The sequence below is a fragment of the Acomys russatus genome, chromosome 12 (genome assembly GCF_903995435.1).
Source record: "Acomys russatus chromosome 12, mAcoRus1.1, whole genome shotgun sequence".
Lineage (NCBI taxonomy): Eukaryota > Metazoa > Chordata > Mammalia > Rodentia > Muridae > Acomys > Acomys russatus.
The window spans coordinates 3945964-4234321 of NC_067148.1; the positions used below are offsets into that span (position 1 = coordinate 3945964).

At 43.8% G+C, this 288358-nt stretch overlaps 1 protein-coding gene, 1 non-coding gene and 1 pseudogene across 5 annotated transcripts; 1 reads left to right on the forward strand and 2 right to left on the reverse strand.

Annotated features, from left to right (window-relative positions):
- Nucleotides 1-108711: 108711 nt before the first annotated feature.
- LOC127196665 (60S ribosomal protein L21-like) lies at nucleotides 108712-211064 on the reverse strand (annotated as a pseudogene).
- Nucleotides 176004-176135, reverse strand: LOC127196783 (small nucleolar RNA SNORA17). The gene has a single exon (XR_007831550.1). It is a non-coding gene; the product is annotated as a small nucleolar RNA SNORA17 (small nucleolar RNA).
- Nucleotides 211065-247103: 36039 nt separating the features above from the next.
- Nucleotides 247104-257377, forward strand: Nabp1 (nucleic acid binding protein 1). Of its 4 annotated transcripts, XR_007831463.1 has the most exons (7): nucleotides 247365-247667; nucleotides 247889-248027; nucleotides 251234-251305; nucleotides 252756-252831; nucleotides 253371-253422; nucleotides 254689-255134; nucleotides 256986-257377. XR_007831463.1 is itself a non-coding variant. In XM_051153812.1 (6 exons), exons 3-6 carry the CDS (start codon nucleotides 251244-251246, stop codon nucleotides 254856-254858), a joined length of 360 nt encoding a protein of 119 aa, XP_051009769.1. In that variant the 5' UTR covers nucleotides 247104-247216; nucleotides 247889-248027; nucleotides 251234-251243; the 3' UTR covers nucleotides 254859-255460. The 4 variants fall into 4 exon arrangements, 3 of the variants coding, with proteins under 3 accessions (XP_051009769.1, XP_051009770.1, XP_051009768.1); XM_051153812.1 differs by lacking the exons at nucleotides 247365-247667; nucleotides 256986-257377 and adding an exon at nucleotides 247104-247216 and having other exon boundaries at nucleotides 254689-255460; XM_051153813.1 differs by lacking the exons at nucleotides 247365-247667; nucleotides 256986-257377 and adding an exon at nucleotides 247211-247229 and having other exon boundaries at nucleotides 254689-255460.
- The last annotated feature ends 30981 nt before the right edge of the window (nucleotides 257378-288358 follow it).

Below are 288358 nucleotides of genomic sequence, written 5' to 3' on the forward strand. Positions count from 1 at the left end.
AGTCTGCCATTAGCCAGCATTGCTTGCTGGTGAGTTGACAGACATCTTCCGCTCTGATCAATGAAGACACATTGAGAGGAGACAGGATTTCCATCTTGATTCAGCATATGGATGCAAAGGAAGCCTAGTGAGGGAAAGCAGTTTCAGAGCTTACCTAAAAAGAGTATCTCTCCTGCCAATGTTTTGTTTCAGCCAGGCACACTTCTATAGCCCCAGCACTTAGGAGGCTGAGGCATGAGGATCCCCCATGAGTTAGTTCAAGGCCAGCCTGCACTACATGGTAAGAGTGAGGCCAACTTGGACTACATAGCAAGTCCCTGTTTCAAAACAAAACCAGGACGGATAAGTGCTCTTCCAGAGGACCCGAGTTCAGTTCCCATCACCCATATGTGGCTCAACATCCTGAATGTCAGCTCCAATGGAGCCAACATCCTCTCCTTGACTCTATGGGCACCTGTACTCAAGTGCATATATCCATATGAATACACATAATTATTTAAAAAAAACTTTAAAATTCCAAAACAAGACATATATATATACACACATACACACACACACACTATCAATACCAGTGAAGTTGGGCACAGTGGCACACACCTGGAATCCCAGCACTGGGGGGAGGCAGAGGCAGATGGATCTCTGAGTTCAAGGCTAGCCTGGTCTATAAAGTAAGTCCAGGACAGCCAAGGCTACATAGAGAAACCCTGTCTCAAAAAAACAAAAACAAGCAAAACAACAAAAATACAGGTAGTGGTTGAAGAGAAGAAACAAGGTAGGAGAGAAATTAAGAGAGTAGAGTTCAGACTTGGGGATAGTGGTAGGGGATGGGGGGAGGGGGAAGGGAGGACAGAGCACCTATAGGGAAAAGAGAAACTTTGGGCAGATGTATCTCTGACAAGCTGGAGACCTAAATTAGGGTAGAGACATAAGAGTATATGAGGGAGAGTTTAGCAGAGACTCCTAGTAGCAGGGGCCATAGAGACTGAAGAGGATCCCTTGTAACTAGAAAAACTAGTAAAGAAAAGGAAATACCAACCCAGCCATAAAAACTTTGATCCAAAATTTTCCCTGCCTACAAGATGTGCAGGGATAAAGATAGAGCAAAGATTGAGGGAATGTCCAAACCAATGTCTAGCCCAACCAAAGACCCACCACATGGGAGAGAGCCAACCTCTAACACTATTAATGATACTCTGCTGTGCTTGCAGACAGGAGCCTAGCAGAGTTGTCCTCTAAGAGGATCTACCCACCAGTGCTTCAAAACAGATGCTGAGACTCACAGCCAAACACTGGGCAGTGCATAGGGAGCCTTGTGGGACAGTAGGAGGAGAAAGGACCTGGAGGTAACTGACAGGAGCTCTACAAGAAGACCAACAGCGCCAACTAACCAGGACCCAGAGGGGCCTGCTGAGATTGAGGCACCAACTGAGGACCATGCGTAGAGTGGACCTAGGCCTCTTACAAAGATGCAGCCAATGGGCAGCTCAGGCTTCATGTGGGTCCCCTAGTGAGGGTAGTGAGGGCCATCTCTGACATGGGCTCTTTTGCTAGCTTTTTGATCACTTTCCCCTAGCGAGAGTGCCTTGCCAGGCCACAGAAGAGGGCATGCTCAGTCTTTGATGAGCTGGGGTGGATGGAAGGGGGCTTCCCTTTTCTGAGGAATAGGGGAAAGGGATGGAGGGTGGGACTGGGAGGGAGGAGGGATGGGGCTATGACCAGGATGTAAATTGAGTGAGTGAGTGGGCAAATAAATAAATGAGGAATACCAGCGAAACCAGGCACAATGGCTTTCTCTGTGTAGCTTTGACTGTTCTGGACTCTCTGTAGACCAGGCTGGCCTCGAACTTGCAGAGATCTTCCTGCTTCTGTTTTGTTAGTACTACTTAAGGCACTCAGTAGACAATTTGATCCATGCGAACTCACAGACATTTTGAAAAACCTTCAAAATGTGGAAATTGTCACTTAGCGGAGAAGAAAAACTGAGGCCCAGAGGTACTGAATGGCTGGTTTGGTGGGTTCTGGCAGGACCTGGACCACAACCCAGGAGGCTTTGCTCCACTTTCAGGGTCTCCGTAGGTGATAAGCAAATGTTGCCCCAACTCAAACTTGGAAGTGTTCATTTCTGAATTTACAGTGCATAGTTGAAGGGACTAGCTCACTAGAGTGTGAGGCTCTGGCAAGTCTGCCTTGCTTTAAAAGAAAAAACAAAAACCAGATTGCATTCCTAAAGCAGGTATATTCCCTCATTTGGCCACTTCCTCCTCCTGAGGCTGACCACCATGGTCCAACTATCGAAATATTGAAGTCCAGCAATCCAAAGCTCTCTTTGGCTCACCTAATTAACACACCCAATTAAAATTAAACACCTCATCTTAACACAGGGTTTTCTCCTTTTACAGTCTGCCATTTTCCTATGTGACACATCTGTCTCCTCACTATGCAGAGGCAGTCCTTTGTCACCCTCTCTGAAACATGCCTCTGTCCCCTCTCCCTTGATCCCTTCTCTTTGTCCCTCTGAGGCAAATAAATCTCCCTTGTGCTAAGAACTTGGTCTTGGGGGGTCCAGAGCCTATAATGATCCCTTTCACTAGTGAAGGGAGGTGCTGCAACACAACACAGGCACAGGGGAAGTGGGACCCAATGTAGAAACAACACCTGCAATTCCTGGAATCTCTGTGCCTTAACTCTCTGCTCTTCCTGGGCTCTCCCCAGTCTCTGTTGTCCTTTTCCAAGTGTCCCAGCTCATTTTATGTCAACTTGACACCAGCTAGAGTCACCAGAGAGGAGGGAGCCTCAGTTGAGAAAATGCCTCAAGCCTGGGGGGCATTTTCTTAATTAGAAATTTATGTTAGCCCACTACGGGTGTGGCCACCCTTGGGCTGGTGGTCCTGGGTTCTATAAGAAAGCAGGCTGAGGGGGGCTGGAGAGATGGCTCAGTGGTTAAGAGCACTGACTACTCTTCCAGAGGTCCTGAGTTCAATTCCCAACAACCACATGGTGGCTCACAACCATCTATAATGTGATCTGATCATACTGCATATATAATAAATAAATCTTAGAACGAAAGAAAGCAGGTGGAGCAAGCCAGTAAGCAACATTGCTCCCTGGCCTCTGCATATGCTCCTGCCTCCAGGCTCCTGCCCTGTTTGGGGTCCAGTCCTGACTTCCTTTGATGACAGTGAGGTGGAATCCGGAAACCGTTCCTCCCCAACTTGCTTCTGGTCGTGTTGCTTCCTCACAGAAGTAGTAACCCTAACTAAGACACCAGTACTCAGGCACTCCCCAAAAGCAATCTAGAAACTCAACTTCCACCTCCTCCTCTCCCGTGACTGCTTTTCATGGTAGCTGTTTATGGGATGAGCCTATTCCTGTGGGCCACCCCTCCCTCTGCCAGAAAGTGGGCAAATCAAGGGAGGGCATTTGTCTTCCTTTCTGTGAGCCTGGCAAATGTTTCCAAATGAGAGCTTCTTGTGGCAGAAGGAAAGGCAGACAAGGGAACAAGCAGCTTTAAGGCAGAGTAGGCTTTTATTATTCTGTGGGGGTGGGTGGTCTACACAGGACAGTCCCCGTGAGAATCAGCCCACTACTACAAACTGGCATAATTTGGGGACCAGAATATGGGAGCAGGTTGTTGAAAACTCCCTTTTTGTATAGAGGCTGGCCATGAAGAGACATGACAGAGTGGTGAGTGGTGAGCAAAAGACTGGCAGCCAATGGATAAACACCTCTCGCGGGCAGAGGACAGGGGCAGGGATCTAGGATACAAGTCTGAAATGCAGATTACTCAGGTTTCAGGCAACCTTTGCCTTTGAACCAACATGGAGAAGTACTTTAGGAAAAAAATACTAATTTCCCCTGGCTATTGTAGGTGTTTTCTCTAAGCTAAGAAGATAATACCTCATCTAAGACAATATTTTAATAAAAGTATTCTTCTGCATAGTAAACACCCATTTCAGAACATGTGTTTGTGCCTCTATTTCTAGAGGCTCTGACAAGGCCATTTCCACTTACAGGAAAATAACAAACAAAACAAACTATTGGGAGTAAAATACTGAAAGTAAAATTTGCAGGAAATGATCCCTCTTCACTTAGCCAAGTGTGGTGTTAACACATACAATCCCAGCATTTGGGAGGTACAGACAAAATCAGGAGCTCAGTTCATCCTGGTCTGATTGAGAAAAGCTGGGGCCAGGCATGCCATGGTTACACATGCCTTCAATCTCAGCACTTGGAAGGCAGAAGCCTCAAACTCTGTGATTTGAGGCTAGCCTGGTCTATGTGGTAAGCTCAGGTCTCAAAACAACAGCAACAGAAATTGGAAACTTTGTGATACATTGTCCGAAAAGAAAGAAAAATTTTGTTTTGTTTTGTTTTTCTTTTTTGAGCCAAGGTTTGGTTTCTCTGTGTAGCCCTGGCTATCCTGGACTCGCTTTGTAGACCAGGCTGGCCTCAAACTTAACAGCGATCCACCTGCCTCTGCCTCCTGAGTACTGGGATTACAGGCGTGAGATTTGCCTGCCTTCAGCGACATGCCCAAATTCATGTCACATCTCTCGAGGCTAAGTTGTTTTCACAGAATTAAAAGTATCCCAAGTCAGACCCCTTCCTTCTGAGAAGGGTGTGTGCGTACACTTGTAAATGGACGTATGCTAGAAAGGAATAGAAACCCCTTAATGTGGGTTCATGTTCTGTAGCCTTTCGCCTTTGGAGCTGGCAGATCTGCTATACACCTAATCAGAATATTCTGGAGATGTTTGTGTAACTATGTTGCAACATGCTGTTGCCCTTTTGGATGCTTTTTTAAAAAGCAATACATCCTGTCCCTCTGATATCATAACTCGGGTTATGGGTTTGTTTATTTTTTAAGTAACAAAAAAAAAAAAAAAAAAAAAAAAAAAGAACTCCTCCCGTGCCAGATTGGTGTGCACACACCACACTCAACTAGGAAACGCCAAGAGGCTAGCCCCTCAAGGGGACATCCCTTCCTCCCAGAAATCTGGGAACTGGAAGCTTCCTTTCCTCATCCTGAAAGTACTAGAGGTTCTCCACAAAGCATCGTGATGGTAGCCAGTTCTGACAGGTTGACAGGAGTGTAGGTGAGAGAGGTAGAGAACCGATAATGTGGTGTGGGACAGGAAGCGGCCACATTGTGTGAGCAGGTAAGCAGGGCTGAAGGTGACAGACGCTGTGGGCTGGCAATCAGGAACAGGAGGAAGCAGAGGCAAAGGCTGTGCCAGCCTGATGCCTTCACTCAGTCGCTAACAATAAACAGTCCAGTTACATCCCTATGTTGCTTCTTCCAAAATTGTTTTCTAGAACTCAATAGAAAATTATTTCATTAAGTCAAAAGTGATGTGTCTAAGTCATGAAGTTAACCCTAGACAGAGTGTGGCCTTCCTAAATCATGTGTATTTGCGTGAGATTGCATCCCTCCCGTCCCCACAATCCTCTCCCAGTGACACATACACACCTCAGTTAGGGGCATGCTCTATGACCTTTTCTCATTAGGCTCAGTCTCCCCAATAGCCTCCTCTCTTGTCACCTTCTCAGGAGAATTGAACTTCATAACATTTTGGCAAAAAAAAAAAAAAAGCACTTTAAACTCATTGGTACAATTCATTGTTTTTCCCGTTGTGTGGACTGGGTATATAATGGCAAATTGAGTTATGTGTAGATCCAAGTATCACCTCTAAATAAAAGACAATAACATTTTCATTGATAATAGAAATCATAGAAAACGTACAATCAACCTCTAAAACCCTTGGAAATACATAAAATATCCCATCTCTATAATTTTCTAGTTAAAACTCTGGAGCTTCCAAGTGCGAACACTTTGTTGTTTTTGCTGGCCTAGGAACAGGGCCTCGTGTTAAAGAAGTACTCTACCCTAAGTTATGGCCTGAGCCCTCATGTAGAAATATTCTTTACATACTGCCTTATTTTTCTCTCTCAGAGGCTATTATAACAGCATTATAGTCATATTGCTGCCAACCTCCTGCCACTCAAACATGGGACCAATCAGCCACAGAGATAGACTTTGGGGATGTGCATGGGAACCAGCTCATCTTTTAAAGGCTTTTCTTGGGAAGATTCTGGGTCTTTAACAATAAATTAAATCTTCTCTTAAAATACAATTTATCTGTGCAGTTAGAGAAGATTTCAGCACAAGTGAAACCCAATGAGATGCTGAATGAAGCATCACATAGTGGTAACAGCCAGGTCTTAAAAAAAAAAAAAAAAAAAAGGCATTTCACCTGTTCAGGTATCTGGCAGTGTCATCAAGAACGAGAACGTGCCAAGGCCCTGCAGCATGCTCCTGAGCCTCCTTCAGTAAGGAGGCAGCCTGTCTATCCTGTCCCCTCTGCTGACATGGGAGACTGTCCACTACAAACTCAGGAAAACCTTTAAACAAGCCTCGTGGGTTCTTTAAAAATAAATTCAGCCGGACATAGTGGCACACTCCTTTAATCCCAGCAGTCAGGAGGCAGAGGCAGGCGGATCGCTGTGGGTTCGAGGCCAACCTGGTCTACAAAGTGAGTCCAGGACAGCCAAGGCTACACAGAAAGACCCTATCTCCAAAAACCAATAAATAAATAAATAAATCCAAAGGCATATTGTAAGAACTTCTTCCCCCCCCCCCCCAAAAAAGAACTTCTTCCCAATAAAAAGACCATATTTTGCTGAGTCATGCACACCTGTCATCCCAGTACTTAAGAGCCTGAGGAAGAGAAGTTTTGAGTTCCAGGCCATTCTATGCTACAGAGGAGGACTCAGGCTGAAAAGCCAAACACACAATAGCACTTATGGAAAATACCTTATTTCTCTCCCTTCAAATTTCACAATAACTATTATTGTGCAAAGTGCATAATAGTGCCAGTGCAAATGTGTGTAAAAACTCTTCAGCAAAAAAAAAAAAAATCTCTGCATTGTGTGTGTGTGTGTGTGTGTGTGTGTGTGTGTGTGTGTGTGTGTATAGTAACTACATTGTCATTGTGGTTAAAGCCTGAAGAAGAAACAGTGATGGCAGTGACTCTGGTTTGGACTTCAATTTAAATGCTCATTCTTCTGTCATCTGTTTTACAAAGCAATGAGAATAATCAAAACAAGATGATAAAAAAAGAGCCAGCCACACATTCACTCAGATATAGCTAATTTTAAAGTATCTCTTATTTGTGGCAATCCTGCTTAAATTAAAATTTTCAAATCCCTTGGGAAAGCTGAAGTGTGTTCCCTGTCAAGGCAAGGGGTTTCCGGGTGAGTCTTGGTTCCGTTCTGAGCGCACCTAAGCGCCCTTTGTCGAAGCGAAGCACAGATCTGCTTCAAAGCAAACGAGGATGATCTGTCCTTGAAATGATACGAGTGACTATGGCCTAGGAACCCCAAATTGAGCTTTCCCCAAATACCATGTTAAAACATAGAAACTGTTTTTGTGATGGTTTTATAATCATAGAACAAGGGAAATTCATGAATCAAGGTGTTTCAAGTGTTCTAGCAGAAACCTCAAGCATGCTGCTGTAAAATGGGCGCTCTCTGCTATAAGCCTCGGATATTGTCTATTGCATTCGTTGCTTTGGGCTTGGTGAAAGCTTGCAGTCTGTTAAAGTTAGTGTATCCCAAAAGGGTTTTCCTGATAGCCACACAATGCTGGGTCACACGCAGAGCTGGGCAATGAGTGGCTATTGAGGAGATTAAAGAAAGCTGAGATAATTTGCCTGTGGATGCAACATTCCACTTCTCTGTGCCGTGAAGTTCCAACTAATCAACCAACTTTGTAGAATCTTAACACAATGACTTCCCGCTCCCCCACCCCCTGGAAACTTGAGTTTACAACACATCATACATCCACGTGAATCATAATCCAGTGAGAGGTAACGTGCTATGAAATGTGGAGGACAAAAGTGTCAAGCAAGCACTTGCTACTACCATGCAAACAGATGCTGTTATAAACCTTTATTTCATACATGTTTTGTAGGTGGGTGGATGTGTAGATGGATAGATAGATGATAGATACATACATATATAGATGATAGATAGATAGATAGATAGATAGATAGATAGATAGATAGCTGGAGACATGACTCAGAGGTTAAGAGCACTGGATGCTCTTCCAGAGGTCCTGAGTTCAATTCCCAGCAACCACATCATGGTGGCTCACAACCATCTGTAATGAGATATAGTGCCCTCTTCTGGCCTGCAGGCTCACATGCAGGCAGAACACTGCATACATAATAAATAAATAAATATTTTAAAAATAGATACATAGATAGATAGATGATAGATAGATAGATAGATAGATAGATAGATAGATAGATAGATAGATAGATTATTTTATGTGTATCTTTTAGCTTTTTGAACTGTCATGTCACTAGTTATCCAAGGCTGGCCTTCAGCTCCTGATCCTTTTGCCTCCACCTCCAAGACTTCTGGGATTCCAGGTGAGCATTGCTATGCCTGGCTCATATAGACTCCTTTAGAAAGACCTATGTTGTGACTTGTAAAGCACAATATGAGAACAGCTTGGATGTCATTAAATGTTTCTTCTCTCTAGAAAAGACTTGGCCATTTGTTTTGTTTTTAGGTAGCCAGCATTACCAGTGTGTTTTTAGGGTTCAATTATTAATTGTCCTGAAAGGCTGATACATCTGCGGGGAGAGGTGGCCCTGGGATCCCCTAGATCACTACTTTTGTGTCTTTCCTTGAATGGGTGGCTGGGCAGCAAGGCTCACACAGCTAGCCTATGCCTCTTCAGAGCCTAAGCTTTGACTAGAATCTTGTGCTCAGGGCAAAGGCTAGGATGGATTCAGCTGGAAAGTACTGGCTTGCTTTTCTTTCCAGGAACATGTTCATGTCAGCTCTCTAGGGACAATGCCACACAATCATGGAGTCTCTGGTATCTGTGGAATGCAGCACATGGGTACACATGAAGGGGTTGTAGCCTGCAAAGGTTGCAAGCCCGGGACTCCACTTTGCCTCCTTCCCAGGCCTGTAGATTTGACAAAGGAGCTTCAGAGCAGAAACAACAAGACCACTCGGGAGGGGGAGGGAACTCGGGGCCAGATGTCACTGGTCACATGTATGGAGTTGTTTGCAGCTGGATTCTGCTTGAAAGTGATCACTGGTAGTCTCATGAGATGGCCTGTGACAAATTGTATAATAAAAATGTTAAAAATAGCATATTTATTCCCTGGAAAAGCTGTTCCCACAATGCAGTGAGCTGGGAAAATTGCTGAAGTTTTTGGATACCAAATGCTGATCCTGTGTCCTTAGAGCCCACATTACCCAAAGGCCTTTTCACCTTAGATTTTGTTTTCCTGAAGTAGCCAAACCCCAACCAGCACTAAAAATTAAAAAAACAAACAAAGCAAAACACATAAACATACTCCACCCCCACAAGTTAGCTTGTATTTCTGAGAAAAAGATGAAAGTCCAAATAATTGTATATTATTTGCATATATTATCATAAGAGATTAATTATAACAAGCTAGAGACTTTTTTCACAAAAGTCTCTCCTATAGGTACCATATCTCTGTCATAGATACATTTATTATTTATAAAATACAAATCACGTGTGTAATTAGACTTTTACCACACACAGATCAGAAAAATAATCAAGTGAGATCAATTATATTTACTACTTTTATCTGATAGCTGCTACCAAAAACAATGTGAAAACTGAAGTGGATTATGCTCTTTTTCTGGGGTCAAGGGTTCAAAATGTTTCTGTTGGCTGAGTATGGTGAAACAGGCAATCGGAAGGCTGAGGCAGGAGGAAAATTTGAGCCGGGGGCAGTAGGGGCCTGAGACCCACCTGAGCATCACATTGAGACACTATTTTTATTTTAATGTAACTCTATTTTATACTCTTAGAGGCAATCTCAACTAAACAAGGCTAGTTGCCTCATATGGCTGTTATATTAGACATGACTATATCATAGTAACATTTGAAAAGAAGAGATAATGTTTTCTATCTAAAAATATGTAGGTATCTGGGGTTGGAAAGGTGGCTTGGTGTCTTGCTGTATGAGCAAGACGGCCAGAGTTCAAAGCCCCATTATGTAACTAAAGTTAGAGTGGCCACGTCCAGAGAGCCAATAGGAACCCCCGCACCTGGGGCCTGAGGGCAGGAAGATCACTGAGGCTTGTTGGCTGCCAGCCTAGATGAAAATGCTCACTCCAGCCTCCAGGAGAGACTCTGCCGCAAAAACAGCAAGGTGGAGACTGACAAAGCATGCCTGATGCCCTTCTCTAGCCTCTGCATGTATACATAGGGATGCACATGTGTACATATATGTGAAAACATTAGGGGATTTTTAAATTAAAAATTAAAAAATAGAGGACCACCATGCTTCATGCTGCTGCTGAGGACCATATTCGGGTCAGTGGTCCTGATTGCTTTAACCCTGAGGCATCACTAGAGCCCTCTGTGTTATTTTTGTAATTTTTTTTCAAAATAACATTTTTATTGATTCTTTGGCAATTTCACATTGTATACCCTGTCACACTCACCTCTCAGTCCTTCAATGTCTGCCCCTGACCCGTGTGACCTCACCTCAACAACAACAATAAAACTTTTTGTCTCATCCATATACTCACTGGAGCACGGTCAAGCTCCCAGTGGCCAGCCCCCTAAAGGAAACTGAGTCCTGTTCCACCTGCACCCACGCCAGAAGCTGTCACTTGTGAAGAGCCACAGGTCAACATCCTTATCACAATTTTTTTAGAGCTCTCTTTGATGGCTTCTTTTTTTGGGTGTTAGTTTGGGAGGATGCTAGGGGCTTAAAGGATGTCACAGAAGCCTTCCATGTTCCTCTTTCTCACTTGCACATTCGCAGTCATCGCTATCATTGCTTTTATATATGAGAATAAGATATAAGGCAATAAGATAATAAGGTACCAGATGCCAGATATTATGTTGTAGAGGAGTTTATTAAATGAACATGGGGGAGAAGGGAGGGGGAAGGGGTACCCTAGAGAGAGAGACAGACAGAGACAGAGACAGACAGAGGAAGAATAAGAGGGAGAGGACAGGGAGAAGAGAAAGAGGGGGAGTAGAGAGAGAGGGGTAGAGAGGGACCACAAGGAGGGTTTGTCCTTTTATATAGCCCTGGGCAAGGCCATGCTTCATGGCAGGTAGGCGATGACATCACAGGCAGGCAGACTGAAGCAGAACGCTAACAACTGCCAAAGGAGCTTCCTTGCTCTTTACAGTCAACTGGAGCCCGGATCAAGAAGCACTTCCTCCTGGTTTCTGGAGACAACACAGACCACAAACATGGCAATTGAGTCTGTATCTGTAGTTTTTTTGTTTGTTTGTTTGCTTGTTTGTTTGTTTGTTTTAAGTTTAGCATTCTGGAATTATTTCACGTAAAATTAGCTTAAGCATAAATGTCTCAAAAATGAAAGAGAAAAAAAGATATGAAGGCACAAGTATTGAGATGATATATTAAATACAGAAGGTAATCAAAGAAGATAAATTATTGAATGATTTAAGAACTTTCCTTTTAAAAAAGCAGATTTGAAGGTAATATTGAAAAGACATCTGTCCTGACAATGTTGGCTTAGACTGGCCAACCAAGACAAATTCTAGAAGAAGAAAGAGGAGAAGAAAGAGGAGGAGGAGGAGAAGGAGGAGGAGGAGGAGGAGGAGAAGGAAGCAGCTCATTAAGTGTTCAAGACAGGAGTGCTTGATTTTTAAGGAAGGAAAATCAGATTCCTCTGCTGTGTTTTCTGTGCTGCCACATCCTGTATGTCACCAGGCATGGTCCTCAGCAGAGTAATGAGGGACTGAAGAAAAGACAGACACACAGGAAAGCTGGGATATATAGACTGGGCTGTCTGATGGAGACTCTGCAGCCCTGAGGCTCAGGGTTCCTTACTGTTTAGAGTTGGAGGCAGAGGCAGGGTTTACTTGTACGGCTGAGCAAGGGGCAAGGTTAGTTACTCTGTAGGGCCTCTGTAGGGCGCACTCTGCAGGTTGCAAATATTTGTGGGGAGAAAGCAATTATAGCATTTTCTGAGCACATTTGCCATCCCTCTGAACCTCACCCTGGGGAGAAAGTGTTGCCTTCTTCTCGAAGGTCTGAGGCTATGGGGTCCTTCTTATGGCCGTACTATGTCAACAGCACACTTTCACACAGGACTTCACCCACTCGGTGATTCCTCTGTTGCCCACAGTGCTGACTCATGCATCCTCAACAAATGCTCCAGTACTGATCTATACCCTCAACCTCATTATCTCTTTGGTCATTAAGGCCTCATGAGAGTAAACTATGGAGTAATATATTTAAGATCTTCAGGAAAACAAGTGTGAAGTGGAGAGTTTGTGCCTAGCATAACCTCACGCGCAATGGGCACAGACCGCTCAGAGAGCGCCGTTCCCATGAACCCATTTGGAGACACCTAGAAAATGAGCATCACATGCCCTCGAGACAGCTCTGTGGATATTGACTGATAGAAGAACCACCATTAAGCACTAAGTTTTCAGTTCCTTAGAAATAAGACTGAAGGCTGAGTGCAGGTCTAAGGCTGTGTCCTCTCTTGGCATACTGCACAGCCATTTCAAACAAAGGGGAACCAGTGGAGTGTGCTGTCGCAGTCCAGTGATGCCAGGACTCAGGAGCTGAGGCAGGAGGATCATGCGTTCAAGTCAAGCCACGGCAAGAATATGTCTCAAAACCAAATATGACCATATAAACAAATGAAGCCGAGTATTATCTCTTGCGTTCGTCTCAACTTTGTGATGGTAGAAAGTGATGCCATTAGTTTGGAAAGCGGTAAATGGAGCTGGAGCACCCTGCACATGTCCTCTTCCTGTGGGAGTGGGTGAGGAAATGTGTGTGTGCAGCAAAGTATCCAAGCAAAAAATGAAAAGAAGTGAAAGCCCTTGGGTGTCCTCACTTTGCAGCTTAAGCACCAAAGGTTGCTAACTGCAGTCATTAAGCGGATGGAACATGGGCCTGGGCCTGTCCCTCTGGATTTAGCTTTCAATGAGCAGAAATCAGAGATGGAAGAGCAGGCCAGGGTGGCTCTCATTTGGTGTGAGGAGGAGTGGTGGGATTATGTTGGGGTACACTATGACACACCAGGGGTGGGGGTGAAGTACAGCTGTGTGACCTTGGAAGGTGGCCTTTTAATAATGCAGTGCTCTGTGCATTTATTTTAAGTGGTTCTCTGTATTCACTGAAATTTTGCTGTGAAGTTGAAAAGAAAGGATGGGTAGGGGAGCAAAACAGTCCAAACACTGAGTAAAATTTTCCATAACTGCTTGGTTCGGGAAGACAGAACTCACAGGGGTCATTTGACATAACAAAACTCACATCTCGGGGACTTTGGGTTACGTTTCCTCCAATTTGTGGTAAAACCTCTCATGAGCAGTAGGCTTATTTTTAACAGCAAGTAAACAAAGCAGTGATAAACTTGGTCCTTTGGCCTCACAGAAGTGGTGAGAAAACACACTTCCGTGCTTTCTCGTGCAAAGACATTGCTTAAAAGTACGGAAACCATCTTTGTAATGTATCAGGGTAATAAATGCCTGTGATTCCGTGAGGCAGGCCGACAAGATGGATAGGTGCATTGTTTAAACCGTCTGCAAATGCCTATCACCCAGGTGGAATCCTGTGGACATGCTGACACTAGCACTGTCAGTACTTGCATGCCTTGAGCACTAAAGACTCTTAATAAAGGCTTGTTATTGTTAATTGGGATAATAAACAGAAAAACAAATGCATGTATAGACACACATACACACACACACAAACACATACACACATATAAACACCAATAAATACACATGTACATACAGACATACACTCAAGTATGTACACACAACAATATATTAGTGTGTGAAGAACGGAACCCAGCCTGTGAGTCCACACACTGTTCATAGATACAGGGCACAAAGGTCTTCATCAAGAAGTTCCCAAGTCTGTTTTCTGTGTTAAATTTTCTTCATCATCATGACTTTGAGTAAACTAATAACTAACACATTTTTGTCTGCAGCTCACACTCCAGACACACATTGTAAGGCTTACCGAAAGCTTCTCTGGTGCGGCTGACAGGCATTTCAGACTTCTGTCCCAGACCACATTCCTGATTCCCACCTCCACAAATGCTCCCCACCCACGGCTTTCCCATCTCAATGAATGGCTCCTTGTTCTTGCCCATGGCTTCCGATCACTTTGGGCATCTTCCTTGATGATTTCTGACTTTCTTATGCCATTGTGATCATCCTGACCAGCATGAGGACAGCATAGAGACACTCATGTCCCTCTCATATCTTATCAGACTATGAGCAAGGCACCCGAAGGAACTGGAATTTGCCTCCAGGAATTTCATTCTGGGGGAAAGAAAAGAAAAGAAAAGCCTGATGCCCGATGCCAGCTAGAGAAAATGCACATGTCCTGGACAGAATTATCCAGGTGCCAACAACTCCTCAGACCACCTTGCAGGAGAAATGGAGCTCAGGAATGGGTGGGGCCACTCGGTGACTGGGGCTATGCCAGGGGACATGGGGTTTCTTCGTCCTTCTTTCCAGTGTGGCCACATTGAAGAACTCTCCTTTTTCCACTTTTCACTATTAATTTGACACTTTTAATAGGCTTATTAAGAATGGGTGGCACACCTTTAATCCCAGCACTCAGGGAGGCAGAGGCAGGCAGATCTCCATGAGTTCGAGGCCAGCCCGGTTTACAAAGTGAGTCCAGGACAACCCAAGCTACACAGAGAAACCCTTGCTATGACTGTCAGAACACTGGTTCTGACCCAAATAACTGTGGTAACATCACTTCCAATCCACGAGCAAATCCTTTTGATTCTACTTTCAAAATGTATTCAGCAATATGACTTTCTTAAGAAATATACTGTAATGACATCATTTTCTTTCCTCCTTCTCATCCTCCCAACCCCTGCTAGGCATCTCCTACTCCCTTCCAACATCATGGCCTCTTATTCTTTATATTATTATTGTTACATATATATGTTAGTAAATACATAAGTGCAACCTGAAGGGCCATTATAGAATATCTTGAAAACTTATACAGTAAAAGTCTACAAGAAATGGATAAAGTCCTAGACACATATGACCCCCCCTCCCAATTGAGTCAAGGCTGACATATATGACCCTCCTAAAATTAAATCAAGGCTATACAAACAACTTACATTTGTCACTTGGCAAAAAGATTGAAGTATAAATTTAAAATTTTCTTTATAGACTGTTTTCTTTGTAAGTAAAGCCAGGATGAGGCAAATTCCACCAACCTTTTAGTAAGACCTAATCTTTTTTTTTTCTAATCAGTACTTCTTAACCTGTCGTAGAGCAGAAGGAAAGGCCACTGCTGACTCACCCTCCCAAGCCAGTGTCACCCTGAATAAGCACACAACAAAAAGGAAACAATATAAATCTGTTTCTCAGACAGAAACACAAAAATTCTCAATGAAATCCTCACAAACTGTATCCCAGAACACATAAGAAAGTCATATGATGCTCAAACTCTGGCACCAGCCAAGGACAATACGTGCAGTAAACTTCGAACTCCTACCCAGATCTAGCCAATGGACAGGACATTCTCCACAGTTGAGTGAAGAGTGGGGACTGACTTTCACACGAACTCTGGTGCCCCATATTTGACCATGTCCCCTGTATGGGGAGGCCTGGTGGCACTCAGAGGAAGGATAGCAGGCTACCAAGAAGAGACTTGATACCCTATGAGCATATACAGGGGGAAGAGGTCCCCCTCAGTCACAGTCATAGGGGAGGGGAGTAAGGAGAAAATGGGAGGGAGGGAGGAATGGGAGGATACAAGGGACGGGATAACAATTGAGATGTAATATGAATAAATTAATAAAATATATTTTTTAAAATAAGAAAGTCATATGACATAATCAGGTTGGTTTCACTCCAGGGACGCAAGATTGGCTCAATATTTGCAAATTCACATATGTAATTAACACATAAATAGAGTTAAGAACCAAAATCACATAACTGAGTATATGTAGAAAAGGCTATGACAAAGCTCAGGGTGGCAGCTGTCCCACTTCCAACTATATCAGTAAAGGAATCTAAGGTAACGCACTTCTGAGATGCTCACATCCAGTCTGTTGCTGCACCATTCACAGTCCCTAAGAAACAGAACCAGCCTAGGCGTTTACCCACAGGTAAAAATGTTCACATACTTAAAATGTGCTACCTATGCACAATGGAATTTTTAAATCAGCCACGAGGAAAAGTAAAATGATAGTATTTTGCAGAATAATAAATATGGAGATGGTTATGTTGAACAACGTAAACCAGGCTCAGAAAGACGAATAGCATGTTTTTACTCACATTCAGACTCGAGATTTAAGTTTGTGTGATTGTGTATGTGTGACTATGTGTGTGCATGAGTGTGAGGTAAAGAACGTAGAAAGAGAACATGAGAGCATGAGGACATGAGGAATATTGGATCTTAAAGAAAAAAGGAATGAAGCAAATCAAAACAGAATACATGTGACATGAAAGCAGGAGGTGGGCACTGCTAGGCGAGGTGAGACACCACCAGCAGGGGGCGTGAGCGGGTGGCTGAGGGCAGCAGGCAGCGAGAAGAATAAGAGGGTAAAATGGCATATATGCTGCTCAACTGTAAGACGATGTCGTGTTTATCTGATCTATATTTGGTGATCATCAGAATTCTTTCTAGTTTTGACTGCTATGAAAAATTCCTTGATAAACACCCATGCGAAAAAGTTGCCAAATAGCAAGAACAATTATCTTCTGCCAAATTCCTCGATGGGTCAATTTCTTTTGCTAGTTTCTTTTCTTCTCTCTCTCTCTTTCTTTCTTTCTTTCTTTCTTTCTTTCTTTCTTTCTTTCTTTTAGACAGGGATACTCTTTGTTATCTTGGCTGTCATGGACTCTCTTTGTAGACCAGGCTGGACTCAAACTCACAGAGATCCTCCTGCCTCTGCCTCTCAAGTGCTGGGATTACAGGTGTGCACAACCACACTTGGCTTCTTTTGCTAGTTTCTTAATTGCTTTAAGAATTGCTGTTATGCTAGGCATGTGGCGGCGCACACCTTTAATCTTAGCACTTGGGAGGCAGATGCAGGTGGAGCTCTGTGAGTTCAAGGCCAGCCTGGCTATACAGAGACAAACCCTGTCTCGAAAAACCAAAAAAAAAGCTATTTCTGTTATGAAGTCTTTCACAAACATGTACACATAAGAAATACAATACACACAAACACACACACACAAATACACACATACAAACACATACACACACTCATACACATAAGCACACATACACACAGGTAAACACATATATACAAATACATAAACGTATACAAATACATACACATATACATATACATGTACACACACAAATACACACCCAAAACTAAGACTTAAACAAACACATAAACACATAAAGTACATGGATTCACATATACACATATGCAACATACTTACACATAAGCATAAATGCACACAAATATATACATATAGACACACATACACATACATGCATACGCAAAAACACACACAGGTGCTGGAGAGATGGCTCAGAGGTTAAGAGTACTGACTGCTCTTCCAGAGGTCCTGAGTTCAATTCCCAGCAACCACATGGTGGCTCACAACCATCTACAATGAGATCTGATGCCCTCTTTTGGCCTGCAGGTGTACATTCAGACAGAACACTGTACTCATAATAATAAATAAATAAAATCATTTTAAAAAACCACACACACAGATAAAGACATATACAAACATGCAAAAGCATATATACACACACAGACACACACACACAACATACTTATACATAGACACACATACACATGCATATACAAACATATACAGTTATATGCATATACACAGATACATGTATATATATCTACAAACACATAAATATACATACAAATGTGTCTACACACATACATATACACATATTCACACAAACTCACACATACACACATATGCATTCATACATGCCCATTGCTGCCATTACTGCCACTGTGCCATTCCCAACTCCTTCCTTATGACACTTACCACCCTCTAAGATGCTATCCGTTGACAGTCACGAGTAACCAACAACCTATCATCTTCCACTTGCTGGGTTGTCTGAGGGCAGGAGTTTCTGTGTGTTTTCTTCATTTCTCCCAAGAAATAAGTTCAACAATGGAGTTGATGTCTCCTGATTAGGGGTGGGCCAATAAAAAAGTCTCCCAAACTCTCACTGTAAGATGAATCTATGTCTTATAGAAATGGACAACAGCAATTACCTTTATTCTATCACCTGTCTCTAAACGTATATGATAAACTTTAGTGTCATAGAGTACAAAGGAAATGGACTCTGACCCTTAATGAAGAACATTCCGAGCTGTGTTAGTTACTGAGCTGGCTAATATGCAACTTGACACAAGCTAGTGTTATATGAAAGGAGGGAGTCTCAGCTGGGAAAATGTTTCCATAAAACCAAGCTCTAGCCCAGCCTATTGTGGGTGGTTGGTTCTGGGTTCTATAAGAAAGCAGGCTGAGCGAGCCAGGAGGCACAAGCCAGGACAAGGCACCCTCCAAGGCCTCGGTGGCATCAGCTGCCTGCAGGCTCTTGCCCAGTTGAGTTCCTGTCCTGACTTTCTTCAGTGATAGTCTATGATGTGGAAGTAAGTGTAAGCCAAATACATCTTTTCTGTCTAACTTGCATTTATTTAGTCATGGGGTATCATTATAACAGTAGACACCCTAAGTAGGACAGCTATGAATCAGCTGTCATCCATTGTTGGGAATTAGTTAAAACTGAGATGGACAGGAAACTCCAAATAATGGAAACTCAGACAAGATGACTTGCTTGTCTCTTGTGAGTGTGACCATGGGTCCAGGGCAGGGAGAGCACTCTGTCTTTGCTTCTTAAGACTCGTTTCCATGGCCACTTGATGATATAATATAGCTCTTTCTGGTCCAGCCACTGCTGACTGTCCCGACAGAAGCAAGGAGAGGTCGAGGTCAGCAGCCTCGGTTTCCCAAACACTTATCTCAACCAGAACTTAGGCAAAAGGTCTTACACAAGATAGGAAATGTAATGTTTATTTGCGGAGCTGAAAATGTCTTTAACCATGGCCAAAAGGAGAAGAATAAGCAAACATCTGCGCCTGAATCCTAGCTTCCTCTGTGGCTGATTATAAAGAGTAAACGCATATGCATGCCATGATGGTCTGGAAATCGCTGAAATGGCCTTCCCTTCTTGTCTGCATTAAACCATCTCTTGATTGTTTCCTTGAAGGAAGCAAATGTCCTCGTCCCTCCACCTGACACACATTTCTGCTGCGCTGGTCTCATTTCTCCTGCCATTGACAGGAGAGACAACAGATTTAAGCAGACCATCACGCCCACAGGCGGCCATCCTTCGGTGGGTGTGGCCTCAGGACTGGGATTTCGTAGGACCAAGGCTATCTTGGTGGACTGTTTTTGAGGGGTGTCCCTAGATCTGACGGTCCTCAGGCGTGCTCTAAGGCAGATGGACAGTATTTTATTGTATTCGTCCTTGTGTCTGCATCTCTTCTCAGCCCTGTGTGGAAAGGATGCTCTCGACATTGCTAACACTGCCTAAAAAAAAAAAAAAAAAAAAAAAAAAAAATCAAGGTTTTTATTTTAAGCCAAGAAGTTCTTTTTTATTTTTTTCCCCCCAAACAAAATCTTAGGATGTATTTCACACAGACAAGCACAACAGTGTGCGGTAGGGTGTGTTCTGGGTGGGGCTACGTGCAAATGAGTGTCTAGAGCACTTCTTAACTTGTTGAGAGTGAGCTAGGAGAGGACGGCTATTGAGCATTACGACAGGGATTGGCAGGCACATAGGTAACCCAGCTATATGATGAGGTCTGGTTGCCTAGCAACTCCACCTCAACCAGGACTGCCAATGCTTACCCAAGAATCCAGGGCTGAAAGAAACAGAGCTAACGATTAAACATCAGGAAATCAAACCAGAGAGTTATAAATAAAACAAACCAATAAACTGTCAGGGGGCCAATGCTGGGAGCCCTAAGGGCAGAAGAGCCGAAGGCCTGGAGCTCAGTGGGCCATCAGTCTGATTTCCCAGCATTCCTTGCACAGGCACTGTGGATCCTCGCCTTCCGCGTTACACTTTCTTGCCCAGCCTTTCTCTTAGTTTCTGTTTTTACCACCCTTCCCTGCACTTTGCCAACAGTCCTGTTCTTACTTTCTTTGCACCTCCAGGAGCCTCCTCTTTGTTTATTATGAATTGATGTAATGTGGGCTGGGAATTTAGCTGACGCGGTTTGGTGCTTGCTTAACATGCAATAGTCCTGCAGTCTACTTTGAACACCACATAAACTGGGTGGACTGCAGGAGGCCTAGGCTCAAAAAAAAAAAAAAAAAAAATCAAAACAAACAAAAAACAATGAGACTAATGTTGGTTCTCAGAGAACATCTGCTAATGTCTTGAGATGTTTTTCAAGCCAGCGTGATGGCCCACGCCTTTAATCCTAGAGCCAGGCAGATAATCTGTGAGTTCGATGCCAGCCTGGTCTACAAAGAGAGTTCTGGGACAGCCAGGGCAATTACACAGAGAAACCTTCTCTCAAAAAACAAAACATTGGAGAGAGAGAGAGAGAGAGAGAGAGAGAGAGAGAGAGAGAGAGAGAGAGAGAGAGAGAGAGAGATGCTCCAGATAAGGGTGGTGCTACTGCTAGCAAGTGTGTGGGCAGCACGAGTGGTGTCTGTACTGAAACTGTAGGTCAACTTTTCACACCAAAAGTGTATCTTGTCAGTAATGTCAACCTGATTAATATATATATATATATGTATATATATATATTACATGTAATAGTATATAAACATACACTATTATAATGGACCATATAGTAACATTATATATACACAATATAATATACATGTTATTACATATACATAAACAAAGACAGTAAGTTACATGTGAAAATGATCTATGTATGGCTCAGTAATTACCCGGTAAAACCCTAATTCTGGATGTTATTTTGGGGAGGGGGCGGGAGCTGCTAAGGCCGCTCCTTATGAAGGCACTAGTGGAAACTGCTGAGGCACGCTGGCCTGAGGTAGACCCCCTTGAGGGCGATAAGTGAGCTGGTTGTGCTGAGTCCTGACAAAGTGCCCAGCAAAAGTTGCTTCTTGCCCTTGCTGCCCAGCGACCTTCAGAGTTAGAATTCGACAGATCTGGATTTCCACAGGCAGAGGGCCAGGAAGGCCGACTCTCTAGCTACGTAGCACCTGTGTGAGACTTGGCTGTATTCTTTTGGGCCCCAGACTGACTGAAGTGGTTGGGGCAGTCACTCCTTTCATCATGCTCAGTGACTTAGAGGATTTAATGTACTCTCACTGCGGACTTTCCCCAAAGGCCTTAGTTTATTTAGTAGTTAAACACTGTCAGGTCAGAAACAAAGGCCGTCTTCTGAGGGTACCCCTCTACTACAGAAGAAACCCCTCTCTCAGGCATATTTCTTTGATTTTCATGCGTGTCTCTATTTAAAAAAAAAAAAAAAAAACTTAAAATCAATCATAGTTCTTATCTGAAGGTAAATCTGTCTTGCTGACATATTTTATTCTGTTGCAGGTATTGGAAGGTCTAACGCGCACTATACCACCCCAGACTCCAGAGCAATAACTTTTGTTTCCTCCGACCAAATTCTAAAATGAACGCGTTTTAAATCTAACCTGGCTGGAATCCTTTAAGATTGTAAACTCTTATAGAGAGAACACGGTGGGTGATAGAGTGTATAACACCAGGCCGACTTTGGTTTGATCCTGTTTCCAGACAGCTGCTTGGTCTTTACTGACTTCTCCTACCCTGCGTCTGGGAACCATCTCAGGGACTAGTTCATGCCAGGAGAAGAGGCTGCCGGACTCCTCAGGGCTGGAGCCACAGCCGTGCTTGGATTGTAATCCTTACGAGAGTCGAAACACCCGAACTGGAAAATGAATTTTCAATGTCCAGGAAACAGTCTGGGCTTCTTGTTGTTCAGCGTGATTACTGAATGGAGGGCGATCTAGGAAGGCAGCTTCCTTGACCAGCACATCGGAAGAGAGTGCTGGGAAGAAAGGCCCTCTACTTCCTGTGGCTGGGCGCTGCGCTGGCTGCTCGCTTGGGGCTTCCTCTCACTGATGTTCTGGAAGATCCAATAACTCCCTCCCCTCCCTCTTCATTTTCCCTCCTGGCAGTTTTCATTTTCTTTAAAGAGAAGCATAAGTGAGTGGGCTCATTAAAATTGATGCCAAAAAGATGCTTTACCATGGAATTACTTTCTGAATGAATTCTCATGTCTCAAAAAGTTTTATTAAGTAACTGTGGTTATATATATATATATATAATCAAACGAGGCAGGAGTGGGAATGATAGAGAGGCCTTTTCATAGCCAAAATAGATGTCTTATTGGGTTTAGTTCCAAATATAGAAGCCCTCGATGCAGCTTTGTGGCCCTGTGACAAGGCCAGAAAAGCCAGTGGGCTTTGCCACATGTGGCCACATCCCGTCCACATTAAACCTACTATGGTGTCTGATCAGGAGATAATATTTTGACTTTTTTGAGCCCTTTGAGAGCAATTTAATAGAGTTCATGTTTTTTTATTTTATTTTATTTTAGTGTCACAAACACCAGTAACTGTTTAGTCGCACACAGGGCATGTGTTCTCTCTGTTGAATGACGTCAGGACCCAGGAAGTCAGGTGCCATGACAGGAGGCATGTGTGCAGTTTTGTACACTCTACTCTTCTCACTTCCAAAGAAAGCGCAAGTAAGAGAAATTGAATATTTTCCAATGTGACATGACTTGCTTACAAAGCAAGCACCCTGACTCCAAAGCTCAAAGCTGTTGTTAATGATGCCTTCAATGTTGGGATGTCTTGAAAGTTTTTAAAGCACGATGTCACATTTGTTATCCTATTTGATTTTTTTTTTTTCAAAAGCGCATCATCTAGGCTTGGCAAGCATCGCCTGGTAGATATGTCTTCTGTACAAATTCAAGGATGGATAAGTAGAACTTGTGCATCATTTACGTTAATTTCTGAATATAGGTTGATAAAAGGAGTTAAATTTCAGGACTACACTGAAATTTAAAAAAAATTTTTTTTTTTTATCTTCTAGACAGTAGGCCCACAGAGCACACCCCAAATGGGAACACTACACCAAGCCCCCTCCCTGGGATACGACTCGGAGAATAACGGATCCACCCACCTGTACCCCAACCCCTCCTTCCCTACCGACATCAGCACAACTGTGTGCAGTCGTCGTCAGCCCAGATGTCTATCTCGGCAGATCAGGTGGAGCAGGTGAGAGGGTCCTTGTGTAAGGGACACTCAACTCCATTTTCTCTTTTCCTAGTTGAACATAATGTTAGAATTTTATTTATTTCTATGTTTTTCCTTATGGTGCTTTTCTCCTCTCTAGTCATGTCCTCAGCTAAAGGTCAACTTGTTTTTTGATTTGTTCTTCCTTGTAGAAGAATGTTAATTCAGAACATGGCTGTTCTGGCAAGAGATCACATCCAAAGATCTTCTAGGTCTGTGTGGTCCGCCTGGAATACAAACACGCCTTTAATCCAGGAGACAGAGGCAAACAGATCTGAATTCAAGGCCAGCCTGGTATAAAGCAAATATCAGGTAAAGAAAACCTTAGGTGGTCTGGAGAGATGGCTCAGAGGGTTAGAGCGCTGGCTGTTCTTCCAGAGGTCCTGAGTTCAATTCCCAGAAACTACCTGATGGCTCACAACGACCTATAATGTGATCTGATGCCCTCTTCTGGCCTGCAGGGGTACATGAAGTCAGAGCATTGTAATAATAAATAGCTCTTAGTGTACGTAATAATAAATAGATCTTTAAAAAGAAAAGAAAAGCTTAGGTCCAAGCATAGTAGTACGTGCCTTTAATCCAAAGGTAAAGTTAGTTTGTAGAAGGAACCAGCCATGTTTCAAAGTGATGTCTAATTGAGGAGCAGAAAAGGTGATGAATCAGACAAGATTTGACAGGATACTCTCGACTCTCATGAGAAGAGACTGGGGAGGAAAGCCACTTAATAGGCAGTTTTTCAGAGAGGAGGCAGTTTTTTTTTTTTTTAAACCAGGATAGTAATAGAGAGATAGGTTGCAGAGAGAGAACTTAAGTGAAGATGGAATGAGCCAGAAAATGAGAAGAAGCCAGAAGGTTAAAGCAGACAGCTGAGTTAGCTTGAGGCCAAGCAGAGCAATTCTGGGCCCAGAGAAAAGCCAGATTAAATAAATCAGCTGGGAGAAGAGTTTGAACCAGCCAGCCCAGAGCTCAGAAAGAACAAGAAAAAGTAAGCTTATTAAGCCTTAAGTCTTAGAGGCTGTAAACATTCTAGGCCTAGGTTAGAGTGTACAGAGCCTAGAAGCTTCCAGGACTACTAAGTCTAGGTTAGTAGACAGAGGCAGTGAGCCTCCAAGACAACAATTGAAGCAGGGGAATAAAATTTACTTTAACACTTCCTCTATGACCTTGTGATTCACACAACATATACTGTTTGCAGTGTTTCCTGTTGTGGTAAGGGGCTGTCTGACTATAAACACATAACACACACCTATCCTATAATCATAAAAATAACCACGAAATTCCACCTTTGTAAGCACTTGCTCTCTTGCTATAAAGAGTTTCCCCTATTTTTGGTCTAGCTGATTCATTCTCCTACTCCTGAGGAGACTAAGTTTGGCTTGGCCGAAAAATAATTTTTTTTTTTTTTTATCTTGCAACATCTTGCTGCTAGCTCCTAATGTTTGACACCACAACACGTGAATACTATGAAGTTCCAAGAGTTAATGTCAACAAACATGGCCATGGAACTGTCTGTCCTCCTGGAGGGTTTCTGCTATTTCATACCACAGTTAGGACACACTTAAAATGTGTGTCCTTCCCTGTATGTACCACACAGCCAGTTTTTTGTTTATTTGGCCTTTTTTTTATTTTCCATCAGAGTTTCAGCAAAGAACTGCCCTGCTTTTTTGCTTTCTATCCTCTTCCACCATTGTTGGTTCTCTCTCTCTCTCTCTCTCTCTCTCTCTCTCCAGAGAACCTGCCTTTGGTCCCATCTGTGACAGCCCTGCTACAAACCATCTGTAAATCTCGAAAACAGAGCTGACCACTTCCTTTAACTGTACCTGGCATTTGCTACTTTGTGGGTTCCTTCTTCTTCCACCTTTCTCCGCCTTTCCCTCTCTACCTTTTAGCCTCCAACACTAGATAGGAGAGAAAAAAAGCTTAGAGGGGAAAGGAGGCATCTACCATTAGACTACTTCCTGCTGATCAGGGGCATCGAGTTCTGTGAGACAAGTTTGATATTTCGCCATCTGGATAAATAAACTACCACCAACAGCATCTAGCCACAAACCAGCAACCCACCTATCGGGATTCTAGCATTTATATACCCTCTGAAAAATCCCTAGAATTCCAAATGTCACACAACCACAGAAACTATCTGCAGCTGGCAAAGCCACGCCACTGGCCAGAGCACGAGGAAATCAGAGTCAGCTGCTTCAAAGTCACCCTATATCCCACCCGTGGGATTAAAACAAAAACATATTCTTATAATATTTCTGTGCTTTTTAAAAAAAAAATAAACCAAATTTCTCACTACATTCAACAGAAAAAGAAAGAAAATATTGTGAAGTAGAGAAAACTTATCCACGCACCTTTCCTATATACTTACATATTTACTTTTGAAGTAGGGCCTTGTGTATCAGAGAGCTGACCTTGATCTCACTATGATGACTCAGAACTTTCTGGCCCTCCTGTTTCTGTCTCTCATGGGCTAGGATCACAGCGTGTGGAAGTGGGGGTACTTCCATGGGGCTGGTTATGCGTGAGAGGGTCTCATGTGTGCAAAGCAAGCTCTTCAGCATCTGGGCTGCTGTGGGTGGGATGGACCTGTCTTTTTTATACTAGAGCACTATGGAGGGAACCAAGCACTTAAACAACCCGTGCACAGGGACAGGCCAAGCCTGCCTGTGTTTGAATGGTCTATCCCAGCAATGTGATGAGGAGTATGAATGAAGTTGTTCATTTTTCATTTCTACTGTATTAGGTTCAATGGCTTTTTCTTAGAAACAATGAAATTTAATGTTTCCATGGTTCCTACTGTATTGTGAGGCAGGCATGGGACACTCTAGGAAAGTCTGAGCTTAGAAAGCTCACGTGGATATGCACACCTAGCTACCCGACTGTGCCTTTCCATTGTTAGGAGCATAGCAAACTCCTGACATTCCCAGAATAACTCTTTTGTGGTTTTCCTTTTAGTTTTTGGAGACCAATACATGCTTTGAAATAGGAAGACACACAGAAAGGTTTTACATTCAATTGAGGAGGAGGGCAATGCTGGTGGGAGGTTGTGAGGCTCCTGAGGAACTGACACAGAACTGCCGAGATGGAGTGTTCAATCCTCGGAAATTTCACACTTGAGATATAAAATCTCATCTCGAGAAAGGAAGGCATGGGACAAAGCTCGCTCCTGTTTCTGGGCCTGCCTCAGGAGCATGTGACACAACCCCTAGGTGGCTACAGGTGGTCAGTCACTTGTTATCTTTCCACATGCAAATTGAGCATTGCCACCTTCCTAGTCCCAGCCAATCAAACGCATTCACCCCCAAAGCCCCGCCCCACTGCCCAAGGTTTATAAAGTCGCTGTTCCCCAAATAAAGTGCACCATCTACTTCATCAAAGATCGGGTGAGACTCACTGCTTATTCTGTGCCACAGCACTGAGGGAAAGAAGGACTCGCCTTTCCCCCAAAGAATTCATTACTGGTCATCCACCCCCACTCCCACATCCCACTGCCTGGTCCCCCGCCCCTGCCCTCCACATCCCACTGCCTGGTCCCTTGCTCCCCACATCCCACTGCCTGGTGCCAAGCCCCCCCTACATCCCACTGCCTGGCTCCCCGCCCCCACCCCCCACATCCCACTGCCTGGTGCCCAGCCCCCCCACACATCCCACTGCCTGGTTCCCCGCCCCCACCCCCCACATCCCACTGCCTGGTGCCCAGCTCCCCCCCACACACACACATCCCATGGCCTGCCAGGCAGTCTCTGCAGAGCCACCATGGTCACAGCCAAGCTTGCCTGGCAGCCTGGAGCTTTTGCTGTTCTTTGGGGATTAAGCCCCATCTTGGAAGAATGAAGAGATTATTAATGGTTGTTGAAATGCACCCCTGTGCCTCTCTGGGGTCACCTGACTGACATGTGAAACCTGCCCTAAATGTGGGTGCCCTTTTCAATGGGCTGGCAGCCAGATGTGGAGAAGTTGGAGGAAGGCAGCCTGTATCTGTTTGCTAGCTCCGGTCTGGTGAGTGTGTGGCTGTCTGTGAACCTTTTGTGGAGACTTCATACCTGCAGCTCTCAAGGGACAGCCTAAGCCTTCGGTGCAGCAATGGGACTACTTTAAATAGGTTTTCATAACATATGCAAATGTTTTGCTTATCTGATCCTCTAAAGACTCCTAACACAACATGGGTTGTTGACAGAATGGAGCATATTTTGCCTTCTGGAGCACAAAGTACAAGGTTGGGATAGGGCTTTGGAGAGGGGACAAAGGACAGGAAAATTAAGGTGAAGAATGGTGCTCAGGTAGCACTGACTATGACAGCCAGTGAGTATCAGTGGCTTGAACAAAATGGGCATTAGATATTCTCATGTCATATTGAGATCTGGGTTATATACCCTGGCACTGGTTGTGTAGCTCATCTTCAGCAAGGCCAGGCCTTAATAAGTCTCCTAGCCTTTCTTCATGGCTTTCAGGAGCACTTCCATTTTTCCGAAAAGGGTAACAATGGCACATAGCTCTGACCCTCCCTTTTCAGGAGTTTCCCTGTAAGCCTAACATGTCAACTCACATCTCATCATCCAGAAAGCCATCTCAATGGAGACACTTCTTTCTTCCAGGCATCATGCCTCTTTCCCCAAAAGAGAGCTAGGGATTCCCTTTGCATAGATAAATTTAGCACATAGGTCCACTTTTTAAGACCAATGGCTGCTGTAGCTGACATAGCCAGGCCCTTGCTGTTCTTGAACTACAGCCCAAATTTCTGATGTTATTTCATGCTCCCAGGCCCTGATGGCGAAACTTCAAAGTCTTTCCATTACCTCCAGGCTGGCTTGCAGGCCTTCCCCAGGGTGACTGCAATTAAAGCCAATGAAAGCATATTAATTACCTGCCTCATGAGAGCGAGCTTGTCCACTGCCAGCTGCCGTCCTCAAACCCAGACACACTGGACTAGGAAAAGTTCTGTGGAAAAAACCAGTCATTTTCGTCTCCATGTTTGTTTCCTCATTTCTATTCTCTTTCTTGTTCCTCACTTCCCCTCATTTATTCTCTCTTTCTTGGTTTCTTTCTTTTCTTCTTCTCCTCCTCCTCCTCCTCTTTCTTCTTCTTCGAGACAGGGTTTCTCAGTGTAATAGTTCTGGTTGTCCCGAAACTCTCTTTGTAGACCAGGCTGGCCTCGAACTCACAGAGATCCGCCTGCTCTGCCTCCGAGTGCTGGGATTAAAGGCGTGCGCCACCACGCCTGGCTTCCCGTGTTTCTTATATTATTGATTGTACTCTCGTTTTCTGAGATGTTGCCTGAGCACTAAGCTGTCACAGTGTGTATGTGGAAGTCAGACAACGTGCAGGAATCAGTTACTTTCTTCCCATGTGGGTTCCGGGAATTGAACTCAGGCTGTCAGGCTTGGTGGCAAGCACCTTTGCTCCTGAGGTATCTATCTCACTGGCCCTCCCCATTTGATTTCATGATATTCATTGATCAACAGCTTTGGGCTACGAATTGGGAACACATTACTTTGTTGCTATATGGCTTTGATACTGAACTCTTGTTTTAAGTTTCCAAATGATCATGATGAGGTTTCAAAAAACCCTCATTTTTATATCTTTCAACAAAAAACAAGCAAATAAGCAAAATACAGCCCAACAACAACTCTTAGATATGCTTGATATTGAAGAAAAAAAATCAGTTAAGGGAAAAAGGAAAAGAAGACCAACAAACAAACAAAAAATGATAACTTTACAGGTTGAAGAAGGTTGAATTGTGAGGCTGGGGAGATGGTTCCGTGGGTAAGAGTGTTTGTTGCACAAAGCAAGAGGACCTGAGTTCAAACTCTAAGCATCCAGGTAGAGCCTGGGTGTGGTCATTCATGTACCTGCAACCACAGCGCTGTAGGCAGTGGAGATAAGAGACTGCTGGAGCTCGCTGCCCATCAGGCTATCTATCTCTGGGTTCAGGAGGGACTCTGTTGAAGGGAGGAAGGTAGATAGTGACAGAGCAGGCATTCGATACATTCTTCCTGTTCTGTGCACGCACACAGGCCTGTTCACCTACACACACACACCATGCACACAGGCCTGTTCACCTACACACACACACCATGCACACAGGCTTGTTCACCTATACACACATACCACGCACACAGGCCTGTTCACCTACACACGCACACCATGCACACAGGCCTGTTCACCTACACACGCACACCATGCACACAGGCCTGTTCACCTACACACGCACACCACGCACACAGGCCTGTTCACCTATACACACACACCACACACACAGGCCTGTTCACCTACACACGCACACTATGCACACAGGCCTGTTCACCTACACACGCACACCATGCACACAGGCCTGTTCACCTACACACGCACACCATGCACACAGGCCTGTTCACCTACACACGCATACCACGCACACAGGCCTGTTCACCTATACACACACACCACACACACAGGCCTGTTCACCTACACACGCACACCATGCACACAGGCCTGTTCACCTACACACGCACACCATGCACACAGGCCTGTTCACCTACACACGCACACCATGCACACAGGCCTGTTTACCTATCACACATATCAAGCACACATTCTCACATTAAAAAATGAAAAAAAGGTCTAGTTTCAACTTAAGATGAAGTTTTATTAGGTTGAATTTGTCACATGCCCTCAGAACTATGTGGTCATATTTCTGATGACGTACAAATTCAAATGATTTCTGCATACTTATATTTGTTTTCTTTTATAGATGGAGAGATGGCGTTCATGTGGCACTAACTAGGTGATACCAACACAAGCGTATTGGAAGGTTAGTTTCTGTGCAAGCAAATGGAGCATATGTGATTTTTTTTTTTTTCGGTTTTTGGTTTTTTGCTTTTTTTTTTTTTTTTTTGCATATGTGATTGTGAAAGCTGCTCATTGAAATGAAGGACATTTCAATTCTGTTACCACTTAATTCTGATCCACAGCAAGTAGATGTTTTTAGAGAAGTAACAATTGACTGAGTTTTAATTATACCTAAGTTGTCAAATTGCCTGAAAAATATATATATATAGAACTCTGAAGAGTTAATCATGAATATAGCAAAATTTAAATTAGAGTTCTGTTGTACGAAGGTTCAGGTCAGCTTTGTGATAGTATTCTCAAAATACATAAAACAGACCTTGGCTTTTAGTGAAGTGGTGAGGATGTTAAAGCCTTTGCTTTATTTGTTTTGAGAGACAATGATTAAGCACAAGGTAGGTATGTGCGGTTTGCCTTTGAGATGTGGCATTCGCAGGAGGATTAGAATTCTTTCCTGGGCCTGGTGGCACTGGAAAATATATGGACTCGCTTGTAAGCATAGAAAAGGGTTGTTAGGAGTCATGTCTGGAAAATATTCTCAAATTGGAGAATATTTAGCTTTCCTACTTTAAATAATTTGTGTAAAATAAGGCTAACCCTACTAAGCGCACTAGAAATTCATGTCAATTTTTTTCCCCACAATGAGGACTAGCATCAGCGGAGGAATCTACTGTGGAATTGGGTCAAGACACACCTTGAGGCGTTTCTGACTCTCTTGTCTCTGGAGATCAGCCTGAAGCCAAAGCTGCCTGAGCCCTGTTAACAGCATCAAGTGGTGCTGGCAGCGGAAGGCATCTCTCTTCCCTGGCATCGAGGTCAGCTGCCGCCGTCTTTTGTTTGCATAACTCTTTTTTAAAAATATATGTTTTATTAATTTATTAATATTACATCTCGTTATTCCATCCCTTGTATCCTCCCATTCCTCCCTCCCTCCCATTTTCCCCTTACTCCCCTCCCCTATGACTGTGACTGAGGGGGATTACCTCCCCCTGTATATGCTCATAGGGTATCAAGTCTCTTCTTGGTAGCCTGCTATCCTTCCTCTGAGTGCCACCAGGCCTTCCCATCCAGGGGACGTGGTCAAATATGGGGCATCCAAGTTCGTGTGAAAGTCAGACCCCACTCTCCACACCAGCCAGGGACAATACGTGCAGTAAACTTCGAACCCCTACCCAGATCTACCCAATTGTTTGCATAATCCTTGAGTCCTAATTCTGTTTGGTGTGGTCCTGCTTGTACAGACACACCTTTAATCCCAGGAGACAGAGGCAAGCAGATCTGAGTTCAAGGCCAGCCTGGTATAAAGTAAGTTTCAGGGTAAAGAAACACTTAGGTCCAGATGTGGTGGTGCAAGCCTTTAATCCCAGCACTCAGGAGACAGAGGCAGGCAGCTCTCTGAGTTTTAGTCACTTTGGTTGAGTCAGTGAGTTGAGAGGCAGTGCAATTCGTTGAGAGTTCATGCCAGTTCAGTTTGTGGAATTCACATGCAGTTTCTTATTGGGAGAGTTTTACAGAGAGGTTGAAGAGAGAACAAGCTAGACACAGGTAAAGACAGAAGATTTGAATAGATTGCTCGAGTTAGTTTGAGGGCACGCAGAACAATTTAGTCATAGGCTGAGAGAGAAGCCAGATTGAATCAGTCAGCTTGAAGAGGAGTTTGAGCCAAAACAGCTGAGTTGAACTAGACAGCCATAGTTCAGAAAGAACTAGAAAGGACAAGCTTATTCAGCAGTGAGACGCAGAGGCTGAAAACATTCTAAGCCTAAGTTAGGTTGTACGAAGGCCAGAAGCTTCCAGGACTAGGCTTAGGTTGGCAGACAGAGGCACTTAGCCTCGGAGATGACAATTAAATCAGGAGAATAAAAGTTACTTTTACAGAAACACTCCAGTGGCCACTCTCCTTTCCAGTGGATTTGGAGCATGCAACTGCTAAAGCTAGCCATAGAATCAGAGTGGAAATTAGTCAATTAAAGTATAAAACATACAAATGATTGGTGCACATTCTAAGCATTTTATTTCAAATAAAGACATTTGAATGTATATTTATTTACCAATCTTTTGAAGAGGAGCCAAAATTCTTGTTGACTGAAGCTGTGAGTTGTTGTTTTTTTATAATTTATTCAGATTACATTTTGATTGTTGGCCCCTCATTTGTATCTTCCCATTCCCCCTCCCTCCCTCTTTCACCTTATTCCCCTCCTCTAGGCCTGTGACAGAAGGGGAGCGCCTCCTCTACCGTATATAAGTGTGTTTTTTTGTGTGTTGTGCCTTCTTTCTTTTGGTAGAGGGCAAAGTTGCAGAGGATTTTAAATCTAAATTGTATATTTTATTTTATAAAAACAGATGTATTTTTATGTGTATGAGTGTTTTTCTGCCTGCATGTATGTATGTGTACCATGTTCAGGCGGTGCTTGAGAAGGGCAGGAGAGGGCATTGGATTTCCCCAAGTTGTGTGCTGCCTGAACCTGGGTCCTCTGCAAAAGCAGCAAGTGCTCTTAACTGCTAAGCCATCTCTCCAGCCCCACATTTCATTTTAAAAATGTAATTCTGTGAGAACTTCATACATCGCATTTTTATCATATTCCCCTCCCTTCTTCCACTCCTTTCTAGCTCCTCCTAGATCCACCCTCACCTCTCCACTCCTTTTTCCCTCTTAAAAAAAAAAAAGTATATATATATAGATAGATAGATACACCGTATAATATATATATACATATACATATAAATAAACAAGTCAACCTGTTGGGTCCATCTAGTGTTGCTCATATGTATGTTTTTAGGAACGGCCATTTGGTATTGGATAAACAATTAGGGGACTCATCCCTGGAGAAAATGGCTAGGTTATAGTAGTAGGCATAAACTCCCTCCTATTGAGCACGCCTTAAATCCAATTTCTGTATTTTTCGGACCATAAAACGCACCTGACCATAAGACACCCCCAGTTTTTAGAGCAGAAAAACAGTAAAAGCAGCAATTGAACCATAAGGCTCACCCTAATTTCCTCCCACTCTTTTGGGGGAAAAGTGCGTTATATGGTCTGAAAAATACTGTAGGCAGCTGTTGGCTATCCTCAAGATATAGTTGCCGCTGTTGTACCTTTGGGGATATCTTGCCGTGATGCCCATTGTAATCATTTGTAGGCAGGTCATCCCAGCCGGGTAAGAAAAAGCTGTAGGAGGAAATCAATGAATCGGCATACAGTTTCATATTTTTAATCTCTTAAAGCTTTCTTGCCTATACCATAGATTGGGCATTTTATTGCACTTTCCTAATATGCTGCTTTCCCTGTAGGCTTTTCTGACCTTGCATTTGTTAGTTTTCTGCTGCTGTGATAAATTGCCCTGACAAAAGCAGGTTACAGAAGAATGTTCCATAAGGGGTACAGTCCCTCATGTCAAGAAAGCCACAGCAACAGGAGCCTGAGCCCTGCCTAGCAGCCAGGAAACAGACTGACCACATCTCATGTGCACACAGGAAGCCGGAAGAGATCCCATCTCTAGTAGCATACTTCCTCCGGCAAGGCTCATCTCCTGAAGATTCCATAACTTTCCCAAACACACCACCAGCTGAGGACCAGAGTTCAGACGCATGGATCTATGGGACTGTTCCATATTCAAACATCCTCCTCAAATCTTCACTGCGTCTTTAATCGCTGAGAGAAAAGTTATAAGAAAGACTGTTCCCTGCTCCTCGACGAAGCCCACCTCTGCAGGACCTTTATTCTCTACCTCTCCTTTAGTCACAAAGGTGGCCTGCACCACTCTGCTGAGACCTTGCATCCCGTCTCTTCCTCTCATAATCCTCTGCCTGGGGCATCACCACTGGTCCCCTTGTTATTTTGAATCAACGTCTCCTTACATTGCCCAGGCTTAGAACTTGTGATCTTCCTCTCGGACTGTGAAGTAGCTTCGATGACATGCCTGGAATGTTTCTCCCTGGACCTCTCTAATCAAGATTTTTGCTTCTACATGCCACCCGGATTTTGTTTTCAAGGCAATTGGGTAAACGCATTAGTTACTTTGTGCTGCTGTGATAAAGCACCATGACCAACAGCAACTTGTGGGAGACAGTTTATTTTGGCTTACAGTTCCAGAGAGGGAATCCAAAATAACAGGGAGGGCACAGCTGCACACACCTGGAGCAGGAAGCTGGCTGATCACGAAGGAAACAGGGAGAGCAAACTGGGAACAGACTCTTCAAAGCCTGCTACAATGACCCAGTAAAGTACTTTTTCTGGCAATATTCCAGATCATTAAAGTCCCATGGCCTCCCTAAGCAGCCCCACCAGGCAGGGTCAAGTGTTCCAATACGCCTGAGCCACTGGAGGTGTTTCCCATGCAAACAGCCAGGGAAGCCATGACCTCTGCATAGCTACTCAACGCCTATAGGATCTCGCTTTCCGTTTTTCCTCGGCTTCTCATCGGTAGCCAACAAAGCTGCTCCGGCCTTTCCTTGGAAACATATTTTCCCTTTGTAACTCTTTCTTATCTCTCCAATTCCTAAATATCGGGATACTTCACTCTGCAGGATCTCTGGAACAGTGTAACTGAGACCTAAAAAATTTTGACTCTGAAGAATTAAAATTGCCCCAGGAGGTCCCATGCAGAGGCTGGAGTCCTGGTACCAGAAGAAAGAACAGACTCTCAGGACATGGCTTCTTAGAGCTGACTGCTGACCACAGTGAAATCAGGCCCTGTGATTTCTTAGTCTCCGCTTCATTTTTTTCTATAACATGTTTCACTGCTACAAGGAAAAGTAAAGAATATAGGACATTTCCCCTCCTCAGGTCTGCCTAAACTTCAGATAAGTTGACTTTCCCTTACCTGCCTCCTAGCTCCTGATCTTGTTTGAAACAGGGAGAGCAAAGCAGTGGATTTCCGGACCCAAGTGTCCATTTAGATCTGCACTTTATATTCAAATACACAGTGATCTCATGGACTTCCCTATGCATTGATAAAGTGATGGCTTCTTAATTTATATGTCTAGTTTTGATCTCTTTCTTGAGTTCTAGAAAAATGCCTCATCAGAATGGCCAGCATGGACAAGCCTTTCTGAGGTGAGAATGATCAGTTGGGTCCAACATTCTGAAATTATGTCTGGTCCAGCATGACTGATGAGCTAGGGAGTGATGTGGACATCACCCTAAAAAATCCCCTTTGCTCGTGAGTAGCTTCATGTGTGGGAAATACCAGGTTAACAGGAGACCTGCACCCAGCTCAGCCTCAGCGGAGCACACAAGCCTCACACATACCAGCTACCTTGGTTTGCATTGGTGTTAGCTGCCAAGGCTTGCGACTCTTGGCCTCTTTTAAATGAGATCTCAAGGTGAAGCACTCTGTGTTCATTCAGCTGTTCCTCATGTGTGCCTTCCAAGCCCCTCAGCTGCACATATGCCTTCGGCGTGGATCCTATTGTGTCATAGTCCACACTAAAATGCAGGGTGGTGTACGGTTCTGCCCAGAATGACATTGTACCATGGATGTGCACTTAACAGAGTGGCAATTCTGGGGCAGGCCCCTGTTGAGGACAGTAGGCCATATGGTCAGTGTTCAGCCATCTTGTCAGAACCTACACCTTTAGGCTCCTATTTCTCCAGCAGTCTATCATTTACCAGAAACCAGCTGACCCTGTCATGGTTTGGCAGTTAGACACCTGTTGTGGTTTATTGTGGGGGACGGTCATTCTAAGACCCTCATAGTAAGAGCTACTCCTTTCTGGCTATAAACTAGCCTTTCCAGTAAGACTACTGGTAAAATCAGATTAAAGGCCAGACGCCTGCGAGCAGCAGTTCTGGGAACTTTTTCCTGACTAACAAGATCTTTTACAACTTCCCTTTCTTTCTGGGATTTCTACCTCTTCTGTGATTATAGCAGCTGTAAAGGTAGACACCTGCTGGAGCTTTCCAGAGTTAGGTATCCATATCAAGCCACACTTACCCAAATACCCATGCCCCCGTGCCTATAAAAACTCTGTGAATTTTTTCAATAAATGGGGCTCGATCAGAATCCAGACTTGCCCTCATTTCTTTGTGTCTCCTGTCCCCCCACTTGTCTGCCTCCTCGAAAGGTACCCATTGAAGACCCCCGTGGGCCAGGACAGGCCCCTCTTACCCAGATGCTGTGTTCAACTGGTACAGACCATCCCTCAGAAGCTATTTGCTTCCCAGTTGCAATATTGGCTCAAGGCTCTTTTCCCGATAAACACCTACTTGTCACCAGAGCTTTAGGGCAAAAACCCTGGCTCTAGAAATCCCAACAGAATAGGCTGAGCCACACATCCCACTTTAAGGAGATAATAGTGGTCAGAGGCAGAGAAAGACTCAATCAATCAAATTGTGGTCTCCTTGGTCATTGTCTTTGTTCTGTTTCTGCAAAGTGGTGTGAAGAAGTCCTTGTGGCTTGAGACATATTATGGCTGGTTCCTGTGAGGTGAGCGTTCCTGCTGGGGGAGACCTCAGCACAGGGTAATTTGTCTGTGAGGCTCTGTTGGGGTCCTGGATCCTAAGGTACCAGCAGGCTTAAGACAATGGGGACATTTGGGTACTTTGGTGGTGGTGGGAAGGGATGGACTTGGAACTAAACATTGTGAAAGTCTAGAACCTCAGGTATCCTTAGCTTTGTGCCTTCACCGTGGTAAGAGGGTAAAGTAGTTCAGCCATCAGACAGACATTCAGTGAGCAAGCCCATCCCTGTGTGCAGAGTGAGTCAAGGGTCAGGCAGGGCAGATGTAAATTGAAGACTGTGATTGTTAGGATTCTGCTTCTCTGCCTACCTGTGATGTCACTGCTTACCTGCCACGGGGGTGTGGCCTGCCCAGGGCTATATAAAAGACAGACCTTCCGCGTGCCCGCCCCCCTCTTTCTACTCTTCCCTCTCTGTCTCTACTTTCTTTCTTTTTCTCTGGGGCACCCCTTGCCCCTTTTTCCTTCTCCTCCCATGCTCATTTAATAAACTCCATATAACATAATATCTGCTGCCTAGTACCTTCTATCTGTCATTGCTTTAATTATTAAATATAAAAGGGATGGTAGGTTTTTATCTTGCTTTTAGCTACCTTGTATACACAAGATCAGTGATTCTTAGCAAAAGCAATTTCTAAATTCTTGTAATATAATTAATCCATCCATGTATCATGTTTTGTAGATTTATACAATTGATTAAACCTAAATGTAGAACCTGGCGTTTGTTCATCTTTAATTTATTAGTATTACCAGAAGCATCTAGCATACCTAGTCAATAAATATTTGTTAAATTGAATAGATTTTCATTTTGCTTTAGGCTGTCTGGACAAGTTGACAAAAACATTTTGAATGTTTAGTTATTTTTATATTCCATAATATTTAAGCCTTTCTACTTTGAGAAGTGATTTGACAAGACAGTGCTGACTCTCTTCCCTCCCCAACTGTGTGCTTTCTGTAAGTGAGACAAATATTCTAGCTCTGAATCCATACTGTGTTAGACCAGGGTATGCCTTGAACCCAGTGTGATCTCGGAGCACACTAAACGCAAGAGCGAGGCTGTCAGTGTGACTTTCAACTATGGCCAACAGCGTAATTCTTCCCTTGAGAGACTTACCAGTGTGAACCCTCCAGCCACCAAGCGCTCGCTGGCCTGGGACTCCACTGATGTTTAAACAGCTGAATATTAATTGTGGTTGAGGCTAGCTTATATTTTGGAGAGAATTTTCAAATTTATTCCAGATAGAATTGTTCAATGCCGTTTCCAAGCACACACAGAGGAAGAGCCTTGCACACAGCAGCAGCAGAAAGGGGAACCCTCCAGAGAGGGGCCCCCATGCCTCCTTGGTACTGACTGTGTCCTTACTCCAACTGTCCACCCCTCCCCCTCGACAGATGGAGGGTGAGGAAGAGGTGGGGGAGGGGCAGAATTATTGTAGTTTCAGCACTTTTTTCCCCTTCTCAGTCTGTGAAAGAAGGACAACGGGTAATGAACCTCTCTAGGGTTTTAATGTTTCTGTCTCATAGAAATAATGCATTGTACTGGGGATAAAAGACACAATAAAAGTCAGCTACAGTATTCGCTTAAGTGCTAAGGTGACTGTCTTGAATCTGGTTACCAGTGGCAGCAGCTTTAATCCATTAATTGCCTTCTGTAGAAAAGGGCATAGTGCCCCACAACGCAGAGGGTCAGCCTTAACACACACACAAAACACAACAGAGCAGACACAAAACACAACAGAGCAGGCCCGGGCGCACAAGACGAAACCCAAACAGCCTGGGATGCTAAAAGGCTATTTGTCACTTATTGATTGCCGGGTTCATTTTTCGGAAGGGAAACTAAACCGGGAGCCCACAATCTTTCCCTTTCCTCTTTTTCTCCTCGCTCAGGAAGGAAGCCATTGAGGCGACAAGCAGGCTCTTATCCAGGGCCTCTTATCATCAGCCGGAGGAGCCCGCACTGGAAATGAAATTCAGAGCCACAACCGGGAAAAGCTGCTTCCTTAATTGAGCGGCTCCCTTTTGAAGTCGTCTCCCCGCAGAGCCTGGAGCTGGCAGGTCCTCTGGCCAATACGACCCCTGTGTAATCTCTCGCTTACCAGAAGCAGATGCCGCACGGAGCGGGAGGCTTTTATGAAAGGCGTTTAATACGGTTTCTCAACCTTGCACATGCTGGCCAGGCAGAGGGAGGGACGTGTTTCAGAAAAGCCACTGATCAAAGACGTCAAGAATCTGGCACCAAGGGCTTTCCTGCCAATGCACCCCAGTCAGGAGTGTGAAGCGTGGAGATTCTGGCACCCTGAGGGACTTGTCATCCAGTCCGGCTCTCCGCCTTGGTTCCCGAGCCCCGCAAATCACTGTCCTGCCCCATTGCTTCAGGACCACCTCTCCCCCAGTTCTTCCAGCTCACGGGAAATCAAAGCAAGTGATCTTTGAGATTTTTCTCTGCCTATTTTGGGTTATTTGAAACGTGAGGGACTTTGGTATATTTGATAGATAAAACAAACACTTCATTTGTAGTTGATTTGGGGGCGGGGAGTATCTAAAAATCAGCAAAATCCATATAGTATTCCTTTAAACTAGGGTACACATATCCTATAAAGGAGGGAACTACCAAACACAGAGACAAAATTGTCATGAGTTAACAGATGTAAACCCTGAGAGGCCCTGGCATGCGTGCTCTGAAAAGCTCAGAAATGTGTATCCATGGTGTATTAATCACTTCAGTTGAGGCCTGAGGTTGACTCAACTTCAGTCCTTACCTGGCCAATGCAGCCTAGAGTGGTACTGGACAGCCTGACCAGGCGCTCAGCTTTGTAACAGTGGCTGACAGCAGCTCAGCCAATCGCAGGAAGGCAATGCACTCATCTAAAAGACAGAAACCGCTGAGCCAGTTAAGTGTGCAGTCTCTTCTCTTTTCTAAGCCTTGTGCAATCTTCTTCTGGCTCTGGAGTTCTTTGAACCTCTTTTGTCTCAAAAAGCTCAGAACTGCCTTTCCTAAGAGTTTACAGGACAACCCATGAGGGGCTCCCCTCAGCCTGTCAGCCAAGTGGGTACTTGCTAGCTGGTTTTTATTCTCGTCTGTTCTTTTGGTTTATTCTTCCTCTCCTACAGTATATTAAGGGAGAGACATTAAAATCTCTTGTGGACTTTTAAAGTAAAACCTCTTAGGACTTACTTTGTGTACTCTCAAGTGAATGACTCTTTTTGTTTGTTTTGGTTTTTCAAGAGAGGGTTTCTCTGTGTAGCCTTGGCTGCCCTGGACTCATTCTGTAGACTAGGCTGGCCTCGAACTCACAGAGATCACCTTCTCAGCCTCCGTGAGTGCTGGCTTTAAAGATGTGCGCCATCACATCACCACGCCTGGCCTCATTTGATTCTTTACATATGCTAAAACATGAAGAGCAAACTGACCAGCAGTCATCGCATTTACTGACTAAGTCCTAGGAATTGAAGGCCTCATCTAATACCCTTTTTCCTGCTTTCCTTGTTTTCTTCCTCCTGGTGCTCCTCACATTAAACCTTGAGTTTCACAGAGGCAGCGGGGATAGTGCTAGCCAGAGAGTCTGGGCTTTGGCTCCAAGGCTGTGGCTCAGTGGAGTCCTTACTGCCTGTACGTGATTGGCAGCACTGCACAAATGGGGTGTGATGGGCCCTCCTATAAAGCCAGCTCTAGGGAGGTGGAGATAGGAGAGTCAGAGATCCTCAGCCACACAGTGAGTTCAAGGCCAGTGTAGGATACATGAGATGAATCTCAAAATAAGTAAACATCTGGGCTTTGGAACTGAGTGGAAGTACATTAAAATCGTTGCTTTATCATCAACAGGGCAATAGCGGGCCAGTTATTTCACCTCCTTATGTCTCAGTTTCTTCCTATATAAGTTAAGTTTAAATGACATTTTGTATGCAAAAGGAGTAACAGAAAAAATATGAAATAAATATATTAGATAAAATGGACTCTATTAATTAGTTTCCCGGGGTTTCATTCTCCGTGTACTACTCTGATCTTGAGACAAAGACATCGCTATCCACGGGTGACCCTGCTGCTTAACTTTAGCTCTCACAGTGCTCAAGTGCAAGAACACACACTGGGAGTCTCAGCTGCCTAAAAAGCCCTTCGGAAACTGGCTGTGCAGCTTTATGGAAGGTGAGCTGAGGAGGATAAGGTGTTTAAGGTCATTCTCCATACCAAGAGGCTAATCTAGGTTGTATGACCAACCAGCCAACCAACAAACAGCTCTTCTTAAACTAGACAGACAGTGCAAGCCCAGGTTGAGGATAAGGCAAGACTTGGACAGCTCAGGACTTGGTTAGTGTGTAATGCTCCCGGACTGGCATCCTAAGCAAAAACAGGGAACACCAATATAGTCCCTCAGGATGCCACTCTGAAGCCCTACAACTCTGTTTCCTGCCCTTTCACACGGGCTTACTACTCTCCCACCATTTGGTTGTGTACGTCTCCAGGCTCAGCATGGACATCCTGCTTAGGACCATTGGCATGTTTTGACCTGCAGGACTCCTTGCTCTCACGTAGCCTCGGCCTGCACATTATCAGTCTTTGCTGAGCGCCATCTCAGTTTGCTTTCTTCCTCCATGTAGTGCTGTCAGCGGCTATCCATCCCACAAAAATCATGACTCTTGTGTGTGTTTCTGTAGGCTCATAAGGGCCGACTCTTCTCTTGATATTACTGGTGCCTATAATGAATAGGTGTTTGATAAATGCTATTTGGATATTTAAAGAGAAAGGAAGAACTCAAAGTGCATAGGCAGTGTAAGCGGGGGGGGGGGGGGGGGGGCAGTAAAATGCATAACTAGGAGGAGCTAGGCTGTGCTGATAAAAAGAAACTAGCAGGTGACCCAGAAGGAGATGGCAGAGGACGGCAAAGACAAGGAGACTTAAGGAAGAGATGGTTGGGAGTGGTACTAATTGTAAAGCCACGGCCACCATGGATAGTGGTGCAGCCTGTGTACCACACAAATGTTATAACGTCTATGGTGATTTCACTCACAGTAAGAAAAATTCACCAATGTTTTCTTTGAGTAGTTTTCCTTTGTCTTCTTGATCTTTTTGTTTGTTTTAATGATGGGGAGGAGGGCAGTGTCCCATTATAATATGTGGTTCCTTAAAGAGGGTTCCCTCCATTTTCAGGTTTTCTGACTCTTCTGCCACCTCAGATCCACTGAGCCTCTCTAGTGGGCCTTTCATTTCTTTTACTGTACTTTTCAATACTGGACTTTTCACCGACTTTTTAAAACTATAGCTTCTTTTTTTTACTGATACTCTTTAAGCAATGAGACATTGTCGCCATAACTCCCTTATGCATGATTTACTTTAATTCTTAAACATCTTCTAAATGGTGACTCTGAAGTCTGTTATTTCCGAAGAAGCACCCATCGCTGAGCCCCCACCACATGCATTTTACCCCATTGTGTACATTGCCTATGCATTTTAAGTTCTGCCTTTCTCTTTAAGTATCCAAATAACATTTATCAAAGACCAATTCGTTATAGGCACCAGTAATATCAAGAGAAGAGTCTGCCCTTATGATCCTACAGAAATACACAGCTTTTGTTGAAAACTGAATAATGTTTTGTTGCAACTCTAAATATTGGTTCCTTGTCCCCGTTTTTGGAGCTTGTTCTTCTCAATTGAATGTTTAGTTAATTACTCAGACAGACTGATTCAGTGAAATCTATTTTTCCCCTACTGTAAAGTCTTTGGTGTTGCTCCTCAAAGCTGTGTAGATATGAGTGTGCTTACAGTCTCCATGGGGTGACAACTGCTTTCTACATACTTTCTGACTCTTTCCCCATCTACCCATCTTCTCTCTCAGTTGGTATCACAGTTGACTTTTGGGCTCATTAATTACTCACTGATTGCTCCATCAGTTTATGAACGTGCCCTGGCTCACACATTTTTCAACAGTCTGATCTAGGTGTGTTGAGACTCATTCCCGGGTATACATTTTTTTTTTTTTAAACAAAAAAATCAAAAAACCCTGGATGGCTTTTCTTAGCTCTCACCTAGTTCGGTTTTGTGGATGACGTGGCCCATGCTCTAGTCAAGCATTTAAGCTCTCTCTTTTGATGGTCTTCATCTCCCTCTGGTGAAAAACCTCCAAGCCATTACTGCTGGGTCAGGCCCGTCTTCCTGAGCATGGCTTGTTTTCCCTAGGGAAGACTTCTGCTCAACCACTGAGTTGGGGTGATGGCTCAGGGTCCAGGGCCCTTGGTCTTGCCTACCTCAAGTGGATTCTGTGTCCTGTGAGTGGTGTCCACTCAGTGGGAGATTTGGTCTGCCTCCTCTTGCAGGGAATGGTAACCTTTGACTGGGAGTTGACAGGAGAGATATTGTTGTCTTAGCCATACCTGCATAACAGGCGAAAGGGATGGAAGAGAAAGGAGAGTAGGTTCAGATGTTACAGAACTGTTTTTACTTAAAATCAAATATTAGTAGATTTTTCTTGTGAGAGCTTTCCAAATTTGCTTTGTGCTCTTAGGACAGTTTCTAGACTGAGAGTATTGTTTTCAGGAGTGCTTCTTATGCTGCCCTTCTGAAGAAAGGGCCTCATTCACACCGTTGCTATTATAGACTTGCCTCAAGCTGATAAGAAACATTCTCTAGTGGCTGAATGTAAGATGATCCGCTATTCTAGCAAACTCAGTACTTTCCAATAACCTGCCTTCAAATAACACTCAAGTGGCTTTCTTATTTTCATAGACGCTTCCTGGGAACAAGCACTGATGTTGGTGATGAAGGCTTGGGGGATGGCAGGGTACTATGACTAGAGGTAAAGACTAGAGGTATGACTCAGGGTCATAGAATGGTCCTGTATTTGGTCAGTGCGATGACTAATCTTGGTTGTCATTTCAACCATGTCTGAAGTCAACTAGTACCCAAGCATCTTGGGCATGTGTGTGAGAGATTTTCTTGATTGGATTATTTGAGGCTGGAAGATCTATCCCAAATCTGGTGGCAGTACACATAAAAGGACATGGAAGAAGAAGTTTTACATTTTGCTTGATTGTTTTTCTTCTTTCTTTTTTTCCCTTTCTTTCTTTCTTTTTTTTTGGGGGGGGGGTGTTTCGAGACAGGGTTTCTCTATGTAGCCTTGACTGTCCTGGACTCACTTTGTAGAGCAGGCTGGCCTCAAACTCACAGCAATCCACCTGCTTCTGCCTCCCAAGTACTGGGATTAAAGGCATGTGCCACCGTGCCTGCTTCCTGACTTCACTCTTGATGGCAAGTTCATCTATCCTGCTACGGAGGCATTCCTTCACTAGTATTAGCACCCACTTCTCCAGAATGCTAACATAGACTTAAGATTAGCAGCTCTCTAGAAATCCTAAGGAATCTAGCACCAGGTTGGGACTGCTGAAACATCCAGTCTCATGGACTAAACAATTACAGATTCAGGAGACAGCCATTGTCAGACTCCTCAGACCACAACCTGTAAGTGATGCTAATAAATCACTCACACATTCTCTCTCTCTCTCTCTCTCTCTCTCTCTCTCTCTCTCTCTCTCTCTCACTATCAGTTCTGTTTCTTTAAAGAATCCTAATGATAGTCAGGTAGTGCGATTATTGTAAACCTGAAAGACCATCATAGATTTATACTTATAATTATGCCCATTGTCTATGTTTTATCCCCATTTTCCATTTTTGTCTGTGTCACCAGGAGCTGTTCTAAAGGGATCCTTGCTCTCTGGCTTCTAGTTAGACTCAGAGAAGAGTAGAGGGCAAAGGAAACATCACAAGAGAATATTTCCTACCTAAATTCTCTCTCTGCTGGGCTATCCATGTGCATCTCCTGAAGGTCATGGTTCTCACTGGCCTTTCTCATGCAACCTCTTTTCTTGGAGTTGTGCTGACTCCGCCCTGCCCTTGAACCTACAAGCCCAGTGGGTGATAATGGCATCCAACTGTTACAAGTTCTGAGGTAGTTACTTTCCATTATTTGTTTCACTCAATCTTGCCCATAACTTTGTGCACAGTCCTTGCATTAAGTAGGCCTTTCATTAGCTGCCTCTCAATTACCCAATCTGAGCACACCATCTGCTTCCTCAAGGGACCCCAGCTGGTAGCAGGCATTTTGCTGCAGATGGCAGTCAGATGTCTTGGTAACTGGGACCTTTTCTGACCTTGCACTTGAGCTTGCCATCCTGGGGGGTGACGGTAGGATGCGGGTGTAGCCATGGAGATGCTTGGGGAAGTAGCACAAAGACATGGCTCTGAATGACAAATGGAGCTCTAGTGCACAGTGGACAGCAGAGATTCATGAACTTGTGGGCAGTGCTCCTTGAGAAAGATTATTCTTGCTGCCTTGTGAAGATGGGGGGGGGGCACACAGTTCAGAGAGGAAATGCCAGGTAGAGTCTCCTGCTCTATCCTGGGAGCAGTGAGGCTTTAGAAAGGGACCCTAGATTAGAACCGAAAGACAAATGGGAAGCCACTCAAGTTGAGAATGGAAGGAAAGTCTGGAGCAAGAATCAAACACTCTCATAGTACATTTGGCAGTTAGAGAGTTGAGGAAGGCAATAGGAGTCGTTAAGGGCTGCTTAGAGTTATTAAATCCTTCCTGAGTTCAAATTAAGGGGTCCAACAAAAGTCAGCTCATTCCATCACCCACCGACTTTGCCAAGTGCATCTCATGGTCTCCATTTTACAGATGAGGACAAAAAAGTGAATAGAGCTTGTTGTTTATTGAAGCACATGTCAAGCAAATTAATGAGTAACTGATCTGAGATTCAAACTCCAAAGCCAGAATCCTGCTGCCTCTGAGATCTGCAGGCTCTGGGGTCAGGAACACTTGCCCATAGCCTAAGTGCCTAACTCTTCACCTTCAGTACCCGCATCCCTCCCTCTATTAACTGCTTGTTATTTTCTAACTCACCAAATTCTTTCCTACTTTCCGATCCCAATGTCTTCCCCTTTTTTGCCCAGAAAATTATAACAACCAGCATTTGTTGAGCATTTATTAAGTGCATCATTGTTTTATGAACTTGACATAGTTCTTCTTAATCTTCACTACGTATGTGTGGGGCATAGTAAAGAAAACAACAAAATGGCTGCTCCATGGTTGGGCGAAGGGCTTTATTGTGAATAAGAGAACATCCAGAGGCATCCGGACAAGTCCGGAGCAGAGAGAAGAAGGAGCAGATTGGACATGACAGGGGATATCTGTGAGAAAAGGGGGGAACAGTGGGAGAGAAGAGGGGGGCCAGCAGGTTGTAAGGAGGATGAATGTCTGTGGGGGGAGGGGCGGATCCTGTGAGGTGGAGCAGGCCTGGGAGTTCAGGGTATAGGAGAGGGTCAGAAGGGCCAGAAGCCTGTGTAGGGGCTTTGAAATATGTAATGAACACGTGTGAAGGAGCCTGGAGCTAACAAAGGTATATGTCATTGGGCAGCCATGCATGTATATGTCCCTTCTGCCAGAAGCAAGGGAAATGACTTCTTTTGGTGGATGGGAACCATCTCCTGAGGAATGCTGAGGAATGCTGGCTTTGTGTAACCTCCAGAAATCTTCCTATGGTCCAGCTTGAGCTAGGCAAAGATTGTCTCTTCTAGGCATTTGCACTTTCTGAGAGTTAACACATGGCACTCTGTCGCATAGGTACTGTTATGATTTTCATCACTAAAGGCAGGCTATGAGGAATGGGAGTTTCTGCTTGGTTGATTCATAACAGTGCTGCTGCTTGTGTTGTCACATTCCACATAGGTGTGTCAGATGAGCACGCTTTCACCATAAAGGCCCAGACAGACACAGGTAGTAGGAAGTTGACCAGGGCTGAGGGTCTAGACTCTGGCTTTCCAGACTTTGTGGTTTCCCAGCTCTTCTATCTAGCCCTTAAGAAGGCTCAAATGTCACCACCCCTCGGGAGTTGGAAAGGAAATGGATTCTCTGAAATAAACCTTCCCACTCTTCAGGCCTCCCTTGGGATGTCTTAGAGGAAACACTGTGTTCCAGGCTTCATGGGGCGAGCTCCATTGCATAGCATCTTGCTGCATACTCAGATCCTGCGCAGCTTGTGCCTCCTCCTCCTTTTCCACGTACTCCATCTCCTCCTGTCCTCATCTTGGACTCAGTGTCCTCAAAAGGATCACGCCTCCATTCTAAGCCTCACCCTTTATTTTCTTTGGCAAAATTATGACTGTGACACTCTATGCAGCCACCTCCCTGCCCCTGAGGCCACTGTGCTCACTCTGAAGAAGATAGCACTTGTGTTTTCATTTCTCTCCAACCTTTGATCCTCTTCATGGTCTTTTTATAGTCAACAAATTGTAGTGTACACTTCGTCTCAAACTGAAATCAGGCAGCAGGGGCCAGCCTGGGGATGGGGTTCTAAAAGCAGGCCTAGGACAGCCTCCTCTCTGACTTCTCACGCCAGAGGCCAGCAAGAAGACTGCCAGTATTTGTTAGAGGCCTAGTACCAGCACAGCAAGGAGCTAAGGTGAGCATTCTGTGTTGGCAATGCACAGCCCATCACAGTGTACCAATATTTCAAGGTCTTGTTTTAAACCCATGTCCTTAAAAGGGACTATGCCAGAAAGACATGGAACACCATCAGACTGTATCAGTGATAGGATCTGTTCATGTTGTATGTGCTATGACCTCAAGGACCACGGGTAAGCCATGAAAAAAGCAACTGAAAACAACAACCAAAATGAAAAAAATCTCCATTTCTTTCCATTGAGAAGATTGGGAGTCTTCTCCAGAGCCATGAGTTTGAGGGAAACACCTGATATTTCATAAGCCATAAACACCATTTTCCCTTCGGGGAAGTGACTGGCTTGTAGTATATCAGCTAGGAAAGGCAGATCGCCTTCCGTTTTGATTCCTGACCCTCTGAATTTATGACTTACAACCACAGAGACTTGAGCCCGGGGCCCAGGCAGCAGCCATTACTGTGGGTGACTAAACAGCATCCATGTGAGGTAGTGGGATGTGGTACTCCTTGGAAGGAATGGCCGCTGCCTCGTCTTTTCCACAGGTTGGAAGACTGTACAGTACAAGAGTGTATTGCTCTTCAGGAAATCACTTACTTGCCATTCCAGACATAAAGTTTCCAAAGACACCCATTACAGAGTCTTGTTTCTTCTACAGCATCCTCTTCATTGTTTTAAGATGCAGGGAAACTGAGGCACACACATCAGACAATTTACCTGAGTTGACATCAGCAAGGTCTGAACTGATGTCTCCCAGTGCAGGATTTCTGCCCCAGAGGCTGTAAGAATGCGAACAGGGGCCAACTGCTGGTCTAGTGTAGAGTACTCGGGCACTGAACAGTCTCCTGTGAATGACAGCGCATTGACACTGTTTTGGAAACGTTATGATGATCAGTGACACTGTGCATAGACAGTGCTTCAGTGTCCTCTGCAAAGAATCGAGAACACAAAGGCCAATGAGCTGTGGGTGCTTATAAAGCCACGCAGGGCCTGAACTGTGTTGGCTAGAGGGGCTTCCAAAGGGCTCACGGTTTAGCCTGACAGCTCTCTGGCGGCTTGTGCTTTAACAGCTGGACTAAGCTTAGAACATTGTCTTTCAAGTCTCCTTCCGTATGGAGTTAGGTCAAGGTTGGCAAGATGGGCTTAATTTGAAAGGAAAGAAAAACACCCAGGTTCTGCTGCTTTCTGATGACTTTCCAGGGCCCCACGTGGTCAACGAAGCTTGCGTGGCTCTTCTCCGAATCTAGTTCTGCACATTGCTGGATCTGCTGCCCAGCCGCAGCTCCCTGTGCACCCCTAGCAACTGTCCCAATGACGCTGCAGAGCCAATGGCTGTGCACAGACCACACTTCACTGCTGACGTCACTTCCTGGGTGTGTCTCCTCTTACTGGATGGCGACTCCTTTTCTCATCTTCTAGCCCACCGTTGCACATGCGCACTCAGCTCCTCCCGTCACCTGTGAAGGCCTACTGCCATCCTACTATGGCATTCAGGGCTCCAACCCTGGTCCCCAGCTGAACCCGGAATTACTCACCCTGGATCTCCAGGGACAGTGAGGCTGGGGCCATCCCTGTCAGATCCTTGTCACATCCCTCTCTCTCTCTCTGCTTTGGACAATCCCTCAAAACTGAGCAGCCCAGGAGGGGGCAGGAAGTTCTCTCACCATACCACATACAAATGGCTATTGCCAACAGAATCCCTAAGGTAGAGAGAGAATGTTCTGTGAAAGTTAATCAAAATGAAGTCATTTGTGGAAAAAAATAAAATCACAAACAAATAAAGCCAGGATACTCGGCTGGAGGGCCTCTTATGCACTTATGCACAAAACCAAGAAAAAATACCGAGGGCTTTGCAAGAACCACCTCCTTGCCCAAGATCATTTGCCAAGGGACTAGGTATTCCACTTTTGACCACTTTCTTTATTTACACTTGTAGACAAGAATTATTGTATCAAAAGCAGGTCATGTGACCTTCCTCTTTGCCTTTTAAAACTTCCCCCTTGCCTCCTCGCCCTCGAGTGTGCACTGCACACAACTCACCATGGCTTTCACGTTTCCATTGAAGTACTACTTTGAAGTAAACACATTCTTTTTGGAGAATCTCATTTTGGAATTTGGCTTAGCATTTCCAACTCAGAAGCAAAGGATGGAGGAGGCAGGTAAAAAAGAAAGCTGGGTGCTCTGCACCCTTGGTGGCCTGCCTCCCCTGTCTTTGAACTCTATGTACCATACTGCTTATCAGCCCTGTCTTTGGGTTTCTATTGCTTTGAAGAGACACCATGACCATGGCAACTCTTATAAAGGAAAATATTTAACTGGGACTGGCTGACCGGTCAGAGTTGTAGTCTGTTGTTAGCATGGCTGGGAGGCAGCATGCTTGCAGAGACGCTGCTGGAGAGGAGCTGAGAGTGCAGCACCCAAATTCGCAGTCAGCAGGAAAAGAGAGTGGGCAACTGGGCCTGGCTTAAGCTTCTGAAGTCCCACAGCCCACCCTCAGTGGCATACTCTTCCAACAAGGCCACACCTAATCCTTTCAAATAATGACACTCCCTATGAACTATGGGGGGCCATTTCATTCAAACCACCACAGCCCCCAGAAGAACTGAGCTGAGACAGCTACAGGACTTCCAATATCTTTGCTGTCTGTTGCTGTCTGCAGATCTGATCACTGGCTTCCGTAGTCTATTTTGACAGTCCTTATTTCCAGACCCCTCTGGGACCATATAAGTGGTGAAAATCAATGGTAAAAAAAATCATGATTAGTTGAACTTTCCATGTCTTTGTAAATATATAACTCGTAGTTTCTCACATTATTTTCCCCTTGTCATTTGAAAGCATGGAGTAACAATGGTAAGAAGTCAAACTATCATTTGTGTGAAGTTTCAGATGCCCAAGGTGTGGATGGGAGGTGGGGCCTCCAAATTCAAAGTCTATTAACTCATCTTATTTTTGCTGAATTCTAAATGGGGGTGGATGTGTGAGTCTAGAAAGACAACATCAAGTGCTTTTTTTATAATGATTTCTCTTTTCTTCTGGGGCAGTGAAAATTTGTTTTTATATTTTTTAGTAGCTGAATTAGCAATTCTTGAGAACATTGATGGGAAGGCTATTAAATAGATGTTAGAGCAAGAAAGGATTTGTAAATCAAAGAAAGTATGAGACACACAGGGCTACATTTAAAAACTAGTTAGAGGGAAGCCTTGTCATAGGAGCAATTTTGAGTACTCAGCAAACACACTTGGATCTTGCTCATTTGGTGCTCAATGCCTGCTAGAACACAGTTGAGCAAGCTTCCTTCTGGAAGATTCTGGAGGGAGGCAATTATGCTGATGCTGGACAATGTTTTTTCAAGTCAAAACTGATCTGACCAAATTTTTTTCTCTTTCTCTTTACACTTAAGGGATTGAGATAGTTGTTTTAGGGTTCCTGTTAACTAAACACAAGGCAGAACCAAGTAAATCCTGAATTCTGGTAATGCATAAGAAAGTATGCTGTATAAAGCATACTTTATACAGTATAAAGAAATACTGTATAAAGATACCATTCACCTTTTGTAGAATGAGCTAAACATATGTTTGTGAGCAATTGTGTAGATAGACTCTGAGATTTTCTTGACTTGCAGTTGAGCAAATGTTGAACAAAAGTGATCTGTGAGTTTACAAAGCAGAGAAGCAACAGCAGATCCATGGGTGGGGATGGCTTCTATCTCTGCTACACAAGGTTAATACATGTGATGCTATGGGCTGGACACATTGGAGACCCGGGCTGCTTTGGAAAATGAGAACCCAAGTGTCTGCCTATGAGCATTCGAGCATTATCTTCTGAGGTAGTTTTCTAGGGCACCGCATGTCCCATTTCTGCATCAGTGTCATCCCAAGCCAGACCACTCCTCAGATGTCCCTTGACTGCACCTCCCACTTGGGCCCTACTAACAAGTATCTTGTGTCACCTCCCTCATCTACGGCTGCCACTGCCTCAGCTGAGACATGATCCACCAAGGCTGTGGCATTCCACTCCACATTGCTCCTTCATCCCTGCTTTGCTGTTCAGGCAAAGTCACTCATGCTGGAAGGTCTGAGGTAAGTGAGGATGGACAATAATTCAGAAATTGTTCCCAGAATTCTTTAGGCTTTTCATCACAGGAATTTCTAATGTCAAAATCCTGGACTATATCTCAGTATTCTTTACACTTGTTCTCCCTGTTTAAAGAAGTCAGATACATATTGAACATAATTCATACAGTAGCTTGAATAAGAATAGCCCCATAGACTCATACATTTGAATGCTCAGTCACCAGGGAGTGGAACTGTTTGGAAGGATTAGAAGGATTAGAAAGAGTAAAAGGTGTAGCCTTGTTGGAGGATGTGTATTACTGGGGATGGCCTTTGAAATTTTAAAAGGCCATCCATCCATCCCTCTCTCTCTCTCTCTCTCTTCCTCTCCCTCTCTATGTGTGTGTGTCTCTCTCTGTCTCTCTGTGTCTCTCTCTCTCTCTCTCCCTCTCTCTGTGTGTGTGTCTCTCTCTCCCTCTGTGTGTGTGTCTCTCTGTCTCTCTGTCTCTGTCTCTGTCTCTCTGTCTCTCTGTCTCTCTGTCTCTGTCTCTGTCTCTCTCTCTCTCTCTCTCTCTCTCTCTCTCTCTCTCTCTCTCTCTCTCTCTCTCTCTCTCTCTCTCTCCCCCTGCCTGAGGATCAAGATGTAGCTCCCAGCTACTACTTTAGTGCCATGAGAGCCACCGTGCACCTTCCTTTCCATGATGATCACAGACTAACCTTCTGAAAGTGTAAGCAAGCCCCTGGGTAATTCTTTCTTTTATAAGAGAAATAGAACAGTGACTAAGACAATTTACATATTTCAGAATTCATCCTTTTTAGTATTCAACAGTTTTATGAGCTTTTCCAATTGCTACTGCTGGTGCAAAAGACCACCACCACCACCACCAACAACAACAAATCTTCACAGCTCTCATCTCAAGGGGAATAAGAGAGAGTTTATTCTGAAGCCAAAATTGAGTGATGGTGGCTTGGAAAACATGGAGCTAGGTTTCTTGGTCCAAGGTGGAAGTGGTTTCATGAAGTGCCATAGCAGCGGCAGAGCAAAGACAGTGATGAAGCAAGGCTATTGGTGGAAACATTAAGTGGGCAATTCGAGCAGGCAACCATAGGCCTTTGGTATTATCCGACAGCATTCTCAGTTCTATAGTCATGGAGCGTAGGGTTTTGTGAAGTCAATACATCAAAGGCTTTTAATTTGTTTTTCAGGTTGTTAGGTCTGATACAAATGAGGGAAAGGGATGGCTCTTAGGGCGTCAAAGATAGGCCCAAAGAAATTGTAATTTAACTATGGATCAGCAGCACACCAAACTCTTCCTAACTATTTAAGTTTTTATCAGATGCTCAGCCTATGCAGAGCTTTCCCCAGGAATTCTCAGTTATTCTACTGTTGTATAATCACCCCACAATCACCATGTGAATGTTCCCATCCCCCTCAAGTCCCACTGCACTCTTTTTAGCCATTTGCTTGCCTGATCACAGTTCTTGGCTACCGATAAGTTTTAATATCTATATTTTTATCCTTGTGGAAATGTAGGTCAAAATTAAGGATGTGGCTTTACTCACTGAAGTGAATGCCGTGTGGCAGTGGTTTCTTACTGTTGAATAGTATTCCATCGTGTGGTCAGGTGCAAAAAATGCTTGTTGAAAAATATTTGAATTGGGCTGGAGAAATGGCTCAGTGGTTAGGAGCACTGACTGCTTTTCCAGAGGTCCTGAGTTCAATTCCCAGCAACCACATGGTGGCTCACAACCATCTATAATGTGATCTGATGCCCTTTTCTGGCCTGCAGGGGTACAAGCAGGCAGAGCAATGTATACATAATAAATAAGTACATACATACATACATTAATTAATTAATTGATTGATTAATTAATTAAAAAAAGAAAAAGAAAAATATTTGAATTGAGCACTCAGGCCAGCCAGGCCTACAGAGCAAATTCCAGCTTGGGCTACATCATGAAACCCTATAAAATTATATCAGCAAAGTCGCCATGCAGAGGAAGACAGAAAAAATGGGGGTTAGGGGACAGAGAGAGGAGAGAGGAAAGAACCAAATGTCTGGATTATACAGTGAAGCCCCTCTGGGTGAGAGGAAGCTCAGCCCCTGGGCTGGAAAGTGCAGGCTAGAGTGCAGGGTGTGCCAGTCGTGTCCTATAGGGCATGAGAGATGCTGGGAGAATCTGAAGGCCAGGTCCGCTTTGATGTGTTAAATAGACACCTCAGCTGCTTGTCCCCTATCCGAATTCCAACAAATATATGTATACAGACTTTCATGTGGACATGGGAAGGGCGCTGAAACACATGCCGACAAGCAGGTTTTCAATGTAGTTGTACCATGCTGTGTCCAGCCCCACCCCTGCCCCTACCCCTGCGGAGTGCCAGCTCAGTGCATGTTCATGTTGCCTTTTCCTAGTGACTCTGATGTTGTGTGATTTCTCGTGTGTTTGGATGGACTTTACCCATAAGTCTTTTTCAATATGAAATGTCTGCTTAGCCTTTGGTTTTTTTTTTTTTTTTTAACCCATTTAAAAAAATATAAATTAGATACTTGTTTTCTTATCATTGAATTTTGAGTGTTCTTTATAAAGGCTTCATTAGATGTGTGTTTTGCAAATATTTCTCCCAAGAGGTGCCTTATCTACTCATTTCCAAGAGCAGACGGTTTAAAGCCCCATTAATTACAATTAATCATTTTTTTTTCAGTGTTTCTGTCTCTCTTCCCATTGGCAGCCAAACTGCCTGTAGTTTTGGAAGGCATTGTCTGCAGTGCGTGTGGAGGAGAGGAAGGGGGGGGGAGATTCATGGCCCTCCCTGAGAGTCAGATCTCCAGAGGCCCCAGGGACTTTTCTCTCCCTTTCCTTCAGTCTTTCCCCACATGCAAACCCTAGCCTAGTTTCTTCTGTCCATCAGCAGCCTGAGGCTTTCCTCCATAGGGAAGGGGATATGGGGTTTCTGGTCTTCCCAGCATGGCAACCCTGTCTTCATCCAACACCAGGTGAGACAAGGTAAGGTCTTGTGACCCACCCTAGATTTTCTCATATGGTGGGGGTTTGTGGGGGAGAGCCTGGGTGTGATCACCCACCCCTCCACATTTGTCATTTGACAGTTTACCGGCACTTTATCTGCATTCATCCTACCAGTGTGTAGCACCCAGGATCTCTTTCCTGCTGACTTGAGCCAGGACTTAGGTCCCATCTCTTTGGCAGGGCCAGTATTTTTCTTAAAACATAAGCTAATTAATAACTCATAGGCTAATAAATAAATCATGAGGGTGGGGATGGGGGTAGGGGTGATGATGGGGGTGGGGATGGGGTGGGGATGGGGGTGGGGGTAAGGATGGGGATGGGGGTAGGGGTGATGATGGGGGTGGGTATGGGGGTAGAGGTGGGGATGGGGGTGGGGGTGAGGATGGGGATGGGGGTGGGAGGGTGAGGATGAGGGTGAGGGTGGGAGTGGGGTGGCGGCGGTGGTGTTATTCCAGGCAGAAGCCCGGCTTCTTTCTCTCTATAGTCACCGTGTCCTCTCACTGTTCCCCAACTCACTTGCTTCATGCAGACTTCTGTCAAGTTGGCCAAGTCCTGACTCCATCTGACAGAGGAGCTCTGCTCTTCCGGTCCCATCCTCTAATCCAAGCTTAGCTGTGATTTTTTTTTTTTTTTAATTGAGAAAAACTAAAAAGGAGCACATGGATCTCTTTTCTACAACCTAAGACCTGTGCACAATGGGCAGAGAAAAGTGCTAGAGGGTACTTGAGTATATATGCTGTGCATTGAGTATATATGCCCCTGAGTCCACCCACCTATGGAGGAAAGCCCCAGGCTACTGGTGAGGACACTTCAGTCAGTGCTTGTGCTGGGAAAAACGGAGAGACAAGTTCTTCTGGGGCATGGAGGTCTTCCGACATGAATTCCCTCCCCCAACTCACCCTCCTGTGTACACTGATCATTAAATATGTACCACAGCCCTGCTCCCTTTATTGTCTTTTATTCTCACCCTCTCCGTCTGGTGAGTTCCCCCTTTGTTATGTAGACAACTTCTTTTCTACTTTCACGTACCTTAGTTAGAGTTTCCATTGCTGTGAAGAGACACCATGACCACAACGACTCTTATAAAAGAACCCATTTAATTGGGGCTGGCATATAGTTTTAGAGGTTTAGTCTATTATCGTCATGGTGGTGGGGGTGAGAGGTGGGATGTGTAGTGGGTGGGGGTGTGATGGGTGGGCATGGGAATGGCGGCATGCAGGCAGACACGGTGCTGGAAGAGCGGGTAGTTTTACATCTTGATCTGCAGGCATCAGAAGGGGTAACACTGGGTGTAGCTTGAGCATAAGAGACTTGATAGCCTATCCACACAGTGACACACTTCCTCCAACAGGACCACACCTACCGTATTTTTCAGACTATAAGACATACCCAGTTTTTACAGCAGTAAAACAAGAGAAACAATAAAAATAGCAATCGGACCATAAGGCACACTCTAATTCCCCCCACTTTGGGGGTGGGGGAGTGCGTCTTATGGTCTGAAAAATACGATACTTCAACAAAGATATGCTTGCTGTATACTCCCTATGGCCAAGCATTCAAAAATACACAATCTCTGGGTGCCACACCCATTTAAACTACTACTTACACTTAAATGATTTTATCTGACTATATGAAGCCTAAGAACCACAAGTGAGAAAAATCATATAAGATTTATCTTTCTGAGACTGGCTTAATTTGTCTGATGACGGTTTCAAGTTCCATTCATTTTCCTACAAATGACATAATGTCATTCGCCATTATGGCTGCGGAAAAACAATCATTGAGTAAATACACCACGTTTCTTAAAGCCATTCCTCAGTTGCTGGCCACCTAGACTGGTTCTGTAACTTAGTGTTATGTGTAGTGTTGTAATAAGCATCTGTATGTCTCGTTGACTTGGAGTCTTTGGGGTAAATGCCAAGGAGGGTATGGCTGGTTTGTATGGACACTTTGTTCCTAGTTTGTGGGAAGCCTCCATCCTGGTTTCCACAGAGGTTATACTCGTTTTCATCCCAGCCAGCACTTGTCAGGGGTCTCTTTTCTCTTTTCTCTGTGCCCTTGCCAGCATTCGCTGCCAGGCCATTTATTGATTAGTTTGTTTTACTATTTGGTCGCAGTTTTTTCTTTTCCTTTTTCTTCTTTCTTTTTGTTCTTTGTATAGTATAGACGTTAATTCTCTGCAAAGATTTCTCTCCCATTTTGTTGGCTGTCTCTTCATATGATTTACTGTTTCCTTTGCTGTACAGAAGCCTTTAAATTTTATGAGGTCCCATTTGTCAGTTGTTATCCTTGAGAAGCAAATAAAAGAACTATAAATAAGAAAAGGCTCAAAGTATCTTTATTTGTAGATGTTATGATTTTGCAGGTAGGGCGCTCCAAAGACTTCACCAGAACACTCTCAAGAGCTGATAAACACAAAATGGCAGGATACAAAATCAGCATACAAAAATCGATACCCTCCCTCTATACTGACAAAAAGCAGGCTGAACAAGAAACTAGGGAGGTGATCCCATTCAGTCACAATTGCCTCATCAAAATCTAAATAAACAAAAACATGGAACCTAGTCGAAGAAGTGAAGATCCCTACAATAAAAACTTGAAAATATTCAAAAGCAAAACTGAAGATGACACTACAAGATGGACGGCTGTCTTGTGCTGAAGAATTAATGTCATGGGGATGGCTTAAAAAAACAAACAAGCTATCTATAGATTTAGTGCAATCTCCATCGGAAATTTTATGCGATTACCTACAGAAATAGAAAAATATTTATTTATTTGAAATAGGATCTCTTTTTATAGTCCTGGCTGTTCTAGAACCTGGTATGTAGACCAGGTTAACCTCAAACTCACAGAGATCCACACACCTCTACCTCCTGAGTAATGGGATTAAGTGCATGTGCCACTACACCTGGCCTAAAAAAAATTAAAAATTCATTTGGAAAAACAAACAAACAAACAAAAAACCCAAGCCAAAACAATCCTGAGAAAACAACAACAACAACCAAAACAAATGCCAGAAATAACCACATCTAATTTCAAATTATATTATGAAGCCATAGTAATAAAAACAGTATGGTACTGGGAAAAAAAATCAGACAGGGAGACCAATGGGACAGAATAGTTCTAGGTGTAAACCCACAGAGGTGCAGCTGCCTGGCTTTTGAGAAAGCCACTCAACAACACATAGGGAAGAAATGGCAGTCCTTTGACAAATTGCGTGGGGGAAAACTGGATATCCACATGTAGAGGAATTAAATTACTACCCTTAGTTTCTGTCTGGACTGGGTGTTCTTTGGCATCTTTTTTTTTTTTTAAGAACTGAAGTAGACATAAATAGCAAAGCAGTGAGGAGTTTTATTCAGAAGCAAAGCAAAAGTACAGGGTAAGCTTGCAAGAGAGCAGCCAGCCCTTGAGAGAATTAACTGATTACTGTCCAGGAGGTTGCTAGGCACACTGCGGGTGCATTTCTATTTTGATGGATAGGATTAGGTTACATAACCCTTTGCTCATTGCACACGTACTTTCCCATGATGCATCTGACATGCATAGGCATGATAAGAGTTTCCCCTTTAAAGTTCACTCAAAGGCCAGTTTGCCCTGGAGCACCTGCATGTAAAACCAGGGCAGGCTAGACTGGCCCACTGTCTCTAATTTTAGGATCTGTTCCGGCATGTGTTTGTCCACAAAGGGTTTGATAGGGTGTTATTATGGGTTGCTTTGTTAGGAGAGTGGTGTACAGTTGGATGCAGGTGGGCTCCAGGTTGCTGAGCTATCCTGTACATTACGAGCCTCAAAGCTAGATTCTTACCTCTCATCCTGCACAAAGCAATTCCAAGTAGATCAAGCTCTGAAACTGTTAGAGGAAAAAAAAAAAATAAAGAAAAAAAAATAGAAGTTATAGGAATAAAAAAGGACTTCCTGAGCAAGACCCTAGTGGCCCAGGAAGTAAAACCAACAGTGAGGTATTCTTTTTAAAGATCAGTGTGACTTCTGTACTGCAAATAGATAGTGGGAGCCTTTGGTAAAGAAATAAGCTCAAGGACCCACTAAGAGGGCAAAGAGGAAAGCCACAGAGGTAGAGTGAGTGACACAGTAAAGGTCAGGCCAGCAAGCTTTGCTGAGTGAGTGAACTGAGAGAGGGGAGGTCTGGAGCGATGACTCCAGGGTTTTCTGTGTTGGGCGACTGGGAGGATGGAGATGCAGCTGCAACCTACGGGGATGGGAAGGCAGTGGGCAGGTTGGATGTGGGAGAGGTGGTCCCTTAGAATTCCATTCTGCAGGGGTGAGTCTCAGATGGTCTAGAGACACCAAGAGGAGGAGCTATAACACGGCAGCCGGATGTGTGAGTTTTTGGAACACTGAGAAGTATGGCTGCCGATGAAAGTGAGCCGGAAGCAGCAACAGCTGGCCGCAGCTTTTGTTTTAAATAGGAGTATTTTTTTCCTCACACAAGGGCTCTGAATTAATGCTTTTGATGCTTTCCAAAGGCATCGGAAGACATTTTTATTTGCTTGAGAGATTTAATCAAGGCAAAGTAGCTAAGTTACAACAAAGGGTTGTTCAAAGCGGCAATGGTCCGCAGTGCAGTTTGCATTGCTCTGTTTTCTGGCTGAGTTTTGAGGAAAAGCAGGATGTTGTATGAAGGGTGGGAAGTGGGTATGTGATTGGTCAGGATTTGCTTCCAGGCCCCTTTATTTCTTAACTGTGTGTCCTTGGTAAAGTGTTTGATCTTCATAAACTTTAATGTCAGGAACAGTTATGGCACTGACTGTTACTGTTTTAATAATACTTTCTGTGGCACCTGTCAGCTGCCTTGAAATTCCTTCATTTCTCTGGCAGATACTTGCTATGTATAAGACATTGTTCTAGGAAGTGAATGGCACTCACTGGCCCTGTGTTCCAGGAATTACAGTATAGGATAGTATAGACGTGAGGGCTTTGTCCTATAGGATGGCAGAATCTCTCGAACTCGTGATCATCACCTCAGGTTTGCTACTTGAGGATGAACTTCTTACCCCTTAGGTTAGGAAAGGGTGGGATCGAGAGATCTTTTCAGCTGGACGTGGTGGCACATACCTTTAATCCCAGTACTCAGGAGACAAAGGTAGATTTCTGTGAGTTTGAGGCCAGCCTGGTCTACAAAGCAAGTCCAGGACAGCCAAGGCTACACAGAGAAAACAGAGAGAGAGGGAGAGAGAGAGGTCTTTTCAGTGAAGGTGGGAACTGGAGTTGGAGGTGAGCGTGCAGTACGTTAGAACAGGAGTCCCCACAGAACAGAAATCCTACCTTAAGACTTTGTAGAAAGGAAACTCCTGCATATGCACTCGGGACTGCTGGCAGCCTGCTCACTATAGCATTTTCATTGACAGAAAGAAAATTCCAGCAATCAATCTGGGATTCAAACAATGTGATAAGATTCGGGGGAGGGGGCATGGGCCAGGAAGAATGGGCTGCATAGGTTAGTGTGGGGAAAAATGTTGAGACAAAAAGAAAGTTACAACAGACAAATGCACCTCCTGTCTAATTTAACCCCTGCCCCTCTGTACTAGTATATGTAATTACACAGTAAAACACTGAAGTGTATACAGAAGGAAGAAAGAACAGCAAATGGCAGGGAAGTAGAAAGGAAGGGTTAGTTTCATGTGTTCTGTTATTTCATAAAAAGTAAAAGGAAACATGCCAGTATCTTAAACCCAGAAGCGTATATACGCACCTGTTATTGGCTATACTGTCCAGAGTGTTTGATATATTTAATAATCAGTGTTTATAATACTACTGTAGTTACTACATATGAAATATGTTAATATTGTAGCCATTTAAGCATATCATCGGGTGTCTATGAAGAATATGCACATTGCTGTGGCACCTTCATTAATTGCCCATCTTCATAATGCTTTTTATTTGTCCAGACCAAAACTTTCTCTGTTAAACATTAATACTCCTGGCTTTCCCCCGGCCACACCCCATTACCCGGGCACCTCCAGGAAGTGGGTCACATTGTCCTTAGTCATGTAGCAAATGTCGCCTAGGTCCATGAGAGCTGTAGCATATGTCAGACTTCCTCCCTTTTGAAGATCAAATAATAACTAACTGAACATAAATATCACATTTCATTTATCCATGTATTGGCCTTGGGAATCATGGTTTGCTTATACTTTTTGGCTATTGAGACATCCTAATATTTTACACTGAAATTAAGTATATAGCATGGAAGTTATAAGCAGGAAAAGCAGATATAAAAATTACTGTTAGTAAGATTAAGGAAAACTTGGGCTAGGGAGACAACTCCAGACCTGAGTTCAGTCCCCAGAACTTTTGTACAAAAGGCCAGCATGGTTCTTTATGGTTGTAATCTTAGTTAGTGGGGACGTGGAGGGAGGCGATTCCCTGGAGCTCACTGGCTCCCTGTATGTAGAACTACATCCATCCAGCCTAGATGAATGGATGACCTTGTCTCTCTTTTTTGTTTTTTGTTTTTGTTTTTGTTTTTGTTTTGTTTTTTTTTTTTTTTTGGTTTTTCGAGGCAGGGTTTCTCTGTGTAGCCTTGGCTGTCCTGGACTCACTTTGTAGACCAGGCTGGCTTCAAACTCACAGAGATACACTTGCCTCTGCCTCCCGAGTGCTGGGATTAAAGGCATGCACCAACAACACCCGGCCTTTCTTTCTTTCCTTTTTAAAAAAATTTTTTTTATTCTTTCGACACGGGTTTCACTGTGTACAGCCTCCAATGATCTACAGATTGCATTCATTCCAAGAAGAAAATAAATAAAACAGAAAGCTGTGCCAGACTAGGAGCCACTTACAGGAAACACAGTGATTTGTGTTTTGTGTATTCCTTGTACTCTTTTTTGGGGGGTGGGGTGGGGTGGTTCAAGACAGGGTTTCTCTGTGTAGCCTTGGCTGTCCTGGAACTGGAGACCAGGCTGGCCTCGAACTCACAGCGATCTGCCTGCCTTTGCCTCCCGAGCACGTGGACACACACACGTATCACTATATACTAAGTCGAATTTTCTACATACATTCACAGGACTGAGCAGCAGTGTGAATATTCTCTGTCCTTTGCCATTCACAGGGCAGCATGAGCTGTTCCCTCCACCCTGCCATTGGCAGCCCTGCCTGTGGGTGGCAGCTGCCTTCTGTCTGTCCTTATGCCGGCTGCCACTCAGCACAGTGTTATGGCTCAAGCCTAACAATTTCCTGCTGGTCGAAGCTGACAGAAGCCAGGAAAGAAACAGTCCTGGGCGACTGGCAAGTACCGGAGCTGAGGAGAAGGGCTTGGAGTCCCGTGCCAGGCAGTTGACTGTAGCAGAGGCAGCCCTGGCCCCACCCAGTTCCTGCTTGCAGCCTTCATGTCTCCTGGGCATCATGCCTTGCCACCACTGCTTGTCTGAGTGTTTCCAGATGTCCTCTGCTAGGCCTTTTCAGAAGGTCTGAGGGGGTCTGGCCTTCCCACCCTACCAGTGTCACCCAGATTCATGTTATATTGATAATGCGGAGGAAAGTACTCTGTGCTGCCTGGTTAAACGGTGAGTATAACGCTGAGGATCCAAACCCAGAACAACTTGAAACTGGCTGTATCCAGTTAGAAATTAGAAAGCCAGTTGTAAGGAGCATTGGCAGATGAGCATGCGTGAACAGAGAGAACAGAGAGAATGATCCTTTTTCACAAAAGGTCAAGCCAGCGGGTGCATGTGCGTGCGTGCACGCGTGTGTGAAGTAATTCAATGCTGGTTTCTCCTTCATTGCCTTCACGGTGTCTTAAATCTCCTAGATGCAGAAGGTTCCTTAGGACACAATCAGAAAATCTCTGATGTATCTGATCTTATTTAATTCTTATGACACTCTTTTAAACTGTTAGCATCTCTATATAGTTGGATAGAGTGCTTGCCTAGCACGCATGAAGTCCTAGGTTCAGTCCCCAGAGACAGAACAGGCCTGTAATCGCAGCATATGGTGAAAACCAAGCAAAATCCCTCAGAGAGGAAGTGGCTGTGTGTGTGGATGCCTCCTCCTGAGGGCACGACCGTAATGGCCATCTAGTGTGGTTCACACTGCTGCGAAATGTAACGTAAAGCTTCACGGCAACTGCAGACTAACTCTGGTATTGAGGAGGCCAGCGGTGGCACACAGAGACAGCCTGAGCCATTGATGGTGGTGGAGCAGGACAAATATGCAGGCTGAACTTCAGCTGCTTCGCCCGAGGACGCTCCTCCTTAAGGCTCTCCTGCATCTCCACAGGCCAGGAGCTCCTCACCCACTCACTAGCCAGGAGCCCAGTGGAAAACACAGCTGGCCAGGCAGCCTGGGTCTCACTCAGTTGTCTTTAAGAAAAGATCTGGAGAAGGAGGCACAAGGGAGAAAACAGGGATTGAGTGGCCAGCAGAGGGAAGGTGGCTGGGACCAGGACAAACTGGAGGAGCAAAGGCTTGGGGGGGGGGGGGGGCGGGAGGATGGGTGTGGCCATTCTTAAAAGGTTGACTTGAGAAGCAGTTTTGAGTTGAACACTGGGTTGTAAAGGGACTCTTATTTTAAAAGACTAACCCTAAAATGCCTGTGAGAATTTCAAGAAGGGTTTGAGCAGAATCCTGTTTTATTTCTTTTTGGCTTCCTTAAGGAAATTCAGCGCGAGCCTGCTCCCCCTTGTGGAGGGGGGACGCGCAGGAAGCCTGCACAACCTCTGTTACTCCATACTCCTTCCAGGCTGAAGGAAGTACTTGCCACCCAAAAAAATGTTTACTTTTTTTGGATTGTACAAGTACTTCGAATTAACCTCTTATTTCAGCATTTTGTAAAGCAAATTCTGCCTGTCAGATTTTGTGCTTTTAAAGACTTAGAATGAGGTGGGTATGGTGGCCCACGTCTTTAGTGCAAGCACTTTAGGGGCGAGGTGCCGGTGGGGTGGGGAGGCGGGACAGGATCAGGGAGATTTCTGAGAGTTCGAAATCAGCGTGGTCTATAAAGAGAGTTCCACGACAGACAAGGCTACACAGAGAAACCCTGTCTCAAAAAAAGAAAACAAGCAAACACTTAGAATGATTTAAAGATAGCTTAACCCTTTATATAAAGGTCATTTCCATCTCTGTTTCATGCTTAAGGAGAGACTCTGGCAGCGCTGAGTTTGTGTCCCTGTGGCCATTCTGTAGGAGTCTTAACAAAGATGGTACATAGCATAATTTATTATGAATCATTTTCCTCTTGCCGAGCATCAGGCCAACCACTTCCCCTATATTGCCTTTCTAACACTCGACAACAGAATTACTCTTAGGTTTGATGGGATATTGAGGCATAAAGAGCTTTTAAGGTCACACAACCAGTTGCTGAGGCTTAGGTGGAATTCATACCAATGATCTGAATGGGGACTTAAAAGTAACAAATACCAGAACACATATTAACTTGGTTTCCCACATTTGGGCCTCTGGTAGGGTAGATCTTCTGTCAGGGTTTTAAGCAATGGCCAGTGTAGTGTAGCAATTTCCCTCAAACATTTTTTCCTTGGGGCAAGACTCCTAAAGACCCAGGAAGTAAAAGAAATTGACAGGGTTCCAGGAAGCTTCTGAAATTTACAAGACGAAGGCCCTCCCCAAGGTTACATAAGGAGGAACAAGGTTAAGGTGCAGGTTTAAGAGGCAACTTTACATAGCTCGTCACCAGTGGGAGGGGTGGGCTTTTTGGTGACGCAGCTGTCTTTAGTCCCTCACCCACATTCCTGCATGAACCCCCAAAATTCACTGTTCACTGAGCCAGATTTGTGTAGAGTTGTTTCTTTGGTCTGTTATTGCTGCCTGGTTTGGGGTCTTGTCTCCAGGAACGGTCACACAACAGGTCACACACGTGTAAAACACGTGGACAGATCATGTTTTATAATTATTGAAAGGCGAAGTTTCACCCATTGGGTGTTTTTTGGTTAATAATAAAAGGACATCCTTCTTGCTATGAGAGGGCAGCTGTCAGGAAGTAGAGAAGGTTGCTTCCTGTTATCATCGCTCTACTGCCACTGTAGTCACATCAAGCGCATTGATTTCCAGTTGCTAGTGAGATGTGTCAATCACCGGCATGAACGTGCCATGACCACGCTGCATTGCTGAGCTGGAAGCCTCTAGGGTTGGACCGAAAGAAAGAGTAGGCAGGTGAAGGCGCTTCCAGAGTAAGTCAGTCCTTGAGTATTCACCAAGCCATCCGGTCAACATCCTATAAAATGCCCCTCCGCTATGGTTGAGCTGAACTTAGATCTACATACAAGAGACAGAATACATGGCATGGCTGGTGACTTCCCTAAAATTGTGGGCTCTTGATTGGCTTTGCGATTCTTTCCCTGGAGAGAACGAAGAGATGCCACCCCCGTGATTATACCACCCATCACCCCTGCAGCATCGTTACCCAGGAACTGGCTGGCATAGTGGAGGAAAAAACATAGAGGTCAGTACTGAATTTTCTTAGAAAGAATACTGTTAATTGCCAGGAAGGGAAGATGAGCACGGAGCTGTGCCAGAGCAGCAGGCGCCAACAGCCAGTATCAAACTCACGGTCACACAAATGACTTTGTTTAAACTCAGTGGGTCGCCAAACGATATGAATACAGAGGGGAGGTTTGTCTGGAAGTGTTAGACAGGGGAAGTAGGAAGAGGGGAAAAGCTCGGGGGTGAGTGTGGTCAGTATGCACTACAGACACATGTGAAAGTATTAAATAATAATTTTAATTATTAACTCATAGTTTTGAAGCATGCGTAGCATAACCAATTGACCTACACAGGGGTTTGTGTCCCTCCCCTCCTAGAAGCTGCAAGTAGCTAAATAAAAACTCCAGCAGCAGGGATGTGATGCCTTTCCTTGAATTGCTAGTCAGAGGTGTCCTGGAGACCCCAAAACAATACAGACCATTGATGCAGCTCTTGACCACTAGCAGTTGATGGTAAGACCCTATTGCTGAGGGTATCATGCACCTTGGTCACAGAACAGAAAAAATTAAATTGGCACTAAGCCGTACACTTCCCTCCTGCTGGCTAGCTTTCTTTCCTAGGACTGGAAGGTGCTGTGCAGCCTGCTGGAGGGAAACTATCATCAGTCTTACCCGCCGTGAACCACATCCTAACAACCAGCAAGGCCAGATACACAGCAGTGGCATGACTGCTGTGAAACCAACTGCTTTCTCTTGTATTTTAGGCCTGTTTCTTAGAAGAGACGCATGTCTGGTACTGTAAATCTGGCCAAGAACCCCTCCCTGGCCAGGGAGTTCATAAACCCCAAGAGTGACCCTATTGCTATTAATATACTAAATGAACATGTCACCAAATTGCCCTCTAAATGTAGCTACCAAACATCACCAAAGAAGTCTCTTTGTATACTGGATGGTGGGTAACACAGAAACTCACAAAGTGCGCACACGCGCGCACACACACACACACACACACAAAGTATCAGTAGAGTATTCAGCCACAAATGGAATTTATCACCCCTTACACCCCCATCACCCCACTGTACCCCCCTAGGCTCAGAGTCCATCATAGAAGAGACCTGGAAAGATCGTGAAAGCCAGAGGTTGGGGAAGACAGATGGGAAACAGTGTCTTCTGGATGTAATAGGTTTCTGCCTTCATGAACTCAAATTTGTGGTTGTCTGCATGAGAGCTGCAGGAGCCCAAGCCAGTCAACACTCTAGCATGAAGTGTGAAGGGGTTCATGGGCCTCTGTGCCTAATGAGGAGCAGTGGGAGCCGTGGCTTCTCGGGGTGTGGGTGGTGGGAGGGGAAGGGGACTTTAAAGTTGTGAACCTGGTAGGTTGACCAGGGTCTGGTGGATACCCAAGAGCGTATGGACATAATAAATTGGGCTCATTGGCTTTTCTTTCTTCTTTTTAAACAAAAGGAGAGGGAGGAGGAGGAGGAAGAAAAGGGGACTTGAAGGTGGGGGCTGGGGAGGTAGGAGTAAGACCTTTGGGAAGCTAAGGGGACAAGAAAGTGAATCAGATCAAAATGGTATATGAACTTCTCAGAGACTTGGTAAAAATATTTTTAAAAAATTTTATTCTGAGCGAATGAGAAAAAAATTTTTTTTTCTGAGGGACCGAAGATGGCTCAGTGCACTGGCCACTCTTCCAAAGGACCTAGGTTCAACCCTCAGCACTCACAGCCATCAGGAACCGTAGTTTCAGGGGACTGGACACACTCTCTGGGCTCTGCAGGCACCAGGTATGCATGTGGTGCACAGATATACTGAGGGCAAAATGTCCAGACACATAAAAGTAAATAAATAAAACATATAAAAGTGAGTTATGTCTCATTCTAATTAAAAAGTACCCAATAAAATCTTGTAGTCCCGAAAACATAGATTATAGTGGAAGACATTCATTTGAGATTTGAATATGTATTTCATTTTTTCACATATCGACATATATCTAAAGGTAGAAATGAACAAAGTCTCTTACTCTTTTGAATTTTAAGTATTAAGTTGTGTAAAATGGATTTTAAAAAACCAAATATGAATACTGGGATGAGAATAATTGGTGAAGATGAGTTAAGATTTGTATAGTTTTTGTTTCCAAAAGCTGTGTTCCTTACAAGGCATGGTAGTGTATGCATATCCACAGAACTTGAGACTGAGCCATAAGCCCTCCTCCCTCCCCAAAGTCTCACATGTATTTCTCTTCAAATATCCAATTTTAAAAGTCCCCATACTCCAAACTTTCAAACCCTTTAAAAGTTCAAAGTGTCTTAACTGTGTGATCCCTTGAAATAAAAAACAAGCCACTTCCTTCCAATATACAATGGCACAGAATAGGCATTCTTATTCCAAAACTTAAGAATTTGGGGGCATAAAAAGTAATTGTTATATCAAAACATAGCCAACATCCAGTGTGGTAAACACCAAATTCTGTAGCTCTATGTCCATCAACTGGAGATTATACTGGAATGCACTGGGCTCCAATGGGCTCCACAGCTGTAGTTCTCCTGGCATCGCCACGGTCTGGGATTTCCTGGTACAAGGGCGGCATCACCTTCACAGCTTCACACAACGATCCCTCAGAGGAGCTCCACAGAGACCCCACCCTTGCCCTCCTGCTGCTGACTTGAGCTGCTCTCCACGATCTCCCCAGTATCGTTCTCTCATGACGTCAAAACCAATACCACATGGATGATGCGTACAGCACCGCCAAGTTTCTCCTGCTTGGCGAAGACGCAAGCTCAGGCCCCTTGGAGCACAGCTAACTCAGCTTCTATGTGCTAATCTTGGGGGAAACACTTACCTAAGCAGTTTGTTTTGAGGGGCAGAGAGCCCCTTTGTCTTAGGTGGGTTTTCCCCTTAATATGAGTCTTCACTAGGTAGAGGCACCTCTGAGAACAGAGCTTTGCCTTCAGGATACTTTTTCTCTTTCTTTTCTCTTTTTAAATTTCTAAGTGCAGGATGTTTCTCTACAACGACTGGGTCTGAGGTCTTTACCATCCAGCCTTACGTTTTTCCTCTGCTGAACAAATCGGTCTATCACCTTCAGACTTAGCCCGACTCAAGCTTTCAGGACAAACAGAATGGGACCAGGTTCTTGGCTGATACAGCACACGAATGGCCCCTCTTCCCGTTCCCAGTAGAGCACTTACTCCCTTCTGAAACATCTCAGGAGCAGGGCCGCCAGGGTCAGCATGTATCCCAGCACTGCCCTCTTCTCAACTCCCGCTAGGACGGCTCATTAAGCCTTTATAGCATTTACAGGCTTTTCTAATTCCACAAACAAAACAGTTCCAAAGGCTTAAAAGCCACATGGTCAGCAGTAGCCGTGCTTCTCGGAACCACTTTCACAGTTTTCCCCTTCTACATTCCATACATAAGAGAAAACATGTCTTTCCAGGGCTGACTTTTTCCTTTTATAGGAGAAAATTTTCATATTTATCCATTTTTCCTCCCTGCAAATAACATTTTCTTAAATGTTACACAAAACAAATACAGGCCACTAACCATACACCAATGCCTGTTCCTTTAAGGACCAAGATCACTGTAGCTTTACAATCTGAGGAAATGTTGGCATCTACCTGTCTGAGTGCTACAGCCAAACCTTTCACACCTATGGGCTGGAGGCCTCTGACCCCACCCCCAGCACTTCCTATGCACCATCCTCCTATATATGTGTAGCAACTTGTGAAACATATACAGACACTACATGATGAACACAAATGTATTGAAAACTTTTGGAAAATTATTTATCCTAGAAATCAATGTAATGCAAATAAGATTATTTGATCATTTCTTTTTATGTCTAGAAAACTTGCATTAAATAGCCAAAGACCGAAAAATCTGAAAGCCCAATCTTCGAAACTGATTAAAGTAGGGATAGAAGCCAAGAGTGGTGGCACACTCCATTAATCCCAGCATTTGGAAGGCAGAGGCAAGCGGATCTCTGTGAGTTCAAGACCAGTCTGGACTACGAGAGAAACTCTGCCTTGAAAAACCAAAGTTCAAAACCTAGAAACCAAACCTAATGCAAAACAAAAATTAGAGATAGATTCTTATAATTAAAATGCTAGCCATTAAAAATACTATTAGTATCAAATATTGAGCAACAGGAAAAATATACTGCCAGGATATTATTATGCAGAAATGTCAGATTATAAACTGATTTTAAATATATATTATATATAATGATATGTATATAAACAATGATATATGTAAAATGATAAATACTCAACAAATATATATCATGTAAAATAAAAAGATTTCACTTTTAGAGTATTATTGTTTATCTCTGGGTAGTGAAATTACATTTTTTCTTTCACTTTCTAGATGTTCTGTAACTGTTATAAAACAAAATTTAAATATATCCTAAGGTTCCTGTTGTTAAAGAGTTCTGTCCTGTAAGTAAGCCAGTGTTGGTGACCTTTGGTCTTTCAACCCACTAGGAAGGTTGAGGTTGTTAATATTTTGGATGTGTGAGACAATATGGCTCAGCAGTTGCTGGAAGGCTTCTCTCTCACCCTCATCTGCAGCATCCTGCTAATGATGTGTCTTGATGGCTTGTCACCTTACCCTGGGGAGGCAGTGCAGCTGGGCACTTCTTTCTCCAGAACAGGGGAGGTTTTCCTTAATGGCCATTTGAAGACCTGGAGTCTTCTAAAAGGGGTGTGAAATTATAAAAATCCTACTGTAGCTCTAAACAAAAATGGGTCCACATATGGGTGTGTATAGGCTAAATGTACACGGTGCTGTAATTAGAGCCATGTGTGGCTCTGGGCTAGAGTGAGCCATTCCCGCCCCCTCTTCTGAGCTCACAGATGGACAAAATTATGTTGCCTTAATAATGAGACTCTTAAGTGCCAGCTGCCGTGCAGCATGGCTGCCCTCCACTGCTAACAAAGCCCTCATTAAGTGCTTTGCGGGGAGAATTTGCCTCTGTTCCTTTCCTTGCTGCCAACTGACGACCTGGTTCCTCCTCTCCTCCCTGAACACCTTTAATCACCCACAAAGAAGTCTGTGTCACGTGATGGGGTGGTAATTTAAAAAAAAAAAATCCTACATGTCTTTATATTATTATTTTTATGCCCTCTTTCAAAAGTTCTAAAATGAGGTTGGTAGCTAACATCCTGTGCTATCACTCATTCAGTGGTAAAATAATAATTGCTAATTTTCTTCTTCAGAGAATCAGCGCTTTATCAGGAATAACATTATGCAAATGAGCATGCAAATGCCAACCAGTGGAGTCTCTGGGAAAGCAGAACAGAGAAAACCTTCAAAATATATCCAAAGTTGGGTGTAAAAAAAAAAAAAAGCAAAAAAGAGAGAGAAACCCCAGCATTTTGAACTATAAGGTCACCATGGTAGCAAGTGAATTTATGCCTAATAAGAATTTTTCAAGAAAGCTGTATATTCTTGACAATTCAGAAAAGGCAGCTTCCTTGTCCTTCAGTTTATTTACCACAGTATGGGTTGTCGTTGGTAATTGTCAGATCCCTTCGGGCTGAGTTTCTTCGATGCTGCCTAAAAATTCAAGGTGCTTAACCTCCCACCTTTTTAGCCATGTGAATACAGCTTTTATTTGCCCCACGTTCTATATTTTTTTTCTTATCATTAAGATTTTTGTGTTTTCCTTGTGGGAAATTATTGGAATAAAAGTTCACTCACTGCCGGGCGTGGTGGCGCACGCCTTTAATCCCAGCACTCGGGAGGCAGAGGCAGGCGGATCGCTGTGAGTTCAAGGCCAGCCTGATCTACAAAGCGAGTCCAGGACAGCCAAGGCTACACCAAGAAACCCTGTCTCGAAAACTAAAAAAAAAAAAAAAAAAATATTCACTCACTGATGAAATATGCTATATTCTTTCAAAACTTAGCTTTTCTGACATTGGTACAGGAGTCTGTCACCTCTGGAGTGCCCTTTGAAGCACCTGGGAATGGAGGCTTGGTGCCAGTCACACACCTTGGTGAGTTTTGACATGGATTCCTTTCCACGTGTAATGCTCAGATATATTTAATGGCAAAAGGAGGGGATTAAAAATCAGTAGGTTTCAGGTAATAAGTATGAGGTTTTAGTTTGCTCTGTATTTTATTTTACTTTTTATAATTTAATTCTATTTTATGTTCATTGGTGTGAGTGTGTCAGATCCCTTGGAACTGGAATTATAGACAGTTGTTAGCTGCCATGTGGGTGCTGGGAAGTAAACCTTTTGGGAGCACAGACAATACTCTTAGCCACTGAGCCATCTCTCCAGCACCCCCTGTATTTTATTTTAAAGAGCAAATCTTTAAGCTGAAACTAGAAGAATGTTTGAAAGACTGTTCTCACACCTCACACGGCAGCAGGAGAGGCAAAAGAGAGCTTTCATCACTGAGCTGTCTCAAGTCTCCCTGTGCCTCTCTGATGAAATCTGTTGAGAGAGCACACTGGGATGCTCAGCCCACACAGGAAACTGCTGCCCTCTAGTGCACTGAAAACCCTCACCCCACCCCACACACCCCACCTCCCGCCTCCCCACCCTCACCCCTGGAAGAATGCGTTGGAGCTCTATCAGATGTGGCCAGTTGCTACTCCTAGGGTTAGGTAGGGTAAAAGTAGGGTAGACGCAAGGTGACTGTGGAAGAAAACGTCTGCAGCCTTGCCCTCTGCTCAAGGGCACACAGCGAGCCAGGTTTCTGGAGTAACAGCACCCTGTAACCTGAACACAAGGCTCCTATGGACACTCCCTGCTGCTAGCTGTATTAGCTAGTATCTCTGTACCCGAGTCTCCTCGCTTGTGAAGTGCGTGTGAAAATGGAGTTCTTCTAAGCATTTAAAAGGGCTGTGCAGGGAAGGCAATGGAATATGGTGGTTGAGGTCAGCTTTTAGGCATCTTGTTTCAGCTCCCACATTTATCGCTGCGTGAACTTTACATGTCGTTTAATGGTTTAATGCCTGCACCAGTTTCCTCAAGCACCTTTCTTGTTTTGATTCTCTGTGTAGCCCGGGTTGTTCTGGAACTCTGTAGACCAGGCTGGCCTCAAACTCAGAGAGATATGCCTGCCTCTGCCGCCTGAGTGCAGGAATTAAAGACCTGCCCCGCCTCCCTTCCTTGTGCGTCTTGTACTGAAGTATCAACCCCTTAAGTATCCAGGAAAGGGGTTAGGGATGAAATACATCCAGGGCTGCCTAGCACGTAATAACAGGCAACCATTCCGTGTTACCTATCGTCACGATTTCATAATAAAGAGCTGGTGCCTGTAGAAAAGAGTAAGGGATCATCAAGTGAATCGTGGTCGATCCTGGTTCTAGACAGGCCAACGCTCTGTTGCCAAAGCCCACTTACTTACACAACCCTGGCTGGGCCTTCCCTGAGGCCTTGTTCCAAGTCAGTCTTACTAGAGCCACTGAGGTTATTTGAGGTAAGTAACACCTGCTTAGGAGATTGCCTGTGCCGTGACGCCCCCACATCTCACTGAGCAGAGAAGTGTCTGAAGGTCTTATGAAGGTGTGTGGGTGGTGAGGCTGGTTGCCCTGGGGAAGCTGCAGAGGGCCTTTCGTGAGACCCTCGCAGCTGTGGCGACAGCGAAGCAGGGTGGCAGAGAAGGTAATGTGTGAGAGGAAAAGATTCTGAAGATCCAAAAAGCATGGTCACTTGATCGAAAGCCTAGCACATTCCCCGAGGGAATCCGGAGTCTGATCCGGCTGTCCATGCGTGTTGAACTATCCCATAATTACTGCAGCCACAACTGGCGCTTTTTCAAAGCTTGTGACGATTGTAATCTGTCTTCCTCTAGTGGGTGCTGTTTTTTAATCTCCTTCCTCTCAAAATTCAGAAGTCTAGAGTCTGGGTTAAGTGCATTAGTCTTTCTTGCTACAAAGCTCTGCAATCTTTGTAGAAAAATAAAGACTGTAGGAGAGCTATCCTGTTCCGAATTGCTGGGAGTCATGGGAAAACGGGAATTCAGACAGTAAGTCACTCATGATGACTGGGTGGGGAGGCTGAGGTGGGGTGACGCGATGGACAGTTGTGTGTGAGCTGCTGGCTGACATACTGATGGGAACTCTCTGGTACAAACGCTGCAGGCTTGGATGCTGCGGATCCACCTCCGTGTTTTTGCAGAAGTGGTATGACGAGGTAATGGCTACTTTACTTGTGCCTATTAGACTTCAGGCTTTCATGGACATTGGGGATGAAATTACTGGCTAGACATCCTGAGGAAAACAAGTAAAAAGAAAGCAGGAGGTTCAAGCAGTCCTCGTGATGGGTCCACACTGAGCAGCTGCAGGCTGACAAGCACAGGCGGCTTCTGATGTCTAACAATTGGTGCGATGCGCCTTAGGGTGTGGCAGAGGTCTTATTTGCCCCAAGCCTGGCTCTTTTTTTACTAAAACACCTTGCTTGTCACACAGTATGTGCAAAAAAGCAAATGTGAGGCTGGAGAGTTGGCTCAGAGGTTAAGAGCACTGGCTGTTCTTCCAAAGGTCCTGAGTTCAATTCCCAGCAACCACATGGTGGCTGTCAACCATCTTTAATAAGATCTGATGCCCTCTTCTGGCATGCAGGCACACATGGGGGCAGAGCACTGTATAAATAAAAAATAAATCAGATCTTAAAAAAAAAAAAAAAAAAGCAAATGTAAAAAACTCCCAGCAAAACCACAAGAAACACCAAAATGAGAAAAAGACACTTTGGAAAGGGAGGATAAGAAGGCTTACTCTGTCCATGTAAACACTCCAAAAATAGTTAATTTTCAGATGAACTTGAGGCTGATGTCATTTCTAAGGTTCCACATAACTTTATACTTTAGTTTGGCAAATACTTGTGTGTTCCCTACTGTGTGTATAGCCTACCTTGGATATGAAGCACTGCATAAAGACATGGGCTGGATTCTCAGTCCTTACATTCTAGCTTGGAAGAGGGAAAGCCAAACAGCCTGGCAAATGCAGGGCCTACCACACAAGGGACACGGCATCCAATTGCCGCGCTCTGTGAGCTGTTCTCTAGAATCGACAGAGGATCTGTGAATATGACTGGATTTTAAAGGAAGCTTAATGCTTCAAGAAAAGAAACTTCTCAAATCAGGCACAGCCGCGGTGGGTAGCTCTGCTTAGACAGACGGTATATGAGAGAAGTGAGGTGCCAGCTGGGGTCACTTTTGAGAACTGGGACTTAATTGAGATGAACAGACCATCAGGCATAGCCTGAGGCAAATTGAGAAATGTAAACTGAGGGACCAGACTAAATAGAAGAGGAAGGCCTGGGCTGAAACGGGAAGTGACAGAGCCCCCTTGAAACAAGAAGAAATTGCATGCATCCAAATGTTATGAATTAGAAACTAACTGATTAATGCAAAAAAGGGTTTTATTATCTGCCAGAAAGAGTTCAAGGCTACAAACTAGTTGCTTCATTTGATGCAGTAAATATAAACACACACCTAATATTTTTATAGTTCAACTTACTCCCTTGGGAAAGCTTTTAGAGACAGCATAAGCCGCAACTTAAAAATATGCGTATGCTACTTCCCCAGTTGTGTGCGTATTTCTGTGTTTTATGTGCAGGTACACTCACTGATTTCTGGACATGGACTTACTTCTGGTATGATGTCTATTTGATAATAAGAATGTTTGTGGCACCTACCTATAATCCCAGCTGTCTCAGTAGGACCTCAAGTTTGAGGCTAGCTTGGGCTATTTTGGGAGGTGATTTATTATTGTTGTTGTTATTTTCTGGAGAGATGGCTAAGTGGGTAAAGGTGTTTGTTGCCAAGTCTGGTGACCTCAGTGCAATCCCAGCATTCCACAGGATGGAAGGAGAAAAGTGACTCTTGCAAAGTTTCCTCTGACCTGTCCTACTTGTCACAGTGTCCCCAGTATCAGAAAGGACACCAACGCTTCCCTACTGATGAATGAGAACAGTTAGCATTGTGGATGTCAAAGGTAACGTCAAGACCAAGGCAAATCCACACCACCTGGAAACCCAGCAAACAAAGAAAAAAAAAAAAAAAAAAGAGGTTGCTTTTGTGTACCTAAAAGATGGTTTCTACAAGATACCCTTTTCACATATGAATAAGGGACACATTGTAATATAGAGATCGCATTGCATAATAAAACTATGTAATAGCCCCTGTAACTTTTTAATGATGCTACTAGAGGACAAGAGGTAGCCTTTGAAAGTCGACTCCATGCCCGCTTGATTTTTGCATAGATAACAAGTGACAGTAAGTGTTTTTCATACAGTTTGAATATGGAAAAAGTACAGGTCCATTGATCAGAGGAACTGGTTCAGCTGACTTTTGTATGCATGTAAATGGTGAAAATACATATGACCATTTTCCAAATCAAGACCCCAGTCACACTGTTAGACAATAAGATAATATGTAAGCTTAGTGTTCCTTGTTCCAAGTGCTTAGGAGCATGGAGGTTTACAGTCGAGACAGTCTCAGGTTTTCAAACATCTGAGACATCCTTAGGATGACACTTAACTCCAGGTGTGAGACTCACAACATTTTATACACTCCTTGCATACACAGCCATAGAGAATATTATGCATGCTTAGTGTACTATGGCCTATCATGTTGGGTAAGTTAAGTATGGTGTGGGATTTTCTACTTCTGGAATGACATCAACTGTTAAAAAAAAAAAGAGGGGGAGGGACATTGGAGTTTCAGGACTGGCCAACATGTATTTAACCCCATGTCTTAGGCCCATCTGCTCGCCTGTGCTCTTTGACAACTGATTTCTCCCCTGCTTGAAGCTGAGTTACCAATGAGCCAGCCCGTTCACAGTATAATTTAATTTTTCTTTTGTCCATTTAAAAAATTAAAAAAATATATATAAAGAAAATTGCTAGTTTGTCTTCCCTCATGATTGCTATTAATAATCATGAAAAGCAAAGAAGATTTGAGCTATTTTAAAATATGTAACCCATAGTAATGAATTAATTACCATATAATATTTAAAGCTTTGATTATTTGTACATGAGAGCTTCCATTATTAATGATTGCTTATGAAATTAATCTTTGTAATTTTCATTATGATTCAAATTAACTTCATCAGTTGGTCTCATGATTCACATTTGCTACCTGACTCTACTTTTAATTTCTGAAGTGTGAAATGACATAAAATGTCTTTTGGGGAGGAGCACTTAAAATTAAGATTTTACTTCGATGCACTAAAGTAAACGAACTGAGTCAGCTGAACAGCACAGAGCTAGTTTCACACAGTGTCCTCTGGTGTTCAGAGGTCTCTACTGCATGGTAAAGGGGACACCAGAACCAAAGGTTAAACTGTGACTGGCTTCTTGCATCTGCGGGATGGGGGCCAGCGTCTCTGTGTTCACATTCCGCCTATTAACTAGTCACCTTGTTGAGGCTGTGTTTTAAATGACGGTAAGAAAAGCAAACGCTGATAATGCAAACTAAAGGCTTATGGGATGCACATCTGTGGGAAGGTGTTCACCAGGGAGCCTACCCAGTACTAAATGATTTGCTCCAAGTCTCCCTAGATTATCACACTTACTAGCTCACTAGAAGGTTTGACAAACGAGTAGTTAGTGATGGCCTAGCGCAGACTTGAGGCGTAATTATGCTCTCGGTGTGGGCTTTGTGCCTATTTTGGAATTTTACAGTTCCAACAGATAGTCTCCATTTGCTTTAAATGAACATTTTATTTCTAGCTTTGTTTCTCCCTTAACCCGAATTGAAATTAGATAAAATTTTCTAAATGCTACCCCTTTGCGTTAACTTAGCTTACAACTTATACATAACCTTTAAGTATCTTTTGGGGGTTGGCTGGAGGCTGGCCTGAGGATTTGCATTTCATTACTGTTTTTCAGATTTTGAGCAGGTTTCCCCCACCCCCATCCCCCCAGTTTCTTCTTGAAGGTTTTAATCGTGCTGCTTTTACTTTTCTGTGTCTGGTAGAGTGGACTGAGGAATCCCAGGGAGGCTTGGACCAGAGTTCAGGGCACCTTACTTGGCAGCCTGAAGAGTCCATCATTTGTTGACAGTGTGTTCTTCAGGGCGAGCCATTGCCCAGATTAACATGACGTCATGGGGAGCAGCTGCTTTTTGAGAAAAATGTGTTTTGGGAGGTAAAGGTGTTTTTCTGAGACTGGAAGGAGGCATGAGGACATGGTCATGGGGCAGTCCCACACTGAGAATGAGGGTCACCTCTGTGCCCCCTCAACTGACTGTTGACAGTCTATGACTCGAGGCCCTTCACAAATTTCCCACTGCAGTGAGGTAATGTGTGGCCCTGGACAAATATCCAAACACTTGATTTCCAAATTGTGGGGAGCTTCTTCCTGAAGAGACATGTGCTTAGAGACTTGGGGCTAAGCGCCAACTGAGGCTGATTTTGGAGGACCCTTAAGGATTTATCTAGGAGGAAAGACATGTACCTTATGGCTCACCTACCTAGACGTATTATTGTCCTGCAGTTAACCTCCAGAGTGTTCTGGCGTTGAGACCTGTGAGAATAGGGAGCATGGTCAGCCCAGCTCTCTAACACAGCCTCTGCATCCAGCAAAATGCCGGGCTCATAACAAGTATGCAATGAGAAAAATAAATGAGTGGGAGGTGGCATGGTAACTCAAAAGCATTCAAATTAAAACTTTAACTTTCAGCTTTTAAAAGAATGTCAGGGCCTTTCTGTGTTGCTCAGACCAGCCTCAAACATCCAACTTTCTTCTTAGCTACTCAGATAGAGCCAGTCACTATTACAGGTGTATGCCAGCATGCCTAGCACATACCACTGTCTGTCTGTCTGTCTGTCTGTCTGTCTGTCTGTCTGTCTGTCTATCTATCTATCTATCTATCCATCTTAAATTGTTTATATCTTTCTGAGTCTATTTCTCTCTCTCTCTTTATCTAATTTTATGCCTTAAAACACTCTAAGATTTGTGAACAACTAGGGCTTATGGTTTTCTTTATTATATACTATTGGGCTGGAGAGATGGTTCAGAGGTTAGGAGCACTGTCTGCTCTTCCAGAGGTGCTGAGTTCAATTCCCAGCAACCACACAGTGACCCATAACCATCTATAATGGGATCTGGTGCCATCTTCTGACCTGCAGACAGCACACTAAATAAATAAATACATCTTAAAAAATAAAGGTAAATATATTATTACAACTTTAGCTAAAGATGTGGAAGATGTCTAGAGGAAAAGTCTATTGATGACTGACATGTGATGGTGAAATCTCAGGATTTATAAGTCTGGCTTTCAGCACTGTAGGTTCAGAACCTATGTTTTGCTGGTAATTCTGTGGTGTTATTATTGCCTCAAAGATTGCTATGACAACTCTTAATGTCTAACATTTGTTAGGAGTTAGCCATCGGTTGGGTCCATTGTTTGGAATGCATTTTGTCTCCTTTTATCTTTGTGACAGCTTTCTAAGGCGCGAGCTGTCATTCCTCCCGTTTTCATAGATAGCAATGTTTAGAGTGACTTGCTCCAAATGATGCAACTAAATTGAAACCATTATGAGAGCTCTAATTTTATACTAAGAAAGAAAACAGCTCATGTATAGCAAAAATGACATCTTAGTGTGTTGGTCAGTCCATATTTTGACTACAGAGGCAGAAATCCACTTTGCGAGTGTGAAACCTTGGGCCAATGACTCCCTCCTCTCTCCCCTGTGCCTCTTGATAGGCCTTTATGTGTGAATCTATTTGGGAAACCACTGTTCTGGAATCTTCCTTCCTACTGCAGTTAATCCACAGCTTTTCATGTTGGGCAAGGGGGTATGGAGCCCCAGTTTGATTGGCCTTAGCAAGGATCAGAAGAACAGCATTGCTTGCCACATAGTTTGCTTGCTTCAGCAGGGATCCTCAGCAGGAAAGTGGAATGGATTTAATCTGGGCTCCAGCTCTCTGAAAGATGGATTTTTAACCACTGCTATTCAAAACTAGTCTAAGCTCACATATCCTAAGTTTACTGCATTAAACTATCCCAAGGTTTGGGCACAATACATTTAAAAACAAAATAAACGAACAGACTTCCTCAATCAGACCATGACAGCACAAGGAAAAGTTGTTGATGGCCAGATCTAAGTAAAGTAAAGAGAAAGGAGTTTTCTCACACAACCTTCTCCAGCCTAAGGCATCCAGCGCTCTGCCTTCACCCAGCCTCAGGAGAGGCCCCCTCTCCAGGGGAGACCAGTACCATCACCCTGCTTCATTGTCCCCCTCTCCAGGGGAGACCAGTGCCCTGGGCTATGACTTATTCTGGAAGAATGTAAACAACCACTCACCCTAAATAGGACACTGACAAGAGATCAAGGAAACTATTTCACTTACTAGCTTACACAGCAAATGGTTTTATTGGGGTCACTCACAGAAGCTGAGGGTATGTGTCTGTGTGTGTTCTTTATGAGAGTATGGCTCACAGGCAGCTCCATCACCAGCATGAGTGAAAGTTCTCAAATGTTGCATCTGTGGGGCTTGTTGCACAACTCCAAAGCAGCCTGCTGGTGGGTATCTCCTCTTCCTAGCAATTGTTATTCTTACTTGCTCCAGGGAGAAGGCCTGGTGACCCATGGAAATTTCTGAGTTTCTCAAGCCTGGTAAGTGCTATGAGCATCTCTCCTTTCTCCAGGGAAGAAGGTACCAGTTTCCAGAAAATGGCTATATGATTTTCCCTCTTCCCTAGAGCTAAAATAATCTTCATTTGTTACAGCACTATTACTTCCGCTTTTTTTTTTTTTTTTTTTTTTTTTTTTTTTTTTTTGTGAGGCAGGATTTAGCTCTCCTGAGGCAGTAAGGGAAAAGGTCCATGATAAATTACAAGCTAGACACGCAATTAGAGAACATAGTTGAATTAACAAGACATGACAAAACTAGAGGCCTAAGATACCTACCACGGTTGGTGGCCAGCGAGATAAGTAAGATTGGTAGCCAGCAGAGCAAGCCAAGGCCAACAGCTAACAAAACAAGTCAAAGATGGACAGAGAATGGCAGCAATGCATGACTACCCCCTGTCAACTGGGAAAACAATATATGATCTGCCTTCCAAAGGGACACACATGGGTGTGTATTGGCTCAGCCTTCGATATTTCCAGAGAAGAATACAATTTTAATGACAATGACATCATGGTTTATCCAGGTCTTGGCATAGTTATCATGAAAGGCTTTTGTACTTTGCCAGTCAATGACAACACCTAGGGGCTTTTCCCACAATGGGAGTTGGCTGTAGTGAGAATTTTGGAATTTTGATATCGTTAATAACACATAACTATTATAAGAATGTGTGTTTGCTTTAATCCCAGGTGTGAGAATATGAGCCTGCTTTCAGCTGACTATGATTTGCCTCGTGCTCTGGCAGGGGTGTGATTTTGCCAGCTGTATATAGCTTCTGCAACTGTGTAACTTTTGGAATTCTGGAGACTTTTCAGAGGGCAAATTCTAGGGCCTGAGAGGTGGAGTGGGTTATTGTTTGGTTGCTGTTCATTGCTGTTGGTCATGGTTTGTCATGGTTTGTTAAGTAGTCATGGCCAAAGAAGAAACAACAGCAAGAAGAAGTTAGCTATCCTGATGGTAAAGATCAAACTTGCCTCAAGGAGCTTGATGCCCCTAATCAGCAGGAAATCAGCAGTCTATTGATAATGTTGCCCAGTTTCAGACCCCTGACTTTCTTCAGGAATCTCTTTCCTTTCATCTCTATCCTTTCTTTCTCTCTTATCTAATGTTAGGGGGTTGAAAGAATGAAAAAAGGGTAGAAGAAAGAAGAACCCATAAGTAGCAAAGGCCAGCTACACTCGGCCTTTTCTGCTTTTTCTTAATCAACTTTTTAACTTGTTCATTTGCTCATTCCTTCTTTGCCCATTTCTTTGTTTCTCATAAATTTGAGACAACGAACTTGGGAGCTACTGTTTAATGACCATTGATTGCTGGGTACCTTAGTCTCTGGGTCAAGTCAGTCTGCACCAGGAGGGGGACCCCATAGTTCTCCAAGGTCAATCATAAAATCCCCTGCAAAAAAAAGACTTACACCATTTGGGTAAATAATAAACAGCTGCTGAGAGCACTCATGTGAATCTGACGCTGTCTCAGCTACATAGAGACACGTGTAGTTGTATATATCACACAGTTACATGGGGATGTCAAGGCTATAATAACAGCTTCATGGGTGAGGTCAAAGAAAGAATTTGAACATAGAAAAGTGTTTTGGAACACTATTTTCCTTCTTTATTGCATGCCCCTACCTTGGCCTCAAGGATAGGGAGTTTGGCTTAGTGTTTCTGTCATTCACATAATGCTCTGTCTCATGTGTGGACTTCAATACATGGCATACTGAGCCTCAGAAAATGTTTTATCAACTGTTGGAATCACAGAAGATTGGAATTCTCGCTGTCTCTGGTGAAAAATATACCGTGTGTTTTTGGTGGGAAAAAATATAAATGGAAAATCAAATTACAGTCAGATGCAGTATTGGAAGCTGCTGTTGACTGGTTGCCGGTTCTATCTCCTTGAATTTTTCTTCTGAGAGGAACCATGACTAGATACCCTCTTCCTTAATTGGAAGTACTTTGGTTTCTTTTGATTTTTTTATAACAGCTTTATTAAGATACAATTCACACATCATAAAGGCATCCCTTGCCCCCTTTACCCCTTTCTCTCTTCCTCTGTCTCTGTCTCTGTCTCTCTGGGGTACTGGGGTACCGCTCCCCCCTTTTCTCCTCCCCCCCATGCTCATTAAATAAACTCCTCACAACATAAAAAAAAAAAGAAAAGAAAAAAGAAAGGCATCCCTTAAAATGTAAAAGCTCCCACTTCTCAGAACACACCCAAAGCAGTATTGTCATCCTAGCACATTTCTCGCCCTAAGGACACCCTGAACCAGCAGGTATAGTTCTCAATCCCTGCTTCCAGCTACTGCGAGTACTAACCTGCTTTCTATCTCCATGGATTTGCCTGGTCTACACATTTCTTACAAATGGAATAATATAATGTCTTATCTTTTGTCTGACTTTCAGTAAGATCTATTGTGTTAGAGTAGGGATCAATATTTCCTTTTAACCATACAGTATCTCATAGTGTGGATATCTGGTGCTTGGTTTATCCAGTCTTAAGTTGGTGAATACTTGAGTTGTTCCTATTAGGAGTAGAGCTGTTGAGAGAGAGAATTTTTATTTAGCATTAAAGCAACCAGAACAGCAGAGCTTTCTAACTCATAAACCCAAATAGTTGAGATGCAGGTCAGCAGGTTTGCTAGCCCAAGGCCCCAGATGATAAGTCACAAAGCTAAGAAACAAAGACCTATTGCATGTTCCAGGGACCTGCTGGCCATAAAAGATAGGGAGGGTACACAGGACAAATTCCTGAGAGAAACAGGTACCGGACATGATCGCGTGAGTAATGAGCCAAGACCCCTCATCCAATCTTATGGTGTTTGCTTAATCCCCTTTGAGGCCCGCACACAATGTTCCACATTTGAGTTTAACCAGATGTGTTGTTAGCTCAGATAAACATCGTGTTTGGCGGTCTGGTGTGTTCATGAGAGAAGGTATGTTTCTCATGTTTGAGTCGTTGAAAGAAAATGTGTCTTTAGGTTCCCTAGAATGAGGCTAAAGATTGGTGGGATCAGTGGTGGCTTCCTCAACGCTGATCACATAGAAAAGGCAATGTGCCAAACTGTGGAGCATGGTGAGAATTTGTGATTCAGTAAAATACATGACCTGTCCTGTACTGAGTGGAAAGTCATGACCAAGAAGTGTCTTGGTAGCACTTCACTTTGGAGCATTTTAGAAGAACATCTTTCTTTGTGTCAACAGAAATTTGTGGTTGGCAGCTGGGGAGTTAGCAGGACCATGTTCACCCCAGCATCTGTAGAAGGGTGTGTGTCTGCTTTCTAACCAGGCCATAGACTTTCTCTTGTGGCTACTTCCAGGTGATACAGACTGTTAGCTGATGAAGACTTGCAAGTCTGGGCATCCCCAGCCCTCCTAGTGGCAAAGATGAGTCACAGTTCTGGTTAGCTGCTCCCTGGGTTGTAATCTACAGTTTACTGTAAAACAGTCACGTTTGGAGCATCAAGGTCTGACAAAGCACAAGATTGTTGATTCTCAGGAGATTTTAAATAAATAAATAAATACATAAAATAAACATTTCCAAGATATAGTCTTATTTCTTGGAGAATGATTCGAAATCAGAAACCAAATGAGACTTTCTTATTTTTTTTCTAAATGACTTTATTTTCCAGTTATTGCAGTTGACTGATTTATAAACACACTAAAATGGTAGTTTTTCATATGACTAATAATCAGTGCAAAGAATAGCACGTCTCTTCAGTGAGGCTGAGAAATAAGCTTCCTATGTAACAAGTTCACCACCATTATTATCTCGTATTGCGGCCTTGTGTTCTCATTGAAAAATCGTGTTATCCCCTTTCATTAAATAAACATTCAGCTCAGAATTATGCAACACGATGCGTGGCTTGGAAAATGGGAGTTAAAAACATTGATTTGATGGATTGTTCCTCCATCTGCTTTTAGACAACTGATTTGCAATTAACTGAATTGGGGATCAAAGCAGGATTATATCTAGAAAATTCTTAACCTTGCTTTTAAGTATTCACCCAATTAGAATGCTTCTGGCTTGTTTGTAGATTTCTCATAAACCCCATGGAGCCTGCATTTTACAGGCTTTCATCTACAGAGCCCACTCTAGGCCCTATATTAAAATTTCATCCTCAAATGCGTACGTGTCAGGTTTTACAAACCTGGATCCACCCTTGTTGAAGGAAGCCTCCTTTCTCTGTAGGCTGTTATAAAAACATGTATAAACAGGTGACTACATTCATATGATGCTTAAAATACACTAATACTTCAAGCTATTTGAAGAGATAGCAAAGGAGAAAATCTTAAATTCTGTAGTACTGAACCTGAAAACCAGTTACCCACAGACTAGCTGCAGGCCTACAATGTCTCAGCCACTGAGAGGGTGGCCGGAGAATGTGGCCTTTGTTTGACTCCTGGAGAATGTGGCTCTACTTTTATTCATGGCTCCATAGCCTACCTTGTAGGATGTTGCATTAAGTAGATATGAATTTATCTTACCCTAGTGATACACACACACAACACACAACACACACACACACATACACACACACACATACACACACACACATACACACACACACACCAGGGTTGGAATTTTGTTGGCTCTGATTCTTAATAATTAAACTTTATTATAAACCCGACTAGCTTACACAAGAGGGAAAGAAGGTTAAAGGGAAAAAAGAGTGAACTTTCCGGTATCCATTCGACTAGACAGGTCCCTAGATGTCTCTCGCCAGCACGCTGGTCCGGCCTGTTCACTGATCCTCTTCCTCATCCATGGGAGCTCAAGCCTGGTCTTAACCTGCTGCCCCTACTGTCCTCTCTGCCTGCCTGTCTCTGACATGCAAGGGCCAGTCTCCTCCACCCATCGAGGGTTGATTAGAAACACAATAGTCCAGGTGCAGTCCCCCAGTCTGCTTCCTGAATTCCAGGCCCAAGATGGCTCCACCCAGTCTATCTCAAGGTTAATCTCAGGGAGTATCTGTGGCATGTCCAAGAGCAAAACCTGCCAGGACTGCTTTCACCTGTGACAAAGCTTACAATCCTTCCCACAGATTTTCTTATGTGTTAACTGGCTAACTGGCTTTCCTCCTCAAAAGATGCCAGGTCCTTTTAGGAAAGCAAGATAGCAAAAGGAAGAGAGGATTTCTGAGTGACCTCTGCCAGGGTTGGACTGATCTGGGTGTCCTGTAGGCCCCAAGCTTCATGCAGGGCTTGGTGTTGAGTAAATATTCCCAGCGTCGATTGTCTCACACATTGGGCATAGGTTTCTTTCACTGTTCTCGCGTATTAGGTGAGTACTACTAATATTTTGATGGCAATCTTAATTCATAACACAGGTGAGCGTCCTGCTTGTGGCAGTCTCATGGTGGAAAGCAAGATGAAAGCCGGACTCGGCAAGGACACCAGTCTGATGGAGGCTCCACTGTCCTAACAGGTGACTTTTATGTCACCAGTATCCCAGGTCTGAGGTAGAAGGTGGAGACCTGGAGGTGTACAGAGAGGCTCATGTCCCACAGAGAAGAACACGGTCATTTGACAGCATGCTTCAAGGGGGTGTGGAAAATGAGGTCTAATGGCCTCCCAGCGACATCCCTTCAACATGGAAGGCAGCACACTGCTGGCAGCTGGCCTTCCCTGCTGCACGGCCATACAGAATCGAATGTGAGAAGGGGAACAGGTGATCGAAGGTAGAAATGATGTGGCAGGTGAGAGAGGGACAAGGACACAGAGAGTTTCTGGAGCATCTATTAGAGTGATGACAATAAGAATGCAAAGTAAAAATAGAAGCAATTAATGTGGGCAATGTCCTTTGATCCTTTTGTGCAAAAACAAAGCCGCATGTTTAAACCTTCTTCTCCATTTTTCTCCCACAAAACCTTCCGTTCGTTTCACAGACAGACTGTGAAAACCTTTCAAGCTCTGTCTTCTGCCTGGCTTTCAAGTAAGAATGCCACATAACACTAAATCTTGGATGCTTGTCTTAGCCTACCTTTCCCCTTACAGACATCACTTGGAGGAACTTTATGGCTACAGAAAAAACACAAGTACCACACACATGCTTAAAAAATAGCTTGTCATCCATTAGCAATGGATTTTTTAAAAACATGTTAGTCTGTCAGTGACCTGAGAATCTCTGGAATAAAATGTATTTCTAGAGAGAGAGTTATCACACCACAGTGAAGGCATCTGGATGTAAAACCCTGCTGAAATACCTTCTGGTGAGCCAGCCGTGGTGAGAAACAAATTGTTTGAACAATAGGCTTAATTAACTCTGAGTTTGTGTCTTCCATCAGCACAGGTGTGAAGTCTTGGGGCATCTGCTGACACACCTGAGCTACAGCCTGGAGTCGCTTCCTGAGGAGGGTGAGAAACAACTGAGGAGGTAAATAAGGCCATGATGGTCTGGTAGATCTCTCCTGCTGTTTGCAGGGAGGGCTCCGAAGGGAAGGGGCTGAGTCCTTTTGGAGTTTGTCTACTGTGTGCCTTTTAACTGTAGAAAAGCATTTAGCATGGATGTAAGTGCAGCTTGGCTTACAAGGAGACTGTCTGCATTAGCAGATACATGCTATGCTGGCAGATGGCAAAGGGAGGGACAGAAAGGTGAGAGGTGGCTGTGATGCTGCTGCCCTCTCTTGTGGCTGCCCTCACTTCAAGAGCCTTTCCTCAGGCTTAGTTTTCCAGCTATGTAGATGTAAACATTCTCTCTCTCTCTCTCTCTCTCTCTCTCTCTCTCTCTCTCTCTCTCTCTCTCTGGAAACTATTCTGTCCTAAGTTGTGCTTGGTTTCATTAAATGTCTTGCCCCCCCCTCACTTGGATTTAGTGTTTATTGTAATGTATATTAAATATGGCGATAAAATCCCCAGGGACAGAATAGAGAACACGGACATAACTTCTTGTCTAGTTGTTCTTTCAAGCTTGGTTTCATCCACTAATGACTGGGCTACGAGATTCACTTGGGTTTCCTACATATTAAAAAAAAAAAAAAAGTATTCAATCTCCTTATTGTTAATCTTACTGATGAGACTGACTACTTTCTAAGTTTATGATGCAATACCCACTTGGTGGAAAAGTAGCCTTCCCGGGCCCTGTACACATTCTCATCTTCTGTCAGAAAGGTTGTTGACAATTTATGATGCTCTTGGAGAGACATACTGGATTCTGGAAGAGACTGGCTGAATATAGCTAGCTTCATTATTTTGATTTGTCACCCAGATTAAAAGGCTGAGTTATGATATGTGTGTTTTCTATATGATTTGTTCATTCCTCAAATACCTGATCAATAATAATAGAGCCTTTGCAGTATGACCAGCAATGTACCGACAGCTGCTAATTCAAACCCACACACTAGTGTCACAAGCAGGTCTGAGAAGGGTGCTGGGCTCATAGGTTTGCAGGATATATTCATTATATGTGACCTTGGGGATAGATTTCCTGAAATTCTCTTCCCTTGTCCCAGGTGACTGTCTTCATAGGTTGAGGCTAAATCCATGAAACCATAGCTCAAACTGTGAGGCATGCAAACTCTCTCCCTAACTGTGACTCAATGCTAGAAACAGTGACACAGGTTTGGGGAGCAATGCTATTCTCCAGGAATTACTTGAGGTTTTGGGGGGCCTTGAGTAATTAGCAAGTGCGAAAAACTTAAGTAGCAGAAGCACAAAGGAATGTGTTCTATTCTGTCTGGAGAGGCTTATGGAGGTAAAGTTGTTACATTTGAAGTGGGCATTAGAAATAGAATGTTAGTGGGCTGGAGAGAGGGCTCCATCAGTAAGTGCCCGTCATGCAAGCATGAAGACTTGAGTTCAAATCCAATATGCACACTAAAAAGCAGGAGGAGAAGGAGGGAGAAGGAAGGGAGGAGAAAAAGGAGGAAGAAGAGGAGGAGGTGGTAGTGGCAGTGTGCCCTCAGATCTTGGAGAATAAAGACAGAAAGAGGCGCTAGGCCCTAGGTTGGAATGTGGAAGAGAAAGGCAAAGACAAAACAGATAGGGAATGTGGACTGAGTTTGATGAGAGTAAACTCCTCTAGTAATGAGATTGGGGAGCAGAGAGAGTATGAGAGGAGGTCAGTTAATCATGTGAAGCCAGTGATTTGGTGAAGAAGCTGATTTCATGAAAGTGTTTGAGCTCCTTGGTTGAAGTGGAGTGACAAGCTGTGACTATAACAGAGTGACAATTGAGAATGCTGATTAAAGTAAATTATCATGTTGATCTTATTTCCACAATCAGAGATAGAGCTGAATGAATATCCATCAAAATGGCCCAGGAGCTCTGGTGGGACCTCCTGTTTAGCATAATGGAAGCTGATGGTTCATTCCATCCTAATTTCAATTTTTGATGCATTGCGTATCCCAGCAGGCCTAAAGAGTACCAAGTTTGCATTCCCTGCAAATTCTAGTACCATGGCTTGTCTTGAAAAAAAATCTTTCTTTCTTTCTTTTTCTTTCTTTCTCTCTTTCTTTTCTTTTTTTCTGAGACAAGGTCTCTCTGTGTATCCTTGACTGGCCTAGACTCACTTTGTAGACCAGGCTGGCCTCAAACTCACAACCATCTACCTGCCTCTGCCTCCCAAGTGCTGGTATTAAAGGCGTGCACCACCACTGCCCAGCAATATAACTTGGTTGGGCATTGGCTTGGTTAGGAAGCATAAGGCTCATGAAATGTTGCAGTATTTGCTAACAGAAAGTCTTAGAGGCTCTTTTATCTTTTTTTTTTTTTTTTTTTTTTTTGGTTTTTCAAGACAGAGTTTCTGTGTCCTGGCTGCTCTGGAACTCTCTTTGTAGACCAAGTTGGCCTCGAATTCACAGAGATCTACCTGTCTCTGCCTCCCTAGTGCTGGGATTAAAGGCATGCCCCACAAGCTGGGGGCTACCATGAAAAAATCAAGCAAGACATGAGGAGTGTCACGAACTGAGAGAACTTGAGGATTATGGGAGTAAAACCTGGCACCTCAGACTATGAAGGCATGACTATGGTCTTGGCTGGGGTCATGGACCAATGTTCGGAGCCAGCCCGGGGTCATTCAAGGCTAAACGTCTACTGGCTATGAAAAAATACTGATACCCCGTTCCAAAGCATAACTTTCTTCTTTCAGCCTCTGCATAACTGCCCTCCGCCTCTGCATAACTTCCTTCTTTCAGCCTCTGCATAGTTTCCTTTTAGCTTATGCAGATGTTGTTTAGCAGATTAGCTCGGGACTTCCCGAGAGATAGTTAGCTAAAATAAGATAGAAACTGTTCCCCTGACCTGATGCTATTATTTGGAGACATTCTCGGGCCCCTCCTACTGCTTAGTTCCTGCCTCCACCCCATATAAGCTTTTTTTTTGCCTTTGATTCAATAAACTGACCTTGATAGGAACGCTACTTGGTCTCGCCTCTTTCTTTCCCGTCCCATCATTTCAGGTATGGCTCCCCTCGCGACCCCGTAATTACTGGTCCTGCTGGACGGGACAGACCAAGGTCCTTAGATGTGTCTCCTAAGAAGAATGTGCCCTCTGTCTGAAGAAGGATATGTCCCGCAGAAGCTAATATCTAGAGGCTGTGATCTCTAGTCACCGTGCAGTGTATTCCCCGCTGTGAGAGAGGAGACCCCTTATTGAACGCGGTTTTGAGGGGCTGGCTACTCTGATGGTGTGTCTTCAGGAGCAATTAGATCATGGGGCTTCTTCTACCTTTGCTCTCTCACCTTAACATCTCACAGAAAGGCTCCCCACGACCTCTGAAAACTGTTTTCTGTCAGGCTTCAAGAAAAAAGTTTCTGGATTGGTCTGACATGGGTCATCTACTTTGCTCTGGACCATATGTTGTGGCTGGGAAATTTTCATTGACTGGTCATATGTTCCTCTTCCAGTATTTACACACCTCGATTTCTCTAGTCCTTCAGGACTCCAACATTTTTTAAAGGATTCCACATTTGGGTTCCTCTATCACCCCACTTTATTTTCTTCCAAATGCTCATCACAGTTAGAAATGTATTAATCAATATGCTTATCGCTTGTCAGTTTATATCCTTTTGTTTTGTTTTGGTTTTGGCCGTTTGTAGCAAAACGTCAGCTCTATGCAGCTGGAGCGGTTGTGTGTCTTACTGTAGTATGCCAAGAAAGGCCGTTAAACCGTGCCTGTGGGAAAGAAGGCGAAACCCTGCATTCCAAAGCAGATGCACCCCAGCATTCCAAAGGAGCTTGGCAAAATCACCCTTTGTAGCGACAAGGCAACCTGCGGAGCAGTTCCGCCAGAACGCGGGGTTTTCGGCAGCGACCGGCTGGTTGCTCCAGGTTGGAGGCGATAGCGGTTCCCCATTTAGCTCAGCACATTTTCCACTACTCAGACTGGATTCAGTTCCTTGCTGTGAGTAGACACTATCATTGGCACAGTTATTACCCGCAATTGGTAATTCAGAACGATTTTATGGAGATGGGGAGCTGTTATGAAGTCCTAATACCCATAATCCCCCAGAGCCCTCCCATTCTTTGACAACTCATTTCCGAGTCACAGACGTGCTCCGTGGGTCTTAGTGTAACCATTAATGCACAGGGCTCAGGCTTATGAATAAGCTCTTAGGTTATGAATAAGCTCTTGTGTCTCACTCATGAACCGTTTCTTACCTAGACGACAGAAGGCAATTTCGGTAGCACTTAACTTAATTGGTTTGTGACCAGACAAGGACTCTGGGCCCTACTTACAGTGTGTGGGCAGTACATCTTGCTTCCACAAGTCCAGAAAGTTCTCATCCTGTAAATTCAGTGTCTCAGTCGTTTCGCTTGAACCATCATTTCTGAACCCTTGTTTCTGCCCACTAAACAAGGTTTATGAAGCCTAAATTGCAGATCACTGATAAAATTGTTAAGGTAATCAGAAGGTTGTGGGCCATTGGAAAAAATGCATTGATTTCTCTGAACTGGCTGGCCCGTTCACACATTTCCCCTTACTTGTGGAGACTTGTGCATTTACAGCTTGCTGTTGATGATGATGATGTTGTTGTTTTTTGTTTTTGTACCATGGTTTCCAACCTACATTTGCATATGTTTAAAAATAGAACTTTGTTCTTGTTTATCCCTTTGGTCAGAGCAAACCTTCTTTTTCTATTTTTGTGAGTTGGGATATGATAGGAAAGCTCTCTCTCTAAATATCACGGTGACTTTGCCACACCCACTGCAGGGTCTTCCTTTTTCACAGTTTCTCCTTAGCCCCCCCCCCCCCCCCCCCCCCCCCGTGAGCCCACAGCTTCCTCCATCCCCACCTTTGCTGCATCTGGAACCTACCGCAGTATTTTCCAGCTGCGCCTTAAGTGGGGCCTTTTCCCAGGCTCTTTTTTTTTTTCTGGTCTCTGTATCTGCTTCCTGAGACCTGGGTTCACGTGAAAGCTATTCTGAAGGCTCCTGGGAAAAACCGAAAGCCTGCCTCTCAGCCGCAGGAATGCCTACTTTCCTGTAAAAGCACCTGTAGTCATTCCAAAGCACAAGGGCTTTCACTCCTCCATCCCGCCAGCAGACTGCACTTGACTTTTTCCCATTTATTTCTTTGGTTGCTTTTTGTTTATGTGTAGGAATGTGAGTGTGTGCATGTGGCTCAGAAGACCATTTTCATGAGGATTCCCTTTCTACTACATGGGTCCCAGGGATCAAACTCGGCAAGTACATTTAGAAACCGAGCCATCTTGCCTTCCCTCATATCCCGGGTTTTGATGACAGTAGCCAATGATGCTCAGGGTGCTGCCTGGGAGCGTAAATCCTATTGTATGTGAGGGGAGCTGGTGGAGTAATGAGTAGCCTGGGGCCAAGGATACCCTGGCGCTTCAGAGGAATCCTTGACCAAAGGGACACAGACCCCCTCTCTTGTGGGGATAGTAGTAGTATGAAGGAAGGTAGGTCAGGCCTTTGACTTCAGTTTACATTCAAAGGATGGGAGGGGGCAAGTCGCATGATTAGTTTTATGGTAGCTGTCAACCAGCCCAGAGTTTACATCCCCCACCCCAGGCATTACACATATTCAGCGATGGGTGTGATATCATGGAATTTGCAAGCGTTTGTTCCTGGACAGTTCACTTAAGTGTCTTTTCCCCAAGATCTTGGTTCTTAATAGCTCTGACCTGGCATTTGTATCTTGAGCAAAACTAAATGGGTGGGTGAAGACTAATAATGCTAAGGGTTCCAACAGCATAATTACCAGTGTTCAGCAGCAGGCATGGAAAGAAACATCTTGGTGTGTCCTGCCCTTTTTATTTTTTCTTTTCTTCTTCCTTCCTTTCTAAATCCTTAGCTCTTTGTTTTAGTCTTACTTAGTGGAAGTTTATCCTGAAGGTGGGTTTCTGTCCCTTCCTTCCTGTCCTCCCTCCCTCCCTCCTTCCCCTCTCCCTCCCTTTCCTCTTTCTTTCTTTCTTTCTTTCTTTCTTTCTTTCTTTCTTTCTTTCTTCTTAATCTCCAGCTTTTTTATTTTAGGCTTACTTAGTGGAGGCTTATACTGAGACTCTCTCTCTTCTCTTCTCTCTCTCTCTCTCTCTCTCTCTCTCACACACACACACACACACACACACACACACACACAACCTGCCTGCAAAAATTTAGAGTGCTTTTATTCCACGTAACTTTAAATGTTGGTTTCTGCTTCCTTAGAGTCTTCCCATCCAGACATTGAAGAGATCACAGAGAAAGCAAAATCTTGGCACAAGGTGCAGCCTTGGGGCCTTCTGAGTTGGAGCCTTGTGACTTGGGCTAAGGACCACTGTGTCTTGTGGCATGTAGCACAATGCTTTGCTTGGTGATGGTGTTAATTGCATAGGCGAGCAGGAGGGTGTGCACATATGTTCTTGCAAAATTTGTTTTTTTATCAAGTCAATAACAAAATAGAGAAACAGGCTTTTCCTAGCAAATACTAATTATAACTTAAACCTCCCACACAGGAGCAAAGCAGACACACACTAGACAACTGAGCTGTGATTTACTGGGGATCACGGTTGGCAGCACTGACGGCACAAGTCAAGGACCTTATGGGCAAGATTATCCAGGAAATCCCTGGCTTCCAAAGCTGCGATCCTTTAAGGCGGCTGTATTTAAATGCAGCTGTACCACTGATTAGATGTCAGAATTGGAGCACACTGAAGAACTCTGCCTAGTGATTAGCTCAATGGACCAATTTTGCTTTCAGATACTTACTTGGAGGAAAGTTATGCATACAGATTTGGAAACAGGTCTGTCATCTTCCTAGGGTACACAGGGACTGGGGCAGTGACACGTGTGCAGGCCACAGGCACTGCCTTCGCTCTGGCTTCATCTCTGGATGAATGATTTTCTTTACCAAGAGTGTGACACAGCCACAGGCTTTGGTGAGAATGAATCGGCTTTGTTTTTCACTGCTCTGTCCGTGAGGAATTCCCTAACTACTGTGCCAGGGGTAGGGTGGAGGGGGGAGTCCGTACTCATTCCAAGTGTGGAAACCACACTTCCTACTGCAAAGATTGAGCAGAATATGGAAAAACTGGGGAGAATCTCTATATCGCATATCCCTGGTTATCTAAAGATGCATAGTAAGCCATGAACAGCAGGCTTAGTTAGAGCTCCAGCCTGGCCCATGAGCACCTGCAGGCAGACCATGCCCAGCAGCCGGTGACGTGAGGTCTGGTAAGAGGAGACAGTCAGGTACATTGGTGAGAGTTTTCAATAGCAGGTTTCCAGGAACATTTTCCAGTGCCAGGGCAAAGGAACAATGAAATTACAGCACAAATATATTTTTATTTATTGTATATGAGTGCTTTATATGCAGAAGAGGGCATCAGATCACATTATAGATGGTTGTGAGCCACCATGTGGTTGCTGGGAATTGAACTCAGGACCTTTGGAAGAACAGGCAGTACTCTTAACCACTGAGCCATCTCTCCAGCCCCCTAGTACAAATATTTTAATGCTACTAACCAGGTTTAGAAAGGGAAAGATATTTTCTACCACTTTCTCAACAAAATAATCCCATAAAGGCCTGTAAGACTCAAAGATCCCGTGTCGTTGAGTGTTCGACCTAACTCTTCTTTTAGCCTTGACTCCTTTCCGTTTTGAAGGCCTTTGTCTCCAGATAACACTGAGCAGCAAACAAAGTGTGACTCTGTCACCAGCGGGATCCCCAATATTTAATCATTTGAATCATGCTTTCATGCCCTTCTGACAGGCCGGATGCTCTCACAGTGGCCTACTAGGGGACGGGCCACTTCCACAGGCTGAAGGGGCAGCTCTGGCTGTGACAGATTCATCCCCTAAAATCACAGCTCAGGTCTGTCAGTTCTTAGGGACACATGGTGGGTAGCAGGACGGTCCCCTGAGAATGACAGCTGCTGTTCTCCATGGATAATCTGGCAGCCATCTCTAAGTCCTATCTTCCTGAAAGGCTTACAAGAGCCGAAGGTAAGAGCTAACCAGCAGCTTTATGAGCCGTGTACTGCCCCCTGGCTATGCTTGCTCTGCAACTGCAAACAACATATTTAAAAGGCAATAATCTCTTTCTAATGTTTCTTATTAATATGATTTTAGGTTCTTTTTATGGTGCTTTGCTTCTGCCTGCTTCACTGTGGGCTTGATGCCATCTTTACAGCAATTCGTACCCCACCACCTGCTTCCAGTACTTTCCTGGCATATGATCAACAGATGGATTTTCAAAAATTACTGAGAGTAAACCCCAGATGCATCTTGTAGGCCTTACTCAGGAAATTTAGTGTGGCAGGTGTTTTTTTTTTTAATTAATTTATTCTTGTTACATCTCAATGGTTATCCCATCCCTTGTATCCTCCCATGCTTCCCTCCCTCCCATTTTCCTCTTATTCCCCTCCCCTATGACTGTTCCTGAGGGGGATTACCTCCCCCTGTATATGCTCATAGGGTATCAAGTCTCTTCTTGGTAGCCTGCTGTCCTTCCTCTGAGTGCCACCAGGTCTCCCCCTCCAGGGGACATGGTCAAATGTGGGGCACCATAGTACGTGAGAAAGTCATATCCCACTCTCCACTCAATTGTGGAGAATGTTCTGACCATTGGCTAGATCTGGGTAGGGGTTTAAAGTTTACCGCCTGTATTGTCCTTGGCTGGTGCCTTAGTTTGAGCGGGACCCCTGGGCCCAAATCTGCCTATCATAATGTTCTACTTGTAGGTTTCTAGGACCCTCAGGATCCTTCTACTTTGCTATTCTCCCATGCTTCTCTCTTCTAGAGTCCCAATAGGATGTCCTCCCACACAGTTTCCTGGTAAGTGAAGGCTTTCGTGGGACATGCCCCTTGGGCTAGTATGCAGATATAAGTGAGTATATACCATTTGATTCTTTCTGCTTCTGGGTTAACTCACTCATTATGATCATTTCTAGCTCAATCCATTTATCCACAAATGTCGGGAATTTCTTGTTTTTAATAGCTGAGTAGTATTTCATAGTGCATCTGTATCACAGTTTCTTTATCCATTCTTCTACTGAGGGACACTTAGGCTGTTTCCATGTTCTGGCTATTATGAATAAGGCTGCTATGAACATGGTTGAGCAAATTTTCTTGTTGTGTGCTGGAGCATCTTCTGGGTATATTCCAAGGAATGGAATAGCTGGGTGTTGAGGAAGCCCTATTCCCAGTTTTCTGAGATAGCACCAGATAGATTTCCAAAGTGGCTGTACTAGTTTGCATTCCCACCAGCAATGAAGGAGTGTTCCTCTCTCCCCACATCCTCGCCAGCATGTGGTGTCACTTGAATTTTTGATCTTAGCCATTCTGATGGGTATAAGATGGAATCTCAGAGTTGTTTTGGTTTGTATTTCCTGATGACTAAGGAGGTTGAGCATTTCTTTAAGTGTTTCTCAGCCATTTGATATTCCTCTGTTGAGAATTCTCTGTTTAGTTCCAAGCCCCATTTCTCAATTGGGATATTTGGTTTGGTGTGTTTAATTTCTTGAGTTCTTTATATATTTTGGATATTAGACCTTTGTCAGATGTAGGGTTGGTGAAGATCTTTTCCCAGTCTGTAGGCTGTAGCTTTGTTCTCTTGACAGTGTCTCCTGCCTTACAGAAGCTTCTCAGCCTCATGAGGTCCCGTTTATTAATTGTTGACATTAAGGCCTGGGCTGTTGGTGTTCTGTTCAGGAAGTTGTCTCCTGTGCCAATATGTTCCAGGCTCCTCCCCACTTTTTCTTCTAAGTGACTTAGTGTCTCTGGTTTTATGTTGAGGTCTTTAATCCACTTGGATTTGAGTTTTGTGTAAGGTGACAAATATGGGTCCAGTTGCATTTTTTTACACATAGACATCCAGTTAGACCAGCACCATTTGTTGAAGATGCTATCCTTTTTCCATTGAATGGATTTGGCTTCTTTGTCAAAAATCAAGTGACCATATGTGTGTGGTTTATTTCTGGGTCTTTGATTCGATTCCACTGATCAACCAGCCTGTTGCTGTGCCAGTACCATGCTGTTTTAATTACTATTGCTTTATAGTACAGTTTGAGATCAGGTATGGAGATTCCTCCGAAGCACCTTTTATTGTACAAGATTGTTTTAGCTATTCTGGGTTTTTTGTTTTTCCATATGAAGTTCAGAATTGAACTTTCAATGTCTTTAAAAAATTGTGGCAGGTGTTTAAAAGCAGAATATCCACTGCCAAACAGATTTTTTGTTCTGCATGGACTTCCTACTGCTTTTAACTGATCTTAGTGGTCAGCATTCCTTCTCTGAGGTCACATGACATCCCTGTGACCTGGGAGCCTGAGTCTGATGCATAGTGCATCTTTGTTTGACATGTAGCTTTTGGGGAGGGCACCATGCTTGGTGCACAGTTACTGTGATTGGCTAGCGAAGTTGTGGTCTGTTCTTCCTCACAGCTCTTCAGGGATTTCCCACTGTTGTCCAGGAGATGGCGCCCTGAGAAGAGCCAGTAGCAGGAGGGGAGGTTGTGAGGACAAAGCAGTGAACTGTAACAGGGTGGCATGCATTTCTAGCTCACTTTCTATTACCAAAAAGGGGCTGGAGGAAGTCAACTTTGTAGAGCAGTGTTTCTCAGCCTATGGGAAGAAATCCCTTCAGGGAGTCAAATGACCCTTTCACAGGGGTGGCCTAAAGACCATGGGAAAAACACAGAGATTTACATTACACATTCATAACAGCAACAAAATTATAGTTACGAAGTAGCAATGAAAATAATTTTATGGCTGGAGGTCACCACAACATGAGGAACTGCACAGCATTAGGAAGGTTGAGAACCACTACTCTAGGGTGTGTGTATATATACGCATGAGTGTATAAGTGTGTATAATGTGTATGTGAGTGTGTATGTGAGTGTGTAAGAGTATGTGTATGAGTGTGTATATATGCATGAGTGTGTGTATGAGTGTGTATGTATGCATGAGTGTGTGAGTGTGTATGCATGTGAATGTGTGAGTGTGTATGTATGCATGAGCCTGTGAGTGTGTGTGTGTGTGTGTGTGTGTGTGTGTGTTTTTGTTAAAAGTAATCCAGTGGTCTAGAGAAGACAAAAGTCAGCCAGTTGTCAAAGTGACAATGCTTGAGGTAGTTGTAGAGGTTGAAGTCACTTGTTTTAACCCTAGCTTGTAGTATCAGTGTGAGTCTTGGTCAAGCTGTCATACTCAGGTCTTTTCTCCCTAAGATGTTTAGCAGTTTTCCACCTCATGCAGATATATACCCAGGAGGGATTTCGCTCTCTAGAAAATGCTCCTTACAGTATTGAACTTGGCTTCCCATAGGGCAGCTTTTACCAGCTTTACAAACAGATCAAAGCTCCTTAAGCCCATGCTGTAGGCTTTCCTTGTGATGTCTGCCTGCCTCTCCAGTCTCCCAACAGCCACTGACACTGCTCCAGCCCCTGCCCACAGGGGACACTGCTCCAGCCCTGCCCACAGGGGACACTGCTCCAGCCCCTGCCCACAGGGGACACTGCTCCAACTCTGCCCACAGAGGACACTGCTTCAGCCCTGCCCACAGGGGACACTGCTCCAGCCCTGTCCACAGGGGACACTGCTCCAGCCCCTGCCCACAGGGGACACTGCTCCAGCCCTGTCCACAGGGGACACTGCTTCAGCCCTGTCCACAGGGGACACTGCTCCAGCTCTGCCCACACGGGACTGGCAGCCATTGATGAGTTCTCTGTCCACCTCAGCACTGTGGGGTGAAATAGACTTGGTCCACACACAGCCTCAGTGGCTGGGCAATATGTTTTAGGAGGGATGTGTGCCAAAGGGATTTCTAACTCATAAGATTGAGCTGAAAATAGGTCAGCTTAGGGCTGTAAGATCTGATCCCATCGATGATGATGATGGGGTTAGAGTGATGGCACCACTTACACCCTTCTCAGGGGTCATCTTTTTTTTTTTTTTTTTTTTGAGACAGGGTCTCTCTGTGTAGCCTTGGCTGTCCTAGACTCGCTCTGTAGACCAGGCTGGCCTCGAACTCACAGTGATCCTCCTGCTTCTGCCTCCCGAGTGCTGGGATTAAAGGCATGCGCCACCACCGCCAGGCTCTCAGGGGACATCTTTTGTTTCTTCCTTTCTCGGCTTATTTTCTAGGTAAAACCTCCCCCTCTCTAGGAGGAAAAAACAAGGGGCACTTACAGTCTAAACTCCTTCTTGCGTTGTAACCTTGGACAGGATATTCAGCCTGACCACGCACCAGGTTTCTTATCTGTAAAATAAATGTAGCAGTGCAGCTTATAGGAAGGTGACTGAACATTGAGTGAGGCGATGATGTGAACACTCAGCTCACTGCTTTGTACTTGATAAATAAACAGTGAATAATTGCACCTTTTATCACAGGTTTTATGTCGGTGAGGTTTGGTTGATTCCCCCACTTCAGCTTTATTACCTGCACAGGTGTCATGGATGTCGCCAGGAAACAGGCTGTGTGTGCCTTAGGGCTTGCTCACTGAAGGAGGAAGGGAGGGAGGCAGAGAGGGAGGAGGGAGAGAGGAGGGAGGGAGGGAGGGAGGGAGGCATGGCTCTTGCCTAGGAATCCTGACTCTTAAGGGTAACTTGAAGGCTTCTGTTAGAGAGTTGCTGAAGTCCTCACCCTCAGCCAAGCACACAAGGTGCCGGAACCCCTCACTTTTCTTTGAATAATATTTCTTCTGCCAAAATAAGAAAGCACCCACATTCTTTCTCCTCCTTTTTCCACCTGCCCCCACCCTGCTTTTTTTCTTAAAGAGCCCAGCCAGATGTTGCTATTTTCAAACCTATTTGAAGCCATTTAGGGAAAGGTTGTGTTTTCCCTCCTGTCTTGTAGTGTGCTGGATGAGGCCATCTTTGCATTTCCTTCCCTCTGTGTCAGCTCTCAGACTGAGGTAGGGAGCAGCAGTGTCTCACTGCCCCTCAGGAGTTTGTGCAAGCGCTAGAGTCCCCTCCCACTGTGTGAAGCAGACGCTGTGGGGTGGGGGGGTCCAGAGAGCTGGGTTTTTAACAAGGTCTCCTTGGGACGCCAGTGTTCATCACTGCGCTGTGCTTTTAGACCAGGCTTCACACTAACACTCTTCTCTCTTCATGTTGTGAGCCACCATAGTGACAGACATAAAAATAAGGGCTGTAGGGCCGTCCGAGGGTCTGTTGTTTGGATGAATCTGGTATAATCACATCTACAGTCTGAGTTGGGTAGCCCTGTGTGGAAGGTGTTCCTGTTGGGCGTGTACCACTTAGTCCCGTAATCTACTTACCGACTTCCTGAACGTGATCATCTCATACCAGACAAGAGATGTTTCATGTACAGCATAAGAGCCTTTCTGCATGTTCTTGGTTGGCTTTGGCCCAGGTTTCTCTATGCATGGACCGCTATCTCAATCTTTAGGGTAATGCTCTTGTGACTGCCACCTGCTCCAGCACTGTAGCACCTTAGTGGTGCTTTCCCAAGTCTCAGAGAGTGTTCTTCATGAGCTGCTACTCTTGTCAGCTTTGAAAACGTGGCTTCTTGGACAAATGGATTGAACTAGAAATGATCACAATGAGTGAGTTAACCCAGAAGCAGAAAGACTCAAATGGTATATACTCACTTATAACTAGGCACTAGCCCAAGGGACATGTCCCATGAAAGTCTTCACCTACCAGGAAAATGGGATAGATATGACAACATCCTATTAGGACTCTAGGTGAGGGAAGTATGGGAGAATGGGGAAATAGAAGGACCTAGAGAGTCCTCGAAACCTACAAGTAGAACATTATGACAGGCAGATCTGGGCCCAGGGTTCCTGCTCAAACTATGGCACCAGCCAAGGACAATACATGCAGTAAACATCGAACCCCTACCCCGATCTAGCCGATGGACAGGACATTCTCCACAGTTGAGTGGAAAGTAGGGACTGACTTTCACACAAACTCTAGTGACCCATATTTGACCACGTCCCCTTGATGGGGAGGCCTGGTGGCACTCAGAGGAAGGATAGCAGGCTACCAAGAAGAGACTTGATACCCTAGGATCATATATAGGGGGAGGAAGTCCCCCTCAGTCACAGTCATAGGGGAGGGGAATAGGGTGAAAGTGGGAGGGAGGGAGGAATGGGAGGATACAAGGGATGGGATAACCATTGAGATGTAATATGAATGAATTAATATATAAATAAATTTTAAAAAGAAAAGAAAACATGGCTTCTATTCTAGTTCTCCTCAGGCTCCAGAGAGTCTTCTTCGGATCTCATCTGTTTGGTCCAGCCTCCAAAGGTGTACTTGCTGTTCGTATGTATCTGAGATCTCACTCTACCCCACAAACGGTGCAGTGCTCTTCCCTTCAACCTTGCTCTTCCCTGTCCCAGGCTCCTGCTGGAATCATCTGGCCTCCCGCTTGGCTAGCTTCACCTCCCCAGCTCTGCTGCTTACAGCAGACATAGCCTTCCTCCTGGACTTCTTCCACCTCATGCCTGCAGCAGATGACCCACAGTCCTGGCATCTCAACATCTTGGGATCACCCTTGCAACTTAGGCTTTATCCTCGCAGTTTCGTGAAAACGTCTCTTGAGGTCGGTCTCCTTGCAAGGGCTCTGACACGGCCACGGTGGCTCTCTGGACCCACAGTACAAAATTCCATGTCCCATTCAGTCTTGTATCTTTGATGTCTGCAAAACTAGTATAATGTAAACATTGCTGCCAAGGTATGCCACTAGCTTAGGACAGAGCCTGGCCTCCTCAGACTATTGCCTTGGCACAAGCCATGGTCCTGGAGAACATTCCCTAGGCAGTTGCTGGGTGGGCGAGGATGGGGGTGGGGTGGAGTGGGGGTGAATGGGTGAATGGGGGGGCAGGGGTCCCTTCAGTGGCATTCTTAGTTTAGGCTTTCTCCTTTAAAAGAGTTTGCATTTTCACAAGAAAGAGTGTTCCATGGGTGGGGCATGCCCTCAGGATACTTTTCCTGTTGTCTCAGTGAAGACTGCCAGGTTGCTCTTTAATGGCACTAATCAGTTTAGGGAGCACAGCTACTGTTAAACTTCCCTCATCTGTAACTTCGAACGCATCCACTGCCCCTTTCCTTGACAAAGTGTTTATTTTTCAAATCTTTCTACGTGGCCTGTTTCTCTCTCTCACTGTGGACTTGGATAAGCTTAGGAACTTCATCTGCCGAGTAGTCTTCTGCTCAGTACTTTTAAATGTAGCTACACTCAGATTCTCAGGACATGGGCAGAGTGCAGCCCATGTTTACAAGGAAAGAACAGGTGTTCCCATTAGCCTAGTTCCTGATGGAGTTCCTGCTTCCTTCAAAAACATCATGAACTGCGTCTTTACTGGCCACACTTCTCTCAGAATTCCACTCTCCCAGAATGCCACCATAATGGCCCAGGAAGCCCTTCCTGAAACATGCCAGTGTGCTTCTGGTCCAAGAATACAAATTTTTCCATGTTTCTCTGAAGCCTAAGAATCGGATGGCCAGCCTTATTACTGCAATGGCCCTACCTCTCCATACTGTTTGAGGTTGTGGTAGGGAGATCACAGCAGCAGGAGCTTGGAGGCAGCTAGCTAGCCATACTGCTAGCTTTCTTCTTGCTATTCAGCCTGAGGTCCCAGCCCATGGAATGGTGCTACTCTCATTTAAGGGGCTCTTTCACCTCAACTAACCCAGTCTAGAAACTTCCTCACGAATTGTCTTTAGTTATGGTTTTATTGCTGTGGAGAGACACCACGACCATGGCAACTCTCACAAAGAAAAATATCTAACTGGGGCTGGCTTACAGTTTCAGAGGTTTTGTCTGTTATCATCATGGTGGAATGCATGGCGGCACGCAGGCAGACATGGTGCTGGAGAAGGAGCTGAGAGGGCTACATCTTGATCCACAGGTGGCAGAAGGACACTGTGACACTGGAGGTATCTTAGCCATCAAAGACCTCAAAGCCCACCCCCACAGTGACACACTTCCTCCACCAAGGCTATACCTTCTAAAAGTACAACTCCCTGTAGGCCAAGCATTCAAATGCACGAGTCTAGGGGGCCCCATTCCTATTCAAACCACAACACAAACCCAGAGTCTGGTTTCCATGGTGATTCCACATTGTGTCAGGTTGACCACCACAGTGATTTTGTGTTCTTTTTATACTCAAGCACTGTGGAGAGCTGTTACAAATCAGTCTACAACAGGGTAGACTTTATTTGAGTCCCTTGTAAAGCAGGATAGAAACTCCCGACCCATTCTAACCATTTCAAGTTACAAGAGGGCACGCCGAGTCCTAGACTCCCCCTATAGCTAATAGCTGTTAGCTGGGGCTGGCACACTGTCTACTAAGTCCTAAAATTGAGTCAGCATTCACTCTCTTCTGCGTTTCTGGACTGTAGTGAGTGTGAGGGCAGTGGATGCATGCCCACAGATGCCAGAGGGTTACTGCAAAGCTTTTCCTTTTCTTGGTCTGAGGTCTGGCAAATCCTCTCAGTGACGTCCGAGATATACTGAATACACAGCTAATGCCTGTTTTCAATAGGAAAGACAAGTTTTATGTAGCAATCTCAGCCCAGAAACACTTGTAGGTTAAAAGAAGCAGGAGCCCAAGGCTTCCGAGCTATTTATGGCCATCTAAAGGGCAGGTGTCTTCCCCCTGACCTGTTTTCAGGACTACAACCCCATTACGCTGACGCTATGCTTGGGAGCTTGGCTTTGGGAATTTCAACCCTTTATTTGTGGCCGTTCAGAAGCTGTCTGGCACTCAGACTGCACTGGGGGTACAGGCCCTTTGATGGATCTTGCACTTTTCCTGAATGCCGCTGCCCCGAATGGTTCTCAGGTAACCACTCACTGTCTGTTCGCCATCCACACTTTTAAATAGCAACTCTATTCATAGACCGTCAGGGCCTCTCTTGAGAGATTAGCTGATAACTTTGTCAGTGACTAGGAAAATGTGAAGCTGTATTTCTGTGAGACTTGCCGGGGTGCTTTATGCTGTTGAATGGAGTGTCTCCTCAGGCTCTTCACTTCAGCTCCCTGCAGGTCTGCTGGTTGAAGTGGGAAATATTCCAGGGGGTGAGCTGCACCCGTAACCCCATATCTGCAGGTGTTTTCACATGTCAGGCAATGTCAGTGTCTGTGCTGAGGGTTGGGGTAGAGTGGGGTGCGTTGGGTTGGGGTGGGGGTGGGGTTGGGGTGACTCCGAGGGCTCAGATCAATCTACACCTCCTGTTTTTCTCCCTCCTAGTGATGTGTTTTGCTTTTTTTTTTTTTTTCTTTTACCTTTTAAGTGCTTGGAAAAATAGAAACGAATTCTTTTAAAACATGAAGATTATATGAACCCCAGGCCCATCAGTAAAGTGCTGATGGAACACACCTTCCCTCTCATGTTGGCCATGACCACATTTGCGTTATTGAGTTGATGGCTGTAGATATCATATGGCTCACAGAGCCTAAAACAGAGACCATCCATCATCAAGGAGCCACAGTTACTTTTCACGTGGCAGGAACTCTGCTAAGCACTGGAAAGCGAAGGATACGAACACCAGGTCTTCCTGGAGGGCTCAACTTACCAATGTGGAGTAAGGTAAACAGAAAGTACATAAAGAGATAAATGGTGTAGTTGAGACGTATGGAAAGTGCGATGGGCAGAGGGTCCAGCCTTTCCCTGGACAGTCTCTGTCGCGGCAGAGGTGGGGCCCTCGACAGCTGTAGCATTGCACACACTACTGTGCACTTCATGTGCTTGCCAATCACCCTTCTTTAGGAACTCTTGTATTCTAAATTTTTATTTACATTGGTGTTCTGCCTCCATGTGTGTCTGTGTGAGGGTGTCAGATCCCCTGCAACTGGAGTTACAGACAGTTGTGTTTTGCCATGTGGCTGCTGGGATTTGAACTTGGGTCATCCGGGAGGGCTGCCAGTGTGCTTAACCACTGAGCCATCTCTCCAGCCCCACCCATCTCCCTTCCTATGCGTGCTTTATCTGGTTGTACACAGCAGCTGGCCTTACTGTGGGGGCTACATTCCAAGACTCACAGTAGGTGCCTGAAACACTGGGGTATATTCAGCTCTGTAGATATAGCTATGTATACCTAATGACACTGGGGATACTTCCTGGAATGTGTTGCTAGGCAACCTCATCGTGGCAAGACCACTGCAGAGTGTACTTACACAGACTGAGATGTCTCCAACACAATTAGGTAGTATAATCTTTTTTTTTTTTTAAGAGAGATGTATTTGGATTTTATGCGCTTGAGCATCTGCCTGAATGTATGTGTGTGTGTCACAGGTCTGCCTGGTACCTGTGGAGGCTGGAAGACGGCATTGGATCCCCTGGAACTGGAGCTGCAGACAGTTATGAGCCACCATGTGGGTGCTGGGAACAGAACCTGAGTCCTTTTTGAGAGGAGCAAGTGCTTTTCAATGCTGAGCCACTCTGCAGCCTCTAAGCAGTGTAACCCTCGGGGGAGTACCCTGTGTATGCTCTGCTCTGATTACAGTGCCTTATGGCACAGGCCTAAAATGTATTGTTCCTATACATACCTAAAGGAACTTTAGTGTATAATTTAAGCCCATTAAGAGACTAACAAAAACAAGTAATAAACTAGAACAAGTAGAAAATATGGAATAAGAGTTATTTAAAGCATGAATTTTTATTTTTCACTTTAATATTTTCAGATTATAGTAACCGAAACAAAAGGATTTCATTATGTGTGGGAGTGAGTGCAGGCGTGTGTGTGCCACAGTGTGCATATGGATGTAAGAGGACAATTCTTAGGAGTTGGCTCCTGCCTTTCTCCTTGCTGAGGAAGGATTTTCTTGTTTCTGTTGCAGAGTACCCCAGCCTAGCTGCCTGGGAGCTTGCAGCCAGGTCCCCTGTCTTGCCTTGCAGATTTAGGAGAGCTGCGATTACAAGTGCATGCCACTGCATCTGGCCTTTCAGTGTGGGTTCTGTCACTCAAAGTCAGATCATCAGGGTTTTGTGACAAGCATTTTACCCACAAAGCCATCTCTTCACCCCAAATGAGATTTTAAAAGCTCATGGGACACAAATAGAGAAGACCACCCTGCCCCTCACAAAGTCATAGAAATAGCCCAAATGAGAAATCACAACCCACAGAAGCAGAAAGTGGAAACAAAGGCAGAAGGGCTGGCTTTGAGCATCATTTTCACTATTAAAGGAACTGGCAGAGTGACACGCTAAATTTGGTTGAAATTTCAAGGTTATGGCTTTACTTCTGTCTCCCAAGTGCTGGGGTTACTGGTGTGTGCTACCAGGCTGAGCAGGGATGTAGCAGTGTGGTGAACTGGACGTCCAGGAGAGATGCACACTCAGTGTACACAGGTAGAATACACAGAAAGGATGACGGAGAACAAGGCAGGAGAAGGGCAGAACCTATGAACGTGCAGATTGCAGTGTGATAATGAGCTAAGTTAAGGGTGTTCGATAAGCCAGGGTCGGGGAAGTGGGTACCACACACGCATGATCTCGGCACTTGGTAGGGAGGTGGAGACAGGAGGATCAAGTGTTCATAGGTGACATGAAACGCTGTCTCCAATGATAAACACACAAGAAACCCAACCGCAAACAGGAGGTTTTCAGAGCATGGCTGCGTCTGCAGAGCCAGGGGAAGGAGGAAGGATACAGAAGGGAAGAGGGTGATTTTTACCTTTAGTTCATTGAGCACCTTTATGCATGTTTGTCCCGCCGGAATATTAATGCCTTGGTGCCTTTGTGGCCCAGTGCATAAGAAGGAAGGGAATACCTTTCTAACATTTTTCATGACTTCACAGAGACATATCAGTCTGCCATAAACTTGAGTTTAATAAATACCAGCCTAGAGCAAGAAAAAGCTTATCATACTGTCCTCCTCCAGATTCTTGCTGGTCCACTTACCCAGGGCTTCCTGTCTAATCCTCAGGGAAAAAGGCAGCTATTATCCTGTAAAGAAAAACCCAGGCTAAGCAACCATAGCTGTGAACTGCTGGTAAATCACAATCCCAACCAACAGAGGTTATACCACCCAACTAAGACAAAAAGGCAGCAAACACTGTCACCACTCTGTGCATCATGTCGAGTTAAATGTCTTTCTGGCTGTACATAAAGCTAGATAGAATACCCTAGAGGCATTTTTTTTTTTTTATTGGTTGGAACAGCAAGAAATAAAGACTAAGATAAATTTAATATTTAACTCTAAATCTTTAGTCTCCCTCATTAGCTAACTTGCCTGCAGCCACATATGCTGTAAATTAAACTGCCTCTGCTGGTGTGTTGCCAAATCGCACCTTCGGTGAATGTTAACAGTGCTCATTCTAACACCCGATCAAGTTAAAAAACAAAAAGTAATCTGTTCGCCATCCGGAGAGGTCATTAGGAAGGATGGTTAAAAAAAATAAGCTGTTAACTTCTTCGGGAAGTCAGAGCTGGAGGCTGACACTGTCGCCAGCCCCAAGCCAGGGTTTGTGGGACTCAATTCACGGAGCTGACAGCAGAAAGTGCACTTTGGATGGCGACCTCATCACTGGGAGTCTAAGCGAGGCTGGTTTTTTGGTTCTCTGGTCAATTGTTGCCAAAGTATCATTGTCCAGAGAGATGAAGAAGATGTCTTCTGCCAGGGAAGCCAATGAAGATACAGTAAAGCCTTTGTGTGGAATGTCACAGGGAATGCCCCAGGGGCTGCAGCACAGACATGGGGCCGCGGTGCCAGCACAGAGAGTCTCCTTCACATGATGGGCTGGTGGGTCCTCTCCCACCTTTGGCGCATTTGTCATTGTCTTCATTTGTACGTGTGACTGAGAACAAGAGCTCTGATTCTAGAAACACCAGGCAGTGCAGACTGATTATTATGCAAGGGGAAAAAAAAACCTTTAAGCAGTACAAAGGGTTAGCTGCATATACCCTTGTGGGGAATGTCTGCGCTTTGTATCAGGTGCACAGAACTCCTCCATTCAAAAAGAAAAACAAAGCAAGTGAAAAATGCAAACAGGGAGAGAAGTCACATTAAATTATAGCTGTGCTAAAGGGTAAGCTAGGACATATTAAAATATTAGAGAGCCTATTTGCACAAATAGGAATTCACAAGGGGACAAGATGCCTTCTCTACTTCAGCGCTCCCACCTCTGTCAGAATCAATGCACCAGCAATAAACACAGCCTTCCACCTGTCAGCCTCACCCGACTCCATTCTGGAGGTATCGACAGGCCTGTGTGTAGCTCAGATTGTCTCCACCCTGGCACTTAGATCTCTCCGTGCCCCTGCAGCACCCCAGACCAAGGAAGCATTGTCTGCAGCATAACCCTGCAGACATTGGCATCTTTTAATGCTGCCAGCAGAGAGCCAACTTAGAAATCCACTGCATTTTTAATCCCGCCCACTGCAGAACTCACTTGGGTCTTTAGAGGGGCCCCAGATCAAGGGAGTCAGAGTAATACTCAAAAGTCCCCCCAGGTGAGTCTCATATGCAAAACCCTTTGCTTCAAACAGACCCTTCAAGTGTGATAACAAACCCCATTAGGAACAGCCATGCCCCACATTAAATCTGTCATTCCCACGCCTTCTCCAGACTCAGAAGTGGAATCTGTCTCTATTTTGCCAGCTCTCTAGGTGATTCCTGTATTCACAGTATTTGAGTCCCACATCCTAAAACGTCACCTCTAATTGCAGATTGAGTGCTATCCCCTAAGGAAGGCGGGGTGTATGGTCTTATACACATACAAATATCATGAGATAACAGCCAGGGTGCACTGGGCACAAAGAACACGCTTTGAGCAGCTGCTACAGCATTTGCCTTCTCAGCAGTCCAAAGGACTCGAGTGTAGGGGGTGCTCGTGACTTGCTTCATGTGCACAGAGATCCTCTATTAAAAAAAGAAAAATAAATCAACGGCAAATGCAATCAGGGGGAGAAATTATGTTAAACTTTATTTGTGCCAAAGGGTAAATATTAAAATACTAGAGAGTTTATTTGGGCAAATAGGAGTTCATGAGTTGGGTAGCACCGGACTGAGATGCTATGAGGCCCCTGCCCACGGCGAAGGAGAAGGTGTTTACAGGGCTGTTATGGGGCCATATTTGAATGCTAGAAGTGTTAGTTGGCAGCTATTGGTCAGACATCTTTTGCTTCTAGGATATGACTGTTTGTGTTGGGGTAGGTTTTACTTGCTTTTGTAGGAACTCAGGGCACTGGTGCCACCTTAGTCTAATGCCAATTAGTGAACACTAGATACTATCTCCTAGGCTGACTGACTTATTTCATCAGAATCCCCACCCCCATCTTTTAATGTCAGGAGGAATAGAATACATTATCATCAACACCAGGGAAAGCAAGACTGTGTGAAGGAGGAAAACAGGAGTCACAGTATACATAAGTGTTTAGAGTCTTCCTTTGCCAAGTTTATATTTTCACTTACGTTCAGTGTTGGGCCTTGATCTACAAGGCAATGACAGACACAAACCAGCAGGTATGCCTCTCCAGATAGTGATGGTCGGAAAAGAAAGGCTTCTTGTCCTCACCAGGCTCTCTGTAATGGTTCTTACTAACTTCTTAGAGCTCAGCTCAACAAGCTTCTAGGAAATGGTGCCGCATATCCTCTCGGGGCCACTGGGTGGCAGCAGCAATCCAGTTTGTGGTCCAGCCCAGGTGATGGTGCGGGAAGATGGTTTTCCTTTGGTTAGGGTTCTGGTCATAGAAAAGTGGGCTCCTTAGGCAGCACTCAGCATATCAAAGATTCCACTGACAACCACAGATGCTAAACGGAGGGGGAAAAAAAAACAGCGTAACTGTTAATACTTCATAGTAAATGCAACATATTTAATCTATAGAAGGAAAAGACATTATAACATTTCCAGACCCCTAAGCATCTCCTGTATTATGTCCTTAGCTCATTGACAAGGCTGTGGGCGTTGAGTACTGAGGCCTTCGCCGTAGAGTGGGGGAGCTATAGTTGTAACAGGTTTGAGAACTTGCCTGAAGTCCCAGGCAGGCAAGTAGCAGAAGTAGGGTATGATGCTCGCGGGACCACAGGGGCTGGATCCGCCTGCAGACATCACTGCATCACAGCAGCCTGCTTTGGGTATCAGGCACCGGCTGAAATGTGCTTTGAAGGATAGACGGGAGTTGCATCACAGTGTGTGTGTGTGTGTGTGTGTGTGTGTGTGTGTGTGTGTGTGTTGGAGCATTAGCTAGCAAAAATAGCATTTTTTTTTTTTTTTTTTTTTTTTTAAAGAAAAACACTTTACATTCTAGGTCCTGTATTTCTTTTTGTACATCAGGCCATGAATTCGAACGGAACGGGTTCCAGCATCTCAGGCTCCTCCCCCTTAGTCCTCACACAGCGAGCTTCTCTGCGTGGCGCAGGCTGGTGCTCCAACTGGACCCAGGTGCCCTTCTCCTCGGCTTCCGTCTTCTTCTGGTCCTTCTCCTTCACGCGCTTCAGAAAGCTGTCCCTGCTCTTAGAGTGCACATTGATTGTCTTGGCGAGAATCTTGCCCTTAACCCGCTTGTTCACAATGACGTCCACAGCACGCTGGGTGACGTTGAGGACTCTTCCGGTTTTGCTGTGGTAACACTTACGGGCATCCCTTTTTGAACTGTGCCCATTCCCTCGATGTCTACAATAGCACCCTCTTTGTAGATTCGCATGTATGAAGCCAAAGGAAGAACTCCATGTTTCCTAAAAGGCCTAGAGAACACACAGCCAGTGCCCTCCTCTTTCCCTTCCTGTTTGTCATTTTGGCGAGTTACTGCAAGATGGCTGCCGCAGGCAAAATAGCAGAACTTTGATGAGAGGATGCTACTATTGTTTCAGGCCCGTCTCAGGTCCCAGGGCTGATGGTCATGAGATACAAGAGGCATGAGTACTCTCTAACTCAAACTGCAAGGGTACTGAAGGGCAGTTTCTTGGAATCAGAGGAGTCTTAAACTAGGAAGGGAATAGTGTTTCTCCTTATATGATATGAACCTGAAGTGGCAGGTTTTATGTCACATGAAGTGTCAGTAGGAATATTTATTAGTGAAATCTTCCTCTATACTTGTTCCTTTGTATCTAAAGGACACATGCACCTCTCATTCAAAATTCCTCTTCACCCCACTGAGAGAAATGCAGTTATCTTTTTGCGGTTTCCCTCCCCTCCCTTTCCCACCCTGATCTTTGGTTCACTCTTACCAAGGATGATTATTTGCATTGTGCCCCACAACTTTGAAAAGGGTAGTTGTGATATGATTGAGGGGGATTTGCTATCAACCGAGAGATGTGCTTCATCCTACTGAAAGGTCTTCCTGTATAGACAACCCTCTGGCTTTGTAAGGTCAAAAAGACATGCAAAGGTCAAATGGATGCTTATCTCTTTCATGCTCAAAGTCAGAGACAGCTTGGTGTATTTGCATCTGTGTATGTCGGGGAGGGGGAAGTTCTGTTCCCTTAACTTATTATAATTATTGTATATGAATGGTTGTGTTCCCTAACTTTATTACATATAATACATAATGCACATGTATATTTATGTTCCCTTACCTTATTATTAGAAAAATATGATGGCTGTGATGGCTAATCTTCGCCGAATTTGGAGTCCCCTAGGTGACACACCTTAGGCATGTCTGTGAGGGTGTTTCTAGAGAGGTTTAAAAGAGGAAGGAAGAGCTACCCTAAGGGTGGGCAGCACCATCCAGGTGCTGAAATCCAGGACCGAACAAATAAAATAAAATAAAATAAACAGTTAAACAGTAGCATTCTCCTGTGGCTGCTTCCTGACTCTATATGCAGTATGGCCGTGTCTCATGCACTTCCTGTCGTAACTTTTGCCATTCTGTACTTCCTTCTCTCCCTTAAATTACTTCCTGGTAGGTGATTGGTCCCACCCCTCGCTTGCCATGCACTCTAATATGATGCCCCTTGAACAGACTGCTGAGCAGTGCACTGTGACTGTGTGGCCTTGTCCCATGCCTGCCCCCACACGCCTTCTTTGTTGCGCTGCTTGGCTGCTTTCCTTATTTGTTAAGCCTCACGCTTCTTCTTTAATTGGATTTGCTTTGTGTTTTGATACAACACATCCTTAATGATTTCAGAAAGCACTGTCTAGGGAGGGTATTTGCCAAAGGTTTGTGGGTCTGAATGTTACTCTACCTTCACTGAAATTTCTCAAGGAATATGTTCTTTTAATTTCCCTCTTAACTCATCTTAGTAATTTCTTTTTTTTTTTTTAAATTGGTAACAAGCCATTGTGTGTCAGCTATATTAACTACATTGTGTAATTTCTGTTGAAATTATTTCAGTTAAACTTTCATATAATTATTATGATAAGTTGGTATTTTGGACAGATTCTCTTTCTGTAGTCCAGGCTAGAACTCACTAAGTACCTCAGGCTGGCTGCAAACTCACAGCAAGTCTCCTCTCCCAGTCCCTGGAGTGCTGGGGTTAAAGGTTAAGCCAGCAGCCTCAAATGGTCAGCTTTCTTTCTTTCTGAGGTGACTGGATTGAGGCAGGGTCTCACAATGTAGCCCCAGCTGTCCTAGAACTTGTATAGACCAGACTAGCTTTGAACTCACAGATATCTTCCTGCCTCTACCCCCACCACCATACTCAGCTCAATTTTTAAATCTTATATATTAATATTTTTTAACAAAAAAGATAATGCGATTCAATTGTGGCTTATGTGGGCCTTTTAGCTATTTTCAGTAAAAAGGAACATCCCGCCATTCTTTTGGTAATACCAACCACAAATCTTTTTCACAATCATTCACTTTTGTTACAGCAGTGCCTTCTGGGATTGTGTTTAAAAGTATTATTCCTGGCCTAGGAAGATGGCCCGGTTGGTAAAGACACTTACTGCCAAGCCTGATGGTTTGATTTCAGTCCCCAAGCCCATGTGATAGAAAGAGAGAACTGACTCTTGAACAATGTCCTCTGACCTCCCACACATGGTAACACATGAACATTTCCCCACACCCACGCTCCAAATGTGAAAAAAGCAAAAGACTATTATTTCTATGTCAACCTTGAGTACCAAAATAATCCACAACTTAGTTTGAAGCAGAATAATTGGCATGAAGCCAAGTGGGGCTCAAAGTGAGGGAAACACTAGTGTTCTGGCAAGATTTAGAAAATAAGGTCTTCTAATAGACTTAGGAGCTCGTCTGTATGGTGATCCCAAACTGATACAGAGACACTGGTTTGCTTTAAAATACGTCTCTTTCTCTCACTAAAAAGGAGAAGGTGGTTAAGGTTTTAAAACTATGACCTAATTCACTGTTCTTTATAGTGTAAAAAATGGTCCTTGCTGGGTGTAGAGGTACATGTCTTTAGTCCCAAGCACAGAAGCAGGCAGATTTCTGTGCGGTTGAGGCCAGCCTCATCTACATAGTGAGTTCAGTTAGCACTATGTAGTGAGAACCTTCAACAAACAAACAAACAAACCAACCAAACAAACAAACCAAAGAGACAAACAAAACAACAGAACTGGATTCTTCAGCTGGTAGAACTGAAGATACTTTTAGCTAAAGTGAAAAACTATCCAGGTCATACTAAGTGCTGTATCTTCTTCCATGATGCCCGAGTGCCTATACCACCACCTCTGCTCCTGATACATAGAGTAGTGCACCATCCTGTCCTGTAACACACACACACACACACACACACACACACACACACACACACACACACACACACGCAGGGCAGCATAGTTTTGCTGTTAGAATGTGGTTCCAGGGTTGAGGATAAATCCCCATGGTAGAACATTTGCCCAGCATATCTAAGACACTAGATTTTATTTGATTCCTAGTCCCTATAGCATTCTGTGTTGTTCCCTATCTCCAAAAATGTGGCTCCTAAGGCCAGACTTCCTAGGTTCAAATTCTGCCCCATCTACTGCCTGAATAACATGGGGCCACGTTGTTTAAATTTCTTGAGCTTAAAGACACATCCCTTACTGAAAATGGCCGCCTTTTGAAATGAAGATAATGGTGCATCTGTGCTCTGGGACTATGGTAAAACACAGCGATTTATCTTCTACAGAGAACCAAGAACACTATGGGGTTCCTGACAAGACTCCTGTGCTGCAGACACCAGTATCATCTGTTATGAATGATCTGTACGTATTGTGCCCTCTAGGCTTGTTAATGTCCAAAAGAAGATGTAGTCATTTAGGGTTTATTGAGAAGAATCTTAGGGAGTACAGGTCCTTTTCCAAAGCCTTATAGAGAAGATAGATTTAAACTGAAAACAAATGCTCTTGACATGGTCTAAGCGATTACGACAAGGGGAGCTGGCTAACACTGAATCCACTCAGGTGTGTGAGAGGGAAAGACAGGGGTGCCTCAGAGAGAGGGGGGTCTTTGTGCAGGGTTGAAATACACAAAAAGGAAACCTTAATAGTCAAGGAAAGGAGATTTGACTTTACGTTGACATATTAGGTGTTTACCAATGTTTTAAATGGACCAGTGTGGTAGTTAGCTGGAAGAAAGCCTTCTGACCCAAATTATAGTTTCATCTTCAAAGTAAGACACTGCTGTGTAGCAGTTCCCATCCCATTAAGTTATTTTCTCCTTAGTGGAAGAAGAAGGCTCATCAGTCCCAGAAAGATAGGAAAACATACAAGGCCTGGGAAGAAAATGAAACTTGCAAGACTCAGGAGATTCCTGAAAATTATAAGGTTCACAAGCTTTTGCACCCCCAAAGCCATATAAGCAGTAAAGACTTGCTATGGAGATGTGTGGGGATCTCGGGGGTGCAGCTTTTGTGAGTCATTGCATAGGCTTCAGTGGCCTTTTTAAAATTATATATATATGTACACATACACACACACACATACACACACAGTGCTATATATACACCTGCAGGCCAGAAAAGGGCACTAGATCTCATTATAGATGGTTATGAGCCACCATGTGGTTGCTGGATTGAACCCTTTATCGAAACGTGACCCGAGTAAGCTCACTGGTTCCCTACAACTTGGGAAGAGCTGTTCTTTTGGTCTGCTGTTGGTGCTCTATCTGGAGTGAGCACACCTTTGTTCAGAGCTCCTTAGGAAAATTCATGCAACATGCATGGAGGAGAGAGCCAAGGGGCTTCTGAACCTCAGTATACCTGATGCTGCCTTGAGTAGTGGGCGGTTGAGAGTGAAGGGCTCCCTGGGGGTGCTAGTCCTTCACACCGGAGCCCAGTCTGTAGGCTGTAAAACCAGGGGTTTTGTTTAATGAGGTGTCTGCTTTTCCTTCGTGAAACCCTGAGGTTCTATGTGTGAAAATTAAACAAAGACGGGTGTCGGGAGAAAAACCCAGGACAATGTTCCTGAAAAGATCTGTTCCTCTATTTCCAGGTTTTAAAGGATAGACGAAGGGGAGAAAAGAAGTTTAAGTACAGACCAAACCTAGCACCTAAAAAAGGCACTTGGAGGCTGGAGAGATGGCTTAGCGGCTACGAGTGTGTGATGAGTGCTCTGCCAGAGGACCCGAGTTCAGTTCCCAGCTCTCATGCCAAGAGCTCCATCTCCAGGGGATCTGATACCACTGGCCTTGGTGGGCACCTACACACACACACACACACACACACACACACACACACACACAGACATACACATACACATTCATACACACATACACACATACATACCACAACACACACATAATACACATGCACCACACACACACACCGTAACATACAAATACACACATATACACACATGTGTACCACATACATACACACCACAGCACACACACATACACACACATTCATGCACCCACACACACATACACCATACCACACACACACATACATACACACACACACCACACACCAGACATATATACATGCAATTAAAATTAAGCAAAAGCTTTGAAGGCTTAATACCAAGTGAATACCACAGCACATTCTGCAGGAAGCTCAAGAAGGCCCTTGCATATTGGTGTGATCACATTCCAGACTCCAGGAAAGAAATTCCTTGTCACTCCATTTCTGTTTGAGTAGATAGATTAAAGTTTTTAGCTCATGGCCTTCAAACTTCTAAGAAGCTAGACTTAAGACCTGTTATTACTTTGTGTTTAAACAATTACTTTGAGGATTATCCTAAATTCATTGACCATGAGTTTTTATTTCATTAAAATGGCAAACAACTCATAGACCGTGTATAGTAGATAGGTTTTGAGTAATTCCCTCGGAAACAAATATTTTAAAAGATCTGTTATACAGACTGCATTTTCCTCCCTGAGCTGAAATGAGCTTAGTGATGCGCTGGTCTAGAACCATGATTGTTAGTGAGGATGGCTTGTCTTCAGTGAGACGCTATCTCCAATTAGCTTGCTCTGGCACTCTGCTGTGCACCCTGCAAGTTTTCCGAAATTCTAGTAGTCGGCTCTGCTCAACATTGTGGTCTCTCCTTGTGATGATGGAAGAAAAGTTAGTAGAGGAAAAACTACATTTCTCCAAGATTTCTCCATGTCAACAAAGGCTTTGGCAGGCATGAGGCATGCTTGATTCCAGCGGAAACTCTTGTTTCTCTACACTTCTGCCAACCAGGAAGCTAAGATAAGCCTTCTCAGGACTCCACCTTTACCAGAAAGCAATGACTATGATTGCCCATGCTCGGGCTGTACAAAGACACAGTAGGAGCAGCCCGAATTAAGCCCGTCTTTAAAATGCTGTCCGTTTCATCATTACTAGCAAGATCCTTGAGCACAGGGCATCAACAGAGCAGCTGTGCGTCCTCGGAGAGTAAGCTGTCCAAGGTGCCATTTCCCGATCGGATCATGCTGCTGTCTCACTCACAGTTCCTATTCAATTAAAGCATTCACGAGTTCCAGCAATCCAAACTGGTCTTTACATATGTAAACATTTTCCTTGAGAAAATACATCTTTTGTTTGCTCCTATTATTTTTCATACACAACTTACCTTAAAAAAAAAAAAAAAGACAAATATATGGTTAGATGTTGATAAGGCCAAAATATAAGGAAAAGCTGAGCTAATCATCCTTACATGATGCTTTTAAATTTCATACAAAAAGCACCTGAGTTTTACCAGCAGCGTCCCTGACACACAGTCACTGCAGAATGCCTGCTGTGATTCGAGGCGTGAGAATGAATGTTAGTTCAAGGGCTTGCCTATCATGATGTCTAGTTGGCATTCTGAAAATAATTAATTTTCTTAAATTCTAGCACTATAACTAGCCATTAGATCCCTTTAAAAACTCTTATTTAAATATACATATCTCATTCTTTCAGCCCTGTAGAGTCCCTTCTCAAGTGTGTGTTAGAAGCATCTTAGAATGAAGCCAGTGCTGGACCTGGGGCACAGTGGGGAGCGACAATGCCAGACCCCACAGAGCAGTGAGCCTGGTGACAGGTGGTGTCAGTGATGCTGCACGCATGGTTCCTTTGTCAAAAATCTGTGTGAAAGAGAGGGAAACTGAGTCAGAAAATGATTTAGGGTAAATGAAAGGGAGCTGTGAGCACCTACTCCTCTGTGAGGTCCAGGCTGGCTTTAGTACCACCCTTGGTGCCCAGTCAGGAGGCCAAGGCAAGGGTACCAACTCTTTCTCACCCCTGGCTAAGTCCGTGGGCAGTGATGTCTTAAGGATCACTGGCTAAACCCAAGGAAAAAGAAGAAAACAATAACTGTAAAAAAAAAAAAAAAAAAAAAAAAAAAAAAAAGAAAGAAAGAAAAAGCCTCAAAGCTAAAAGCAAAACAAAATGTCATGATTTGTGCATTTTTCAACAAGACCGATTTGTTCTGTGGTAGCAGATAGAGTCTGCATTTGATTTCTACAAGATATGCAGTAATGGGTTATGTACTCCAGGGAAAAACCATTCTTAAGGGAGAGAGAACGTGATGGATTCACTTCCTAGGTGAGGTTTATAACATGTGGCAGTTTTAGTGCGAGCAGGTATTTGGTCTATAAACTTGAAGGGCTTGGCATTAGTGGTAGCTCATTTCCAAATGAAGAAGAATGCAACTCCCCCTCTCCCTCTGGTTATTAATCCTCCTGGGGAGAAGCAGGAAGATTAAGTGTTTTCCTGATGTTCTGTTTGCCTGTCATGGTAATGTGCACACGCCCGTCACCGGCACCTGTGTGCAGCACGCAGCCCTGCTGCTTCTGGTTGGTAAAGGAGCTGTTCACGGCCAGGCCTGGGCCTCATGCTCAGCTGAACGGAGTCAGGGTTATTTCTGCTCCTTGTTCAGATGCTCCCTCTCAATTAGATGCTCCACGATTAGCTGCCTTGCAATTAGAAGCTGGGTTTCTTGTTCTGTGAACAGCCCGTTTCCCTGTCCCTCGAGGCCATTTCCCGTCCTCCCTCCTCAAAGCCTGCTGTTCCGCTTGTTTCAGTTTAAATGGTGCTAAAGAGAGGCAGAGCTGGCAGCCAGCTGGCCTCCCAGAGGGCTTTGGAGACCACCCCCAGCACTGGGGGTCTCTGGAGACACTGGCCTCAGCTCAGCAGGGTACCACATGGCACCATCCCAGCGGGGAGTGGTTCCGTTCTAGTGAGGCTCACTCAAGTCAACAAACCTCATGAAAGACTGTCGGGTAAAGCAAAATGCCAAATTACTTATTCACTATTAAAGTATACCTGCAAAGCAATATATTGGTGTCAGCCAGTCCGTTCTCTTAACACAACTACCGTCTGCCTGGGCAACCATGATGTTTCTTGGTGACAGACTAAATGACTCGGGATGACTCAGGATCAATTGCTACATGCTTTCTTGAAGACAGTCTACTTTTTAGAGATTAATTTTGTTTGTTTGTTTTGTGTGTGTGTGTGTGTGTGTGTGTGTGTGTGTGTGTGTGTGTGTGTACATGTGTGCAGGTGTCTGGGGAGGCTAAAAGAAGGTGTTAGGTCCCCTGAATCTAGAGTTTCAAGTGTCTGTGAGCTGCACAACATGGGTGTTGGGGAACAAACTCCTCTCCTCTGAAAGAGCAACAACGGCTCTTATGTGGTAGACTGTGGAGAGAGAGAGACAGAGACAGAGAGAGAGACAGACACACACATACACACACACACACACACACACACACACAGAGAGAGAGAGAGAGAGAGAGAGAGAGAGAGAGAGAGAGAGAGAGAGAGAGAGAGAGAGAAGGCAGTGGTTTGTAATGAGGGGATTTTACACGCAATAAGCTTGATAATATTTTTGTCTCTCTGTTTTTCTCTCTCTGTCTCTGTTTCTGTCTTTTTCTCTCTGACTCTGTCTTCTCTGTTTCTCTCTCTTTCTGTCTGTGTCCCTCCCCTCCCCCCTCTGCTGCAACAATGTAGCTGACACTGGCCTTGGACTTTGTAGTCCTGCTGCCTCTGTCTCCCAAGTGCTGCAATTACAGGATGTGATGAGTCCTTGACCCGAGTCCCCCATTAACAATGTGTCCGGCAGAAGCCTCCCTATCACTGACTGAGGACTTAGCAGCTCTCCGATTTTCTGCCATGTCAGCCATTTACAGGTAAGGCCTGCCTCAGCTGCCTTCCCAAAGCCTGTAGCAGATGGGCCGCCATGACCCATAAAGAGGTTTTGCTCCCTGCTCCAACTCTTCCATCTTTCTATTTCTGCTTGATGATTGCAATTTCTGGCCTCTTAGAGTATGGCGCGCAACAAATGAGGAGGTTGCTCAGTTCAAAGTGAAGGTTCTATGCCTCTACTTCTCAAGGATGGCGCCTTACAGCATAGATAAGCTAAAGACCCCATCATCGATCTATTTGTCCAAGCTCCAGGCCTGCTTGCTGTAGGCAGCCTGATTGATTCAAGGTGGAGTCGATTGGTCTTAACTTTCATTCTTGGAATTTTGTGTTCAGGTGCCAAACTTCAGTGTGGAAAATTTATTGCAACTAGTAAACACGAACATTAACTTTTTGTGTTTTGGTTTATTTACTCAGATTAAATTCCTGAAACAAGAACTCTTGTTGTTCATGAGCGTTGGTGTACGGTGAGATTGAGGGTTCTAGAATTTGTGTTTTATTTTTCCTTTTTGGAGGGATAGGGTATCCTGTAATCCAGATTGGCCAAATTTGCTTTGTAGTCAAGGCTGGACTTGAGTCCTGACCTTCCCCTTTTCTTCTTGAGTCCTGGGATTTGAGGCATGGGTTCCATGGCTTTGGAGTTTATTGTTTCTATGCCTCAGGGTTGAAACTCTGCTTTAGACACCTTGCTATATATGCACTGAGAGTCTTAAAGATGTTCATCGTACCAACAAAACGTGTGTTCTGCACTTCACCCCTGGAGCTGTTCCCACAGCATTCTCTATATTGCTTAATTTCTTAGCAATCTTATGAATTATATATTATCAGTGTTCATTTTGCACATGAAGATACTAAGTCAAAGGAAGACTAAACAACTTGGGGCCAGCAGATGGCTCAGTTGGTAAAGTGCCCATTGTGCAAACATGGGGGCCATGTTAGGACATGAAAATGGATGGAAAAGTTGGGTACATGGCATGGCCTGTAATCTCAAGGCTGGGGGTCGGGGGGGGGGGGGAAGACAAAGCATCTCTGGAGTGCTGCAGCCAGCTAGTCTTGTTGAATCAGGAGCTGATTCAGTGTGAGTCACTACCTTGGATTCGAGGTGGGGTGACAGGAGAAGGAGCTCAACTTTGACTTTGAGCCTCCACATGCACCGGCATGTATGTGTGTGTACATCGTCACACAAAGGCACACACAAAACACATACGTGGATATACCACACATAACAAATAAAACAAAGCAACAGCAAGAAAGCCCAATTTATCTAGTCACATCACTAAAAAGCTCTGAGTCATGTTGGGTGGTGGCAGGACACACCTTTAATCTCGGCACTCCAGAATTAGAGGCAGCCAGATCCCTTGGAGGCCAACCTAGTCCACAGAGTAAGCTGCATGATAGCCAAGGCTACACAGAGAAACCCTGTCTCAAAAAAAGGTTCTAAGTCTAGAATTTAACCTAGATGTCTGACTCTGGCACTGACTATGGTTGTCATTGCTCATAAATACAACAATTTTGCTTAACGAGTCTGAGGAAACATAGATAAACATACAAAATGAGGCACTTGGGTAGCAGTTGCTGTGGTTTCTAATAACTGGTATAAACAATATTCTTGGTATCATGAAGTTAACCAAGGTTCGGCATAGTCACACACTGGGACCAAGACGCTTTAAATATATTACTCGTTTTTCATTTGCTTTTGAGACGGGGTCTTGCTGTGTGTGCTACTCTGGCCTTGAATGTACCCCCATCCCCCCTTAGCCTCATGAATCTGGGGTTGCCTGAGTGCGTCTGTGGTAGGGGAAGTATGAATGGAAATGAGAAACAGATACAATTGTCTGCCAATCAGAAGGTAAAACCAGAAAGGAGGTATAGTGGACAATACCAGCAAGAGCACAAGAATTGGCCCTTCCTCCAGCTGATGGGCGTGGAACTCCTTCCAACACACTGTAAATAATTTGACAAAAACTCCTGAAAATATTTTAAAATTTAAAATGTACAAGATCTTTAAACAATGGTGTTTTTGTGAGACTCTGTACTATAAAAAGTAAAACTTGTACAATAAACAAAACATGTAAGAAAAACTGTTTTTATAATGTATGTACAGCAAGGCCAAATTTTGTGAATAACAAGTAAGAATCTTTCTGTATTTGCATAAAACTTTTTGAAGGCACAGAAAAATGGATGGCTACAAACCAGGTTAACTTGACTACACCAAGCAGGGAGCATCACACACACACACACACACATGCCTTTTCATGTCTTTGCATTGTTACAGCAAACATTCAACATTTATGAATTAACTTTTATTAAAGAAAACCATCAAACTATAGAAATGATTATGACCTATGGGTTAAATTAAAAGAAAAATGCATATGCATATTACATTAAAAGAAGCAAAGTAAGCATATGCACAACAGGAAAGAAGTCGTTAAATTCACAGGTAGATAGAGCTAGAAAAAAAATCATTCTGAATGAGGTAACTCAGGTCCAGAAAGAGACATACGGTAGGTATCCACTTACGTGTGGATGTTAGCAGGCTGCAGTTCACAGAACCACGAGGGGGGGGGTGTGAAGAGTTACCAGGTGGGAGGGATGGATATCCCTAGGAAGGGGAAATAGAATAGAGAGGTATGGATGGATGAGGTGGGGCTTGGGGAGGGAGGATCAAGTGGGGAGGAAGAAGGTGGAGAAGGATGAGAGAGGAAATACAGGGGAGGGACAGCTAAAACTAAGGGCCGTTTGAAGGGTTGTATGGAAACCTAATACAGTAGAAGCTTCCTAAAATATATACACATGTAAAGACAATCTAAATGAAATCTCCAAAAAATGGGGGAGACATTATTTGGACATTTCTTTTCACCAAGTGAAGCACCCAAGAATGGGGATGGGTTACATCTCATCAGGTTGTTGACCAAAGGGCTCCATTGGAACCCCAAACAACTTAAGCTTTTGCCAAGATTACTTTCCACAAACTGATGGTAAGGCTCTATTGTTGAAGACAACACTTGCATAACTCAGTGAACACAGTGAACAGAGAGGTTGAGCTATTGCCTGCCCTGAGCTAGCTTGTGTTCGTGGTCCTGGAAGATATGCAGCTATTCCCAAAGGATAAGGGTAAACACCCACCTAACCACTAACCCTTTATCTACAATGATGGGCTGCCAGAAAAATGTGCTAAGTCAACAACAGCACAAAGCTGTGGGAGTAACCAGCAAATGTCTGATTGGGCTTAAGCCCACTCAGTGAGATGGAACCCATCCCGACACTGCTTGGATGACCAAGAATCTGAGACTAGGCAGGAGGGACCTAGCAGGAAACCAAATACTGCTACCCAGTTCTGCTAAAGGAATGTAGCAGTAAAAACACATCCTGCTAGACTCATAGATCAGTGCCTTCCTCAGCCATCGTCAGAGAAGATTCCTCCTGCACCGGATGGGAACAAATACAGAGACACTCGGCAGCACAAAGTGCAGGGGTGGGGTGGGGTGGAAGGAGGGAGGGAGGGAGAGAAGAAGGGAAAGAGAGGGGTTGGGTTTAGATAGGAGGGGAGGAAGGGAGGATATTGTAGAAGTTTGGGAAGATGAAACTATAATCAGAACATCCTGTATGAAAAAACGTTAAAAAAAAAGAAAATAAAACCAACCTAAATTATACATACATACATGTATGTATTGTATGTATGTATGTATGTATGCATGTCCGTATGTACGTATGTATGTATGTATGTATTGTATGTATGTATGTACGTATGTACATATGTATGTATGTATTGTATGTATGTATGTATTGTATGTATGTATGTACGTATGTATGTATGTACGTATGTATGTATGTATGTATTGTATGTACGTATGTATGTATGTATGTACAAGTGTGGCTGCCGAGAAGACAGGGATGTAGCTCAGTGCTAGAGTGCTTATTTAACATCCATGAAACTCTGGATTTGATCCTTAGTAGAACATTAAAAAAACAAAAGGTTAAGACTATTTTGGATTAGAAGACTTTATTGTTTTTAATCTATCTATATTTTCTGAATATTAACTTAATAGCAATGGACATAATTTATTTAAAAATTTTCTTGAAGCCGGGCGGTGGTGGCGCACGCCTTTAATCCCAGCACTTGGGAGGCAGAGACAGGCCGATCTCGGTGAGTTTGAGGCCAGCCTGGTCTACAAAGCAAGTCCAGGACAGTCAAAGCTACACGGAGAAACTCTGTCTCGAAAAAAAAAATTCCTTGAAGAAACAGAAAACTCAAGGTGGGGAACTTGTTCCCAAGGAAAAATATAGACTTAGAATTTATTCTGGAAAAAAAAAAAAAATGAGAGTGTGATTGATGAAGCCCACAGCTGACTGCCACAGGATGACCCAGTGAGCAGTTAAGTGCCTGAAAATGTCTTCTCCATTAGAGGGCGACATCTCCCGTGTCACTATCAAACAATCTTCTTGTCACAATACCCGATGAGGAGCTTCTGTTGTTTCACAAGGGCTATGCTTTTCATCTAAAATGCTCTGATTTCTTCTAAAGAATGCTGATCTTCGAAGAGAAAGAAAAGAATTTGACACAGAAGAGGAAAGAAAGAGCAAAAAGAGCCCAAAAGGCAGATGTGTAGAAGCAGGGCGTGGCGGAAGCTCGGGGTGTGGCGGAAGCTCGGGGTGTGCCGGAAGCAGAGGGTGTGGTGACCCCTGATTTCCGCTGCAGGATACTGTATGCCTGGGGATTCTGCAGCCGGACAGCCCCATGGTTGTATCTGTTGGGAGCACTGGCGCTCTGACTTCTGTCGGTGTGACAAATGCCCCGACTAAATACAACTCAGGGGAGGAAAGGGGGCCTTTCAGCTTACAGTGTCATGATCCTGTCCAGTGCTGGGGGGGAGTCAAAGCCAGAGCTTGAAGATAGGCATGCTTAGCATTCCAAACACGCACTCCACAGGCAGAGGTGTGGCGGGAACCATGAGGGAGGGTAACTTATGCTCAGCTTTCTTACATAGATCAAAGTCCATTGCTTAGGAATGGTGCTGCCCACAGTGGGCTGTTAACAATGGTTAGCAATTAAGGTAATCCCCAAAGCACATGCCCATGGGCCAAGCTGTTCTAGACTCAAATGAAATTCTCTTACTAGAGACTTGACAGCTGAAGCTTCCCAGGACAGTTGGGGACTGACCTTTGCGCTTGGTGTTAAGATAGGACTTTTCAAAGCTAAAGACAGCTGGCACCTGTCACACCTGTCACCTGCCTTTGTGGAACTGTGTAAGGTAGGTGCATTTTAAAGGAGTTTAAGATGGAGAGTGTATGTGGCATTTATTAAGCGCCCATGAAGGCAGATCGTTACAGCAGAAAAAAATCTTTTCATTTTTCTTCACCTTGATAAGACCAAAGCTTTATTCATACAGTAACCCAGATCTAGTATTTTCTTAAGATAAAATGACATATAGAGACAAGGAAGTAGTCACTAGAATATTAGAGAAATAATTCTTATCCATCACTCTGGATCATAGCACTTGAGTGGAGAAGACCAAAGACTAGACTTGCTATTTTCTTTTTTCGAGGCTCTTGCTTGGGAAGAGGACTCTAAGGTGAAGGGAAGAATAGCTGGCAATTTATTTTTTACTGTCTGGGATGTCAATTGCACAGGGCTGAACTCTGTTGTTGCGGGGAATGTCATTGGTCCCTCATTGGTCCAGCGGAACCAGGAGGTGAAGAGCTGACATAGAGGTGATTGGAGGCTTATTGTAGCTGTTAGTGGTCCTACGTCCTGGAGGGTTGAGCTAATGATAAAGTAGAATGCTTTTTCCTTTTATGTCCCTTTGTGTCTGGTATTTTCAGTTGTTAACTCAAGGTTGAAAGAGAGCAAAATAAAAACCTGGAAATAAAAGCAAGTAAAACTCTCTATGGTCTGTGCTAAATAAGATAGGAAAGAAAAGACTTAGGCTCTTCAACACCAGTTAGTGTGGATGTACTGGGAGAGGCCCTGCCTGCGCACATACTAAGACACACTCTTACCATGAGCCAAGATGATGGTTTAAAGGAGGACTTCCTGTTCTGTGCTTTCTTTTTTCCTCTTATTTTAGAGGACTACAAGTAAGCAGTCCTTGAAGGAATTCATTCCATGCCTCTCTCTAGTCTAATTTCGCCTAGTCCTGGCCTCTTTTTACCCATAAGAACCTCCTTTGGTTCTGCACATAAACAATTTAAACCACTCCAGCGTGTGGAACATGCACCTGCCAGTCATTCCCTCATCCTGCTGTTCCTCTGGCTTCTTGTCCTTATGTCGAAGTTCATCTGAAAGCTTTCTGTCTTGTTGTCCACCCCCCCCCCAGCCCCAGCCCCCACACTGTCACATCTTCATCTACCCTTTGGTCCTTTGGCCCCTCCTCCCTCAGCAGAATTCTTTGAGTGTGGGCTTCGTTTTGTCCTCCACTTCTGGCTCAGAGGTCTTCTGCCTGCCCTTAGAGCCTTCTAACGGTCTGCCCATCTCTATCCTCGTTGGCACTGGCAGACCAGAGTGGCATTTTTCTTTTCCATTTCTGGTACTAGGCTAAGACCAGACAACATGCTTAAAACATCACTCTCTATCGGGGACCTTAATAGAGACAGTATCCAACATTTCTAAGCCTCTTCTTTCTTTTTTCATTTAAAAAAAAAATGGGCATATGTGCATGGGCACATACGGGCAGCAGTGCCACGAGCACCTTTCTAGTATAGACACAGCTGGATGCCTGGCATTAATCACCCTGTTTCCCTCTATCTCTATATGTAATAGATTTGCAAGTCTGCCACATACCTATCAGAAACAGTGCTTAAGAATATGCCAAGGCAGCCAGGTGGTAGTGCGCCACGTCTTTAATCTCACCACTCCGGAGGCAGAGGCAGAGGCAGAGGCAGAGGCAGGAGGCAGAGGCAGGAGGCAGGAGGCAGAGGCAGGAGGCAGGAGGCAGAGGCAGGAGGCAGGAGGCAGAGGCAGGAGGCAGAGGCGGAGGCAGAGGCAGAGGCAGGAGGCAGGAGGCAGAGGCAGGAGGCAGAGGCGGAGGCAGAGGCAGAGGCAGGAGGCAGGAGGCAGGAGGCAGAGGCAGGAGGCAGGAGGCAGAGGCAGGAGGCAGGAGGCAGAGGCGGAGGCAGAGGCAGGAGGCAGGAGGCAGGAGGCAGGAGGCAGAGGCAAGAGGCAGAGGCAGAGGCAGGAGGCAGGAGGCAGGAGGCAGAGGCAGAGGCAGGAGGCAGGAGGCAGGAGGCAGAGGCAGAGGCAGGAGGCAGAGGCAGAGGCAGGAGGCAGAGGCAGGAGGCAGAGGCAGAGGCAGAGGCAGGAGGCAGAGGCAGAGGCAGGAGGCAGGAGGCAGGAGGCAGAGGCAGAGGCAGGAGGCAGGAGGCAGAGGCAGAGGCAGAGGCAGGAGGCAGGAGGCAGAGGCAGGAGGCAGAGGCAGAGGCAGGAGGCAGGAGGCAGGAGGCAGGAGGCAGGAGGCAGGAGGCAGAGGCAGGAGGCAGGAGGCAGAGGCAGGAGGCAGGAGGCAGAGGCAGAGGCAGGCAGGTCTATGTGAGTTTGAGGCTACCCTCATCTACAGAACAAGTTTCAGGAAAGCCAAGGCTGTTACACAGAGAAATCCTGTTTCAAGAAGCACCCCCACCCTCAACACACACACACACACACACACACACACACACACACACACACACACACACAGAATCTGCCAATGTTCATTGCCCTCTCTGGCTGCCTCACTCACCCTCTGATCTCTTTCCTCTCTTTCTCTAGCATTACACCCCTTCTCTAAGTATGCTGCCCGCAGGACCCTTTGAAAACACCAGTCTGATCACATCTTACCTGTTCTGGAAGACACCAGTGACTCTCCTCTGTCATTTGGAAGACACTACACCTTGTTTCGCTGCCCCACGCTGAGGCCTCTCACCCAGGCGCCTCGCCTCTTTAGCCAGGCTCTCCTCAGTGTCCCTTGAGACACCCTGTTCCATGGCTTAGGCTCTATCCTCTGTTCTCAGTACTACTTTCTTCCTTCTCCCTCACATGGTGATTTCCTCCTGGGTTGTAAAACATACCCCCCTCCCCCGCGCCCAGAACTTCTCTTTTCACAAGCCTTCTTTGATCTTTTTCAGGAGGGATAAACCTTCCACCTTCTCTCATCTGCTCTCAGATCGTGGTACCTCTTGTGTTTGAAGTCTTATCGCAGTGCATTCTAGACAGTTGAGAGCTATCTGAAGATTGCGCCAGGACTGCAACTCAGCCATAAAACCGTCTCAATAGCTTATCGCACCGCTGTGACCAGAGCTCAAGAAATACGTACGGCATGAAGATGCCTAGGGATACTGGGAACATGCCGCCAGGACCAGAGTTACAGCAGAGCTAGCCTTGTGTTGGCATGAGTGTGAAAGCACTATTTGTTCGGAAATTCAAAAGGTCTCAAAAGATTGGTCGCCGCAACCAATCCTAAACCAGTGACTTTTGCCTGGTGTGCACCAGGTGAGACAAGCCGCTTGGGGGCAGCAGAGACACTCCGCACCTCTCTCTATGGCTCCAGGATCTATCTGGCCAGATTTCTCTTTAGCTTTCATCAATAGCTCGAAGTACAGACAGACCCAGCTTCTCTCTGTCTGAGGCTCAAACTGGAGGTCCCACTTCGCTAGCGATGTAGACGGACTTGCCGTTAAAAGTGATTAAAACGAATTAAGAAAAATATGAAGAAAGTGATTAAGAAGTTGTTTGCTACTGAACACCGGAGTAGGTTTAAATCTCTCACCAGACTACTGAAAGTTAAGCCACTTCCCATAGCAACGGCATATGCACAAAGATGGGCAGCACCTCTGCCTGGCATTTCTCAGCAGTGTGAGAGGAGTCGGGAGGACGGCCACAGCAGTGCTCCCATAGGACAACTAGTAATTCCTCCCGCTGAGTGTCAATGGGAGCCCTGACTTTTCTATATGACTGTCTTCCCCATGAAATCCCTATTTCAAGAGCAGGGCGGGCACAACTCTGGCAGTATGGCTTGTGGTTAGCAATGAATGCCTCTTCAGCTAGTTTATGAGAGAGACTCAACCGAGGTTTCTCTTGTGTTCCGTCTTTGAAAGCATGTCCTACTAATCAATTCGACTTTCAGTTTTTCTAAAGAAAATGCTTCCCTGGGAAAGGTAAGAGGCTGAAGAAAATGTAACTGAAATTAGCTTCATTTTGGGTTTCTGCAGATGCAATGGCCTCCACAGCAACGGATGAAGGCATCGTGGCTTCCGAAACGAGCCTTTCACCGAGCTATGAAGAGCCCTCCATGAATCTTAGCTTATAATTATGGCTTGATTCTTCGGGGGCACGTTACAGGCAAGCACCTCCGGGCTTCATTCCCCAGCCGAGCCTTCTGCTCAACTCGGCTCATCTGGTGTGCTTGCCCCTCACCCTCACCCTCTGGTTATTTGCTGATGACTATTTAATTATCCCTGGCAGGCTTGAGAAACCTCGGTGATTAAGAGTTATAATACTTTGTTCCATTAATCTTCCTGGGTTCTTTTTCATTTAAGAAAATCAAAATGTTTCTTGTTAATTCTCGGTGTACCTGCAGGAGCTTGGTAGTTAGTGTTAGAGGGAAATAGAGCTGTAATAATGGTAATTGACCGCCTCGGTACGCAGCAATTAGGATGCGTGTGTGCTGGGAGGTTTGGGAGGCTCACCATGCTTACTTAAGGCTCACTTAGACCATAAGCCTACACTCTGTTGTCTATTATAACGTGGACTCGCATGCCTGTTCCTGTGTTCATCTGCATTTACTGAGGAAGCATTGGCCCATCCCTACTATTTCCCCATCTAATGTGTAAGGAGCTGGTGTAAAATTTGTCCAGTTTTTTGAGATGTATTTTATGATTTTGAACCATGAGTCTGTGTTTGTGTCTCCACTGCGTACGTATATATGAAAGCTGTCATCACGAGGCCAGACTTGTTAGAGCCCTTGGAGCTGGAGCTACAAGTGTCTGTGAGCTGCTCCCACTTGGGTGGTGTGGGGACTGCACTCCCTCTAAAAGAACAGTTTGTGCCTTTAACCACTGAGCCATCTCTCCAACTCCTGTATACTTCTAATCAATCTTTGAGATTATCACTCTTTCTACCAAACTATTGGACTCACCAAGATTCATGGGGAAGTGGGTGGCCCGGGCCATTGGGATTTGGACTCTTCTGTTATTGACTTTTCCTAAGAAAGTTTTCACCGTAACTAAGGCCGCATGTTCTATTGACAAGGAAAGAAGTGTGGGAAGAACAGGAGCAAGCTCGATGGTCCAGAGTCTAGTTAATACTGCTGCTAGCTTCTATGTTACTAGCCGTGGATTTTTCTTTTTTAATAAATGACAGTGATAAGATTTTCATTGAACTGATGATCTTTCATGGGTCGGGAAATGGGAGGGCAGCAGTAGGTGGCGGGGGTGGGGTGGGGTGGAGAGTGGGGTGGGGTGCGGATGCTTCCCAGGATGGGTCAGATGAAACATACACCTGCAGCTGAGGTGAGTGCTGGGTGATGGGGACTTAGTGGAAGTCAATGCCTTCTTCTAAGAACAGCAAATCAAGCTAGTGGTCACGGGCACAATCTGCTTGTAATATTTGTTCTGTCATATGCCGAGGTAATTGGATCTATCTAAGATGGGTGGCGCCAATCTGATTAGAAGTAGTCAGAGGAGAGTTTGTATTTGGAGGAGACTATGTTCTGTTTTCAGTGCCCTAGAGGATCTTCAGAACTGTTCAGCTAAATTTAGGCTGTGTCTTTTTAATTACCACTTTACCATTGCGACCCCATTACTGCCTCTGAGTGATGACTTTGTTCATTTTTCACTTAAGGGTAATGAACGGCTTGCTTAATCTAGTTCCGTCATTCAACTTTGTCCCAAGGAGGTTCTTCATAGACAATTTCCATTTTAATCAGAAGTAAACGGGACTGCTGCCTTTAGAGTGGTTCAACTGCGGGCTTACTGGGAGTGTTATCAACTTTGATCTTTATCCAATTTAACTTTTCTGCCAATGCTTCCAGTAATGTTCTTTAGCCTGAAGAAAGCAGAGCTCACAGTGTGGCAATCTCCTAGACCTTCCCAAAAGACAAATGGGGAGGGGAGCATTGAGAGGATGGGAGAAAAGACAAAGACACAGACTACAATGCTGGTCTTGGCCTATGTGGCAGTGGGGAGCCTGGACAATCTTCCAGGACAATCTGGGATTTCTCCTTAACAGGAGTCCATGTGGAGATTCCTTTTGGCTAGCCAAGGTGCTATTGAACAAACACAGTCTTCCCCTAGTGTTACTGTCTACAAGCCTGATGACAGCCTGGGCTGAGGGTGATTGGCACGGAGGAGGCCCAGTCAGTGCTCGGCTCTGGAACAGGCCTAATGGCATCTATGGTGATACTGGCAGCCAAAGTCGATGGCTGGGCAGCAGGCAAAGCCTTCTGTTGTTCAGCTTGTGCAGACCACAGCATGGGTTTTGCTTTTATAGCCTCCAGATTGCTTCTCTAGCCTTTGAAGGGGAACAGTTAGGATGCCGGCAGCCCGTTCTGTTTACGGCCCATCCTCTGCTCTGTCCAGAAGTCCTCCCTCCTTGTCCGCTTAGTCATCTTCTGCAGTTATATTTCCCATCCGCCTGTCTTTCTGGATCTCCACGCCCCCCCCCCCCAAGCTCCTAGTCTTTCCTTTCCCTTCAATAACCTTGTTGAGATCGAATTGCATAGTAAATGTCACATACTTAAAGAGTCGAATGTCATAAGGTTTGACGTATGCGTTTACTCAGGGGAATTATCAGTTCAGTCAAGATAATGAACGCATTTCTCACACTGAAAGTTTCACGACACCCCCGGTAAAGAGCTGGCAAAGATCTCTATCTTTGCTAAGGTCCTCTTTCTAGGGTCTTACATAAATAAATGCCCCCTCCCATTTTGTCATCTGTTTTTTTCACCCAGCACAAATATTTGGAATTCATCCACACTGTTGTGTATATCTAAGGTTCACTCTTTTCTTTTCTTTTTAATTGCTGAGGGGTAATCCATTTCTATGGACATATCACAGTTTATTATATTTACTATTATTTATTGAGCAGTCATTTCTTTTATTCTATAAATCCATAGTTTTAAAAGCTGGGAGAGCTTTGCAGATAACTTACCTGAGAACATCACTACACAGGTTAGTTAACTGGAGCAGAACTCTCTGGCCTGTGCTTGCTGAATCCCAGGAAGAAGACAGGCACTGAGGAGGAACACTTATTAAAACAGCCTTTGGGCTCTAACCCAGGTAGACTGTGTCCCATGTGGAATAGATCAATCAAGTCATTTCTTTTTTAGAGAATTTGTATTACATAAGACTGCCCAGCCTGCTCAACGCTGAGATTATATATAGGTGTGTGATGTCACACCCCCTCCCCCAACTAGCTGAAATTATATGGTCAAAGCCATAGAAGGTTAGGAGCCAAGGCGGATATAAATACCGTTTTTTAATTTTAAAATCAGATTTCCTCTCCCCTACATTGTGTGAAGACCTGTAACATCAGACACACGAAGTCTGACACCATCTGTACCATGACTCGCTTTACCGCCTCAGGAAGGCAGTGCTCCAGCTCCAGGGCTCTGAGCTACACTAACAGTAAGCTCATTCTTCCGCGCGCGTGTGTGTGTGTGTGTGTGTGTGTGTGTGTGTGTGTGCGCGCGCGCGCGCGCTGTTTTTGTTGTTGTTGTTGTTACCATTGGTATGAATAGCAGCAAAGTAAGACTATCCCTTGTGATTAGAATTATTTTACTTTAACAAATAGCCATGACCCCGCTGGAGAAGTCTCTTGACCTCACTGCATTTTAATACGTCTTTATCTACAAGTGTTGTCATCGCTAGCTTTGTTTCCTTAACTTTATGGATCACTACTTTAGATAGTCTGGGGTTAGCAGGACACACAGAGCAGCATGCACAGAGACCAGGGGACTGTCCAGATCTCTCTCTCTCTCTCTCTCTCTCTTTCTCTCTGGTTTTGGGGAAGAAGAAGCCATGAAGCCTCACTTGATATGTTTCCTAGAAGGCTAACTGTGTATATTTCCTCTGCAGTTATAATTTCAGTGACTTTGGGTTACCTTCTTCCAAAAATGAACTCACCAGGCTGAACACCAGCTGATATCTGCCAGCTGACAATATACTACATCCCCAGTGCAGAACCAGCTATGGAAGGGCACCAAGGCTGTGAGAGACCAAGTGGCAAGAGAGCCTTAGAAAGAAGAGAGGAACATGGCTCCAAAGCACCCTGTCAGAAAGAAACAACTATTTACTTCCCTTTGATAATTTGGGCATTTTCTTAATAAGATGTTCCACATCTCAGCTGGGCCATTTAAATGCAGTTGCTACATTTGAAGACCTAGAATGAAAGCAAGTTTTTGTCTCAGGGGATGGGATGAAATCAGACTTTGGGCATCCTTGGGCGGAGCTGTGGGAGGCTGCAGTATCCACTAGTCCTCCTGGGCTCCTGGTTAGTGCATATGGAGTTCCTTGCCTTTGTTATTGGATCTTCATTGTGAGCTATAGGGTCTTAAGCATCCTCTGCATTTGCTGTTTACATATTAGCACTAATTGTGGCATGAAGGGCTTTGTCTTCGAGTCACAGGCTTGGTAATGAGACAGAAGATTAGTAATTAGGCAGAGGTTCTAATCTGAGCTCACTTAGTGTTTGTGGGCCCCTAGGCAAGCTGTTTAACCTTTCCAAGTCTAGTCCCGCATCTGTAACATGCTAATGATAACAATATGACCGATGAAATGCCTGGTCCATAGATGATGAAGCAATGTCAGCTTGCAGGTGTCGGGGCACAGGGGACAGAAACTTTCTGAGTTCTCAGTACAACTGACCAAGGGCCGACAGAGCCCACAGGGGTAGTTAGGGTCTCGTCTACATAGGGGTGGCTCTGTGTTTTGTGTCCTCATACTTCATGTCTCCCAAACATGGCTATTATAACCATGGAGCTTGAGTTTTTGCAGCATTTCTGAGAATCAAAAAGCTAACCTGGGTGTTGACTTGAGAAAGGACTCTCGTAGATTTGCAAGGCCAGCAATTTAAATGTTGCTGCATTCCAGGCACAATTATAGAATGCATACATGCACAATGACAGATGGTTCCCACACGTGTGACAAGGAAGCTAATCTCGTTGCTTTATGGTCACACTTCTATGACAATGCAATTTTACTTTGCCAAACTGTATATCTGTGTTGATGCACATAGCCGTGCTCCTTGACGGCTTATTTCTGTACCCAAGCAAAACCAAGTACAATAAAAACTGTCTCTTTCCGATCCAGTTTGTTATTTCTTGCCTGTGTTATGACAGGAGCTCTCGCTGTGATTTCTGTTCTGTCGTAATGAGAAGCTGTGACAGACATGAACAGAAGAGGCTTCGAGTGGAAGGCTCCCCGGATTTTCTCACGCCTTCCCCCAAATGTGAGCTGCTGTAATGTTTTTAGTCTTACTATTACAGTGGTGGGGTGGAGAAGTATCATATTGGGAAAGAAGAGAGGAATCTAAAAATGAGAAAACAGCTGTCAAGACAAACTCAGAAGTGTCCTGATGCTTGGGGAATGTTTAGAGAGTAGGTTCTTAGCATTGTTGCCTATAATCAGCAATTAGCAACTCGTTGATATGGCATTTGTTAAATTCCTCCATTATAAGGTAAGGACTATTGAAACTGCATTAAAGCCAGTAGGAGAACACACTGCCACATTCATTGGAGAATACATTTCAGGCACTAGGAGAAGGTGGTTAGCTTGAAGCCAACTGGTTCTTGGGAATCAATAATCTCATTAGACCCTGTGGGTCTCTAGGCTTAGCGGAGTGGCACTGTTGCCACACTGTCTCCACCCGTAGGCACCCACCTAAGTAGAGAGATAAAGGTTTTTATTTTTTTCAGCTCTTACATTTGAAATGACTTAAAAGTTGTCTTCTAAATACTGGGCTTAGAGCTGAGGCTGCTGCTGGCCCTGACCAGCAGTTTCTGCTGAGGTCCCTTCCCTATCAGTCAGCTCAGGGTTAATCTAGTTAGTTTTAGAAAAGAAAGAAGGGAAAATGTTTAGATTCATCAGGAGCCTCTGTTTTCCAGCCCACAGCTGCGACATCGGAAACACACAGTAAAACAGAAGCAATTTGCTTTCTTTCCTCAGTGCATAGGAAACCAGAACGTACAGTTTCTCAAACTCTGGCAAACCTGGGAGCCTCCTGCCAGGTGTGCTGCCGAGGGACAGGAACTGCTGCTGATGAGGACAGGTGGAAAGGCTGCAGCTTCTGTTTAGAAGCTCTTAGCTCAGGCAGAAAATGCCTGGAATGCCGGTGACTCAGCACCAGCCAGACTCAAGGCTCAGCAGGCAGTTTACCTCGGCTTACAGACTCCTTCTTATTAACCAAAATACTTTTGGAATTGGCAGTATTCTAAATTATGTCAGTAGCATAGGAGAGATATAGTATGGAATGAAAAATATTTACACGATCGTTAGAAGAACGTGGAAAATTTGCTATTGCTTTTGAAGGGCTAAGAAAACCAATTACCACAACCTTGGTGGTTTTGTTCTTTCATGGTCCTGGAGGCTAAGATCCGAAATCAAGGTGCTTGCCAGGCCTTGCTCCCTTCAGAGGACCCAGGTGAGACACCCCATGGCCCTTCCAGTGTCCAGTGACTAATTTTGTAGCTAGGCAACTCCTATCTTGTTGCTGTTCAACATGGCTTCTCCTTTTTTTTTCCCTCCTATTGGTGATGCCAAATCCTTTTCTGCCTTAACAAACATTATTATGTAGGGGCAAAATTAATGCCATATTCTATATGTAATTTATATTCTACAATGAATGCCATGGTCTGTGAGAAAGTTGTCCTCCAGATGATTCCACTACTTCCTGCACTCTGGGAAAGACCACCCAACGCCATAAACTAAACCTGCCAGCACTCTCCAGAAGATACAATTAACATCCAATGATCCCTGGAGTTCAGTCTCCTGGACCTAACCTGCTGGAGGGTCTGCATTCCTGAGACTCACAACCTTCCCTGGAGATCCAGTCCCCACTCAGCCTGCCTAAAGGACTACATTCTTGAGACTCAGGACCCCCGCTTATGTTTTTTCCTTACTTCCCTGTGACCCCTACCCCTTAATTACAGTTTCTCCTTATAAACCCATTACCCTTGAAGCTCCGGTATCACTCTCCTATCCTGCTCCATCAGGAAGGATTGTGATCCGAAGCTCTGAGCCTGTGATACAGAACCCTGTGTTTGTTGCATCGGTATTGAGTCCTGGTGGTCTTTTTTTGGGGGTCTCACGATCTGGGTAATCTCGGCATAACAATTAATGGAGCTATTTCTCACCAGATTTATGCACCATTATTTCAATCAAGGACAATCGCAGCTGAAGATCCTCAATTACATTTACAAAAACCCTTTTTACGAAAGTAAGGTTGCATTAGCAGGTTAATTGTAGGACTTGGAGATACTTGTTTGGAGGCCTCTGTTCAACACATGGTACTGCACCTGCTTGTTAAAGGCAGACCTAGCAAGGGTGGATCCCAGATCCCCCAGCAGCATAGCTGATGACCTTTTGGTGGGTAGTAGGTGGAGAGCGGGCATCAGAAGGGATGGTGTTTTTGCTATTTAGTTTTGGACCCCGAGTTCAAGCTGCAGCTCAGAGGAAGTGGAACCGGGACCTTGCCCTGAGATTTCCAACAGGGTCATCATCATTATTTGATGAGCAGTCATGAAAATGAATAAAAGTCTACAGCTTCGTCTGAGCTGGCCTTTATTATATCATCTTTATAAAGGTTTTTACCTTAAAATGCTTCAGGATAAACAGTATGATTTATGAACAAAATTAATTTTTCATTTGTGTCCTAGCAGCACTTAGTGTTTGAAGTATCATGATCAGAAATGCGCACTTCAGGCACGATTACCGAGCACTTCAAATTCTTCTGTAAAATCTGCAACATGAGGATTTGTTAATTAGTGTGAGAGATGTAAAAATAACTTTTCATTAATGAACGAGTGTCAAGTCCCAGCAGCTTTGCATGAAAACAACTTCTGGAAATCTGACAAGGTCAACTATCTAATTCCTTGGAGAGAACCCTTGGGTGAGAACTCCTGTCATCTGGCGGCCCACAGTTTACAGAACACTTTTGTTGATCTGAGTGGTACCTGTTTCCAGTGTTTAAACACGGCGGCCACTACCTTGGAGCGCACCAGGCACCCAGAGGACAGCACGGGCCTCCCCCAAATTTATCAAATGAGATTGACCAAAGTTGTGGCTGCTTCCTGATACACTGGTGGATATTTGCCAAACCTGGCCTAAGACCCGGGAAATTACAGGAAAGGTCGGGTAGCCTCACCTACCACCAATTTCACTGATGTGTAGCCACAGTTTTGAGTGTTTGTCGAAAGAATACATTGACTTCAGTACATTTGCAATAGAATCCTTCAGGTTTTGAACTCATATTCTGCAATATAGTACTAGGGTCTATGGACTTCCATAACGCCATAGGCTGTGTGGTCTTTTCATCACCTGTCTGAAGTCAGCGATCTGCCTGAAACTGGGTTGTATATGAAAGTAAAAGAAGGGATCAGCTCTTTTGAGAGACATACGAGAAATTGAAAATGTGTGGGCTGCAGTGCTGTGTACACAAAAGGCTAAGTGACAGAGGGATCTGTCTATATGTGTTTGTCACACACACAGGTACTGGATGAGGGGAGCCAACTTTGTGGAACTTTATAATGGTCAAAACTTGAGGACTGGGGGCTGATGAGATGGCTTACTGGGTAAAGGCCTTTGCTCCTAGGCCAATGACCTGAGTTCAATCCCTGGACCCCACATGGTGGAAGATGAGATCGCCATCTACAAGTTGTCCTCTAACCACTACATGTGCACTGTGTGTGGCACAAGCGTGCATCTATGTGGGTGCACACATACAAAACAAGTGCAATAAAAAGTGAGGACAAAATTATAGTTATTTGGCATTCACTTATGTTAATACTGATGTTAATGATATTTACAAATCAGTAGAATGTTTGATATTCCTGGTAACAGTGATTACCAGAAAGATAATGGTTTTCGTAATCCTGTGTGTTAAAAGGCTTTCAATAATATTTCATAAATTTAGAAACTATAAAAAGAGGGGTTCTAATAACCTAATCATGAAGCTGGCTCTGCATATCATAGAAATCACATGCATCCATGCTTTGTTGCAGCAAATGGAAAATTATAAAGGAGAGACCTATGGCAATGTGACACAATATGAGCACAATTCTCCAACTAAAACATTTTAAGTTTCTAAGATTAAAATTTACACATAGAAGTGAAAACGGCCTTCATAATTGAGGCAGATAGGTCAGGTTTAAGAAAGAATGTCAAGTCCTGGCTGCGTTTTCTGACAGCAAGTCTGCCTTCTTACTCCATCCAGCAAGAGAATGAAGAGACTAGGAAGAATCAGAAAACAGTAAGCTTTTTACTGGAAACATCCATCTGCGGAAGTTTGTATAAAAACCTGAAAGCTCATCGCTTGAAGACAGAGTCAGTAACCACTATAAATAGACTCACAGGGTTACTAGAGTCTTGGGTGCATAACAGAAGGGCTCCTGTCCAGAAAAAGTTATTCTCATCAGAAGAAAAGGGGAGGAATAAGAGAGAAAGGAAACAGGACAAACAGAAAATAAGCCAGTGAGAAGACCCAGTTTTTGGTTTTGTTTTAAATGTTTTGGGATGGGATCTGACTATGCTGCCCTGGCTGGTCTAGAACTTGCTATGTAGACCAGGCTGGCCTTGAACTCAGAGATAAGCCTGATCCTGCCTCCCCAGTACTGCAATTAAAGGCACACATCCCCACACCTGGCCTGGGGTGTTTCCTTATGACCATGAACCAGTAGAGTCTCATAGCTGAGGCTCCGAAGAGTTCCCACAATTCTGTTTCTCAAACTGTAAGTGATCGTGCAGGGGGCCTAGTCCACACAAGGCAGTGTTCTCAGTTCTCACACTTCTAGTTGCATCCTCGATGGCTTGGCACTGAGCAAAACTTCCTCCCTTGGGGTTTGATAGGTCTTAGGTCCCACTAAAGTTGAAAACACCCTTGTCTCCTTTTTTGACCTGCAACGTTTTAAAAGTGTAGAGACTAGTTCCATCTTGTTTTCCCATTTTAAAGTAAAGGGCTAATCAAGGACAGCCCTGAGAGGCTGAGGTTTTGGCTGGCAGGAGCATTCAGGGCTATGACAGGAGCTCTGTCTAGACAGTTGAGCTGAACAACCTCAGGGCCTGACAGAGAACCTCTGACAAGGATATATTTTCCCTGTCTTATTTTGTTTGATTAAAGACTTAACAATAAACATGTGAATGCTATTTTCTAATGCTTCAACAAAAGCTGAATAAAACCCGATGCTTGTGATTTCGTACCAAACTTTTAAATGGCCATTTTAACTCATATTAGCTCCAGTGCACAGCCTTAGGCTTATGATACAACAAAGAGTGAATAAGAGGTCCACAGAAGTCTTGGTAATGCTTAAACAACAAGTGCCCTACATGGCTGGAGTAGAAATGACACAGTAAGCATCATCTGGGGCGTCCACTTGTGGTATTAGTCATTTACAGTCCTAAGATGAACACCCAGGACCAAGTCTTTCATCGCCTAGGAATGCCTGGTGGGAGTGGCTGCCTGGTGGAGAGATAAGACTCAGCTCCAAGGAGAGCTGCTTTCATGTCAGCCGCCTTCCTCCATTATGGTACCTGCAGTTTTTCCAATGGGTGTATTCTTGAAAGTCAGTTTATGCATTAGAAATGCTTTCATGAATTTATTGATAAAATCGGTAACAGTAACAGTGGACTTGTTGCTGTTTGTTCAGGCATGGCTGCTTTTGTAGACACAGGGTTCAAGGATCTCAAAAGTTCAGATTTGGAAAATTTTTAGCCATTTCTATGAAAAAAATGTAGGTAAATCTGCCATGATAGTAAACCTTTGATTCAAGGAGCCATCAGAGACCCCAAATGGGGAGGGGGGCAGATCTGACATTATCAGGCTTACAGAAGAATTTCTGTGGCTAGTTTTTGTGTCTTTCCCCTTGTACATATCTTGTACACATGGCAGAATTCCACCCAGAACATTACTCAGCTTCCTGTCACTGTGACAAAATATAAAGGAGGGCAGGTTCATCCCAGAATTGGCTGGTCCCACTACTTCTCAGCTTGAGGTAAAACGAAATACTGTGGTGTGAAAGCTCGTGACGTCGGAGGCCCTTTATCTTATGGTTGTCAGGAAATAGAAAGACAGGAAGTGGTTGGGGTTCCTGTATGCTTCAAAGGCACAACCCCAATGACCTATTTACTCCAACCAGACTCTGCTTCCTAACATTTCCGACATTTCCTGCTAGCTCCCCCACTTAGAGCTCAAGCCTTCATACATAAACCCCTGGGGGACCTTCCAGCTCCAAACCACAGCACCGTCTGTAGCTTACTTACGTTGTACTGTTACAGCTGGCAGCAAGAATTGGGGGTGGGGACAACCCCCCTCTCCAAACCAGCCTTAAAGTTCTGACCCTCCCTTGGCTGCTTAGGGTGTACGACCAGATCACTGCTCAGATGAACCATGCAGAGTACGCTTGCCCATCCCTTGGCTTTGGCTACAGGACACGTTTCCCCCGGTGTGGCAAGTTCATGACACGGATAGGGCTTGGGTTGTGCTTGTCTTGGGTTGTGCCTCTCTTGCTAAGACCACGATAAAGACAAAGTGGCCCTTAGAGAAGCGCGGAACAGACCAGGGCCGAGCTGCTGCCCAGAGTTGCCCAGCTGGAGTCAGTTGTGTAGGCTGTGCTGTTGCTGCTGTTGTTTTGTTTCCGTTAGGTAGTGGTGAGTGACTGGCACACAGACTGCCACCATTCAATACTCCTAATGCCTGAGAACGCTGAGTGCTCTTGTCACACTAGGTCACTGGCACTTTGTAAATACTGTATTTTTCAGACTATAAGATGCACCCAGTTTTTAGACCAGTAAAACAAGAAAAACAGTAAAAACAGCAATCAGACCATAGGCACACCCTAATTCCCGCCCCCCCCCCCACCACACACTTTTGGAGGGAAAAAGTGTGTCTTATGGTCCGAAAAATATGGTAGGATCTTTTAAATTCTTCCAGCTAATCTGAGAGATAAGTCCCCACCTACCTACTGTATAGATCAATCAATCAGTGCATTGAAAGAAAAGTAATTTGGCCTAAACCACAAGACAGGGAGCGATAGAACCTGAGTTAGTGCCACCAGGTTATGGAGCGCATCTCCTGTCTTCCATTTCCCCCACATGCTCATTCTGACTGACTTGCTAACCTTAGTGGAAGCTCTACCTGTGTACTCAGCAGGAGGGGCAAACCAGAAGCACAATCCCATCCATTTGCCCACACCGCACACGTTTAAAGAACGCCATGCATCAGAGCAGCATGAGCCATCCTAAGGATGCAGTGGCAAGCCTGAGCCTCACCGTCGGATAGACAAGCCTCGTCTTCTTACTTTATTAGGGGTATGTTTGCTATAACACACTCTACATCTTGGTTGCTTTCATCTTACCCTGCGTGTGTAAACAACTCCAGACAAAGGAAACATCTTTAGGGAAGTGCACATCTTTCAGTGTGAGCCCAAAGCCTTTGAGCGTATATCTTTTGGACTGACAATGGTTGAAATGTCAGTTACAACTACTTTCAGAAATGCACTTAGCCGAGGGCTGGAGAGAAGGCTCAGCAGTTAAGGGCACTCATCATGCTCTTCCTGAGGACCAAGAAGACTTCAGTTCTGAGGACCCATGCTGAGCCACAACTGTCTGTAATCCAGCTTCGTGGTGCTCTACTGCCCTCTTCTGGCCTAGTCAAGTATCTGGACATATGTGGTATACACACCTACAGATATACTCACTCACCTACAGATACACACACACACACACACACAAACACACTCACAAATGTGAAAACCTTTAAAAAATTTAATTACTAAGTAAATCTGTGTTGTTCTTTGACAGTGGATGTTATTATGCTATAGGTCAAAGAGTTTGGAAAGAACAAAATTACTTCTACTCTCCTACAGGGGAAAAACAATAGGATTTAATAATTCATATCAATAAATATTATTAAACTAAGACCATTTCTGAATTTTAGAATAAAAGTAATTAATCTACCAAAAGAATGGCAAAGCAGAAAAGATTAAAAATTGTAATTAAAGAATGGGACTGACATTTGGTATCAGAGGCATCTTGCAGACTATCTGAGTAGTACACTAAACAAAGTGAATTATTTCTACCATAATAACAGTATTTGCTATAATACAATGGCAAGCTAGAAATCTAATTGCAACCTGTCAAGGATTAAAAAAAAAAAACCATGGTTATAATGTGGAAAATGCAGGAAGAATACATATGATCTGTATTTTTTAAAAGAACAGGGTAATGCTGTCATATAGTTCTATTTCCAGATATCAGGATTTAATATAATAAGAAAAGACAGAGAAAATGAAAATTGGGGAGACTTTGAATAGGAACTTTAAGAAGGGGATTTGCAGGCGAGTGGAAACAGGCTGATTTTGATTATATTTCAATGTGAGATAAAGTAAAGATGGGTAAATCCAAAGTAAAACATAATTATAAGTTTCCTCATAATCCCTGGCAAAATATTAAAGATTAGATCCCTGAATTGTGTTAGTAGCTCTACATGTTTTACCATTCATGGGGACCCACTGTAAATTAACCATGGTCAGAAGTCAGATACAAATGTGCTCATATGTGGAAATAATCATAAAGGTGTTTAATAAGATATCTGGAATTTAAAGTTTTTCCTTTCTCTTTCAGAAATGGAAAAAAAAAACCTCATAAACTCATAATAGAAAATAGCCTTACAAACAGTAGAGCAGGAGTGAGAAGACAGACTGTAAAACTACTCCTGCACCGAGAACAAGGCACAACCTACCTTCACTACTAAACGTTTACCGTGCTGTGCACAAGCCCTTGATTTCTCTCCCAGCATCCACTGTGTCAACTAATTCCCACCAAACATAGACAATGTCACGGAGTTCCAGGGGTTAAATGACCAACGCTGCAGACCAGTAGTGGCTGGGAAAGATAGGCACTGCTCAGTGTGCTATACCATTGACCCACCAGTGTGACCAGAGAGGCCAGCAGCCCCTCATGTAAACACTACAACACATAGTTTTGCAGTACTGATCCATAGGTGAGATTAACAGCTCATTTTAGGTGAAGAGCTGAGATTTGGGATAATTGATTGATTATGAGGGCTCTGAAGTTGACCAGGCTAAGTAAACATGGCTGCTGTGTTCTGAGTCTGAGAGAGCAACAGCGTGGTAATAAGCCTGGCGACTCCTCTGTCTTCTTTTCTGTCTGCTCTAGCACAGAAATACATGGACTCACACAGGAACCAGATGCTGATGAAATGTATTTTTGTGGGTTATGTATTGCAGGGACAGGATGGGGATGGGGATGGGGATGGGGGTGGAGGGAGGAGTTGTTGTTTTTTCACAAATCACAAGGATTTTTTTCCCCTTCTTTTTTACAAATGAAATTAAAACAATAAAAAAAACAGAGACAGCATTGTTGGAAAAATTAAGTAAAATTTACATTTCTCAAGTAGTACCATCTTTGAAGAAATCACATTAACCTTTTCCATCTCAGAATAATTTCCTGAAGTATATAAATAAATATGAATATTACTCATTTCCACTTTATTAAGTAGAAATGTACATTATTTGATTTTGCTGCTTCCCAAATTTATTAATACAGATGCTGACATCAGGTAGCTAGATTGGAGGCAGCTTCTATGTGGAAGATATAATATGGCTATGTGTTTACTATTATTTAAAAGAGCATTCATTATATTTATAATTATAGTAGTAGATTGGAAGTAGTTTAGATAATAAGATTCATAAGGAGAAAAATTGCACAATTCTAAACTTCTGTTATACAGATTGTACATAAAATCATTTTGTATATTTTCTTTCAGAATTTTACTCTTTTAAAATTATGTAAATACGTAAGGTGCAATTTATATCTTACTTTTTACTGATATTAATCAGCCCTTGTTTATTTGGGTAATAACTTCCGAAGACTATCAGGATATCGTTTTACTTGCTGAGCAGTATTCTACCACGTCAATAAATGGGCACTGTCTCCAGCCGTCACCTATTTGCCTTTGCTTTTCGGTGCCTTTAGAACATAATTCAAGGGTAGGCACTGGCTACCTTCCAAGCTCCTTTGATTTTCCTCGTGCCAATAGTGATGAGGTACTACCTGTGGCTTCCTTTGCAAGTTTCTGTGGGTTCAGGAGTGACCTTTTCCCACCGAGATGTGTTAAGCAGCGATGGAGCAGCATGAGACGTTTCTCGGACTGGCCCACGGCCATCTTCTGCCAAGACCTTCAAATCTCTGCCTTACTCTGCTGCTAGTTCAGGCTGAGCCCAGAAGACACCCGTGGAAGACAACCCGCGTGATTCCGGCTCTTGCTGAAGGGTCGCTCCTGCTTTTGAGTGGTGTGTGAGAGTCTGTCAAGCTACTGAGATTTGAAGGGTTTTCTGTCACCACTCACACAATCTTAATTATTGGAGACTGTGGCATGGCGGTGGCGTTTGAAAGGAGGTACTAACTGCTCATGGGTTATGATATGTATGCTGACGCTGGGTAGTGAGGAAACAGGGGTTGGGAAGACCCAGACACATGTGACACAGCAGTGGGAAAATGTGTTAGACGCCATCACCAGAGCTGCCTAGTGGCAGACCAGGCAGGCACAGAGCCCTCGGCTCTAGGCGAAGACAGGGAAGGAAAAAAAAAATGTGTGTCGGTTGTTATCAGGAAAGCATTAGAAGAAAGAACTGAGTCACTAAATAGTTGGGTGGTTTTCTGAGGATAAATATAAGGAACTACACAGAGAGAAGAAATGTGGGACATCTAAGCGTTTATAAAATGCTGCGCTGGACCGTATCAAATGGAAGCAGAGCTGGAAACGCCCTTCAGTGAAGGTCCAGTGTTGCAATCCAGTTCAGAACGGTGTCTTTTTTTTTCTTATGAGTGCAATGACGGTGACATCATCAGGTGCCTGAGGGAGAGTCTTAAAGACACAAAACCCCGGGGGCAGAAAGCAGGCTTGATACTGTGCTTGTGGAGGAAGTCTGGGCGGGGCTCCTGGTAACACAGCTGCGAGTGGACAGGACTGGATCAGAAACTAAACACAGAAGGACTGAAAACCTTCGACCTCCAGAGACAGAATCATCGTTGGGCCCCAACTCGAGCACAGAAACTTCTTCCCGAAGGCGGAACCCAGGCTGGGGAGAGCACTCACGTGGCCCCTAGCCTGGCCTCAGAGCCGCGGCTCCCTAGCGCTAGCTCTGCAGGCCAGGCTCACGGGGTTCATAATCTCTCCTTAACTGAACAACTAACTGGGTTTCTCTTTTCTTTATTCTTCTTTTGAAAGTTAACAAAAAACCTGCCGGACGGACGTGGTAGCAAACGCCTGTAATCCTAGCACTCAGGAGAAGGGAGAGTTCCAGGCCAGCCTGCGTTAGACTTGGAGATTCTGTTTACTGCTGGGTGCTGTGGCACACGCCTTTAATCCCAGCACTCGGAAGGCAGAGGCAGGCAGATAGCTGTGAGTTCGAGGCCAGCCTGCGTCACACATTGAGATCCTGTTACCAACCAAACCAAACCAAAATGCCAAACCCCATAAATTAACAAGGAACCGACGCATGACTCAGTGTAAATGGACTTTGAAAACACGGTCAGGAAAAGAAGATATCCAAACACACAGTTTGGAAACCCAATATAGCCATAGGCATGGGGGCGCGGGGCGGGGGGGCGGGGGAGCGAGGGGCGAGGGGGGGACGGATGAAGAGCAAAAAAGCTGATTGGTGGGTGCCTGTCACTGAGCTGGGGTGAAGGATGGATGTATATGTGGGCCAGACCTTTAAAGGAATTTGTAAGTGTTCTGGAGCTGTAAATGGACTTAAAAATCATTGAAACGAATGCCTGCGAAGATAGGATTAGCACAATTAGAATATTCCCAAACACTGAACTGGCTTATAAGCGTCATTTTCTGTGGAACTTTAGAGAAAAATATTTTGAAGCCAGACAAGGTGGGACATACCTTTAATTCCAGCACTTGAGGTGGGGGGGGGGGGGGGGGGGGGGGACGGGGAGCGGAGGAGGGCAGAAGCAGGCCTTCTGAGATTGAGGCCAGTCTGGTCTGCAGAGTGATAGTTCCAGGACAGCCAGTGCTACACAGTGAGACCCTGTCTCCAAACAAAACAACAAACCAAATAAAAACAAAAAACAACCCAGAGATAAACAACCAAAACCCAAAAGCTAAACAAAACAAAAAAAGAAAAATGAAAACAGTTTGGAAATTTCTCCTCACATTTCTCCCCTATAGTCTTCCCCATGCACCCTTCCTCACCTTGCTCTCTCTTAAATTTATGACCTCTTTTTCTTTCTTTTTTAAAAAATAATTTATTTTTATTTTATGTGCATTGGTGTTTTGCCTGCATGTATGTCTGTGTGAGGGTGTCAGATGTTGGAGTCACAAACAGTTATGACCTGCCATGTGGGTGCTGGGAATTGAATCCGGGTCCTTTGGAAGAACAGTCAGTGCTCTTCACACACACACAAACACACGTGTTCCTGAATATATAAATATAACCTGCTCGGTCTGTATAACATTATTTGTATGCATATGATTTCAGGGCTGACTTAGTTTTGGATAACCAGTTATGGGGCCCCTCCCTAGGGAAGTCCATTTCTCCTGCTCTCAGCATCTCTTAGTTGCCTATAGTTCTTGCGACTGTTGTGGCCTCAGGAACGGTCCCTCTGTTACATTAGCATGCCTATTGGGGCAGCCTCGATTATACAGCCATGTTGATGAGACTTCATGTGTGTGGCTACTCTGACATATCTAGAAGACAAAAACCTCACAGCAAATTTCCTGTTCCTTTGGACCTTACAGTCTTTTCACCCTCTTTTCCACAGTGACACCTGAGTCTCAGGAACAGGGGTTGTAGATGTATCATTTGGGGCTGGATGTCACACAGACTCTTGTTCTCTGCATTTTAATTAATTGCTTGTGGATTTCTGCAGTGGCCTCTGTCTGTTGTGAGGAGATATTTTTTCCAATGTGCAATTAGACCTGTCCATATGTGTAAGAATATTTAGAATGTAGTTAGAAATTATGCTGGTTTAATAAAGGGTCATCTTTAGGTTCTCCTGGAGAATACATGACTTCACTAGCCTGGGATGGCTGGTTAAGTTTCTAGTACCAGTGTTGGCTCTGTTTCTTAACAGTTAGACTTTATTATATAACCCAACTATCCTATACAAGAGGAAAAAAAGGTTAAAGGGAAACAAAAATAAACCTTCCGGTATCTGTTCCACGGGACGGATTCCTAGTTGTCTCTGGTCTGCACGCTGGTTTGGCCTGTACGCTGGTCGTCTCCCCAATCCACATGGGCTCGAGTTCCAAAACCTGTAGCCTTCTCTCTCCTCTCCGCCTGTGTCTCTCTCTAGCATGCAATGCCGGGTCTCCTCTCAGGATCTCTCCTCTCATCGATGTTGGATAAGAAACACAATAGCCTGGCCAGAATTCCCGGGTCCATTTCCTGAATTCTAGACCCAGGATGGCTCCATCCAGTCTATCACAATGTTGGTCTCAGTGGAGTATCAGTGTTTCTAAGTGCTTTCACCTGGGATAATGCCTCCAATTCTTCCCACATACCAGGGATGATTTCCCTCTTGCTGAGTGGGCCTTAAGTACAACCAGATAGCCGGTGGGTAACCACCAAAGTGTGCATGCAACCACTGAGCCCTAAGGGCTAGCTTGGTATGTTAAGTTCACAGGCATTTTAGGAGTCGCTTCCCTCCCTGGGAAGTGCCCATGGTGACTTCTAGTACCATAAAAGCTAGTCTGGAGGGAGAAGGTTTTCACATTGGAACTACCTCAGATCCTCTGTGTCCTGTACTGGAAATATATGGTGTCTTCAGAAACACAAACTTATCTTTAACCTCTCGGAGCAGCCTAAGGCAACAGCAATAGCCCGTAATGTTTCAGCAGTCTCTCAGACAACCCTGACAAACAACTCAAAAAGGGGTTTCTCATGCTGGGGTTCTTGATAGTCTATGGAGGGTATTGTCCATGGAAATCCCAGTGTTGCTTCTATTGAAAATTAATAACAAAGTAGTTAGAGTGTGGTGTTTATGGTAGGGACTCTTATATGCCTAAAAAAAAAAATGAAGGTGTGTGGTGGTCTGAACTTTGGCAGTTTCTTTCCTCCAGAAGTATGTGTTAAGAGCTAATCAACAAGCTGGGTGTGGTGGCACACACCTTTAATCCCAGCACTCAGGAGGCAGAGGCAGGCAGATCGCTGTGAGTTCGAGGCCAGCCTGGTCTACAAAGTGAGTCCAGGATGGCCAAGGCTACACAGAGAAACCCTGTCTCGGGGAAAAAGAAAAAGAGCTAATGTGTTAATTGGTGGAGGAGCCTTGGAGTGGTGGTTGGATTCTGAGGAAGGGTGGGGCTGTCACAAGTAGGAAGGGTGGGGCTGTCACAGGTAGGAAGGGTGGGGCTGTCACAGGTAGGAAGGGTGGGGCTGTCACAGGTAGGAAGGGTGGGGCTGTCACAGGTAGGAAGGGTGGGGCTGTCACAGGTAGGAAGGGTGGGGCTGTCACAGGTAGGGTTAGTGCTCTGTGAAAAGGATGCCCTGGAGCTTTCTCCTAATGAGGATGGGTGAGAACGTCTGGATCCTGTGCACCAGGAAGGAAGCAGTCCTCACTGGATTCACACCGCCCAGCATCTTGATTGCCGCCTTGCTGGACTGAGAGAACGACAGCTTCTTTTCTTGAAGCCCTCCAACCAGTTGCATTTTTCTATGTATATGGTAACTTGGAGGCCACCAGACAGGGTAATGTTACCAACTTCTACTTTCCGTAAAATAGAGAAACTTTTTGGCCATCACATATTATAAGGCCCCAAACAACACACACACACACACACATACACACACACACACACACACACACACACACACACACACACACTTTTGAAATAAGCTTATTTTAGGCTTGGTGAAAAACTTCATGGCTTGGATTTAAATATTTATGTGTGTACATAAGTTGGACTAAACACAGGGATTTCCCTCCTCTAGTGTGAAAGTTAAATGTGTGTGTGTGTGTGTGTGTGTGTGTGTGTGTAAAACTCATTCGATGTCAAGTGTTTCATTTTTCTTTCTTTCCCCCACCCCCCCCCCCCCCCCCCCCTGAGACAGGGTTTCTCTTTGTAGCCTTGGCTGTCCTAGACTCGCTTTGTAGTCCAGGCTAGCCTTGAACTCACAGAGATCTGCCTGCCCCTGCCTCCTACATGCTGGGTTTAAAGGCGAGTGTTACCACGCCTGGCTCAAGTGTCCCATTTCCATATTTTGACTTAACACTAATAAACAAAAGCTCATAGTTCACCTTTAGCTAATTTGTCCAATAGGCTAATTTTAGTTAATAGGTATTGCCCAAACTAAAGTCATATATATATATATATATCAATCACAGGAGGTGTAAGGGCACAGGCCCTTTAAACAAAATGACCTAACCTGAGTTGATGTGGGTTGAAACGGGGTCAGTCGTTCAGGTCTTATTTTTTATAACCACCTAAAGAAAACAAGAAAGACCATTTAAAGCTTGATTCCCACCAAGAAGAAAAGATAGAAAGAAAGCAAATGTTTAAGGAATTGTGCACTGGGCAGTTTGGGGGTGACAAATGTGACTCTAAAGACTCTAAAGGAATGTTATAAATGCATTTTCTTAAGAGATTTATGCTTTTGTTGAAATCTAAAGTCTGTCACTGATATTGATCAATCAAACTAAGGATAAAAATGACTAACCTAGCCGGCGTAGTGATACACGCCTGTAATCTCAGTACTCTGGGAGGCAGAGGCAGACAGATCTCTGTGAATTTGAGGCCAACTTGATCTAAAAAGCGAGTCCAGGACAGCTAAGGCTACACAGGGAAACCCTGTCTCAAAAAAAAAAAAAAAAAAAAAAAAAAAAGGAAAGAAAGAAAGAAAAAATGAGTGACAGTCTCAAACCACGTATCAGAGCTTCTGAATAGATTAGTGTCTCTATTGGGGGCATACAACAGAGAAAAATCATATTAAAAGGCAATGTTTTTATGGCTTCTCTCATTAAATAGCAGGAGAAAAACTACATGTTAGTACTGTCTTGCAATCATTCTCCGAAAGGAGTGACTGTAGCATATTGGTAAGGATTCTAAATTCCAAGTCATGCAGACAGCCACAGAAAACCTTGAATTTAAAGCAACACAACCTCAACCAGGAGGTGGCTGACAAGTGAATAATTAAAATTATTTGGAAGTGATAAATGTTCATGTCAGTAAGGACACAGTGTGTATTTATGAGGAAGATGGAGGTATTCGAACGTGAAGGGTATGATATCAACTGCCTGAAACCCAGAAAAAAACGGGCTGCTGGAGAGGTGAGACTTGATGCGAGAGACCATGGGTCCTTTGAACCTTCTGGTAAAGGGAAGATTGAAGAATTGTCTTGAAATTTAACACAAAAATGCTCCACATTTTATGCATACGGTACCTAGAGTTGTATAAGTACCTTCAACAGGTTGCATCGCCCTTCGATTACCGTCATATAAAAGCACTTGCTTGAGAGAGGATGTCAGAGCAGCCCAGGGGCTGCTTGCTCCTTTCTTCTGTGACATTTTGGCCTCTAGGACAGTGGGTCACAATTTGGGATGCATATAGGGACTGCCTGGAGAGTTTGAAAACAGTGTTCCCTAGGGCTGGCCGCCAAGAAGTCTGACTGGCCAGAGGGTGGCTTGAACACCACAGCCTTCATGTACCACTCATGTGTAGCTGTCTTGAAAGCCATGGCACAGACATTTCAGTGAGTACATCTGGGGTCTAGGGAGAAGCTGTGACCTTGACCTTTCTGTATTCTGTGGCCGTGGCCCTGTCTCCTACCTTTAAAGCCACGAGTGCAGTACCCCCAAAGTTCTCCGTGACAGGCTTTCTTGCTGTTGTCACGTCTTCTTGTTTCTAACAAAGATACTCTCTCTTGTAAGGATCCACAGTCAAAGACAACCAGACACTGGGGACCAAGAAACAAAGACAGCAAGTGGTGGGCCATGGTGGCGCAAGCCTTTAAACCCAGCACTCAGGAGGCAGAGGCAAGCAGATCTCTGTGAGTTCAAGGCCAGCCTAGTCTACAAAGAGAGTTCAGGACAGCCAGAGCTGTTATACAGAGAAATCCTGTCTCAAAAAAAAACCAAAACCAAAACAAAACAAAAAAGGCAGTAAGTGTGTTAATCAGCTTTTGATCACTATGAAGTAGCTGATATAATCAACTTAAAAAGAGAAAAGACTTCTTTGGTTCCCAGATTTCAGTCCACGATCAGTTGGCGCTGCAGCTTGGGGCCTATGAGGATGTAGGGGAGAGTGAACATGCCCGTTGCATCACTTTCCGTTACTGTGATAAAAAACAAAACAAAACAAAACAAACAAACAAACAAAAAAACGCCATGACCAGAGCAACTTAGAGATGCAGGTGCCTACTTTTGCTGACAGTTCAGATGGATGAGCATCCTCCTGGCAGGGAGGTGTGGCCCCGGGGTGGCTGGAGAAGGAAGCTGGGAGATGACAGTTCAGCCTCACAAAGGAAGAACTGGGAACAGAGACAGACAGAGAACTGGGAATGGGGTAGACTACAAATCGTGAAAGCCTGCCCACAGTGACGTACTTGCTCCACAGAGACTCTGCCTCCTAACAGCTTAATAACCCTCCAAAGCAGCAGTGTTAATAGGGGACCAGGTGTTTAAACACGAGAACACAAGGAGACCATGCCTCATTCAAAGCACTGAGGCCACCAGGAGACAGGTGAGGAAGTGGAAGGGGCATTTAACTGTTGAGCAACTTGTGCTGGCCTCCTTGCTGGTCATCTGACCCAACTGTAGCCAGAGAGTCATCTGATTTTAGGAACATGACCTCACACCCATTTCAATTTCCGTTATTTCAGTTACTTGAGTTCAATGCAATAAGAACTATCAAGTTGAAAATTTCAGAAATAAGCTATGTGTACGTTTGAAATTGTGGTCCATTTTCAGTAGTTGATATAATAGTGTGCCATCCCACACTGCCCACCTAGGACGTGCATCTCCACATTTTTTATTTAAGTGTACTTCTTTCTGCACTAATAATATTTACCTGATTTTTCTGTCTCAGTTGCTATTCCCTTTGTCCTTTGCAGCATTGTTCAGCAAAGGCACCGAGTAACCTTTACACTTGTGAACGATTTGCCTATCACCTGCTAATGTTTACAGAAGTAGTTAACACTGTGTAGTTACTTAAGGCTGTGTGTAAATAGATGCTTTGCTAGTTCATTGCAGTGCGTCCACATTTGGTGTGATGTCACAGGATCGATTTTCTGGGAACCCGTGTGTAGACTATTGGGATTTTTGAGACAATTAGATGTTGATCTCTTTTGCAGTGATCGCACATTCGTCTACTGGGGATGAGAGCACAATGCCCGGCTTTGAAGGTTAAGCCAGTGCAGTGTAAATGCTTTGGATCCCAATAGTCCTATACTGGTAGGGAATAAATAAAAGCCAGTTTCCTCTACAATTGGGGTTTAAAACTGTGTTTAAGGACAGCTTAAATTGAAATCTTTCCCAAAATATGGATATAGTTAAGGATGGAAGGTAAAGAAATGTTATCATCTTAGAAAAGATTATAAAGAATATTTTTTGCAAGGAAAGAAAAGTAATATTAAACTCTTATGGCATGGTTAGGGAGATTTTAAGCGGTGGGTGATGGATTACGGGGTATAACAGAATTAAGAGGATAACACTCCTTTTATTCATTGTGGTTTCAGTTACCTGTGGATAACTGTAGTCTGAGTTTATTAAATGCAAATTTTCAGGGGCCTGGGGTATGGCTCAGCTGGTAGAGGGTTTGCAATCCCCAACACCATGGTAATGTGTGCCTGTAATCCTAGAATTTAGGGATAGAGGTGCGAGGGTCAGAAGTTCAAGGCCATCACTGGCTGTGTATCAAGCTTGACGCCAGCCTGGGATGCCTAAGGTCTTGTACCAGAATCAACCAACAATGCAGAAATGACTCAAAAAATTAATATGTGCCATTCCAAGGAGGGTGATGAAAATGTCCCTCATTCTGCCATTCACCAGAGACAAGAAGTTTCCCTTTGTCTGGTGTAACCACACTGCATGTGCCACCTGCCTATCAGTCACTTTGTAGCCTTGGCCCCACCCCCTCCCGATGCATCACCAGCCTCCTGACCACTGTGCTTGTGCTCAATTACTCTTATTTTATTTACTAATAGCAGCAAAGTGCACAACAGTGATGCTGGAAAGTTCTTAATATAAGGATAGAAAGAAAAAAAAAAAGAAAAAAAGCAATGTACTGAAAGGATTGTAGTCAGAACTAGCCTTTGGTGAAAGTGTAAGGAAGGGGAAAAAATCTATACTGGTATTGCTGTCTCACCTCAAGCTGTAAAAGCTACAGCCACTGTTTGTGTTAAGAGAAAGAAGGCATCTACTTGTGTATGGAAAATGGGACCTGGAAATATGTCCAAACTGACCAGTTACGTGCTGTGCCAGCGAGTGCTGAGCTGCTCTGAAGGGTTGCGCAAAGGCTGGTGTGAAACAAGCACTGTCACCAAGCTGTTTCCTGCAAGCAAAGGATGCTTGCATGGGTTCAAGACAGATTTGACCTGAAAAGTATAAAGATTACTGGAGAGACTGTTAGTTAAATCCTTTTCTGAATTGAATTTTATGCAGTAAACATTAAAGGCTCGTGTGTGTGAGAAGAAAGCTGGCACACACAGGGCTTAGCACTGTCCTCTACTTCAGGTATTCGCTGGGGATGTTGTAGATATTCCCAGTAGGTGATCATAGAACATTCCAGTCAAAACACTATTCTGCTGGCTAGTGTTCTGTGCATGTGTGTGGTGGGTATGGTACCCTGTGTGGACTGTGTGGAGGCCAGAGGTTGACATCTGTCCATTCATCTACCCACCCATCCATCCACTCACCCATCACCTACGTATGTGTCTATCTATCTATCTATCTATCTATCTATCTATCTATCTATCTATCTATCTGGGTCAGGACATCTCACTGAACCTAGAGCTCTCAGTTTCAACTAAGCTGGTTGGCCAGTGAGTCTCTGAGATCTGCTGTCTCCATTCCCCAGTGCAGGGCAAACAAATGTGTGCCATCACACCTGGAAATCAGAATTCTGGCCCTGTTGGTGCTTGCCCAGACAACACCTTTACTTCCTGAGACGGCCTCCCAGTTAAGATGCGGACCTATTTAATTCTTACTTTTGTATCCCAGTGTTTGACACACAATGCATAGCCAATCAATATTTTTGAATGAGCCAGTGGCTCCCAGCCTTTCTCCTCCCTCAAAACCACCTGGGATGTTGTTGTATCACCGGCTGTGGAGCTGTCCCTAGAGGCTATGACTTGGCTGGCGTGGTGGGGTGGTGGTGGTGATGGTGTATTCCAAGGTTGTGTTTCTAACCAGTGGCCAAGGTTACCCATGGGGCTGCTGAGGCCCACACTTGTGGTCAGTGGATAAGTAAAGCTCTAGTGCTTTCCTCACTAAATAAATGTTTGCATATGTTGTCAAGGGATAAAAATCCTTCCCCCAGCTTTGAAGTACTCTTACTTTTTCATCATCTTTAGTTTTTTCCCCTTTAAAATGTATGTTTTAGAAAGTGAAAAAGAAAATCATATTCCTCCAGTAATAGCTGTCCTATGATGTTTATTGTTTTTTTCATCTATTGTATGAATTCTCTAGAGACAAAACAGTTGGGATATAAGAGGGGTCCCTGTTGGTAAGAAAATGTTTCAAACAACCTGGCAGCAGTATGGAGTCACAATCTGATAGAAATTGTCTTCTTTTAACTTAGAGGTTACAGTTTAGGTTGTATCTTTCTGCTTGGCTGCTTAATTTCTTTGTCATACTCCCTAGAGGATAAAAATATTAAAATCAGGCAGGCAAGACGGCTCATTGGATAAACAGCACTTGCTGGGCAAGCCTGATGAACTGTATTGGATCTCTGGAGCCCCATAAAAGGAAAGGAGAGGACTGATTCCACAAAGCTATTTATGTTCTCTACATATATGCTGCAGCATGTGGACCCACAAATACCATACTTACATGTACACACACATGCATATAAACCACTATCATTTTTTATTAAAGGAAGATCTTCATGTACTGTTGCTGAGAATATGGCATGATTTAAGATGGGTAAAAATTATTTAGTAATTTGTCCTCTTTGTCTAGAACTTAGAATAAGACGCATTTTACTGTACAAATGAATATAATACTTTTCTAGTGTATACTTCAGAAGTTAACTTGTGTGTATTTGTGTGTGTGTGTGTGTGTGTTGTGTGTGTGTGTGTTGCTCAGGCTGACATTGAAATTTCAAGCCTTTTGTCTAGGCCTTCAAGCAGCAGGGCTACAAGATGTGTGCCATCACCAGCAAGAAAATTATTTGTAAGAGTAACTGACTGATCTGCATTTCTAGAAGATCACACACAGGGACTGAGGCTGCACACCAAGGCCATGAGATCCATCACACACACAGGGACTCATGCTGCACACCAAGGCTGTGAGATCCATCACACACAGGCACTGAGGCTGCACACCAAGGCCGTGAGATCAGTCACACACAGGCACTGAGGCTGCACACCAAGGCCATGAGATCAATCACACACAGGCACTGAGGCTGCACACCAAGGCCATGAGATTCATCACACACAGGCACTGAGGCTGCACACCAAGGCCGTGAGATCAGTCACACACAGGCACTGAGGCAGCACACCAAGGCCATGAGATCCATCACACACAGGCACTGAGGCTGCACACCAAGGCCGTGAGATCCATCACACACAGGGACTGAGGCTGCACACCAAGGCCATGAGATCCATCACACACAGGGACTGAGGCTGCACACCAAGGCTGTGAGATCCATCACACACAGGAACTTATGCTGCACACCAAGGCTGTGAGATCCATCACACACAGGGACTGAGGTTGCACACCAAGGCCATGAGATCCATCACACACAGGGACTGAGGCTGCACACCAAGGCTGTGAGATCCATCACACACAGGCACTGAGGCTGCACACCAAGGCCATGAGATCCATCACACACAGGGACTCATGCTGCACACCAAGGCCATGAGATCCATCACACACAGGCACTGAGGCTGCACACCAAGGCCATGAGATCCATCACACACAGGGACTCATGCTGCACACCAAGGCCATGAGATCCATAACACACAGGCACTGAGGCTGCACACCAAGGCCATGAGATCCATCACACACAGGGACTCATGCTGCACACCAAGGCCATGAGATCCATCACACACAGGGACTCATGCTGCACACCAAGGCCATGAGATCCATCACACACAGGCACTGAGGCTGCACACCAAGGCCATGAGATCAATCACACACAGGGACTGAGGCTGCACACCAAGGCCATGAGATCAATCACACACAGGCACTGAGGCTGCACACCAAGGCCATGAGATCTATAACACACAGGCACTGAGGCTGCACACCAAGGCCATGAGATCCACCACACACAGGCACTGAGGTTGCACACCAAGGCCATGAGATCCACCACACACAGGGACTCATGCTGCACACCAAGGCCGTGAGATCCATCACACACAGGGACTGAGGTTGCACACCAAGGCCATGAGATCCATCACACACAGGGACTGAGGTTGCACACCAAGGCTGTGAGATCCATCACACACAGGCACTGAGGCTGCACACCAAGGCCATGAGATCCATCACACACAGGGACTCATGCTGCACACCAAGGCCATGAGATCCATCACACACAGGCACTGAGGCTGCACACCAAGGCCATGAGATCCATCACACACAGGGACTCATGCTGCACACCAAGGCTGTGAGATCCATCACACACAGGGACTGAGGTTGCACACCAAGGCCATGAGATCCATCACACACAGGGACTGAGGTTGCACACCAAGGCTGTGAGATCCATCACACACAGGCACTGAGGCTGCACACCAAGGCCATGAGATCCATCACACACAGGGACTCATGCTGCACACCAAGGCCATGAGATCCATCACACACAGGCACTGAGGCTGCACACCAAGGCCATGAGATCCATCACACACAGGGACTCATGCTGCACACCAAGGCCATGAGATCCATCACACACAAGCACTGAGGCTGCACACTGAGGCTGTGAGATCCATCACACACAGGCACTGAGGCTGCAAACCAAGGCCATGAGATCAGTCACACACAGGTATTGTACATAGAGAACTGAATCAAAAGCACAAAGCTCAGTTAGAGGTCACTGATCCCCTATTACATTTCTTTTTCAATCTAAGAAATCTTTATTTGGATTTTAAGATAGAATACCCTTTCCTCATAAAACATTACTTTATACTTTTGAGTTTGGATATAGTAACAGAGTCAGGTGGCAAAATCATAAAAGGTATTGATTTGATTTATTGTACTCTTACAAAATGTATAGAGGATTACTAAAAATATTTTTATAGGGTTTGGGGACTTTAATTTTGTGTGCAGAACTGCATTCGACTATATTTCTAGGCTGGAAGGAGGTTTCTTATAAGCAAGAACTCCCTGTAATGAATTTTTGCAATGACAGCTCTTGTGCCACAATTCATAGCCAAAAGCTTTTTTTATTGAGTTCTTGCTTGCTCTGTGCACCATTGTGTTAGATTTTTTCTTTTTTTACTTTGAAAGGTTTCTTTTTGCTATTTATGTGCTCCAAATGATATAAACTGCTAAAACAAATTCTGATACTCAATTATTGTAAATAAGCATGTTGTAGGTAAAAGTTTATTAGGGCTTGCTTTGTATATGTGAAATTATATATACATACATACGTATATAATACACACTGGGGTGGATTTTGAGAAAGACATACAGTTCTGCAGCACACAGCCTTGTCAGTCCACACACAGGCATTTTCATCGTCTGTGGAAGTTCCCCAAGGTTACTTCCAAATCAGTTCCTGCTCAGAGCCATTGTTGGGGTTTCCTTCCTGTGCGCCCTCTCTTATGCAAGGCTCTCTTACTCAGCACAGGCTTCCCAGAGGCCCTCCCACCTGTGTGGCAGCATTAATTCTTGTTATTGTAGGTCAGCATACAATGAGCCAGCAGTAGGCAAATCTGCTTTTTCCCGTGGAGGCTTTTCCACTGATTACTCAGACAGGATCTAGGAACTATCCTTTCAACACCCTCTGCTTGTATTGATTTAAGCTTTAATATACTTGAATATTTAATGTCTCATACTCATTATTCCTTTGATGGAGAGGTCACGATTACCATGAGTTCAAGGTCAACCTGGGCCACCTAGTGAGCTACCCGAGGACCTGGGCTTGGCCTCGGGTTCGTTTTCAGTAGCCACATCACGTGACTCACTACCACCAGTAACTTCAGCTCCAGGGGATCGAACACCTTCTCTTGGTCTTTGAAGGCCTCAAACACAGGTGACATGGACACATTTACACATAAAGGAAATAATAAAGACAAATCTTCAAACAAAATTAGTTCTCGAGCCATTTTTTTTGTGGCGCCCGCACCACCGCAGTACCGAGTCGAGGGCGAGGGACTGCGGATTTAACTCATGCACACACACACACACACACACACACACACACACACACACACACACACACTAACACAGCGGGTCCTTCGTGCTAAGAGAGCAGCAGCCGCAGCAGCAGCAGCCACGGCAGCGGTTTATTATCCTTTTTTAGAGTTCCAAAGAGCCTTCTTATAGGCAGCAAAACAGGAATCCTCCTCCCAGGTGAAATCCCTCAAGAGGTGATTGCACACAGGAGGAAAAGTCTCGAGGAAGGGAGGGGCGCGTTCTCAGAGCAGTAAACATGACTAGCTAACCAAGATAAACACAGACATGGAAGCTGCTAGAAACAGGACATGAAACAGCAAGACAGGCAGGCAGCCCAGTCGGGCCTGGTTCCCACAATTTTTTTCTTAAAGTACAAATCTTGCTATCATCGTGAAGAGGGCATGAGCTGGGCATGTAGCTGTTTGCTAGGTGTTTTCCCCATACTAGGCTAGACTTGTACTCTAAATGGGCAAGGCTGTAATGCCATCACTCTACCGTGGAGGCAGGAAGATCAGCAATTCAAGGTTATCTTTTGCTACCTAACAGATTCTAGGTCAACCTGTAGAAACTCCTGTTTTAAACACCCAAAGTAAAACCAAACAAAACAGCAGCAATAACTAGGAAGGAAGAGACCCGCTTTGAGGTATAAGCTGTGTAGATCCTAATTTAAATATAAGTTACACCCATCATAGTGTTCTTCTTGTAGGTTTCTAGAACCCTCTGGATCCATCTATTTCGGGTTCTGCTCGACCTAAGGCACCAACCAAGGACAATACGTGCAGTCATCATCAAACCCCTACCCAGATCTAGCCAAGGGACAGAACATTCTCCACAGTTAAGTGCAAACTGGGGACTGACTTTCACACGATCTCTGGTGCCACATATTTGGCCATGTCCCCTTGTTGGGGAGGCCCAATGGCACTCGGAGGAAGGATAGCAGACTACCAAGAAGAGACTTGATACCCTAGCATCATGTTCAAGTGGAGGAGGTCCCCCTCAGTCACAGTCATAGGGAAGGGGAATGGGGTGAAAGCGGGAGGGAGGGAGGAATTGGAGGATGCACGGGATGGGATAGCAAATGAGATGTAATATGAATTATTTTATTTTTCAATAAAAATGTGTTTAAAAAAAAAATACAGGTTACAGGAAGGGACCTTCCCAGCTGGCCCTCTCTCAGACAGGAGTAACGACCACTTTACCCAAGTCTTTTACAAATAAATGTCAAGGGTTCAGGAAGGAGCTTGAATGAGAAGGAGTCACCATGCTCCTCATAATTAGTGTTGCTAGATTGTAAAGGACATCGGAGTGTGTGAGGTGAGGAGAGGGTGTGCAGGAGGCCAGGCCTCACTAATTAGAAGGCAGCTAGAGCCTGGGCCTTCAAAGTATTCTGCCTGAGGTGGGAGTCAGAAAAGAAGAGAGAACCCCCAGCCAAGAAGCAAGCCTCTGGAAGTCCCTGCAGTCTCAGCTTACCCAAGGAAGAACTCAGGATGTCCTTGGCTTTCTGGTCCTCCCAAGGGCTGTAAGCTTTGCCTCTTTTCCCCTTGTTTCTTCCCAGCAGAAATGTGAGTACAGCTCAGAATTAATAGAAAAAGACACCAGAGCTCCTGAATCACAGGTTGAAAATACAGCCCAAGGAAACCAGATCTTTCCCTCCCATATGGTGATAAGGTGTTCAAATGCCAATGTGATAAAAAGAGATAAATAGTAGCTACAAGCTGTGCGTTGTACCCAAAAATAATCAGGCTGGTGCCACATGCTGTCTGGTGAAATGTTTTAGATGATTTGGGGGAAGGGAGGAGAAGCGTCTACCTTTCATTTATTCGATTTGTCCTTTGTGAGATTTACTCTTTTTAAGTGCCAAGCTGCTATGAGTGGTGTCTTCACTCTGGTGACATGCCTGCCTATCTCATGCTTGCAGTTGCTGCTCAGACACTGCGCAGATCCACAGCCATCTCATATTTCAGGAGTCTTTGTTCAGCTCATCTTTTGGACTGTCTCTTGGGCAGCCACCCGATGGTCCTGAGGGCGGGGCTCAGAGCTTCTCTGAATACTGATTGACAGCTAGGCCCCACCCCCAACTCTGTGAATCTTCTCTTCTCCCAGGGACTCGGGAGGAAAAGGCAGAGGAGGAGGCAAGGTGACTAATGCCAGCCATGCCTTCTTTCCTCAGAAAAAAAAATTTGACTTCCTTGGTTCCTGTGGTTTTTAGAGTATAATATGTACTTATATATTATTGTTGGGATACAATTTAACAACAACAACAGCAACAACAACCCAACCAATACAACAATGACCTTTTGCCTTCATTTAACTATTGTAAGTAGTACTGTAACTATTAGCAGAAACTTGGTCAGTTTTCTTTTAATTTATCGTAAGGAACCAGATTGGAATGTCGGGGGGGGGGGTGCTGTTTATGACTGTTATGTGCCTCAGTGGTTAAGAGCATCTGCTGCTCTTGTAGAGAACTCACACTGGGCAGTCCATAACCACTTGTAACTCCAGTTCCAGGGAGATCCGACGCCCTCTTCTGTCTTCCACAGGCACCTGCACAAACAGGGTACACATACATAGATTCAGGTACATACACCTGAAATAAACTAAACAGATGTTAAGGAAGTAAGTAGGCTTTTCTTGTTGTTTTTGTTGGTTTGTTTTGTTTTGGGTTTTGTTTGTTTGTTTGTTTTGTTTTTTGTTTGTTTGGTTTGGTTTTTTGGTTTTTGGAGACAAAGTTTCTCTGTGTAACAGCCCTCGTTGTCTGTCCTGGACTCGCTTTGTAGACCAGGCTGGCCTCGAACTCAGAGATCTACTTGCACCACCATGCCTCACTGAAATAAGTAGGGTTTAAATTAGTGATTCTTGAAGGAGTCACTGGCTGTAGATGATGTTAAAAGGTGGGGGTCGCTGGCCATTGGCCAAGAGTGGAGATTTGGTAATCAAAAAGAATGGAAATTGCAAGCAATTAGGTTTGTATATCTAGTGAGATTCCATTATAGAAAAGTAATATTTTCTTTGTGAGCAGTTATCAATTGGAGATAGCTTCTGAGTTAGGGAGGGGGGCTTGTGTGTGTTTCTCCCTTTGGCACCGGATCCCCATCTGGCTTCCACCCCCGCAGGCCCTGTGCATGCTGCCACGGCCCCTGTGAGATCACACATGTTTAGAAGGGCTTGTTTCCTTGGTGTCTTCCAGGCCTCTGGCATGTATACTCTTTCTGCTTCCTCTTCTGCAGGGGTTCCCTGAGCTCTGAGGGGAGGGATGTGATGGAGACATCCTATTTTAGATGGAGTGTTTCAGGGTCTCTCACTCTCTGCACTTTGTCCCGCTGTGGATCTCTGCACCTGTTCCCATCTGCTACAGGAGGAAGCCGCTCTGGTGGTGTCCTAGCAAGGCACTTGTCTATGAGCATAGCAGAATGTCATTTCGTTGTTATGTTCCTTTAACAGAACAGTCGCATTTGGTGTTGTCTGAGCTCTGTGACCAATCTAAAGTTTCAGTTATTGGCCACCTGAGCAGTACTGGGCATGGGTTTCATTTCACAGAGTGGGCCTTAAGTCCAATCAGATAGTGGTTGGTTATTCCCACAAGCTTTGTGCTACTATGTATCAGTGTGTCACCTAGGCAGGTCACCACAGCAGATAGAAGGTTTTGTTGCTGGCTTTACCTTTCTCCTCTGGTATAGTGCAAAGTTCCCCCTGGTAGGGTGAAAGCTTTAATCCTATTTCTAATCAAGCCTTTAGAGCTAGTTCTAGGCAACCCAGTCTCTTGAAAATATCACTGCGCAACAAAAGGGTCACGGGCGCTGGAGCTACGACTCAGCAGTTGAGACCTCACTGCTCTTTAGAGGACTCGAGTTCGGTTTACAGCACCCATGTCAGGTGGCTCCCAATCTCCTGTCACTCCAGCTGTTGGGTGATCTGATCCCTCTGCCCTCCAGAGGCACCTGCACTCTTCTCTCTCACACACACACAAAAACAGGTACTCATACACAGTAACAAATAAAACTTTGGAAGAAGAGCAGTCTTCTTCTAGATTAAAAAGAGACTGTGGAGACGTACCCACTCCAGGAAAAGCTCTTGAATGCGCATGTATAGTCTCACAAAAGCACGCGGCTAAGTTGTTGACTCGAATGTTCCCTTCCCTCTTGTGAAGAATGTAGCTAGCATCCCTCTCCACATCACCTACTCCTTGCCTGCCCTTCTTACCTTCACTGTAATCATTTGATGTACAATGGTGTCGTGTGTGTGCAGTTTGTCTGTGTGAGGGCATCCGACCCTCTAGGGCTGGAGTTACAGACATGGAGAGCTGCTGTGTGGGTGCTGGGAATTGAACTAGGGTCCCGTGGAAGAGCAGCCAATGCTCTTAACCTCTGAGCCATCTCTCCAGCACGCTCTGCACTGTAATCATTAAGGGTGAAACTAAGCAAATATTGGGGCCGAAAACAGGCAGGAGCTCAAAACAGAACTTATCTGAGGTAGTCGTGGATCCTGAGGGCTTGTAAGAACTAAATGCTGTAATCAAAACTGGGTAATTTTGTGACCAAATAATAGTGGTTAAAGTTTCATGTGCTGAGATAAAAGTAATCAAATCTTACGCTCTAATGATGGAAATAAGCTGCTGCACTGGGCAGGACTGTGCTGCAGGGGTCTACAAAGAATTTCCCCCAACTGTGTGTAGAATATTAATAGCTGATTAGAGCTCTTTCTATCAAATATAGGTATTTCTAATGGGAACAGTGGTTCAAAATGCAAACTTCATTGAATCAGGCTCTTCTCCTTAAAATTCAGAACATGCTTATGTATGTGTGTGACTCCATCCAGGTTCATTTAACTTATAGTCATAGTGCCAAAGCCAGTCTTCTTCTTCTTCTTCTTCTTCTTCTTCTTCTTCTTCTTCTTCTTCTTCTTCTTCTTCTTCTTCTTCTTCTTCCTCTTCTTCTGATTATTATTATTATTATTATTATTATTATTATTATTATTATCATCATCATTATTATTATTTTACAAACTATATATAGATGGGGTTTTAGGCAATGGTGGCTAAAGGTAAGTCAGTTGCAAGTTTGTGACAGAGAAATATACATAAACCTTAAGATGAATATTAAGGTCCAACAACAGTTGAAATAGTTGACTGTATTTACCAAGATAGAATTTGTGTCTTTTCTCACCTCCTGTCTTCCCTTCCTCCCTTCTGGGCACTGTGAGAATGCAGTGAGTCACCAGAATTCCCTTTAAAGGAAGAGGCAGATATGAAGAAGATTATCCACACGTTCAGAGCGTTCCTGGCAGCTCTGTGAGCCTGGCCGGCTGTGTCTTCCAAGAGCAGCCATAGGCATTGCACTTCTGCAGTGTGACTTGTTGCTGTCCCGTCAAGAAGAGAGGTCTTCTCTCACTCCCAGGTACTTGCAAGTATTTTTGCTGACCCAAAGGAATGTGGCAGAAGTGACATTATGGTGGATGGGAGAGGAGGGTGGTGAGACGGAGCAGCTGGCAAAAGTACTTGATGCAAAGCTTGACTTTAAACCTGTAGTATAAGGAGAGAACCATCCTCATAGTCTCCCACCTACACACACACACACACACACACACACACACACACACACACACACACACGTGTGTGTATGCATGCACACGAATAAATGTAGAACTTCCAAAAAAGTGACATTCTATGACTCCTAAGCTTAGTGTATAAGAAGGCTTAAATAAATACAGAATAATATATGTGATTTTAAACCATTCAGTACTGGCCCAATACCCCCTGTGGACACAGTTGCCATAGTGTACAGGTTGTAAACTAAAGTGAGGGAACATGCGTGGTCACCTGGTTGACACTCACGGCTCATAGTCATCAGTGAGTTCTGTGGGGGAAGCCTAGTTGCAGTCAGCACCGTGGAGCCACCAGAGGACTTTGACCCTGGTCAACATCTGACTCCATGTGCCTGAAAGAGTCTAGTAAGAGTTTCTCATCGAAGTGGAGTTATCACAGGACCATGAGAGCTGATACCTAGCTGTTGCTTCAATTCCTTGTGTTTTGGCATAACTTACTACAGAGAAACGAAGCTGTAGCACCCTTCCCCGTGTTCAGAGCACTGCTCTTCATGATTTATTAAAAAAGAAAAAGAAAAAAGTAAATAAATTTCAGCTAAAGCATTAAGACCTATACTAGCTGTACGCATCTGTAGTGTATAAAATGGCTACCCAACTTCCAAGACCATCTGGATGGGTTTTGATGTGACAGAGTCTTGCTTTTTAATTGCTTTTTAAAATCAATGAGCAAATGAGTAAAGTGCTGGTTGTGAAAGGGCCTGAGTTTGGATTCTTATCACCTACATAAATGTCTGGGTTTGGCAGTGTGTGCCTGTAACCTCTGTACCGGGGGTGAGGAAGTCAGAGACAGGCAGATTCTCGGGGTTCACTCTCATCAGATCTACTTAGAGAGCTCCAGGCTCAGTGAGAAGACCCAACTCACAGAATAAGGTTGAGAATGATAGAGGAAGACACACAGAGATGACTTATAGCTTCCACATGCACATACGGGTGTGTGCACCTGCACACACATGTACACACACATACATATTAAATTAGAAAACTATGTATAATGGAATATTTTAATAAACAGCAACATGCCTGTGTGTGTGTATATTCTAGAGTTACACACACACACACACACACACACACTAGGGAAGCAAAATGCCTCTGTGTGTGTGTGCGCGTGCGTGCGTGTGTGTGTGTGTGTGTGTGTGTGTGTGTGTGTAACTCTAGAATTATATTCCATGCTGTCAGTGGAGCTTCAGGGAAGGGAGTGGCTCTCAGTTTCTGTCTTTAATGCTTTAATTTTGTCCTGAGTAATAAATACTATTAGCTATTTGGCTCTTATTTGAGCTGAAATTTTCAAGGAAAGCAGATGCCCACCCCCTCCTGCAAGATGCTCATTCTGTGGTGATGTGTTAATTAATCTTATTATTACAATCATTTTACGATGTATGCACACATCAAATAATCACCTCATATGCTTTGAATGTATGCAATTCTATTGTCGATTAAATAACAATAGGAAACAAAACTAAACTCTTGCTTACCTTACATGGTTTAAAGAGGCAATGTGCAATCCTTCAGTGAACCCATCTCTCATCTAGAAGATTCTTTTAAGGGATTCTGTCTTCCTCCCTCTGCCTCACCCCTCTCTACCACCTACATGACCTCTTCCTGATACCTTGACTTCTAGCATTTACTGCTTAGGAGTTCATTATTATAGAAATTATGTTTGCAAAGTAGACATCTTTGTGGTCTACATCGGCAACATAGCCAAACTCTCTGCTTATTGTACAATCTTCTCTACAAATGTCTAGTGCTTTGCTTGTCCACGGGCTAATTTAGAGCTCATGGATAGTGGATTAATCAACTTTGACTAAACACTTGTGCTTGTATAGTCCCCAAACTAAGAACTGTTTTTACAAATTTAAAGAGCCAAACTAAAATCCATAACATCCTTTGACTCATGCTAGCTACCTGTAACTTACATTTCAGGGGACACAGGCAGTTTTGTTGGATAGTGGATGCAGGGGCTCATTTGTTTACACCTTATCAATGGCTGCTTCCAGGCTAAAAACAAATGTAATATAGTCCAGGGAGGCTAAAAAATAGAACTCTTTGCTGCTTGGTTCATAGTAGGAAAACAATTACCAGCTCTTAACTTCCATCTTAAGTATATGGAAAAAACTATTAAAGAAAGGTTCTTAAAAGCCTACTGTGGAGGCCTTTGTAGTGCAGGATGGAGCCAACTGCAACGGTGTCCTCAAGTTTGCATTCGGAGTCACCAGCAAGACAGGCACAGTACACATCTCCCCTGCCCAGGTGACATCTGGCATGATTGCCATATGCTTTGGTCAAGTGCCTATGACAAGAGTGAGTTGGGTAAATCCTTAAGTACCCTTGGGGAATCTGGCCCAATTCCTGAGTTCCTAGGATCTGCTGGGAGGTGTCAGCTGTCCATTCTGGGACCCACTGGTCTATAGTATGGCAGGCATTAGAGCAGACTGGGCTGGAAGCTGTTAACCTGACCATGGTAGTGGTCCTTCTCAAAGTGAGGATGACTGTATGTTGCTGAGAGTTGCCATTAGAACTGGGGTTGCTTGTTACGCAAAAGCCTGGCTGATGATGTGGGATCTGTCATGTTACTTACGTGATAGTTGTGTAGTTTCTGCTAGGTGCAAACTGGAAACCTCATTAGGCCCCAAAGAAGTCTTGTGAATTACCCCAGGGTAACCTGTAAATCTGATATATGGACACTACTTTATGAGCGCACCCTTAAGTTTGAGAAAAGCTTGTCTTTTTCAAAGGGATATCCTAGTGTCTTGAACTCACATCTGCAGGAAAACTATTGCCCAAGATTATAAAAACAACTTGTTAGCTCTCATGAGTCTCCACATTTCTACTGTTCTCCCCTGGTGCCTAGCATGGCATTTAGATGTTTGTATATGATCACTAGGTCTTAAAGTACAAATAAGTGTCTGCGTACAAAATAAAAGCCTTCTATTGATGAAAAACTTTGTGATAATATTTTAAGTGTATATCAAATCGCATGAACATTTTAAATCTTCTGATATCCATGAAGACGTATAATATCTTTCAGTGAAGAAAATGTCTTTGTTGTCATTTTTTTTTTTTTTTTCTTGCTGGGGATCAAGCCCACAGATTTGCGAATGCTAAACAACTGTTCTCCAGCTGAGTCATAGCTTAGCCCTTTGGTCTTAAGACAGTTTTGTTTGGTGATCTAGACTGGTTTTGAACTTGAGGCTCTGCAGCCCCAGCATCATGCACACTGTAATCACAGGCATGGCTACCAGTCCTGGTGAAAGGAAGGGTTTTTAACTTTTTAATTTTTTTCTTAGCTTAATTTTCTTTTAAACTGGGCGCACGCATGTGTGTATGTGTGTGTGAGTGTGAGTGTGTGTGTGTGTGTGTGCAGGGTGGGGGTGGGGAGTGGGGCCGCACGTTAGTGTACTGCTCATAGAGGCCAGAAAAGGGCACTGGATCCCCTGAGGAGCTTGGATCCTTTTCAGGAGCTCTACATGCCCTTGACTGCTGAGCCCTCTCCCCAGCCCCAGCTTCTTGGTCCTCTTGACATTTTGGGTTAGCTGAGTATTTGCTGTATGGAGATGTCCCACACATATTGTGATGTGTAGCAACATCCCTATACACTAGGTGCCTGTAGCATCTCTCCAGACTGCACAACTCTCCAGCTCTACAGCCAAGAAAACATTGAAAATATTTTTAGACATTTGCAAATGTCCTCCGGGAGGCAAAAAGGCTTAATGAGGCAATTCTAATGTGTTTGTTCTCATACCTGGTTATCACTGCAATTAATAATCTGGTTATCTTTGTTTTTATAAATTTTGTTTTAAATAATTACAAACTTACTGAAAAATTACAATGCTAGAACACAGCATTCTCATATACCATGTGTTGACTCTTGCCATTTAAGTGAGTTCTTTTTCGAGACAGGGTTTCTCTGTGTAGCCTTGACTGTCCTGGACTCACTTTGTAGACTAGGTTGGCCTCAAACTCACAGCGATCCGCCCGTCTTTGCCTCCCAGGTGCTGGGAAAGTGAGTTCTTTATACAGACACAAACCATTTACAGCTAGGTTGAGTACAGCACTTCCATTATTCCTTACTAGTCAAGATATACTTCCTGAGAATGATGACTAATCATAAAGTGTAGCATTAGCCAGTTTTATCAATTACCACAAAAATATTCCAAGTTTTTCACTGCTTTGCTGGTGCTCAATGGCAGGACACACATTATATTTTATTGTTATATCTCTTTAATTCTTTAAAATCTAGAACAGTTTCCCACCCATGCCCCTGTCTTCTCCTCTGTGTCTTATTAGTTAGGGTCCGACAGACCAAGGGTGGTCTCGTCACAGTGTCTGCAGTGTAATTGCATTGGAATTGTGAAGCTTTTACTGTGGATACGGCCACATTCTCTACCTCCCCAGGGTGAGGCCGTGCGTGTATGGCTTGGGGTCACCACTTCAGACAAACAAGGACTTTTTTCCACTATAGAGTTACTATTTTCCTTTGGTAAGAAGCAATCTTAACTGGCTGGAGAGATGGCTCAGTGGTTAAGAGTACTGTCTGTTCTTCCAGAGGTCCTGAGTTCAATTCCCAGCAACCACATGGTGCCTCACAACCATCTATGCCTTCTAATGCTGTCTTCTGGCATGCAGGTGTGCATGCAGATAGAGCACTCATATACATAAAATAAATAAATTAATTTAAAAAAAGAAGCAATCTGTGGGTTTAACATGGTGGCACACACTTTTAATCCCAGCACTCAGGAGGCAGAGGCAGGCAGATCTCTGTGATTTTAAGGCCAGCCTGGTCTACAACATGAGTTCAGGCTAGCCAAGGGCCGCACAATAAGACCTTGCCACACACACACACACACACCAAAACAAAACAAACAAAAAACAAAACAAAACAAAAAATCCCAAACAAACAAAAAGCAACTTGTGGAGTCATACTTTGGCTTGCTGTAAAAATACTGTTCTTTACCAGCACTAACCTGTTAGCTTTAGCAACTCTTGGTAATTCCTGCCACTTTGTGACTTTCCAATGCCGCGACTTCATCTAAATCTCTCCCATCCCCATATGTTTTTCCTCATTTAACATGAGAATATAATCTGTTGCTTTCATGTTCACATTTTCTTTGTATGAAAAAATATGCCTTCCAGCAGGCTTCAGTGTGCATGGACCTGATTTCTATCACTTGAAGAATATAAAGCATAGTCTCCTCTTTTATCTTCCCAACCCAGTTCTAGAATCAGTCATTTCACTGGAGAAATAATAGCTTCCTTCAGTGAGAAATGGAATTTAAAAGACAAATCAACAGCTGGGTGCAGTGGCATACATCTGTAATCCTAGCACTTGGGGAGGCAGAGGCTCCCAGCCAAGGCTATGCATAGAAACCATGTCTCAAAAAATAAAAATAAAAATAAGTAAATAAATCAGGCCAGGTGTGGGAGACCTCCCCTCTCCTCAAGACATGGTTAACTCAAGGCGGTAGGGACCAGCCTGCTGCCTCTTGTAGCTGGCTGGCTTTTGTAGTAAGGAAGGTGCTTTGTGGGCGGTTGCAGGGAAGTTATCAGTAGTCTTACACAGCTATGGACCTTGTGAACTACAATAATGACCAGTGTGGCAAGATATGCTCCTAAGTACCATAGTGGCACAGATACAGATGTTACCTGAGTAACCAACTGCTTTCTGATGGAATTTAATGGGAGGAAACACATGCCCAGTTCTATACATCTGGCCAACAACCTATGGCCAGGGACTTAGCATGTCCTAGGGATGAACCTACTATATTATTTCTCTAAACAAATATAGTGTCGCATTGCCCTCTAAATTTTTATCTCTCTACCTATAGAATAGTGCATCTCTGAGACCTCAGCAGAAGTGTCCCCTCCCCCCAGTCAGTGGTGGTGTGGAGGGTTCCCCCCGCCCCAGGTGGATGGTGGTGTGTTATGGAATACTCAGCCATGGTGGGTTGTCTGCATCACATCCCCTCCCCTGAGACTAGGAGAGGGACAAGGAGTAGAGAAGCTGTACAGTCAGGGCTCAGGGATAATGCTGCCTTCTAACACAGAAGGACTGTTACATTCATGGACTCACAATAGTCATTGCCATCACAAGGCCCGAGGAGGCAGGAGCTCAGGAGCCTCCACCCGCAGCTGAGGCGCTATGGACAGTTGATGTCTTCTGGAGAAGACTGAGTCAGTTCTCTGTAAGGATCTAGCCCCTGGAAGGTCAATCACGCTCCAGTGGCTGGACCACACCCATGACTGTATTCAGCACAAATTGGACTTGGTGGGTCATAAAGCAATGAAATAAATAAGAGGTCACGGGGCGGGAGGGGGGTTGGAAGGAGGAGTTATAGGAAAACTGTGGGGGGAGAGAATACAATCAAAGTACAATGTTTGCACATATAAAACTCTCAAAGAACTAACAAAAATACTATATTCAAGCCAAACAACAAATCCAAAACAAAATCTAGGTGTCTGAGAAGACTTTCTGTGGAAAAAAGAGAGAAAGGAAAGAATTGAGTTCCTAATTCCTAAGTCTCAGCAGAGCTTTAGAAGATATGTGTGTGTGTGCATGTGTGTAAAATTGTAGGTAGCTCTATTATATTATAATGTGAGAACAACTTGTTCTATTACATTTAACCATGTTTTAATATACACTACTTGTTCAAAAGCACATTTTACATTTAGTGGACAAATGACTGTCTCAGACCTTAACTTCTGGACACTAGAAAGCTAATAAAATAGAATCAACAATATCTGACTTAACAATAGACTCGAGATAGATGTGTGAGATAAAAAATGTATCTTCTAGAGCATAATAATTACTGATTACAAAACCAAGTCAATTAAATTCAAGTATGGGCATAACTATAATCTCATTTAAAAGAGAAAGTGGAAATTTTACTGTCAAGCTGCATCCTTGTGCCTATAGCCCCTCTATGTCTCACACATTGAAAACTCCACCACTTTGTGGTAGGAACATAAGGGCCACACAGTTTTCCACAATGGAGTAGAATGGCCCACTGCAATATCTGGTGCTAGACTATGTTCAATAATACATAGCTCAAAGGAGGAACAAAATTGCTTCAGGGAAGCTACTGCACTGTTGACTGGCTGTATCACATTTGGTATTGAGCATGAAAATGCATTTTCTCATATGCAATTTCTTTTTTTTAAAAAGATTTTATCTAATATATATATATTGTTCTGCCTGCATGTACACCTGCAGGCTAGAAGAAGACATCGAATCTCATTATAGATGGTTGTGAGTCACCATGTGGTTGCTGGGAATTGAACTCAGGACCTCCAGAAGAGCAGTCAGTGCTCTTACCCTCTGAGCCATCTTTCCAGCCCCAGCAATTTATTTCTTAATTTTGTTTCAAAAAAGAGCTCTCCTGGCTAATGAGATGAGGTAAAGATGTTTACTGCCGTGCCTGATGATCTGAATTTGGTTCTCAGGACCCATGGCCCTTACATGTACAAACAAAACAAAACAGGACACAGCAGGGTGTAGTGGCACACGCCTATAACCCCAGCACTAGGGGAGGCAGAGGCAGGTAGATCTCTGTGAGTTCTAGGCCAGCCTGGTCTACAAAGCAAGTCCAGGACAACCACGGCTACCCAGAGAAACCTTGTCTCAAACCACTACCCCCCCCCCAAAACAGTTAAATGGCCTAGAAGAGACTCCAGTCCAAATAGAATATTCTAGTTTATTGTACACCCACAGCCTCCTTATGTCAGTTATAGCTCTTGTCTTTTGTGTCCTGTGCCTCTGCTCAGCTCCAGTTTCATTTAAAAATTGTGTGTGTGTGTGTGTGTGTGTGTGTGTGTGTGTGTGTGTCTGTGTAAGACTATCAAGTCAAATGCTATGACATGTGTTTAGAAGTCAGAGGAACACTTTTGGGAGTTGATTTTTGGGAGCTGACTCTTTCCCTTTAGCTTGTTAGCCCCAAGGATTAAATTCAGGTCATGAGGCTTGGCACAAAGTGTCTCTACCCACCAGGCCATCTTGACGTCCCCCAGCTTCATCCCTGTACCACGGCTGACTAAGGCTGACAGCGAAGCATCTGGAGTTGTAGCAGAAGGCAGAGGGAGCATGGCAAGCCACACGCTGAATCCAGACTCTCCTGCTCGGAGGAATGAACAAATTTGCTTTTGTGAAGCCAACAGTCCTGTTGAGCAACCGTTTCCTGGCTTGGTATTTATCTTTCTGTATCCAGAGAGAATTATAGGCAAACTAGAGTTAAGAGGGGGTGGGGCCCATCCTCCCACAGGTGGGGCCAAGCAATAGCCAGACCTGCCCAGTGGTGCATGGGGATGTAGGACTCAAAGCCTACAGGGCTGGGTGTTGGCCTGGGGGTTGGCCTATGCATATGGTACTGGGCGGAATCAGACTATTGCTTGTGGTTGCAGAGAGATGCTCCCTCTAACCAACGTGAAGCTGAGGCAGACTTTTTCCTACTATAGGGGAAGAAGTGTGAGAAAGTTTAATTTAAGTTTTCATTTAAACTTATATTCAAGTTATTTTCTACATTGAAAGTAATATAAAAATTATTAGAACATCAGTCAAAAAATATTATAGTGGTTGGCTATACTATTTGAAGGCTGAGTCAAGGGGAATGGACTTCATGAATCTCTAGAATGGTTCACCTATATGTGGTCCAAACTCGGAGCTAGCCTGTGACTGATCTCAGTAAAGAAGTTTAGTTTAGGCAAATTCTTAAAAATGATTGTTTCTAAAAAAATAATGTTAAAAATCAAAGATAGGAAAGTTGTGAATGTATTTTTAAATTTTTTATTACTTTTCTTTTTTATATATACATTTATATTATTACACACATATACAGTAAACCACCTACAGCAAGAAGAACCATGAAACAATCAGGAATTATAATAATGTTACATTCATACTGTTTTGGCTATTTGTATTTGGCAGCCTTGAAGAAAACATCTTTCCCATTTTGGTGCATGTAAAATTCTGAATAAATCAGTATCTATCACATCTCATCTTTAGCAACTTAAAACATCTATCTAGACCTAAAAACATCTTAACCCCAAAACATCTAAGCTTAGTTGTAAAACTAAACTATCTAGTCTTTCATCCTATCAGAGACTTGAGAAGGAATACAATTAATTATCTGAGTAGACAGGAAATTCAGGTTGGCACCTTCCAAAACAAGAAAATAACAGAGACCGTTTGCTGCCTGAACAGTCACCCAAAACTCTCTGTAACATTGGAGCATCATCTTCAGCCTTCTGGCCCAGTGTATCTAACAGATATATCTGTGAGGCAGGAACTATTGAGGACTTGCTTACCCTCTCTTGGCAGAGTTTGGCCATTGACTCTGCCTGCATCCAAGCTTGCCTATTTTTAGGAAGAACTCTGTCTGTGACAGAAACATTTTGCCCAGTGACTTGTTTGCCATGTTTGAAACCATCTCCATAAAGAGGTTCTTTGATGCTCATCATCTTCTTTGAGGTTGGCTGGGTGTTGCCAGGAGTTAACCTGTCTTATTGTCAAAGAATCTTTAAAATAATAAAAAAACATATGTCATATTCTGTAGGTTTTTGAAGACCATGAATGTCTTGAAAGAGTCACATGCTAGGAAATGTAGAATGTTCTTAAATATGTTAAATCAATATAGCAAAATGGTCAGAATTCCCCAAAACAAGGAGGAAATAATGTCAACTCCTGTAAACAGACACTATTATGTTTGAACAAACCCTCTGGTTCTCCTCAACCCCACCCCTAGTCTTGATTTGTAAGAGGTTATGTCCTAGCTTGCAAATAATTTTGAATACCAAGTTTTCATTTAAATGTATAGTCAAGTGACTTTGTATATTGGAAAATAATCTTTATAAGAATTATTAGAACAGGTATCAAAAATATTCTAGTAGTTGGCTATGCTGTCCTATGGGTGAAAATCTTCCAAGCTTTGGGCATTTAGATCTCTCTATGTTTTAAATTCATAATGCAGTGCCATGCATATGCAATCAAATGTGCATTGTAAATATCAGAAGGGCAGACACAGAAAGAAATTCTAGTGGGGTCTTTTGTTGAGGCTTCTATGCCATCTAGACTGTAAGGCCATGAAACCTGTGCTCTGACAGCTGCAGGTCAGGATTGTGGATGACCACATACACAACCCCTGCCCATGTACACAACCCCCCATGTACACTACCCTCCATGTACACCCCCCACATACACAAACCTTTACATACACAAACCACCACATATACAACACACACACACACAATTCCCCCACATATACAAACTGAGAAGTTCACAACCCCCCACATACACAACCTTTCATGTACACAACCTTCCATGTATACAACCCCCTATGTACACACCTCACATACACAAACTACCACATATACAGCCCCCATATACACAATTCCCACACGTACACAAACCACCAAGTGCACAACTCCTCACATACACAACCTTCCATATACACAACCCCCCTATGTACACACCCCACATACACAAACCTTCACATACACAAACCACCACATATACAACTCCCATACACACAACTCCCCCACATATACAAATCCCCAAGTACACAACTCCCATGTACACAACCCCCATGTACACCACCCCCAATGTATACAACCCCCCATGTACACAACCCCTGCCATGCATGCAACCCTGATGTCACTTAATGTGCCAGGTTAAAAATTGCATTATAAGGGCTGGGAAAGTGGGTCACTAGGTGAAGTGATTGTTCTGTAGACATATAGACCTGAGTTTGGATCCCAGGCACTCCTGTAGAAAGTTCAGTGCAGCAGTTTGTACCTGGTACCTTAGCTCTGCTGAAGCAGAGGCAGGTGCATCCCTACTGCTTGCTGGCCAGGCAGTGTAGCTGAATCAGTGAGCTACAGGTCGGTGAGAAACTTTGTCTCAAACAATATGTTAGAGAAATATTAATAAAGACACACATGCCAACCTCTGACCTCTGCACAAACACCTACTCCAGTCTCTCCGCAAATTTATACCACACACACACAGGTATACAATGACTATAGACATCTGATATTTTAACCAGATTTTTTTTTACTTTTTATTGGTTCTTTATGAATTTCCCATTATGCACCCCAGTCTCACTCATCTACCCCTTCTCTTGTACCTGCCCTCCACCCTTGCAACAACAAAGAAAAAAAAAAGATCTCACCATGTCCCACATTACACCCTTTTGTCCATACTTTTTTTTCTTGCAAATGTTCATTGCAATGACTCGTTGGTCTGGTACAAAGGCCTCTGGCTTCTGCTACTACATCAACACTGGAACCTCATTGGGACTTCTCTTGGATCTCCTGTTGTGGTCCTATGTCATGAAGATCCTGTAGTTTGGGATCTGTAGGACCAGCCCCTACATGCACTCCAGCAGTTCACAGATCAGATAGATGTTGGGCTGGGCCAATTCAAAGACCTACATCTGGGCCTGTGAGGTATCTGATCTGGTCAGCTCATCAGCTCTCCCACTCTCACACCCTCAGGGCTGATTCAACAGCAATCCCCTACAACAAGGGGCAGCTCTTCCTGCTTGCCCGGGTACAGGGCACTCTCTGGTGACTGTTGCCAATGGTAATGGACATCACCAGTTCTCCAATTCTCATGACCCTGGAGCCAGTCATCCTACATGCCATAGATGGGGAGTGCCAAGGAAGGGAAGGAGGGTGTCACTCCTTTGTCCATACCATGGCCCAGCAGACAAGAGGCAAGGATGGCTCTCCTGCACTTATGCCCTCAAGGATGGCTCACCTGCAAACTCCACATCCAATGCCAGCTTTACTGTGCTACCCTGCTCTCCAGAATGCTGCAGCAGGTTCAGACAGCTCTCCTGCTCTCATGGTCTCAGGGCCAGCTTTCCAGACTGCTGTAGTTTACAAGGAATTAGGGTGGTAGAGGGCATCTCTCCCTTGTCCACACTGCTGTATGGAAGACAAGTTGGGTCCAGCCCATCTTTGCCTCTGTCATTAGAATCAGCTCTACAGTGCTCTCCTGAGTGTTGCAGCAGGTGAGGGGCAGGACTAGCTCTTACGCCTGTTAGAGGTGGCAAGGGATGAGAGAGTGCATCTTTCCCTTGCCAGTGTCACTCCATGGCAGACAATTGGTAAGGCCAGTTCTCAGCTTACTTGCACCCTTGACACTAGGGTTGGTTCTACTGTGCTGCCTAGGCGAGGTGCAGATCTCTCAAGTGCTGCCGCTGGTGAAGACCAAGGACAACTCTCCTGCTTTCATGACCCCAGGGCCAGATCTCCTGCCTGCCACAAGGGTGAGGAGGGAGGAAGGTATCTATAGTGAGAACTGTGTGATTTTGGTTTCTTTGAACACACACACACACACACACACACACACACACACACACACGCACACACACACACACACACAAATGTTACGGGAATATATTTTTGTTATAGTTCCAGATGTGGGAACATAGGGCTGCCCTGCAGCAGGTGACAATGATTTGTCTTGTGCTTTGGCAGCAGTGTGGTTTTGCCAGCTGCAGATAGTTTCTTCCAGTGTGTGATGTTTGGAATTTTGGAGACTTTTCAGAGGATATATAAATGCTAGATCCCTGATAAGGGGTCAGTTGGTAGGTAGTTGGATAATGTTGGTTGCAGTTTGTCAAGTAGTCCTGTATAAAGAAATGAGAAGAAATTAGATATCCTGTCAGCAGAGGTCAAACTGGCCCCAAGGAACTGGATGCTCCTAATCAGGTCTAATGATAACAATGCTTCCTTTCCCCTCTATCCTTTTTTCTTACCTATCTAGTGTTAGAGGGTTGAAAGGGAAGAAATAAAGGAGTAGAGAGGGTAGAAGAGAGAAAGGAACTCACAAAGCAGCAAATACCCATTATAGGTATCCCTGCCACCACCCCCTCCACACCACCACACAGGAGACAATTGGTATCCTCAGGGATGACACACCTGCAACTCCCCACAATGTGCGGGGCCAGGGATGTGCACCTGGCCTTTGGTGGTAATAGATCCCTGCTGCTGCAGGGCCATGGACGCAGACATGCCTCCTGATGCCTCCTGGAGGCAGCACAGGCCAGGACCTCCGTACAGTCCCAGGTGGCATCACTGGCTACTCACATCAAGCCTCACTCCCCTCGTGCCTCCAGTTCTGCCTCTCTTCATTGTGCCCACATCCTTCTGTGTCTCTTTCTCTTCCATTTCTCCACCACTTACTTCCTCCTCTTAGTGGTGCCTGGGGTCTCTGAGAGTCTGGGGTCATCTTAGGAGTGGTCTCAGGTGTGCTATGCCCCTCACATGCATTATGGTGCCAGGCAGGGTTGTAGGCTCTGTTTCTTAACAATTAAACGTTATTATACAACCCATCTAGATTACACAAGAGGGAAAAAAGAGTGAACCATCCAGTATCCGTTCTACGGGGACAGGTCCCTAGGTGTCTCTGGCTTACATGTTGGTCCAGCCTGTTTGCTGATCCACTTGCGCTCAAGCCGGGTCTGAACCTGCTGCTGCTCTCTCCTCTCCACCTGTCTGTGTCACGTGCGAAGGGTGGTCTCCTTCTTCCATTGAGGGTTGATTAGAAAAACAATAGTCCAGATGGAGTCCTGAATTCCAGGCCCAGGATGTCTCTACCCAGTCTATCTCAGGGTATCCATGGGGTATCCAAGGGTAAAGCCCACCAAGACTGCTTACACCTGTGATAAAGCTTAAAGTCTTTCCCACACAGGGGTCATCTCAAGCATGGTCTGCTCCCCTACCCCCAGACCTTCACAGCACTGGACTGGTGTCATCTCAGGCTAGCTGCCTGTCTTGTCCCCTGGCACTAGACTGGTGGTCATCTCATGCTCATCTTTTTTTCAGGGAATATTAGGCTGCTAATCATTCTGATGCTCATGAGTCAGAATATTGAGCATAGACACAGCCTCTGTCTTCTCTGCCACCTACTGATGCACATGTGACACCACAGCCACACCTGCAAGGCCTCTGGGGGCAGTATAACTCTCTACTTGGTATAACTGATTAAAACTGAACTGATAATAGCTTTTTAGATGGAAGCTGGTGACGTAGGACATTTGCAAACATAACAGGTCAGAAGGAGATGCTATTGGGACACATGATGATTGGGATTCTTTGCTAATGTGAGTCGTCTGGGGAACTCTGAGGAGGTTCTGCAAGAGGGGTCCAGCTCTCTCCTGTGCATTGAGAGTGTGCTTACTGCTATACGTGGGTTAGATAGTTGTACTGGCCTGGCTTTCTCACTAGCCTCTATAGTTCTCTGTCAGGGCCCAGCATCTTGCAGTAACTTCCCAACTTGGGTACTTGTCTGTTTCTCTGGTTAACTTTATTTATTCATATATATGTACATATACAATGCATTCATATGTATACATATATGTGTGGATATAGATAAGTCAATAGATATACACACATATATGTATAGACATACATATATGTATCATATATTATACACACATATATACATACTCAATTATGTATACATATATATATAGATACACGTATATATGGATAAATGTGTGTTTTAAATATAAAGGGTTAATATGAGCATTCAAGACTCCTGCCCAAGTGTTTCTCCAAATCTATTTGTCTTTCTCAGTCTTGTTTAGGACCCACAACACTGGTGGACCTTGCTTGGATGCTGAATTTCCTTGCCCTGCCAATCTTCACCAGGAAGTCCAGGACAGCAGGTGCAGAACGTGATGGCTACTCCTCAGGCCAGGTCCCTAATATGACAACTATATTAGCAAAAGCATTTAACATGGGCCCACAGGACCATTGGAAGTAGAACAGAATTATTTGCTTAGTAGATTTAAATGGGAATGGTTCCCTGGCAGGACACAGTGGAGCCATAAGGGTATGTACTAGCAACTTCTGAGCAGAGATAAAAATGGGCCTGGCTTGCCCAAAGCATCACCGAAGCATGCCCTGCCTGACGGTGAACTTGGTCACAGACCAAGAAGAGGTTTTGTCACCTCCCCCAGAGACCACAGGTTGGACTGAGAGAGAGTGAGAGGCATGACGTTTCTACTCTAGGCCAATGTCAGTGAAGAGTAGCCCCATGAGACAGACTGAATACAACCCCTACGTGCAAACCTCACAAAATGAGCAACTGGTGCCATCCCTTTGACTGAAATAACTAATTCGCCAACATATATCTGTGGCCAAATTCCATCCAAAGAGATAAAAAAGAGTAATGACTAATATTTCTTATTGCTCGTTTTTAATGTTTCAATTTTAGACTCATGATGTTAACATTCGTTCAGCTACTGCTGTAGAATCTTCTTCCATAGCAATTAGCAACAACAAAAAAATCCCACTATCATTTTCAAGAATTTTCATTTTCCATGACTCAAATTTGGTATTATGCCAAAGTGTGTTATAGGTTTTCATTTTGATACTTGATCTTGAATATGTAACAGACATGGAACTATTGTTTTGCTTTTCAGACAAGTGCCAAACCTTCAAAGCTCAACTGACAAGTGACTTACTTGTTCACAGCTTTGCTTCTCAGATCGCTTAGGTTCCCAGAATGGAAGCTACTTGCAGGCAGAGCCCTCTTCCCGCCCCCCCGGCCCCGCCCACTCCGCGCCCCCGCCCCCGGCCTCGCCCACCCGGAGCGCAACAGCTTTCCAGCATAGTTAGCCTGTTTTGGCTCAATAGCTAACAAGTACTAATGGATTTATTGTATTCATACAGCTGCAGCATATAATAAATATACTTCATGAAAGAACTTGAGTGACTGAGGCTGTGTTGAAACGAGGGCTTAGCACACGAGCGGGGCGTGAAATGAGACGAGGAGACGTTGCAGCTTGTTTCATCTTTTCTGAATTTCCCAACTGAGGCACATTAGTTAAGATTTTCATAAGGGATTCTCTCTGCGCTCTCCAATTACTCTTTGAAGACCATCTGTAATGGGCGGCGGGGCACCTCTGCTTTCGGGAAACATCTCTTGTACCTCACAGAGAGTGAATCATCTGCCTCTCAGTGCCGCGTTGATCCTAGCTCTGTGGGCATCAAGTCTGGCAGGTCACTTACTGCTTTTGGCAGCAAAGCGCGGTCTGGGACCAGCGAGGCCTGATGAGCAAAGCTCTGCAGAAGGACTCAGGTGTGGGAACAGCCTGGGCAGATTGAGAGAGAGTGGCTGAGGGACCTGGTGCCATGGATCCTTGCCAATGAGGATCGCTGTGGGTAGCACACAGGGAACCCTGCCGGCATGGCCTTCCCGTTTCTGAGTGAGCTGAGCCCTCTCCATTCAGTTTAGCTTCCAATCCCACTGATTGCTCAATAAGCCTTTAGTAACAGAGAAATAGAGACCATAGAATCATCTGGTATAGCTCGGTGCACAGAAAAACAGCTGCATCATGCGGCAGCTGGGGAGGTAGGAGGCTAAGGTCTTCAGACTTATTTCTGAATAATAAATTTAACGAGACTATACCTACCATGCTTAACCCGTCCCTGTGAAGTCACCAGACTTGCACTAATTAATGCCATGCTGATGTTACACAGATTATTAAATAATTTCCTAGTATGGACTTCAAGTAAAAGGTATTTCAACTTTGAACTCAGTGAAGGCTCTTAAGATAGCACAACACACATGCTGGCACGCACATGCTCGCGCACACCCAGGCTGTGTGGGTAATCTTAGGGAAATTCTGTTTTCCCTGGTAAAAGTTCAGAATTTCCAACTCTATTGTGGAAACTTAGGTATTGACTACACAAACAACACTCAGATGGAGAAGACGTCACAATCCCTGTGGATTCTACTTCAGAGTGGGCAGTGCTCTGCCTAGTCTAAGCCCGTGGGTGAGTATTCTGTGACTTCAGCTACTATAATAGCTACTGGTTCACCACAGAAAGGCTAGGAAATGTCTGAGATCTGGGGCACGTGGGGGTTCCCAGCAACCTTCATTAGGGAATCTTTTCTTGGTTCTTAGAACCAAGCTTAATGAGTCAGTCACCTGTCATGTAAAATTTCCCTCAATGAGTGATAACTCAGTGTCATTTCCACATTTCTAAATGTCAGGCTTAATGGATGCTGTGGGTTGGCACCTGTGTTTCTGAGATCATGCAAAAAAGAGTGGATGAATGTGATGGCTGAACAGGAAAAGTAACCTTGAGAGTACACGGTGGGGGAAGGAGGGAGACAGATGGGCGGGGGGGGGGGGGGCGGAAGGGAGGAAGGGGGACAGACCATGGGGGGCGGGGGAGGGAGACAGAGAAAGACAAAGAGAGACCGAACAAAGAACAGTTAGACATTAATGCCTATTGGGACCATCTCAAGTTTAATCATACATTAGTAGATTTAAGACAGGTCAAAGAGCTTGTAAAGAAGTCTTGCACATTTAAACACTGTTTGAGTGGTTTTAAAAAGCTCAAATTCTTTGGGGGTGTCTCACCATCAATAAACGATTAAAAACTGGTCATGCAGGATGTAGGATAATTCTCTATTGTTTTCCGTGACAATACTTGAATTTTCTAAAGTCATAAAGTGTTTATGTTAAAAGGCCAAAGAGATTCTCTACACTGAAATATAAAGACTGGAGAAAATAAATATTAATTATTTTTTTAAAAAAAATAAGAAAGAAGAGAGGATAAAAATATTGCTCACCGGAAACCCTGAGGACCCAGTAGTGCTTGTAGGTCAGGATTTGGGGAACCTGAAGTTGTGATGCAGTCAGCAGGCCACATCATCGTGTAGACACGGAGTGCACAGCTGCCCTGTTACACAGGTGGATGTAGTGGCAGTGAAATGTGTGAGCACTCACGGTGATGGTGACCAGTACAGATCAGCTTTAAGCCAGTTCAGGTCAGGACAAAGTTTGTTGCCAAGTGAGTGAGGTTCATGTCTGTCAGATTTTGGCCAGGTGAGTTATGAAAAGTTTTCCATTTGTCAAAGTTCTTCACGCTGCCGAACTGGAGAAAGAACTGCAGGCGCATACTGCTTTATGCAATAGCTTTGGTGGTGAGTCTTACGTAATGTGGGAGCTACAAAGTTGGAAAGTTAGGACAAACTTTTACACCATCATGGATAAGAAAGCAAAATGGAGAATAATGTTTTTATTATTTATTATGTGGGGGGATGAACACAATGTCTAACAATAGACGTTGTTAGAAGCAAAATTTCAGGTAGGTTAAATTAACAGGGTTTACTTGAACACAAAATAAAATATGACTCAGGCAGCACTTAGAACCAGAAGAAGGTCAGAGGGCCCAGCCCCACAGCATAAGCAAGGAGGCCCTGCTGGCTAGTTTTATGCCAACTTGACACAAGTTACTTATCTGAGAGGAGGGAACTTCAACTGAGAAAGTGCCTCCCTCCCTAAGTTTGGGCTATAGGCAAGCCTGCAAGGCATTTTTTGAATTAGTGATTGATGTAGGAGGGCCCGGTGCTTGTGGGTAGTGCCATGCCTGGGCTGGGTGGTTCTGGGTTCTATAAGAAAGCAGGCTGAATGAGCCATGCAGAAAAAGCCAGTAAGCAGCACCCCTCCATGGCCTCAGCATCAGCTCCTGCCCTGACTTCCTTCTGTGATGAACAGTGCTGTGGAAGTGTAAACCCTTTCCTCCCCAAGTTGCATTCGGTCATGGCGTCTCATCACAGTGCCAGTAACCCTGACTACATCAAAGCTGACAAGCCATATGGAAGCCAAGTAAGACACACTACCTAGTTGACCACAGTGGGGCTCTACTTTTGGGGGGTACTATGAGTTGACTGCCTGTGGTCAGTGCAATGAAGCTGTCTGTCACACTCCCTCGGCAGGTTTGCAGTGTGTGGGTTTTCAGTTTGTTACGTCAGATCTCCAAGTGCAGATGACCTCACCGATGCCCTTTTGCTCTTTTGTGATAGGCAGAGATAACAGGCAACGAGAGAGGGTCTGGCGTCATTTAGCAGTTCCTGAACTCAAATCCTGCCTTCCTGCTTACCTCAGCCACAGCCATCTATGAAGTTTGGAGAGAGGAAACACAAATTTTTTAAAAATCTGCATATGGGTATAATGTTTATGCCTTTTATCTCAGCACTAAGGATTTTGAGGCAGGAGGATTGCTACAAGTCTACGGCTTATAGTACACAGTCAGTTCCAAGCTACTCTTGGCCACAGAGTGAGATCTCATCTTGAAAAAACTAATCTAAAGTTTATGTGCTAACCAAATGGTAATAATAATAATAATTGTTATTTGTGTAAAATACTTAGCATAGATGGGCTGGTGTTTCCAGGTTGTGATTCCAGAGAGTCAGGAGGCTGAGACAGGCAATTCACACGTTCAAGGTCTCATTAGGCTACAAAATCAAGGGCCATCCTGAATAACTTCATGAGACTATCTGAAAAATGAAAACTGAATTAAAAAAAAAAAGAAGTCTGGGAACAAAGTTCACAAATGTAGATCATTTGCCTGATATGTGCCAAGCCCTTGGTTCAGTCTTCAGTTACACATGCAAGCATGCACACAAAACCACAAACAAAACACTTAGAAGAAAGGAAATAAAAAAGAAGAAAGGAAGATTGGGGAGAGAGTAATAAAACGCTAATTACCATCATAATGGTGTGAGCATGTCACTCATGTAGTCTACTTAGTTGACATCAATAATGTCAGGATACTATGTGACACTGGGCAGTGTTTTCTAGTAGCAACATGCCTCCTGTGACAAGGTCACTTGTTAGAGTATGGCCCTGGGCCCCAGAACACTCCTGTGTTAGCAGCTTAACTTTCAGCTTGGTGCCCTTGGCCAGTGTTGGGACCTAGTAGAGGTTGTTAGGTAGGTGACACTTGAAGTGAACCCCAGAGGGAACCGTGGACCCCAGTGCCTTGTTTTTCACTGCTGGGTCACGAGATGAGCAGGTTTGTTTTGCCATGTAGTTCTACTGTGACATATTGCTTCGCCATAGGCTTGAAAGCAACGGGCCTGCCAATCACGATCTGAAATCACCCAACTCCAGCACCAAAGCAACTCTTTTCCCCTTATGATTTGATGATTGTCTGTGTTTAAGTGCTTTTGTCCATTTGTTTTGTTGGTTTTGAGATAATGTTTTTCTAAGTAGTCCTTGCTGGCTTTAAATTTAGTAATCCCTGTTTCATGGCCTCAGTCTCCCAAATACTAGGATTACAAGTATGAGCCATCATGCCCAGCTAAGTATTTGTTATTGTGAAGGAAAGTTAACTAACACCACTCCCAGGGAGGAAAACATTTCAGAGGTGTCTTTTGAATAGCAGTCTTGTCTCAGTCACACCTTTCCATAAGAAAGCCTTTTCCATTAAAACCACTGACTGTTTTTCCCACTCTGGCCCACTGTGTTCCACTTTCTACTTTGTTTTGTGTGATTGTGGGTTTTACATCAGTCAGTGTATAAAATTAGGCCCCAGAATTCTTATAGGTCTTGGTTCAGAAAACTCTTTTCTTCTGTGGTTTTCTGAATTAATCTTATTTCTCGGTTGTCATATCTCATAACTCACTCTTCTCTATGCTCGGTTTAGAGTTTTTTTTCTTGGCTTTTCCATCTAGTAGCATACCAAAGAGAGCTAGCCTTTCTAGAGTTTACTGAAAAGTAATTTTAAAAATTATTGAAGTATAATATTCAAAGCTAGGTAGAATATACATATGCATGTGTGTGTGTGTGTGTGTGTGTGTGTGTGTGTGTAGTAAGCAAAGAGAAAAGAAAATTCCCAGAAACTCATTATGCCAATCTACTGTCTAGAGATAACTGCTATTAAGTGTTATTCCAAATGATTTTCTGGATAGTCATTTTCTGTATAATGTAGGAGGAATTTCCATTTTGTGAAAGTCAGATAATTTTATATATACATTCTGCAATGTGCTCCCCCCCCAACTTTAATGCTATCCCACAAATATGTCAGAATGTTACAGTCATAGCATTCTGTTCCTTTTTCAGTAAGTTGTGTTGTTATTTTTTGTTTGTATGTGGTGGCTGGTGCTTATCTGTGATGTGTGTGCATGTGTGTGTGTGTGTATGTGTGTGTGTGTATGTGCTATATGGAGGTCAAAGGTAAACATTGAATGTCATCCTCTCTTCCTCTATTTCTTGTTATTTTTAGAGCTTATTTGTTTATTATTGTTGTGGGGGGGAGGTGTGCACATGCTGTGGTGCTTTGTTGAAGACAGAGGACAACTGTGTGAGCTCAGTGCCCTCCTTGTACCTTCACATGAATGCTAGGAACCAGACTTTCCAGCCTGCACAGCAGGTGCTTGAAGCTGGCCAGCTAGCTGGCATCTCATCTGTGCTTTTTGAGACAGAGCCTTTCACTGAACCTGGAGCTCATGCACTCAGCTAGGTTCTGTGTCTCGGCTCCTCTGTACCGGGCTGAGGCACACGATGCCAGGCCTGGCTTTGATGTAGGTTCTGGGGATCTGAGCTTCATCCTTGCATAGGACTCACTCTACCCACTGAACCATCTTCCAAGGCCTATGCATAGCATTCTTTAACCGTGACTGTGCGTGGTAATTAATGTATCCGTCCAATGTGGTCCAGTACTGCTGACCCTCTGAAGGAGGAAGACATCTGCAGTGCACTCTAGAGCAAGTGACGAGTAAAGAACAGTGGCCAAGACAAGGACACGTGTAATGATGGCATCAAGTAACTCAGAATGTGTAAGTATGAATTCGCTCTAAAGAGAGCAAGTTAGCTCTGGGAAGGCTGACAAGGAAAGTATTAAATAATTGGCTAATTAATTAACTTTTATAGATTTTAAGGTTTGATTGGATCTTGAAGTTTTGGGTTGATGTCAATGAATGTACAAGAAGGGAAAATAGAGTCTGGGTAGATGGTTCAATGGTTAGGGGCACTGGCTGCTCTTCCAGAGGACCCAGATTCAGTTCCCAGCACCTACATGGCAGTTCCTAGCTGTCTGTAACTCCAGGAACTGACACCCTCACACAGCCATACATGCGGGGGAAAATACCAATACATATAAAATAAATAAATAATTCATTTAAAAATAATACCTGTAGTCAAATGTTGTAGACAAATAAAAATAGGCTATATTAGGTGGGGGGGGAATGATGGCTCACAGTTGTAGTTCAGTCAGTTGGGAGGCTGAGGCAGGAGGATGCTCCAAAATTTCTGGCTGAAGTGTTGCTACATAGTGAGTTCCGGGTGACCTTGGCTACAGGATACAGACAGGAGAATTGCCTCATTTCATCAAATCCAAACACATAGGCTGTGAAGCATCTTGCTTGTGGATATTAAAAAGTGGGAAGAAATGTACACATTGAATCTGGAAAGTTTAATGTTTAGCCAATTTGACCAAAATGACAGTTTTTAGGAAATTTAACAGGTAAGTAAAACCAAGACTAGAGGACTCTAAGCACAGGGACTCTTGCATCCCAAGGTCAGTATGGAAAGTGTTGATTTCATTCTTTTCCAGGTCTTTCTATTCTTCTAGTCAGGAACTACTAGATGGTAAGTGTGTTGCCTAGATTTATGTCAACTTGACATGAACTATAATAATCTGAGGGTACGAAATACCTCCATATAAGATTGGGTCATAGAAAGCCCGTAGAGCATTTTCTTAATTAGATGGTGGCGAAGGGGGAGCCCAGGCTATTGTGAGTGGTGCCATGTGTGGGTTGGTGGTCCAGGGTTTTATAAGAAAATAGGCTGAGCAAGCCAGGAAAAACAAGACAGTAAGCAGGACGCCTCCAGCTCCACATCCAGGTTTCTGCAGTTTGAGTTTCTGTCCTGACATTTTTTTGATGGTGAACAGTTATATGAAAGTAAGCCAAATAAGCCCTTTCGTCCCCAACTTGCTTTTCGGTCCTGGTGTTTCATAGACACCCTAACTAAGACGGTAACTTAACTGAGCAACATGTTCTGTGTTCTTGGAGTTTGTTTGTTTGTTTGTTTGTTTATTTATTATTTATAGAATGCTCTGCCTGCATGTACATCTGCAGGCCAGAAGAAGGAGGTCACATTATAGATGGTTGTGAGCCAGAATGTGCTTTCTGAAAATTGAACTCAGGACCTCTGGAAGAGCAGACAGTGCTCTTAACCGCTGAGCCATCTCTCCAGGCCCTGTTCTTGGAGTTCTTATTGTCTTTACACTATTGATCTACCTAAGAATGCCACCTCATTGCCATTTTAAAGCAACAAACAAACAGTCTTTAAAATATCAATTAACTTGCTCCTGTATTATTTTCTGTGCCAGGGACTGTGACAATACCTTGATAACCAGCAGTCCTTGCTTTACAGTGCAGGTGGCCCAGTGTCCTCTTCCCTCGCAGGCAATGTTGTCTAGAATTCTAGGTCAAATGTTCCTGCCTAATTAGTGCAACTAGAGGTCACGGAAACGCCACCTTCTGCTACCTGGCCTTGTTTCTAGTTTGTGGTTATGATTTCCTGTTTGCTGAACCAGAGTTCTTGAAGTCTTGACGTTAAGCCCTTGCTTAACACAAACGTGGCTTTTCCTACCATACTTTTCCTTGAAGCAGAACCACTTCTATTTATTTTTAACCCCCATAGTTGTTTATTAAGCCCCTTTCAAATGTTGTGTTTTTAATTGCTCTGACATACATGCATATGTTGATGTGGACCTTCAAGTGGGCTAAATATTCATTATGGAAACTATCCTGTTGTAAACACCCATGAAGACAGCCTTTCTTTGCCTCTGAGAACTGGAATGGATCTGGTCTCACACTTAGCTTTAGGTCCTCGGTGACTAGCCAGTCTATTATGAAATGGACCTTTTTGTCTCCCATTAGACTCCTTCATCTGGAACCTCCTTAGCCTCCTCCTGTTAACACAGGTATTTGAGTATAACAGTCAGTCTCTAAGGATCCCTAGCTCCTTCACTGTCCCTGCCTACATTGTACTGAAATTGGTCTGTGTGACCAACATAATGGGGCAAAGCTAATATTACTTCTGAGTTGGATTTATAAAAATTGTCTTCTATTGTGCCATACCCGCCTTCTCTCTCACTCTCCCTTCCCTCTCGCATCATTTTCTCCCAGGGAAGTCATATCATGAGCAATCCTATGGAAAAATCCAGACGAAGAGAAGCGAAAACCTCCACCGTATAAACAGGCTCTGATGCAAATCCCAGCAAAGGCCAACGCCTTGCTGATAATATATCCTGCTAGTCAGACACACTCAATTAAATTTGGGTTAATCTGTTAGAAAAGAGGGGGTAGCTTGTACATTTAGCCTTTTTTTTTTATTTTCTGCGTGAGAGTGTTGGCCTGCATGTATGTATGCCATGTGGGTACTTGGTGTGCCTGGAGGCCAGAGGAAGGCATTCGATCTCTTGGAACTGGAGCTGCAGATAACTGTGAGGCACCAGGTGTGTGCTGGGAATGAAATCGGTGTCCTCTGCAAGCAACGTGGGTTCTCAGTTGCTGAGCATCTCCCCAGCCCCCATCTGGCTTTCCTTTGATTAGGTTTTCATGGTGTTTTGAGAGTCCCAAGACTCCCTCCAGTTCAGTGCTTGCCTGGATTACCAATGATCACTCACAGGTCTCAAAAGGCTATTATAGCCTCAGAGAATGCATTATAGCCAAAGACACAGACAAAGCTAGCAGGGCAGACATTGTCCCTGCACAGAATACAAGGAGTCCAGCACAGGCTCTGTAGCCCTCTTCATCAGAGGACATGAGGCTCGCATCCTCTCTCGTAGCGAACAACAGGAGCATGTGTAAAGGAATCATGTTCAAGCCTTTTGGTGTGCTGGTCACAGAACACATCTTTGTATGCATGCAGCCAAAGCAGCTGAAACCTGGCGTGTATCATTAATCTCAATCTTTGTGCAAAACAGCCTGACAAACTGAAGAGGTATATCCCACTGCTCTAGGTGTACCAACAAAACCATCAATCCTTAACATCCAAGAGCAGTATTCCCAGTGCCGGTCAGTGTTGCTAGTAGGTCCAGTGACCTTGGGCACATGCAAGGAATAAGCAGCAGACAAGGTCAACCAATGCTTTGCTCACAAAAGGTGGCAGGTCGCCAGCACCAACCGGCCAGCAGATATGTGAATGAGACCTTGAATAATTCCAGCCGCCAGATCTCATTTTCCAGCTTTAGCTTATAAAGAGTGGAGATACCCAAAGACGTGCTCCCCACTTCCCACATTCTGACTCTCGACCCACACAGGAAGAAAGAAATGTTCCTTTTGGGCTCGTTTGTTATCAGCAGCAGATGCAAGATCCTATGCTAGATCTTGCCATTCTCAAATGAATTTCTATGTGAATTTTGTGTCCTGGGGTACCAGGTATTGTTGCATTTTGTTGAGTAATACTGAAGTCCTTTTTTTATTGTTAGCTGTGCTTCAGGGAATTACCTGGGTCCCCTTGATGATTGTTATCATTTGAACCTAGGGAAAGCCCTACATTATAGATACTTTATCTTTGGCACTAAACAGATAGCTTTGTGGAGGTTATTTGAGGGACTGGCGAAGTTTCTCTTACTCATTCTGAAACAGAAATGGCAAGTGTCTTAGGCTCTGTCTCTCTGTCTCTCACAGATTTCTCTGTTTTGCAATCCTTTGGAAATATCCAAATCATCCCAGCTTGGGTCTTACTGTTCTATTCCTGTGAAGAGACACCACAACCAAGGCAACTCTTATGAAAGGAAGTATTTACTTGGGGGCGGCTTGTCATTTCAGAAGTTTAGTCTATTACCATCCTGGTCGGGTGCATGACAGCCTAATGGGTAGCTAGCTGAGAGCTACATCCTGATCCTCCAAGGCCACGCCTCCTAATCCTTTTCAAAGAGTGCCACTCCCTGATGACTGAGCATTAAAATATATGCCCTTATGGGGGTTGTTTGTACTCAACCAACCACAGCTTGTGTACTAATCTGGAATAGTCTGACAGGCTGCCGTTTCCTAATGCCTTGTCTGCCCACAGAGCTTTACGTTGTGGTTTTCCACCCTGTCGGAAAGGGTCGTGAATTGTTCCCAGTTTTACATGAGTCACACTTTTCTGCACACTAATGTTTAAGTTCTTTCTTCTATAGATTAGCACATAGGCAAGGACTTGGAAAGGCCACACTCCACTTCCAGGGTGCTAGGGCTCTCAGCATCACCCTCCTCACTGCGACCCAGGGCTGAACATTCTAGTCATCTTTCTGCTCTTTACTTGTTGACACAACAGGTCCTGCTTGGATCCCCCCTTTGTTGTGTTGTCATTTTCATTCGTGCTCTTTCTCTCGTGTGTTGGCTCCCAGCTTACGTTGTACATAAACATGTAACGAAAACTGTTCAGTTTTCCTTAATGTCTTCAATGTTAAAAGGTACCACAGAGGCCGTCATCAGTGACAGAGATAAAAGTTATGCTTCAGCGGCCATAAACTTACAGGATTTCCGCTTGATCTTAGTTCCTCTGTGAACACTATAGAAATTTCCCTTTCAGCATGCCTGGCAGTGAGCATGTACTTTTGATAGCAATCCTTTGCATTTCAAGATTGCCTATTTCACTGTTGAGTAGCAATAATTATCAGAGAATGTACTTTGTAATGATCTAATGTGTAATTCCTCATCGCACTGATGTTTTGCTTCTCATTGAATTTGTGTGTATCTGAGGGTTTTTTGTTGTTGTTGTTTGTTTGTTTGTTTGTTTGTTTTTGGATGTTCATAGTTGATTCTGTCTACAGGTATGTGGTGAATGCATTCTGTTTGCTGGGCTCTGTTCTGAACCTGGAGCTGCAAAGATGAGAAAAGAATTTGGTGTCAAATGAGCTTCATGTTAGTGGGAAGTTTAGAGAGAAATCAAAAATATACAAATTTGCGTAAAATTCCAGCGAGGCAAGCGGCATGAAGAGGGGTGATGTGATGCAATGTGTGAAAGACTGAGTCTAGCACAGGAAGTCAGGGAACGCGATGACAGGTGACATCTGAAAACTAAGTAGGAGTAAGGAAATAGTCAGAAGAGAGGGGAGAGCTTCCAGAATGAGGAATTGGCCTAGGTAAGTGTTCAGAGCTAAAAGTGTCAATTAGCTTTTAGCTTAAATGGCGTACCTTCAGACAGTCGTTTAGAATATTCCATTCACAAGCTCAGAACTACTGACTGTTCCTAAAGGCACACTGTTGGCTATTTGGGCAGAGTAAGGTGAGAGGAAGACTTCTTCAGTCTTGTGAAGTTTCATTGTTCCTATCTCAGGTCTACCAGGGCCAGAAGTTTACAGGTTTTGGAGACTTTCTGTAGAAAAGAAATAGAATATTGATAGAAAATTAAGTGTGAGCCGGGCGTGGTGGCGTACACCTTTAATCCCAGCACTCGGGAGGCAGAGGCAGGCAGATCGCTGTGAGTTTGAGGCCAGCCTGGTCTACAAAGGGAGTCCAGGACAGCCAGGACTACACAGAGAAACCCTGTGTCAAAAAACAAACAAACAAACAAACAAAAAAACAAAGCCAAAATTAAGTGTGGACTTGACATTGACATTTCAGTCATCTCAGGGTAAATACATCTACTTGTCATGAGGTTCCAGCCCTGGGGCCCTGGCCATATAATGACAGTGTCTAAAAGAGACTTCATGGGTTGTGTAAAAATATAAACTCTAACTTTTCTTCAAAACCTAATTAATCATAAATATGTAACAAAAAAAAAAAAAAAAAAAAAAAAAAAAAAGCTCAGCTACACACAAATTCAATGAGAGTCAAAAGACCAGTGTGATGAAGGGTCATATACTAGGTCATTATGAAGTACATTCTTGATAACTGAGTTCATGAAAACTTGGCTTAGGTGTAAGGACTCATCCTGCCATCCCTAAACTGGTTCTGTAGTGAGCTGTGGTCTCAGTCTGTGTGGTTGGCGGTGAGTGGCTGTATCATGGACGCTGTGAGTGAAATGGAGTGCAGAGTTAAACCTGAAGTCCCTCATTCATAATTTTATTATAGTACTTTTAGGTCCTTGAACCAGAAACAAAAGTCTTGTGAGCAAAAGACTAGAATCTTCCTCACCCTCCTGGCCTGTCCACTCACACCTCTCTCTTGTGCTCAGAGCAGGCTGGGAGAAGAGAAGGATGCGGTGGACTCCCTTCTGGAAGGGAAGGCTGTATCACAAATAAAGATTCCCACCCACAGATGACCAAGATGGAACCCCCAAAGCCAATTTTGCCTGATTCATCGCGCTAAGCCTGGAACAATTCAACAAAACACTAACAGGGGTACTGCGAATGAGCCAGCACTTTGGCATGGTCGCCTGGGCTCATTATAAAGCTTGCAGCAAGCTTTAATTAAAGCTCAGGGCAGGTGAGTTATGTGGCCCATGGCCTGGCTGCTCTGTCCACCAGAGGGGTAAAATCAGCTGATGTTAAGTGGTCAATTTATGGACACCTGGTCATGCTCTGCTGTGACTGCTTTTCCAGTCTGTCGGGTTTTCTGGAATCTCATGAGCAACTTCTGCTTGGCTCCTCACGTGGTCTCAGGTCTGGAGCGAACACGTCAATCACATCGGCTCATTGCCCTAGGCTTGGCCAGGCCATGTTTGGACTTGCTGGCCTCTTTGGAATTCCGTCAACAAGGGGTGTTTCTGAGCCCAGGGGTGAGTATCCAGGAGCCAGGGAGACTGTCTTATCATACCCGCGGGGCATGCTGTAGACATAGGAATGGTGTTTTTCAAGTAGGAAACGGTACACTTTGCAAAATGGATCTAAGCGTGTTTTTGCTTTAACACTGAGGAACAGGTAAAGAACCCTTTTTACTGTTAGTATGTTCTCAGGAGCTGCCACTACTTCCAAGACGGCAGCACAAATTTGGGGCTGGGAAGGAAGTAATGAATACTGTGCCCCGAGGACATAGGGAACCTTAGAACTTCCCTGTCCGGTGTGTCCTCTGCCCCACCCATATTTCAGGGGTGTCCTGCCTTTGCCTCCATGAAGAAGTTCTATTCAAGGAGTGGCAGACACCAGTGGGGAAGGACTCAAGTGACTGTTAGGAATTTCATGCCTATAAACAATCTGCATTATGATTATCCAGCCAGCAATCTGCTGAAACAATTCTGCTTCGTGTGTGTGTGTGTGTGTGTGTGTGTGTGTGTGTGTGTGTGTGTGTATGTGTGTGTAAATATGTGTGTTAGCCTGGCAACATTTGTAGAAAGGGAGAATAGAGTTTATTTCTTATTTGTCAAATATTTACTTATCTTAAGTACTTTCTTTTTTCTCTTTCTTTCTTTCTTTCTTTCTTTTTTTTAATTTGGTTTTGGTTTTGGTTTTTGAGACAGGGTTTTTCTGTGTAGCCTTTGCTGTCCTGGACTCTCTTTGTAGATCAGGCTGGCCTCAAACTCACAGCAATCCGCCTGTCTCTGCCTCCCGAGTGCTGGGATTAAAGGCATATGCCACCACGCCTAGCATAAGTACTTTTTTGATATGTTTTCTTTAATCTCTTGCTGAGTGGACTTGACTCATAATTTCATGTACTCACTGATCTTGGTTTTGATTTGAAGGTACTGCAATGACTTAAACTTTAATATTTAAGATATTTTATTTTAATCCTTACCTGCCCCCTCCTCTACACAGGGTTTCTCTGTGCAGCATTGGCTGTCCTGGAACTCAGTCTGTAGACCAGGCTGGCCTCAAACTCACAGATACCTGCCTACTTCTGCTCTCGAGTGCTGGAATTAAATGTGTGCGCCATCACTGCCCAGCACTTTAAATGGTTTTTAACGACTTACTTATTTGTATGTAAGTATAAAGGTCAAAGGACTACTTGTAGGAGTTTTTTTATGTTCCTTTTATTTTGCCAGCCCATAATTTACACTTTTGGGGGGATACATCATCTGTCTAGTTAGCCCAGGTTATCCTGAAACTTGCTTAATGCTCAGGAAAGCAGACTGGCCCTGAACTCACAACAATCTGCCAGCTGAGACTAAACGTGTGTGCCACTGTGCCTGGCTGTCTTAAACTTAAAAAAAAAAAAAATCACTATTCAATTAAATGATGAGAAACTCAGCTTAGGTCTTTCTCTTCTCCTCCTCCTCCTCCTCCCCTTCCTCCTCCTCCTCCCCGTCCTCCTCCTCCTCTCCTTTGGTGTCAGTAGTCATCTTGCATGTGTCAAAACACAGGTTTCTTTTTTGTAGAGCTCAAGAAACTCTTCCTTTTTCTTCTGTCATTTGAGAGTTCCATACCTGGAGACCTGTAATATTAGCAATAATTGCCTACAGGTGAGATAAAAGAGTCATCCTGAGACACTGACTTGCTGTGGGCATCCTGCAGGGGAGGTCATGCTGGCCCTGTCTCTGACCTGGTCAGGACACTGCTCTGAGAGGGAAAGTTGCCTGTGTGGGGCATTATCTCCCCAGGCCTGTGGAAGTGATGGCTTAACTGACAGAAATTGATTTTCTCAGGATTCCAGAGGTGACAATTTAAAGACCAAGGAATGAGTGTGTCAGTTTCTTTGAAGACTTCCTCCTTGGCCATGAATGACCTTCTTCCTCTGGTGTTCACTTGACCTTCCTTTTGTTCACGCCCCATGTGCCTCTCTCCTTACTGCACTGGGGTCTACTCTTACACCTCACTTTTGCTTAAAGACTCAAATCCAAACACAGTCCTTTCATGAAGGGGGCCAAAGTTTCAATAGATCAATTCAGAGAGAAGAGGACAGAATTCAGCTCCTGATAATGCTAGTATGTCAACTCCCCGCTGATGTCAGACTTGAGCAACTGCAAACCAGACACTGCCAGAGGCTGCCGTGCAGATTCAGAGGCAGGGTGCAGAGATTCACTGGGGCTGGCTGTTGCCCTGCCCCCCACCCATGCATCTTCACAGATTGTTCGTTACAAACACTAAACCAAGCTGCTATGGCCATGCTGTCCTGAGCATGTCTCATCTTGTCTAAACAAGCCACAGAGCTGATGGCCTGAACTTGCTACCAATCAGGAGAAAGCCATCCTGCTGGAGGCAGATGTTCTGGGAATGGAAGTAAGCTACAAGGGGACAGTAGAAGGATCATAAGAGGGCAGCCCTGTGCTGTGGATCCCGATGTCGTGGGACGAGACCCCATAGTCACAACATTGCTCAGTAGTCTGTTTGCTTTTAAGAAAACTGAGAGTAGAAGGCTGTAGAGATGTTCCCACATAATATGTAGGGTTTTTTTTTTTTCCTTTTGAAGGAGAGACACCTCTGAGTAATTCATGTATGCTAAATTAAAATTCCCCAGTTCTTCTGGATACATGCTTATTGGTACTACCTGGAAATCACGATGCTTTTTCTATGGTTCTGATCTGGAGGCTGGGGCTTTCCTACCTTGTCGGGACTTTAGACGTAGTTCCCAGATGAGGTTACCACACAGGCCCTGGAATTCTCCTACTGCCCTTACGTGTTCTTCAAGTAAGCCCCGCCCATGTCATGTGCAGTGAGTTAATATGCCGGCTGCATTTGTAACCTTTTAGGATTACTGCAGCGGGGCCTTTGTATTTTGTGTGCACATGTGTTAAGTATAGGGATGGAGTTAGTGGAGCGGTCTCAGACACCCCATAATGTTCATAAGCTTGTTTTGGTATTTCTTCATGTTTTGGGGTCACTGAGATCATGAAACATGGCATCAGCCTGGGCCTTTCTCAGCGTAGAGAGGCCTGCACCTGGCAGACCATGCACTCAACCCACTTTGCACTGAAAAATCTTCTGGTTTGTGTTCTGTGCCTCTGGCACCTCTGTCTCCAAATCATTAGCTATTTGGTTCATCTTAAAAGATTGTGACTTAATTCCCATGGCTACCTTCCACCACAAATGTTAGCTTGTTGTCAAATCAAAGGGCACTCCATGGCTATTATTTTCACCAGCAAGAAAAAGTCTAACTATATATATTTTTTCACTTGTTGATTCATTTTTTGCAGCTGCTTTCCAAGGTAACTCCCAGAACATTCCTATGTGCAAAGAAGGGATACCCAGAATGCTTTGATGCAGACTGTATGACCCACTCTTGCCTGTGAGGATACATGTTTCTTGGGTTCTGGTGAGAGAGAAGGTCTACTACCTCCCATGTGCCAGCTAAAGACTGTGTTGAATTCAGAGAAGGGACTGATGACCATAATTGCCTCTTGCTACCTGAACAAACTCTGGGCTCCAGCACATCCCCAGTTCTTTGGTCAGGGCCAGTGAGCAAAGCTATTCTTTGAGAAAGACAGAAATGAGTTGAGTGCTATCTCCACTTGCTCTAGATAGGCCTATAAAATATATTTACAAAATTTTTTCTCTTTCTGGTTTGCCTCCTGTCAGCTCATAACTACACAAGATATTGACAAAGCCCAAAGTGACATCAAAGTCATGGGTAACGAATGAGTCATAAAGGGATCTTTTCAGAGTTTCTTAAAGGGCCACTAACTCGAAAGCAGTTAAAAGTTCTCAGAATTGGTCATGTATATAGGCTGGCCTTGAGGTCATAATTAGCCTCAATTTAAGTCTTTTAAGTATTTGTTAACTTCACACACACACACACACACACACACACACACACACACACATTTATGGCTTAGTAATTTTTTATCTAAGATGCAATAAAACCACCCCACCCCATCTTTCCTCCACCCCATTTCCCCTTTCAAAATTATATATCAAAGTCCTAATCCCAGTACACTACTCTAAACACTGGAATGAACAGGTCTAAGCCCTTAAGTAAAGCTTGAGGCTTTGTTTTACTCGGGCTCACACACAGCTTTTCATTTATAACAGATTGTCAAAATCATTTGTCATGCTAAATCCTGTTTGTGTAGCAGTTGAGTCCTTTTTGCCACTATGGGTAAACATACTAATTATTGCACAAGGAAACTGGAGTAATTTCTACTCCAAATGAAGCAGAGAGGAAGTGGTTTTCATGCCTTAAGAGATAAGGATTGGACTCTGGTGGTGACTTGCTTGTTCATCCTTGCCACAGCTTCTGTATTTATGATGATCTTTTACTATGGTGTCTCCTCCAAATGACGATGGCCTTCAAAGTTTTAGCCAGTTACAACCGAAGTTAAGATGCATGGGGGTACATGTGAAAAACTTGGGTCTTCAAAAAAGAAGCAGAGGCTTGTGCTCACCTAGAATACCAGTACTCTGAAGGCTGAGGAAAGAGATGGGCTTAGAGCAGCCAGGAAAAAAATGGAAGCTCTGCCTTGGAGTAGCTGGCTGTGTCAAGCTGGCACAAGCAACAGTCATCAGAGAGGAAAGATCCTCAGTTGGGGAAATGCCTCCATGAGATCCAGGTGTAAGGCATTTTCTCAATGAGTGATCAACGGGGGTAGGAGTGGGGTGGGTGGGAGGGGGATGTTGGGAGGATGGTGGGTGGTACCATCCCTGGGCCAGTGGCCTGGGTTTTATAAGAAAGCAGGCTGAGCAAGTCAGGAACACCAGGTCAGTAAGCAGGACTCCTCTATGCTACGTCAGCTCCTGCTTATAGGCTCCTGCCCTGCTTCAATTCTTGTCCTGACTTCTTTGTTCCATGACAAACAACAATATGGAAGTATAAGCCAAATTAATCCATCTCTTCCCAACTTGCTTTTTGGTCACGGTGTTTTGTCGCAGCAATAGAAATCCTAACTAAGGCACACCTCAAAACCAACCAACTAGTTATCTAATAACCCACCCCCAAAAAAAAGCCACTAAAAAGGTGATATTAAAAAACATAGATGGCAGGATGTATTGATGAAGATGTAGAAAAACATTATGAAATACTGCTTGGGGATGTAAAATGGCACATCTATTATGGAAACTACTTAGCAAGTTCTTAAAAGGTGTACATAAACTTTACATATGACTCGGCAAGTTTACTCTTAGATATCTCCCCAAGCTTCATGGAGACATTTGTTTCTACAAACAAATATACAAGCATAGTATATATAGGAAGTCTATTCATAATATCCCTCAAGGAAGTAATCCAATATCAATCAGCTAGTGGATACAAAACCAAAACATGATATAGTAATACAGTGAAATACTCTACAGAAACAAAAGTGATACATGCTACAATGTTGAAGTACCTTGGTAACTTATGCTAACAAAAGGAAAGTGGACACACAAGCTCTCATATTATATAATTCAATTTATATGAAATTTCCTGAAGACAAATCTGTAAGAGATAGAAAATATTATAGTGATTGGGGGCTGGGCAGAAACAGGCACAAGAATAGGGATTGAATGTCAAAGGACATAGGACTCCTTTAGGCGGTGACAGAAAGCAAATTTTTATATAACTATAAATTTCCTTAAAAAAAAAATCACTAAGCCAGATGCTTTAAAGTGGCTATGTTAGTTATACCTGCACAAAGCTTTAAAAAACAACAACAAAACCAAAACAAAAAACCAACCAACCATATAGATAAAGGCCTGGATTGATTCCAGTAAGCTGCAGACATTGGCTGACAAATCCCAAAGGGATTACTGTATGCCATGCAGCTACACCTCTTCCCCTAATTATCAGGCATGAGAATTGCCTAGGTTGTTGGAAGAAACAGGACTTAGGCTCAATAAAACCGAAGATGTCTTGTCATGTTTCTCACAGTCTGCAGTGGAGAAGCTGGCTCACACACTGAGTGATGCCCTGTGGTCACTGCTTTTCTCTTGTTGCAGCAGGATATCCAGGAGGGTGGTGCTCCCTTTTGGTGCTCCCCTGGATGCTCCTATCATTGCGTGCATGCCTGTAGATGAAAAATGGCCCATCTCAGTCTGAAGAGATGAAGACTATGCCTGCTACACCAGAGCTGTTTTACCTTCAAGGATGAGACCATTTCTCTCAGCACTTCCCCTTACAAAAATAAAAAATAAAAAATTCATCCTTTCCTCATACCCAGAGAAGAGAAAGAGTGTGTGTTAGTGAGGCAGGATATTTGATCCTTTTGTAAACTCCAAAATTGAGAACTGTAAAAACTTTTTTCTAATTGTGGTATCTTTGATCCTAGAGCTTTCTGTTTATTGCAAACAAGTACTTGTGGTGTACACACCTTTAATCCAGGAATTTATGTAAATTTAAAGTTAACCCTAGGTCAAGAGGCAGAGCAAGCAACTTTCTTGACAGGCAGTGAACATGGGAAAAAAACACAGAGTGAGAGGAAGTCCGGGGGACACATAGAGAGACGGACAGGAAGTAGAAAGGAGGAACCTTGAGTTGTAGGGTATTTTAGACAGCGTGGAAAAGGGCTTTTTCCCTTTGGTATGTCAGGTGAGTAGGAAGGTCAGATGGATGCTCTCTCTACTTCTCTGTGCTAGTAGGCTTTCACCCCACCATCTGGTTCCTGAGTCTTTAATGCTAAAATCGAACATTTGGGATTTTCATTCCTTATGACAATAGAAGAGATCCATTAGGACCCTCTGACTTTTAACTTGGTCCATTTGCTGCCGTTGAGAAGCCATTCTACTTGCTTTGTTGTTGCTATGGGTTTTGTTTGTTTGTTTGTTTGTTTTTTGACTCTGGCATTTTAGATCCCATGGAGCCATGAGGTGTTTTGTAATCCTATCACAGGCCTATGGCACTAGTGTCTTCTAGATCCATCTGTGCTGTCATAGTGCTAAGATTTCCTTCTTTGTGTGTTCAATAGCATTGCACATTCATGCCGTGTTTTCCTTACCCCTTCTGTTGACTTACATTTAGGTTGTTTGGCTGTTTTGTCTGTTATTAATACCACTGTAATGAATAAGGAAATAAAGGCAATAGCTCTTCAGACTTTGATTTTGCTTGTTTTGGGTATATACACCAAAGTGAGATTGTTGGAAAACAAAGTAACTCTGCTACTGCTAATGTCTGAGAGGAGTCTACATACTGTGTCCTACAGAGCCACTCCATTGCCCATTCCCATCAGTACTGTACACAGGGTCCATATGTCCATGTCCTTGCCAACACTCATCTTTCTAAAAAATAGGAAGCTATCCCAGCAGGTGTGAGATGCTGTCCTGCAGGGGTTTTGATTGGCATTTTCCTGATGATTTATATTCATCCTTCTAGTTCCATTGTTGGCAGTGCCTGGAAGACAGCAGCTGCTCACCAAGTTGCTTTTGAACGAGTAAATTAAACCATAAGTAACTCCACACTCAGGCTGAGCACACTTGAGGATCCCATGTGGGCCTTAGGGAGGAAATAGGGTGTCTATGGCATGAAAGTGAAACACCTGGGCTGGTGGGGTTCTTATGCTTTTGTTTTCATATTAGGAAACTAAAAATGGCTGAGAGTTGGAGACTTTGGGTAAGTTCACCACAGTGAGAAGAGTTGTATCTTTGGAGAAATGATATTTAAGTATTTTAGACACTTTTAATAAAAATTGTTAAGCTGTTTTTACCCTTCGGGTGTGCTCAGGAGCTTAGCCTGGCTATGGATTCTGATCAATCCTTCTCATCCTCCACTGCTATCCTAAGCAACTTTCCCCACTGCTTGGAGCAAGCACCAGGTTTATTGTAGATCACAATTCTTTTTGATAGATACCTGTGTTCCTTTTCTTTCTTTAAATTCCCATAGGCCTTTGCACCTGCCAACCACTTGTAGCAGCTGTTCTGCCTCTGTTAGTCCCCACCTCTCTCTGCAGTACTTTTGAGTTTAGCATCTTGTGTTCCATGAAACACTAAACTTCAGTTCCATGTCTATTTACTTGAGTGTAAAAGAATAATGAAATTATTTGATTAGCACCAGGATACTTCATTAGGCTTTGTTTTCAGTTTAGTTGTTATCATCATCATCATCATCATCATCATCATCATCATCATCGGAGGCATGTGCCATGGTACATGTGTGGAGATCAACTTTATGAAGTCAATATTCTCCTTCTACATTACCTGGGTTCCAAGAATCAAATTCAGGTCATTGGGCTTGCTTGGCTAATAACTTTACCCATTGACTTAATGCCCCAGGCCTCCAAATGGCTTTTGTTTGTTTTTGAGACAGAGTCTAATTGTGTAGCCCTGGGTAGCCTAGAGCTCACTACGTAGACCAGATTTGTTCCAAACTTACAGAGATCCACCTGCTCTGGCTCCAGAGTGCTGGGGTGTTTGATTCCTAATGTTTTCTAATTGCCACTGCACATACTGGTCATAACAATTTCTCTAGAAACCAATTTCTATGCACAGTGCTGTCATGTGGTTTTAAAACAGAGCTTTTTTCCCTCAAATTCTTTCATCAACTTGACAGTCAGAGTGTTTTCAGTTGACTGTGGTTACCAAAACAATGACTGGTTCCAGCAGGGCAGGGAGAAGGTGGAGAAAGTCTACATCTCATTAAAAAGCTGTTGCAATGAAAATATGTAAGCAATGCTTCACAGTCGGGTGGACAATATTTACGAACGACTTTGCCCTGTATTGATATATTCCTACTAAATATTATTTTACAACAAGAAGAAAAGCTTAAAGAATCAACCTGTGCTTTCTTAGTTTTATTATATCTGTAAATAATTTCAATAGAAGGCTTTTCTGACAGCTGTTTTCTACCCCTGTTGGCACAGGCACTTCTGGAAGGTCCATAGCTGCCTTCATCTGCCTGAATGTGGCATGAGAGAAGCAACATCACGTGGGCAGTACTTGCATGGGCTAGATTGTGATCTCGGTGGCGGCAACAAATGTGTATTCTGGAGTGAGTCCCGTGGGCCCTCCGCTTCTTTTTCTCACTGATCCAGTAGCAGAAGCAGCTTGTAAGAGTTTGGTCTCCTCCCTTGTAGAAGGATGCCAGCCTCTCTCAGAGGAAGCAGGACTAGTTTCTGGGAGCCAGTTGATGAAGGCTGCGTCATCATGCTTGTGCTTGAGGGTCAGGAGGAGAGGCCTCGGCATGGGTGGCAACACAGAACTGAGAAGTTACTGTAAGGACCCATGCCTTGTGTCTGCATCTGAGGCAGAGGGAAGGAGGATGAGAAGACAGAGAGGTAACTGAGCCGGGGAACCTGTGCTCTGCATGGCTTCACTCCAGGTTTCTAGGCTCGTCCCCAGGAAACTTGGGTGCTTGCATGCTCACATCCCTTATGTCTACTCTAGTGGTCTCATTAAGGGCCAGCTCTGTTTTTTAAATCTCTTTAGTTGGATGAGGTAGGTAAATGGTTAAGGTGATGGACTGCTCACAGTGCTCCTTCACACTAGCTTCCAGAAACTAGATAGTCCCAAAGGAGGCTTAGAGCTCTACAGGACCCCTGACCCTGCCCAGAGGCTCTTTAGACTGGCACTGAGCATAGGGAAGGAGGGCCATGGGCTCATCCTTGTCCTTAGGTGGAGCACGGCTAAGTCTGCCTAAGTGCCACTGGGTTCCGCTCCTTGGAGTTTTACCTCTGTTCCCAAGTGCTAAGACAGTATCCTAAGCAACCTTCCTCTAGACATAGCTAGATCTGGGAATGCACTGTGGTTTCCATCCCCTTTTCCAGCTTAGCACATGCTTTTAGAGGACAGGTCCATGTTCTTGGAGCAGTAGTATTCCTTCTTAACTTCAGGACACCTCAGTTATCGTACCTTTAGACCCCTGTGACATGGCTCTAGTATCCTAGTGCCCAAATTTTCACCCCCCACCCCTGAGCCTCCAATTCTCTCTCTTCCCTTTTCCTCTCTCCTCTCTGGATGTAGTGGGATGTATAAAGGTTTGGTTCTTCCTAACTTGGGGGAAAAGTTTCTTTCCAAGAGATTTTTTCTTTTCTTTTCTTTTCTTTTCTTTTCTTTTCTTTTCTTTTCTTTCTTTCTTTTTATTTATTTATTTATTTATTTATTTATTTATTTAGTTTTTGTTTTTGTTGTTGTTGTTGTTTTGTTTTTTATTTTAGGATATGTTTTCTGGAATTTTTTTTTTCATTTTGAACTAACTTTAGACCCAAACTCAGCTGTGCTGTAGGGTAGAGACCCTGGGTACGCTTTGTTTCTTTTGCAGAGTGTATTTGTGAGAGTAATCTGACATCCTCTTTTGGAACAAGGCCAGTGGTGTGTCTCCATGTGGTCATCCTAGGTGTTGTATGCGTCAGAGCAAGTGGTTCGGAAATGAATGACACTGTAGACACAGCGAGATTAGAAGGACGATCTCACTCAGACCTGAACGGACCCAGACTCGTCCTGTGATTTGCTCGAGTCCTTTGGTCACAAGCAAAAGAAACTCAAGACTGTACTTCAGAAAACTTACCAATAGCACAATATGGTTGCTTAAAATTTCAAACTGGTGGAAACTGACTTTTATCAGTTTTATCAGCAGTTATCATCAGCTATGGGGATGTGTAAGCGCACTTTCTTTATCTATTTTATTGGCGTTCTTATGCCTCTTCCTCTCTTCCAACCCTTAGCTACCCTAATACCTTCTAACTGCCAACACTAGGTAGAAGAAAAAGATTAGATGGGAAAGGGGCAGCATGTGTCTTTTTACTATTTCCTGCTGTTCAGGGATGTAGCTCCTTGGGGCAAATACAATCTTCACAGTCATGATATCTAACAGTCCAGGAATCCCACAACCATCAGACCAGCAATAGCAAATGCAGCAGCAGGACGAACCAGCAGCAGTGATAGGCAGAAGTAGGGAGAGCAATTGCCACGGCCAGCCATCTTGGATTTCCCAGAATAAACTACCTGCAGCTGGCACAAATCACGCCCCTGCTAGAGAACTCGGAAATCATACTTAACAGCTGTGAACTGAAGCGGCCCCATACCACACACCTCGGATTAAAACAAAAACACGTTTACATAATGTAACTATAACTGAGTGTCTAAAGAAACCAAAACTCCCACTACAAGGATGGGTTGTGTGATTCTAAGCACTTGTTCCCTGTCTCAGTTGTGTTTCCACTGCTTGTAGCTAAGCTCTGAATTTGCTTCTGACCAATAGAAGATTTGTTGGATTTATTCACAAATCAAAAGTCAGTGCCTTACATGATTCTTTCTGCTGGGGCCTAGAAAGCAATATGGCTTGATCTGTATGTGTGTTTGTGTTGGGGTGTGTGTGTGTGTGTGTGTGTGTGTGTGTGTGTGTGTGTGTGTGCGTGCACCTGCGCCCACGCCTGTACACGTACCCGTGCATGCACACATGTGAATACCAAGCCATGGAGATCATGCAGAGGTCAGAAGACAACTTGTGGAGGTTGGTCAGATGATGAGGCACTAGGCCCCTTAGTCTATTGAGTCATCCCTTTCCTCCCGTCCTTTGTACATGGCTCCAGGGGACTGAGTTCAGGCCTTGTGCTGTCAAGACACCAGTTCACTGACTGAGCATCTCTCTAGCCCATTTTCAACTCTTCTCAAAGTTGCACAGCATTACTGATATACCAGGAGAAAAGTAAGAAGAATTAAATAACAAAACAAAGAGGAATAAGAAAATATATGAAAATTGTGGGTTTTTAAAATTAATTTATTCAGATTACATCTCAGTTGTTATCCCATCACTTGTATCCTCCCATTCCTCCCTCTCTCCCGCTTTCACCCTGTTTCCCTCCCCTAGGTCTATGACAAATTGTGTTTTAGTAGATTCCTCTGTCAAATTTTCTGTCAATATACTTTTGTTAATATTGTAGATTGTTCCAGTTATACGATGTTCTTTTATGAATTTTTTTCTAATTTCTGAAAGCATAAACAACTGGTAAAGGGAACCAGCTCTAAAAGTTAAGTCCAATATTTAAGATGCACAGAAAGCTACAAAGTTATGCTATGATATGTATTTATAATTATGATTAATATGTAACTATATTAACCCCAGAGCTAATAGCACGCAGAAGAAAGTCAATGTGTTTACCTATTTTGTGTTAGTATTATGTGTAATAATTGTTTTTTTTTTTTTAACAAATTACCTTTAAAATAAGTTTTAAATGAAACCACAAATACTTCATGTTTGGCCAAATTGTATTTGGTGAAGTTTCATTTGGGTAAATTGTTTTGAGTTACATCATCTGCTCTCTTGGCTTTGCCTCTAAGGCCTTGATGTGCTGATAATCTATAAAGGTTCTGGAGTGGGAGGTGAAACCGGTGCTTTCCTGAGCAGGTCTGCCTTCTGGAGTATGTCCGTGTGATACACTGGGCCGCCCTAGTCTTTCAGGTGTAAGGAAGAACCACCTTCTGCGTGTACTCCATGGCAGATACAGCAGCAAGTTCACGCAGTTTGACCAGACAGAAACTGGACCAAAACCAAGCCCTTCTCCATTTCATTACTTTGTGTAATGAGGTTGGTGCAGAGGGTTGGGGCTTACTTGCTCTGATTCCTTCTGATCCAAGGAAAGAAGGTGTCCTGATCTCACTTAACACTGAAGTTTCTCTGAAATGTCTTGGTGATGTGCCCTGAGAAGAAAACACTGGTGAACGGACCATTCCTGTCGCTTGACATACATGCCCGCAATGGTTGTAAAGATTCCAGGCCAGCGTAAACATCCAGGACCGCATTCACCACTCTTCCCTCTGCATTTTGAACATCTTCTTCTAATGCACTGTACAGACTTTTGCTCTGTTGACTAATTCAAGTGCCCTAACAGTCACAGAAGGTCCACATCAAACTTTGTCTCCACTTCCATGTTTATGCCAGTTAATTGTCCCCAGTAACCATTCAGTTTTATCTCTCACAAGTCTTGACATTTCTAAAAGTGATCTGCTCCGAATCTGAGCCGCTTGCACATGCAGCTTCCAAGCCAGAAGTTATTTTTAGAGATGAACAGCCGAACAGCCCCTTTCCAGCGAGTGCTCCAGTTCCAGTGTCCACACAGCATTCCAGCTGGGCCTGAGCTGGTCCCAAGAGTTCTAGATCCCAGACCAGTGGTAAGGTTAGGAGAGGGGACCTGTGAGCCTGGAGGGGCAGTCATCTGGGAGACAGTTGCTTTTCCCCCGAGAAAGGCACAATAGTTGCTGCCATCTCTCCATTGTTGGAACTCTGATGTGTCTGGGTATGTCTCTGACCACTAAGGCATATTTCCACCACCTGGAGGGTGAGCCCAACTGTGGGGAGGAGGTAGAGCAGGCAGACAAAGAATCCTTACATTGACGCTCCCATGAGTTCTTTGTGGCTGAAACCGTCCTAAAAGTGACTTGTAGAGTGTTACACCAGGCATTGGATTCTAGGAATAGGCTGATCTATCTCCTTGTTCTAGGAAAGACACGTCATTTTCTAGGTCATGGCAGATTAGAAATAGCAAGTGAGGACAGAAGGAAACAGGAAGACACGAAGCCAGAAGCTAGAGTGCATGGTCCATGCTGGGGACGAGCTACTGCTGAGGACAGCAGGCCTTCCGGTCTGCAGCCCTGGAGGGTGTCAGTGCATGGTCCAATGGCCAATGCCTGGTGACCGCTGTGTGTCATTAAGGGAATACCTTCTGTCTATCTTAGAAGGGGGATGAAGCATAATGTTTAATAGTCTTTCTTTTCTTTTCTTTCTTTCTTTTCTTCTTTCTTTCTTTCTTTTTTCCCTTCGAGATAGGGTTTCTCTGTGTAACCCGGGGTCGTCCTAGATCTCACTCTGTAGACCAGGCTGGCATTGAACACACACTCACAGAGATCCTTCTGCCTCTGCCTCTGCCTCTGCCTCCTGAGTGCTGGGATTAAAGGCACAGGCCACTGCTCTTTTCTACATGTGTTCTATGGCAGATACAGTAGCAAGTGCATGAAGTTTGACCAGACAGAAACTGGACCAAAAATAACCCCTTCTCCATTTCGTTACTTTGTATGACCAACTAGTACCTTGGCCGCAACAGTATTTATTTGTAAGTAAGTAAATTGCTAAATCATTACAAGGATAGACTTGCCTGAAAAGATAAATAGAAAACAAGCTCACTCCCTGGATAAATTCAGTGAGTGCTGTGTATATGTGTGCTGTATTAAAAATGTTGCTTTGCCCAGAGAAAAGGGAGAGAAAAGAGGTAGGTAGTCACCTGCTTGCTACAGAAAGTAGCTCATCTCAGAGTTCTCATGAAAGAAGCCTGCACAAGAAGCAAATCTGGTGAATGAGAGAATGTGGCTTTGTGCTTCTGCAAGGCGCTGTGCTTTGGTTCAGTGGCTTGGCAAGGCAAGGCAGCCTAAGCTGTTTCCTCTGAAGCTGCCAGTAGGAAGAAAGTGGCTGTACTGAGTAGAAGGGGGTTGAACACTCCTAATTAAAATGTAAATACTTCCCAGAGCCAACAGCTTATAGACCAAAAAAAAAAAAAAAAAAAAAAAGACTGGAAAGATGTTCCACACTAAAACTACGCTGCAAAACAGGTTCTAAGTCCGCACAAAACCTGAGGCAGCCTGTTGATATAATCACCTCACTGAGAAATTATTCAAACCAAGTTATTTATTTGAAGCCACGTGCAGGAAAACTGGTGGCTGTGCAAACAACCAAAGGCTGACTTACACCACTGACCAACACTGACGGCCTGGGCAGCTCAAAATGCTTGAACAAGGTGTGTGTGCACGAGCGAGCGAGCAATGCGAGCGTGTGTGCCTGTGTGGGCGGATGCATATGTGTGTTGGGGCTTTCTGTAATGAGCTAGTCAATCTGTGAGCCCCTAGGCTGGTCCTACCTAACAGGCTGGGCAGGTAGCCCTGCTAGCCCCGCCCTCAGCTGCCAGTCCGGGTCCTCTGGAGGCTCAAACCTGTGAGATGAGCTGTGAAGACAATCTCTCATGCCCATAAGTGCTGCACCAAATAACATGCAGCTTAAGGTGTGACAACTTTTGTAATTCATGGGTACATAACTTAATGCATAACTTAAAAAGTGACGTAATAATATGAGCAGTGTTAGGGAACCATTTAGACAGTGAAATCATTTTGCTAAACATGGAACTTTAGACTATGGGATTAGTAGTTTTCTGTGGCATTTTTTTCCTTCACACTAGAGATTTGGTGTCCACTCTGGTGTTCACTAGGAAATTATTATTGTCATTAGTTAATATTTCATTGGCATTGTCCTAAATACCATGCTTTTATTATTTCATTTTTGTTATCAGAACATCATAGGTACATGCATTATTGTTGTTTTATGAGATAAGGCCTCACTCTGTAGCCCAGATTGGCCTTGAACTTGTAGCAATCTCTCTCTCTCTGTTTTTTTGATCCAGGGTTTCTCTGTGTAGCCTTGACTGTCTTAGACTTGCTTTGTAGACCAGGCTGGCCTTGAACTCACAGACATCCACCTGCCTCTGCCTCCCAAGTGCTGGGATTAAAGGTGTGCACCACCACTGGCTGGCTTGTGGCAATCTCTTACCTCAGGCTGCCAAGCTCTGGAATTACAGGGCAGCCACTATACCCAACTGTGAATACAGTTATTAAGCCTATTTTACAGGTGGAGAGCATGGCGTTTAGAGATGTCATTTGCTTGGGAACACAGAAAGAGGAAATTGTACGGGTCACCAGTGGAATGTAGACTCATTCTGACTGGTTTCCATGATAAAGCATTAGCATGTCCATGGTTCCTGATGGTAGTCACACTGAAGTCTTCTATAACTGTCCCCCTGTCCTTTCTCCAATGGGGCTTGAGGTACACCTGTCTCTGATATGTTGTTTTGAGGGAGAAGAGGCAAGAGTCACTAAGAAAAATGGTGAGACGTTGGCATGTTCATGATGTATGTTGCTTTTATCCAGATCAGAGGAAAGACAGACCTGGTGTCAAAGAGCTGTTTTAGCGGCTCCCTTGGGCTCACTCAATCCAGTGCTCTACACTTATATCACAAGGCTCTACATCAATTTTACTTTTTTCTTTGCTTATCCTCCTGATGCTTGGTTTATGTTTCAGCTTAATGGAAAAAACTGTCCCTCCACTGACCCAGGCAGTCTCTGCTCATTGACTTCACAGCATGGAGACAGGACCAAGTCTACAGGAAAGGCCACATTGGCAGCCGCTTTGCATGATGGGTGTGACCTCCTTTGTTTTCATACAGACTTTCTGCCTAAGCTCCACTTTCCTACCTGATCTCCTGGCTGCTTCACAAAGTACATACGCTTTTGACTTTGGTGTTGTCTTATGGGCCCATCTTCATGGCCTTCTGGAGGCCTAAGTCCAGGCTTTACAGTCCAGTACCACTGGACATACCCCCTTTGTAGCATATATGTTAGTATATAACGTACATATTGCAATACATAATTACATGCTTATGTTTTAGTAATACATGATTGCTGTGGAAAATATGAAATACCAAGAAACCCAGGAAGGTAAATTGAAAAGTTTCATGTCAACTCAGTTTGGTTCCATCTTCAGAACATTCTCTGGCCAGGGCCCTACCCTCAAAGAAAGCTAATGCTCTCTACTCTACCACAGACAGCCCTCAGCTTATTACATTACGTATACAAAATTTTGGGGCCTGGAGAGATGGCTCAGAGGTTAAGAGCACTTGGCTGCTCTTCCAAAGGACCTGAGTTCAATCCCCAGCAACCACATGGTGGCTCACAACCATCTGTAATGAGATCTGGTGTGCAGGTGTACATGCAGGCAGAGTACTGTATACATAATAATAAATAAATATTTTTAAAAAGTTACATTTTTGTGATGGAGGAAAGTAATATGCATTCAGTAGAAATAATGCTTTGAATTTTGATTTTTTTCTTTCTTGACACAAGGTCTTGTGTACCCAAGTTGGCTTTAACCTCACTTAGCTGAGGTCCTCTGCATGTATGTTATAGTTGTTTAGCTTGGGTTTCTGTAGGACTAACAGAGTGTGGGTGTGTTTGACTCCTTCCCTCCTACTGGGTTGCCTCATCCAGCCTTGATGCGAGGGTTTGTTCCTAGTCTTATTGCAAATTGTTATGCTATGCTTTGTTGTTATCCCTGGGAGGCCAGTTTTTTCCAGAAGGGAAATGGGAGAGCAGTGGATCTGGTGGGTGGGGGTTGGAGGGGGATTGGGGGAGGGGCTGAAAAGAGTGGAGGGAGGGGAAACTGGGGTCAGGATGTATTGTATGAGAGAGAGGGTATATATAGATAGATAGATAGATAGATAGACAGAGACACACACACACACACACACACACACACACACACACAGAGAGAGAGAGAGAGAGAGAGAGAGAGAGAGAGAGAGAGAGAGAGAGAGAGAGAGAGAGAGAGAGAGAGAGAGAGAGAGAGAGAGCTCACTTGGCTGATAGTGACCTTGAGCTCCCCATCCTCCTGCCTTTACCTCCTTAATGCTGCTTGTGCCACCAGCTTGGTTTAATGTTTCCCCTCCCTCCACTCTTTTCAGCCCCTCCCCCAACCCCCCCAATGCCCACCCGCCAGATCCACTGCTCTCCCATTGAACCTAGAACTCTGTGCATACTATGCCAGCACTTTTGTTTTTGTTTTTGTTTTTTCATTTAATTAATTTATTCAGATTACATCTCAATTGTTATCCCATCCTTTGTATCCTCCCATCCCTCCTTCCCTCCTGCTTTCACTCTACTCCCCTCCCCTATGTCTGTGACTGAGGGGACCTCCTCCCCCACTATATGGTCATAGGCTATCAAATCTCATCTTGGTAGCCTGCTTATTTCTCTGAGTGCCACCAGGCCTCTCCACCAAGGGGAAGTGGTCAAATATGGGGCATCAGTGTTCATGTCCGAGTCAGTCCCTGCTCTCCACTCAACTGTGGAGAATGTCCTGTCCGTTGGCTAGGTCAGAGAGGGGGGGTTCGATGTTACTGCAAGTATTATCTTTGGTTGGTGCAGTAGTTTGAGCAGAATCCCTGGGCCCAGATCCACCCATCATGATGCTCTTCTTGTAGGTTTCTAGGACCCTCTGGATCCTTCTATTTTGCCATTCTCCCATACTTCTCTCACCTAGAGTCCCAATAGGATGTCCTCACAACTATCCTAATCTCCTGGTAAGGGAAGACTTTCATGAGACATGCCTTTTGGCCTAGTGTCCAATTATAAGTGAATGTATACCATTTGAGTCTTTCTGCTTTTGGGTTAACTCACTCAGTATGATCATTTCTAGTTCCTGCCATTTGTCCACAAATTTTGGAATTCCCTTATTTTTTTATAGCTGAGTAGTATTCCATAGTGTAAATGTACCACAGTTTCTTTATCCATTCTTTGACTGAGGGACATTTAGGTTGTTTCCAGGTTCTGACTATTATGACTAATATGCCAGCACTTTGACAAATGAGCTAAGCTCAGACTTCCATTTCGAATGTTGAGCCCAGCAATATGTTGTGCAATTCTCTTTGCTCATGCAAAGCAGGGTAGGTCTTCAGAGCTTCCAATGAGCCAGAAGGGTTAGCAACCACTCATGAGCTGTGGATTGGATGATTTTGATGTCTTAATGCACTTTGACTTGTGCCAGTTTCAAGTTAAGACAGAGTTATTGTGACATAACCCATCGGAAGTTGAAAAGCATCTGCTTGGTCTTGCATCTTTTAGCTACCGGTAGCTTCTCTTTGAACCACGCAGACATTATGGGCTGCTATCGTTTAGTTGTATTTTATGGTTTGTGGTATTTTATGGGTTTTGTACCCAATTTGGTTGTGTATGATTATCTATAGACTTCCCCCTTGGTAGCTCTGTCTGTTTCTAATGAAACCGCAGGCTTTTGATTTGAACAACAATTTAGCAGTGGTCATAGAATAAGACCAACATCACGCTTAACTGGCCACAGCCTAAGAAACACTATTGTCAGCCAGATGTGGTGGCGCATGCCTATAATCCCAGCACTCAGGAGGCAGAGGCAGGTGGATTGCTGTGAGTTCGAGGCCAGCCCGGTCTACAGAGTGGGTCCAGGACAGCCAAGGCTACACAGAGAAACCCTGTCTCGAAAAATCAAAAAAAAAAAAAAAAAAAAAAAAAAAAAAAAGAAAAAAAGAAAGAAAAAAAAAAAAAAAAAGAAACACTATTGTCTATAAGGTAATGCCTAACAGCCTTGGTTGTACATTAGCCATGCCCTGTGCTATAAACCAAGCTGATTCCTGGGTCTCCATTGCCAAAAGCCTGTGACCGAATTGTTCGTGGGTCTTGTGTTCCCAGGTAATTGTAATGTGTAGCCAAGCTTGATAATTGCTAATGTGAAGAAGTAAACATTTGGTAAGGCGTTCCTACCGTCTGTCCATTTGCACTTGGATGTAATCCCCTCCCCCATCGCTATGACATCCTGTGGCTCAGGTGAGGCTGATTCATTCTCGTCAGCTGGGGTTGTCAAGACATCAGCGCACACGACATCAGGTGCCACACTTCTCCCCTGAGGACAGAGACAGACCCAGAAGAACCAGTGAAAACAGTTCCCAGGAGGTTTGGAAGAATTATCATACTAAAGGCCTCCTTTTCCACAGAAACAGCTTCCAGATCATCACGAGTCTAGATCTTACCATCGCTGTCTCTACTCCCCAAATGAGGGAAGCCAATGTTCAAAAGAAGCTTAGAGAAGAAAATAATGCTGAAAAAAGGAGCTAGTAGAACGTATTCTGATAACACTGTTGGTGACTTGCTTTGTTAAAACAAGTTCTTGTGTTCCTGCATAGGTTGGCCTTGAACTCATGGCAGCGGCTTGCCTCAGCCTCCCAAGTACTAGGATTACAGGCATGCATGAGCCACTATGGCTGGCTTGTTGATGTTTTAAGACTTTTTTTTTTTTTTTTTTCGAGACAGGGTTTCTCTGTGTAGCCTTGGTCATCCTGGACTCACTTTGTAGACCAGGCTGGCCTCGAACTCACAGCGATTCGCCTGCCTCTGCCTCCCGAGTGCTGGGATTAAAGGCGTGTGCCACCACGTCCGGCTCTGTTTTAAGACTTTAAACTATGATACTTCATCTAACTATAGCACAGCTAAGAAGCTCACGCTTTGGGGTGAAATCTCTACTTCTAGTTAGTGTGCTTGATTTACAGCCATCCATTAGCCTGGCTGGAGTTCCTGAACCTTGTACTCCACAGCAGAGTAGTACTTTGTGCAAGGCAGAGGGCAAACCAGAAGAAGGCAGGCAGTGGGCGGGGCCCTGGGCCAGCGGAAGGATGCCACAAGCCACTCAGAGTCCCTGGCTGACTCTGAGTGGCTTCCTTCCAAGCTGTGACTCATGGTTGCGTGAGCTGAGCTGCTGTCTTTGAGCCCCCACTTACCTCTTCGGCAACGGCACACCTACAGACCCAGATTACTGTCCCTGTTCTCTGCAGGGAATGGGACAGGACACTGGCTCTGAAGGGTCTCCTCATGATCACTCTAATGCGGGAGAAGTGTGGAAATGCTGTCACTGAACCCCTGAGACCAGATATGCTCCAGTGGTGACCAAAAATAACATTCTTTCTCATTATTGTTTAGGATCTTAATATTTATAATCTTAAATCTAGATTAAAACTTTTTGTGTGTTACTCTCAATTCAAGTTACTGTCAAAGAGCATGTTGATGCGTGAGTATTGCAAATTATCTTTTTTTTTTTTTTTTTTTGTTTTGCATGTGTATTAGACTTAATATACTGGACCCAGGTCTGACTGTCTTTTGAGGGTCTTCATACCATGGCCGTCCTGTCAGCCTTCCCTCTGGTCTAGTGGGATGTGTTTCGTTGACACTGATCATGATGTACACTGCCATTTTCTGTGGCTCCTCCGCAACCAGCACCCTCTGCAAACAGCCCTTTGTTTAACTTTCCTTAAACTCTCCTATTCTGAAACCCTGAATGCAACCTTTCTTCCCATTGTCCCAGCTGGCAGCAGATTAAGCATTGTTCAATGACGTAGATTGTGACGGACAGTAAGGTGCTCTCTGAAGGAGAGCATGCTCACTTTTAATTTTATCTACTCCACACAAGTCAAAACATTTCAACAGACTGCCCAAGGGTTCTCTCCTCTAAATGGGAACAGTATTTGTCTATTAAAGAGAAATTAAGTTAAAAAGAAACAAGAAGTTTTGTTTACCTGATTCACTTGTCAAGTATAATAGAACTTGAACTTTAAATATGAAAAACGATTTGCTCATCTCAGATTTTTTGTTTGTTTGTTTTTCATAATAGGGTTTTTCTGTTACTGTCCTGGGCACACTTTCTAGACCAGGCTGGCCTCAAACTCACAGCACTCCACCTGCCTTTGCCTTCCGAGTGCTGAGATTAAAGGTGTGCACCAACATGCCTGGCTCATCTCAGAATTTTTAACCAGTGAAAGATACTCAAGTTTCCTTTGTCAATTTAAACTATAGGTAAGAGTTTAAAGTAGCACAAGAAAAAGACATTTAAGAATAAAATTTGGAGCTGACCATGGTGGCACATGCCTTTAATCCCAGCACTCGGGAGGCAAAGGCAGGTGGACCATTGTGAGTTCGAGGCCAGTCCGGTCTACAAAAGCAAGTCCAGGACAGCCAAGGCTACACAGAGAAACTCCATCTCAAAAAACCAAAAAAAAAAAAAAAAAAAAAAAAAAAAAAAAAAAAAAAAAAAGATAAAATTTGGGCGTGGGTACAGTGTGTGTGTTTTGAAAGTGTCTTGTTTTCTATTCTTTCTGTTACTTTTGACCAATGGTGAGAAGATCTGAAATGCTAGCTCATTTTTTCTCATTATCAATCTCCCCACTTCAGTCATCCTAAACAGCATTAGCATCCTTGAAGGTGCTCTTTGTAGGGCGTGTTAATTGGTACTGAGCAGTGCTTTTAGTTACAGCTTAGGCTACTTCCCCCACTAACCAACAAGGAAGACAATGGGAAAACGAGCTGCTCATCAACAACAGTACATAAGGGCTTCAAAATACTTATGCCTAACCTTAACTAGAGATGTGCATGGCAGAAAAGAGGACAATTATGTAACGTACCGAAAATGTGGAGATGAACCATGCAATAAAGGTGCTGTGGCTATATCTGTGAGTGGTGCTCCTTAGCTGGGAGGCAGAGGGGCACAGCAGCTGCCAGCACGTGGCTCTTGGCAGGACTCAGGGAAGAAAATTTATTTAACTACTCTATGCTTTGGCTTCTGCATCTGTGAAACCAGGAGAGGGAAAAATCTGCTCTCCACAGGACTACTGTGAGAGTTAAGGAAGTCACTGCAAACAGAATGTTTAGAAATGTGTGGCAAATTACAAGCCCTTGCTGTAGGTCTATTAGTTATTTTCACTGTTTCATATGTCACCTCCCAATACAGGCGCCATTGCTATAGTCCTGGCTCTTGGGGAGGAGAGTGCCTTGCTTTGTTGTGCTTGACTGGATCCCTGAGGTGACCTGTCTGACTCCTGTGGGTTTTTGGTTTGTTGGTTTGTTTGTTGGTTGGTTGGTTTTTCAAGACAGGGTTTCTCTGTGTAGCCTTGGCTGTCCTGGACTCACTTTGTAGACCAGGCTGGCCTCGAACTCACAGCAATTTGCCTGTCTCTGCCTCCCAAGTGCTGGGATTAAAGGTGTGCGCCACCGCGCCTGGCTCCAACCCCTGTGTTTTTAAGAGAAGACATCAACAACAGTTGTTCTGACTTGTACAGTCATTCTAGAGTTCATATGAAAAAAATTAACAGGACAGTAAAAAAAAGAAAGAAAGAAAACAGAGCCCGGCGCGGTGGCGCACGCCTTTAATCCTAGCACTCGGGAGGAGGAGGCAGGTAGATTGTGGTGAGTTCGAGGTTAGCCTGGTCTACAAAGTGAGTCCAGGACAGCCAAAGCTAACACAGAAAGACCTTGTCTCGAACCTCCCCAAAACAAACAAACAAACAAACAAACACAAACATAAAATGAGAGACTATATAAACAATGGCCAATATTTCTGTGAAAACAGAAGATAGTTAGTGGGTGGTATATTTTTTATTCTGATTGTGGAATTCATTGTGCAATTGTAATCCTAGCCAAAATTATTAAAAACTTTACATTCACATTTAGATATGAAAACAATACTACAATAAAATGAGGAAAAAAGAGAACTTGAGTTAAAAAGGTAGATAACAAAGTAGAAATGTACCTGAAACTGGGCGTGGTGGAGCACACCTTTAATCTCTGCACTAGGGAGGAAAGAGGCTGGTGGATCTCTGTGCTTTCAAGGCCAGCCTGGTCTACAAAGCCAGGACTGGACAGCCAGTTACATAGAGAAACCCTGTCTTTGAAAAAGAGAAAGATAGATAGAAAGAAAGAAAGAAAGAAAGAAAGAAAGAAAGAAAGAAAGAAAGAAAGAAAGAAAGGTACATGAACAAAATAGAAAGATTGTGTTTGCTTTAGCAATAGCGGCAGCTTGACAATCACAGAACTTGGCCCTCACAATTCCGGTCTTGTGTGTACAGCCAAAATAAGAGTTTGTCTTTGTCAATATCAAGTGAACGTTTCTAGCTGCCTTATTCATAACGACTACAAATTACAAAGAGCCCCAAGTTCCAGAGACAATAAAATGAGTACACATTGTGCATTTAGAAAAACAGAAAAATCATACACTCTGAAGGCTGAGGCAGGAGGATTACTGTGAGTTTGACTAGACTTCTTTGCAGAAGCTTATTTCAGAAAATAAAAGAAAAAGAAAGGAAGAAAGGGAGGAGAATAGAAAAGAGGGATAGAGAAAGAAAGGGAAGGAAGGGAAAAAACTACACAAAAATGTAAAAGAATGGTGAATTTTCCAGAGATCATGTGGAAGAAAAGGAGTTTAATCTGAGATAGCACACACAGGATGTTTGTGTTTATAAGTACACAACAGACTCAATTTGTCACGGGGATGGAATTTCTTATCTTGGTCACTTTGAGAGTGGTTCCTGCTGCTGGCTGGGTGGAGCTATGGAGAGCCCCGGGGTGCTGGAAGCCTTCAGTATCTAGATCCAGGAGTTGACTGCGTGGGAGTGCATATGTAGAGTCTGTTGAGCTATGCGCTAAAGACTGTCTACTCTCCTGTACGTTGATTATACATAAAAAAGAAAAACCGTAATCTGGATGGGAAAGACTGAGATCCCCAAAGAAGAATCAACATGTTTTACAGTCATGAATGCGTAGACCCAGGTGCTACCTCAGTGCTATGCGACATCGCAGTTGAGGAAGATGAAGAAACTCTCAGTAACGTCCTGAGATGGAGATTTGTGACAAAATGGTTCTCGAGGGTGTTCTTAGATCTCAAAGAATTCAGGAAGGGAGGAGGGGAGGTGGAGAACACCTGACATAGCTGCTGCTCCTGATGGGGGTTGGGATGGGGGTGGCAGAGTGGGCAGTGCTCTCTCTCCTACCCTCCTTGATCTCCACACATACTGTTTAAGGGTCTTTTGTGCCTGCAGGTGGTGGTTCCCTGACTAAGGGGAGCCGGCTGGATAGGTAGGAGCTATTTATTGTGCCAATGTAGAGGGATAGGCATATAGTAATAGTGAAAGGGACCCAAGGGACCCAGTGTTTGCAATATGAGCATTGATTCAAGGTTGGAGACTCGCAACTAGTGTGTCATCTTGTATAAAACTGAGATAACCAGTTACAGGGTATGAGGTGGAAAAATGACACCAGGACTGCTCTTTCCTCCCATATGTTTTCTTCACAACAGGTGCTTTGTTTTCAAGGTCAACAGGAGAAGATGCAGGAGGTTTGGAGATGAAGGTGAAGAGTTGATTTGTTCAGGATCCACTCAGTTCCTGTATAAATCTTGACTTTGCTACTTCATGTGTGTGTCACAGAGAAACATTTGGATTTTGATAAACGGCGTGTGCGCTCTTTCTGGAAGCCTGATTTGGTCAATCAGAATTCTTATCCTACCTTGAAAAGTCGTCATGGTCCCTTCTTTGCTTGAGTAGTTTGTACTTTACTGTATTTGATCTTAATGGGACCTGTAGGGCAGCTGGGTGAACTATTCTCTGAAGAGGAAGCTGAAGCCAGGTCAGTTCACTCTTGCTTTGCAGAGTTCGAAGCTTGTCTTGTCATCAGCAGGGGGGTTGTAAACTGTTTTTTGGGATGCTTGCATGTGAGGACCAGCCTGATCTCCATGTACAGAGAGATTTAGAAACAGAATGATTAGGTGACATTCCCAGGTCCAAGGAAACAGTTCTAGGCCATTGATTTATTTCCTTCTTCATTCATTTGGAAAGAGCTATAGCGCTTCCAATGTAAAATGTTTCCTTCTATGCAAAGCATTACCAACAGAGGGAGAGGTGGGGGAAAGGGGAGGAAGGGAAGTGGGGAGGGGAGGGAGAGGGAGGAGAGGGAGGAGAGGGGAGAGGAGAGGGAGGAGAGGGGGAAAGGGAGGGAGAGAGGGAGAGAGAGGAGAGGGGAGAGGAGTAGAAGGAGAGGGAGGGGGAAAGGGAGGGGAGAGGGAAGAGAGAGAGGGAGAAGATGGGTGTTTTCCTTAGACAACCTTCCTGCCTCTGCCTTCTAGGTCCTGGGATTACATGTTTGTGCTACCAGGCTTAAACTGGATGGTTTGCATTTTTAAACATACAGTGTGTTCTTTTTCAAAGTAAACAATGTATTTCAAACAAGCTTCAATCTATTTGTACAGAATGGTTTAGTCTTTCTAATGATAATCTTATAGGAAGGCTCTTGCCTTTGGGATGTAGAGTCACAATTCTTTCTTTCTTTCTTTCTTTCTTTCTTTCTTTCTTTCTTTCTTTCTTTCTTTCTTTCTTTCTTTCGTGCTTTTGTTTGGTTTTGGTTTTGTCAGGCAAGGCCTCACTATGTAGCCCTGGCTGGCCTGGAGTCTGTTATGTAGAGAAGGCTGGCTCATTTACCCTGATCCTTCAGTCTCACACTCTTTATTCCATTTTTGTAAGTTTACCAAAATCTTCATGACAAACATGTTAATTTCTTTAAATTCTTGTCTTGAGTCTTTCTCGTTACCATTGTCTATAATTTTCCGTATTTTGAGACAGTCACTAGTGCTATGGCTTGAATATGTTCCTCAGTCCTTGTGTTAGAAATCTAACCTCAGTTGCAGTATCATGAGGTGAGGGATGACTAGGCCACTAAGAATCAGCCCTTATGAGCAGACTCTTGACATCGTTTTCAGAGAGTATTCCTCATAAAAGGTTAGGTGCAGCCCTCTTTTCTGCTCTTTTCTCTTAGCCTTTGTGCCAGGACACATAGCGAGAAAACCTCCACTAGATACCAGGCACCGGACTCTGGATTTGCCAAACCATTGAGCGGTGAACCGATCCATCACTGCTCATTACACCCCCTGCAGTCTGTTCTGTTTCGGCAGCACGTGAGAACCATGGCAGTAAGCCTTGGATTTCAGTGTTTCCCTGAAGACGGCGTAGTGTCAGCAAAGCGAGTCATTAAACCGAGTAGGTGCTGACTGTGGGTAAGAGTATGCCAAGTTGTTCACACAGCAAGTCATTAAGCGAAGCAACTACCGAACTCAGTAAAGCAGGATGCACCCTGGTTAAGCAGCTCCCGGATAATGGAACGTTGATGACATTAATGCGAACTTTCCACCAGGGAGAAAGTTGGAGACAAAAGATAGCTATAAACAACCTTTCAGACTTCAAATGACCCTAGGCCCACCTCTGCTTTTAAATATATCCCATGGAGCTTTGGGGCTGTATAACCATTCATCCAAGGAGATATACCACATGTCTCTGTGTTTAATGATTCTAAGGTATTCTTTCTTTTGTGTTCAGATAAAGATCCTCCTTAGGGCCCTTTCTCTGGAGAAACTGATTTCTTGGGCCAGTGAGATGGCTCACAGGATAAAGGCTTTTACCAACAAGGCTGATGGCCTGCATTAGAGACCCAGACCCCATATGTTAGGACAGAACAGACTCTTGTGGCTGTCCTCTGACTTCCAAACACATGTTCACACACACACACACACACACACACACACACACACACACACACACACACACACCACATAAAGTTTAATAAAAACAAAACTAACTTCTTAAAAAGACATAATTTTTCTCATTTAAAGGGTTAAGTGGAACAGGCTCTGGAGTCAGTATCTTGGGTGAGGCCCCTGTTTCAGCCATTCTTAGCCATTTTCTTAGCCTGCCAGGGTTTTGTCATTGCTAATATGGACACACCAGATCTAGGCTGCCTTAGGACTGGCTGTGAGAATTACATGTAGTAATGTGCTTCAAGCTCTCGCTTATTACAAGTGAGTGATATATCCTCAATAATGATAACACACACACACACACACACACACACACAAAACCATTGTCACAAAACACTTCTGATATTTGACAGTGGTCATTGAACCAATCATCTATAGAATCTATGGAACATTTAAAAAAAATTAAACTTGTCTCTTGAAAACTTCAAAATTGTCTCATTTTCCCACTACTCAACCAGCCTGAGGTTATTTACCATAGCAATTGATATCCCTATAGAGTCAATAAATTTAAGAAATTAGCTGAAGCTTGTGGTATACAAATGTAATCCTGGTGTGCTACTGGGGAAGCAGATTGCAAGTTCTGGGTAAGTCTGGGCTGTACAGCAAGATCCTGACTCAACAAACAAATGAGCAACAAAATCCTAAATAAATTTATTACAGCATTTTAAGAGAGCAAACACATTAATTCATTAAAAGACATCGATATTGCTTGATGATATAATGAGATATATTTATTTCTCTTTTGCTGGTTAGTTTTGGTATTGAGACAGCTTCTTCCTGTGTGTCCCTGCCTGATCTCATTATGTACACAAGGCCCACCTTAAACTCACAAAGATCTGACTGTCTCCGCCTCCCCAATGCTGGATGAAAGGTGTGCACCACCACGCCTGACACTATTGGCTTCTTTTAAAATCAACTCTATGACTGTTCCTGAGGGGAACTAAAAGATAACTGCACTAGGGTTCTCTGAGGAAGGTGACCCAAGCAAGACTTAGGCAGTAACCAGAGCCAAGTTGTGTGTGTGTGTGGGGGGTGGGGGGAGGGCAGGGGAAAGTAACCAGGCTGTTCCTGAGGGGAACAGTCATAGAGTTGATTTTAAAAGAAGCCAATAATGGGAAAATGGGTGGGTGGGGGAGGAATGGGAGGATACAAGGGATGGGATAAACATTGAGATGTAACAAGAATAAATTAATAAATAAAAAAAAAAAGAAAAAAAGAAATTGGAAAAAAAGAAAAAATAATAAAATAAATACATTGAATCTCATAAAAAAAAAATCAACTCTAAAAGATCTATACACCTATAGAGAGAATAGTTCAGTGGTAGAGCACTGGCCTAGTATCTGTGATGATTCTGTGAAATTTTTATTAATTAAATAAGAGAAATAAAATGTGTAATCAGTGATTTGGCCAGTCCTGAGCACAAGGAGTGACAAGGAGTGACAGATCTATTCTCTGCTCTCATGGCACTTACGGTTGGGTGGGAGAAACAGTAATAATGAAATACTCATTAAGATGGAGCTCATTAGTAAGTGTGATAAGTTATGAAGAAATAAAGCGTGTTCTTATACTAAAAGATAACTGCACTAGGGTTCTCTGAGGAAGGTGACCCAAGCAAGACTTAGGCAGTAACCAGAGCCAAGTTGTGTGTGTGTGGGCGGGGGGGGGCAAGGGGAGGGCAGGGGAAAGTAACCAGGCTGCGTGGTACAGCTATAGCAGGGAGATTTTCTGCCTTGGTGAGGAAAGAGCATCAGAAAACAAGCAAGAGATTCTAGGTGGGTGAGCCACCCCTAGTCAGGTCAAGGAGAGGTGTAGCTTGTGCCTTCAGGTCCCTACTGGCCTTGCTAAGGACTTTCAGCTTTATGAATTGGAAGCACTTGAAAGATAAAAGCAGATGCATAAATCAAGACAGAAGTATGAGCAACGAAGAGGCAAGAGGCTGAAGGACAGCAGGGAAACCAGCAGGCCACAGCTGCAAACATGTAGAGGGAGAAGTGGTGTGTTGCAAGTGCTGGGACCTTCACGGAGGAGATGGAAGTCCATCCATGGCCTTTTAGTATATGTATCTTTTAGGATAGGAACATATTCAGAGGTGAGAATTGGTAACATGAAAATGTAGATGCCCAAGGACTCTCCAGTTTCTCATGTGAGTAACTGAGAAGATGAGGCACCTCGTTTTTAAGATATTGACCACTGTAAAAGAGCACTGTGGCACCAGGGTTTGGATGCTAGGTGACAGACTTTATGTCAAACATGCTACATCTTACCTGATGGAATGAAAACATTAAAAAAAAATGATAAGAGGGCATGATGCATATTTTGTCCTGAATACAGTTTTGTTAAGTCTGGTTTCAGCTGTCTACTTGAGCCGGTGTGGTGAAGCCTGCGGGTCGTCCCAGCACTCAGTAGGCTAACGTCTGAGTCTGCATCAAGAAGAAAGTGACCGTCAGGCTTAGCGCGTGAATGCGAACTTTCCAAATCTTTTCCTCTTGAACTCACATAGGAGGGTAATAAAATGTACAAACAGGAAGGACACAGACAACGGGAAAGAAAGAAGACAGCAGCAGTAAGACTGCAGATTAGCCAAGCAGTCTGTGAATCAGGACGTCCAGGAAGGCTAAACCTGACACTTAGAGTAACCGTGACTACTGCAGTGCAGGGTTCACAGCGGCAGATCACAGGCGCCTTGGGAGGTCCTCACAAAGACAAGTGCTCTGATATTAGAGACTAGGCATCAACAGTACGTTTGAAAATTGTTCATTGTGGCTCCCGCCATTTTTTTCCCTTCACTTGATTCCCAGGGCATGGATTGGGCTGCAGGAGAGCTTGCGTTTCCCCAGGAGAAACCTGAAAGTATTCTCGGGCAGTCTCGTCAGCCTATGAAGAAAGGCATTAACTTCTGCCCAGTATGGTGGTCCCTGTCATACCATCCTGAAGCAAACAGAGACAGTGTCCTTTTAGCACAGAGCACCTACTTTCAATCCCATTCTCAAAACAAAGCTAGGGGTGCAGGAGGCTAGCACAGGATAGCAGGAAATTTGTTAAAAGCTTACTAATAGAAGGACAGAGACTGAAACAAATGGAAGCCGGTAACCTGAAGGAAACTAACATTGCTCATAGAAAACTTCAAATGTAAACTCTCTTGTCTCCCGAGACATAGGAGAAAATTACGAAACAATAACAGGACAGACTACGAAATAAATATTTGGTGAGCTCAAAAGAGGCCTAGCCACTAAAATATGACATTAGAGATGAGAAATTCAATATACAGGTTAAACGATAAAGTTAGGAAAATCCCCCAAGGAAGTAAGCAAAAACACTAATATAAGGATGGGGTGAAGAAAAGATATGAAAATTAGAGGACCTGTCAGAAGGCTCAACACCCAATAGCAGACTTATTAAAAAAGAGAGACAGTGCAGAGGAGATGAAGAGAAACTAATGAAAGTGTGCTGTAGACTCTGTTTCCAGGTGAGTGGGCCAATCAGCTTCTACTGGAGTGTGAACACAGATGCCCTCATAGGAATGTGATGATAAAACGTGCACTGACATATTCCTAGCACTGTAATCCATGGGTGGCACACAGTAGACATTCTATATTTCTTTCCCTTTACACTGTCAGAAATTGAGCCTAGGCCTGTATATATGCTAGGCAAATACCATACCACTGAGTTCTACCCCCAGCCCTATATACTCTGTAAAGCTGTGTCAAAGAATTAACAAAAACTCTAAAGAAAGTATGTGCAAGATCCTAAGGGAGAAACCGTTCACATTTAACATTTGCAAGATCAAGAATCAGGATGTCACATGTTTACTCAATAGCAGAAGCAAATCTAGAGCACGAAATTTCAAAGGGAAAACAGACTTCTGCTTTTCTACTGAAAACACACACACACACACACACACACACACACACACACACACACACACACACAAAGTATAAATGAAGATATTTTCAACTATATAAGGGCTCCCGGCATTTAGCTCCTCTTTGTTATTTTGAAGGTGGTTCCTAAGAGGTGGGAAGGACATGAAGAAGAGAAAGGCTTGTAATTCTGCACCACGAGGAGGCAGAGACAGAAGCCTCAGGACTGACTGGAGGATGCCCTAAGCCTTCCTATGAGGGTCAATGCTGGAGAGCACTTAATCCAGACTAGGGCAAGCCAGGTTTGCACCAAAAGAGGTTCAAGGTTTCAGGGGTTTTGATGCATTTGAATATATTAAAAAGAGGTCCATAAAACTAGAGATTGAATTAAGAATTAAAAACAAAAACTTAGCTAAACAACAGTAACAACAACAAATCAAGAGAACAATCCCGAGAAAACCGAAGAGCTCTGTTGGAGAGGAAAAGCAATCCCTCCAAGCTACAGAGACTCGCTGGGAAGAACATCTGCCTGTTTCTATTCCTGTTTGTAGCAGAAATGTCCTCCAGGGCTGGCCAGCATTGTCTCAGAGCCAAAGCAGCTGTGGTCAGTGTCAAGCAATCCTCACTAGTGTGAGCCTATTAACATTCCCCCACAGAAAAGGTTCAAAGGGGACTTCCAGACCCTCGGCTGACACTCTCGTCACTCCTTCCTGCCCCTTATCATGTATAATCCTGTCCCAGCTGCACGCCATCTTGGGCGGTGCTCAGGGCACAGGAGACGACAGACTTGACTGGAGATAGGGAATCTGAGTGTGCAGCTCTCATTAATCATTCATTACCCATGCTGGGTTGGGGTTTTTCAGTGTTGTACAAGTCTGAGAGTCACTTGTGACCCTGCATGTTACCCTAATAAACTCACTGGTTCACCAAGCTGGACTCGGATGAGATCATTTTTTTTTTCCTGGTGGAGCTCTTTGGGGTGAATATACATGTTTCTGTCATCTACTAAGAAAAGCCGTATAGCAGGTTGGCATTGGAATAGAGAGATGACAGAAGCAAAGATGACTCTAGGTGGAGCAGCTGATGACGTTTTCTGAGTGATAAGGGATGCAGGAGGCAGTGGGGTGGGGGGGGGGTGCTGGGGAGGTCAGGGGTGGGGTGGGCAGGAGGTCAACATGGCTGTACTTACCTACCCTATAATAAAGGATAGTATGGCTTCTTGCTGTCTGACAGCTGTATTGTCCTTGATGCAGTAGTAAAGACACAACTGAGACTGAGCTGTCTGCCCTAAAAGAATGTAAAAGCGTGAGGTCTGAGGGAGGTTCCCTGTAGAGCCACCTGCCTCTGTGTGGTACGGGGTGGCCTGTCTCCTCCTTGAATGGTGTCTACCGCATGAATTTGGGTCATGGCCAACCAGCTGCAAGACTGGAACATATGTTGTAATCTCTGAAAGTAGCCAGCCAGGAACAAGATTGCAAGGAAGCTGCAGCCACAGTCGCATGACCCTTGTTCTGGATAATGAGACATATAACCAAGGCTGAGAGATCTGCCCAGAGGACGCTTGCTCTCCTAAGGGATGAGTTTCAACAGGGCATGTGAGAGTCAGCCGCTAACTTTGCTTCTGGATTGCCAGGGATAGTGGATAAGAGAGGGGATGGTGTGAAGGTATTGGCTGGCCATTTCTTACAGCTGGGTAAGGGAGGGTCAGGCCAAATAGACAAAAGTGCCTGTCTAAGTCACTTGGGAACAGATGTGGCAAAATTGGCCTTGAGCCAAAGTTCCTCAGGGTGAGGGTGGGCAACTGACAGAAAGACACAAATGATGGGATCTCGAGCCTCTGGAAGACAAATAACATTTTACCAAGAGGGTGGACAATAAAGGGGCGTTAGTGATTCCTACTGCCCCCCCCCCCCCCACTGGGAAGAAAGGAGGTCTGATATGCTGTGAACCATCCCCACTGCATTTCGAATAAGGTTGCCAAGCTTGCCTGTGAGTGAGGACCACACAGGACAACTAGGGGCCCTGTGTTGAATTGTGAATTAGTCTCCTACTAATGTGTATAATCCATAGGCGGATTCTATATTATATACAAAACATATATATATATATGTTATTGAGACTATATCTGTAAATATAAAAACAAAACAAATAAACCGGGTGTGGTGGCACACGCCTTTAATCCCAGCACTCGGGAGGCAGAGACAGGCGGATCGCTGTGAGTTTGAGGCCAGCCTGGTATACAAAGTGAGTCCAGGATAGCCAAGGCAAACATGGAGAAACCCTGTCTTGAAAAACAAAACAAAACAAATCAAAACAAATAAAATAGCAGCTTAGAAATTAAAGGCAGAAGGCACCTGTGTGGGAATGCACAGGAACTAACAGAAGACAAGTTTCTTGAATGGAAATCCACTTTCTAGAAGGCAGTCCCCTCACTGAATTATTGGCCAGGGTAACCCCTGCTTACCACTCCCCTGAAATACAGGTTATTGCCACCGCTGTACCAGAAATCATCCCTATTGTTGAAGACTCCACATGGTCTCTTATAGGAAGTGAAGATATAAACTGGGGATGAGTGAAACTTCCTTCCCTGTTAGGTAGCATTCATGGAAGATGCTGTGTTCACCTCCTGTAGAGTTATCACCAGTGGTTCTGCTTGGCTATCTATCCCAGCATACCTGTCAAGATGTATCTGCTGGTGCAATAGTGGCACAACTGGTAGATACCACCAACTTCTTTGTGACTTGATTTAAGCCCTGCTTAGTAGGAGAGAAGGTAAAACTCTGTGATTGACTGAGGAAATCACATGCCCCAGCAGAAATAATATTTCTATTATTTTGTTAAATATAGGTGCTGGGTCTGTGAAATCACCTTCTAAATGTTTGTCCTTGTGTCTTAGGTTTCTGCTGTTGTTGGTTGCTTTGGAAGAGAATTTCTTTTGGTTTTGGTCCATGTTGGTTACAGCAGGAACTTATAACCAGTCAACATGCTGCTGTGGTCTCTACTATTGATGTGGCCCATACTATTGCCATGGTCTATACTGTTGCCATGGTCCATACTGTTGCCATGGCATATACTGTTGCCATGGTCCATACTGTTGCCATGGCATATACTGTTGCCATGGTCCATACTATTGCCATGCTCTATACTGTTGCCATGCTCTGTACTGTTGCCATGCTCTGTACTCTTTCTATGGCAGAGCAGCTTAGTCTTCAGAAGACAATCATATACCCATCACTTATCTTAAGGCTCCAGGAATATGATGGAAGAGGAAACAGAATCTAAAAGCCAAAGGAAAGGGCAGGATGTAGTAGAACTGTCTTCTGGGCTTGACATGGTTTCTGCTGTCTTGAAATCAGGGCCGATGTGGTTACCCATGAAAACCGCCACAGGCTCAGGCCTTACACATCCCCTTGCAGAAGGTGCAGAGAGGGTTGTCTGGTGGCTACCTGAAATCCTAGCCACTCATGTCGCCACCCCATAGTGCATGTGACCAGTTGCACGTGTGCCTAGGGTGGCTTCTAGTGACGCAGCTCCTCACAACTCACACGTGCTTCTAAAAGCAACTCCCCTGGACTCATTGGTTCACCGAGTTGCACTTTAATAGAATTATTTCTTTGGTCTGGTTTTTGTCGCCCTATCTAAGGTGACACGTTAGCTATAGTGGCAGCTGTGGTCTGACTACACTGATGCGTAGAAAGATAGGAAATGTTCGTAGTTCTGTGGAGAATGAGAAAGAGCAGGACTCGCTCTCCACAGCGACACAGTAAGAGAATTCCTAAAATGGAATACTCACAAAATAACAATCTGCACACACGTAGTGAAATGAAGAGAAGTGTAAAGCAGCTACGAACACAGGTGAGGGAATGGACGCCATTGCGTGTAGGGAGTGAGGAATACACTTGAGGGGACGGGTGCTTGAGACGGTTGTTCCAAAAACAAATGTAGAAATGTTTGGTTGTTAAAAATAAATGTTTGAATAAAGTCATTGAAAATAAGATACAGATAATATCAGGCTCGGGAATGGTACCCTTGTGTGCAGATCCAATTCCTAACTCTTACTAGTTACCAAATATAGCATACATCATTTAACTTCTTTGGGCGTTAGTTTCCTAATCTCCATAGCGATGGAGTGATGTAAAGGGTGAGGAGAGAATTAAATACGTAGTGTTCATAGCGGGTCAGCACTGTGCCTGGCCCTTTGACGAATTACTTTGCTTTGTTTCTTGCCAATTACCTAAGATATTTTATTCACTTGGCTGCTCCCTGGGTTATCAAATTTTCAGTATTTTTTTTTTTATCACATCAACTTCCAGATACTACCACCAATTCATTTTGATGGGAGTTATGAGTACCCTAAATATGGTTTTTAAAAAATACCAATATCAGATGAAGCATCAAAAAACAGAGATCTCATACTCCTATCCAGAAGTTTAGAGTGAGTTTTCCTAGAGCACATTCAAAAACACCTTTACCAAGATCCACAAGTAATTCACTTGTCATTTTCTGCTTTCCTGTCGGGATGAGTCTGTGTGCATGTGTGCGCACAGTGGAGAGTGATGGGATCTGAATTCAAGTTCTTGTTTCATCACTCAAAAAGTGCTGTTCTTTGTACCACCTAAGTAGACTGGTGATGGGGGAGGGACAATCTCTTTGGGCTCAAATTGGGGAAGTACAGGTGTAAAATAGACAGCCTTTATGCCTCTGTGGGCCCCGGCTTTGCATGCGTTATTGAGGTATAGTACAAGTTCAGCCTGTTTCATAAGCAGGACTTAGCCCTTCTGCATAGGGAATGCGGATTCTGCTAAGTGTCAAAGTGTACGTGGTTGTTACGTGCTGTTCTCTTGTGTGCAATTTTCACTTCCTGTTTTATTCATAAATAACGAGATACAGACATTGGTTTGGGTTTTATTTTCACTTTTGCAATGACTTGGAAATCTTATCTAGCAAGAGATACAGAGTCTTATTGTACATTTCCCAAGAAGCTGAGAGGTTACACAACTCACTGGGCTCAAAGCTTCCTCGGGGAATAAGCTTTGACCAGACCAGACAGCTCATTTCCAATAAGTGGTGATTCTCTGGAAATAAATGCAGCTGTGGTCCAGTTGTGTTTCTGGCTATGGGCACTCTCCAGGCCTGGGGTGGGACACCCCACAAGATTTCCTTCTGCTTCAGCTCTAGGTATTCCCTCAGCAAAATATACTCAGCCAGCTAAGGGCAACCACAAATAATGTAGCCCAGTCAGTACCCTGTGGAAGCTCAAAAGTTTGAAAACCAACTACCCATGAGTTTCCAGCTGGACATAGATCAGAGACTGAGGTGGTTTGAATAGGTATGGCCCCCATAGACTCCTGTGTTTGAATGCTTGGCCCAGAGGGAGTGGCTACCAGTAGGCGTGGCCTTGTTGGAGTAGGTGTGGTCTTGTTGGAGTAGGTGTGGCCTTGTCGGAGGAAGTGTGTCAATGTGACCATCTCACATGCTTAAGCTACACCCAGTGTGGTACACAGGCCCCTTCTGCTGCCTGGGGATCAAGAAGTAATACTCTCAGCTCCTTTTCCAGCACCATGTCTGCCCAGACACTGCCAGCTGCCCTGTTTCCCTACCATGATGATAATAAACTAAAACCTCTGAAACTGTAAGCCAGACCCAAATTAAATGCTTTCCTTTATATGAACTGCTGTGGTTATATTCTCTTTTTCTTTTTCTTTCTTTCTTTTTTATTCTTTTTCTTTTTTCTTTCTTTCTTTTTTAGCCCTAACTATCCTGGACCTCTGTAGACCAGGCTGGCCTCGACCTCGTAGAGATGCACCTGCCTCTGCCTCCCAAGTGCTGGGATTAAAGGAGTGCGCCACCACGACAAGCTTTTTTTTTTTTTTTTTTTTAGGTTTTTCAATACAAGGTTTCTCTTTGTAACAGCCCTGGCTGTCCTAGACTCCCTTCGTAGACTAGGCTGGCCTTGAACTCACAGAAATCCACCTGCCCCTGCCTTCCGAGAGCTGGGATTAAACCATACCCAGATCATTTTGTGTCTTCCCAGCAATCATGCCTAACTAAGCCGGAGACAGTGTGAGATTGCCTTGGTTGACGTCTGGCTAAGTGTGTGTGTGATTAACAACGCTGTCGGTTTCCCTCAAGCCTTCTACTCTCTTGCCGACCTCAAGGCGATTTGGCAGAGGTCTGAAGTCAAACAGGTTGGAGCCTGAGAAACAACACCTCTGTGAAGCATGACTCTTATTCAATGCTTATACCACCCACATGCGATCTCAAAGATTTCTTTGGAAAGGAAATCTCTAGGAAACCAGTTGGTCTTAGAATTAATTATATTTTAAAAGGTGCAATCCAAAGCAACCCTCATAAGTACCCTCAATCAATGCCTGAAGACTGTTTAATGCATTGATTAGAAGTTCCCGATCCTTGAGCACACTGCTACTTAACGACCCATTAAGTAAAGCTAATTATTAATAGATTGCAGACTTGAAAAACCCACCCTGGCCTTCACTTCCCCATACATTTATCGGAGATTAAAAGTTGGAAGAATGACGCTCACATTCCCAGTACAACCAGGAGGCAACTAACTTCCCTCCATGCACAAGACAACCTTGCCGTGTAGCGTCCCCTTCTCCATGCTAGTCTGTCCCCACCCTGATGAAACACTTTCTTCCATCTCATGAAAAGCTATCCTGTAAGGAATATAATAAAATCAGTCAAAAAGGTTTGTGAAGACCGGTCCAATTTACTGTGCTCTCTGAGGCGGGAGATTTTGATTTTAGGAGTTCTCAAATAAGAAGGTATCATCAGATTTCACTGGGCTGTACAGGAAGGAATGGCTCCAGCTGTGGCTCTGCAAAACACTGAGAGCTAAGAAAAGAATGTAGTAAAGCTCGTAGCAGAGTGGCTGGCGTGTCGTGGGTGCTCAAGAAAGGTTAATGGTCTTCTTTTGAAAGTTTTACATTTAATAGTATGTGTATTTTGCATGTGGGCTTGTGTCCATGTGTGTGTGTCTGTGTGTGTGTGCGCGTGCGCGCGCGCGCACGCGCCTGTCAAGGCCAGAAGCATCAGATGCCCTGGAACTGGAGTTCCGGGAGGTTGAGAGTCGTCTGACACAGGGGCTGAGAACTGAACTTCCTTCCGCCAAAGACTTCAGTCTTCACTGCTGAGCTGTCTCTACCCCCAGTTGTTTGCTTACAGTAAGTTTATCATGCATACCTGCACTCAGCTCCCAGGGACAACGCCTGGGCTTTCCCTGTTATACCTCGAGCTCCTGCATGGCTTTGGGTGGTTGCTTGGAACTTGTTCAGCGGGTGTTAGCTTCAGCAGTGGGGTGATGCGTAGGAAAGAAGCCATTTAGCTTTCCTGGCTCTCGTCGATGAGAGTCAGTTAAAATGCGCTGTGCTTTGCATTTTTAAAAATTTGACAGGGGATGTTTACAAAATGTCAGACAGTAAAAGTCCTCAGTGTCCCCAGGAGCCTGGTGACTTTGCTCAGGTAGTGAACGGTAAGGGCTCTTGGGCCAGCTGATTGCTATACTGCGGGGTGATATGACGGTTCTTCTTCTGGCAGTGTTCTCAGCTTGGCTCACACAGCACCGGTAATATCGGTTTTCATGAGCTAGCTGTGGCATTGCACACAATGCTCTGAGAAAGTGAGGGTTTTAGCTGGGGCAGTGGGGTTCTTGTGGACCGAGTGGAATACGTAATTTGGAAGTGATTTTACTCTGCCACGTAAATGACCCTCTTTTCAAAAAAACAAAGGATGAAAAAAGAAAAAAAGAAAAACAAAGGATGTTAAAATTTCTTCATGACTACAACTTTATCAGTGGGAAACATTGTTGAAGGAGAAATAAAATATTGGTGAAATTTGTGTTTGTAATGTCAAAATATTAGAAAATCTCACGTCCAGAGGATTAATAGCAAATTACAATCAATATATCAAAAAAAAAAAAAAAAAAAAAAAAAAAAAAGCATTATATACATCACTGTGGAAAGATTGTTGGGACTTATTTTGAGGGAAAAGAAACAAAACGCAAATAGTTGAATGGCCCCAGGGGAGAACAGACTCCTATTATTCTGCTAACCGGGCATAGTGTTAAGCTGCTCCCTAAAGACCTATTGTGCTCATAGACTAATGCATCTGTCAAGTCACCTCCTTGCAGTAGATGCCACTTAACACAAAGACGCACAACCAGAGGAGGCGCAGAGATGTAGAGGGCTAAGCTCTGAGTGGGACATCTTCATCCGACACAGGTGCTGAGAACTTCCTTCCTTCCTAAGGCTCAAGGATCATTGTGGAAGAGGCAGGGCAGGACTCTATGAGCCACATGTGGTGGCTGACTAGAAAACAGTGCTTTCTGAGCACAGCAGAGAAGGTGCACACATGAACTCACAACAGTTGGGACAGCACAAGACCTGCGGAAGCTTAAGTCAGAGAGAATCCCAGCATGGAGAGGCGGGTGGGCACACTGTTCCATCCCTAGCTAAGGAGCTATTGTCAATTGACAGCTTCAGAGAAGGAGGGCAGGAGGGAGGGAAGGAGGGAGAGAGGGAGGGAGGGAGGGAGGAAACGAGGCAAGCAGAAGGGGTAAAGTTAGTTTGAAGAGTGTCACCCCTTGTAGGTTGCCCACACGCCAGTGGGAGAGGCCACATCCAAGAACATATAGGCAGAATAAATTGGGTGTGATGGGTTAAAAAAAAGAAAGAGTACATGAAATTGGATGGGTAGGGAAGAGGGTGTTAATCTGGAAAGAGTTTGGAGAGATGGTGAATATGATAAAAAATATTATCATATTATATAAAGTACTCAAGAAACTTCTAAGAATGAAGGGCAAAAAATGTGGTTCAGGGGGCTAAAGAGAGACGGTTCAGTGGTTAAGATCACTGTCCTGCTCTTCCAAAGGGCCCAGGTTCAATTCCCAGCACCAACATGGCAGCTCACCACTGTCTGTAACTCCAGTTCCAATGGATCTGACACCTTTATACCAATGCGCATAAAATTTTGTTTTAAAAAGAATTTTTTTTAAAAATGTGGTTCATCTCTGCCATAGCTGTGGTGACAAAGGAGCCTCAGGTGGCTATAGAATACGGACAGAAGAGAGAAGCCTAAATATGTTTGGGTATATTTTAAATTTTTAGTTATGTGAATACATTTTCTTCTCTAAGAAATATTGTAATTTAAAAGATGTTAATAAAGAAAAAGTTGGTAATGAGTAGGGTATGGGCTATTATGCATGGCTGTCAGTAGACCATAGAGATAGCTAAGAAACCACTTGGACTTTTTCTGTTTTACATAGTTTTTGTCTAATTGAAATAATTTTAAAATTAGATAAATTAGATAATAATTCGATAAATTAGAATCTTAGGAATTTTAAAACTCTCTGGAGAGATGGTTTAGGAATATTATACTATAGAGAACATCTAGCCACTCACAACCCCTCCCCCAATCTGTTACATTCATACATTATAAAAACAATTTTTTGTTTCATTGGTGTGTGTGTGTGTGTGTGTGTTCTTTTGTAGTGAACTTTTCGTCAGAAAGTCATGTGCAGCTCACTCAGTTTGGTTGCAGATTTGTTGGAATCCATTCAGCACCACACCTGATGTCCTCCGCTCACTGACTGGACAGTGCTTGGCCCAGATTAAACCACTCTCAGTAATTGCGAGTCTCTAGCCAACATTTAACTGGCTCAGAGATAGGGAACCTAAGCCAACCTAGAACTCATATTAGATAAATAAGCTGATGAAGATATGGGAACCAGTTAATTAATTATACCATATTTCACAAGAAACCTTTGAGGGATGTATAGGACCTTTGTATTGCCTCTGTGGTTTTCTATAAATCCAAAACTGCCCTAAAGAAAAAACAAATAATATGTGACTAAAAGAAGGCAAGTTTATTATTGCCAGTTCTTGTAAACTTTCAAGTTAAGAAAAAATAATTTATTTTAAAAATTATTTAAAGTTCTTTAATTTATAGTTAAACTATTTTAACTTTTTGTTTTTATTTTTGCTTTTGTTGTTTTGAGACAGGGTTTCTCTGTAGCCTTGGCTGTCCTCGACTTGCTTGTAAACCAGGCTTCAAACTCACAGTGATCCACCTGCCTCTGCCTCCCAGGTGCTGGGATTAAAGGTGTGCGCCACCACCGCCCGGTTTAACTTTATTTGTTATTTTATTACCTTTTTGTTCCTTGCCTAGAATAGCTTTTTACATACTAATTTGGAAATGAAGTAGTAAGGTCAACATAACCAACATCAACTTGTCTACTTTCTATTCAGCAGTTTCTAGTGAGTTATTTAAGATGTGTTCCTAGACTAACAAGATGGCTCAGTGGGCAGAGCCACACAAACCTGAGAGCCCCCATTCCATACTGGGAACCCTTGTGAAAGTGAGGGAACTGACATCTCCAAGCTGTCTTCTGACTTCTGCATGCACGCCATGGTACACACAGGCACATACACACTAATAGAAAGCACACAAAAATTCCTCAAGAGAGAAATATCCCTAGTGAGTCTCATGGTCTTTGCCCTATTTTGCCATCTTTGTACAAGACCAACTAAAGAGCATCGTCTAACTGTTGAGCAGTGTAAGCCTGTTCCATCAATCAAGTCGATTTACTATTTGTAATTTGACAGGAAGACAATTCTGATATTGTAATGCAGCTTGAGAGGTTGGTTATTTGCTATCTCAACTAGGATATTTTTAAATAAATTGTCTTTGGGGGCCAATGAGAGTCTTGGTAAAAAGTTTAAAACTTCAGTTTTATTAATCTCCACTTGTAGAGGAGAGTCATATACATTAACATCATGTTGTGGTGACTTGGAATCTAAAACACTGAACAACTTATAACTTGGCAACATTCATGGATACTCTATATCTACATGTTTCTTTGTACATGTTTTCAGTTATCATCACATTTAGAGAATGGTACTCAAGGTGAGATTTCTTCAGAGATAAGAGATCAGGTCAAGAGATCACTTTATAAACTACCGTTTCTGCACTGGAGCTGAGTCAGCAGAATTCCCATGTACCCAAAAATATCCTTTCCAGGTTATGCTAGATTTTGAATTCTTCCTCCTCCTCCTCCTCTTCTTCTTTTTTAAATTTTTTATATTTTTAGTTTTTTGAGACAAGGTTTCACTGTGTTATCTTGGCTGCCTTGGATTCACTTTGTAGACCAGGCTGGCCTTGAACTCACAGTGATCCTCCTGCCTCTGTCTCCCAAGTGCTGGGATTTGAATTCCTCTTCTTCACAGCAGCACTGCCTCTTGCTTGACAAAGGCTCTGTTCTGGGGCTCAGCAAAGTCTCCTGTAAAGGGTTAGGTGGCACATATTTTGAGCTTTTCTGATCATCAACTCTGTCCTTGTGGTTGGAAGGCAGCCTTCCATAACAGAGCAGAGAAGGAGCTTGGGCCACTGTTTGCTGACTGTTGCCCATTTGCTTTGCTTTTAATTTGCTCTCCAAACAGTCCCTGTACTGGGGGTGACTGTCTAGCAGTGTAAGTTTACCTAACCGGGAGGACTTGGGTCTTGTGTCATGTTATCATTGTCTCTCAGGCTGACCCACAGCAACATGGGAAGTGACACATAGATGACACTGTAGTTCTGCTCAGGAGGAGTGGAGTAGCTGTGGACTGTGGAGAATCCATCCTGCCTCAAAGAACGTGCTGCTGAGACTCACAAGAATGGAAGCCAAGTGCCTAATACAAAGGAAATGATAAAAATCTCGTTTTCTTCTCCGACCCTAACATAATGTCCTCCTTTGCACATACATCTGAAAGCTGGGTGACAAGAACATGCTGTCCACTCACACTTCCATTTTCCTGGAAATTTAAAGTTAATTCTAATGAGCTTCAGGTTCAGAAGGTGCTATTGGAAGAAGCCAATTCTGTCCTCAAGTTCTGGGGACTCATTTTTACATGTGAATCTTTATATGTTAGCCACAACCTGTCATCATAGTGTTTAACCAAGGGCCTTTATTCTCAAATCCCAGGGAATAAAAGGAGCTTATAATGTGCACTTTCAAAGTTTAAAGGGCTGCAGCTCAGAAGAGAACTCATAGGATGACAGTCTAGAATTTGGTTGGTGTTGGTGCTATAACCTCTTCAGGCTCTAGCATTGGTCATGCTCTAAACTCTCCGGGGAATTGACTGTAAGGCCACAAGTGTAGGCTTCTGTACGTGATGCTATGTGACATGACCCCTCGTGGGAAAGCCCAGACTAGACTTTCATAACTGGGATGTTTAAGCCCTTTCACAATTAAAAGCTGAAGCACTTGCTTCCTCACTGGGAAATTATTTCAGTTAAGACCAAGGGAGCCACTTTATCTCATGTGAACTAATTAATAATTTCATTAAAGGGGCAGTGGCAAGGCCGGCAGTTGGGGTGCACACAACTTTAATCCCAACACTAGGGAGGCAGAAGCAGGCGGAGCTCTCTGAGTTCGAAGCCAGCCTGGTCTATAGAGTGAGTTCCAGGACAGTTAGGGCTACACAGAGAAACCATGTCTTGAAAAACCAAAAACCAAAACAAAACAAACAAAAAATAGGATGGGTGGGGAACAAAAGAAATTTGGAGATTCTCCAAATTGTAATTTGGAGAAATACTAGGCACCCCAAAAGCTGAGAGTTATTATTGTTTTAAGCATTCCATTTGAAAGTCAGATGTCTTGACCAAGGACTCTTAATTTTGATATCAGAACTCTGTATAAAACATTATCCTGTTTCTTGATTTATATGTTCCTTCATTTACTCAATGCACATCTTTTAAAGAATTGCCCTCTTGAAGCATTTTGCTAAGTGCCAGGCACACACTGTGTTTAGAGATAAGCATATAAGTAGCCAAGTAGAATATATTTACTAAGTGTTACAACAGATCATGTGGCCAGATCTGGAAGAGCAGTGAACGGAAAGGATTTATTCAAAAGGGAAGCAAGAGTGTGGGGAGAGAAGTGGTCAGAGTGGCTTCACAGGAAATGCAAATGATATTCTTGCTGGGTTGGGGAGAGCCCTCCTGGGGATCAGAGACTGTAGACCAAGAGGGCTAGGGTACCCAAGTTAAGATGAAGAAAGGTTCTTCATCTGAATATTTTTGTGGGTAGCTTGATGCAGCTGGAACATGACTTTGTAGTGGAATTGGAGGAAAAGTTTCACGTGACACTGCAGTTTGTGGTCTTTTATCTAATTGGCCACTTGGCCTCTTGACTACCATACTAACATTTCTCACGAAGGTCTACATCCTCAGTGGATGATACCCGATGGTATGCTTCAGATGTATTGCAGGTTTCCAAGAACACTGATGCGCCTCCGGTCTTGGAAAAGGTGAATTTATTACAGTCATATAAGAAGAAGGAGGAAGCAAGTATATGGGTGTTTTAATGGAACAACCAGGCCTCCTGTGGAACTGGAACATGGGCCATTCATCTTCAGAATTAAGTAACAACTGCAGTGTCTCAAAGGCACTGTGAGGTTGTTACCATATATAAGGTCCCTCATTCTTCCGCGCAAGTTAAGCCTTCTGTGCGCTGAGTTTGACTCCTTCTTAAGTCAGCTGTCAGTGTGGTCTTGGCTCTGCGTCTCAGTTTATTTGCTTTGTAGTTTCTATTTAATTTTTGCTACAGTAACTGTAGGGACTGTTTCCTATCTGCTTAGTTTCCTGTCTCCTATTCCACTCTACTCTGTGTCCCTCTCTGTGGATTTGTGTGCAAAGATCAGTTATCAGTAGGCCCACAATTGCTATTTCTAGGAAGGTCTGCTTGCAAGGCTGGCCACTGACTGGCATCTGAGAACTTAGGTTCCTGTAGAATTCCCACCATTCTATGGATTATGAGCAGCTTAAACTGTTCAAACAATACAGTTCCTATTCAATACTTCCCTCTGTTATTTGGGGACTTGGGTGTATGCAGCATAAAGACAATATTAATAAGCCCAGCCCTCACTAAGAACCCCAAGCACCAAGTCTGCAGTGCACTTTCCTGGCGAGAAGCATTTTACACCCCGTGTTATAACTTATGACTCCTGTAGGAGCAGTTTGGAAATGGCTTCCTCCGGACTTTGCCCTCTGTGCCTTTTCCATCTGCTGATTCAACTCCGCATCTGTCACTGTCAGAGCTATGTATAAGACCGTCCTAGGAGTCCTTCAGCAAAGCATTGAGCTGGACTTGGGGGCCCCTAGCACATCCTTACCCCTGGTCTGCTCCCTCACAGCACACCCCCTGTCCTTATCACACACTGATCTCTGCCTCTGCCTCTGCCTCGCTCTTCTTAGTCATCTGGTGTCACCCCCTTCCCTGTTCTAGTTTTGCTGGATACTTTATTATTCATCAGACATTCCCCAAATGCCCTGCTCCACAGCCTCTGGCTTCTGTACTTACCATATTTTTCGGACTATAAGACGTGCCTGACTATAAGATGCACCCAGTTTTTAGGGCAGTAAAACAAGAAAAACATCAATCAGACCATAAGTTCCACCCTAATCTGCCCCCTGCCCCCCAAACCTTTGGGGGGAAAACTGCGTCTTATGGTCCGAAAAACACGGTGCACGTTCCTCTGCCTGGACCTCTTATCTCAGCTCTCTGCCTGTCTCCCTCCCTACCACCCCCCCTCACCACTGATGTTTCCATCTATGTCAGCCCTTCTACAATGATCCATTTGCCAACTTCTGACTTGGCTCCTGCCTCCTCCCAAGCCTCCTTGCTGACACATGAGGGCTTGAGATGAAGCATAAAGCAACACAGGGTGAGAGGTGGGTGTATGTTCTAGAAATTATACCTGACTGGAATGCATTCCACTTTGTTTCTCTCCCCTTCTTCCTGTTGGAGTGAAATAAGATGTAAGATATGAAGCTGTGTTAGTTGACTTGTAACATGAGGCCATTTGGGAATAGATGATAGAGACAATGGGACAACAAGACCAATCCCTCAGAAACTACCTCGGTACTTTTGTTAAAGTTGTATTTTTAAATTTTCAATTATGTCTATATGTATGTGCATGGGTTAGTACACACGTGTGTGGATGTCTATGGAGCCCAGATGTGTCAGATTCCTCTGGAATTGGAGTTCCAGAAGGTTGTGAGCCATCTGATATAGTGCTGGGAACACGACCATGAGCCTAGCCACTGAGCCACCTTACCCGCACCCACCTCTGTACTTCAACAAATGCAGAAGCAAGCATTTGTTTACATGTAGCCCTCAGCTTTGTGATGTTCTCTCACTTCAGTTTGTCCCAATTTTAGCTCACCCAAGATGAAATCTGCAGTGTGGCTTTTTGAATCCTGGAGAACAGTCACACCATACAGATCATAGTATACGTTTTGTGAACAAAATAGGAGAGGTGATGGGCAGAATGGTGCACTGTGGGAAATCTCAGTTACAGAAAACCAAGACAGTAATGTCCTCCAAGACGTCATGCCTCCCATGTCCTCATGTTTGGTTTTGGTTTTGGTTTTGGTTTTTGGTTTTTCAAGACAAGGTTTCTCTGTGTAGCCTTGGCTGTCCTAGACTCACTTTGTAGACAGAGCTGGCCTCAAACTCATAGCATCTGGCTGCCTCTGCCTCCTCAGTACTGGGATTAAAGGTGTATGCCATCACGCCCTGATGTTTTTTGTTTGTTTTTAAAAATACGATATTACCTCTTCTATCAAAGACAAAGTTGAGGACAAAATGAATAACCAAGGTTATTTCTTCATTTCCTTATATCTAGGTTGGACCTATGATTGGCTTGGACCAACAAAATGGAACAAATATAAATTTTGCTAGCTCCAGAGTTTATGCCTTTAGAGAATGTGAAGCTTCTACCATCCTCCTGAAATCCTGGCATCATCTGGCTGTGAAACCTAGCATCACGTTCCAGAGGATGAAAGGCATGGTGGGGAATAACAGGTGCCCTAGTAAAGGGCCAGCACCAGCTCCTGGCTATGTGAGAACCGTCTCTAGAGCCAACACCAGTTGCCAGATATGTAAGGGATATTGCCTCAGGCCCTCTAGGCTCAGATGAGCCATCAGATGACTTGAGCACATGAATGCTTGCCACCAAGGCCATCAGAAGGCACTCCTAGATGACATCATGAAAGTATATAGTTGGTGTTTTGATGAACGTTCTTATGCAGCCAACTCATACCTAAAGATTAATCTTAGAGACTATTTCTTGCTATAAAAAAAGAAATGTAAATATATCATATTTATTATATCTTAAATATAAAATATAAAGGTAAGTTGAGTTGTATTCATAAACAAGCAGCATAATTCACTTCATTCACTAAAAAAGGAAGCCACAATTATTAGCTTACATCTTTTAGCATTAAATGAAAAACACAACCAGTGTGGTGGCTCATCCCTGTAATTCCAGAATTTAAGAGACTGAGACAAGAGTATTATTGCTTTGAGTTCAAGGCCAGTGCAGGCTACACAGTGAGCTCCAAGCTAGCCTTTTTACAATGTAGTAGTGTGTCTAAAAACAAGAAAGAGACCATCATGTTCAGCAGTGATAGAGAACGTGGGAAAGGAAGGAGGGCCGGTAGGTCTGTCCTGGGGAACAATGGGTAAGAAGGGGGAGATCTGGGTCAGGGCTCTCCTTTCCTTAACTCATTTTCTGACCTTAAAGCACTCTCTGGCCTCTTGGTGTCTCATTTCTTCAGGAAGAATATGAGGCCCAATCCACTCCTTACTTACTGATTATTCGTGACTCTCCACTCACCTTTAACAGCTGGGCAGCATTGCTGTGAGCAGAGGGTGTGGCGGATTCTAACACACCATTTATTTGTTGCACATTAGGTTTTTAAAGATATACGTTGCTTTTATAATCTGTACATCCACTCTTAGAGGCTGAAATGTGCCTCCCTGGTAAAGTTCTTATCGCCTGTGCTTTAAAAGTAAGTCATTTGCCTGGAAATTTATCTTCCCTTTCCATGGGTTTGAACACTAAACAAGGTCACAACCCAATTTTAGTGACCTTAAGTGACAGTAAGTGGGAAGTAGAAGGAATCTAGGTCCTTGAGTGATTGGAGTAGACACTTGTTGAACCCTGTACTGCTCACAGTGGGAAAGGAACTAACATCCATTATATTTAATGCTCACCCTCACCCCCGTGCGTGCGTGTGTGTGTGTGTGTGTGTGTGTGTGTGTGTGTGTGTGTGAACAGATCACATCCAAAGACTGTTTATGTCTGTGTGATTCTGCTGGAATACAGACATGCTTTTAATCCCAGGAGACAGAGGCAAACAGATCTCTGAGTTCAAGGCCAGCCTGGTACAGAGCAAGTTTCAGGTAAAGAAAAGCTTAGGTCCAGAAGTGGTGGTACACATTTTTAATGCCAGCACTCAGGAGACAGAGGCAGACATATCTCTGAGTTCTAGTCAGTGCTGCTCATGCAATTCGGTAGAGTCAGGGAGTTGAGAGTCAATGCAGTGGAGTGGAATTCGTGGCAGTTCAGAGGCAGATTTTACCAGGAGAGACTTACAGAGATAGAAGAGTGAACAGGCTAGACACAGGCGAAGACAGAACGAGCCAGACAACGAGGAGTCAGAAGATTAGAACACATGGCTAGAGTTAGTTTGAGACCAAGCAGAGCAATTGAGTGGGAAACGGAAAGAAGGCAAATCGAATCAAGTCAGTTTGGAGAGGAGTTTGAGCCAGAACAGCTGAGTTGAACCAGCCAGCCAGGAGTTCAGAAAGAACTAGAAAGGGTGAGCTTATTCAGCAGTAAGTCTCAGAAGCTGAAAACATTCTACGCCTAGGTTACATTGTACGGAGGCTAAAAGCTTCCATGAGTAGGCCTAGGTTAGCAGACAGGCAGTAAACCTCTGAGACAACAAATCTGGAGAATAAAAAATTACTTTTATGAGCCAGGCACAGTGGCACACGCCTGTAATCCCAGCATTTAGGGAGGCAGAGGCAGGTGGATTGCTGTGAGTTAGAGGCCAGCCTGGACTACAAAGCAAGTCCAGGACAGGCAAGGCTACACAGAAAATCCCTGTTTTGAAAAACAATCAAAGAATAACAACAACAAAAATCCCTTTCCTTGTGTCTGTGTGTTGTGTGTGCTTCTGTTTGTATTTTTCTGAGTGGTTTAGCCTTTACTCTAATAAGCAAGATTTTGACTTCGCTTGCTCTCACAAGCATATCTGCACCGGTTCTCCTTAGGTTCATGCCTGTTCTATTTGTCCCACCCACACAAGCAAGCTGAGCTATTAAGTCACCAGAAAGGGACATTAGTGTAATTTCCCTTCCTAGGAGTGAGCTCCCTAAATGGAGTCAGTGAACTCAGTGCTCTAGAAGTTTCTACATGAATCTCTCTCTACCTTGCTGTCTTTGCCTAGTGAGATGGTGGGACAGAAACTCTCTCTGGGGGCCACTGGCTTACATCAGAGCCTGCTACCTTGACTATCTCACTCCCCTCTTCATCTTTCTGCATACTGCCTTTTGTTTTCCCGGCAACTAGACTATACATACCTGCCTCAGATCACAAATAGATGTTCAATACTTGGAAGAAATAAATAGCTGCCCGGACATATGAATATTCCTAATTTGAATAAGAACAGTGTAAGGGAGGAATACTTAGGAAAGGCACCTGGCCCAAGGCTTAGACAGATGGAAGTGACCAGTAGTGTCAAATAAAATCAAAGCACGAAAAAGGCAAAATAAAGGGGCACATGGAGGCCAGGTGTGGTGGTGTATGCCTGTAATCCCAGCACTCAGGAGGCAGAGGTAGGCGGATCTCTATGTCTCTATGAGTTTGAGGCCAGCCTGGTCTATGAAGCAAACCCAGGGCAGCAAAGTCTATACAGAGAAACCCTGTCTCAAAAAAAAAAAAAAAGGCTACACATTAGGAGGAAAAAAATCTATCTGCCTATCAGTCAGCAATAACTCAAAAACTTCAAATCATATAAAATGTAAAAATGGAAAGTGAAAATCTTTCCCTACCTCTTGATCTTGTCCCCTAAAGTGGTATGCCAGTATATGGTAAATGCCCTTCCAGATGTATAGAATGAAAACAGACACATCCATTGATACTTATGTGGGCTTTCATTATATAAAGACTTACCACAGTATACATATTTATTATTTAGTTCAGGGTACTGAACCCAGGACATTCCGCATGTTAGCGCTTTCTCAGCCACACCCCAGCCTTGCAGCTTCCTTTTTTTTTTTTTTTTTTTTTTTAATTTGGATTCCTTTCCATGTCACAATACATATATTTTCCCCATGCTTTCCCCCAAGTCATAACACAATCCTTTGCTCTCTTGCAGCAAACCTCCCCATACAAGCGGCGCAGACCTATTTTGATGTATCCAGTTCCTGGGCTTATTTTCCCCTGTAATTTGGGCTTTTTTCCTCCCCCGATTTCATTGCAGCCACCCTTGCTGTCAGTGCCTCCCCAGACTGTTCCTGCTTGCCCCAGTGGTGCCATTTTGATCTCACCTGATCTAGAGCAGTATTCAGCAGAGCGACTCCTCTTTCCAGAAACAGGAGTCACCTGCCAAGCATTCCTCTGCTCGCTTTCCTGTTCTTTCTATTGCACAGTGTTTAGCCGGATAAAAATGGCCTTCCTTATCTTTCCACTCCCCACCCAAACTGTCCACTTGGAGTCTTCCCCGCTTCCCTCAACAACTTCATGTTTTATATCTGTTCAGACTCAAGACTGGGGAGCCGTATTTGACTCTTCTTTCTTACTCTGCTCCGGCAGGACCGGCATCTGGTGGTTGGGTCCTCCATCCTGATCCAAAGGAATGAGGCTTGCTAAGCTATGCCACATCTCAAGGCTTCTAACATGTTTGCACATCAGGCCACAGCCTCAAATACTTCAATGGATTCTTGCCTTGCAGTAAAATCTAAAGACTACGCAAAACTCATGTTCATGATTTGCTCCCTCCCTTCCTTCCTCTCCAGCTTCTAGCCTCGCCTCATTCACTGCTTCAGCCACAGAAGACTCTGAAAATGATGCTTGAACCTTTACAATGGCACTTGCTTTGTGCCTGCTGCCTAAGCCCAAATGCCTCTTGGGTGCTGCCTTCTTCAAATGAGTATTATCAGGGGCACTCTGCAACCCACCTGCAGAACCCTTGAGCACCCTTCTGGTCTACCTACAGAATTCTGCCTATCCTTTGCTTTATTTTTCACCACATTGTGCATAATTCCCTAGTTACTATATAATTACATCAATTTATTCTGGCTACCCCTTTAGAATGTAAGTTGCATGGGCAAGATTTTTTTGCACTTTTTTTTTCCTGGATGTATCCTCAATCCTAACACAGGTAAGTTTAGTAATAGGTTATGTTTAATGCTTATATAAAGTACACAAGGAAGTATATTTTCAAGGTTCCCCAAATGGAATTTGACTAAAGCCATACTCAGTAATTTCAGTCCTAGAAGTTCATCAATATAACTAGCTAGCACAAGGAAACACTGGTCCAGGGAGTTATAGGTAAGTGGAAATAATTTTTGTTCTAATAGTATCTCTTAACTGGCCATGCTTTCCAGACTTTGGTGTGCATTGATGTCTATTACTGGGGGTGCTTTATAAACATCTTAGATGTTGGTGTCACTCCCAACTTGAGAAAGTCCAGTTGTTGTGAGTTGTTTATCCTTCTCATAATATTATCAGCTGTTAGTGATTAGGACCAGAACCTAAGAATTCTTTAGTAACCGTAGGTGATGTGCTTATTAACGTCTTCTGGCTTGTTTTTCTGTTTTTAATTGAGAGAGGATTTCTGTTTATGTAGCTCTGGCTGTCCTGAAACTTTCTCTGCAGACCAGGCTGTCCTGGAACTTGGAACTCACAGAGATCTGCTTGCCTTTGCCTCCAAGTGCTGAGATTAAAGGCGGGCACCACCACTGCCAGGCTGTAATTCTTTCATGCACAAAATAAGAAGGTTTTATGTTGAGGTTCCTACTTTGGGACTGAAGGCAGTCTGGAGAGTCTCATGGGCTGAACAACTACTGGATTCTTGGCCTTTATGTCAGGAGACAGCCACTGTTGAACTAGCTGGACCACAGCCTATAAGCTACTCTAATAAATCCCCCCTTTAATGTCAATTCTTTTCCTCTAGAGAGAGAACCCTCATGACCCTCCACAGTGACCTGTAGGTGTCTATGTGCATGTGTGAGCTTGACAATGCTCCAAAACAAGAAACATGAGCCCATTCTTATAGTAGTGAAATTATGGCAGTAAATCATTAGAATCCTGTGACCGTGTGTTGGTTTTTACTTTAGGGCAGTCTTGATATACAGCTTAGGCCATCCTTGAGTGTAGGACACTTTGGCTCAGCTTCCCAAGTGCTGGAGATTACGGACCTTTGCCAACAAACCAGCTTATAAATGGAAAATTGAGACAGTTACAAGACCCATTCCAACTTGTGTCCGGAGTGCAGATAGGAACTCTTTTTTGTTGTTGTTGTTGTTGTTTTTTTGTTTTTCGAGACAGGGTTTTTCTGTGTAGCTTTGGCTGTCCTGGACTTGCTTTATAGACCAGGCTGGCCTCGAACTCACAGTGATCCACCTGTCTCTGTCTCCCGAGTGTTGGAATTACAGGCATGCACCCCTAGGCCCGGCTGAGGATAGGAACTCTTACACTTTTTGTAGGGCTTGTTAAGTAGCAGGGCTCCAAGAACTTCCACACCAAGTGTTTACATTATTTTATGTGTTTGTACATTCTTTCAGTTTTACATAGGACACTAGGAAGCAAGTGAACAGTAGCAACCCTTTGAAACATCCAGACTAAGCATTATTACAGCTCTGTAAGACTTTGGCCCTGTGGAAGCTCCAGCCCACCCAGGCTTTTATACATGTCACTTGGAGGATTTTCTACAATATTCTTTAAGTATGAAGATCATGATACATATATCAGAACAAAAGTTATTTGTTTCCAGATAGTTGTTGGACATAACATTTTTCTTTTTCATAAATAGTAAATTTAGGAAACCACTGAGAGGTAGGATATACCGGAAATAAGTATTTTGGAACAAAGAACCCAAAGTTGCCTACCCTATTATTATATGACAATATGTTTTGTTGTTGTTTGTTTTGCAAGACAGCCTTGGCTATCCTGGACTCATTTTGTAGACCAGGCTGGCCTTGAACTCACACTGATCTGCCTGCCTTTGCCTCCCGAGTGCTGGGATTAAAGGTGTGTGCCACCACACCCAGCAAATGTTTTTGATTAGTCTACTTAAGAATGTTTCTTTTCAAAGGAAATTAAGAATTATCCTCTAGCCGATTTCACTGTCCCCGCCCCCAATCAGGCATTGGGGATTATTTTGAATTACAAAGCTGTCAGAAAAGCCAATAATCAATTTAGATAATTAAACACACATTTTAGATTTTTTTTTTTTTAAACAAGCATAAGGTCTTAAAATGTGTGTTTTATGTAATAGATACGTAATAGAAGCTTAGTCTACGCTATTGTTTACTTCAGGGAATGTTAAGACAATGAATATGGCATATTTTTATTTTATTTTTTTATGAGTACTGGTGTTTTATCAGCATGTATGTTTGTGTACCACAAGTATGTATTGCTGGCCTTCTGTACATTGGGAATCAATTCCAAGGAATGCTCTTAATTACCTCTCCTGCAGTAGCAAGAGTTCTTGACACCCACCTGGGCCCCAAAGCGACCCACCCCCACCTTTCTTTTCCCCTTAAGATGTAGTATTGGCTGGGCTGGGCCTCACTCTGTAGACCAGATTAGCAATTGAGCTGCTTTTGCCTCTAGCGCTAGGATTAAGGGCTTGCACCATCATGCCTGTCTTCATTTTCTCTTTTCTGTTCTCAACCATTATCTCTGGGGACTGACTTAGAAGTAGCTGGAACCTTCTGTCACTCATTGAACTGGTTCTTGGTGCAGTTTCTCAAGGCTGCCATTTTCAGTGTGAGAATTCTGTGCGGGGGTGGGGGGGTGGGGGGGTGGGGGGGTGGGGGGGTGAGAGAGGATCAGCTGAGTCTGTCCCAGGGGAGGTTGGGCCAGGAAGGGCAGGGCCACTCTCTGTACTAGGTTCTGCTTTTTACCCTGCCAGCTTGCTTGCTTTCTCTCTCTGTCTCTCTCTCCCTCCCCCCACTCCCAGCCCCTCTGTGTTTACTTGAACATAGTGGGTTTTTTTTTTCATATACTATATTCTGATTATGGTTCCCCTAACCCAACTCCTCCCAGATCCTCCCCACCCATGTAATCTACCCTCTCTAGTTAGAAAACAGTCATCTAAAAAGTAGTAATAAGACACATGTTCACACACACAGAAATCCCACAAAATTCTAATATATACAAATGACCTGTAAGGTTAAAAAAGAAAGAAAGAAAGAAAAGAAAGAAAATGCCCTGAGAAAGCATCACGAGATAAATAATCTCCCAAAAACATCAGAGGTGGTTTTGTGTTGGCTGTGTGCTGCTGGACGTGTGGCTTTGAGAGGGCTTTGGATCCCCAGCTAGACTCTGTTGGAGAAAGGAATGTTTCATTTGTGAGTGGTTATCAGTTGAAGTTGGCTTCTGGTTTCCCATCTCGGCGCTGATCCGTCCTGGGAACCCATTTATGGCAGACCCACGGCAGGGCTGGTTTCTTAGTGTTCAGACCTCTTCCTGAACTATGTGTGTAATTCTGAGCAGTCCCCATCAGTCCTCTTTATGAGACAAATGGTTAAGAATTCAGGGAGGGGCTAGCTCTCCCTTCCCCCAAGAAGCAACAACTTTGCTCTATTATTATAGTTGTCATTGTTACTGTTTTTTCTTTTCTTTTCTTTTCTTTCTTTCTTTCTTTTTTTTTTTTTTTTTTTTTTTTTTTTTTTTTTTTTTTGAGACTGGGTTTCTCTGTTTAATAGAAGCCTGGCTGCCCTGGACTCACTTTGTAGACCAGGCTTGCCTTGAACTGAGATCATGCCTGGGCCCACTGTTATTGGTTTTTTCAAGATAGGGTTTTCCTATTCTCCTGGCCGTGCTGGAAACTCCCACTGTAGACAGGCTGGCCTTGAACTCACCAAATCAGATTGCCTGAACTTCCCAGTGTGTGTGCCACCTCCTGGCTGCTTTTTTTTTTTTTTTTTAAATACATGGCTTCTTGTGTATTCTTAAACTTCTAAGAGATCATGACCAAACCTTTCAAACAAGATTCAATTTAAGTATTGTACTGCTTCAATGAGACTGTTTTTGCCTGCATTATAAAACAACACACACACACACACACACACACACACAAACCAAACAAAAACAACAAAAATCCAAACAACCAACTTTGAGGATAATCCAGTTGAAGTGGCTGTGGGATACCATGATGCAATCAACTCTTATCTGGATCAGGAGCTCCGAGATTGGATCTTGGTTCTGCCACTAACTGGAGTGTTTTTGTTTTTAAATTTTTTCGATGACTTTTTAAAAAATCATGCTTTTGATTTTACAACACTGTCCAACACTACATCTATGTCTTTGGTGCTCTGAGTTTACTTGCTTACGAAACGGGCACATCTACTATTTCCTTAGGAATATGTAAATATTCTTGATAATGTGATTTTTAAAAAACTGTTTTAGCTATGCTGTTTGCTGGTATTTGGAAAGTTAATCTAAAAGTATTATGAAAGAAAAAACTGTATGTTTCTGATATATAAGTTCTCTATTTTCCACGGCATATGAATCTAACATATTAGAATACATTCCACTGTTTCCATCGTATTTCTGTTTTGGAGCTTTACGATCCCACTATTTAAACATAAAAGACTTCTGATTGAAGCTTCGGAGGGTCAAGATTGCCTAAATCCAAACAGTCTGGTCATTCTAATGAGTTTTATTACTTGTAATGGGGGTTAAAATTAGAACTCACCAAGAGACTAAATAACCATAGATTAAGCTATTATTTTCTTCAATAGAAAATTGATGAAAGGAAATATTGATCACTGCTATTTGCTACAGTAGTTGGGCAATTTATTTATGACCCTACTTCACCCTCTATGAGGCAAGGATATAGTTTTATTGCTCAGATTATTAAATTATGGCTAGGAAGCTTAACTATTTTAAAATTCACGCAATTAGCCATCAGCTCCAGCTTGTCTGTAAAGCACACACCACCGGTGGAACTTAACTATGTGTGGATATTATCAAGATAAAAAAGCGGTTTGCAAGTTGCTTGAGGAATTTTAAGAGACAACCTCGTGTTTCTGGATTCCAGTTTAAACACGGCTGAAGTATTAAAGTTCCACGTGGATGGAACTCCCTTCCGCCTGGCTGTCTCGCACGCTGTCACCACTTCGGCCTCTCTCTCTCCCTCCTTGACCCCGCTCGACAACTCTCCCGAGCCCTGCTCCTTCTCAACTAACTGCACACTTGCTCTACCCGCGGGGTCCAGGGCACCGGCGTTCCACGTGATCGCGGGGCTAAAGGGCAGCGGCTGCGGCACAGAAGAAGGCTCCTGAGGAACTAGGCGAAGAAGCCGGAGCTCCTCTGAGGCGCAAAAGACCCAGCCCTTGAGGAACCCGGAAGACGTGGCGCGACCGGTGAGAGAAGGGTGTGGCCGAGAGCCGATTGGACGGCCAGGGGGCGTGGCTTGCGCTGACTGCCTGGGAGGAGGTAGAGCGGCTGCGCCGGGCTGTGGTTCTGGGGTCCGCCCCAGAGGCGTGTTCGTGGGCGTGGTGACGTCTCGTGACGCCACAAGGGGCGGGGCGGGGCGTGCTTTAGTAGAGCCGGCTTGGAAGCGCGTTCGCCAGTTGCTGCCTGGGACGCGGGGCTGCGCGGTCGGTGTGCTGCGTTGCTGTTTTGCTGTCGAGGTCCCTTCCCGGAGCCTGGGACTGAGGGGGCGCGCGCGTGTGCGTGTGTTGTGTGAGGGACAGCGGGACTCGGGCAGGGCCGTCCCCTGCTGCCTTTCCATTAGCCGAGGCAGCAGTCCGCACGCTCGTTTGCTCGCCACCCACTTGGGAGTGAGCTGGGTGTGCGGAGTGCGTCGTCTTTTTTTGATTTTGGAACTTGAGAGTCTTTTTGTTTTCCTTTCCTTTTTTTTTTCTTTTTCTTTTTTGGCTGGGTGACTCTAGGGCTGGTTTCCCTGGCCCCTGAATAACTGCTTCCTGATCCCGGTCGCCTGCCCCGCCCCAGCTTGCCCCCCGGCTCTGCCCCTGGGTCCGGAGGGTGGGAAGCCTTGCCTAGCGCAGCGTAGCCTCACCTGCCTCAGTATGCACGGGGTCAGCGACCCTCCTCTTTTTATAAAAGACATTAAGGCCGGACTGAAAAACTTAAATGTCGTCTTTATTGTCCTGGAGATAGGTAAGTGGGGTCCGCAGCCCGCCCCACACCCTCGAGCGCTCGGACCTCTTCCCCGCCCGCGCCCCCACGTGCTCCCGGCCGCCCCAGCCGAGACTCCTACCCCCGGATAGTAGTCAGTCTTGTAAGGTGCCGGAGGAGGGTGAGACAGCTGTCCTGAATGGACTCGTTATCTAACACAGCCTTCCCCCCCCCCACCCCCTTTGATTTTTAAATCTTCACAGGACGCGTGACCAAAACCAAAGACGGCCATGAAGTGAGATCCTGCAAAGTAGCTGATAAAACGGGAAGCATCACTATTTCTGTGTGGGATGAGATCGGAGGGCTCATACAGACAGGGGATATTATTCGGTTGACCAGAGGGTAGGTGTGCATAAATTGGGGTAGGTGTGGGGTTGGCTGACTTGTGGGGCGGTACCAAGTTCTAAGGTTGCCTGGCTCGTGGGTGGCCACGTCAAGAAGTTGTGACCTATTTCGGTGGTCAGCATTGGCAAGAGCTCACACTTTTCACAGCTAAGTGTTTTAGGCAGGGAATTCACTTCTTCCAATTTTAAAGGTTAATTTTATTTTTTTTTTAGATACCGAATGGGAGTCAGTGAACTTTTTTAGTAGGGTGATAAAGACCAGTTTACCTTTTTGCTGTTGTTTTTCCAGACAGGCTTTCTCGATGCAACCCTGGCTATCCTCAAACTCACAGAGCTTGAGGAGCTCCCCAGCACTGGGATTAAAGGCATTGATTGGGCCATTACCTTTTTAAGCAGTCCATGTATTCGGTATAATATGTTCCACCTCCTTCTCTTTTGAGTACCTTGAAATCCCATCAATTCTTTATTTGTTCTCATCATTTAGGTGGTATGGACATAAATTGAGTAACTGGGGAATTTAGGTCTTTGTCTTCATTTTGGAAACAGTGTCTCTTGTATTCCAGTCTTTCCCCCCCATCCCCAACCTCAGACACAGGGCTGGGGGGATTTCCCCCCACCAGACACAGGGCTGGGGGGGTGGGTGGGTTCTCTGTGTAACTTTGTCTATCCTGGACTTTGTAGACCAGGCTGGCCTCGAACTCACAATAGATCCACCTCCCTCTGCCTCCCGAGTGCTGGGATTCTAGGCTACAGGTTGTTTTTGAACTTTAAGATGCCCAGAAGAACGACCTTGTATTTCTGATCTTCCTAACTCCGCTTCCCAGGCGGTGGGATTACAGACGTGTACCCAAATGTCCTGGGGAGTGAACCATAGGCCCGCTGCGGCAAAGCAAGCATTCTGCTGTCTGATCTACAGCCCCAGCTTGAATTTACCATTTTCTGTAGCTACATTTGTACTTAGAAAAGATGAAGACAGTACCTGGAATTCTTGAAAACGATTTCCTCTGTAAGATCAGTGTTTCACAAAAATCAAAATACTACACAGAAAGTGGCAGAAAGGCAGCTTTGATCCACTCAGAACTTGTAGTTGTCAGATTTTTTTCATAGACTTTTGATTTTTTTATTTGTTGTTGTTGTTTTGGTTTTTTTCTTTGAGACAGGGTTTCTCTGTGTAGCCTTGACTGTCCTGGACTCACTTTGTAGACCAAGCTGGCCTCGAACTCACAGTGATCCACCTGCCTCTGCCTCCCGAGTGCTGAGATTAAAGGCATGCACCACCACGCCCGGCCCGACTTTTGAAATTTTTACCAAATATTAGTCGTAAGAAAATTCTAGGAAAGAATCTTAAAAATAGAATAAGGAAGCCTCTGTAATAATTGTATTGGTAACTACCAGAAAAATAAGTTGGCAGTTGATGTTGGGCTCAAAGAATCTTGGAGAAGTGTTGGTCGTCTGGGCAGGAGCTCTTCGATGCTATCTTACAGGCCTTACAATGTTTTCAGGAAGTGAGGTAAAGATCATCAAAGCAGGAAGTAAGAGTCAGGACTTAGACATTTTATTCTCATACACTGAGTCATTGTGACGCTAAACTACATCCTCTTAACTTCCATGTCTTTAAGTTCCACAAAAGACAATCTTTTCTTGTGGAGGGTGTGCTAAGGACTAGAGCAACAGCAATAACAGCAGCAGCAACAGCAACAACAATCTATGCTCTAAGCCATGGAGTTAACTTGGTAGTTGTACAAAGGAACATTGAAAAACCAAGAGTTTGGTCTGGTTCTGCTAAGGTGACTAGTTTGTTTTCCTTAGCTTTAATGATGTCATCCACACTTAAAAAACTGTTGATGTAAACACTTAGTTCCATTATGTTGCTATTAGAAATGGCAGTGTTTGGGAAGGCCAGCAGGGCAAGAGGAAGATTAGTGGTCTGTGTTTTTAGCTTCTTGATAAAGTGATGCCAGACTTCGAGGAGCTTGGGAACTGTGTCTGCTGAAGTAGACACAAAACTGTTATAGCTTAGCCGGGTATGGTAGTGCCTCTGGGGGGCAGAGGCAGGCAGATCTCTGTGAGTTTGAGGCCAGCCTGGTCTACAAAGGGAGTACAGGACAGCCAAGGCTACACAGAGAAACCTTGTCCTCGAAAAACCAAAAAACCAAACCAAAGCAAAAACCTGTTAATGTCTCCCATGGCCTATCAGTGAGTGTAAAAGAAAACACTAGTGCGTTGACTTTAGCTTGTGCCTGAAATACAATTCAGAGATTTCAGTTCCTGTTATTAGAATATCCTTCATAAGATATACTTTTGATTGTTCCCTTGAGCGGGTCTTCCTTTCCTCCTCGGCTCCTTAACCAAGCTGCACACAGGTGTTGATACCCATCTCGGTCTTCGGAGTGCAGAAGACATGTTCTTTCCTCTAACTGCAGTGGAGGGAATTTTACAGATGTTCTTTTGTTGGCATTGTCTGTGTTTTGAAGTAATTTTAGTCCAACAGTGCATTGAGAATGTGTAACTTTTTTTGAAAAATGATTTGGAGGACTTTGCCAATCAAACCTATTCTTCACTGGAAAAAAACAAGTTCCTCCTTTGTTAAGTACTGATCCGCCCCACCATTTAGGAACAGCGGTGCACACTTTACCAGAGCACACTTCTGTCCACTCCGTTCTCCTCCTCGAGGCTGGTCTCAGATTTGAATTCTTTCTGTTTCAGCCCTCTCGGTGCTAGGATTCAAAATGTGTCACCGTGCCTGGTCAAGTTTTTCTCAGCTAGTCATGGGGGCCTATGCCTGACTTTCCAGTTCCTCCTGAGGCTGAGGCAGGAAGGTAGTTAGGTTGAGGGCTACTTGACTACGGAGCAAGTTCAAGACCAACCTGGGCAACTTAGGGAGAGAATTAAAAATAAGGTTTAAAAACAAGTTCTAGGGGCATAGCTTCGTGGCAGAGTGTTTGCCTAGTATGCTCAAGGCCCACGTGCAGTCTCCAGCAGTGTTCAAGTTTTTTTTTCTTCTAGGGTTGTAATTTAGACGATTATGTTCTAATGTGGCAAAAAAACATTCTGTGTTTAATTTCTTATTAGAGTTACGCTCACTCTATTTGATTTGGTGTGGTGCCAGACAGGGCTTGATTTCCACTTGTACCCAGTATAAAAAATACATTGAAACATTAAGAACTATGCATTCTTCTGAAACCTAATTTATTTTCCCTTTAGGTATGCATCAATGTGGAAAGGATGCCTGACACTTTATACTGGAAGAGGTGGTGAACTTCAAAAGATTGGGGAGTAAGTATTACATTACATTTCATATAATTAAATTTCAAATCATGGTTACGGAATAATTGGTAAGTATAAACTATAAACCACTTGCTTGGCCTTTGGAAATGGCTTCATGCGGCAGTAGGTAACTGGTTTAAACACTGTCAGTTTTGTTCCCTGTGGTTGAGAAGGTGACCTGAGCGTTAGGCCAGGCCCCTTCTGTAGCTTTCAGGTGTCAGTTGAAGTACAACCTCTCTTAATTTGCGAAAGTAGAAGTTAGACATGGGTTTCATTGTCTCCACGTGGGTGGATTTGTATTAGAGCTAAAGGGGCTTAGAGCAGTGGGAGTGAAGCGCTCTGTTTGTCCTAGTGCAGGTGCGGTGCGAGCGGCCACAGTGAGTGTCTACACACTGCCCTCTGGTGTGAGTTCCACACTTAAGTGTGGGCACATGCAGGAGTGTAAAGGTGCTTTAGTCTCTGTGCCTTGCATCCATATGTACTATACGTAATGAGCCAAATTGCTAGGCCATTTTGGTGGCTGGTGGTTAGATACCTCTTACTACCCATCAGACTGGAGTATATTTAAGAGGAGAGGTCCCAGATAGAACTAAAAGAGAGGGAACTCACACTGAAGATGAAGGAGAAAAAGTGCAGTCTGCTGAAACATCAGGATCTTGATTCCCCAGCAAGCATATGGTTGGGCTTCCTGTGGACTCTTCTGTAGAGTAGTGCTCTTTAGAGCGTGTCTTATGAAAGGGCTTATGGCCAGGATTACAGGATTGGCTAGACAGTCATGGATGCTGAAACAGTGGAGGTCAGCTAGGTGAAGATTCACAGGAAGTCACTCATTTCCTCGTGGTGGTTCTTTGTCAGGATCAATTTAAGAATTTTCCCAAACAGCCAGCTGGTGGTGGCGCACGCCTTTACTCCCAGCACTTGGGAGGCAGAGGCAGGTGGACCGCTGTGAGTTCCAGGCCAACCTGGTCTACAAAGAGAGTCTAGGATAGTCAAAGCTACACAGAGAAACCCTGCCTTGGAGAGGGGGGGAGAGGTGGGGGGAGAGAGGGGGAGAGAGAGATTTTCCCAAACATAATCTAGTTCTTTGTAGAGTTGAAGAGCTAAGAAAGTGCTTCTGTGCGAACAGGGTACCAGGTTGTGTTTTCAGCTTACAAGATGCCCTAAATAGAGTGGTGGCTTGCTAGCCCGTTGTCTGTGTTACTCATTGAGGATTTGTTATTCCCAATGGATGATTATCTTTGCAGATTCACAGTGATTTGGGCAAAAAGAGGAATTTGATAAGAGAATCAAGTAGTTTGGTGCTATCTGGGATGTAGTTATTCAGGAGATTTTTATTATAAATAAATTATATTAGTTAACATGCTACTGTTAAGGTTTGACACCTAAGGTTTTTATTCTTGTAAGTTAAGGAGGTTATACAAAAAAAATTTCAAAAACCATGTCCTTTATTTTCTTTCAGATTTTGTATGGTGTATTCAGAAGTGCCAAATTTCAGTGAGCCGAATCCAGATTATAGAGGACAGCAGAACAAAGGGGTAATTAATGGAAATATATGGTGTACTTTGATGAATCGGTTGACTTTCCAGTGTAATTCTGTCAGCAGGCTAAGCCTGTTATGTCCAGAGTGTAATGAAAAGAATTATAAAGCGATCTTGAGGACTGGGCCTATAGCTCGGCTGCTAGACTGCTTGCCTAGCATTTAAGCCCTAGGGTCAGCTTGAGACATGGTACATGTCTGAAGTCCTATTCCTCCGGAGATGGAAACAGGAGAATCAGAAGTTCAAAGTCCTCCTTGGTTATATAGTAAGTGTGAGGTCAGCCTGAGCTACATGAGACCCTATCTCAAAACAAAATACAACCTTTAAAGTAGCCTGTATTACAGAGGCTTTGTGACACCGTGGCTATGTGTGCTGTGTAGTACTTGGCAGAGTGAAGAAATACCAGGCAGTACTGGATGTAACAAAATCAGTAAGAGGCTTGGGAAAGACTTCTGAAATACTGTTAAAAGTCATCTTAAAACCCTTGTTTTAAAAAATTGTTTTATTTTTATAAATGTGCTACTTTTGTCTTTTAGCTACAAAGTGAACAAAAGGATAAAATAAACACCGGTTCATTTGGGCCAGTGGGTAAGAATTCTTCAATATTTGTGATGACATGTTGACATTATGGGAATTATTTTTTTTTTTTTTTGGTTTTTCGAGACAGGGTTTCTCTGTGTAGCCTTGGCTGTCCTGGACTCACTTTGTAGACCAGGCTGGCCTCGAACTCATAGCGATCCGCCTGCCTCTGCCTCCCGAGTGCTGGGATTAAAGGCATTCGCCACCACGCCCGGCGACATTATGGGAATTATGACAAATGTAAAGAAAAAAATGTCTTTAGGCGTAATTTCGTGTTAAAGGGGAACTCCCAGTAAACATGGACACCGAAATAAATGATATTTGTGGAAAGAAGAAGATACTCATTCATGCCAATGTATTGAGCTGTCCTGGACTTGCTTTGTAGACCAGGCTGGCCTTGAACTCACAGCGCTCCGTCTGCCTCTGCCTCCCAAGTGCTGGGATTAAAGGCATGCCCGGCTGAGTCCATTCTTCTTTAAACACATAATGGGGCCCTCTTATGCTGAACATCTGTTAGTAAGAACACTAATTTTGATGACTCTGATGAGATCTTTTATTTTTCTATTTTTACAAATGTCTGTGATGCAGTAGTTATTTATAATATATGCAGAATTAGTGGTTGTTTGGCACCCTGGAAACGTATCCAGACAAATGTTATTGTAGAGTAGCAGTCAGCGAATACCTTAACATTCCACATGCTTGTAGGTGCCTTTTTATGGCAGCAGCCTGTCTTCCTCAGACCTCTCACTAAGGTCTTGGAGCCCTATAAGGTCTTTTGTCTTTACTTAACCTAGGATATGTCTTTTGAGATGCATCTTTCTGTGATTGAGTTGATTAGGGTAGCTGAAGGCTTATTTGACCAACTCAACACTGGAAAACTTATCTGGCAATAGTTTGCTTACATTGAAACATTAATTGTATTTGCGGCCAACACCAGCACTTGGATACAGAGCTGAACACCAGTACTCAAACATTTCTCTGCCCTTTTTTTTTTTGCAGTATGGGTGATTAATGTTTTTGTTTGTTTTTATATTGTATTCCTAATCTTATTGCTCAAGCTGCTTTTCCTCCATTTTCATTCAGTATCACGTAATGTATTCATTAATACACTTGCAGAGCCCCAGAGCACACATCCTTTTTATTATAGAATAAAAGTGCGTGTTTTCCATGGTATTTATAAGCATTCACAGTGTGTGTAGGAGCTTTTAAGTGTTTCTATAGCATAATATAGACCATTTCTGAAGATGGTGATGATTTTTTGTCTTCTTGTCTTAGGAAATGGCGTTCAGACTGGGCCTGAATCAAGGGGATATCATCCTCCGTATGCTGGTAGAAGCAATGGCCGGGCACCCATCACTCCACAGCCACCAGGAGCACCTAGTAGTCAAACAGTCATGACCACAATAAGCAATGCCAGGGATCCGAGGAGAGCCTTTAAAAGATGACCTAAGCCAAAGAGAGACATGTGTAGTTTTTAAACTACGTGCCCTACTTGAACACTTAGCGCACTTTTATTATTGTTAACTGTGAAAGTTTGTCTCTTACGGGTTTCCTCTTATGTTTTTGGTTTGTTTTATAAAGAGTGGTTGGTTTTTACTGAAAAAACTGTTAAGCTGCTCAGTTACATCCTATTGAAGAATAGGAACTCTGAAAGCAGGAACATTTATTTTTAGAGCAAGAACTTACTGGGTATCACTTGAAAACCTGTCCCTGTTTCAAGGGTGAGTTAAGACACCAGCTTTATATATAGCCTCCGTGAGTCTGTCTTCTGCATAAGCTTTGTAATGTTTGTCATGATGTTTAATAGAAAATGTTCTTTTGTCTTAAACTTGGATATTGCCAACTGAAGCAATAACCACCAAGCCAGAAGCTTGGTCAGTGCTGACAGTGTTTGTGAGTGTGTGTGATCCAGGAGTGACTAGACTTCCTAGACTGCCTGCCTGCCCTTAAGATTTTTCCAAGGAAGAGTCATCCTAAATTCTTGTTTAATTACCAGACAACCAGATTCTTTTTCAGAATTATGGAATAAAATATGTGGTGCAGCAAGTAATTTTTTGTTGTTGCAAACATTGAAGATTACACTGAAGAAAAATGTGCAGTTGAGTCCTTGAATGTTTTATTTTTGAAGCTACCATGTTAAATATTGAATTGTAAGTGGAGGGATTGGGGAGGGTACTACCCCCCTGATCGAACAGTGATCTCATTACTATTAGTTGCTGTACTTTTGAGCTGGCCCTTACTGTGTGGCCCTGGCTGGGTTGGATTTGGCATGCAGAGCAGCTGGGTCTCTGGACTATAGCACTGCCTGCCTCTGTCCTAGGTACTGGGGTTAAAGTTGTGCACCACCACACCAGGCTGATCTGATTATTTTTTAAAATACTCATGGTAGATCAATACTATAGTAAATGTGATTCAAATTTAATTCTTAGAGCCACATGACTACCTATTACACGCAGTCAGAAGTAAAAATGCTAGGGCAGGTTCTCTCTTCAACGGTGTGTGTGTGTGTGTTAGAGTTTGTGAACACAATTCACAGAGGCTTATTAGCAAGAGTTTGTGGCTCAGAAGCAATTGTACCTCTGTAATGCTAAGGTGTGGTTTGTGTGTATTGGTACATCCCTTCAGGGTACAGTGTAACTGGTAACTCCTCTTCATCGTCCCTCGCTGTCTCTCCTTACATACTATCTCTTGAGTAAAACTTGCTCTAATGATGACACATTACCCACTTTTATTCTTTCAGTAAACATGGAGAGCCCAGTCCATTTTACTGAGGTTGTACTGTTTCAGCCTGTTTGTTCCCTAGCTCTATACCTGTTGTTTCTCCTTGCCTCAGATTATAAAATAAGTCTCCTTTCAAATTCTATAGCGTTTAAATATAATTTGCGCCAGATTTTGTTCTGATTCAGGTTACCTGGTTTTCAGTATGCACTGTATTGAGCTCTGTGTGGAGATAATTAAAGCATTTTGAGACCTCCCATTGCAAGGAGTTTACTTATGGTTTATAGGTACAGGACTTTGATATTATACAAATTTTGTCATTTCTTCATATATTAATTATAGCTATTTTGGCTTTGTGATTTATGATTTTTTGTTTACATTTCTGAATGCTTCAAAAAGTTACTTAAGGGTTACAACAGGTAGTGTGATTACAGATGTGTTGAATAAAGATAAATTATAAACTGATATCAACTCTAAGAGGTAGGAGCAACTGTATTTTAACTTGTGGGAGGATATGGTTTTAAAGGTGATTCTAAAGGAAGAATATACACTGTGACAGATCTAAGTATGATGAGCTGTGGACTGGTGGCCCTCAAGTTCTGACTTTGTTTTCTTATCTCTGATGCTAGGCAAGTTCTGATTCAGCAGACAAGCAGTACAATGCTTGTGGAGTTAGGGCTCTGACGTAGGCAGAAACATAACTTGGTAAATGAGCAGTCGAATCTTGTGGTCTGAACTTTGAGATACTGGTATTGGATAGAAATGGCCTAAGAATTTACTTACAACTGATATTTGTCTCAGTAATTTAACCTGTTCTCTGGCTTGACTTATTAACAAGTTTCTTTTTTCTTAAGGGAAACTTCCAAAACCAAAGCAAAGTGAAATCCAAACAGTAACGAATAATTGCCTTCCCAGTCTGCTTGGATACCACTCGTCACGAAGTTATGGAAGAAGTGTCACTCTTTCTTCGCTCCGGTGCCTTCAGCTATCAACACTGACAAATTTCAACAAGACCCAATGAAACAAAAGCCATGTAGTATAGAAATGCACTTCTAGGACTGGGTCCCCATTGCTGTTTGTAGGCACAGTTCTGGAGTGGAGCGAACACATACACTCAGACCAGTTTCTCCCTTTTCTCTCACCAGCTTTAGAGGGAGTTGTCACAGGATAGAAAATGAAAGATGAAGTCCAAATGGCTAAAGGCTGAAGTTCACCTCATACAGCGTTTAAATACTAGGCTTTTTTATACTGTACCAACTCCCTGTTTTGCCTTTTGTCCATAGTCTTAGGAACTTTGTATTAAAATCTGAAGAGTGATTAATTTTTAAAGCATAGTTGAAGGTTAACTAGCCCTTTTTTAAAAACTGGGATTATATACTGAGTGTTTTAGCCCAGTGAAGTGAAGGAGCTCCACAGCTGCCAGTTTCTGTTTACAGAGGGTGTCATTAGCATAATGGCCGTTTGCTTGAAGCCGTTTTAGCGTGTGTGTGTGTGTGTGTGTGTGTGTGTGTGTGTGTGTGTGTGTGTGTGTGTGTGTGTGTGAGACTCCTTGCGTTCTATGATTACTGAAAAGCACTGGAAGCAGCAGAACACGTTCCCAAACAGGCAGGTGCCACATTCTAACCTGAGATCCCTCGCCTCCCTCGGTACTTAAAGCCTGACTTTTACCTTTGTCTCTTACCTGGTGGAAGTCTGACCATTTTCAGTAGGCAAGGGTCATACAGCTGCAGTTGTTTTCTAGCACGGTGGTGTCGCAGGGGCCATCATGAGATCCTTGTGTGCTGGGGCTCTAGACATTGATTACAAGTGGGAGGGATTAAGCTGCCCCACATTGCACCAAGTAGTTTTAATGATTAACACTCCAGGCATGCTTCTGCTGGCATCCAAATGTGACCTTTGAGAACAAGGCCATCACTGGTGTATTACACCCCAAGGAAGAAGCTAGAAAATTGTTCACTAGGGACATTTAAGTTCTCTTGATGCCTCAAAGTTTGCTTTATTGGGAAAGAATTTGGGTCTGAAGGCTATAGGCAGGTCTCTGAATAAAGACTTGATATTTCTGAAAGTACAAATCACAAACCTAAATTAAGTCCATTAAGTTACTAATAAGCATTTTTCCACACAAACATTAAGCCTCAAAGTACTACCAAGAACTACCTTTTACCTTTATGAGCTGTTCAGTGTAGTAAGATGTAACATTTTCAACCAGTAAGTGTCTAAGCCATTTGAAGTATACAGCCCAAAATTTTATGGTATGTCCCAAGTGTTGAGAGCTAGGTAAGACTTTGGTCTTCATCTGTGGCAGCTTCTGTGCATTTATTGACACTTAGACTGAAAGGCTATAGGCATGTTTGTAAAAGCTTACCATTTCCACCTAGAAAAGATTCTTTGTCTTTTAAAATTAACTAATTCACATCTAGACCTAAGCTAGGCTAGCTTTCTTGTTCACAAACTACAGAGTAACCTTGAACATGCTCAGAAAAACTGGTTTTAGGTCACATACCTGAAGATTTTCAGAAGTGTGGATTGCCCTTCTGCAAGGGAACTTAGATCAAACATGTGCATCAAGCACACTGGAGAACACTGTCTACTGCCCTTGCTATATCCCACAATGAGATAGCTATTTTAGAATAATGTGTGGGTTTTTTGTTTGTTTCATTACTGTAAATCTAGAACATACTAAATTGTATTGAATAGGAAATTGAATTTAGAAGAATGTTTCTCTGAAGCACAGAATTACTGGCTGAGGCAGGAGTCTCTGAATAGAGATAATTAGGCCCTCTACATAGGAATGCTGGAAAACTTGAATTAGGTTCAAATAGAATCACCCAAGTTATGGCAAAGCTGAGATCAGATCTCTTGAGAGGAGATCTTACTGTGGCCCAGCTGGCCTACAACTGCCCGACCTAACATCAGATCTCTACAGAGGAATTGCATGGCTCAACTGACCTATATATGCAGTTAAAGCCTTTTCTACCCTGACTATTAGGTTAACAAATCACATTTTGAGGCTGAGCTGAGGAAGTAGAACTGGCTTCCTACTCTTTGTCATTCAGCTCAATATGAACAAATGACAAGTTTAAAGGTGGGGTTGGCAGCATTGACGTCACTGGGGGTTCCCAGGGCACACAGCCCCATCTCCTCAGTCCTGTCTTAAGCACAACTCTCATAGGAATTTGAAATATTTAGCCCAAATACTTAAGATTTCTGATTAGTTTCTGGGCTACTTGAACAAAAGTTGTCAGCACTAGAGCCATCTACTGGTAACTACTATGTAGTTCCTGTGGATGAATCTGGTTTATGTTAAGGTGGAGATGGATAATGATTTTTACTGATTTATGCAGGAAATAGATGACATTAATAAGTGAACATAGGAAATGGGAGGAAAATCCCCTTATTTGAACAGGTCAAATATTGAGATACCTCAAAAGATACTGAAGAAATGACTGCCAAGATTTTAAAATTCGTTTCACCTGCATGTTTAGCTGTGTACCATATGTATGCCTAGTGCCTTTGGGAGACAGAAGAGGGCACCAGATCTCCTGGAACCAAAGTTAGAGATGATTATGAGCTGCCATTTGGGTGCTGGGAATTGAACCCAGGTTTTTTTGTTTTGTTTTCATAAGAGCAACAAGTGCTCAACATTGAGCTTTGTCCAGCCTGTACAGTCAAGTTTTAGATTCATGTTTGTCAGGATTAGTGAAAACTCACTAAAAATGGTTTGTTGGTGAAAATGAAATAGAGCATGAAGTCGCTCTTAGGAACTATTCGATTATTCACTGGTATTTCATGCCAAATGACTGATACCATTTTTGTATTTATATGAATTTTGCATATCATAACGAAAACATGGTTTTGAGCTGAAGAGATCTTGATTTGAGTCCTGTCTCTTCTATTTACCAACTACATAACTATGACCCTAACAAGATGATGGTGCTATAGAGCTGTATTTGAGGAATCTGAGCCAGTGTGTACAAAGCATGTCCATATTCAAAGCCCAACAAATATTAAGTCCTTCATGACTATTGGAAGTAGAACAAATACTGTCATTTCTCCATACCACTGGAAAAGAATTCAGAAAATGACTGAATGTTAAATTTACATGAATTAAAACAACCCCAAAATTTAGAGGTGGGTCCTGTGTAATTCAGTCTGGCCTTGATCTCTTGATCTGCCTGCCTGTACCACCAAGATATGAAACACAGTGCCCAGCTCCAGTAAAATGCTTTTAGTTACAAGTTTTTGCATGTATAGAAAAGCAGGTGTGTTGCTGATCTGCTGTTAAAGCACGTACAGTTTGGATTTTATTATAAAGATCTGAAAAACTGGTCAGATGTACCATGCTTTTCCTTAGCCTGAGAGGGTCCTCAGCCTGCATGTGGAAGTGCAGTGGAAGATGGACCTCTGATGGGCAAATGTTTAGGGTAGAGGACAAGGTCATTGGCCCAGGGGGAAGGCAGCAGGCACACTGGAGGGCATTCCTGCTTAGGTGGCATGATTGGTGTGCATTTGCAGGTACAGAGCAGTTTGCATAACAAAAGCATTGAATAATGCTTTCAACATTTTGTGAAAAATGTTGAATTTTATAGACACCTGTATTCATCACCTACATTTTGTGTTAGCATCTAACTTTCCATCTCCATTTCGAACAGATTTTTCTTGAATATCCCACCATGGCTGTTCATTGGAATTTTCAAATTTTAGGGTAAAATTTATATACAACGAAATGACCTATTTTACATGCACTTCATGGTTTTTGACAAATGCCTCACCAGGCTCATGAAACCCCATCAAAATTCAGGACACTGTCACCCCTCTAGAAATTTCAGTTATGCTTCTCAAAGCCATATGAAACCAATGTACCTTACTATCCATCAATCAATGTTAAGTTTTCAGTTTAAAGGGATTTATAGTTTTAGATTTCTCCCTGGCAGCCCAGGTCCTTGGGGCAGACAGCTCAGAGCTAGAGACTAAGCTACAGGACCTGCAGTGCTGGGGCTAATGGAAGGCTGGCTTGGGGTGGGGGAGGGGTGGACAAACCACTCTTTTATCCTCTGGAACTCTCAGCTGGGGAGCCTGTGTTAGGACAGAGCACCAAGCTGGTCTGTGCTGGAGAGCTGAGAGCAGAGTACTATCTAGGAACTTCAGTGTTTTCAGGACAGGTGCTCAACTTAAGGTTTTGATTCCCAAACTTTTTTCTTTTCTGGTTTTTTTTTTTTTCCCCCTGTATAAGCCAATTCCAAATGCCCTCTGTTGGTTTGATTATTCACAGTATTCAATGATAGGTTGGATTTGGTTGGTATGTCTAGAATATGCACAATGCTTGCTTAGCAAAGACCTGTGTGTGCGCGCGCTCACCGCACACCACAGTTTCACTTCCAATAGAACTGTTTCTGCATTGATCACATTTTCCATTTGCATACACGTATTAAAGATTCCCTCCTTTAATAGACTACTTTATTAAACACTGATCATGTGCCATTGGTCCTATGCTAGCCAGATCCCTACATTATGCTACTTTATACAATAACCCTGTGATGAAGGCTTTATCTTCCTTAGAAGGATAGACTGATTTGCCTAAACTAATACAAGGAGGAAGTGACAAAGCTCCACACGCAAATCCCTGTACTTCTAACTGCAGAGGGATATTGATGCATTGAGGCTCTTGCTGGCATACTGGATAGGCCTTCAGAAGAGAGAGGGTTGTGGCTAGTTATAAAAATCTATAGGCAGAGGGGAAGACGGAGAGCAGAGCACAGACTTTAACATTTTACTTGGGATGACTTAGACTTTAAATGTCAACTGAATACAGACCCAACTAATATCAGATCTACAGCCCAGTGGCATATTACACCAGCAAGGAAAATAGCAAGTTGAATATTAATATTGCACCATTCCCACTCACCCTCACAAAACTTTAAAATAAAGCCTTGAACTCTCCCAGTATTTGAAGAAGAAACGGCTCAAATTCTATAAGCATTAAACAGATGTATAAATTTGACTACATTTATATAATACAAACTAAAACCAAATGATGAACCAGGAAGCATATGTTTGTTTTTTATTGAAAAGGTGCTAATGTTCCTAACATATAAAAAGTGTATAGAAGGCACATCCAAAGGTTTCCAACTTCATTCACATGAAAATTGAATTTTAAAATACTGTGAGGAGCTGGAGTTAAGAGCCCTGGCTACTCTTCTAGAAGACCTGGGTTCAATTCCGAATACCCTCACAGCAGCTTATAACTGTAACTCCTGTTCCAGGGCATCTGACCCCCTTACACATGCATGCGAAACACCAATGTACATAAAATAAAAATAGATGAAAATACTGCTGACCTACTATCCACGTTTAGATAGAAAAAAAAAAAAAAAAAAACTACAGAAGTTTGATACCAGGCTTTCTTGGTGACTAAAGAAGCAGGCTTTTTCATTCACAGTTTATACTTGAATTTTCCCTATGTCAACAGTACGGCCTTCGAGCTGGGCTTTCTGCAGGAACTGATAGCAAACCTCTCCTCCTTGTCATTTTGTGGGAAGGACTGTAAGCTTTGTCACAGGTGAAAGCAGTCTTGTCAGGCTTTACCCTTGGACACACCATGGATACCTTGAGATAGACTGAGTGGAGCCATCCTGGGCCTGGAATTCAGGAAGCAGACCTGGGGACTCCACCTGGGCTATTGTCTTTCTAATCGACCCTCAATGGGAGAAGGAGACCGCCTTCACATGTGACACAGGCAGGTGGAGAGGAGAGAGCAGCCACAGGTTCAGACTCAGCTTGAGAGCACATGGATCGGAAGGAGGGTCAGTGTACAGGCCGGATTAGCACGCAGGCCAGAGACACCTAGGAACCTGTGCCCATGGAACGGATACCGGAAGGTTCACTCTTTCTTCCCTTTAACCTTTTTTCCCTCTTGTGTAAGCTAGTTGGGTTATATAATAAAGTTTAATTGTTAAGAAGCAGAGCCTACAACATTTCATCTTCTGCTTGCTGGGGTAACCTGTTTTAACCAAAAGTATAAACTTGACGCCCACCAAAGACTGGAAAATCCTTGTATACTGTGCTCACTTGGTGATTGCAGCCCTGAGGTTTTCAACATGGATGAGTACTGGTTGGTTTACCAGGCTTTGGAGAAACCTCAGTGCCAACTTGCCAGCTAGCAGACATAATGAGTGAGTGGGTTATCTGGATGCAGTTGAGTTCCTTGAGTTCTGTGGGTGAGAGCAACAGGAGGACCAGGCAGATCCATGCAGAGTAGCTGGATTTCGTAGCACTACACTGTACACACTGCAGTTTGAAGTAGGATGCTGTGCATGGCAAGCGGTAACAGAAACTAAGATATAGTGACAAAAACATGACAAGACATGCTCTCCTCTATTAGTTGGGGACTGGAAATAGCTGCTCTTCAGGAATGGCGCATAAAGCACAGAGCATCAACTCGTGGACTTGCCGTGACATGTGGGTGGTTTTTCATGGAATTATTTGCAGCATGCAAAAGAAAACCATACAGAACAGTGTATAGTATGCTACCTTTTAAAAACAAGAAAATGTTGCTATGTATGCATTTTCTCTTTATTTGAAAAATAGAATTGATTGACTAATTGCCAAGCATGAATGAGGCCCTGTGTTCAATCCCAGTCACACAAAACAAAACATGATGGATTAACAGTAAACTAACAGTGGTTTCTCTTTTTTTCTTTTTCTTTCTTTCTTTTGTTTGTTTTTGTTTTTGGAGACAGGGTTTCTCTGTGTAGCCTTGGCTGTCCTGGACTCATTTTGTAGACCAGGCTGGTCTCGAACTCATGAAGATCTGCCTGCTTCTGCCTCCCAAGTGCTGGGATTAAAGGCATGTGCCACCACCACCCGGCACTAGCAGTGGTTTCTGCAGGGAAAGCCAGTGCTGGACTGTTCTCTACAAAACTTTGGAACTGAAGTGATGATAATGCTGTGTCTCCACACATCTTAAATGAAGAAGAAGAAGAAGAAGAGGAAGAAGAAGAAGAAGAAGAAGAAGAAGAAGAAGAAGAAGAAGAAGAAGAAGAAGAAGAAAAGATATAGAACCACAGCAAAACTAAAACAAATGAAGCTAACTATGTTAGCCCATTAGAAATAGAAATTATTTCAAGTATTATAAAAATGAGCATTTGTAGATGCATTCTTAGTGGGGATGCCTCAAGGTAAAAATAAAGAAGCAACATTTGTACTGGTAATAATATTCTGAAACTATCGTTTTTTGTTTTTTTTGTTTTTTTTTTTTTTTTTTTGAGTTAAGATAAGTACAGTTTTTGTTAATATCAGGAATCAAGAAAACATCCTATCAAAAGAATGCTAAGTAGTCTATAAGTTGTAATCAGGTGTACAACTTTCTTGGTAAGTATCATAATGAAATCATGATGCATTTTCTCTGAAAAAGCCCATTTCTAGCTCTTGTCTGTGAAGAGTAGTAATGAGCCCCTAGAACCAAGATTATAGCTTCTAAACGCCGCTTCCTATTAAGGAATAAGGGCTCCTTGGAGACATGCGTGATGTGTTGAGGATAGCTGAAAATACCTCTTTGGACCTGAAAGAAAGGAATCTTTTATAGAATGGGGGCTCATTTCAAAAGGACTTGGGGGCCAATTTGAAAAATTTGTTCTTGCCAAAGATGGAAAATATGTATTAAGATAATTGCAATAAATTGAAATTCTTGTTTTAAAAGAATCTGTGAATTTAAAAATCATAGAGGTATTTTGCTAAGACACAGACTAAGGGTGTTTTTGTACTGCCTCCTGTGAGCACAAAGCCTGAAGACCAAACCCAACAGAGAAGCTTTCTTCCTTACCGGTAATTCCATTTAACAAGGAACGAGAGCATCAAAACCACTATTTTGTGGCCGCTAATGGACTAATTTAAGAAATAGTTATCAGTGTCTTCTAAAGCCACTTTGGAAAGGTTGGTGAGGAACTTACTAAGTGGACCAAACTGGCAATTCAGCATGCTGCAGAGGCTGCCCGTCCATAGGCACAGCGTTCACAGCTATGGGTTCTGCAACTGTGAATTCATCCAACCATCAGGGGAAACTGTGTCTCACTTGAGCGTGGACAGACCTTTGTCTTGCTATTATTCCCTAGACAATATAGTAACCATTTACATAGAACTGAGAAGTGTAGGAGCCGCCACTGCATTGAAACTATGAATACGAAGCTCAGTAAACTGAAACAGCAATTCTTCCTAGAACAGTGGAGAGCAATAAGGTCGCAGGAAAAGGCAGTGTGCCTGAGGATGGAGGAGAGGCAAATACAGGAAACCATACCGGAGTGGAAAGCCAGGAACAGGCAACTCCATGGGCACTGATGCCCAGCGGGGGGAAATCTGCTCAGTAATTGGTGGAAGCTGGAAGGTACAGACTGAAAAAAACCTGAGATCAAAAACAAAAAACAAAACAAAAAACCATGTAGCTCACACACTGGAACCCCTCAGACCTTTCTGAGTTGTATCTCCAGACCACTTTGAGTGTGCCGCCACAGTTCTTTTTTTTTTTTTTTTTTTTTTTTTTTTTTAACATAGTGTCCGTTTAGAAGAAACAGTTTAATTAGTGTCCAACTTAAAGGAAGGGAAGAAAGGCCGTTTGGTAGAAAGGGTCTGTGCACGAGGATATCTCAATAGAAACATTGAGAACTGAAAACGTACGAGGGTGGGGTGGGGTGGGGGAGGGGGAACAACAAACCCAAAGCAGCAGGCCCCTTCCAAGCAGGGTGACTATGCGGGATGGGGTAGAGAGAAGGGACAGAAGTATAGTTGTCTTGAAGCTGAAGTTGGTCGTAAGTGTATTTTTCAGTCTCTGCAGCAACCACTGGGGAGTTGAGGGGTCGTATGAGATTCACTGATGCGCTGAGAAAGATGCGGAAGTCGGAGATCCCGCAGGCCTTCCGTCCGAATTAGTGGGGCGCTCGCTAGTCTGGTGATGGGTACCACAGGGCTTTAAACAGGGAAGGCTGCAAGTCAAGATTTACTAATTAGCAGAAGGGCATTCATTACTGGGCAACGGGCAAACAGAGAATAGCACAAAAGGAGGTGGAAGGGACAGGCTTCCTCCAAGGCGGAAGTGGGACCATGGGACAGTGGAGGAAGGAATTAGTCCAGAGGAACCCTCTTTCTTTTCGAACACCTAAATTTTTAAAATTTTATTCACGTATATGGATACATGATACGTGTGAATGCCATGTGTCAGATCCCCAGAGCAGGAATCTCAGGAAGTTGTCTACTGCCTGATGTTGGTTGGTCGGGGCTGAGAACAGAGCTTGCGTTCTCTGGAAGAGTAGCAAGTGCTCCTCACCTCTGAGCCATGCCACCTCCCGCCCCCCACCCCCCTGTCCCAGCCAAGAGGATCTCCTTGGGAGAGTGTGTTGTGGGTTATTGATTGGCAGCGGGAGTTCACGGAGGTGGAGCAGGCTTGGGGGGCTCCGCAGGTGGGTGCTGATTGTGTGGAAGACACCCGCTGGATATGTGTAAGACACACTGGGCTGAGCTAGACCTGAGGGGACCACCCGCTGGAGTGTGGGCGACACTCCCCAGGAGGTGAGCCCAGCTGAGTATCTGTTCAGCCCTAGTGCCCCTCCCTCCAACAGTCTCTCTGCTGCCCTCTACTGGTGAAGCTTTATATTTTACATTGGGGGGGGGGGGGGCGGGAGGTCAGAGCGATGGCTAGGGCCCGGATGGAGCCCTTGAGTAATAAATATGTAACTAGCACCAACACCGAAGTACTTATGAAATAGCAAGACGTCTGTGGTTTGTTTCAAACCAACATGAACGTGGAGTTACAGAACAAAAATCACACTATGAGAAATACGAAAGAGGGACTATAGGAAAGGGTTCAAATATACTCTTCCCTTCCTTTCATTTCCAGTGTAACGGCTTCAAATATGAGTTGACATGTTCCCTTCCAGGGGACATAAAGCTTTATAGTATGCTTAAAATGTGAGGGGAGCCAGGGACCCACTGCACACAGCATGGACCCCCTGCTGGGAACGGAGCTAGCACTCCAGCCGATCCTGAGACAGAAAGACAAGTCTTTCTTGGAAAATCTCTGGCTGACATCAGGAAGCCCCTCGAGGCTGTTCCTTTCATCGAAAAGGACTGACATGCAGTTGCCTTGGGTGAGTTTAGATGTACCTAGACTATTCTAAGTTCTAGTAAGTGTTTGCAGTTGTCATCTCATGTTAATGAATTCTCTGTTGGCCTAGGTGTCATGGCTCCCAAGCAGGGCGTTTTGGTGCCGGGAAGCATGACAAATATCCCATTAAATCGGAACGTAAGATCTCCCCCTGGGCACTTTGTGCTCCTGATGCCCCTGCGTCAACAAGCTAAGAAAGGGCGGAACAATCCAGTGTCTGTCACTGCTGCACCACCACTGCTACCGCAGCTGCCACCATCCTTCGCTGCTTTTTCAGGTTCCGACAAGTCTTCTGGCACCTTCTGCAGTACCAGATTGGGATGGCGACGGACCGAGGAGCTACCTGCTGCTTCTCGGCTTCTCCAGTCTGAAGGTGGCCATTTTTAGACAGCCCAGTATGTATCATGTGAGCTAATGTAGTGAGTCCTGGTCGTGTGTGTGTGGTGTACGCATGCGTGCATGCAAGTGTGTATGCTGTTGGCTTGTTCCCTTTAGAGAACCCTGCCCAATACACAAAGTGAATCAAATAAAATCGCTTATTGGAATCCGGCAAATTTGTATTGCACTGCAAAACTAAAGTAATTCCGTAAGACCTAGTGAGGAGAGCCGGAAGAAGAGGTAGTGACTAGTGACACTGAGTGTAGAGGCCCGGGAAGCAGGGTCAGCGGAAGCGGGGGAAGAATGCTGAGCATCTCAAGAGGTGTACGTGGGGATGGAAATGCGATAGGTCTTCCTTCCGCACTCTTGGACACAGCCGTGAAGTGGAAGCATTGCCGTGATACAGTCCCATGATCAAGCACAACGCCTGCAAGAATGTTTTGTTACCTCATGATTCTAAAATGCGAGTCCATAAAGGCGAGGGTGGGGTAGGTGGGCGTGGCACAGCAGTCAGCAGAGAGGAACGCCCGGAAACGATGACATCATGTGTCTCTTCTCCTACAGGAAACAGGGAGGGTAAACTGGAAGCGTGATGAAGTTATAAACTCCCAAAGCCCAGAACTCTGCACATGGAAGGTTGTTTGGCCCCCGGGAAAAGAGGCCAGCTGTAGAACTGAACTGTGTTGTAAGCTGCACCCGAATGCCAGTTGCTTTGACCCTCACGCAGGGGCTCAGGTACTTCCTGGACCAACACAGACTCCACCTACACTCCCAGACCGACTGACCAGGGGACCTCAGCACTGTCAACTGGGCTGTCCACTGCTGATCCAACGGCAGTAGCAGGGCCGTTGCTGAGCTGGGGGTGGGGGCACTTAGTGAGGGGTAAGACTACATATGTGGAGGAGACTCTGGGACCCCTGAATTAGAGGGTGCTCCTGAAACTTGGGTTGGAAGCCTGCTTTGCAGGGGTCTGGCATGCCCACGTCAGCCCTCCAGTCTGGGATAACCCCTATTTTACTTTTTGAGGCTCCTCTGCTCCAGACCTCCAAATGGTTGCCTTCCTCACAGCATGCGGTCACACAACTTTATTTTTAAAAAGTAGTTTCAAGCCGGGCGTGGTGGCGCACGCCTTTAATCCCATCACTCAGGAGGCAGAGGCAGGCGGATCGCTGTGAGTTCGAGGCCAGCCTGGTCTACAAAGTGAGTCCAGGCTGGCCAAGGCTACACAGAGAAACCTTGTCTCAAAAAAAAAAAAAAAAAACCAGGAAAAAAAAAAGTAGTTTCAATGCACGAATGTAAAATGAACGTACTGTTCCCCAAAGCTCAAACTTGTTTTGTCTGTGTGTGACTTAAGCCTGTGCATAGGGGCTACGTTTCTCACCTTTCCTTTTGTGTTTTCTTTAGACTCCAGCAGGTTATGAATGCAAGTGATATTTTTAAATAATAAAATACATTGAGAGAGTCCCCAACATGTTTCAAGAACAGTTTGGGAAGAAAATTAGTTTTCTGTGATTTCCACACAAACCTCCTAAAGCAAAATCAATATGCAATAAAACCCCAGTGTCTTTCTAGTGTGTGTTGTTCATTTTGTGTTCAGGTTCACTCTGTCCTGCTTTCTCACTTGCAGTCTAGATCCACATTGCTTCCTACACTTTTTTTTTTTTTTTCTGCTTCCAGTTGCAATTTTGCAGAGGCCCTTGTATGAGCGAGCACGCGCGCGTTCATGCATGCACATGCACATTTTCAGAAAGAAATGAGGAAATCAATTCACAGAAAGAATTGGCTGTTTTTCCTTATCATGGACGAAGAAAGAGCACACAAGGGACAGATACTCTCCCTCGTTTGCTTCTAACCTCCAGCCCCTGTCTTTGAGCCAGGATTAACTAACTTTACAGTCCCGCCCCTCACCCCGGCCCCGCCCCCGTCAGGGCTGTTCAGGGACTTGGGCCCATTTCTAAGGCCTAGTGTACAAATGCTGCTGGTTGTTGACTGACAGCCGCACCTGCTGACTTCCCTTTTTCTTTCTTCCACAGTCATACTCACAATCTTGCTTCATGCTTCCAGGAATTAATAAAGGAAAAGACAAACAGACTCCCGAAATTCTAATTAACTTTGATATGGATTTGTGTGTAAAGTTGGATGAGTCACTGATTTTTAATAAATGGGAGAGAAAATCTTAAAGATTAATGTAATAGCTGAGAACACAGGAACCAGAGCTTTGATGCTTGTTTAATTTTTTCTCCCAACCCATGCCATTTGGAGAGAGAGAGAAAAAATATATATATATCTATATATATCAAAGACCATTATGAGTCAGGAAGGAAAAGGGATTATGCAAATTAAGGTGCAGAGGACTAATCATTAGTGCTACGCAAATGGGCTGCTCCTCTCTGTTTTAGGGCTGTATTGGTGAGGATACATTTCTGAAGGTAGTGAGGAGTGGGGGCAGGATAGAAAAGGGCGCGCTTAGGAACTAATTGGGCTCCCAGGAACAAGAGTTTAGAGAATGGAAAAGGGGGAAAAGTCTAATAAATTCTGCGGTGTGAGAAGGGTTGACCTTACTTATGGTTACCCCCTATCATGCAAACACAATTTAAGAGTACATTGGTAAGCCAGGCGTGGTGGCCCACGCCTTTAATCCCAGGACTTGGGAGGCAGAGGCGGGCAGATCACAGTGAGTTTGAGGCCAGCCTGGTCTACAGAGCGAGTCCAGGACAGCCAAGGCTACACAGAGAAACCCTGTCTCGAAAAACAAAAAACAAACAGACAAACAAACAAAAAGAGTGCATTGGTAGCATTCACATTTGGAGTTTTCCTCCGATCAGTTAAAGCATTGTGTCAGAAGATTTGTACCATGGAGGCAAATATCCTAGCCGTCCTGACTTAGGCTCCTTATTAGCTCCGCAGCTTCTATGCTCCCTCCACGTTTACCCTGAGCCAGCGACTCTGACTCCTAATACAAGTGCACTGCCTGAACTGTTCCAGCTCTCTTGGCCCGGGCCAGCAACCCTCTCATTTCATGGAGTGGCCCATTGCTGAGCATCACTAAGGTTAAATAATTTAGCCTAAAGCTCCCTTTAGCCTGACAATAGACAGCTAACACAGATAAAGATTTATTTTGAGTGGCTGTAAAGATTAAATATTCAATTTTTTCTAAACAATAAACTGACACCCTGATAGATTTGAAGCTGTGTACAGAGCCTTCCCGTGTTTGATTAACCTTGACTGTGCATGCATTTGTAGCACAGGCAGCTGCTCTGAACAAACTTTAACTGAACAGCCTTACAAAAAAGTCATTAATCTTTTATCATTTTTCTAACTAGGAAGTTAGTATGCATTTACTGATAACAAAGAGACATATGTAGGTTGACATAATTTATTGATACTTTATTTCACACTTGATTTCGACAGACAAATACTCATAAATAGCATCCTGGACTGTCTATCTTTTCTCACCTATAGTAGTTTCTCTTAGAGTATAGTGTCAGGAAAGCATCAGAGAGAAGCACGAGACAGTGGTAACAGTCATTCTGGGGCCTCATGAGCCTTGTCTTTCATTAGCCATGCAAGCATATACAAATTATTATTATTATTTTTCTTTGTCTCTGTTAGCATATACAAATTATATTGCCTGTCAAAGCACATTCTTTTTAAAGAGGCAAGATCTCTCTCTCCCCCCCCCCCATTTCTCTCTCTCTCTCTCTGTTGCTCTAGAGAACCCTGACTAATACACTAATACCAAGTTGATCTCACACTTACAACTTTCCTAAAGTCTCCTGAGGATTGTAAATACAAGCACAAACCATCACCCCTGGTTTTCTTGATCTCAGAAACAAAGAAAATACCAATTGCATCCATCCCAGGTTTATTCTGTACTAAGGGAGATATGCAAATTGCTTAGGCCAGAAAATAAAACATTTAATAATATAATTGTTACTATCAATCCTAGAGAAAGAATTTCTTGGATAAGTGCATGTGTGTCAAAACATTGGTACACACTGCCAGGATGCCTCTGAAAGTATGAATAGAAACATGTGCATGTTACAGTGAGAGTTACTAGGGATGCCTAGTGCCTTTGTTTGTTTTCCTGTTGCTGTGAGAAAACACCTGACCAAAGCCACTTAAAGGAGGAGGGTTGATTTTTAGTTCATGGCTTAAGGTACAGTTCATCATGTTGGGACAGTTAAGGCAGGAAGAACTTGAAGCAGCTATTCAGATTGAATCCACAATTAAGAAACAGAGCAATGAATGCTTGCATGGTGCTTAACTCCCCGTCTCCATCTGCACAGCTTAAGCTCTTGCCTAAGAAACAGTGCGGCAACTCTCAGAGGGCAGATGCTACCACTTTAACGTAATATGATAAGCTCCCAGAGGCCTGTCCTCAGGTAATTCTGCCAAGCTGACAATTAACACTAACCACTTGTGATGGCTATTCTTGGTTGTCAATTTGACTGCATCTGGAATTAACTAAAATCCCAAACTGGAGGGGCACACCTGTGAGGGCTTTTTTTCTCTCTCCTTAATTTGAGGTGGGAAGATCCACTTCTAATCTCGATCTTTGAGGTAAGAAGACAAACCTTTAATTATAGATCTCAGAGATGAAAAATACACATTTAACCCAGATCTTTCAAGGCAGGAACATCCATCTCTAGTCTGAGCCATATCTTCTGCTGGATCCCTGGATAGGGACAAGGAAAAAGGAAGCTTCAGCTCTTTACCTGCTTGCTCTTGCCTGGAGAACAAGTCCACTCCTTCGCTGGCATTAGAACCCACTTCCTTGGGGATTCCAGCATCTACTGAAGACCAGCTGAGACACCTAACATTATGGACTGAGCAACTACTGAATTCTTGGACCTTCCATTCATAGGCAGCCATTGCTGAATTAGCTGGACCACATTCTATAAGTTCTGTTGCTTTAGAGAGCCGTGAATAATATACCATCACACCGAGGAATGGAAGAAGCGGTTCCTTAGCATTACCCTTTTCTCTTCTGATAAGATCTTGAGTTGTTTATGGATAGCCATCTTTTTCTCATGAGTTTGGCTTCAAATGGGAGAAGGGATGTATGAGACAGGGCTAGGCAATCAAATACACGCCCACCTCATATATACTGATGGGCTCTGTAACTTGAACTGGACCAAGGACAATCTCCCCTTGGATCATAAACTGATCCTTTTCCTAGGTTTGCTACATCTGAGCTTGCTGGTGATCATCTTTGCTTCTATGAAGAAAGGATCAGATCATCTGGGAGTGAAATGTGGGCCGATGCATTGCTAAACCACGGAGGCCCATCTGCTGACAATGCTTGATCAATAGGAACCAGCTAATTTTTTAAAGTTACACGACTCAGTATATTCCCTTTATTGTCCAAATTGCCTCAGGTTGGCTCCTTAATGTAATGAGGTCAAATCTGTCTATCATATCAGGACCTTCAGGGTCAGCCCAGCATGATGAATAAGCAGGATTTTTATTAAGAAATACAGAGACATTTATCTCCCAATATGAGTCCCTGTAAATATGAACTATATGATGCCCGTCTGATATCTTCAGATTAGAATCTATACTAACATATTTTCAATTTCTTTTAAAACCATATTTAAAGCTACGGTCATCTGTAAGCAACTGCTATTCTATGAATACAAACCAGTGAAGGCATATACAGGCTGAATGCCAGTAAAGACATAAGCAAGAATAAAAAGCAGAAATCCTGTTAAAACAAGAATCTACATTTGCACCCATTGCTATCAACTTCTAAGAGTTATTCTCATGGGAATATATTATAAAACATAAATGATGTTTTATTTAATTTTAAAATTAGGCTTTAGTGACACATGAAGACTAAGAGAGAATCCATATTGACATGTCATAAAAGGTAAAGACAAACTTTAGCACAAATATCAGAATTGGGAAAGCGTTGAGTTTTGTTCCAAGGTACTCGCACTTGAGTTTGAGTATAATGAAAGGAGCCTTTGCATTTTGAGATAAAAACATTTCTAGAAAATGATGAGGGCAGTTATGCAGAAGGGAGGAGAAGGAGAGAGTTAGAAGCCAAGGGGATCAGTTATCAGATAGTTGTGTGAGAATACTGAGTGCTTATGAGAACATTCCAGGAAAACAAGACAAAAGACTTGTGACCTCAGTTTCTTCAAACCACAGAATTGTTCTTAGAATGTGTTTTTGTGCTTCTCCCTTTTGTAGTGGATAGAAGAGAGTTTGCTTCACCTGTTGTTATTCATACGCCTCTACAGAAAAACATGTTTTTTTTTTTTCCATATAGCTTGTTCTTCTGATTGAACACCTTATTCCTAAGATTCTTCTTAACCTTCAGAGTATAAATTGCCTGATATACTAAGTAAAATTGGTTATTGCATGAGACTTTAGTCCCCCTCAGTTTAGGCTCCACTCTCCCAGGTTCACACCATCAACTAGAATGATAAACAATTGGAAAATGTAAAGATTTCAATTTCAGATTAACAGGTGTGAGCAGTAGAGATGGAAAGAAATGGACAGAGAGCGAGGGGGTGGGGGGGGGGATCCTAAAAAGGAGAAGGAAAGAAGAATTGGTCTGTGCCAAAAACATGGGCATCAAAAGAGAGAAAAATCAAAGTTAATTAACAACAACAAAAGATAAACTAGGTTAGAGAATTGCTTTCCTGGGTTGACCAGTTGTAGGAAATATAGTGGCTTTAGTTTTGTTGTTCAACCCTTTAAAGCTTGAGTTCTTTATGTGGAATTAAAAATAGCCATGAATTGGCCCTGGATCTTGAAATCTGCCTTCCTCCGTGCTGTAGAAGAAATCTCGTGTGTCTTTATGAAATCATTGCTTGTCAGTTAAAATCTAATGGACTATAGCTGAAGCAGGAAATAGAAGATGGGACATCCGGCAGGCAGAAAGGATTCTGGGATAGAGCCAGACAGGGAGAGTCACCCTAGGAAGACATGAGGAAGATAAATGCATGGTACCTGAGCAGAGGTAATCAGCAACGTGGAAGAATGTAGATTAGTATAAATGGGTTATTTTAAGTTATGAGCTAGTCAGAGAAGAGCTTAGCTATATGACCTAGGTATTTGTAAATATGTATGTTGAGTCTCATGAGTCATTATTCTGGGTGCTTGGGGCCAGGAGGAAAAACCACTGCAACACCATGCTTTACTTATAAAGATAAATGGGAAAGTAACTTCAAAGTACAATTGTGTTTGTGCATACACATACACATGTGACAACAATAATCAAGAAAAGAAGCCCTCAGTGTGGGAGTGAGGGGGGGGGGCATGGGAGAGTATGGAGAGGGGCTTGAGGGAGGAAAGGGAGGGAAAAGTGATGTAATTCTGTTTCAATTAAAAACATATTTTCCAAAAAGAACAATAATGCTCATCTGCATCCAAAGAAATAATGGGTCATTATAAATGGGACATTTTGGTAATGAAAATGGCGACTTAGTGAGACAATGTTTGACAAGTCACCAAACACATTGTTTTAGTAGCAAGAAGCTTTAGCAGATTCGGGTGTCTATAGTAAAGAACACATGCTCTGAACTAGTTTAATCTGACAATATTTATAGTTCGTTTTAATTTTATGCTTACCAAATCAGCCCTTTAAGTGTAACTGTAATCTTCATGTACAGCAGAAGACAATTCCTTATTAAGATATCTCCTTACGTTACCTGTCACTGGCTTGTTGCTCCTGAGTCTAATCATCTGCTCTATCTTGGGGCATAGACGAGACAGGTTTTTCCTGTCTGTGAGGAGGAAGGCCAGTCTTTGCACGGTGGTCACATACCAAGTCAGAGATTCCCGGGAAGACCTCCTGGTAAATAGACAGCTTTTCCCCTTCTATGTCCTCATGTTTCTATGAACTTCTAAAATGAGTAGGCTGCGTAAGTCAGACCATAAGAGACGACTGAGAATTTAGTACTGGGTGAGCTGCTTTCCACTGTAAGGACCAATATCTGGGACTCCCTCCACTTCAGGAATGTGGGGTGTTGATCGCATTCTATTTACTTCGTTTGGTTCGAAAGTTTGTATGTGTGATCATAAAATTAATCTTACTTATAAAAGAAAAAGAAGAAGAAGAAGAAGAAGAAGAAGAAGAAGAAGAAGAAGAAGAAGAAGGAGAAGAAGACGACAAGAGAGTTAGTGTTCTGCCCAGAAGCTTGTTTGCATTAGGACATACTTTCTCCTAGGCACATTCAATTTTACTTTTTAGTTCCTAAAACTCTCCCTTATCCGCCTTCAGTTCCACTGAAGATCAGAAGTAGCAATTTATAGAAAGAGAAGAGGAAGAAGTCATACAAGTAGGTACAGTTTGTTAAGTGCACCAGACCCCGGGATCAGTCACTGTGATGTGGTTGGTACAACAGTAAGCTTACTGTACCATCTTGATGTCCTTAGTCATCCCTAAATGGTTACATTTAGTGTAGAATACATCTGTCAGAGGTACACTGATATAGTTTAGGTGTAGATGGCTCAAATCACTCACATACAATAGGAAGAAGTTCTCAGTTGCCTGGGAATGTGAGGTATATGACCTCAACAGCCAATATCTAGTTAAAAATGGTTGCCTCCTCTCAGCCGTCCCAGCCTCCCACTATGTAGCAAACACACTCTCTGTGGGATTGACCACAGCTCTTGCTCTAGAGATGGGCTCTGCTTGACTAAGCTAATTATGGTAGTCGTGTCAGTTCTTTGTGTGAGTTTCCATAGTAACTGATTCAGAACCAAGTCTGAAGCCTTTCCCTAAACCAGCAGTTCCTAACACCACATTGCCAGAGATAGGCGCTTTCTGTAAGTGGTCAGAGGTAGTGCAGGGGAAAGGGTTTCTTTCCACCATGAGCGCGAGCTCAGATTCACGCTTGTGTGTTTTAGTTCCCAGTTTTGTTACCGTGTGCTATGGTTCGGGGGATCGCATCCCCCAAACTTTGTGTTGAAATTCAATATGTAACGCTATAGTATTAAGAGATGGAGTTTTAGGAGGTGGCTGGGACAGGAAGGCCCTGGTTCAGGAGTGAAATCAGGGCTCTTACAGGAAGCTCCTAGGGGACCTTTCCTTTGCTGGTTTGCCCTGCGAGGCTGTGGCAAACCTCAGTAGACAATATGCACATCTTACTTTCCAGACTCCAGAGCTGGGAGAAATACATTTCTACAATGGACTAATCAGTCTGAGATTTTGATTTTGCAGCGCGAACAGATGATGATATCACGGCAACGTGAGCTTTGTACTTCATGCAGCCCTCGGAAGGAGAGAGAGCAAAGGTTGGGGCTGGGTCTGTCCTCTCAGTGCTTAGGAGGCTAGTGAAGAAAGCTTGCAAATTAAATAATAACAACGTTTTTTAATTTTATGTGTGTTTTGCCTGCATATATGTTTGTTTACCCTGTGTGTGCCTGGTGCCCGTGAAGGCTGGAAGAGGGCATTGGACCCTCTGGAACAGAAGTTACAGATGGTCAGGAGCCATCATGTGAGTATTTCGAATTGAAGCTGGGTCTTCTGTAAGAGCAACAGGTACACTTAACTCCTGAGGCTACACATTATTTCAAAGCTAGCATGTGCTACACAGAGATGGTGTCTCAAACCAAACCAAAACCACACAAAACTATGCTAAACCAGCTGAATGCTGAAGCTGTCTCTGGGTCCAAGTTAGTAATCGTGATGTCTGTTTAGACTGTTTTTTTAATGTATGTCTCCGTTTCCTTGAAACATAAACTATCGATGCTTTCTTATGGTCAGTTGAGATAACAATAGGTTGTTAGCACATGCGTGTCCAGGAGTTTTGTGTGTGGACCCAAAGCAGGCCTGCACTGGAGTCGCAGGCAGAGGGTATAGCATGCCAATCAGGAAGGGTGAACACTTGGAGCGGTCAGTATGAGACTGCAAGACTGACAGAGCAGAGACCTGAAGAATGAAACTCTAGTTAGTGTTAGGAGGAAACACTGGAACTACTGAAGAAGCCACTGGAGGGACAGGGAGAGAGGCAGGATATCTATTTGCTCTATAGAAAAATCCAGAATGTTCCTGGACTAGGAGTATAGCATATTGGAGAGAACTTGGGCAACATATATGAGATCCTGGGGCCAAGGGTCAGTCCCATGTGAGAAACACACATACAACATCCCCCTAATCCCCCACCCACACTCACATAACGTTTCTGTAGATTGCAAGTGTTAGCATACTGTCTGCCTAGCAACCCATGACATCATTACCTACCTGCTACTAGGAGTGGCCCTACCCAGGATTATAAAAAGACAAACCTATCTTCCCTTCTCTCTCTCTCTCTCTCTCTCTCTCTCTTGTTTCTCTCTTACTCTGTCTCTGTCTCTATTTCTGTGTCTCTCTCTCTGGGGCACCCCTTCCTTCTCCCTCATGTTCATATAATAAACCTCTCCATATCCTGTCTTTTGTGTGGTGCATATTTCATATATTTCATATCTCGTGTTGCATATTTAAAACCAAGTCTTTTCTGTGTTCATTACAAATGATTGCTTGCCAAGAAATGGTGACTTTTCCCTTCTTCTGGAAAACGAGCAATATTGAGGAAAGCACAGGACGAGGCAGGTAAGTCATGTATGAAGTGCTGACTAGAGTCTGACTACTACCTACAGCTTTAGAAGGCTTCCTCCATTATGGGGGAGCCAGTCCTTATCCTGGGAGGTTGGGAATCCTATTTCTCCTAGTTTGTTTTCTGTTGCTGTGATAAAACACTGACCAAAGCCCATGTGAGAAAGGAAAGAGTTTATTTCAGTTTACAATTTATAGTCTATCATCAAAGGAAGCCAAGTCAAGAACTGAAGACAGGAATCTGGAGGCACGAACAGAATCAGAGACCATGTAGGAGTGTGTCTTATTAACTTGCTTTGTCTGGCTAGCTCAGCCACTTTTCTTATGTGGGCCAGGTCCACCAGCCAAGGGATTGTATGGCCTACAGTGGACTAGGCCCTCACCAATGAATTAACAAGTTAGAAAGTACCCCATAAACACACAGACAAGCCAATCTGATGGAGGCAATTCATCAGCTGAGATTCCTTCTTCCCAGAAATAGTTAGGCTTGTGTCAAATTGACAAGAACCACGTTACCATTTTCTTAGCCCACCCATGAAAGGTCATCCTTTTAGGTGACCTGGAGCCATTCAAATTCTCAAGCTTGTCCTACAGGTGTGCATCTGTCAAACTTTAAGGAGCAACACAACCACTGAGAACTGAGCATACCTGCCTGGATTGGGAAAATACTGATAAACAAGGAAATGGAAAACCCCAGGGGTAGCTGGAGTCAAGAGGAGCCTCCCAACAGGGACGAGTGCTCAAGGGACTGTGTCATTCGGAAAGTCGCACTGCTGTGTAGAATCTGCGTTTCTCTTCCTTAGACACTACTTGCATGATTATTCACACACTCTCCTCCACTAGGAGGTGGTTTTCTTTTTGCTTTTGTGGCTAATCATCTATCCATATGTTTTCTTTCTTTCTTTTTTTTTTTTCCCCCTTTCAAACGTAGGAGGTCTGCTGCTGCAACACTTGATTAAGATGCTGCTTATAACCACGTGCCAGCTCTGCCTCCTGGAGACTGTTCTCAGTCACCCTGTTCAGAGTTTCCAGTGTTCACAAACATTATTTGAGACAGTTTTAAAGCCAACCTTTGGAATTTATTCCCATCATTGAAAAAGCTGCTGTAGATATTTTATAGTTCATTCATTCCATAAACACTTACTATGCACTGACTGTGTACAGGAACTGCTAAGTTCTGGGATAATGATTAATGAGAAGGGCTATTGGTTATTTGTACTCTTGGTGTCCAAATACATGACAAATGCAGAGGACTGATCTTGGCTCATTATTTTAGAGGTATCGATCCATTGTGGTGGGGAGTGTGCAACCAAGAAAGGCACAGCACAGCAGCTCATGTGGGGGCATGTGGGTGCTGCTTTGGTCTCCTCTTTTATTCTGACTATGGATGAACTATGCACGCCCAGAGTGGGGCTTTCTCTCAATTAATTTCCTCTGGAGATCACAGACATACTCAGAGACCTATCTTATCCATCTCTTGGGCAATTTGAAATCTAGCCAAGTAGGCAATGAAGACTAGCCATTACCGATGTGCGCTGTCTGGTCCTTCTTGTCTGCTATTGCTAGTATCTAGGAGGTTTGCCTTTCTGGTTCCTTGGTATGACAGTTTCCCTTGCTTGCAGAGCTGAAATAGGGCTTTGGCTCCTTCATTTGTCTCTTTTTTATGCTAGCCCTTGATGTGAGTGAATGTTTTGTTCCGCCACACCTCGCTGCATGATGTCTTGCCTTGCCGAAGGGGCCAATTCACCAAGGACTGGACCTCCGAATACTATAAGCCAAGATAAAATGTATCTTTTTTTTTTTTTTTTTACAAGTTTATCATCTCACACTTTTGTTGTGGAGATGGAAAGCTAGCACACTGACAATCATTCATGCTTCCTGTTCATAGATCCGTCGACTTTAATACCTTCTTACCAGGAGAAAACAAGGCTCTAAATCCAGGCTGAGGACACTCAGGGTGACAATGAGGTCCAATGGCAGCACCCTGTGGTGCCTCTGAGCTGATGCCTTTGGTGCTGGACCCTCTGTCCTTATAAGCATTGGCTGTTTGTTGTTGTTGTTTTAGCAGTTCTTACTTCTAGCCTGTTAGGACCCCATTCTCCAAGCCCTGTCTCCAAATGTGCATCCCTATAGAATGTGTTATTTCTCTGAAAATCCTTTTTTTTTTTTTTTTTTTAATGGCTTATTTGCTTGCTTCCTCCATCCTCCCTTCAGATACCTGAAGACATCCCTAGTCCCTCATAAATAACCTCAGGGTCCAGTCAATGCATGTGCAGCAGATCAATGTAATGTTATCAGCAAAATATGTCTACTCATAATGGAGAAAATCAGTCTAGGCCCTAGCAAAGGACCTCACACAGTAAGAAGGAGGAGCAGGAGTGAGGGGATGGATGGAAAGGTAAAAAATGGGCAATGAAGACTGGAATAAAGGGTACAGTCTGTTAAAGAACTCCAGAAGTACATTAAAAATATTAATAATTAAAAATAGAGGCATGCATGGGGATCAGGAATGGTTTGTCAATATACAGGATATTACAGTTTTACAAGAGTGTATGTTACATAACTGGCATAGCCTCTATTTAGAAGTGATGAAGAGAAGCATGGCTATTAATTGCCAGTAGGCACAATACAGCTTGAATACATAACCTGATCTTTAAAGCAACGTTCAAAGAACAATATTAAAGCCTTTTCAATATACTTACTTTGTAATTCCAATTGTAATTCCAATTGTAATTTCAATATACTTACTTTGTAATTCCAGGGGGTAGAAATGCCATTTCTTTATTTATTTCAGGGAGCTATCTTTAGCCAAATTCACATCAACCATTTCTAATGATTTGTGTAAGAAAATATATTACAGGACTTGCTTATCCTGAGTGTAAGAAGCTGCAGCATCAGCAGGAAAGTTAGCCTGTGGCCGGCTTTTCACATCATGGAGAGGCAGAGCCTCATGCTGAGAGCCGCAGAGGCCCCCACCGGGAAATGGCCAGCCACACATTTGCTGGGTTGCTTGTATTGCTGGGCTCGCTGCATCTTGTGGTTCAAGCAATACGCAGCAGAATATGTGAACTGGGGACAGGTTATATGAAAGGCATCTTGCAGCTTTTGGTTGCACATATTCAAACTGCTTATAAACAGGCTCATATTTTCTGTGTTTTAAATGTGTTTAATCAGTTACAAGGTGTCCCTCTGCTTTCTAAAGCAATAACTTGGAGGCTAATCTTTGTGTTCCAACTGGAAGGGGGGGGGGCGCCAGAACCATGTTATAAGAAGTCTTATGCATATGAAATGATGCCTTGTGGGTGGGAAGAAACAGATCTGGAAAGGCTATTTCTTCCCGGCTGAAATCTTTGCAGTACGTTTAGTTTCATGCCCTTAAGCAAAGGAGTGTGGTCCAGCTACAGAGGGGAAAGTTTCCAGAGAAAGTGATGTTTATGGACTGCTCATCAAAGCTCTCTCTAGGGAGAAATACTTGAGAGGTCCCCATCCTGTGTGCGCTTCCCCTTTCAGGAGACTGTGATGGAGATGAAGTGAGAGGAGGGTGTGCAGGAGACAGGCATGGCTCTCTGACAAAGGAAGTGTGTTCAGCCTGGAATTCAAAACCTGTATTAGCCAAGGTTGCCTCTGTCAGTTGTAATAACACATGTCTTTCTTGAACTAGTATGAAAAGACAATAAAGGCACTGACTGTAAGTGACATGACCAGGCAAGGTAGGTGCATATGTAAGATTTTTTTGACAGGTATTTGACTCTCTTCCTTATTTGACTTATTTTAGGAAAAAGCAAGGTTTTTTTTCCCCCCCTCTATAAACACTTGTAGGCTAGTACACTGTCACTGCTGCCACCCTGACAGAGTGTGTCTTTGTTTCTGTATCCAGAAATCAGTTCTAGGTTGATGTTTGTGGATCCACATGATATCCATTCTTGACCCTACCACTGTCACTCTGATTTCCCCCCAATCATAGGACACACAAGCCTCCTTTCTCCAGTGGTCTGAGAGGAAGCGGTGGCTTTATAAACTCTAAGAAAATAAAAACAAGACCAGAAAACTGAAGTGAGTTGGAGACATTCTTTGTTCTTGGGTAGAATGACTCAATCTTACAGGAGAACCAGTTCTATTTAATTAATATGTATCATAAGAGTAGCTAAAATTACCAATGAATTTTCTCCCAGAGTATGACAAATTTAGTTTGAAGATGATTTGAAGAACAAAACAAAACAGCTCCACTACCACAAAGGATAGTTGCTAAATCAATGTGGTTCTCAGCCTTCCTAGTGCTGTGAACCTTAATACAGTTACTCATGTTGTGGTGACCCCCAACCATAAAATTACTCCATTGCTACTTCACAACTGCAATTTTACTGCTGTTATGAATTATAATATAAATAGTTGATATGTAGGATATCTGTTATGTGAGCCCCACAAAGGGGTTATGACTCACAGGTTAAGAACCACTGGGCTAAATGAAGAGCGATGAGAGAAATTGTGCTTTATTCTATTAATGCTTTTGATAGTCTCTATATGAATCATTATAGTATACATGTATTATGTACACGTATTCCTGTACATTTTTCTATAGGATATCTCTGTAGACAGGCGTATATATATATATGTGAAATATACATATGATATATATACATTTTCTAAACAACTTTTGATAGTGTGTGTGTGTGTGTGTGTGTGTGTGTGTGTGTGTGTGTGTGTGTGGTTGGGGTTTTGTCCTCATGCTGTAGCTCACGTTTTTCTTCCCCTGTGGCAATCTTAATGCCTCAGCCTCTTCCTCCTACATGTCAGGGCTATTATTGGTCTGAGGACCACACCTGGATTTTATTTCTTAAGTATTAAAGGCTTAACATTTTAAATCACAGTGGGATTTATTATGTGTTTTTTTCTGTATAAAAACTTCCCCAGTGAAGACTCTATAACCATCAGAGGTACCACATGTGACTGTGTGGGGAAAAATGTAAGCTTTGTCACAGGTGAAAGCCGTCTTGGCGGGCTTTGCCCTTGGACACACCATGATGGATACTCTCTGAGATTAACCTGGAGATAGACTGGGTGGAGTTATCCTGGGCCTGGAATTCAGGAAGTGGACCTGGGGACTCCACCTGGACTATTGTGTTTCTAATCGACCCTCAATGGGAGAAGGAGACTGACCCTTACACGTGATATACAGGCAGGCGGAGAGGACAGGGAGAGCAGCAGGTTCAGACCAGGCTTGAGTGCACGTGGATTGGGAAGAGGATCAGCGACCAGAATGGATACCGAACGATTCACTCTTTTTTCCCTTTAACCTCTTTTCCCTCTTGTGTAAGCTAGTTGGGTTGTAAAATAAAGTTTAATTGTTAAGAAACAGAGCCAACATGACTGGATGGAACTCCCTAGCATGAGAGTTGATTTTGCTCACTAGTTCATGGAAGGCATATCTAAGACAAGTTTTGTGGTGTTGTTAATTGGCTGCAGTCTTTCAGCGGGGATGTCTAATGTCTTGTCCAGCCTTCGTCTTAGACCATTAATTCTTTGTGACCCATGCTTTTCAGCTTGTTTGTCCCATCTCTCCGGAGTTGATAACTGCCTGTATCTATCCTTCAAAAAAGTTCTTTGAGTTTTCTTAAAATGCACACTTGATTGAGCTTTCTGTTTTAAGCATTTAGCACAGCGCTTGGCAAATAGAAGCCCTTCTGTTCCACTGGAGTCTTCATCAATTATAGTTTATAGCTTTAACTAGCCTTGACCTTATTTGCATAGCTCCATGCTAAGTTCCATACTGCAGCTCTAATGTATGTTTGGAAATAGTATTGCCAGATGGTTCCAACAGAAATACCAGGATCGTTTGAGAAAAAAGATGACCATAAGCCAAAAATACACTTGCTAGGAACAGTTGTTTTTGATGACAATCCATATTATATCTTACAATTTACATTAGGTAATTTTAAATAAAAATGTATTGTTTCAAGAGTACTCTTTTTTTTTTTTTCTTCATGACTACTATACTTCAAAAGAGCACAATTTGGGAGCTAACATTGACTGAGCTGTGTTAATTGGTTTGTGTATTAATGATGGCCACCACTGATGGACATAGTGGAGTTACTTTGCAGTTCATTTTAGGATACTTTTTCTGAGACTTATGTAAGCCAGGACAGGATTTACAGCTGAATTTATATTTTCTTGTGAATTTTAATGTTCACATATCCTTACATGTGTGGTATTTAGTAAATGAACCACTCCTGACTCTGTGGCTTTGAAGCACAGTTAGCACATGTTACCTCTCTTGGTGCTAAGTGTTCTTTCTGTGAATCAGGCAAGAGGCTGGGCAGAGAGTGGCTCTGCCTAACAGCTTCTCCTGCATTGAGTCTCTTGTCCAGTGGGGCAGCAGCCATGTCTTTACCAGCCTGGATCATCTACCTGCAATGTGCCCCATCTGTCAGGTTCTTGCCAGTCCAATTGGGCTATTATTGTTATTTAATCTGCAGATCAGAAACTGAAAAAGAGTTTGCTCAGATCATTACTCCAAGGAGCTAAGGTTTGAATTGAGGCAATTAACTCTAAAGAGTATACTTCCTGTTCTTTGAGTTGAGGGAGGGGCTTGCTATATAAGTCAAGCTGAACTTGAACTTATTACACTGCCCCATGTGGCTTTAAATTTATGATACTTCTGCTTAAGTCTGGGATTATAGGTATGTGCTTACATGCTTAAAATAAAATTACCCTTATTTATATTTATTCAAATTGAATGCATTTTCCTGAGTTTTACTTATATATAGAACAAAAGAAATTCTGGTTTGTTATGAAGATTTCATTATATTATTACTGTTTTTAGGTATTAATTTTTAAGTTGCATTATTTATTTTCATGTGTGAGTGTGTATGTTAGGGTGGAGGTCAGAGGACAGTCTGGGGGATTTGGTTCTCTCCTTCAACATCTAGGTCCTGCAAATAAAACTCAAGCTGTCATGCTAGTTAGCAAGTCTCTTAATTTTCTGAGACATCCTTCTGAACTTTCATCGTCTATTACCCTGAGTTTATATATTTCATGTGTGTGTGTGTATGGGTGTTTGTACACTTATCTGTATGTGCAACACACATGTATAAATGACAGCAAAGGTTGGAAAAGGGCAATTGTGAGCCACCATGTGGGTGCTGGGAACTGAACCTTGGTTCTCTCCAAGAGCAGCCAGTGAGTGCTCTTACCTTCTGAGTTCTCCCTCCAGCCTTTATTTTATTATTTTTGAGTATAGGATAAAGCAGACAGAATGAATTTATGAGACAACATGTGTTCAATGCTCAACTCCCAATTCATACCTTTTCATCTGTCTTTGTCTCCCGTATTTATTTTGAAGGAAATCCCAGACATATAATTTTATCTATAGATATTTAAGTATGTCTCTCTAAAAATAAAACCTTTTAAAATGCAAATGCCATCAAGCCCCAAAACAATATTTCTTATCAGTATATTAATCTTCAATTTCCCAGTATTTTATAAGTATTTATTTTAAAGCATTTTTATTTGAATTGTAACTTGTTGTTACTCTTGTGATCAATTAGTTTTAAATTTTATTTTAACCGATCAGCCTTTTCTTCTCCTCTTCTTTCTCTCCCTTTTTTTCTTCCTTCTTTTGTCATGTACAAACATATATTTCCAGGATTTATTTGGTTTAACATAGCTGCACAGTATCTCCTTGTCCTAATCTTTTTGAAAAACTTATCTTCCGATTTTACTCATTTGTGGTGGCTATTTGTAATACTGATTTTTAAAAGAAGTTAAAGTTCTTTTTTTTTGTTTGTTTGTTTGTTTGTTTTTGAAACTAGGTTTCTTTGTGTAGCCTTGGCTGTTCTTGACTCACTTTATAGACCAGGCAGGCCTAGAACTCACAGAGATCTGCCCCCCTTTGTTACGATTAGCTAGGATTAAAGGCATGGGCCACGAAGCCCTGTAAGTTAAAGTTCTTTAATCATCAAAAAACCTTGTTTTCTGATACACATGTTACAAATATTTTCTCCAATTTGTTGTTTGTTCATCTTTTAATGTTTTGTTGTTTTATATAAAGGTTAAAAGTTTATTAAATTTCTCCACTATAAATTTTGGACTTGATACCTTGATTGGAGGAGCCATCCATATGCCAGTATCAGTTTTAAAAAGTCACATACTCCTAATACAGTCATTGTCTAATTATTTTCATCTTTCACTGATTTTCTTTCAGTATAAGTGACCCACTTATATTTTTTCAAATGCATGACAGTAATTCTTCTATCCTTTCCTTAAAGTCCTAAAACACTGACATATCATACTGTAAATTACCACGGGATCGCCCGTTTCTTTTCACTTTTTACATGTTTGTTAAAAACCTGAGTTTGTTGTTTGTGTCTCTGTGGTGCCCTTTGCAACCCCCCCTCCCCCTGCCTAATTCTTGAAAATGGTGGTTGGATTTTCAAAGCCCATTGGACTCACAGTCTGAGCTTTTGTCAGGATGACTTTGCAGATTACTTCTGTCCCTGGAAGACATGGTCTGGATGAGAGTCCAGGGTTACTCTTGCTGTGACAAAACACCATGACGGTGGCGACTGACAAGAGGAACCATTGAAATGGAGGCTTATGGATTAGTCTATGACCATCACGCAGGGAGGGAAAGAGGCAGCAGGCAGGCAGCATGCTGGCATGGCCCTGAAGGAGTAGCTAGAGAGCTTACATCCGGACCTGAAGATAAAAGGTGGGGGAGGGCCGGGGAGGGAGGGACACACACACACACACACACACACACACACACACACACACACACGCAGGGGCGGGCAGGGCGGGGAGAGGGAAGAGAAGAGAGGCATATCCTATTAGTAGCATTGTTGAAGAATAAAGCAAACACATTTTAAATCGATAGGCATTAGTTTTTCACGTGGCAATTAAGTCATTGGGAAATATTAGTTAGCCACTGGGCCTAACTTCTCAATAAGCAAAACTGTCGAGTATTTAATTTTCCTTTTGTCTCTGTCATGAAAATCACTGAGACACTGAGAACATTATGAGGTGGGAAACAAGGCAGCCCCTCCCCCCCACTAGGTTCCCCTTGTTTTCCTCTGGGTATAGCTGAGTCAGGGTGCACCCAAGATGTCACCATGGTCTAGTTCACTTCTGAGTGGCTCCTTAGTGTCATCCTTAATTCCAGGCTCGCTGGTTGGAATTTCTCTCGGTCCGACATTTAGGGGCTGCTTAGGCAGGATTGCATAGGCAGGTCACTGTACCTATGTCCGCAAGCCTCTGACGCCCCCTGTGTGCTCCTGTAGTCACTGGCAGAGGCTGATTTCCTTATGGAAAAGCTGTGTCAGCAAATCTAACTTTAGATGTACTTGGCTGCACGACCAGGCACAAGCTAACAACGATATAGCTCAATGTGCTGAAGGCACAAGTGTGGGAGCCACTGCCAGCTTCGTGGTCCTCCTGCCTTCCCTCGAGACATGCTAGGAATTTAATGTGTGCAGGGCTGCTCCAGACGCAGAATATGGCAGGGTGCCAGGGCCAATTGGCACATAAAGTAACAATAAAGCACAACCACTGTTATTTATCTTTTAATAGAATAAATATGGAAATAAGCTTTTTTTATTTTTATTTTTTAGAATTCCCAGACTGTGTTCTCATCTTTGGAGACCTCTATCCCAGAACATCGGTTACTGAGCAATTGACTGTGTCTTCCTTGCTACTCTCCGGAGATGGAACCAAATATATAAAATAATATAAAACTACAGAATTTTCAAGAAAAAAAAAAAAGAAATTAGCCTGCATTTCAAATTTTGCAAAAATGTTGAAATCCGGGGGATTAGAACACATCTGGGAAGCAGCGGGGAGCTTCTGTTGGTCGGGGTTTGCTCTATCTCCCCAGCATCCTCCACTGCGCTGCATCAGTGTCCTTCAAGGCATTCATTGGCTGCAAACACGGCCAGATAGTGAAGAATCAGGAGGGAAGAACACGTCACTTAGGTCTGTAACTACATTGAAAAATCCTTGTAGAGCCGGGCGTGGTGGCGCACGTCTTTAATCCCAGCACTTGGGAGGCAGAGGCAGGCGGATCACTGTAAGTTCGAGGCCAGCCTGGTCTACAAAGCGAGTCCAGGACAGCCAAGGCTAACACAGAGAGACCCTGTCTCAAAAAATCCAAA

Coding starts and splice junctions, on each gene's coding strand:
- Nabp1 (XM_051153811.1), top strand. CDS start 247,577: ATGCACGGGGTCAGCGACCCTCCTCTTTTTATAAAAGACATTAAGGCC. Junction 248,028..251,233: donor ATTATTCGGTTGACCAGAGG/GTAGGTGTGCAT, acceptor TTTTCCCTTTAG/GTATGCATCAATGTGGAAAG. Junction 252,832..253,370: donor GAGGACAGCAGAACAAAGGG/GTAATTAATGGA, acceptor TTTGTCTTTTAG/CTACAAAGTGAACAAAAGGA.